Here is a 288358-nt window from a genome sequence, read left to right as displayed (position 1 = left end):
ATAGAGAAACCACACCTGCGTGTGTTTAGTGTCATCAGCATTGCCCCATCAGCTGCTGCCATCAAACTCAGAGGCAGAAGGACCTAGAAATGTAGGAAAGGACATTCTGTCCTGTCCCTTGCCACAGGAGAGATTCATAAAATCTGAGCTTCTATCTGGAGACAAAGATATTTTTCTTTTGCTGACTCAGGAGATTTTACCTTCCACAAACATCCACACATTCTTCTACAAAGAATGAGGGCTGAACTGACCTGCCCTGCAAACTCACACAGAGCAGACCCTGTTATCTCCCCCTTGGATCCAAGCCTGCACTCCACAGTCATAAATTACCCAGGAGTCTTGTCCTTAATCCTGGACTTACCATAGAATCACCTGGAGCACATAACTAAAGCAACATTTGTGCTGCTCCCACACCAACAAACAGGATCCCAGAGGGAGGGCTCAGGTGATGCCACTTCTTAAAACTCTTCATATGGATAACTGGATCAAGAAGATGTGGTACATATACACCATGGAATATTACTCAGCATTCAAAAAAGATAAACACATGCAATTTGCAGCAACATGGATGGCGCTGGAAGGGATCATGCTCAGCGAAATAAGCCAGAAAGAAAAAGAAAAATACCGGATGGTCTCACTCATAGCAGGAATCTAGAAAACTTAAATAAGGGACCAGGAAAATGAATAACTATAGGAAAGTGAAAATCAAAATCAACAAAAAACTATGAACCAGAGACACTTTTGGGGGGGGGTGGGAGGGGAGGGAGGGATTGGGGTCAGAATGAGGGGGTTGCAATTGTATGGGGAATATAAAAATAAAATTTATTATTTAAAAAAAAAACTCTTCATATGATCATCATCGTACACTGGGGCTGAGACCACCTGCAAAGCTGGCGTCTCAAGCCCTAGGGAAGAAACTGATTCTGTAGAATTGGACTGGGGCCCAGGAGTTGGCATCTCTAATAAGTTCCCTGTTTGTGTTCATGTTGCTCCCCCAGGCCTATTTTTAGTAACACTACAGTAGAGGGAGTGGGCATAACACACCTGAGCCTCTTCTACCTATCATCTTCCCTCAACACAACTATTGTTGGTTCCTAGTAAAGGCCACCATCACTGTCCTGAATGAGCAACTATTCTGCTGGCACTTTAGAGTTTATAGAAGGTAGCAAAGGCAATAGTGTTTGAGCAAGTCTTTATTTGGAAGACCAAGTATATTCACTAGTGTATATTAAGTGAGCATCTACTATGTGTTCATAGGTAAGTCATGGTATCCTGTGCTGGGAACCTCACATAGATTATGAGAGCTAATTCCCACAATGCTTTGGGAGATGGGCACTAGGTATCCCATACTAACCATAGGGGTATTTATATGTGCCCCTGGATGTACCTCTTCTGTTTCCCTGTGCTTGATTAAAAAGCAAAATGCTTATATATAATAGGAGTTAAGTATAGATGGATGGAGGAATACAGAAAGGAAGGTGTAGGGTAAAGAAAAAATGTCAGGCTTTTCTGCCCTCCCGCCATCAGGATAGATGACGGATCCTTGCGGTCCTGAATGCGTGCCTGATGGCGGGCACCTGGAGTAGGGTGTGGGCATAGGTAGATGGGATTCACCTGGGCTGAGACTGGGCTTTTAAGGGCGGCGTCACGGGGATGCCAGCAGAAGCCAAAAGAGAAGCCGAGAAAGCAGCAGCAGCAGAAGAGAGAGGGAGAGGGAGAGGGAGAGGGAGGGAGAGGAGAGGGAGAGGGAGAGGGAGAGGGAGAGAGAGAAGGCCGGAGAGCCCAGATAGAGTGAAGACTTGATGGGGGCTGGGAGGCCTACCAGCCTCCCGCCCCCCCAGTGCCCCTGCCTGCTGTGTACCTGGTAAACCCCAATAAAAGCCTGCAAAAAGCCACTGAGGACTCTGACTTCCTTTACCCGGTCTGCATGGGATCCTAGAAAACCTGCTCAGTGTCCATTCCTGACTTTACAGAAGGGTAGATTAGAAATTTAGGTAGTTTTCATTGTTGTGTTAACATTGACCTTTATTGTGATAGGGAAGATAAGTAAAAGCCAGTTTTCCTAACTCAACATACTTTTTACATTCCCATCAGCAATATATGTATGATAATTTAATTCCTACATTCTCATTAAAATTTGGTGCTAACCAATTAATGAATGTTCTTAACCATTCGGAAAAATCTGAAGTGGCATCTCATTCCTGTTCCTCTCGTCTCTAGGAAAAATGAAATTGATGCTATGAGACAGGGATATAGAGACAGAGGTGAATACTAGTCAACCTTTTAAAAAAAGACATCTTCCCATTTGGGACAGCATGGATGAAACTGGAGAATATTATGCTAAGAAGAATAAGGCAAATACTGTATCATCTCAATTATATATGGAATCTCATAAGGTCAATCCCATCAAATTAGAGCAGAGATGTGATTGCCAAGACTTGACTGTAGGGGAAGTGGGAAGTGTTGATCAAATGGTACATGAATAAACAAAACAAAGGAACAGACAATACTAAGCATAGAAATGTGACTGCAAATAGTGATAGTTTGACTTCTTCTTTCCCTATTTGGATTCCTCGTATGTCTTTCGCTTGCCTTATTGCCTTGGCTAGGACCTCCAGTGTTATATTGAAGAGCAGTGGTGAGAGAGGACATCCTTGTCTTGTTCCTAATCTTAAAGGAAAGGCCTTCATCTTTTCACCATTGAAAATAATGTTAGCAGTGGGTTTGTCGTATATGGTCTTTATGAGGCTGCGGTATGTTCCTTCTAACCCGAGAATTTCAAGGGCCTTCATCATGAATGGATGTTGAACTTTGTTGAATGCTTTCTCAGCATCTATTGATATGATCATATGGTTTTTATTTTTCTTTTTGTTGATGTGTTGGATTACGCTGATGGATTTTTGTATGTTGAACCATACTTGTTGCCCCTGGGGTGAATCCCACTTGATCGTGGTGTACTATTCCTTTGATGCATTGTTGGATTCTGTTGGCAAGGATTTTGTTGAGGATTTTTGCATCAGTGTTCATTAAGGAGATTAGCCTGTAATTTTCCTTTTTTCTGCTGTCTTTGTTTGGTTTTGGTATTAGTGTAATGTTGGCTTTGTAGAATGTATTTCATAGTATTCCTTCTTTTTCAATTTTTTAAAGAGTTTGTGTAGGATAGGCACTAATTCACTGCTGAACGTTTGGTAGAATTCATTTGTGAAGCCATCTGAACCTGGGCTTTTGTTTTTGGGGAGTGCTCTGATTTCTGCCTCATTTCACTGCTTGTAATTGGTCTGTTCTTTCTTCTTTGTCCAGCTTTGGATGATTATATTGTTCTAGGAATTTGTCCATCTCTTCTAGGTTGTTGAATTTGTTTGCATATAAGTGTTCATAGTAATCTCTGATTATTCTTTTGACTTTTATTGAGTCTGCTGTGATTTCTCCTCTTTCATTTATAATCCTATTTATGTGTTTTCTCCCTTTTTTTCTTTGTGAGCCTGGCTAGAGGTTTGTCTATTTTTTCAAAGAACCAACTTTTGGTTTCATTGATCTTTTGGATTTTTTTTAAATTTCCATTTGGTTTATTACTGCTTTGATTTTTATTATTTCCTTTCGTCTACTGGATTTAAGGTTTTTTTGTTGTTCTTTTTCTAGCTCTTTGATTGTGAGATTAGGTTGTTTCTTTGAGTTCTTTCTTGTTTCCTGATGTGAGCCTGTATTGCTACATATTTTCCTCTTATTACTGCTTTTGCTGCATCCCATACATTCTGGAAAGTGGTATCCTCCTTGTCGTTCAACTCAAAGTAGTTTTTAATTTCTTCTTTGATCTCCCCATCAGTCTAGTGGTCTTCTAGTAGTGTGGATTTCAATCTCCATGAAGTAGGAAGGTTCCTTGTTTTCTTTTCATGATTTATTTTCAGTTTCATGCCTTTATGCTCAGAGAAGATAGTTGGAATGATTTTGATCTTCATGTATCTGTTGATGTTTGTCTTGTGGCCCAGTATGTGATCAATTCTGGAGAATAATTGTGCACACTTGAGAAAAATGTGTACTTGGATTTTTTTGGGTGCAGTGTCCTATAGATGTCTGTTAAGTCCATGAGTTCTATGACTTTATTTAGGGCTCTAGTTTCTTTGTTTATTTTTTGTCTCATTGATCTGTCCATTTGTGAGAGTAGCGTGTTGAAGTCTCTCACTATATATGTATTTTATTTAATGTCTGTTTTCAGAGCTGATAATAATTATCTAATATATTTTGGCACTCCTTCATTTGGTGAGTATATGTTGATGAGTGTTATTTCTTCCTGGTGTATTGTCCTCTTGATCATAATGTAGTGTCTGTCTTTGTCTCTTTTTACATTTTTTAATTTGAAACCTATTTCATCTGATGTAAGTATAGCTGTTTCTGCCTTCTTTTTCAGTGCATTTGCTTGTAGGATTGTTTTCCAACCTTTTACTTTCAGTCTATGTTTAATCCAACAAAGCATCAAAGGGATAATACACCACAATCAAGTGGGAGTCATCCCAGGGGCACAAGGATGGTTCAACATAGGAAAATCAACCAGCGTAATCCAATACATCAACAAAAAGAAAAATAAAAACCATATGATCACATCAATAGATGCTGAGAAAGCATTCAACAAAGTCCAACATCCATTCATGATGAAGGCCCCTGAAATTCTCAGGATAAAAGGAACATACCTTACCATGATAAAAGCCATATATGACAAACCCACTGCCAATATTATTTTCAATGGTGAAAAGCTGAAGGCCTTTCCTTTAAGATCAGAAACAAGACAAGGATGTCCTCTTTCACCACTGCTCTTCATTATAATACTGGAGGTCCTAGCCAGGGCAATAAGACAAGAGAAAGACATATGAGGAATCCAAATAGGGAAAAAAGAAGTAAAACTATCACTATTTGCAGACAATATGATAATATATGTAGAGAATCCTGAAAACTCCACAGAAAAACTACTCGAAATAATCAACCAGTTCAGTAAAGTGGCAGGATACAAAATCAACACACAAAAATCAGTAGCCTTCTGAAGAAGAAGAAATCAAGAAAACCATCCCTTTTATAATTGAAACAAAAAAAATCAAATACTTGGGAATAAACCTAACAAAAGAGGGGAAAGACCTATACAAAGAAAATTATAAAATACTATTAGAAGAAATAGAAGACACAAAGAAATGGAAAGACATCCCCTGATCATGGATTGGAAGAATTAACATTATTAAAATGGCCATCCTACCAAAAGCAATATACAGATTGAATGCTATTCCAGTAAAAATCTCAATGACATTTTTCAAAGAAATAGAGCAAATACTGATGAAATTCATATGAAACCACAAAAAAATCACAAATAGCCAAAACCCTACTGATGAAAACAAAGGAGAAAGGAGGTATCACACTTACAAACTTCAAGCTATACTACAAAACCATAATAATTAAAACAGTTTGGTACTGGAACAAAAACAGACACATAGACCAATGGAACTGAATAGAGAGCCCAGAAATAATACCACACTTATATGGACAACTGATCTTTGACAGAGGAGCAAAGAACATGCAATGGAACATGGACAGTTTGTTCAATACCTGCTGCTGGGAAAACTGGACTACCTCATGCAAAAAAATGAAACTAGACCACTACCTCTCACCATACACAAAAATCAACTCAACATGGATAAGGGAACTGGACATAAGACCTGAAACCATAAAATATATAGAAGAAAATATAGGTAAAACACTACAAGACATACATCGCAATAACATCTTTAAAGACTCAACACCCTAAGCAAAGATAGTCAAGGAAAAGATAAATACCTGGGATTACATCAAATTGAAAAGCTTCTGTTCAGCCAAAGAGACATTAACCAAAACAGAGAGACACTCCACTGATTGGGAAAAAAAAATCTTTGCACTCCATTCAACGGATAAGGGACTGATCGCAAAGATATATAAAGAACTCACATGACTCAACAAAAAACAGAATAAACAATCCAGTCAAGAAATGGGTAGAAAAACTTAAAGGACATTTCTCCAAAGAGGAAATGCAAATGGCCAAAAGGCATATGAAAAAATGTTCAACATCCCTTATAATCAGGGAAATGCAAATCAAAACTACATTGAGATACCACCTTACACCAGTAAGAATGGCACATATCACAAAAACAAGCAACAGTAAATGTTGGTGAGGATGTGGTGAAAAAGGAACTCTCCTACATTGCTGGTGGGAGTGCAAACTGGTCCAATCATTATAGAAAGCTGTCTGGTGGTTCCTCAGTCTACTAAAAATGGAGCTACCATATGACCCACAATTCCACTCCTAGGGATCTACCCAAAGGACACAAAAACATTGATTCAAAGATCACCTATACCTTTTGCACAGCAAAAGAGACAATAACAAAAACAAAGAGAAACCCCACCAACTGGGAGAACATTTTTGCACCCAACACTAATGATAAAGGACTGATCACAAAAATCTGCAAAGAGCTGATGAGACTCAACAACAACAAAGAAAATAATCCAGTCAAAAAATGGGCAGAAGAGCTTAAAAGAAACTTCTCTGAAGAGGAAATGCAAATGGCCAACAGGCATATGAAAAAATGTTCAACATCACTTGTCATCAGGGAAATGCAAATCAAAACTACCATGAGATACCATCTTACACCAGTGAGAATGGCACATATTAAAAAACTAGCAACAACAAATGTTGGCGAGGGTGTGGAGAAAAAGGAATTCTTCTGCACTGTTGGTGGGAGTGCAAACTGGTCCAACCTCTGTGGAAAGCTGTGTGGAGATTTCTGGACCTACTAAACATAGAGCTTCCATATGACCCAGCAATTCCACTCCTAGGTATTTACCCAAAGGACACAGAAACATCAATTCCAAAGAACACCTGCACCCCTATGTTTATAGCAGCACTGTTTACAATAGCTAAGCTTTGGAAACAACCCAAATGCCCAAAAATAGATGACTGGATCAAGAAGATGTGGTACATATATACCATGGAATATTACTCAGCATTCAAAAAAGATAAACACATGCAATTTGCTGCAACATGGATGGCGCTGGAAGGGATCATGCTCAGCGAAATAAGCCAAAAAGAAAAAGAAAAATACCGGATGGTCTCACTCATAGCAGGAATCTAGAAAACTTAAATAATGGACCAGGAAAATGAAAAACTATAAGAAAGTGAAAATCAAAATCAACAAAAAACTATGAACCAGAGACACTTTTAGGGGGCGGGGGCGGGAGGGGAGGGATTGGGGTCAGAATGGGGGGCGGCAATTGTATGGGGAATATAACAATAAAATTTATTAAAAAAAAAAAAAAAAAAAAAAAAAAAAAACAAAGATCACCTATACACCTATGTTTATTGCAGCACTATTTACAGTAGGTAAAATCTGGAAACAACCCAAATGCCCCATAATAGATGACTGGATCAAGAAGATGTGGTTTATACACACAATGGAATATTATCCAGCAATCAAAAAAGATAAACTCATGCCATTGGCCTCGTCCACTGCTCCCCTCAGCAGTGTCCTTGGTCGGTCTGCCTGTTCTGTTCCCTGCTCTGTCTCTGGTGAATTCTCTCACCCTCCCACTCCTCTGACCTATACCCCAGTTCTTTTATAAATAAATAAATATTTTAAAAAATGTGACTACAGAGTTGAGGGAGAAAGTGGGGGTTGGGTTGGGAGTTAAGGGGGAGGAAGCACATGATCTGTGGTGGTGAATTATAGGTGGTGGGTGTGATGTGACAACACACATCTAAAGTAGTGCTGTAAACAAACGTTGCCTCAATTAAAAAAAAGTCACAAAAATAAATATTTATGGGGCCTCCCCTGATGGCGCAGCGATTGAGCTCTGGGTTGCAAAGCTGCCCACAGCCTCTGCAGCACAGGTTCAATCCCTGGCCACTGGCGAGGGTCCCACATAGTGCGACAGACCTCTCCTGCTGCGCCTGCTGCTCCCCTCAGCAGTGTATTTCATCAGTCTGCCTGTTCTGTTCCCCTCTCTGACTCTGGTGGGTTCTCTCACCCTCTCATGCTTCTGACTATACCCAGTGCTTGTATAAATAAATAAATAAATCTTTAAATAAATCTTTAAATAAATAAATAAATATGGTAAAAATAAATAGAAAGTAACAAATGTTACAACAAACATTTAGACAAATGTTTAAAATGTTACAACAAAAAAAGACATAACAGTGAAGGGCAAAATGACAAATTAAAGTAAAATTAAGATCTCATCAAAATTTCAAGTGGTAGAACTAGAGAGAGAGAGGAAAGACAAGCTCTTGTTTCTGGCACAAATAACTAAAATTATTAAGAATTACTAAGAAAAAGATATACTTCACAGCAGAAAAAATAGGCAAAATAACTAATATATACTTCATATGAAAAAGGGTATGCAATGGCTAATGCCTAATTCCATAGTAACAAGAAGTAACAGGAAAAAACAAATAAAACCACAACATGGTAACATCACATGCCAACCACAAAGCAAAGAGAAATATGACAGTAGTTGCTGAGTTTCAGTAAGTATGTGGATAATTCGGAATCCTCTACACTGCTGATGGGTGTGAAAATTAGCACAAAGATTTCTGAAAACTGGTAATACGGACTAAAGCTGACATATGTAAAAATAACTACCAACAATGTTGCTCCTACATGTATGTATGTCCAGCAGAAATGGGTGCATGCTACACCCAGTGTCGAGTTCTAGACCTTACATAATACTACTATTTATAATAGCCCAGTGTGAAAACCACTCAGGAGTATCATAACAGTAGAATGATAAAACCAGTTGCTTGATACTCCCACAAGGGACTTACATGCAGCAATTCTAATGAATGACTCTCAATGGGTGTGCACTAACACAGGTAAATTCACAAATAATGTATGGAAAGGATTGACGCAAAACATGAAGCAATCCTTGTTGCAAGATTACATCTACAGAAGTACAAACACAGTGAGAGAAGTCTATTGCCTTAGACGTTAACACAGTGCTAACATTTGGAGAGATTTACTGTGAGGAGTCTGGACAGCAGTTATTTCTGATTTAGGCCTTGTAAAGCAACCAACCCATTCCGGGCAGGTTTATGAACGGTTCTAGCAGCCACATGCTCTTCGCCGTTGTTTGTAGTCGCTGTACTCCTCCGTACACTCCACTCCTCCACCCTCAACACCGCACTACCACCACACCGCACTCTGCTGCACCACCCTTATAAATCAGTCTCTTAGCTCAGGTGTACCCACCTACGCATGCCCACACCCTACTCCAGGTGCCCGCCATCAAGCATGCGCTCAGGACCGCAGGGTTCCGTCATCCATCCAAATGGCGGGAGGGCAGAAAAGCCTGATACCTTTTACCTACCCTACAGGCCTCTAGGTAAGGTGACCATTCTATGCCCCCAAAAGGACAGGGAAGGGTATTGGAAGCCCTGCCTGACTGCCACGCATACCTCCAGCCCCATGCCCTTTGGAAACCTGGGTGGCCACAGAGTACATCCTGCAGCCCCTCAGGGCAGGGAGCAAAGCCAGAGCATTGACCTTGAGCCCAGCCTGGGGAAGCCTGCAGCAGTAGACAGCAGCCTGCAGACCTGCCCTTTAGTTGAATACAACCTTGGGCTTGCATGTTCAGGGCGTCCATCCCAATCACTGAGCCCAGCAGCAGCCCCACCTAACCAGGGAGCTGATGGTGATAGCTTGGGAGACATTTAAGAGACCAGTGTTGCCAAAGGACACAGCTCTGGCCACTCTGTGAGCATAGGAAATGAAGATGCATCCAAAATGATGGAGAAAATATTTCAAGTAAAAGCTGTCATGAGCTCTTGGTTTCCATTAGAAAGAATAACCAATATTGGCTATATTCCCGTAACTGAGAATAAGACCTGAGCATCTTAGGCTGGTTCCGCTTAACTAAATGACAAGATAATGAGATAAGAATGAGAAACTGCTGGATTTCACTGAAAACCTGGACCAATTTTCAAATCCACAGAGGCCATTCTGTTTTTTTCCAGGATTCAATATTCACATCAGAGGGTTAAACATGGCATCATGAGTTGTGGGCTACCTTTTCCATGAAAAATAAAATCCAACGTTTTCCTTTAAGTCTGCTGTGTTCTCTATATCATGTTTACAATGTTTCTCTCTAATGCTTTATTTGTTGAACATGTCTAATGTCACAATTCTGTGCATTGGGACTACAAGTATTTTCATTTTCCTAACAAGGATGATTTAGTTAAAATGAGGTTACTGCCTCCTCTAAATGTTGGCCAAGTTTTGGTCCTGGCTACGCCACATCAACAAGAGGGACTCAGGTCAAACCTCCCCCCCCAAGAAGACCTATTTTGGGGTTCTTTCACTCCATAACACTCAGAGGTTCACAGAGACCAGGACTCCATGGTCTGAGACTTAAATTTAAGTTCTAGCCCAGGCCGCACATGTATGACCAAATGGATTACTCTGCAGCTCAGTCCACAGATGAAGCCACTTTGACAGCCCAGTAACCAGAACCGGAGTTCACTGACAGCTGCTCACTGATATACTCATCAGCACATCCTCAGCACCCACTCTGCTGATACCCTCGCAGGTGGCAATTATAAATGTGCCCTTAGCCCTTGGGTACCTTGGCAGCCACCCTTGGTATCTGAAAATTTGTAAGGAAGAAAACTTGTTGGGCTGAAGTAGAACCACTAATTTATAGCACCGGGGAAGGGTCTAGCAATCCCTGATTTTACCATCTCTCCAAGTGATTTTGATGTTATGCAAAATTTGATCACCTCTACAATAACTAAGTCACAGTCCATTCCTGAATTATCATCAGAAAAGTCGCTCTTGGAAACCCTGTATGCGTCAGTTGATATCAGTATTGTGATTAAAAAACACATTAGGTAGATAGATAGATAGATAGATAGATAGATAGATAGATAGATAGATAGATAGATAGATAGATAGAATAAAAATAGCCCTGACTCTAAATGTAGTCTTTCTTGGCTTTCTCTCTTTGTCTCACATCTCTCACTAGCCTCCTTGTGCTTCCTGGGATCACTCCCCAAATATACCACTTCCCCTCACATTTTTGCATCAGCATATTTAAATTTAAAACAAAGTGGAATTTATTTAAATATTTTATCAAGTAAGTTATGAAACACATGGCAGAAAATTAACAGATGCTATATTTGATAATAGAGTCGAATATGCCATTCTCAGTATCGTATTGTGCTTAACCATTTTTTCCATAAATTCATAAGTGACATAATTGTATGTGTAAACAGCACTTTATTCTCACCTTGAAAGACAAAGAACTCTATTTGCATATGGTATGAAATTTGTATGAATTGTGAATACCAGCACCAAATTGAGGGTTATTTCACAACAGCCTTCGGAGCACAGGGGATGACCTTGGATCAGATTTGGTGGAACAGTTTAGGTACTGGCAGTCATTATCAATGTCTTCTGAAGTGTCCCTCTATGTGACACAAATGTTTTCACTTTGTGTTACCATATACCAGACTTCTAGTCAGTGAGAGATAGAGAGAAGTGCTTGAGAAGGTGGCCTTGCCGAAACTGAAAAGAAACGTCTATCCTATCAGCTGCACCCTGCCTTCTTGCTGCATGGCACATGGTTTGATGCCTGGCAGAGCGGCAGCCATCTTAAGGCCATGAGGGAAAAGACATGGGTTTGCTACCTTCCTTAGACACTGTAAGAGAGAAGCAATGAAAAATACAGGGGTCCTCATAGAGCTTCAGAGCCACTTTTGTCAGCCATGTGCTTCTGCCTGGGTACTTGGTACACAGGACAAAAATGACATTTTTTCGGTAAGTAGGTATCAGTCCTTCTGGGAATAGCTAAATATAAGCTGACAGCTGCTGAGAGTCTCATTATTATATTTCAATTGCAGCTATGTGAATAGAGCATAACCTGCTTCTCTGCTTCATTATATCAGTTTCCACAACAGGGAAAAATTTCTTTCTGCTTGTGATGGGACAGGCGAAAGGACAGCAGGGGCTGTAAAAGAGCTGGTGGACTTCTATCCTGAAAACGGGATAGATTGTTTCAAACAGAAATGCTCACTGCCTCTGACGGGCCAACTGCTCCCCCAACCTTCTCAGAGCTTTCACAGGCCAAGACTATATGACTAGATTCATCACCGTGCTGAAGGGAAGTGAGGGAGCTCCCTCAGTTCACTGTCTACTTCCTTGAAGGTCACCATCTACAGAGCTATATGAGTTATATTCCTGGGATGAGGCTTGTGTGTAACCACACACAGAATGTGCTGATTGTGCCTTTGACAGTGTCAGAAGTCTCTTTATACCCAACATCTACTCTACCATGTGACATTTAAAGTTTGTCCACAAAACTTACTTCATCCAACACCTACCTCTCCATTGCATCACCTGATCTAGGCTGGAAAGTGCAACAATCTCAATCTAAAAACAGCACCTGCTCCTCCATATTGCCCAGTAATTCATTCAAATCCAGTTTTATGCAAATTTCAATGCAGCATATATTTTCTCCATGTCTGGAATCTCCATCTGTAATCTCTAATAGCACACTTGAATAGTAAGCCTTTCTTGTTAATATAGCAGGCGGCTCCGTTCTAATTGCTCTTCTTTTTTAGAACATTGAGTTTTTCTGGCCCATTAATGCCATCCTGCTTAATGTGTGTTTTCTTTATTCTGTTGCACAGAACTGATGTTGCATCTATAAGAAACCCAGAATCTCCATTTCCCCCTTCTTCACTCTTACCTGAACATTTACCCAACACTGGTAGGGATCTTGGATATCAACACCTCATGTTGCTCTGTCACAAAGGGAATCTTTTCAATAGTTGAAGGTAATTAATTCATGGTGAGACTTTTTTACGCCATGTAGAAATTCTGCAATCAGAAAATGGAGAATTAGCTGTGGGATACATGGGAAACAGAGAGAGACCTTGGTAATCACAAGAAGAAAAGGGAGGCAGCAGTTCTTCTGCCTACCTGTGACTATGCAGGTGCTCCTTTTCATCAACTCTCTCCCTCCACAGGGCAGCGGCCTATGTGCCTGCCTGTGACTTGCACCAGGCCGGGGCTTCTCTTCGCTGACCTTCCTCAGCAAAGGCCGCTCTCCTCAAGGCCGCTCACCTGTGACCATGCAGACCTCTTTTAGCAAACCTGTCCCTTTTGGGGCAGCTCTTTCTGTCCACTTGCATCTATGCAGTGTCCTTTATTCTTCTCCCTTTTTTAATAATAAACCCGCCCTTTCAGGTTAAAAAACAAAGGGAGGAAAGGAAATAGTTGACCCATACTAGGAACATCAGGAGTAGAGGTCAAGTTTGCAAGTTGTAGCTCTATTTCAGGAGCAAGAGCTGACACAGACCCTTACCCTGGACTGGACATTTACCTGAGAACAAGTCATATCCTCCTCTTCCTCCTCCTGCTCTCATTTCTTTCTCAGGAAATACTATCTCAAGGAATCCTCTGCATCTTGAGGGATATCCCTTCAAAGGTGTCAGCACAGCCACTTCACCTGCTCCCAACCCCACCCACAGACAGAAGGACTTTGAGCTGCACAAAAGTCCACCTTACCCTGTCCTTTGTCTAGGAGAGATTCACAGGCAAGTTCCTGCAGGGAATTCAAACTGTCTATTTCTCCTTCCCTTTTTTCTGGTGCTCTCTGCTCTCACAGAGGGTCACAAATTCTTCTACAGATGGGGGAAGTGGGCTGCACTGACCTGCCTCTACTAACTCATAGAGAGAGCAGACCCTGTTCCCCTTCAACCCAAACTTGTACTCCACTCACACAAATAATCCCAGAGTCCTCTGCTCATCCCTGGCTTGTTAGAATCACCTGAAGAGCTTAAAGTGTTTGTGCTTCTGCCCAGACCAGTGGACAGTCTGTGAGGGAGGGCTCAGGTGTAGGTAGTTCTTAAAACTCACCCTGTGGGACTTTATTGTATTGGAAGAGATTACTTAGGAAGCTGATGTGTTGGGATGTAATGTGCACACAAATCTTTTGATGTTTCAGGCCCCACTGAAGAAATTGTGCTTCTGCAAAAGAGGACTGAGGCCCATGAATTGGCATTTTTTAACATGTTCCCTGTTCATGCTGATGTTGCACCCCAAATCCATTTTAGTAGCAGTGTAGTAGAGGAAGCAGGCACAGCACACTGAGCCCCTCACACCCACCATCTTATCTTCGTACAACTACTGTTGGTTCCCAGTAAAGGCCACCATCACAGTCCTGAAGTCACTTGCTTTTCTGGCTCTTTAAAGTTTACAGAAGACTAGTAAGGACAGCAATGTCTGAAGTTTTCTATTTGTAAAACCACATATACATGTTCATTGCAGCAGTGTTTCCTGAGCATCTACTATGTGTTCACAAGTCTGTTAGGACGCCCTGTGCTGGGAGCCCCACAAACACCATTGGAGTTAATTCTCATAACACACTGGTTGTAGATATCCCATAATAACCATGGGGTATACATCCTGCCTTTCTATCTTGTCTTCCACTTTGCTATCATCGATTAAAAAAAAAATTGTACACAATAGGTGGTGAATATGGTAGCATATTACAGAAAGAAAAGTTACACTAAACATTCAAAGAGTTTTCATTCCTGTATTTGCATTTGTCTTTATTGTAATAAGGTAGTTCAAAGTCCAAATTTGATGAGCAGTTTTCCTAACTGGATGTATTTTTTATATTTCCATCAATATATGATTGTTTAAATTCCTCTACGTTTTCACTAAAATTTGATATTACCATTTTTCTTTTATTTAGCCATCCTAGAAATCTATAAAGTTCATTTCATTATTGCTTCTCGGGTGTCTAGGAAAAAATGAATAAAGAAAATGAACGCATAAATAAGTATAAATTTACATTTATGTCATGAATGCAGAGCCAAAAATGGAGAGCTTGCTGGTTTAGTTAAAAAAATTCCTTCAATAAATGGACAAAAGATTAAATGAAGGCACAGGCAAGGAGGCCGGGGTCTCTGCTATGATGTTTTCCCCAAGACAAACCTAGTGGGAACTAGTTGTTTACTCTGTTGCCAAGCTACTAGCTCTAAGGATTCACTCTGACAATTGGGTGTTAGTAGTGATTTTTTATGGATTTAAATCTAAAGGTAATTTGAGGAGGAGTTCACCTTCTGTTCATTTTGAGTGCTGAAACTACCAGGCCCAAAGTACCTGCATTTCTGTAGCTGACTGGTGCATAGATGCAGCTGATGTGAAGACGGGTAGAGACTGGAGTGATGTCCCCGCGCACCAAGGGGTGTCAGCAACCAGCAGAAGGTGAATGAAGCAAGGAATGGATTTTCCCCTAAAGTTTCTGGAAAGAATGGCCCCAGCTGGTATCTCATTTTAGCCTGGAGACGGATTTTGCTCATCTAACCTCCAGTACTAGAAGTGAAAACATTACTGTGGTCTTAAGCCACCAAGTTCTTTTGTCGTCATTTGTTTTGGTGGACATAGAAAATGAGAACAAGTAGGTATTCATTAAACATCAATGAAATAAGGGAACAAGATGTAGATTTTATGTCCATATAACTGATATTTAAACTGGAAATTGATGTATCTGGTCCAAGTGCACTGTCCATGTTTACTGAAAGGGAAACCCAGGTCCAGTGATTCAGTGGTTTTCACCCCAAATTCACATTTAAACCATCAAACTGGGCTGTGGAGCTGATGCATGTCATTTTTGAAGAAGTTCCTCAGGTGATACTAATGTGCAGCTAGGGTTGAAAGCTGCCCAGTCCATGCAGTCTCTTCATAGATACTGGCTGAGCCTCATGATGAACCCCAGGGGTTTACATGTGTGAGTGGCTTCAGAGTTTGCAAAGTCCAGCTGATCCTTTAACATCGCCCCCATCCCTGCTCCAGGACATCCAAATGCTGGGAAGCTGCAATGCCTTAGAATCAGTCCTCTCTGCAGGTTCAACTTTCATTGATTCAATTTAATCTGCATTCTATTGAATTTATATGAAATATATGTTAATTAAACCAAAATCTGTGTTAATTGTTATTCTATCAGTAAGTTTCCCTGTCAACAGTAGGCTAGTACATGCTTAATTTGGAGGGAGTTAAATTGTGCAGAGGTCAACATCCCCAAACCCCAAGCTGTGCAGGGCTTTTACTTGACCTGTTAATTTTACTGGTTTCCTTTTATATGGTATCTTCTAGTCTTTTATACAAATGGTTAATTTGAGTTATGCTTTTTCACACATTAGTCTCCCTCATCATTTTTAATGACTGCACAATACACATTTAAGTTTCTTCCATTTGTTACCATTAGCAGACCCTGGTTGTTTTCAAGTTTTTGCTGTTCTAGAAACATAATACTCTTAAGGTAATTCTTCCAACATGAGATTGGTCAAAGGGTATGAACCTTCTGAAGATTCTTGACACACGTGTAGCAAAATTATTTTCTACAGTTTGTTCCTAGTTCACACTGCTCCCAAGAATATAGGGCTGATTCTGGTTTGACTGTCTCACCATCTTAATGAGGAACTTAAAAACAAGTTTCATCATAGCTGTAAGCGGCACCCCCATGTGTAAAGCCTGCTACATCAGGGAGTCAAGTCAATCATTTCTAGACCCTTCACACATCAATGTACTTAGATGTTTTATAACTGGATGTGGCAGCACATTAAAGCCAGATTGCTTACGTTCAAAGTCTGCTTCACCAGGTATTAGCTGTGTAAATCCTTTGACAAATTATTTAACCACTTAAGTGTTCCAGTTTCCTCATCAAGGTGAGCAACTACTCTTGAGAGTAGGATTCCAAAGGATTTTTCTGAGTCTTGAATGTGGTACTTTCCACATTTTGAAATTATTTTCTTTTCCATATCCTAAGTTGTGACAAAACTTAGGACACATTTAATGTTGGTGACAGCCAAAAGTTCTGTAAGCAAGCTCATTTAAGCTGGGCCATGTCTTATCTACAAAAAAATGTTTAGCATTTTTAAAATATTGGCAATTAAACAAGTCATAGGAAGAAAATTCCTATCAAGTCCATGTCATTGACTCAGTCATTTGCTGTACATCGATGCCAGGCAATATGAGTTATAGCTGTTTTGTCTGTCCTTAGTTCACCTGTGTAAGTTTAACTTATTCTCTTCATTAAATGGATGAATATAGTACCTAAGAAAGCAAGTAGAATATTTTATTAGCCTTGAGCTCCAGGGAAATTACTTGTATATGTATTTAATTCTTCTTTAATTCCTCTCCTAAAGAAATAGCTATTACATAGATGTTAAAACTTTGACTTCTTCCATGTCTCAGAGATTTCTCCTCATACTTTAATGATGTCTGAATTGTGCTCTGGAGAGACCAACTCAACCCCACACCCCACAACTTACTCATTTGCATTCATTTCTTTGACTCATATATTTACTTTTATGATTTATTCATTGAGCCAACAAACTTTTATTGACTGCGTCTATGGTACCAGGGACTAGATGAAAAAAAAAAAATTGGGGGTATTCCCAACTTTTAGAATTGCACATTCTTAAATCTGATTAAATTTTAGTGTTTCCCTTCTGTTTCTATGATTTGCCTATTCATCTTTGTCATTTGGGATCCCTGTTCATTCTTTTGGGGTTGCTAGTTCAGTCACAGGCTGCCTACCTTTGTTGATTTTGGGGGAATGCCAGGACACACTGCCACATGGGGTGGGCTAGAGATTCTTTGTGCATGTGGGCTCACCATCTAACAGGGACCTGTCTTTATGGGTCTGTGGGTCTTGTCTGGGCCAGTGCCCACATTCATTGTTTTGGCCTGAGTTGAACAACTGCTGGTGTGGCCTGATACCCAACCCACGTTGAGGAGAGGCCGCATGGTCCAGAATGTTGAGTGTAACCTCCCCAAGGAATTCTCCAGGATTTTTTCCAAGACCCTTTCCTAGTTTGGGTCTTTCCTCTGGTCATTTCTATAAAGTCATATTTTCTTCTGATTTATATTGGGGCCCATTTCCATCCTCAAAAGCACTGGTCACTCAACACTTCTGGTTTCTCAATACTATTAGATTTCATTTTCTTTATTGCCATTAAGGCAAAGAATTTGCTCAGTTTGACCAGCTTTAGCTAATCTCTCATTTATTTCAATTCTGTTAAGTGTTCAGCTTGTGTCTTGGAATTTAAATCAGGAGTTTTATGTGTTTAATTTAGCTATCATCTGTAAGTGCCATAAAGAAAGTACAAGTGCTATAGAGTTCAGAGTTCTAGCTAAGAGACAATATTGGATTTGGATCTTAACAAAATAACTGACCCCATGGAGACAGGTGTAGGATAAAAGAAGAATGATGGTTACTTTGATCTGAAGTGTTGGAACTCATGATAGTACCTGGTTGCTTAAAGTAGTAAGAAGAAAAATCTGTCATTTTTTTTTTTTTTGATAAACTATAAAGAAGGTACAATAGGAAAAATGTGTCCAGAGCTTTTAAAAAACCAATAAACGATAATTACAGAGACCACATATCACATTAGGGTCAAATGATAGAGCCCATGAATTTTCATTACTATATGCATGTCTATGCAGAGGGACCATGTAATGCTCAGTGTGTAGGCACATACATTACAGATGTGGATTCAGCACCAGCTAATGCCAATTGCCATCTGATATATAGATATATATATCTATTTTGAGAACTACATAGGTAAAGTCTTCATTTATACTACCCATATACTACTTAACAAGCACTTAAAAACTTTTTATTAGGGGCTTTTGAAGAATGGCCCATTTTTGAAATGATGCTTTTTGCAAAACTATTTAACAGATAGATTTTCAATTAGCTTTATTTGTAGGGGCAAAGGGTGGTCTTCAAGGCAATTATTTTTTAATACATTTTTATAAAATGTTCAATATTAATTCATTTATATTGAAAATTCTAGCTGGGAAAGGGGTTGAAATGGTCAAGTCTGTTGAACCAAGAGGAGTCTCAAATGGGGGTAGCAGTGAAGAATTTTATCTTTATCCTATAGGGACATGGATTTTTAAAAGGCTGAAAAAAAAAAAACACTTTAAAGAATAGTTTGAAGACCTAGCACCTCCTTAAAAATGCAGTGTTTAGCACAAAAATGACCCAAAAAAGTATTTTAAAAACTAAAGCTTATGTCTTGTGTCACAAAACAGTGAGTAAGCAGAGTTCATCTTTTCTTTACTCTGTGCAGTATGACTGCTTCATTGATCTGCTTTTAACATGGACCTAAAATTAAAAAAAAAAAGTTATGAATTTAGCTTTTATTCAAAATTAAATAAGCAAAAGCAAAAATTTTAAGAAACCTTTACAAATTACTTACATAAAAGAAAGTTAATAGGGACAGTCACAAATTTGCAACAAATAATTACAAAAGTATCTAGGGCAGCATGAATATAAACCATGTCACAGCATGGCCATCTAATTGTGATATGAATAAGGCATAACTAACATTTGCACCAAGACCAGAATTTAAAAATAAAACATACTTTAACAGCTTAGTTCTACATTAAGCTTCTTCTCTTCCTCCATATCCTTAATGGGCTTCTACTATGTAATTTTTTTAAATGAATACATCATGTTAAACTCTAAATTACATAGATGGGCAGTTAATGTGTAAAGCCCCCTAAAATGTACAAACTAACTGGTACTGAATTGAGTTTTCCATTTACCTTTATGTACAATTAAATGTAAACCATATTTTCACAGTTTTAAGTGTTTTATGAATAGATGCACAGTACCATGTCAGGTTTGCAATTGTTCCTGAAAACTGGCTCTAGATTCTGCATCCAATGCCTGTTGGCCACTAGGACGCAAGTATTTACATAAATAGGAAACTGTGTCATAGTCAATGGTCAAGACAGTTCAGCAAGAGCAGTGTGCCCAACAAAGACTGATACTTAATACCATAGTTTACATACTTGTGCAAATATAAGCATTAGGACAGATAAATCTGAGGCAAATTCAATTTGCAAAAACTTGTATCGCTACTGTTGTAAACTTGGGCAATAAATGACCCTCGGCAAGTTCTGCTCTCTATGGCTTTTTTTTTTCTTTTAAAATTTTAAAGCCAGAGAAAATGCACACACACACATGCACACACACACGCTCACACGCACACACACACACATCCTGCACACATACACAGAGTTCTCATTTCATTTTAGAATATGGTACATAGTGCAACTTCATCACAATGTAGAGGTTTAACACACATTCAGTGCGTGTTTTTCTGTGCAAGTTCTTAGTGGTCTAAATCCTAGTTGAAGGTATTCATTTGCAGAACCACATGATTCAGGAGGTTGAAGGAAAAAAAAAAAGTTTTGTTACATTTCTCAAACCAGCACTGGATGTGCAAAGGCAGCGGACAACCTGGCTGTCAACACAGCCAGATTTGGGTAACTTTAGAGGAAGATCCAAGCAATTAGTTACTTAGATTGGTCTCTAGAAAAATAGGTCAGTATATGCTGTATCTTTGTCAACCGTTCCTTCAAAGACTTCATTGACAAAACTGATAGCTGATACCGGGGATCTACAGGAAGAACTGCCAGAAGCCACCAACACCATGCGGGTCCATTAGGGGTTGCCTAAAATAAAAAAACAAAAAGACAAAAAAAACCCAGTTTCTTAAAGTATTAATAAAACGAGTATTTATTTGTAACAAAGTAAAAAACCCACCAACAAGCTACTCTTTAATGTGTCAGGCCTATCTCAAATTCTTTTTTAACAATGTCAAGAAAGCTATTATGATGCCCTATTATAAAGTGGGGAAAATGAAACCCAGAAATGTAACACAAACTTTCCAGGACTCTCAGTCATGTGTGGCAGAAAAAGATTCAAATCCAGACTTGGCCCTACAGCCAACGCTCTTTCTACTGCATAGAACCACTTAAAGCAGGGTTTCTCAATCTGAAGCTAACACTTGGGATGCCAGCATTATTTGTTATGGGGACGGTCCTGCGATTAAAACAGGCTTAGCAGCATCAATGACCTCTAGCTACTAAATATCAATTATGCCTACTCAGGTCTAACAATCAACACAGCCAGCATCTCATGGGGGCAAGATCATCCCTAGTTAAGAATTGCTTTCTTAAAAAATATATTTGAAAACATTAGGAAAATTTAACTGATACTAAAAATTTTCTTCAAAGAATTGTGGAATCTCAGGAGAGCTATAAGAAAAGGGACTTGGCTTCTAGTTTCACTTGAAAAATCTATCTCTAGCAAAAAAACTCTCTCATGGTATAAGGACTGACTACAGGTTATTGAAAAAAGTAGGAGTTTATAATAACATAAAAAAAGTAAGCAACTTTTACTACACATTGAGTTGCTACTGAATCTGTAACATGAAATTTTAGAAGGACTAAAGGAGCAATCACATCAGTGGTGATCACAATAGGATCCTTCTAGAATCAATCTGGATTTCTAAATTTATGTACTGTTTGTTCTCAAAACAGCATTACTGCCACAGGAAGCAGTGGCAGAGGACTACAGAACAGGTGGTGATAAAGTGGTAGAGGACTATAGAAGGGTGGTGATAAAGGAGATGGGGAAGGCACGTCAAACTTTTCTATAAGGTGGCTTGTTAATATCTACAATTTACTTATTCAATTGTGTGCATAATAATGGCCATTTCTACCAAGTTCAATCAGATTAAGGTAGCCAGGATAAAACAAACATGGCAAGTGATAATATGAAAGACACAAAGTGAGTACTCAATTTGGAGATGGTCTGATGTTGAAATTTCAAGTTCAGGTGAAAGATTCAAAGGGGGTTCAGAGAGATTTAGGCCAACCTTTGAAAACTGGAATGAGAGGCAGTATCCCTCACAGTGGGGTCTATTATCTCTCAATCCTCATATATTTATTTATAACCATTACCTTCTGACCACAAACTTTTTATTCAATTCCAAATGCTAATACCCAAAACTAAGTACTAATACTTAGATGAGTAAAATCATATTTTCCAGGAATGGGACCGTTCCTTTATAGGCCCTGCAGTACCTGCTTTCACTGAGAGTGCCTGCTACCCATTACTTACATTTAGCTTAAGTGTAAACCCTAAGTACCTGAGCAAGACTATTAAGAACAATAGTTTCATGAAGTGTGAAGTTTTAAACATGGAGAGACAAAAATTAACTAAAATAGAAGGACAAAGGGATAAAAGGAGCAGTGAGAAAGGATTTTTAAAAACAGAGAAATGATACAGTTGTCAACTGTCAAAAAATCATAGTAACAGGTGACTGACCCAAAGGCACAGCTGTCTCATAGTCATAATTTCCTAAATGGCACCATGTCTCATTTTTAATATCGTATCCCTCCTTGCAGAAAATCCTCAGTTAAGGACTTATTCCTTCTCTGGCATGCACTCCTATCAGCTTTTCCATCCCCTATATAAAATGCAGTGGACACCACCGCTCTAGAGAAAAAGGTCATGATTTTAAAGACAGAGGCTCAACGAAAATGCTGCAAAAAGGAAACCCAAAAGAAAAACGTCAAAGACTACTAATTTGAGTTTACAAAAAAAGAGAGAAACTTTTGGAAATAATATCAAATCCATCATACCTGAAGGTTTTCTTCCCTCCCAGGCATTGATCCAAAGTGCTGAAGAATTTGGCTTCGAAATCTGACTCGTAAATTCTGAAACCAGCTACAGGCTTGAGAGTATACCAAATCATGAAGCTGTCTGAGATTCTTTATCTCATCTTCAATCTCAACCTAGAAATAGAAGATTCAGTAAAGACTTCTGTGTCTAATTTTCCTGTCCACATCACCAATCCTACAGAAACGATAAATTAAAAACCCATAAAAAGATAGGGACTACCTACTTCAGGGCTGGATCAGAGAGTTCTTTTCATGCTACATACATCATATGTTTCTGCCTCGCACAGTGCCTGTGGGCCAGACTGAAGAAAGACAGTAACAGCTGACCTCCACCTAGTTTTGCTGAGTTAGCCATACAATACCGCAGAATACCCAACTGAGAGAGGAGGAGGAGAGTGAATTCTTAGACAAAGGGCTATGTGAATCTGGAATTCCTTTTGTCTTTATAGATCAATGGCTTTTGAAAGTAGTGAAACAAAAGAATACAATTGCTACAATAGAGGTGTTTAAGAGACCAATGACATGGCACTATAAAAATAGGGACTCGATATTTCAGGACTGCATAGTTACATCTTTTATCAGAAAACTCAGTAAAAAAAAAAACAAACAAAAAAACCCAAAATGCAACAAGTGACTTAGTATATAAAGCCAGCATGTGAAAAGTAGAGAATAAATTGTGTAATGATGAACTTGAGCTATGAAGGCCGAAGGCTTGCTGCTACTTCCACCAGCCCTTCATATACCCTTTAGACTACTGATTCACCAAAATGCAAATATAAAATTAATTTATCAGCCTTCTAGCCTAAGATCCAGAGGCATCACATAGAACACAGGTGGGAAGGTAGAAAGTTAACCCGTCCATCGTACTTCTTTAACACACATTTACGTCTGCACACTATGTGCCAGGGAGTGCTCTATTTCAAATGCTTTAATTCATCTGAAAAAACTGCAGGTCTGACTCAGCCTTTCATACTTCAAGGCTGACTAAATATAAAACAACAAAGGGGCTCTAAAACCATTCTGAAATAATAAAAGGTAACACTATAGTATGCATGAGAAAAGAGAACATACTTTTTACTTTAGGAAGATTTGAAATAAATAGAACACAAGTTTAAAAAAGTATCTGCTTTTTGCATAACATAATTTTACTTAATGCCACTGAAGTATATACTTAAAAGTGGTTAAAATAGTAAACTTCATGTTACATATAAGTCATCATAATAAAAATAAATTTACAAAAAGATAAGAGTGGATCTGCTAATTCTAAGTGGCCCCTGCGGACACCCTTTTCGTTACCTACAATTCTATACTCCTATACAAGATCAGAACTGCCCCGTCAATCAGTTATAGTAGCCCAACCCTGTAAGGTGCCTTTCAAATCAATCAAGATAGAAAGCTTGATCACCCTGGGAAGGCTATGTATCACCAGGTATGACCGGGAACGCCAGGGGGATAGTTGACTAATGTATGACAAGAGACCCCAGAGGCTGATCAGTGGAACGCCTTGGTAAGATTGAGACTATGGCTGGGGATCTAGGACTTCATTTCAATCTTAATACTGAGTCATCAAGAAGATGTGAAGTGCCTGGGGGCGAGGGGGGCGGCAGACTCGTAACCCCTGATGTTATAGATGACATAGCACATTTTCTAGTTCCACCCCTCCCTTTTCTCTTTTTCCTCCTTCCCCACACAACTGATGCTGTATGATTATTCTAAAAATAAAAAGGCCAGGATCTTGCTCTTTCAGCAGCATCCTGCATCCTACAGCTTGCTCCTTGACTCCTGTTTATCAGTGTAGTGTTGTCAACTGAACAATAGAGGGCACACACAGTTGAAGATTCTGGTGTTGGAATATTTAGCCCTCTGATAACACATAATGGGCCGGATCTAGGCAAGAAAAAACTCAAGATTTGTTACAATCATCTTTAAAAAAATAAAAGCATTTCCTGTGCTCCCTTATAAAATTCAAGGAAAAAACCCAGGGTTCTCGTAAACAAGAAATGATAAAAATTATAGGGGTCTGAGATGGAAAAAGGAGTCAGTTAAGAAACAGGCAGAAATTCTTTTGAAAGCAAGTTCTCAGTGCCAAGGAACTTTACTGCAATATAACAGAGCTTAAACCTTCATTAGAAATTACAATCTCCACACAAGAAAAAAAAGACTTTGATATGAAAAACAAATTTGAGAAGATTTTCCAGAATGTTATGAACTTTCCAAGAAGTTTTAATATAGATGAGGACACTTAGATGAAGAAAAATTACTAGAAATTCTTAAGACCAGAAAGACATGGAGAACTCAGTTTCCTAAATATCAAATCTATAATGCTTTTAATAAGCTATTCCATTGCCATGTGTGTATGTCTATAGTCATATGTTTAGCCACATACTCAAGGGACTGTCATTAAATTTGAAAAATGGATCTGATTTATACACTAAAACAGGGTTAGTTTTACAAAGATTATGCCTTTAGCAAATAATTCATCAGGCTTGTCTAAGGCACAGACTGTATCAATCAACTCAAACTTTCAATTCCCATAATACTTTTTGGCCTACTACACAAATAAAAGTATCTCTTTAGCATTTTAATAAGATAGAACAAGCAATATCAGGCTAATCAAATTTATCAGCAGAGAGACAATATGATGACATAATGATAAAGTAGAAAGGCTGGGATCAGAGTCAGCTTTAAATCATTTTTATAACATTACCTATAGGATCTTAGGTAAAATAACACTTCTAAATTTTATTTTCCACATCTGCTATTTCCTAAGAGTTGTGAGAAGTTATTGAGCTAATGTTTGTAAAAATGCTTAATTCCAACATTTAATAAAAGCTGACTGAAATGAATGGCCCAACCAGACAGACAAGCAAGAGTGTAAGATCTATATTTTTATAGTGCCTTTCCAAAAGTAAATTGCCTTTAATTTGACATTTACTGCATCACAAATCATTTTTCTGGCACATAAGCCAATTGCAGGTGGTAAATCAGGTACTGAAAACATCAAAAGGGACACATTAATCCTATCCAAGAAAGCAACAATAACCCACCCCAGGTAAAACATCACTCATAAGTATACTGACAATGCTTTCTCTGTGATGCCCAACAGTTTGAACACAGCACCCAAGTGTGTCTAGTTTATCATGATGGTTATCTTTAGAATATCTCAATATAAAGAACAATTCTTTAAGGATTTTACATGTTCACCTTTATATCAAATCTCAACCTGCAGATTACATCAACTTGGACTGCTAATAAATTAAAAAGTGCAAGGATTAGTACTTTCATAACTTAGATGGGTTGGAACTTTCAATTCAGTCAACTCCTATTATTAAGTACCTACCATGCATGTACACACATGCACATGTATACATGTGCACACATATATTCTAGGCATTGTGCTGGCTGAAATGAAGATCTAGGTTCTGGTCTCCCAACTTCTCTTGTAGTTCACAATGATTAAGAGCAAGATTTTTAAAAAGTAACCTGGAGCTAATTCTAGTAAGTATCATTACAGGTCTCTAATAGAAATAACTGGTTTGTGTGCCTAGCAAAATATATCCTGTATGCCTATTAACTGCCTGGGACAGAATATACCAAAGTGTGTTGGAAAAGAGTATGTTTTAATACCTTAACATCTTCCAGATATTCAATGTCTGCGGTGCAATATCCATCTTTCATTCCTCTTTTTAAAACCCTAAACCGCTTTCCTCCAACTGTATCAACCACAGACCTTCCATCAGGTAAGAAATGTACATTTCTAATTTGTAACATACAACCATAATCTGCAAAACTAAAAGAAAGACTGATTATTGTCAAAACTCAAACAAAACGAACACAAATTCTCAACAATATTCAAAGTGAGTTCCTATATAAATAAAAATATTCAGGTACACAGAAAGCATACCTATTTTGTGCATCACTGACACACATCCCAAACTGTTTAGTTCCAGTTTGTATACTTCTTCGAATCATCAGTCTGTATCTTGGCTCAAATACATGAAGAGGGCAAGGCACAGTGGGGTAGGCCATAGTGCAAACAAATATTGGAACATTCTTGGTCAAGCTGAGGAAGAAAAAAGTTTCATTAACATGTTTCAGAACAGGGAAAAAAATGAGGCTTATAACATTACTACATTAACATGAGACAAAAGTAATTAACTCTAAAGAAGGTGATTTTTATTCTTGACAAGAACAAGAGTCAGCTTCCCCTATGTTAAGCTCACGCTGATGCAATATTATTACTAAAAATCCTCATTTATTATAGTAATTTTGAATTCGAGGCACTACATTATCATACAGAGCTAAGTGTCTTAATCAATCAAAAGGCAACAAATTACAATTAGTATTTTATATTAAAAATCTATTTAAAACATTTTGAACCTTTCACCGCTAATACACTTATTACTCTCAGGTAAGAAAATTTTTTAACTCCCACAAAAGACTAAAAGTGAATTATTAAAAATTCTCAGGCATTAAAAATATTTTTAAAAACAAGTACTAACATTTTTTCCAGATTATTAAAATGATACAACAATTTCTTCAGTGTCAGACTAGCAGGAAGTAAGAAGGGTAAAGACAATGCCCAGTTTTGGCAAGGGTATGGGAAAAACTGGCAGTGCAGACTATTTAAAACAATACAACCATCCTGAAGGAACATTTGGCAATCAGTGTCAAAACTTAAAAAAAAAAAAACAAAAAAACAACTTCATATACTTTGAACAGGCTCACCTTTAGAAAAAATTCCACAAGGAGTGTGAGAATGACCACTGCAGTAATGAGTAAAGTAGCTAAAACTCAGAAGCAAAAAGAGGGGACTAGTAAAACTATGAATAAAATGGGATACTATATTTCAACTAAAGATGCTATGTACGTATCATCTTGACTTCAAGAAAATGAAGTCATTTCCAATGAGAAATAGAGATTATAGGATAATATAAGTAAAATGATCCTTTCTTTAAAATATATCCCTAAATACTAAAATTTGGAAGGACATATGCCAAAATACCAATGATGATTCCTGGGGTTATAGAACATGGCTTTTTATCCCCTACTCATATTTTCTAGTTTTTCTTCAAAAAAAAAAAAAGTCTAAAAGTTACTTATGTAAAATATTTAATAAAAATGTTTAAAATACAAATACTAGTTCTTCAACTTTACTTATGAAGAACTGAAAGAAAAAACCACCTCAATACAGCTATTAAGTAGCAAAAGTTGTAAGTGCCAGGGCATCAGCTATACCTTAAAAAGAAAGTTCCATAGGTAGGCAACAAGATTCCCTCACACTGCTCTCCTTCTCATTCAGGTTCCATCACATTACTATTCCATCAGACCCGTGAGCTTTCCACTCTCGTGTAGGGGGCCTGCTTGTGTCACTACATGTAAGATTTCAAAGGTGTATTTGTGGCTCTCTCATAGCCAGCTTTTGTCAGTGTTGACCAAATAGGTTCATAATCCTCACATCACAATATTTCCTATCATAAATCACACACTAAAAATATCAATTCTATGAGAACACAAATCTATTCTGTAAAGAAAAGATTGGATCGTAATATTTTCTTCTACTGAAGGCCACTGGAGCAATAAAGACATCTGAAGGACACATATGTTAAAAGAAAAGTCTGTAAGCACAATTAGTTTTTTTCTTGGAAAGTGGGAAATAGAAAATGTTCAATTTATTTTGAATAACAGTAGAAACAACATATAAAAATTAGTTTTGTTCTTTAGTGTGTTCAGTTCAAAGAAAGTGAAAGAAAAGGAGTTAAAAAGCTAAAAACTTATGAAAAAAAAAATTTTAAGAGACACAAATGACTGGTGAAGGAGGAAAAGACCTGAAGGGGAGAAGAAAGGAAGAAAACTACAAGGAAGAGAGATACACAGAACAACAAAAACAGGTCCAACATACTACCCAGCCCCAATTAGCTAACATGTGTTGTTAATAGTGGTCCAAACCATTGAATCCCAAAATTACCTCCAGGTTTCTCACCTTCCTGTTATGAACCCAATTCTGCCACCAGTTCATATTTTCACTGATTGAGAATTTGGACACTATCTCATTCCTTCCAATTTCAGTCTAGGCCTCAAGGTCCCCACCCCCTTCTAAATCTCTGATTAGTTAAAACCTCCCGCCCATTCAGGCCCTTCATTCTCAAATCTCCTCCTGCAAGGCCATGATACCTGAGGGGTGCTGTTTCCAGAAGCCAGTTACCAGCTCTATCTCTTTTTCCCCTATTCCACCACCAAGTGTCTCTGTAGGAAATCCCTTTTACCTAAAATAAAGCTTAGAGCTGATCAATAATTCCCAGAAGACGATCTACCTAGAAGTTATCAAATGAAATAAAAGAAAAATTCTGTCTGCTGAGGACAGGGGATGCTGACCAATATTTGTTCATAATATGCCTATGACTAGACTGGGCTGAACTAAAGACAGGATTCAGCTTGCCTTGCCATGAGGTTTCTCCCTACTATTTTAAAGGGTCATAGTTCATAATTTGATCATGTTAATTTTTATGAGAAGAAACTTACTGTGAGAGTTCAGCAGTTTCTTCATCATATATTTTTTTTCTCTCAGACAGCTCATCAGGCAGATACTTCACTATTAATTCTTCCAACAGCTGTGTGACACAGTACCTCCTATCTGCTAGATACTAAAAGACAATATTATTTTACACCCAGTTTGTTTTCCTACAGTATAAAACAGGCAAAACAGTTTAACTGATATATTAAAGCCTTCATGACATATTTATACAGTCAATTCTGAATTAATTTAGTGAGGGGGAGTATTACAATGGACAATGCTTAACAGGTAAAACCTGTCTGAGGCTCTGCTCAGCAGCGTTAACAGTACATGGTTGCAAATTGAACCAGCACTGATGACCCAAGTATTGCTACATCACAAATTCTCTCTTAGCACTAGTCAGCCCTGCCCTGCCATCTCTCATACCATAGGCTGATTTACATCTAAGAGCACACAGGTGTCTAAAATGATCATTTTAACTGAGAAATAAAATTAGGGTAAGAAATAAAAAGAAAATGATGCATTTGCCTTATGTAAATTAAATGATTCCTTACTTGTTCCCAATTTCAGTGGCAGTCTCCAAATCATTTTTCTTTCAGATTTTCCTTTCAACATTAGCCTACAATCACTCAAACCCTTATCAAGACCTTACTTTTCCTATAGGGTCACTGCTCGACTCTATTTAAAATGGAACATTTGTACGATTCCCTGATACTATGGAAAACTGCTACCCTCATGTATTTTTGTGTCATTCTCTATTCCAGCTGCCAGAAATTTTCTCTCTCACTCCTGCTTATGAAAGTCCATCAACCCTTCCAGCTCTGGTGCCAATTTTACCTTACTCATAAAACCTCCCTTAATTATTTTTCTGTCTCCCAAGAGCCCCACATTCACTCTCTCTATATATCACATGAGCAAGGACACATTCCATCTCTGTAAAATCTTCACAGGGCTCGGGGCCAGGCCAGAGTGTCCACAGAACTTTGGACAAAAAAAATGCCCAATATGTATTTATTTAATAAAAAATAGTGAGGAAAAAACTACTGGGCAATAATGACAAGATAAAGAGAAGCCATCCTTTAATCTGTGGGTCCAGCAAAAACAAGTACTCATCTTTATCCAGTGAAGGCTAGATTAGGAAAGTTCCTAATAGGATGGGAAATGGGTTACAGTAGTAGTTTTTAAAGCTGAGCATGTATTTTTAAAGTTTAGCTTGGTAAAATGCAGATTGCTGAGCCCAACCTGAGTTTCTGAGTTGGTCAAGAGTGGGATCAGAGAATTTGTATTTCTAGCAAGTAACCTGGCAAAACTATTTTGCCCAGGCAGGGAAGCGCACTTTGAGAATCACCAACCTCTAGACCTGAGAGACATACCCTTGAACAATTAATATATAGACAGATAACTTAAGTTTACTATAAAGCTAATCAAAATACAGCCATTATAAAAGCAATTTTATTACTATTTTCTATTAAATTTTCTATTAAAAGTATTCATATTAGATTTGGAAAAATACTGGCTTTCTCACATTACTGATAGGGATCTAAATTTGTGCAGCACTACTGGAGTCCTAGACAATTAAAGAACCCTCCAAATATATGGCCTTTGATCCAGTATTTCATTTCTCAAGAATTTATCCTAAGGGAATAGTCAAAGATCAAAGCATGGTACAAAAAAGAGAATAAAACAACTTACATACCCAACAATAGGGAAATATTAAACTATTGGACTACTATATTGCTATGAAAATTGTCTCTAAAATACATTTAAATGAAAAAATGAACAAAATAAAATGACAAGTAGGAAAAGTATAAAAGTGTTATCAATCTTATTTTTTTAAAAACATATATATAAATTTTACCAAGTATTTTATGTAGTGTTTTCAAAATCAAAAAACAGAATAATGTTCTTTTTAAACAGTATGCTCATTATATTTTTAAGTCATATGCTTGTTTTGTTTTTCTTAAAACTTCAGGCATTTTTAAGGTGTTACAGCTCTAAATTTAGTGCAATGTTATCTAATTCTTAATCTAAAAATTATGAAAACATAATAAATTAGAGAGGATCCCAAAACTCTGGAAACACAGGCAAATTAGCAAGTTTAGACTTCACCTAAAAATAATGAACATATTAGTTGTAAAAGTAACTCTTTCAAGAATGAGTCTCTCTATTTCCTGACTTTATAAACATTCTGTATGTGGCTTTGTGTTTCCATATCAGTTTGTATGTAAGACTTACATCTAATGTTAACAGTACACATCTATGATTATGATATCTGTAAGGAGCTGTGCTTTCTATGTATTTGAAAGATGTTTTTCTTTAAACAATTTTGTCAGAGAGAATCACGCTTCTTGATCAGTGCTACTACCAGGTGGTTGGAGCTCAGAAGGATAAGGCTTTAGCCTCACCTTAGGGCTCTGCCACTCACATGTGATGAAGAGGGTACTATCTTCTATCAGTTACAGAAGATACCCACCTGCAATCTAGGTTTTTTCTTAACACAGGCTTTATCAGTGCTGACTCTGTGAGGAGTGTGGGAAGCTGTGCCTCTCTTCTTTCTAGTCTATCACTTTCTAAAGCTTTGCTGTGCAATGTGCTTGCCACTAGTCACAGTACTTAAATTTAAAGTAATTAACATTTGCAAAATGAAAAATGCAGTTCCTTAAGTCACACTAGCCACATTTCAAATGCTTACTTGCCACATGTGGCTAGTGGCTACCAGCTGGACAGCAGAGATATAGAGTAATTCCACAGGAGAAGAAAGTTCTATTGGACAGAGTTGTTCTAGATGCTAACCAGGCTGAAGAGGCCTGAGATACAGCCTACTATTGGGGGTGGGAAGTGGGGCAGTTGGGTTTCTCCAATACTGATTAAAATCGAACCTATTCCTGACCAGAAACCTGACCACACCTATTTGTTTAAAAAATTAAATATAAGGGACTTGGCCTTTAAGAGTCTCTGCTTTGCCAGGCCTCTCTGATCTCACTAAAATGAAGGTAATAAAACATCCATTTGGTCATTAAGCATATATAATTCACTGTGAATATGATATTCACTGTCTCTATGGCTGAAGAGAAATCAAGTCATGTCATCAAGCTTAAGACCAATAAACAGATAAATATACAAATGCTTACCTCTTTTAAGCTTTCTTTGCAAAGGGGACAATATGGTGTATGATCTAAACAACGCTCGAGACAATTCTTACAGAATGAATGTCCACAAGGGGTTGTTACTGGCTCAAAAAACAACCTGAAATCAACCAACATACATGTTAGTTTCTACATAATCATGGAACCATAACACTGATCTCTACTTAGAAGAGAAAGGAGGCTTTTGAGTAGGATTGAGGGAAGAGGTGGTGATAAATACAATCAGACCCTCCTGAATCTGAAAAGTTCTCCATCAACAGAGGTCCTGCCAAGGACCCAGGGCTGTACTGACACACAGCCACTCACCACAGGTTGCCCCCAAGCCCCTGAAATCTGAGTAGTCCAAATGGAAATGTGGAGTAAATGTAAAATGCACACCAGATTTTAGACTTAGTCCCAAGTAAATAAAGTAAATATATCATTAATAAATAGTAATTAGCTGTTGTGTCAAATTTTTATTTTGTCCTCCTTTTAAAGTTGATTTTCTTAGTAAGTTTATAGAAGTCCACCTGTATAAAATTAGTTAAAAAGAATAATCCAATAAATACTGTGTTGAATCCTAAAGAAATCTAAGGCTAATACCAGCTATAAAAAACAATACAAAAAAACTATTTTTACTTGTATTGTAATAATTTCCTGAAACATGAGACTTCTGATCTCCCTAGAAAATCAATTGCATAGGCACTAACTATAGAAATCAATCATCTGGTCTAATCCCCTCACCTTACTCAATGTTACTTTAACATGACTTTATGGGTAAGATACATAAACAAGACAATCAAATACATACTGAACATAATTATGTAGTCTTTGTATATAATTTTATCTTTATGAGACCATGGATATTGGCTGAACTTATTGTGACAATCATTTCACAATATGCAGAAACCAATTCCTAAAAAAATGTCTATAGCTAAGTTTCAGTAATAATACATTTAACTTCTGTAGTAGTTTATAATTTCCCATATTTTTTTTATAATTAAGTTACTGTATTCTTATAATACTGCAATATGGACTCTGCAAATACTGACCACACTTTCTTAAGCAAGGAAAACAAAGGGTTCAGAGATTGTTATTTGTCCAAGGTGGGAAAAACCTATGACTATCTTTTGATTTTTAATCCAGTATTCTGTTACATTATATCACCTATTATTACTTTTATCTGGTCTGTAGTTCAATTATATTAATAGAAAATATTCACCTCTTACAAAGTTTCATATACTTACCTCATGCAGAGAGAACACTCAAAATCTGAGACATCTATTAATTCTTCTGGGATGTCACCATAAGTTAATGAAAATGTACAGGTAGTTTCTATTAAAACAAAGATAGGGCTTTCTTTAGGAAAAAGTTTAAAGGTCATTCTAAATAAATAAACATATATAAAAGCAGTGAATTTTTACCTCCTTGTTTTTTAAGTTTATTTCTTCCATCTTCACTTACAATTACATCCTGCTCTACAAGAGACAACTTTCTTTTTAACAGAGCACCTTTTTCTTGAACAGAGAGCAAAGGTTCTGAGGACACTCTTTTCAAACAATCCTCTCTGGCAGGCATTTCTGTTGAGTTTATAGCCTGTGCTGACAGAGCACGGTTTAAGCTTCCTTTGACAGGCTCTGAAGTGACCTCTGGTATTTCTTCATTCTACAAAATTACAATAAAAAAGAGTAACTACATTTCTTTACTATTCCCTATTCTCAATAAGAGTCAAATGGAAACAAAATTTTGATGCCTCATAATGTTCATTTCATAGTTCATTTATCATCATTAACTTTTTTTTTTTTTTTTTTTAATAGAGGCAAGTTTTTTTTATTTATTTATTTGTTGGTTTGGTTTTTGTTTATACATGCACTGGGTACAGTCAGAAGCGCGGGAGGGTGAGAGAATTCACCAGAGCCAGAGCGGGGAGCAGAGCAGGCAGAAGGACCGAAGTACACTGCTGAGGGGAGCAGCGGGCGGCAGGAGAGGTCTGTGCGCCATGTGGGACCCTCCTCTGGTGGCTGGGGAGCAGCCGGGGATCGAACCGGCGGTGCAGAGGCTGCGGGCAGCTTCGCAACCCAGCGCTCAACCGCTGCGCCACCAGGGAGGCCCTCATCATTAACTTTTAATTCTAAACCCAGGCAAGCAAATACTTTTTGCCATCCTTATATAAATCTAGACATCAAGATGAATTATGTTATAATAATGTTTAGAGTTATGCTTAGAGTTGTTCCTACTCTAAGGAAACTAAAATAAATAAAATATTCTACATTTTCTTAGAGACTAAAAGTTTTCTGACATTCAAGTGACTTTAAACTATGATTAAAGAACATTTTAAAGATTTTAGTATAAAATAAAAAGTTACAGACAAATCCTATTAAGACAGCACTTACCAGGCTAAAGTTTGTTAGAGGCTAGTACTTGAAATGAGGAAAAGTGAAGATCTTAACTTGTCAAGAACATACACTTGAACCCTTGATAATCTTTTCTCATACCTTACCTGCTCTGAGTTAAGCTCACTGGGAGAATGAGACTCTTCCATTACTAAAGGAAAACCAAAAGGTTTGTTTTTAATACATGATAATGAACTCCAAGAAGAGTCCTTCAGGCCTTCTTTTAAGTTTTCAGGTGATAATAAATCACATAAAATCTGTAAGAGAAATATACAATTAAGGAAAATTAAAATATCTGATTAAGAATAATTTACCTAATGTTTAAGAATTTTTACAAAATCTGTAGCAGTTTTTCATGAACAGGAAAGCAATCAATTATTAATAATAATATAGAACTGACAAGCTGATTAAAAAATCTTCCAAAACCAAGGTGTGCCGCAATGGTATGATTCATTTCAAAGAAATGATTCAAAAGGAAGGCATGAGAATGGTTAGACTGGTATCCTGGGAAGGTATCCAAGGTAAAGGTTGCCTTTTTTAAAGAAAGATTATAAGATTATAAAAAAAGGAGAAATCTTAAAAAAAAAGAAAAGAAAATATTTATCTTTGAACATCATTGAGTCTTACTCTGTCGAAATAGTTCATGGTTCACTCCAATGTATATTTTAAGAGTGTACTTAGAGTGTTCATGTGAAGCAAAGAACTTAGACCTTTCACTACAAAACTCTAAAATTCCATGTATTTACACTGAATTTAGCTTCAGCGGAACTGTTAACCTGCCCTGGCCATCACCACAGCCCGGCACTTGGTTGGAAGCACCAAATGGCAGTTATTCCAAAAAGATGTAAGTTAAACAGGAAGGTAGCTACTGTTTCAAAATTTCAGGTATACATTTATTACGAGTACATCTAAAACTCTTATTGGAACAAAAGATAGGGGCTAGAATGAAACTAGCTAGAACGAAATGAAAGGTATTCAGTGTTTTTTGTTGTCAAATAAGCTGCTAAATTAATACATACAGCACAGCATTTCCTAAAATATAAATATGGAGGTTTGGGTTTTCAAATATACTATCTTCAATAAAAAAATCAAAATTATTCATGAATCATTACAATGCAAAGCAAAAGGAAACAAAGACAATGTAATTAAAAGTGTGCATCACTGGTAAGCATTAAAGCACTACATCATTTAATGAACAAATATTTACAAATCTGTAGGTTTTTTACTTTTTTGCCAGTTTAAAAAAAGTATTAAACATACATCTACTCTAGATCCTAGCAACACCACTAGGTTATTTATCAAAGAGATACAGAGCATATGTCCACAAAATGACTTGTAAAAGAATATTCACAGAAGCAGCTAGAAATAATCCAAATGAAAATTACACAATCACTACAAAGTGTGGTAAGTTCATACTATGGAATACGAAGTGAACAGTAAAAAAGAAAAATTGCTGGATGCATCTCAAAAATATGTTGAGCAAAAAAGGCCAGACACAAAGATGCTCACTAGTTGCCTGAAAAGGAGATAAAGGAACATTCTTAAGGTATTGGAAATAGTCTGTATCATTTCATTAGATGTAAATTATATAACAATTTACAAAAAGTGTACTGGAGAAAAACAAGTATTTCAAAGCATGAATTGTTTTGCATTTACCTAGCCTTGTTAACCAACAGACAAATATTTAGGAAAATATAAGAATATCCTGCAGCATGAAAAATGCAAAATTATAAACCCACTCACTAGGGTCATAATACTAACATATACAGAACATTCATAAAACACACAACAATAAACAATTATTTGGTTAAATCAGTAGGCTAGAAGGACCTCCTTGGTGGTACAGGGGTTAAGATGCAACCTATGAAGCTATCTGCAGCACAAGTTCGGCCCCCGGCCAGGAAGCTGACCCACATGGCACAGCAGACCTCTCCTGACTCACCTGCTGCGCCCCTCAGCAGTGTTTTTCAGTCAATCTGCCTGTTCTGTTCCCCACTCTGTCTCTGGTGACTCCTCTCACACCCCACACCTCTGGCCTGTACCCCAGTTCTTTATGTATAAATAAATAAATCTTTAAAAAAAATCAGTAGGCTAGAATGGCAAATACACCTCACAGAGGACATTCCAATATCAGCTGGATTCATAAAGCATTTGGGTTCTGAGAAAAATTTCAAAGTTCTCATAGTTCAGAGTACATAAGAATCTCCTTCAGTGCTTGTTAAATTATATTATACCTCAATGCCAAAGATTCTGATTTCAAAGGCCTGTGGTACAGGCCCAGGAATCTTTCCATTTAGCATGTACAACAAGTGATTCTAACAAAACTCCACAGTCTAAGAAACCAAAAATGTAGTAAAGTGTGGCATATTTTGAAGATGCTAAGGAGAGTATCATGACTGGGCACTGAAATTGTGTTAAGGTTGATAGTTTCCCCAAAATAAATTCTGAAGACTCTAGTCCTTCCAGATGTTCTGTGAACAAGTCTCACAAAAGTTGAATGCATAGCACAGCAAACACTCTTGAGAAGTTCTGAAGAAACCTGTTTAAACCCAATGTTTCCCAAAGTCATTTGATCAGAAAATCCCCTTCCCTGTTTTTAAATTAACACCTACTAACACATCACAAAACAAACTCAGGAAAGTGATAAATGAAATGCTGAGAAAAATGAGGCTAAACCGGTTTACTATCAGCAGCTGTGGAGACTAAGCAAAGTTTAGACCTGAAATGAAAGGCAAAAGTCAGGCCAATAAAAATTCCTTAGAAGGCACATCATGACAACAATGTTTAATTAAGGATATTTAGTCTGGCTAGGATCAAACAAACAATTAGGGGACATCTAAATTTAACTAACCAAAACAATACATTCAAATATCTGTGAAGGAATGTTTTGATTTTGGTAAGAATTTCATACACTAAATATATGAACCTGAAAATCACTTTTGAAACTGTGACTAAATTTGACTTATGAACTCCTTATGTTCTTATGCCAACTTTCTAATTAGCATTTTTATTATTATTGTTTTTTCATTTTTTTAGTGTTATGTTTCTTTTATTGCAAGGCATTGCAAGGTCAGAAGATTCAAGCAATACCCCACTTAACGAACAAACATTTTACAAACTTATAGGTTTTTACATTTCTGCTGAAACTACAAACTGGGCAAATTTCCTTTATCGACTCAAAAAAGGCATTAAAGACAAAGGACTAGAATTTCCCATTACAGCTATATATTCTGTAGTGATTATACTGAAAATAAATGTTGGGCCTCCCCTGGTGGCGCAGCGGTTGAGTGCTGGGCTGCAAAGCTGCCTGCAGCCTCTGCAGCGCTGGTTCGATCCCCGGCCGCTGGCGAGGGTCCCACATGGTGTGACAGACCTCTCCTGCCGCGTCCGCTGCTCCCCTCAGCAGTGTATTTCGTCAGTCTGTCTGCTCTGTTCCCCGCTCTGGCTCTGGTGAATTCTCTCACCCTCCCGCACTTCTGACTGTACCCAGTGCTTGTATAAATAAATCAATCTTTAAAAAAAAAAAAAAAAGAAAAGAAATGAAGAAATGTTGACATTTGAGAGAGGATAAAGAGCCCTCGATTAGACATGTACATATATATTTATGATACCCTAAGCAAAAACAAAAAACTCTATATTGTCCAGAAAAACATTATTTAGTATTTTTTTTTAAACTGTTATTTAGCTCTGTCTCAGAGTTAGTAAACTGATTACCTTTTCTACTTCTAGCTTTGCAGGTGCAAAATCTTCATCAAGGGCTAAGCACTGAAGAAACAGTTGTAAGGCATCACCTAAAAAACCAGCATCATGGAGTACTTTTCCTTTCCTGAAGTAGACCTTGAATAAAAAAGCACAGATGCACAACCGTTAGAGATAGAATTGTTTTTTAAAAAATCAATACAAGGATTAAAAAAAAAAAAGCCTGCTCAGAAATTGAAACTCTGGGGAGTTTGGACTCTAAGGACCGTAAAGCATTTTAAAGATATATTTACACATTACCCTAGAGAAGCTACCTAGGGGAGAAATGAGGCCCAGAAAATAACTTCAAAACCGTACTTCCAATTATATCACTTCAGTGATTAAGTCCAGAGGGTTCTTTCTTTTTCAAACAGGTTTAAATCTATCTTGACAGATCATCCACTCTCTTAATATATATTTGCCTTACACTAACCAGTCATACCAGCAAGGGACTGATTCAGTTTCCCCATTAATAATTTTTACAGCATCCTTACTATAGTGTTCTCAAAGACACAACCTTGAATGGAGGAATAATTGACATATAAGACTGACTTCCAGTTAAAGAACATGTTACGGGAGATGGAATGATTTGCTTTGGCAAATTTTTGATAAATTATTTTTATAAAAATAATTCATAAAGGATTATACATTATATGCATGCCTCATGTCTTTCTTAAAACCATCGTGGCACGGCAACTTTCTTTGTCCCCATTTCTTACATTAAATCACTGCCCAATCATCCAATTCCCATTACAATGTCTCCAACACCCAGCTTCAAGGAGCTCTTTTCTTTTCACAAATAAACCTCCTCCACTGATGTCCAGTTTGGATCCATCTTAACAGTAGGACAGATGTAACTCCAAGGCCAATTCTGTATAATATTTTTTTCTGTGGCTTGAATTCAGGTTCTTCTTTAGTTATTAAAGAAAACCTTTTCATAATTTAAAATATTGCCACACGATGTTCATCCACCCAAAATATTGACCCCAGATTTCTAGAACTCTATTTTATCTAAAGAGTTAACCAACCATTCTGTTAAAACTTAAAGTCATAATTGAATGCATGTTCCTTACAGTTGAAATTTTTAAATTTATGCAAATACAAAACAGTGAATTTACCTCAGGCCAATTTGGCAGTTGAAAGAGAACTGCATTTAAATCTTCTATGGCTGCTTTAAACTCTTGGAGACCAGCATATGATTCAGCTCTGTAAACTTTCAGAGTCAAGTCACTGGGCTCTGAAATATTTCATAAAGATCTGATTATTGATAAAAGACTATTTTCCACAAAATAGATCACACTACATTAATAACTGATTTAGTTAAGGTTGTGAACCAAGTATAGTATATAGGTATAACCCAAGTACATGCTGAATCTTATCTAGAAGTTACATCAAGCCACGAAAAATAGATTATTTTAATGGAGGAAACTGTGTTTTCAAGAATACCTTAATCCAAAAAAAACAAAAAACAAAAAAAAACCTTAATCCACTGATCTACTTGTAATGGAAATACTTCTATAACAGTCATTACTTCTAAGAAAACATTTTCTTAAAACAGGGCCCTCTATAAAGATTTAAAAGACATAGTCTTGGGTATTTTGGATTTACTTTTGTACTACAAATTTTAATTTTTCTATATCCTAATTTCTAAATCCCCATAAACAACTGTAAGTTTAACTACTGGACATGGTATTCCCATGCCAAAAAGACTGACCAGGGCTTTATTTCATGAGGCTATATAGCAGTCTGGAGGAAATGGTTTGGTAAGAATCAGTATTCTTAAGATCTCAGAATTTTAATTACTGCCATTAGCAAGAATTATATTGGATAGTCCCAAACAGACTTAATTTCAAATATTTCTGAGGAGAAATCTTTGATAATCTCACTAACCTCTGCATCTCTACTTGACAAATCATTTAGTATCCAATGTGAGAATTGTAAGCACTAGTTGGCTCACCTATGATACTATAATCAATTACTACAGATAAATAGATTCTGATACTGAAGTCTAAGCCAGAAACTAATGACATCTACAACATTAGATTGACTCTTATTTAAAGCTTTAATCTTTGAAGCCTTTAAAATTGTATGGTTATAATGTACTCCTTGTGAAATGGGTATAAAGACCTGTAATGTCTCATTAACAGGCAGATTAACTGAAATACACTGCTGAGGGGAGCAGCAGGAGAGACAGGAGAGGTCTGCTGCACCATGTGGGTTGCTCCCTGCCCAGGGATCGAACTTGTGCTGCAGTGGCTGTGGACAGCTTCATAGGTTGCGTCTTAACCCCCTGCGCCACCAGGGAGGCCCCTTAAATGACTGTTTTCTAAAGATAACTCTCAATTTAACAATTAGAGAGCCCTCTTTCAACTGCTGGTGCTTAAGAATTGGAATTATATCAAATTTATACTAATGAAAATTTGTAAAGAATGAAATTAACATTTCATGAAAATATTTCTTACTTTCTAAATAAAAAAAGACACGTCAAGAGTATTTTGCCTTTTCTTGGTGTCTATTCCAAAGCAATGTAATTGTAAATCATTATTCCTGAACCAAAAAAGCAGAGAAATTGAAAGTTCAATATGATTAATCAATCAAGAATTAAGAGTTGTAACACAAAGCTAGACTCTAAGTGTTCAAGAGTTCACTTTGACAGTCTTTAAGAAGCTCACAAATCTAAAGATTTTTACTTTATTGTCAAACAGTCATCATGTAATCCTGACCTAACAAGCATAACTATAGTTCAGACAATAGAGACTAGTATGTGCCAAGAGTAAGCATTAAACACATCAGCATCAAAACCCCTGAGCTGTGAAGGTCTGTGGCCCAGGACGTGCAGCTCTCCATCCACAGCTGGGGTATTTTAGAGAGGATCCCAGAGACCACCCTGTCCTCTCCAGGACTTCCAGGGGAGGAAACTCTGTCTCAACAGGCAACTTATTCCACTCCTGGATCACTTACTGGGTTGGTTTTTGTTGTTTTTTTTTTCCCCCCAAGTTTGTTTTTTTTTTTAACAGCAAGTCCCCACAGCATCATACTTGATGTTGTGCCCATTCAGAACTGCTGACTATCAGAGCCTTTTTATCAAATCTCAGTAGTCACTTAGGTTACACTTCCTTTAAGGCAGTACTGAAGGAAGTAAATGAGAAGAACTCTGTCTTTGAAAAACCCACTCAGGGCCTCCCTGGTGGCGCAGCGGTTGAACGCTGGGCTGCGAAGCTGCTCACAGCCTCTGCAGCGCAGTTCAATCCCCGGCCACCTGCGAGGGTCCACAAGGCGCACAGACCTCTCCTGCCGCGCCCGCTGCTCCCCTCAGCAGTGTATTTCGTCAGTCTGCCTGTTCTGCTCCCTGCTCTGGCTCTTGTGAATTCTCTCACCCTCCCGTGCTTCTGACTGTACCCAGTGCTTGTATAAATAAATAAATCTTAAAAAAAAAAAATATCAAAAAAAAAGAAAAACCCACTCAATATATCAAATTTCTCCACTCTAACCAAAGCAAGAGTACATTCCCTCTCTGCACTCCTCTCCACACAAAAAACACTCAGGCTCTTGAGACTCCTTAAAGGGGATCCTAAAAAGTTAGTGTGTACTGGGATAAGAGAAGTATATCCTAAGTAGAGATGATAGGAGTCAGATGTTACAACACTCTTGCTCCCAAATTCCTTACAGGTAATGGTTTTATTGAGAGCTTCAAACATTAATACAATAACTATACTGAATGACATTTTTTTTTTGCAGGGAGCCTCATCAGGTAAACTCAAATTCCCGATACTGTTTTCAAAAGATGAGAGCCACCCCACTTAGTTACTTCAAACCCTTCCTAATGCTAAAAAAGAGCCAGGTACACTAACTGAGGCCATTCTGAAGTCAGAAGCATACAGAATATGTACCCTTCATATAAAGACATTTGTGAAAAAAGCAATCAGCCCTGGCCAAGCCATCAACGCGAGTTTGAAAAGTCAATGAGTATTTACTGCATGCTCTCTCTACATGGCCTTGAAGACACTGAACAGTTCACTTCCCTGTGAACACTATCAGGGAAAGGGGCTGTCTCTCAGCCAGGTAGCCACAGTGCTTTACCAGTGCCTGGATATTGTAGCGTCAATTTGTTGAAAAAGAAAAACTAAGACATGCATACATTGTGAAAAAAATGAAAAATGATGTAAAAAATATAAAAAAGAAAAACTAAGACATGACCGGGACTAATAGAACCGAACATGATTAAACTCCCTAATCTTCTTTCTACCCTTACTTTTCTCACCCTACCTTCAGATCCATCAAATTTCCAACTGCTTATAGTACCTGCCTTCAAACACACTATGTTTCCCACCCCAAAATACATGTTCTCACTGTGCTCGCTACTAATGATATCACTGATCATCCAAGTCAAATCCTTAACTTTGTCAATTCCACCTATAGTTTCTCTCAAATCTGAACCTAGTCTTTTTCAACCCTTCTTCCAATAGCCCCAGTTAAGGCTCCCAAAACTTTCTTAATACTATTGCAATAGCTTCCTATTTTCCATTACCTATATCCTCATGATGTTATAGAAAAAAGGAGTTATTTAGTGTAACATACAAGTTCCTCCAGGCCCGCCCTTCTGTCCAGCTTTCCTATCAGTATCAATCCCTACTTTGTCTCAAAAATACCTTACTACTGATCCTGTCCCTCATATACCATCCTAGTTCATACCTCCTCTCTGCTCAGAGCTCTCTCCTGCCATGCTACCCCACTTTCCTTTCATCAGAATAGCTTTTTCTTATCCAATAAGACTCAGTTCACCAATCTTCTCCCCAAATCTTTCATTCGAGTCTTCCTTCTAAGCATACTGTAAAGATCAAGAGCATGAGCTGTGAATTCAAACTGCCTGGGTTCTATTTCTGGCTCCTCCACTTTCCCTGTGACCTAACTACTAAAGACCTCTGTACCTCAGTTTCCTCAGGTATAAAAACCAAGAATGATTTTGAAATTTACTTTTGTTTAAGAAACATCACTTACTGCGTACTATCTAAATAATTTACCACCTCTGGAATATACCTGTGTGGGACTACCATTGTCAGCATTTTTTATAGACAAGGGACCTGAACACTTAAAGAGTTTTCAAGTAACTTGTACCCAAAAAATCAAACAGCTAGTTAAGTGATGGAATCAAGATTGTACCTTAAACAATCTGGCTCCAAAGTTTTTGCTTTTTGCCTCCATGCCAATAGCAGTACCCATCACACAGGATTCCTCAAGAGAGTAAGTCAGTGTGCACAAACTACTTGGAACAGGGTTGGTATATTGTAAGCACTATTTGTTAAGACTGTATTTCTTCACTGTATGAGCATAGCCTTTATTAGTTTTAAACTCTATGCTGAGCTCCCTCCATCATTTTCTTTGTTTCCTCAAATCCTGGTTTTAATGTTTGCTAAACTAGGGGAGAATCATTAAAATCTGTCTCCTTAAGCTCAATTCATGCTCTTATTTTCTCTTGTCTTAGACACTGTAATGCAGTGTTGTGAGGCAAATACAAAAAATTGAAATAAAGTTCTGCTGCCCGTCTGAGAACATTATTAAATTGTCCAATATATTCATGTGCTGAGGAACAGAGTTCTCTAGAGTCCCAATCCTTAGGGAACAAGACTAGTAATAAGAGTCTATGAAGCTCTCTGCAGCCCGACCAGGGAGCTATCCACATGGCGCGGCAGACATCTCCTGTCTCGCCTGCCACTCCCTTCAGCAGTGTATTTCAGTCAATCTGCGTGTACTGTTCCCCACTCTGTCTCTGGTGAATCCTCTCACACCCCGCACCTCTGGCCTGTACCCCAGTTCTTGTATGCATAAACAAATAAATCAAAAAAAAAATTTGCAATGAATGAGCAAAGTACTAAACAAATTCACTTACAATTTTACTTGAATCTAGCCAAACCTCTTAGAAATATTCCAGAAAACAAAAAAATGATTCTGAATAAAGAGAAAGTTAATATAAAAATAACTAGAAATCTAAGATTAACTGAGTTTTGGTAAATTTTGCATTATCTGATGAAAAAACAAAGGTAAAAGCAAGGAAATTGTTGACTTAACACAGGACACTTATACATGTATGTAACTTTTTTAATCTTTTTATCAGTAACAATATGCTATTATTGAAATAATAAACTACCTTCTGAATTGAGAAGAGATTAGCAGCATATAAGCTTTTGTCAGTGAAGCAAAAAGTTCCATTCTCTAATGATTTTCAATAAATATGAATTTGCTGCAATTTTAAAAGAAAAAATATACTCCATACATACAGGGACTTACTTTTCTTCACTTCTGCCTTTCTAGCACCCAAAACAATGCTGAGTATATAGTAGGTACTCAATAAAATGAATAGAAAGAATACCTAAGAATTATGTTACGCAATTTTGTTAACATCAACTTTATATTTGGAAGCAATGTCCATATGCCAGTTTCTATTTTCAATTCCAGCTTGGTCTTTATTTACCTTTAAAAAGCCACATAAAATTCTTGGAGCTCTTTTCTTAAATCTGTGAATTAGAGATACTAAAACTTGCCTTCCTATCTCACATGATCTTTTGTGAGGAACAGTTATAATGCAAGTGAATGTATTTTGTGAATATAAAACACCAGATAGATGTCAGTGCTTACAGTTTCAAGTCTTCTGCACAATAAATTAGGACATACGTTTGTTTATTGATTAGATTCAAGTCTCTTGGAGTCAGTTAAGATATAAAAAATCCCTTTTATTTTCTTTAAATGTAGTCAGTATTTACTTGTAATTTGACTACTCTTTTTCTAACTGAAGCTTTGTAGCATATGCATTTTATTGATGAAATCTGACAATGACTACTAATTAACATGGATAGGCCAGAATCAGAATTTAACTTTCACTATGGTAATATTAATGTGGTAGAAAAAAAATAAAACTTAAAAATCACAAGGTTTAGGTTTTAACTTTAGCAAAATCATCATCTTGCTGTAGCATAACTTACAGTTTTAAAAAATATTTTAATTAATATTTACTTGGGCATTTACTCACAAAACACTTTACGTGTTTTAACACACTTAATTCTCACAACACTTTTTGGTGGTGGTTATGATTAGTATATATCTGTGAAGTAGATATTATTCTCACTATTCAGACAAGGAAACCAAAACAGGGTAGACATCAGGCCCAGGGTCCAAGAGTAAGTGGAGGGCTGCAATGGGATTTAAACCCACGCAGTCAGCGTCCAGCATAACAGCTCAAACCACTAGACCACAGCATCTCTCTCCAAGTCTCTCCCTTTTGTTCTGAGGATAATAGTACCCCTCAGGACTCATTGTGGAAGTTAGATTTAAAAGATGCAAAAATAGTGAAAATAGTCAATAACTATATAAATAATAATAAAGCAAAAATTTCCTCCACCAAGTATTTTATTTAAAAATTCTACCCTTGTAAACTTTTCAAAAAATCATTTTAAACTGTAAATCATACTGTTCTGTTATCTTTTTCTAAGGGGAGAGGGCTGTACCCAGGGAGGAGGCAAGTCTGGAAAAATTCATTAAAATAAAAGCATAGCAAAGTGGGATCATTTCAACAGACTCTTAAAGACTTACTGCTGAAAAGACTTTTATATAATATCCATGAATACTAAAAAGACAGAAAGTTATGAAACATCTGAAAGTTAATACCAAAAGATCAATGGATTAAATGTTATCTAAATATATTTCAATTCAACAGAAACTTATGTAATCTCAATGGGAAACTTCTGATTTTGGCAAAGGTTTCCAAGCTTTTTCTTGTTGACAGGGATAAATTTGGATGTGTGTGGGCTAACTGTAGACCAGATTCTCCTTTTCTAGTTAATAGTATTTACTCAGCAATGTTGAGAGCGTCATTAATAAGTACAACTGGACAACTATACAAAAATACTTCAACTGCCCATCTAGCTAACCAACTGTCTCTCAGAAAGTTAAAGCCTAACTGTACAGATTCACGAGTCTACTAGCTGACTTTTATTTATGCCTATAAACTGTTACACACATAATAGCTGCACTTTACCAACTATGTTAGAGTTCTAAGATACTTTCCTCTTGCTTTACACTAAAAAACTGAAGGATGAAAAATGTCGCCTCAGTGGTTCCATTTAGACAAATTTTCAAGTATGGAATTAATAATTTCTGAAAGACCTATCAGGGGAAAACAGGCTAATAAGATGAAAGTCAGGAGACTAGGGTCTTGTCCTGCAAAACTAGAAGCAGCTGAATGGGCAAACTGAAAAAAGGAGTGAATCTTCAATGTCTTTTTCCACTAAAAATAATATACTTAAACCCAGGCTTCAACTCTGCCTTAATTAAAAGATTACTGGCCATAAAACATTAAGTTAGACCTTCATTAGTAAATATGTTTAATGTTCTCCCATGGATTAGGACATAGACAAATCATTAAAAGGTCAAATCGCTAAGTAGGTAGTAATTAATACTGAAGAGTGCTGTGGGTAAATTTTATGTGCTTAAGCTAGTGATTAAAAAAAAAAGAAATCTTCCTTGGAAATTTGTTAACTATTTCAGGGGATGACCAATAAAAGCAGGATGAACGCTGGTCCCACATTTAAAACTGGAGGGGAGAGTGTTGCCTCAAGAGCAGCTAGTCGTGTGACTGTGCCCAAGTCATTTCAATGCCTTAGCAGTTTCTGCTTCTTTATTTTTAAAATGTGGACCAGTTATTTATTATCAAGTTATCTATACTGCCAAGTCCAGCTTCCCTACTCTCAGTCTATTCACCACAGAGATAGAGTTGTTTGCATCAGAATTTTGTATTCCAGATAATTTTCTTTTGCTCTGGGTCAATGTAACTGCCTACTCCCCACAAAGATAAAAAACATGAAAATTTGCCAGGTTTGTCCTTTAAACACTAAAGGTATTAAGTAACACAATATCTCCTCATTAGCTGGAAATGAAGCCCTTAAGGTAAAAGACCCCCCCCCCACACACACACAAGAAGATACTTTTAATTACATAGTTAACATATAAATTTACTTGACATTAGTTTATATTTTAGATATCTTTTTCAGGAACTACTGCCAAATATTATTTCATGCTGATATAGACACTAGGCTCAAAATATGCCTATTTAACGAAAGATTTGACAGTGACACTATTGACATTCTGGGTTTGATAAATGTGTGGGAAGTTGCTCTGTTCGATATTGGATGTTTAGCAGCATCCCTGGTCTCTAACTACTAGATGTACCAGCGCCACCCCCACTGGGGACCACCAAAAAATGACTCCAAATATTGTTCCAGGTAATGGCGGGGTGGGCGTGGGGAACCGGCTACAAGCCGCCCCCCATGGAGAAACAGCAATTTGAAGAAGGGCTTTTCAATTTCCAGAGTTAAGTTTGGCAGTGTTCCCTTCCATAGCTTCAAAACATCTTAAGAAAAGTGCTAACCTAGGTTAGGGGCTCCAAAATGCTTGCTGGAGGCAAAGAAACAGACCAAAGCCCTCCAGGGCCTCTCCCCAGAGCTTGGATCAAGAATGGAAAGGCAAACAGAAGCCTGACCAACAACTCCATCAGAGGCTACTTATCTCCACAGTGCGCTAAATTTAGCCTTTGAAAGCAAGCACACGTGTTTATGAAATAAGTCTGATTTTAAATCGGCAGGTTGGACCCCTCAAAAGGCACCACTTCTGCAGACACCCTCAGGTTAGCTCTGAGCACCCCGGGCGGCTCCGCCACCCGCCCGCAGCCCCGCGGCCGCGGGGTGCAGGGTGCCGGCGCCGCGCTCCCGCCACGCCCACCCGACGTCACCCGTTACACAACGCGCCCCCCCACCCAGCTTATGCAATTCTGCCCTCCCGCGGCTTCCAATTGCCCCGGTGACTTTTGTGGGAGACCAAGGTAAACGCTGCCCGCTCGGCCTCGGCTGGGGATCCTCCCTCCGCCCAGGCTGCGGTTCCCCCGCAGGGACCCGGCCCGGCCCGGCCCGAGCGGCCAATTACCGGAAAGAGCGCGGCAGGAAGCGAACGGCCGCGCGGGCCACCCAACTCCCAGCCCATCCTGCGCCGGGGCGGCCTCGCCCGGCCACACTCGACTCGGGGTGCGCCCGCCCGACCGGCCGGGCCGGGGCAGAGGGAACCCCGCGCCCGTGTGCCCCTCCCCGCGCCGCGTCACAGTCGGCTCCTAGGGCGATCCCCATTGTGACCGAAGCACCCCGGGGCGCCGCCCCCTCCCGCACCCCGGAGGACCCCGAGACCCGACAAGCGGGGGTCAGGCGGGGAAGAGGAACCTCCCCGGGACGCAGAGCGGAGCCGGGCGCCGGCCCGTCGGGGCCGGGAGGGTGGGGTCGGCCGGGCCCGAGCCGCATCCCGCGCGATCACCTGCTCGCAGCGCCTCGCAGGCGGCGGCCAGGGCCTCCCGGTAGCGCCCCTGGTGCAGCAGCTCCCCGAGCCGGCCGGCCGCCCGGGCTCGCGCCCGCTGGCCCGGGAACCACTTCTCGGCCAGGTGGCTGAGGACGACGCTGGTTCTGAAGCCCGACCCGGCGATGGCGGCGGCCAGAGGCGGCGGCCGCGGGGCGGTCCCCTCAGCATCCGCGGCGGCGGCGGCGGGCGGCAGCCGGTCCCGGCAGAGGCGGCAGCGGGCGCGGAGCTCCCTCCGCAGGCAGCGGCGGCAGTAGCTGTGGCCGCAGGGCACGGTCACCGGCTCGTGCAGGAAGCCGCGGCAGCCCAGGCAGCTGAGCAGCCCGCCCGCGCCGGCGTCCGCCTCGGCCCCCGGGGTCGCGCTCCAGCCCAGCCCGTGGCGGAGCCGGTAGTTGAGCACCAGGCAGTCCACCAGGGTGCCCAGGCACTCGGGCCCGACCGGGGCCCCGCGGCGCAGCGCGGCCGCGTACGCCTCCAGCGCTCCCTTCAGGTGGCCGCCCAGCGCCAGCAGCTCGCCGCGGCGGAGCAGCAGCTCCCAGCGCTCCGACTCCGCGGCCGCGCGCTCCAGCCGCTCGCCGCTGCCGCCGCCCACTTCCCAGAACCGGCCCTGGCCCCGCGGCCTGGGGGCCATCTCCTGGCTGCCGCCCGGGGAGCTCCTCGCCACGGCCGGAGAAGACATGGCCCGCGGAGGGCTGCTCCTCCGCCGCCGCCGCCGCCCGCCGCCACGGTCCCGGAGCCTCCGGGGCGCGCGGCTCCGCACGCGGCCCGCGAGCAGGGGGCGTGGCGCGCGGACTCGGCGGGGCGGCGCGCGCCCGGGAAGCCCCGGGGCGGGGCCTGGCGGGCGCGGGGCGGGGCCGAGCGCTGCTGGAGGAGCCCGGGACTCCCTCGCGCCGCCCGCGCCACGGCCCCGGAGCCGCCGAGCGCCCGGCCCCGCCCCTGCCGAAGCCCCTCCTGGCCGGGGACGCGCGGTCAGATGATCCCCCAGCGGGGATCCGATTGGCTCCTCGCGAAAGATGGGCCCGGCTTGTGGGTGAACAAAGCCGAAGGAACTGGGACCTCCATCCCCCTCGCCTTGCGGCCGGGGGCACCCCACCTTTTCGGCCTATCGGTGAAAGCCGCCTCGTGGGCGCTTGTCTGCCGGGCGCCCGGCCTTGCGGATCTAAGGTCCCAATCACCAACTCGCCCGCGACCTACGGGCCACCTGAATGGGAACCCGCCCCTCGTCCCCGCAGGAGCCTTCCGTGTAGTCTGTAGGTTGTCAGGTGCAACTTCATTTTCGTGAGGTGACGACCCAAGTTACAGAGGAGCGGATGACAGAAGGCCTAGGACACCCCACGTCAGTCTGATGACTTGGTGCCTCAAGTGCAGAGTCGGTCAACTTTAGAAACAAAAAGCCCACCCACGTTCCTGAGGTGGATCACCACAGGAGGCAAGACAGTTTTCCCTGGTGCCAAGTTGCTGCTGCCCGTCCAGATTAAAACTCCCCTGGCCCTCAACTCACTTCTCTTAATCCCAGGGAGGAGGCCCACAGGTATCTGAGGTATCAGCTGTATTCTCCACAGCTCAATCACTTCCCACAGTTGGCTAAGGCCTAAATTTGGCATTGTAAAAGAGAAAACAGCAGGATGAATGCTTTTCACTTGTTACCATTATCACTATAACCCAAATAGGGTCTGCAATTTTGCCAAGAGAAGAAGAAAAATGATTTTTTTTTGGTATAATTGGTTACATTTCCTTTAAAACTAAAGGCAGTGGATTTAAGGTTCTCTGTTGAAAATATATATTTAATTACAGGGTCCTGGATTGTTAACGCTGGATGTAGCTTAGAATTTTTAGACCTTTTACAAAGGTTAGAAATAATGGTCCAGAGAGGGCAAGGTACTTGCCTCACACTACACAGCTAACATTGTACAGAGATTTTAAGATCACCTAACTTTCATTCCATTATTATGAAGTATTTTATATGGGATTTCCAAAATAAAGGCAGTAGCTTAACAGAATATTAACGTGAGCACGTCAAGTCTGAAATTGGCTTTTAATGAATATCCCTTGTAATGCAGAACAGGCAGCTAGGCTCAAAAACTGCTTTTTAGTTAGTGTTTCTACTACACATTGAACAGATTGTGTAACTTCAAAAAAATTATAGATATATTGCCCCAAAGGGAGTGAGGAAAAAGGTAACAGGAAAAACTGAGACCCCTGTTCCAGTAGGATGCAGAGGCAAACAAATTTATTTTTCATTCATATTAGACCTGAAGCAAATTGCAGCAAAGCCCCAAGGAGCAATTCCTAATCATTTGGGGTGGGGACTGTTGATATTAATTTACCAGCATAAACTTGAATCTAATCCTAACCCTTTAAATTACTAACTTCCCTGACAAAGTAGGATGACTTAAATTAGATGCCCATAAACTCATCTGAGACTTGAAACCCTCCCTCCTCACCCCCACCCTCGCCCCATACCCTCTGTACATGGACATTAACTTTTGGGATACATTCTTGTCCACATCAACTTTTAAAGGTACAAGAGTAAAATACACAAGAATTATTGTGTTCACAAGAATTATAATTAATAAACATGCAGGTATTTATTATCAAATAGTTTAATTCAGGTTTTATTAAGGAATTAATCCCAAAAGTAAAATGTATGGTTCAGAAAGTAATGTGAAGTATCATTTCTCCTTCAGAGGTTTTTTTTTTTCCCCTAACAAATGTGACAACCACATGGGATTCTGGTGTGAAATAAAATGGTACAATTATGATAATGTGAGGGGGGAAAATGGGACTGTAGGAGGAATCTTGCCGTGTTCTCCTTGGCATTTGTGAATGGTTATAATTCATGTTTGCTGCTTTATACATTTACATAACTGGTTCTCATTTATGTAACTTATTTATGTAAGAGGCTGTACTGCCTCTGTGGCCTTTGTGTGCTGCACAGTTTCCCTCTGAATCAGGAAGTCTGGGGCAAAACAATCACCGGCTCTAAGACAGGTCACTCTTTCCTCATTCTGTGCCACCAAAAGAGGATTTGCACTTTGAGGCAACTGCTTTTTAAAGTCAGAGGAGAGAAAAGTTTGTATCTTCATTCATTTTCTAAAATTTGGACTTTGGTCTCTGACTCACCCAGCAGACCCGGATGGAGTAGAGGGAATCCTGCAAAACAGCTCCTCTCCCCCAACCCCACCCCCTTCCTTCCCTCCCTCCTCCCCCCAACCCTCCCCAAGAGTAGTATGATGGGGTGACGCTGCTCCCCTCTTCCTTCCAGCATTACTTGCTTGTGTCTTTGCTAACAAGTAGTAAAATCATGAGATTTGTATTTCATTTCAGTTTTTCAGTGCCTTCTAAAATAGATCAGTTATGTAAGCCAGTAAGAAGAAAAGCATATCTGTTTCCTAATTTGGAAAATGCTTATCACCATCATTCCCTGCATATCCCTGCCCTCCACCCCCACCCCCACCCCACACATACACACACCAGGAGACTTTCCCTGATATAGTTAAGTAAACTAAGAATAACGCAACAGTGCTTTTCTTGTACACAAAGTGAAGACGTGTATTTGAGCCTCCTTTTAGCCACTGGGTAAATTTGCCATTTGTTTCTTCACATTCTTACTTACCATTAAAAAATGAGAGAGTGATTTTAAGCTTTAAAGAGCCAAGCAAAAGTATATCCTCTTACTGATTCATTTCAGCTGGGAACATTCTAGTCTATACACTGAAAACAAAGAAATATTTTATATAATCAGTATCTACCCAATAACACAGCTATACATAATGCAGAGAGAAGGGACTTTAGAGACCACCTTGTCATAATCCTTATAAATATGAGAATGCTGAGATCTGAGCATCTGCTGGTTTTAATAGAAGTTACTGACGAGGAAATGCAGAGACGGTGTTGACTGGATTTGTGTCTCTATACCTGAGAGGAAGTCATCTGGCTTCTGAGCCTCACTTGCCATCTGTGTAATGAGGGAACTGGAACTCTCAGGTGACTTCTGCCTCAGGAGCCAAGCCCTTGGGGTTTGTTTGAACACAAAGAGAGGAGGCAGAGTGTCTCCCAGACACAGGAACACAGCAATGTGACACCTGATGAAAATGTAACAGCAGAAGGTGAAGGTTGAGACTAGTACAGGGGGGTGTGAAGGAGGGGGGAGCACGCTGGCTTGGCTGTACACACCCAGCCCAGTCCACAGAAGGGGAAGCAATCTCTGGGATAAGAACTTTTCAGTCTCCAGACAGGGATCCCCTACCACACACAGCTCCCTGCCCCACTATACATCTGTGAGAGGCTGGAGGAAAGCCTGGGGAGGGGGGAGTTATATAACTTGGGCATTTGTGGGGAAGTTTATATAAGATGCTAAAAATACAGTATATGATTGCTATAATGGTGTTCGAAGTGGAAAGCCCTAATGAGGACGACCTGAGTAGGTTAAATAGAGGTGATGCTAAGTAAATGTCTACACACAGTTGACTGAAATAACTATATGCTAACCAAGTACAGTTTACTACCCATGACTAAAATCTTCCATTATCCCCATGGAGAACACTAAGTGCTCAAGAGGCACTCTCCTCACCAAGGGCACTGCTCTTAATTCTTCTATTCTAGTACCCTGAAAAGTCTAGAAACACTACATAATCCATATCCTATTTTCTTGGTAGTCAAATTGATAAAAATGAATGCATTTCCCAGTATGAAGCTGTTAAAAAAAGAAATTGATGTAGGAAAATATCTTAAAGTTCATTTAACAAGTTCTAAGAAATAAGTACTTATGAGTTCCCCTGGTAATCTTCATATTCCTCCTTTGACCCCCCCCACCTCCACCCTGGCCAGCACTGAGTCATTTGACATATTATATATTTATCTGTTCCTGCTGGCTAGAAGGTTAAGCTCCTGTAGAACTGGATTTCTGCCCACCTTGCTCATTCATGTGTCTCTAGCACTTGGGGCACCAAGAGGACACTAGATAGTCATTGTTGAATGAGATCACACACAACTGAATGATATCACCTCATCTATTTCAGTCTTGCTATTGACAATCCATTTACCATTAACACTAGAGGACAATTGACTTTTTTCATTTCTACTCTCTCTCATACTTCCCATCTGATCTAACAAAATACATTCAGTTCTACCTTCAGAGTATGTCCAGAATCTAACCCCTTCTCATTGTTCCCACCACCTCGCACCCACTCCCATTCCCACTGTTCGTTCTATTATCCTGGCCCAAACCATTAGTATCATTCCTCCTGAAATCACACAACTGGTTTAGCATTCCTTAGGTAAGAGAAATAATGTTGCAAGTAGAACCAGATAAAATGAAAGTTTTATTCAGCCATATGCACCCATGTATATAAATCAAGAAAATAAAATACATAACATTATAGTATCGCAAATAAATCCAAGGAAGTTGAAAATTATATTATTCCCACAATTATTATTTAGAATTGCTTGCTAAACTCCTGGGAATATCAAAGTCTTTGAAGCCTTGAGAAGGTTTGGTGGAATGCAGAAAGGACCAAATTCTTAAGAGTCAGCCTCATCGCCTCTCTTGGCCTCACACTTCTGGTTCTACCTTCAGAATATATCCAGAATCTGACCCCATTCTCACACTCCGCGGCAACATCCCAGGCTAAGCCACCAGCAGCATCTCCCACTTGGGCTCTGTTGCTGTCACATGGAACCCAGCAGTCTTAGTGGCGGGAGCCGGCAGGACAGCGATGTCCTTTAGACCCTGCTGCTCCACCCTCAGTCAGTTGTGGCAGTTGTTCCTCAGAGCTCAATAACTGCCATTTGTAATGGACCAATCAGGTGCGAGGCGTGAGCTGACTGGCCCTAAATGGTCCAATCAGACTTGTGGGTGAAAGAGGATATAAGCCAGGAGCTGAGTAAGAAAGAAGAGGACAGGAGCCCCTGAAGAAGAAGGAGTGATGATGCCAGCCTCCGAAGAGAAGAATAGCAGCATCTAGTAGATGCCCTCTGAGGAGGGAAGAGAAGCCGAAGGACTCTGTCACAGAGTGGGCCTCTGTCCTGTCTCTGACATTGCCTGAGAGGAGCACCAAAGGCCCTGGGCCTGGTGTCTCAAAGAGCTGTTTGTTGTTGGCATAACCCAACCACTCACAAAGAGCTGTTAACACTGGGTGTCTGACACCACCTCTGAGGGACCAGTAGTGGTCATCACTACTGGCCGGTGCTGTCCAGCACTCCTGGTGACCCGTGGTGACCATCACTGATGGTACCTGGGTGAGATAGCTGCCACTTGTGGATACAGTAAGCTCTTTGTTTCCTCTGTTTGTAAATAAACCCCATGGTTGTTGTTCCTGGAGTCTCTTATAATTGTGCACGTGGGTGAGAATCCACAGGCAGTGACCTGTCGTCTTATCGGGCACTGTCCTTTGTTAGTCTATAGCTCTTGGTTTTGGTTTTGGCCTTTTGGGGCTTTTTGGTAGCTCTCTGGTCTTAGAGTCTGGGCAGGTGGGTGGCCATTCCATCCATCCGGCCTCCGGCCCTGTGGCCTCTCTTGTGGCCCTCTCATCCCTGTTTCAGTTATACCCCTTCATTCTGTTATCAACAGAGTGATCACTGTAAAAGCAGTATACTCCTTGAAACACAGAATCTTCCCTTTTTAGTTTGAAGAAAATCCAGTCTTGGATGTGACCCGAAACTCTTTGATTTTCCCCACCCTCTAACCTTTCTGATCCCCTCCTGCTGGTCTCCTTCTGCTCACTGGACACCCTGGCCTGCTCAGGGTCTTTGTCCTTTCTGTTCTCCTTCATGGGATGCTTTTTTGATGGATACACTCAAAGCTGCCTTCCTCTCTTCCTTTATAATTTATTAGAAATGGCATCCTTTCAATGCATGAGGTAGACTTGCCTGGTCTTCCCATCTCTCTTTCCTGTTTTCTGTGGGTTGTTTGGGTTGGGATTTCATTTGGTTATTTTGGCTTACAACAATAAATGTATCTTGCAGTTCTGGAGGAAAGAATTCTGAAATCACAGTGTTTGACAGGGTTATGCTCCATCTGAAGGCTATGTGGGAAAAGATCCTTCCTTCCTTCTTCCAGTTTCTGGCGGCTCCTGGCATTCTTTGACTTGTGGTCACATCACTCCAATCTCTACCCCCCATATTCATGGCTTTCTGCCTGCATGTCTTTGTAGTCACATGATGTTCTTCTAATGAACATCTCCGTATTATCTTCAGTATTTATCCCAAATATACCATATTTATTTATCTTATTTATTGTTTATCGTCCCCAAAGAATATAAATTCTATAAGGGAAACTTCATTTATATAAACAAATGATTTATTCACTGTTGGATTTCAGTGCCTAGAACATATACTAAGTTAAAAATAAAAAACTGTTGAAAAAGAGAATAAGAAAAGGGCTTTTGTGCTACACACAGAAACATGTTTGCTTCATGCTTCACCTCTGTTTACGACGACTATGGTCACATGTGCCACAACGACAGGAAGAGTGAAGTCTCTGGAATTTAGAATGAGGAATGGAAGCTCTATGATGTCATGATTTCCTATGACATCATCTAACAAAGTAATGACTATATTTAAAAAAGATAAGAGGAAAGTGGTAGTATCAGGTCACTTAAGAAGGAATCACTAGTCCTAGTGAATAACATCGAGTGAATTTACTCTTTTGGAAGTTCATGTGTGGACTGGCAGTCTGAAAAACTCCCTATGCCCATCCTTTAGAGGGATCCTGCCACTGTTCCCCTCCCATGCGGTTTTGGTTCACTTCTACATCCCCGAGATTATACAACAGGATTGGGCTGTCACCCACTTTAGAAGATAAAGACATGTGATGTAATTTTTACCTGGCTCATTTTCAGCTCTAGTGTGATTATTTGAGAATATGAGTCATGAGATAGACTGCAAGGATTTAAAATTGCTGTTCATAAAACACTGAATGGCGTGGATAAAATGAATATTTGTGTAATTTTATCTGAAAGACTAGAGTAAGTTGGATGGGAAGGGCTTTTGGGCTGGTGATGGAGAAGATCAAGCATGTTAGGTAGAAAGACACCTGGAATAGGTCAGATGTGTCGTGTCCCAAGAGGACTACAAATTCAGTAACAAAAAAGGAGAGATGAGGACTTAAGATGATGGAGGAGCTCATAACCAGGAGATAAAAATGTATATAGATCAGTGAGTTAGGACGAGAATGTAATGGTAGGATAAGAAACCAGGTCAGTGGCTAAGTCAGGAGAAACAAGCACCAAGCTTTGGAATACATCAGGCTAACAGGTATTCCAGATCATCTATTCAGTGTCCACGTGCTTTAGGTTAGGCTGGCTTAGGACTTGGGGCATCTCAGAGGGAAGTATATCTTTTCCATCTCTTCAATTCTCAAGTAGATGAGGGGACATTCTTTGAAACTTAGGTGAAATAAATGGAATAAACACCACGAAGGACTCGTTCAACCAGAATGGAAGACTAATTACCACAAAATATATTCAAATATTTTGGGCAATTTTAAGAATAATAGATACATTAAAATACTGCTAAGGTAGGTCAGACTCACGGAAATTTCACATGAGTCAAGAAAAGAATGATGTTTTTCCATAAGCCATCTCTTGATATTTCTGTCAATAAGGAAACACTGGATGGGTGGCCAAGGATCTAACCCAGTGGGAATATGGTCCCCATATTCTTATATCCCTATTCAACCCCGTTAACTCCCAATGAAACCCCAAACCACATCACAAACACACAGTAATTCTTAACAAAATGCCTTGCAATCAGAAAGATCTTAACCAGAACACTAAGAAAATGTGAAGCATGTGTCAGTTTATGATGAGTTGCCCCACTCCTAGCTGACTAGCTCAAATGAACCCCCAAATTCTGACCATTCTGAGTGATCTCATTCCCACCCCAGTCTTTGTGAACATTCAGAACCCAAGATCTCTGGCCCTGACTCTTATTTCTTAGGTGACAACACTTCTAATACAGTGTGGAAGGAAGTGAGACTTCCCACAGGCACATTTATTACCTAGGTAACTTTGCTACAAACGCCTTTGGATTTAGAGGATTTATTAATCCACTTATCACTGTTATCATTGTCCCCATTACAGCAACTCAGACTTAAAAGAATGAAGGTCTGTCCCCTAGAAACTGCTTCTCCAAATTTAAATCAAACCTTTCTAAGCAACAAGGGGCACTTTAAGTAACTGAACAGTTCCATTTCTGTTTCCCCTCAATTCCATGTAGCCAAGTTATCTGACTCCAAATATAACTGGATAGCTCAAACCCAGCCAACAATAGCTCAGTTTACAAAGCTTTCATCTGATTACGTAAACAATTGGCTTCAAAGAATGTTTTGGAATTCTTCATATGATAAGTCAAACTTGTTTTGTGTTTATCTGCAGAAAATAGAGCCACTTACAGGCATAGAAAAGTCTGTAACCACCAGGGATAGAGAGGTAGGACACCCTGCACACACGTATTCCCCAAACTGGCTTACCCGTGGGTAAGCCATCTCGATTCTGTCTCCTCAAGGACAAAGTTTCTCCAACTCTACCTATGATGAGGGGGTTGTAATAGATCGTTTCTTAAGTCCCTTTCAGCTCCAAAGGCTGTAATTTCTGAACAAACATAGGCTTGCCTTTTGATAATTTCCAGTGGAAAACCAACAGTTTGGGTCCACATGTGAAGTCTTTTCTCTTATAATTAAAAAAAAAAAAAAGTGTGTGTGTGGGGGGCTCCCTTGGTGGTGGTGTTTACTGGTGCACTCAATGTTTCTGCCAGGTCTTTTGGCTGGTGGAGGTATGTTAGGCGGTGTCACTGGGCTAAGATGATGTCCCTCTCCTGAGGGGGCAGGACTGGAAGCGAGGACAAAGGTCTGTGTCCTAGTAGTAGGTCACAGTGGTCAGGAGATGGTTAAATGTGGTCCTGCAGGGTGTTTTCCATGTGATCATTGCTCTGGGTGAGGGGAGAAAAGGCAGAGGTGGCAGTAAACTGGCATGTCAGACTTGGAGAGGCCCCTCCAATGGCTCCACCTGTCTTGTATCCTACCATGGGCAAGATTTAGTTGCCAGTCTTGTCTCCAGCTGGCAAAAGGGTTTGAGTACAGTATGAGCTCTCCCAGTCTCTTTGTAGGTTCCCCTCTACTCACAACCACCGGGGTGCTCCGGAGTAAAAGGGTGTGATCTGGGTAGTGGCTCACTGCAAGGTCTGGTAAGGCAGGTGGGTGTGTAGAAGCCAGAAGCTCTGTCTTGATAGAAGATAGCCATGAGCGGTGATTCTGTGGGCTCAGCAACTGGATCTTGCCCATCGAAGGGTACAGCGGGGAAAGAAGCATGCAGTGAGCATGTTTATACTTCCATGGGGAAACTGCAGTGACCACTACAATTATTCAAATATGCTTCCATCCTTGAGAGCTACTTTATCCAGATGAGCAAAAGAGGTGAAGTGATCCATGTACACAACATGTGTGACTCTTGAGCTTCAAAATTCCTGGTGGTCATGCTGCTAACCCAACCAGCTCATGCCATGAGGAGCAGGCCACTTGTGTTGGCGATACCCAGGAAGAGGCCACAGGTTTACAAAGACCTTGGCGCTATCCAGGACACTCCACTAGAAGATTGAAAAGATAGTCATCTATAGTTTTGAGAAACAGTCCCATCTGAAACTGGCCACTGGCTACTTTTGCCTTCAGTGGTGTCCTCATCAGATGAAAAGGATCTTTCACTCACTAGGAAAAGCTCGTTACCCCAGTGGAGGCTTACATCACACCCAAGGCACCCCAACTGAGGACACAATAGACATCCTATGTTTCATGCAGAGCCCTGGGTGAGGGGAGTGCCATAGAGAAGAGGATCATGGTTAAGGCAACATCTGGAGGCTTTCCATGGTCTCAGAGGTGCTTGGGGTCACCTCCTTTCATTGCTGAGAAGCAATCGTAGCATGCCTCCTGCACATACTGTGTTCACGGAAGCGCACTCTTCAAATCAAAATAGCTGCAGTGCCTGGTAAAAAAGATAGTGGCTCTGAGGACAGGCACTATAGCGCTTGTGAATGTGGAGGCATTGGTGTTTGAAGACTTGGCACATAACGAATACCGCTGGCACATACAGCCTTCATAAAGCCACGTAGAAGTGGAACCAGCAGATCCAAGGCTGGTGCTTCTGATGTGTCCTCAGAGGTCTTCACCTACTTGAAACAAGTGCTTGCAAGCAGGTGCTTCTTTACAAGAACTGGGGTGCAGGCCAGAGATTTAGGGGGTGAGAGGATTCACCAAAGACAGAATGGGGAACAGAACAGGCAGATATACTGAAGTACACTGCTGAGGGGAGCAGTGGGCAAGTCAGGAAAGGTCTGCCTCGCCATGTGGATTGCTCCCTGGCTGGCCGGGGATTGAACTCGTGCTGCAGAGGCTGTGGATTGCTTCATAGTGCGGTGCTTAACCCCTTGCGCTACCAGGGAGGCCTGCAAGCAGGTGCTTCTTCCTAAAGAGTATTTCCAGCATGTCAGCAGGAGCTGCTGGTCCCTCCCAACCCTCCCAGAGCTCTGCCTGCCAGAATGTGGTGATTGCAGGAACAGAGACAAGCATGCTTGCTTCAAATGTAAATAACGATCCCATAGCAGGACCCATCTTCTCACCTTAGAGAATAAAGACTACATAGTAAACAGGTTGGAAGCCAGAGTCTCCCAACCCAAGGCTGAAGCCCAGAGGGAGAGAAAGGAAAACGACAGATTTTCCACAAGAAGTCAGTCCCAATACTATAGCACTGGAATGCACAAGTCAACCCTAGATCATCCTTCTGCTTCTTAGCTTGCCACCACTTGAAAAAAACACAAGCAATCCAGGGAGCCGAGGACACCATACATCCCCCATGAAAATACCAGCCTCAGCCCTACCACAAAGGAGTCTAACTTATCTCAAAAACTGGGAGGAGTTAAACTATGTCTAGTTGTGTCTTCAAGCAGACATCTCTCTCCATGAATTTCAAAGCACATTTTACTGCACATGATAAAAGGACATTAAGTCCAAGGTGGAGGAGAGCAGCATAGGAGCCATCATGCAGTCAGCAGATTGTGGCTTGGGCTGGGACTCCTGGGACTGTGCCTGAGACCAAGGAGGCAGTATTTTGAATTCCATATAAAAACAAGCCAGGATGTGCAGACCGAAGTGTTTTCAGTTGAGCTTGCTTTAGATTTAAGTAAATAACAAAAAACCGAATGAATAAAATATATTTCTAAAAATACATATATGGGGCCTCCCTGGGGACGCAAGGAGTTAAGCACTGCACTATGTAGCAATCCACAGCTTCTGCAGCACGAGTTCAATCCCCGGCCTGCCAGGGAGCAATCCACATGGCAAAGCAGACCTCTCCTGTCTCACCCGCTGCTCCCCTCTGCAGTGTATTTCAGTCAGTCTGCCTGTTCTGCACCCTACTCTGTCTCTGGTGAATCCTCTCACCCCCCACACCTCTGGTCTGTACCTCAGCTCTTGTATGTATAAATAAATCTTTAAAAAAAGAAAAATATATGTATATATGTAGATATATAGTATGATTCAAAGACATAGCTCTTTATATTGTAAAATTCATGTACAAGTATTGGTAAGATTCTGTGTAGATAAAGGAAGAATCAGAGAACTATATACCTAGAGTGAAAAGTAGACTTGATGCACCTAAGCAATCAACAGACGAATTTTTTACCTTTTGTCTGAATCTGGACTGCTATAACAAAAACACCATAAACCAGGCCTCTCTTGTGGCCTAGGGGTTAAGTCACAGGGCTATCACCATGACAGCCTGAGTTCGATACCCACCAGGGAGCTAACTCACGGATGGTGTGGCAGACCTCTCCTGTCTCCCCCACTGCTCCCCTCAGCAGTGTATTTCAGTAAATCATCCTGTTCAGCATCCCACTCTGTCTCTGGTGAATCTTCTCACACTGTCCCTGCACCTCTGGCCTATATCCCAGTTCTACACACAAATAAATAAATCTTAAAAAAAACACACACACACACACACACACAAAACACATAAACCAGGTATCTTAAAATTAATGAACATTTGTTTCTCACCATTCTGGAGACTGGGAAGTGTAAGATCTTGGCATGGGCAGGTTGTATCTGGTGAAGGCCCACTTCTTCCTTGATGTCTGTTTTCTTACTGTGATCTCATGTGGTGGGAGGGAAAGGGATCTCTCAGGTCTCTCTTATAGGGACACTAAATCCATTCATGAGGGTCCCACCTTCTAAAGGCCCCACCTCCTGATAACATTTGGGAAGTAGAATTCTAACATATGAATTTTAGGGGGACACAACAATCTAGTATTTTCCTTTTCTACAGAAAGCACACATTTCATTATTTAGCTTAGTAACTAAACAACTACAATAGACTTACCAAATGTCTGGGATGCTTTCTAAAATGTCAATTCCTAGCCTTAGACAAACTGAACCAGCCCAGATCTTTTAGCGTGAGATCATCTTGGGTGATACTGATGGAGATGAGCCAAGGTTTGCACTCATAATATTCTACATGGTCCAACTGAAGAAGTGACCTTGAGAGTCAGCAAGGAGGCCCTGCAGCTTTTCATGTAAATGTCCATCTTTTTGAACTATGTCCTGGTTCACTTTAACCATGCAGTCCTTAACAAATACTGGTAAAAGTATTTGTGCTAGATATTATTTGCGATGCTCTACAAGAAACCTTCCAAGGTTTCTTGATGCTTTTCTATAATGCTTCATATAGGCATGTTATTTTTTTTAAATGCTCCCTAATCAGCCATGGTGTGAGTGAGTACATATAACATTCCTCTGAGGAGGAAGAAATGGGATAGAGAAGAGAGAGACCATGGATAACCCTCTTTATTCTCGTCCTTCTGACAACTACCTTTGCAGAATACAGGGCGTGCATTGACTTTCCAAGTCTTTGTAATGTCGCCAAAAATGTAAATAAGTATGCCATAAACGTTTAAGAAAACATTGGGTATGGGGTTGACATAATACAAAAGAAAATTATGTTTTCACATTATACTAAAGAAAATTACAAATCATTTCATTGTTTTTAGAGGGCACTTATCTCCCTTCCCTTTTAGTCAGTGACTGAAAACTAGGTTATAGGAGAAGAGTAGCATACATGTTTCAGGAAAAGAAATAAAAAGGCTTATTATCTTCAGATAACAAATAACTGCTTCCTCACAATGTTAGTGCCAGCTTTGTGGTGCATGTGGAAAAAATAAGGTTTTTACACATTATTGAAAGATTCGATTGCTCAGGCTTTATACATCATGAGCATGTTGTGATAGTGTTGACACGTCTTGCGTAAGGCGTAAAATCAAGGCTGAGTATCACATGCTACTCTGACATTGGTGAAATTGGGAGGAACTTGAACCTATGAATGGCAATTTTCTCTCATCACTCTGCTCCCACTGATAAGGTCCTTAGCAAAATAACCGTCCCCATCCAGGAAATGAGAGGCAGTTCCCATTTATCCTGGAGTAGGATACCTATCCCGGAATAGAAAATAGTTCCTACCTATCTTGTCTTAGAAAGTAGTGACTTTCAGTTCCCTGCTACCTGGTAGAATTATTCAAACAAACCAATCATATTCTCTGAGGAAGCAGATGTCGCCTCAACCTCTTGATCTACAAAGTCTGCTTCCCACAACCCCTAGTGGTCCCTCTATTCATGTGTGAACTTGCATGCATACAGTGTCCTCGTCTGGGCTGTGAGCACATGTGACAATAAATGACACAGATATCCTCTGTTCTGTGTCACATATCCTACGTCTGGCCATCCCCAGAACTCTGTGCACAAATGCTGTCCTCACTAATGGGATGAATAGAAGGTAAATAAACCTATTTTCTTCACTGAAGTAGGATCTTTGCTGAAGTAAAATAAACTTTTATATGTATAAATTAAATAAGCTTTGAGCAATTTTAGAATGCATTAGAAATGACATATTTTATCATAAGGCAAAGGGGCCTACTTGGGTATTTTCTGTCACAGCCTGTCCTTGTGATGGACTGGCTATAAAAATATAAATGGTTGGCCATTTGTACAAGGTCTGCCACAGATTATCAAGGCCACAGCAAGCCCAGAAATCTGTCTACACTGGGTCAAGAGGGCATCATCATCTCTCAGGAAGCAAACTAGGCAAATATAGTTGACCCTTTAATAATGAGAGGATTAGGGGCACAGTATATAGCCTGCATCTAATGTTTGACTCTCCCAGTGCTTAACTACTAATTGTCTGCTGTTGACCTTACTAATAACAAACACATATAAATTAACATATACTTTATATAGTATATGTATTATATACTCTAGACTTACAGTAAAGTATGGTAGAGAAAAGAAAACATAGTTAAAACCATAAGAGAAAACAGGTCTACAGGACTGCACTACATTTATCGATTAAGTAAGTTTGTAATCTGTTTACAAGAAAATTCAGGGCCTCCCTGGTGGTGCAGGGGTTCAAGTTTCTCACTATAAAGTTATCACCAGCCACTGTGGCATGAGTTGGATCCCCGGCCAGGAAGCTAACCCACATGGCGCGACAGACTTCTCCTGTATTGCCCACTGCTCCCCTCAGCAGTGTACTTCAGTCAATCTGCCTGTTCTGCTCCCCACTCTGTCTCTGGTGAATCCTCTCAACCACCCTCCCACCGCATCTCTGGCCTATATCCCAGTTCTTGTACGCATAAATAAATAAAATAAATCTTTAAAAAGAAATTCACATGTAAGAAGATCCAGTTCAAGGATCAACTGTACAAGCAAATTATAGGTTAGAAGTGTGACTAACATAACACCTAAACACCTCAAAAATAAGAGCTAACCCCCAGGGGTCATGCAGCACAACAGACATCAGGGTGCCAGAAGAAAGGTATGAGTAGGAAAAAAAGAAGAGAGAGAGAGGCATTATCAAATCACATGTTTGACCCAACTCCACATGTTGCACTGGGGCATGGGAACTTTCTCCATCTCTTCCCAGGGGTTTTCTGCCCCCTATGTCAAGTGGCAAGGCAATGAGGCTTACACAGTCTCCCCAAAGAGTATGTTATGTAAAGGATGACCTGGGAATTGAGGCCAGCAAGTAACTGGAAAGAGGCCTTTGACCTCCTGAATGCAGATAGCAGCTGGGTGACTGCCACTGCTCGCTAGGGACAGAGTACCTTCACAGCGCTTTCCCAAGTGCAGCACAAAGGCTCGTTTGGACGTTAGCAAATGCAACTGGGTGTTCTAGTTCCCAAGAAGTTACCATTTATGAACTGTGGTGTACTATACACTAGTATATTATCTCCTTTAATCCACTTGTGACTTTTTGGAGCTAGGTGTATTATCCACTTTTTGCCAGGGAGAAAACTATATTAAATAACTTAACAAAAGTGGCAGTTTAGTCTGGGATAAAACCTAACTTTAAACCCAGAGCCATGGTTCTTAACAGCAACCAGGATGTTTCTGGCATTTCTGGAGGACAGAGACAACAGAAGGGGTCTACTTAGGAAAATTAACTCTAAATAAATTGTTAATAATAAGAGCTAGATCGTGGCTTTCATGCTAACATTGACAATTTTGATTTAGAGAAAAATAAATAACCAGGCGTTCCATTAGCATAAACTAAACCAAAACAGACAGATCCACATACAGGATTCAAACATAGAATGTTCCTATTTGGTTATTTGGTATGATCTGGTAGGTTTTTTGGGAGGGAGAGGAGGAGAGAGTCTAGGAATGTTATTAAAAATTCGAACATGTTCCAGCCCCAAAAATCTACCAAATAGGAACATTACACTTTGGGATATCAAGGGAGACCTGGACAAGGAAGTCACAATCTAGTTAAAGATGATTATAAATGCATATCCACACTGTGTATTTGGATGCTACTTTCCACACAGCCCGCAACTTATTGAACAGACATACTCAAGTAGGATCTTGTGTACAATCCAAAACATGTATGATCTGAAGGGCATTGATTGTCAGCCAACACATCAGTTGTGTTTTATTTCTCCTTTCCTTACATAATCATGTTTACGTAACATCAATGCCCAGAGCAGTGCCAAATGATGTTGCTAACTGATGGGAACAGAAAAGTACTGCAGAGCTCAGCACTTCAGGACAGAGCTGCCTTCGATGGTGTGTAGTAATAAGAAACTTCTCACCTTGAGAGCATCCCTCCTAGAGAGTGTAGTCAAGTCATTTACTTTTACCGATTCTCTGTTGATTTCAACTGTCTTTAATTACCCTTTATTAACTGGGTCTTTATTTAAGAAATGATATGTTATAAATCCTTCAAAAAAAAAAAAACTGATGTGACTGAATACTTGGTCATCTTCATAAACCCCTCTTATATGAACTTATTGTTCATATAAGATTTGAGTTGTTCATTGCAGATTTGAGTTATATTCATGCTAATTGTGTTTGCTCAAGAAAGTGTTCATATTGACCTAAGTCACTGTGTTTTGCAGACTCTGTCTTCTATTAAACCTGCCCATAATCAGAGCAGGTTACTCCAGTTTCCCTGATCACTTCAGCATTTATTTTAATTAGAATTTATATATAGCATATAAATATGTAATTATCCCTACATATCTACTGTATGACCTCTAATTTTCTTTGACTCCTTTTTATTACATTGAAAGTTCTATTTAGAATGGAGATATATATATATATATATATATGTCTTCTTCTCCAAGCCTCAAAACTCCTGGCAGAATACTCTGAATACTGTGAACACACACACACCCCACAAAAGATTTTTGTCTGAGAGTAAAAGTCAAGTGAGTTAACAAAATTGTAGCTTTGAAAGTATCTCCCAGGAATCAAACCTAAATAACTCCTCCCAGATATATGTCATCCCTTGGGTTGTTTTTTGTCTTAGAGAAAAACACTTCCAATTACTAGTTTATATAATCAAATGGCATGATCTCTTCTGGGAGCCCATGATGGAAGGAAATTCAACATCCAAAGGAGCACTAATTTGTAAAAGATCTTATTGAATCTAGAGACTAGAGATAGTTTAAATGTATATTCAATTTCTAGGTTATGATAAAACACCACTTATTCTCTTTTTGCTCAGTATTTTCATGTAGATCAATCAATCAACACTTTATTTTCTTAGCTATGTCTAAAGCATTTCTAGACCTCTTCTGTGTCCATCAGATACCTTATAGGCATTTCTTACTTAAGAAACATCTGCAGGATGAAAAGAGCTCTGTGGATGGATGGTGATAATAATACAATGTGAAAGTACTTACTGTCATTGAACTGTACCTGAAATATGGTTGAAATGGTAAAAGTGAAGGTAGGTATAGTTTACCACAATTTAACACTATACATTATCGAACACCTACCTGAACTGTGTTGTTGGATGCTGAACTGGACTCTGTTGCCACAACACTAAGTGAAAGTCCCATCACTGCCCATATGGTTCTTAGTGTAGTGAGACTGTCTGGCCTAGTCTAGTGACCAAGTAATGCAGTGAATGTGGCATTGCGCTACAAGGGCTATGTCACTACAACTGAAAATCTTGCAGCTGGAATTTTATTGACGTAGGGGGACTCAGGAGGCCTAACATCAGGAGGTAATGTTCAATGAAGAGAGACTAACTATTTGAAGTACACAGGGTAGAGCTTCCGGGTACAGGGGTCAGTATGGGTAAAAGATATGAGGTGGGAGAGAATTCAATTTGTTGAATAACTGAAAGGAGGTCAAAGTGGCTGAAGAAAATTTAGGACATGGAGAAAGTGTGGAAAAAAAAGAAGTTGGAAAGGAGCAAAATCCAAATCATCCAGGTCAGAAGGACTTGGGCCTTAATCCACATAAAAGGACAGTCACCGAGAGATTTTAAGCAGGGAACTGATATGATTTTATTAAAAAGATCGCTTTGGCTGCAGTGTAGAGGATGAGTTGGTAGGGGAAGAGAAGAAGAAGAGAAAAGAAATAATTTAAGCACTTTTCCTTATTCTATCTAAAAATAAAATTTGACTTCAAGAAAGCAAACATTGTTTAAAAATGAACAATGATGTAAAATATAAATAAATAAACACAACAGACAGTATATTTTTCAGGTGTCTATTTAAGGTGAAATAACTGCAAGGCACATCTGTTGGCATATGTTTGTTCATATGGATCTAAATTTTTCTGTAACTTTTTCCTATCCTGTATACTTTAATTTCTTGCCTTTGTATTTTTCCTATGAATGGTTTTAGACCAATGAGATAACAATGATAAAGTTCTTTGTACTCTGTCTCACTTTGCTTATATGGAAGGTATTATTATTACTGTTAAGAAATATTTATATAACTTCATATCAAACAAATATTTATATAACTTCATATCAAACATATCACTTTCCAGGTGTAAAATTTCACTAATAATGCATTACACCCTCCACTTCTTGTTGAAATGGAGTACTATGCAAGCCCAGACTGGCTCTTAAAATTCAGAAATTTATTACTGTAGATATGTAAAAAGATTTGCTTATGAGGATGTATTATTACTGTAGATATGTAAAAAGATTTGCTTATGAGGATGTTCACTACAACATTGTTTTTTATTGTGAAAAATTAAAAATATGCCAAATTTACCCCAAAGACTATTATAATTTAAAAAATTGCTGCATCCCTATGGCATAATATTATGTTATCAAAAAGTGGTACTATCAAAGAATATCAAATAACACGGGGAAATTTTTCCCAATATATTAAGATTTCCATAAGATGTATTATAATCTCTTTTATTGAGTGGGAAGAAAAGGAAGAGCGAGAGAGAGGGAGAGAGTGAGAGAGAGTTATTAGGGATCCTTACTTGTTTTTGTGCTTACTTGAATTATTTTTTCCATCTAATATGAATTTTTCCCCCATTCTAACATGAACATATTAGGATTAGTTTTATAATTCATGTAAATAAACAATAAAAGCCCATTAAAAATAATACCTTCATTAATTTGTTAGAGGATGAACAAGTGACATAAAGAGATGCTACAATTAATGATTCATTTATTTAAGAGCTATTTATAGGGCGTGTACTGTCTTTGTTCTAAACACTGTGTCAAACAGCAGTATCAAAGCAAACAAAGGCCCTGTCCTTTTGGAGCTTGCACTTTAGAGAGCAAGAAGGAAGACAGCAAGCAATTATGAGCATCTATGACATTTGATAACAGTGTCATGAAAAACATTATAACACCATTAGTGTTAGGAAGTAATGGAGGTAGGAGGTACTGGTTTATGGAATGGTATTGTTTTGGTTTTTTATATCCTTGCAGAGAAGTGCATCAAAAATGGAATATTTGAAGTTCTATCAGAGTACTATGTTCTTTTGATTTTTATAGGAATTGGCAATAACCTAAGATTTATAAATAGACTTTCAGTTATTGATGCTTATCACACATCTATATTTCTATTTTAACACCATGACTACAATGAAATTGAGCAGCAGGAATATCCATGTAGAGCAGATGAAATTTGAACATTAATAAACACCCCTCTAATTCTTTGTAATGATTTCAAACCACTTTTCTTTATGCTGCTTTCAAGTCCCCCAGCCTAAGCAGGGACCCTTCTCCCTGCCTGAGAGGCCTACTCAATGAGAAATCTTGTTTCAGCAAGCCCTGCAGGTAACTCTGGTGAATGCCAGTGTCTGAGCAACACTGCCAGATACACAAGCTAGAGCGCTGGTATTATGTTTGGATTGTCACGGCAGCAATTGATTCTGACATTTAAGTTCCCTCTCATTGAATAGCTGAATATTAACTATGTCAATATTAAAAATTATGCCTTTGGAAACTATTCTTCAGTGTCAATTCTTCAATGTGACTTCTTCAAATCCAATCAGTTTAAACATTAAAAGAACTTCACAAAACAGACTACTTTGTTACATTGCTTTTTAAATAAAGCCTGTAAAATAACAATATATTGGGGATATAAGAAAGTAAAGTAGCTGGGTGAGGTTAAAGGTTGATGATGTTGGGCCTCAAGCCTTACTTACTGCTCTCCCCATGGCCTTAAATCCCTAAGCCTTCTCCATTTCTGCCTCCACATCTAGAACACCTCTCCAGAGGCTCTCAGGACACACCTTGAAAATCACTGGCACTTGGTATCTTCTTGTGGGATTTTTTTACTTACAACATTTCTCACACCAAGTGGGTGAGATTTCTCTACACAGACAACCAGCTCTCCACCTCTCTGAATATCAACTGAGTGCCCTATAATTCAATTCAATCCTGATACTAACTACCCAAAGTTAGTGTTAGACTCCACAGGTTAAAGGCTTGGTCCCCAGAAAATTACCTACTTCAGATGCCAGTCAGAAGTCCCAAGCTGCCACCTGTATTTGTGATCAAAAAGCTATACATTGGGGATTCCCACCATACTTCCTAAGATTCTGTAGTTTTCTAGAATGACACACATATCCCAGGGAAACACTTTACTAATGTTTACCAGTTTATTATATAACTGGTATAACTCAGAAACAGTTTGATGGAACAGATGTATAGGGGAAGGTATGGAGGCAGATGGGGTGGGAGGTACATGGACTTTCCATGCCCTCTCTGGGTAAGGCACCCTCCCAGCACCTTAATGGATTCACCAACCTGGAAGCTCTCGGAACCTTGTTATCTAGGGATTTTTACAAAGGTCCCATTATGTAGGATTAAGTCCCTTTCTCTGCTCTGGATATCCATGGGTTGCCCTTAAAAGTTCCAACCCTTTAATCATATAATTTGTTCCTCTGGTCACAGTCCCCATCCTGAAACTATCCAGAGATCCAGCTAGAGTCATTTTATTAATGTAAACTCAAGTACAGTTGAAAGGGGGTTGTTAAAAATAACATGACATTCCTACCATCTCTATTACTTAGGAAATCTAAGGGTTTTTAAAAGCTCTGTGTCAGAACCATAGACAAAGAACAATCTATGCTTCTTATAGCATTTTACTAGTCACACTTGATTTGTGTTACTTTATTGTTTTTTGGTTTTTTTTACTGCTCACTTTCCTGAAGTATAAGCCCTACAATGAATGAGGCAGGAGAAGATATAACATATTGAATAGTGTTAGGAAAGCACACAGAATCAGTATAGCAGAAGCTAGCCAGAAGGCAGGGTCCCAGTGTGTGCTACATAGTCTTGTAGCACAGACTCAATGGCTTGTCACCCATACAAAAGAAGGGATACAATTGGCTTGTCAAAGATGTGGTTTAGCAAGGTGATGGTTGAAAGCAGCTATTCAATTTTTTTAAATCAATCAGGACTATTTTTTCCCCCATGCATCCTATATTTAGGAAGATTTTATCCAATACACTGACTTCAGAGTACTAAGCAATAAATTAGTTTTTCCAAATTTACTCAATGTAGACCTTGACCATGTATTCTCATTAGAGGCAAAAATGTAAAACAGGTGAAAATATCTTACTCTTTATATATATTAAGCATACAGCTATAACTATAAATACATACAGTACATAAAACATCTATGGTTTTAAGATATCACAGGGGGTGAGTAAGAAAAAATATCAAGACTCTTTAAGGGGATGATGATTAAGAAGAAAAAGGTAATGATGTCCTCACGTGAATGACTTTCAATCAAACCTTTGATATGTATGAGCTTACCACTATTATTACTCAGTTGGAATTTCACTCAAAAGCAAATGAAAGTCATATCATGATTTTTGATAAATATCATTGTTCATTCAACAATGAGCACTTTCTCGGGCAATGTTTAAGATGATAGGAAAATCATCTAAACTCTTCCAGATTTGGAACTTACTTTCAAATCTTTAACTCATTTTGAGTTAATTACTGTGTATGGTATAAGATAGTGGCCCAGTTTCATTTCTCAGTATGTGGCTGTCCAATTTTCACAACACCATTTATTGAAGAGATTGTCATTTTCTTATCATATTTTCTTGGTTCTTTGTCATAAATTTAATTGAACATATATATGCATGTTTATTTCTGGGCACTCTATTCTGTTCCATTGATTTATGTGTTTGTTTTTATGGCAATGCCATACTGCCTTGATTAACATAGCTTTTTCATATAGTTTGAAGACTAATACTGTAATATCCCCAGCTTTGTTTTTCTTTCTCAAGATTGCTTTGCCTACTTGGGGTCTTTTGTGGTTCTTACACATTTTAGAATTATTTGTTTTCTTTGAAATTTTGGGATTATCTGGTCTATTTCTATCTCAGTGCAAAATGTCACTGAATTTTGATAGAGATTGCATTGAATCTGTAGCTTGCTTTGGGTAACATGAACATTTTAATAATATTAATTCTTCTATTCCATGAATGCAGAATAGCTTTCCATTTATGTGTTTTCTTAAATTTCTTTCATCAATGTCTAAACAGATATTTGAAAATGTAAAACAGTAATCCCCCTGTAAAAGATTCCAAATTGAGAAATACAATATTATCCCAAAGTGCTACCAGGGCTTATTGGCAGGGCAGGGGGAATCTTTGTCTATTTGTGTACATATTAAAAACAAAAATCCTTCCTGGCAATGGTAATTCTTTAGGTTGGCAAAAAACATATCAGCAAATATCACATTTTCTTTCAAGGGGAAACTTTGTAGGAGGAATAAATTCCTACTTAGGCATGCAGTGGTTCTTATTAAAAGACAAGCTTTGTATATTTTGTTATGTAGATGTCCTTTACTTTGAAGCTGTCAACAACAATTCCATCATTTGAAGTGGTCTAGGTTGATGTAACTTGCTATATTGTGCAGCTTTTGAAGTACATTTGTACTTACAATTTTCAGAAGATGCACAATGAACATTAATGAGTCTTCTCAAGCAATTTTTAGCTCACTTCTGGCATTGATCAACTGTTATGCTTAGTGTGGTGAAACTTTCTTCCAGATAAAAACAGACTTTGGCCCTAAAGTCTGCTTTTCCAGTGACGATTAATCAATTTTTCAAGTTGTCTCAAATTCTTTTTGGAAATAGACTGTCATAAATAAGTTAAAATAATCATTGGTTGGTGCAGGAGTGGAGAAGTACAGGCCAGTATATTACGTGCTGAACAGCATGGCTGAGACATAGTTATGCAAATGGAAAAGACTGATTCCTCTCTGTGGTTCCCTGGGTCAGAGCCCTTGTATATCACCCTCCTCTCAGTCTAAGGAAAGGTTGTAAACAGTGTGTAATCCAAGGTCTACTATCAAAACAAATGCTTTTCATGAGATGTGAGCTATCATTTCTCTTGAGCAATGACTTGACATCATGGGCTAGGGATTATTTAGAATGTTTTCATAAGAGGCCTGTATCTGTTATAAAGAGTAGGATTTACAGTGGAAAAGTTAACAAGACTTTTATAAACTGGCTTTCTTGTTCTTGGAATGCAAATAAGTTATATTGCTAAGTAACATGTATGTAAACACATATTGAGAAAATAGTTCTGCTCTATTAAAGGTATTGTTTGCTGCATGTGTAGCTGTGTTCAAATATATGTATATTTTTAAAGATTTATTTGTTATTTATTTATACATACAAGAACTGGGTATAGGCCAGAGGTGCAGGAGGGTGAGAGGATTCACCAGAGACAGAGTGGGGAACAGAACAGGCAGACTGACTGAATACACTGCTGAGGGGAGCAGCGGGTGAGACAGGAGAGGTCTGCTGAGCCATGTGGGTTAGCTCCCTGGCCGGGGATCGAACTCATGCAGCACTGAGACAGACCCTGCACAGGTTTCTTATCAAAGGAAAGGTAGGGACTAGAGGAAATTACAAAATTATTGTTCCAGTGTGCAATAGAATGTGTGGATAAGATAGAGGCATCCAAGTGCAGCATCCTAATTAGAAAAGCAAAGGGGGCCATCTGAGAAGGTATCTAGAAACCTCAGAAATCACTGAATAGGAGCATGATCTGGGAAAAATAACTAAAGCTGACTCCTCTTCCTCTCAATTTATAGCAGAAGAATGGGTGATCGGGCAGGTAACAGCAGTTCACTTACTTGGAAAAGATCATTGGAAACTTTTTATTTCTAGAAGTGATGAAATTTATTAAACTATTAAATTATTGTTAATATTTACATATAAAAGTGTCATTAATCCTCATAGGCAATGTGTTGTAGATTAAATTATATAAACTCTGAATCCAAATTCTAGCTCTGCCACTTAGGAGATACTTGCCTTTGGAAAAGTATTTCAACTTATTTAGGTTCCAGTTTCTTTTTTTTTAAATTGAGAAAAAAAATGGATAGAATATTATATTAGTTTCAGGTGTGCAACATAGTAATCTGTAATTTGTTTATATTATAAAATGATGACCACGATAAATCTAGTTAACACCCATCAGCTCAGTTATAATTTTTTTCATTATTTTGTTTTTTGAATTTGTTTTTGTTTTGAATGATTTTAACTGCAAAGCAATCAACAAAGTATTTTGCATATAATATGACAATGAATCAGTTACAGTTTAAAAATTCACAAGAATGTATACTAAGCCAATTAACTACCCCATATTTCAGACTAGGTCTTGTCTTTTAAAAGGTTGCTACTTTCAAAAACGCCATGGAAAACAAGGCTTTTAAATAACAGCATGTGGGAGGTAGAAAACTAATAAAACTGCCAGTAGAGCAAAGGGGGATAAAAGCCCAACAATCAGATTTTTACAGATTCCTGAGAGCTCAAGACTCTTTTGAAGACATAATACCAAAACTTTTAGTGTCTTGTGAAGTCAGCTGTGTCACGCACAGACCAAGACAAGGAGTCCATTTATAACATTTGAAACCTTGATGTGAGTTCTAATTAAGTCTGTAGCGCTGAAGATGAGGAATTGCAGTAAAATCAGCCTTCAAGTCACTAGCAAAGACTTCCCTATGCTGAGGGTGGTCTTCTTTCAACTCTCGCTCTATTACTGTGTGTAGTTAGCTGTTTATGTCCATATAAAGGAAAGGAGTGTATTTTCCTGGAGAACACCCACATCAAGTAAACTGTAAATACAGTTAATTTCTCTCAACCCTCTACAAAACACTAATGTAAGGATAATCAGTGAAATAGTGTTCCAGGTCTATAGCTACTAGAATCGTACTGCCGAGGAAACATATTTTGTTTATAGTTTGTATATTGCAACATTCTAGTGTAGGGGAGCAAAATTTGTCACTTCACAAAATGTCACTTTGGTGTAAGGATTACTTTATGCTGACTATTTTTAAGAAGCAGCAGACTCAGAGTTTTTCTTTTAATCACCTAAAAGTATTTAAATGGAAGACCTGTGGCAGGGAGAGCTATTACTGAGATAACTACAAAGAATATGTGCTAAGTGCAAGAACCTGGTGTGTATGGGGAGGTGGTAGTTTAGCAAGATCTGTTCAAATTCTTCTGTGTCCTTTACCTCTATGTGACATGGCAAATATTTACTTATGTAACATTTATTCTTCATCCTCCCTGTGAGTTGTCTTCTTTCTCCTTTGAAGTCCTTCCCCTTAGCCCAGAATGGTGTGTCAGCCTCAATTCTGTGTAAGCCTCAACTGCCTGATTATCTTTGGGTCTCATGTCTTTGAAGCCCCTGTACATACAAAATGAAATCTGTTTTTCTCTTGTCAATCGGTCTCAGCCAGGAAACCCAGAGAAGTAGAGGAAAAGTTACCTTTTCTTCCCATATACTAGACTGCCTCCTTTCTTCCACAATCTGGGTACTACATCCTCTCTGAGGAGAATGATGGGAAGACTGTTATGGTTGATTTCCAGATTTGGTCACTGTGCTACGGCTTTGTAGGATTATCCTTTGTTTTTAGGAAATGCACCTTCAAGGGTTTAGAGTTAGTGGATCATCATGACAAAGGTTTACTCAAATGGCTCAGAAAAAAAAAAAAGCAAAGAATGATAAATCAAATATAGAATGTTAACGACTTCATGATGAAATGAGGACTTTTTTTGTATTATTATTACAACTTTTCTGTAAGCTTGAAATTTTTCATAATAAAAAGTTAAAAAAAAAACCAACAAAAAACAAACACCATAGTTTGAAAAGCCTCCAACTAGCCAAATTCTGGATTATCGGATGCTCAAAAATATAATGACTGTAATTATAATCCAATAATAAATAAGAAGCCATGAATCAGTGATGATTCAGAAGGAATGTAGGAGGGGAGGGAGAGAAGGGGGAAAGAAAGAAGGTATTAGCACCATTGGTGGCTACTATTATGCCAACATCTTACTCTGAGTATTTTTAATGAAAAAAGTGTTTACTCTGTCTTTTTGCGAGTAGTTAGAGTTATCACCAGTTGCTGAGTAAAAGAAAGATTTTGTTTTCACAAGATTGTCAGCTTATATATGTTAAAGAAGTAATAGACTGAAAAATCACTATTTAACCACCATCAATGAAATACCCAGTTATGCAAGGATCACAATGTACGCTGGGCGAAAAGCGTGTGTGTGTGTGTGTGTGTGTGTGTGTGTGTGTGTGTGTGTGTGAGAGAGAGAGAGAGAGAGAGAGAGAGAGAGAGAATACAGATAGAAAGATAAAGATAGCAAAATGTTAACAATATTGATAATAAATCTATCGCATGGGCATATGGGCATTCTCTGTATTATTCAAGGAGATAATCTATCATCTCTCCCATCAGTTGTTAAAAGACTGTAGCATATAAAGACTGTAGCATATTTATTATTCGCTTTCCCCCTCAGCCACAAAATATACATAATGGAGGGCCTTTTCAGTCAGGCGATTATGTGATTGAAGAGTTTGATTCCTGAAACTGCAAAATAATTTGTTTTGTAGGCAAAAGAATCATGAAATAAGAAAAAGTGGCACAGGAGTGTCCACCCCCAAGTCCCCAGGTGATGGATACTACAGGGCACAACGGAGAGACCCAGGTTGACTGATATCTGAAACCAGCAACTGAACATCCAGCTGCATTTATGACTTAAGGTTTTACAACTGCCATTATTCACATACTAAAGGATAATCAAATTCCTCCTTATTCTCTATTTTTATTTTTATGACATGTCTTTGTGCTACACATATTTTTATTTTTACCCAGATTTTGTTTTCTTTAATTTAAAAAAACGTTTTCCCACCACCCTCTCTTCTACCCCTCTGATCCTTTCTCCCTCCACCTTCCTTTTTAAACTTAAAAGTCTCACTTCATCTATTAATGTCCACTAGTTTTTGTAAGTATTTTGCTTTTGTCATGTTTTGTCTGCTATGTCAACATTCAATGTTTGTCTTTGTCATTCTGTCTTGCTTTACCACACATAATTTCCTCAAAGTCCTTCCATTTTGTTGTAAACGGCAACATTTTGTCTATCCCTGTGGCTGAACAGTATTCTACTATGTAGATATACTGCATCAATAAAGTACTACAATAAACATATATAAATTTTTGAGTTGATGGTTTCATGTTCTTGGATGGCCAAAAGTGGGATTGCTGGGTCATATGATGTTTCTGTTTTTATTTTTATTTATTTATTTACTTTTTAAAATAGATTTATTTATTTATTTATACAAGCACTGGGTACAGTCAGAAGCGGGGGAGGGTGACAGAATTCACCAGAGCCAGAGCAGGGAGCAGAGCAGGCAGAAGGACCGAAGTACACTGCTGAGGGGAGCAGCGGGCGGCAGGAGAGGTCTGCGCGCCATGTGGGACCCTCCTCTGGTGGCCGGGGATCGAACCGGCGCTGCAGAGGCTGCGGGCAGCTTCGCAACCCAGCATTCAACTTCTGTGCCACCGGGGAGGCCCTGTTTTTATTTTTTTAAGTCAAATCCAGATGGCTTTTTGTAATAGCTATACCAGTTCACATTTCCAACAACAGTAGAACATACTTTCTAGCATTTGTTGTTGGGAGCCTCTTTAATATGTGGTATTATTATGGGTGTGAGATGATATCTCATGCATGTCCCTCTTTAAGTGATGATGAGTATGTTTCCATGTATCTGTTGGCCTTCTGGATATCCCATTTGTTAAACTGTCTGTTCATTTCATTTGCCATTTATTTATTGGGTTGTCTGTTTATTTTATTATTAAATCAAATAACTTTTTTTAAGGCAGAATATTTTTAGTTATTTACCTCTTTTTAATTTTATTTTTATATTCCCCATACAATTGCAACCCCAAATCCTCCTTATTGGAGGAATTGACCCCAATGCCTCCTTTCCCCGCCCCTCCCCCCCATAGTGTGTCTCTGGTCATAGTTGTCTGTTGATTTTGATTTTTTCTTTCTTGTAGCTATTCTTTTTCCTTGTCCCTTATTTAGGTTTTCTAGATTCCTGCTATGAATGAGACCATCCGGTATTTTTCTTTTTCTTTCTGGCTTTTTTCACTGAGTATGATCCTTCCAGCTCCATCCATGTTGCTGCAAATTGCGTGTGTTTATCTTTTTTGAATGCTGAGTAATATTCCATTGTGTAAGAAGATGTGGTTCAAATAACTTTTTTGTAACTCTTGGATATGAATCTCTTCTTGGTTGTTTAATCTGAAAATATTTTCTCCAATTTGGTGGGATGTCTTTTTAATATATTTTCTTTCACCATGTAAAAGCTTTTAAATTTGAGGTAATCCCAGTTGTTTATTTTTGCTTTTATTTCCCTTGCTGTAGGGGTCAAGTTTTCAAAAGCACCTTTAACAGTGATGTTAAAATCCATCACTAATATTTTCTTCTACATATTTTATTGCTACAGTCTTATATCTGAGTTTGCAATCCATTTAGAATTTATTTTTATTATGTATACAGAGTTAGAGGGTCCAACTTCACATTTTTTACACTGATTCATGTGTCTATATTTATTCTAACACCATATTGTTTTAATTTCTGTTGCTTTAGGGTATAGTTTAAAGCCAGGTAATGTGATACCTCTTACTCCTTTTTTCTCAGGATTGCTTTAGCTACTTGAGGCATTTGTGACTCTCTATTCTTACTAACACAAACCTGTCTCAAGAAAAGTCTGAGGAAACAGTTTACATTAGGTTATAACTTGTATTCATGGACAGTGAATTCACTGGTATTCTTTTTAAGTATAAACAATCTCCATGATAACAATCAAAGAAAAGTCATCAATTTTAGTAGAAGTTGGGCACAGGCCTCATATCAACAAATCATGTCATATTTTTCAAGGAAATTGTCCACTGTTTTTAAAGACAGGAAATAAAAGTTCTTATAGTAAATAAAATTACTTTTACATACACATGGGCGTGATTATTTAGATAAGAGAAAAAAGCCACATAGAAATTAAATAATAGCATGTGTACCTCTTGTATACAAGGGAGAGACCTAGAATGACAGAATGATTTTTAATGTTTCTATTCTTATGGAAAATGCACTTAAAATTATCTTAATCATATAAAATTATCTTAATTATATCATATCCAAATATGACATAATACAACCGATCTTAGTGTATAAAACATCTGACCTACAACTGCACTGGTTTTTGTGACCACACATCTTAACAGTCCCTGGGGATTGAAGGTCCACTTCATTTAGTAATTTAGTAAACTGAAATATATTTGATTGCATTTAGTAAACTGAAATATATTTCTATTATATGATAGAATTAACCATAGGCAGACCACAAATTCCTAAATGGATAAGCCATCTCTGTAAACTTATGCAGCAAACTACCAAGTGGTGCAGAGAAGGTGAACAATAGCTAAAATACAATATTGCATTAAATTACAACTTCCAGAGAGGGTCTCTTCAGCAAGTAGAACTCATGATTCTATGAAAAACTTACCTGGACCCTTGCCGTATCCTCACAAGGATGAATTTGGAAGAAATCTCATTTTAGCATTCTGCAGTTCTTTATTTATGCCTCCAAGGAGTGCATACTTATCTGGGTATGCATGAGAAGACTTCTATTCCTTTTTATTTTTCATCTAAAACTAGGACAGGAAGTGAGCTTTACTAGTATTTAATGTAGAGGTTGACATTGGTGCCATCCCTCCAGCTACAGCTACACATCACTCATTCACTTGTGGCTTATTGCACACAAAGCAGCTGAGGGAAGAGTGCAGTTGCACCACACCATATATTGACACATGCATGCTTTAGTTTTCTGTCTATTTGAATAGAAAGCTTACCCCTTATAATACAGCTTTATGTAACCCAATTAAATTGGATCACACATTACCAACTAATGTGTTTTTTGGACATTTTGAAAGACATTTAATACTGTAACAAATGTCAAAATACTTCATATACCAACATTGGACTGAGTAGTGAATCCATGATAAGATGTCACTTTAAAGTCACTCAGATCTAAAGAAACAAAAACTGGTTGTCAATGACACACAAAAATATTCATTTTGCTAATCTTCAAGCAAGATCAACAGTTTTGGTTATAAAACTTTTCAATTAATCATGATTCATGATTCATTACACTCGGACAAATTTCTATGTTGGAGGTACAGAGCCAAGATCACTACTTATAAGGACCTAGCGAGTCAGTTCCACCAAAGTAGCTGATTCAGGAAAGAGTGGAAGCCCTGAAATGGTGGGTCTCATGGGAAGAGATTGCAGGGAAGCCAAGGTCTTGGGAATAGCACAAGGGGCACCAGACCCCTAGCTAACCTTCATGACATTTCAGGTGCTCTGAGGAGTTTTTGGTTTTGATTTTGGGTGAGACACTGAAATTAGCAGTACATCTTAAAATTCTTTCTTATCTAGGGATATGTATTCCAACCGTAGCTTCTCAAAAATTTATAACCCATAAGACAGAATGTAATAAAATAATTACAAAGCACCCGATATTTGCTTTCTGTATGATTCTGATATTTGCTTTCTGTATGCATTATCCACCTCATTACACAATGTTTCTAAAGCAGTTTTATGACTGACCACGCCTCTTCTTAAAACAGCCATGACTTAATGTCTTCATTCAGATAAGCCGAATTCATGTGCTGACTTTCTTTTCCCTTTTAGCTATTAGAAAGCATGAGTTTTCAGACTTGTTTTAATTATTTCAGTTTCTAGTGAATCATTAAACCTACTTTCTACTCCTTCCAACTCAAGCTTTTGAAAACACAGTGGATGGAAGACTGACTCTGGAGCATAGCATCCTTCCAATTAAAGTCCAGTCCAGGGATGGAGGGAGGCCATGGGTCCTGCTGGGACTGCTTAGAAATGCAAAATGAGTAGCACACACCATGTAAAACTACTTACAGCCTGACTCAGGATGGACACTAGAGATTCATGGAGCCTATATTGCCTTACTGGAAAATTTTTTCACTGGAAAGATTGGAGATAAATGTAGTGACCATTCAAGAGAATTATGGGCTCTGTGGTTTGCTAAGCACTAATACTTTTGTTGTTGTTGTTGTTGTTTAATTGCACACATTGTAATTTCTAGAGTCACACGACCTCAGTTCAAATTCGGTTAACCCAAATTTGGCTGTGTGATTGTGTCCTCAAATTCCTCATCGAAAAAGAAATGATAATAATAATACCTACTTCCCAGAATTGTTATGGGGATAAAGTGAATTATTTTTTTCCAAATGAAGTACTGAGAACATGGGAATTACCTACTAAGCTGTCTAGGAAAAAAAATAATACTCCTATGTTTCTCCTCTACTCTAACACTCTATACATTTGTATTCCAAATGTTACCAAAGTCACCAAGATGACCAAATGTGGAGGAGTTTCCCCACACCAAGTGATTCCACTACACCAGTTGAATATACTGGAGTTGGAGGTAGATCCCACAGGTTAATGGGTTCAGTTGCACAAAACTATCCTTTCCCTGCCTTACTCATTTTAGACATCAATTTAAAGTCATCACCTGTGGTTCTGATCAAATCAGAAGTTTCAGTGACTCCCTACTTGCGTTTGATTAATTTGACAGAATGGCTCATAGATCTCAGGAAAACCAGTTTACTTACTAGATTACTGGTTCATTATAAAAAGATCTAACAGAATAGTCAGGGGAAGAGATGTATAGATGTATAGGGGAAGGTATATGGAAAGGGTACAGAGCTTTCATATGGAGGCTCCATAATGCAGGATGATTGATGACATCATGGTCCAGTGTTGACTGATTTCATCTCCAGTTTCTCTTTTCTTCTGGGTCAGAGGATAAGAGTGAAGGTTCCAACCCTCTAAACACGTGGTTGGTTCTTCTGGCAACCAGCCCACATCTTTGGGGCCTTTTAGAAATTCATCTCATAATATAAACTCTGGCATGGTTGAAAAGGTTTGTTATAAGTAAAAAAAGATAACTTTACCACTCTTATCACATAGGAAGTTCTGAGGGTCTTAGGAGATAGAAATAACAAGGAAAACCAAATGTATGTATTTATTTTTATCAACCACAGCATCACACAAGCACTCAACATATATATATATATATATATATATATATATATATATATATATATATATATACATGTTGGTTATGTTAATCTATATAAAACAATAGGTAGCTATTATTCTCATTTTAAAATTAAGAAAGTTGCTATGTTTCACCTCTTCTTTACTATAATGCTCTATATATTTGTACTCCAAATGTTACCAAAGTCACCAAGGTGAACACATGTGGAAGAGTTTCCCCACACCAAGCAACTTTCTTGGACCACACGATAAGTGGTGATTCTTGTATTGGTATCTAAGTTGATTAATCTGATCTAAATTTGAAATTCTTTTCTCAATACCACACAGCTCCATAAGAAAAAAATATATGTTATAAATAAGAACCAAGCAAAACTTTATAGCAGAGAGAAGGCTAAGTCATTTCTGGCCTTCATTTCTATTTTACTAAAACTATCTCAAATCAATTTGATTAAATCCTTTACAAAATAGGATTTGACCATGAATTTTGAGCTTAAATTTTGAGGTATGATTTTATGGGATGTGGGAAAATCTAATTGTTTCTTCAGGGATACAGAGTAGTTATGTGTGGAATGCAGCCTTGGAGTTTCAAGTATAATAGCAAAACTACTGCTCTTGTTATTATTCATATATGAATCAATTTAAATATCTACCCAGTTTTTAAATTACTTATTGGAAGTTTCATAGTCCTCATTTCATTTGCTTTTGTTTTATTTTTGGTTTACTTTTGCATATGCTTGTGTGACAAGGACTAGAAAAACAGCTTTTTTTTTTTTTTTTTAAGAATCAGAGATACTTTGCTTCTGTAAGCAAAAAATGCTTTGAAATTGAGAGAGCAAAGCAAGTAACAACAATGTAACATACTTTCCTTTTCCCCCATGCTGTAGATAACTGGAATAGTTCAGCACCACATCTAACCTCTTACATAAGTCTTATGCAAGAGATGTGAGCCAGTTCTTTCCTGAAACAGCTCCAGAGCTAATTCAGATATTGAAGGGCCTTTGCTTCCTAATATTCCTGGTAAGCATGGCATAAACTTACTTTACTTAGTTCACTTAGGTTATTTTTAAATCACTTGGGTAAACACGCACACTCACATTTACAAACATCCTTGCCAACACAGTGAAAGCTCATATTGTGTTTGTTCAAGTATGCTTAGCCTGGGAGGGGAAGGGGAAAGGGAGAGAAAAAATTGGAATGATTAATGCTACTTACTTAATCTTTCATAAAAACATATGCAATAACTGAAGGCATTTTAAAAACAGACTAATATTATTCATCGGGCCTTTTGTGGGACAAAAGTTCAGCATAGAGGGCTAGCAGCTCTGTTAACTATAAATTTGATTTTTGCTTATTTTCAAAGTGAGGCAGCTAAAAGTTAAGCAACTCAAACTCAAGGACAAAGAAGAAATCAAAAACAGATAGATTAGTTCTCAGAGATCTTGTTGCCATCATAAGTAGCAGAGATCCTTGTGGAAGGAGGGTGGGCAAGCAAAAGATACAGTTCAGGAAATACCTCGTTTCTTCTTTTAGAGCAGTCTTCTGAGATAGTCCTCTCCAGATGAAGGTAAGAGCAGCTTTCGGAGGCTCCTCTTAGAATATTAACTAACTTGAGACTGCCTCAGGGCAGCTATTGTTTCTGTGGCAGGGAATGCAGCACTGCACACACTACGCTTAGCTCCTGCCTCGTGGGATTGACTAGAATATGGTCCAGTGTAATGGTTCTCAATTATTACTGTATTCTGATTTGGTGGTGGTGGGAGGTGAGGGAGGTGGAGGAGTGAATAGGCCACTCCCCAAAAGGGTACTTTGACACATGGATAGTTTTGAGCTGAAGCAACTAGGATCTAGCAGATTTAGGAAGACTTTTCTTTATCTCTCCCTTAACTGTCTAAAGTAATTTAGATAGTCTATTCCAGAAAGAATCACCATAATCAACTACAAAAAAAATGAGTGAAATGTGGTAGATTGGGGGAAATTAGCAAGGCCTGTTTCTTCAAATCCCTCGATGTGTCCCTTTGTCTCTACCTAACATGGCTGTCCTTTGCTTACCAAACATTTGTTTTTCCTGTCTTCCCACAAATTATCTTCCTCCCCTTTCAAGTCTCAGATGTCCATCCCATTCTCCCTAGTTGAGGGTGGCATATAAACCCTTTCCATCAGGTAGTCCCATGTCCTTGTGGGGTTCCTGTACATACGTATGTAATTAAATTTGTTTCTCTCCTGTTAATCTGTCTTCTGTCATTTTAATGATTAGACATAGAAGGATAGAAGGAATTTTTTCCTCCCCTAAAGAATCAACCAGGACCTTTTGTGAAATATCATGCCTGGGTCCTACTCCCCCAGAGAGATTTATTCAATTGGCCTGAAGTGGAGTTAGGATGCAACTGTGTTTGAGAATTACTAGTCTAATAGAAATACTGCTGTGGTACAAGCAGCTGCTAGGCAGGATGTGATGGTATTGTGTTCTTTATTTAAATAGTCTTCCCAAAGTATTTCTTCTTATCTCTTAAGATATGTGAGTGAAGTGAGTTTAGGTAGTTTAGAAATGAACATTATTTACTCAAATATTTCTACATATACACATAGATACATATACATACATATACATACATGCATTTATTTTGTGTGCACACATATGTTTATACATAGCAGATCTGACTTCGAATAGAAATTGCCTCCTTTATGGCAAATTGGAGTACTTTTTTTGTGGGTGTGTATTCCTACATGAGTTTTCTTCTCTAAACTGCTAATTTCTGGAAGGGCCCTGTCCCATTTTTACATTCCCTTTAACATTTGACTCCTTGTGTCAGTTGACTAATCAGGAACAAGCTCTGTTAAAGTATGTTTGGTTAGAGTACTCTTTTTCTCACAATGCAGCTTCAGGACACAACCTGAAATCTAAGTATCAATTGAGTCTAGCCAATTCATGTATCTATGAATAGGAATGCTAAGAGGACTATACATCTATCTGTGAGGAAATGAATCTCAACTAGTATTTTGAAAAATAATGGAAAAAAATCAATTCACCCTATAAATGATAAGCTATATATTTAAATATAGAGTTTAAGAAACTAATTGTGCAATCTCTAATATATAGTGAGTATCCTAATACCAATTTGTGTCATTTTTTCCCAACAAATACTGACTTATTGACTTCCTTCTTTTGATGGGAACTAGTGGAATTTCTGTTCAAATCTGGCCAAAATTTTCATCTTATTTGAGTCTCCAGGATCTATTGATCTTTTTATATATCTTCCATGTGATTCTACTCCCAGGGTGTTTTTGTACTGAGGTTGCCACTCTCATGTATTAGAGGCATAAATAGTCTCCTATATTGTAAATGTTCAAAGTGCTGGTTTTAGACATTCTTCACCAGCTATATTTAAAAGGATTTCATTCTTCCAAAAGTTTCTGTTAAGTGCTTGCCACATAATGGGAATGACTTCTCTCTCTGTTATATGACCTTGCTCTCTGACTCAAACTTGTTTTCTGCCTTATTATGGCAATAAAAATATTTAAAATTTAGCAATTTCAGCAGGAAGAGTAATTTCCTGATGTGATCTAGCCCATACCATCCCTCAACTGTTCTAAGTCAATTAATAATACCATGAAACCTTCAATCAAACATCATTATGTGTTTTACCTGGCAAGAGAACCTTCAAGGTTTTATTATTTAACCTTTTCAGACCCACTATTATATGGGCCTTAGTAGCAGTATATGATATATAGTGTGAATGTAATAATTTTTTAAAACTTCCTAAACAATGTATTACTTGAAAATAGTTGCCAAAATTGTCTCTAAAAATAAGATTACATTAAAAGATATTTCATGAATTAATGTAGCCAACTGTGTGGCTAGAATAGAACCAGGCAGCCCCACGTCTGTGTGGGGTTCCCGTACATACTCATGTAATTAAATTTGTTTTTCTTCTGTTAATCTGTCTTCTGTCACTTTAATGATTAGAACAGCCAGAGAACCTAGAAGGATAAAAGGAAAAATGTAAGGGAAGTAGGTGGCTATCCACATACCATGGTTTTAAAGAGTATCAGGATATATATATCTTACTGCAAACATTCCACTTGAAATTCTATTATGAGAGATATTTCAATCATTACTTTGAAATTTAAAACTAAGTTATATACTGTATCCCAAAGGTGAAAATCTGAACGGTTTAGTGAATAGCTACCTTGAAACAAGAGAGTCTTCCGGTAGGAGGTGTAAGAATGGAAAATGTACTTTGTTTCTTTGTGGCATGGATAAGGGAAAAGAGACTGAGAAGCCAATTGATGTGGTAAGGAAAGAGAAGTAGAAACAGGCATTTTTTAGTTTCTAGCTCTATGAAGGATGACCTAACACTAGATAGTTGCTTTTTGACTGTAGGAATAAAGCCAGCAGAGAGTTTCTGGCTCTAGGCTAGCACTTCTCAATAGAACTTTCTGCAATGATGAAAATATTTTCTGTAGATTCTATCCAGTGCAGTAGCCACTGACCACATCTGACTATTGAGCATTTAAACTGTAGTTAGGGCAACTGAGGAACTGAATTGTTAATTATAAATAACCACATATGGCTAGTGGCTACTGTACTAGACACCATAAATATGGACATGTTCCTTTTGTAGAGGCAGAGAGGAAATTTTCCCTGACTTCTCTGGGTCCTTGGTGTTCAAGCAATCACATTAACATCGGACAGATTTGGTAGAAGAAAACCCAAAATTAATTACTTATGTATAAAGTAGATTCTAAAGCCAATGAGGCAAAATGGGGGTATTTCCTGAGCTCAGGAATGCAATAAGGGCCTCGGGTTTCAAGGAGAGAGATGGGGAACTCACATGACAAAGAGAGAGACACACTTATAGAACCAATGCCCTATAATAAGATGTTTTTCCTTCCATGCAGAGAGGTCTTTCTGGTAGAAATCTTGTAACTGATAAAGATTTTTTTTCTGCATAACACCTCCAATTTCATTATTCTAGGTAGCTAAGGGCATGATAAAAGTTTCTCCTGATACTGCAGGGCCTTCATTGACTTCAGCTTTAAATAATCAACATGCCAAATGACAATTGTTGGGAAGGCCTATTGTGAACATCTTGGGGAGAGGCCTGTCCTTTACTTTTAAGAGTCCTGCCTATATGCTGCCTTCTTCATTTTTTTTTAAAGATGTATTTATTTATTTATACAAGCACTGGGTACAGTCAGAAATGCGGGAGGGTGAGAGAATTCACCAGAGCCAGAGTGGGGAACAGAACAGGCAGAAGGACCGAAGTACACTGCTGAGGAGAGCAGTGGGCAAGACAGGAGAGGTCTGTTGCGCCATGTGGAACCCTTGCCGGCGGCTGGGGATGGAACCAGCACTGCAGAGGCTGTGAGCAGCTTTGTAGCCCAGCGCTCAACCGCTGCACCACCAGGGGAGGCCCCTTCTTCATATTTTTATGGAAGGGATATTTCCAAATGAGATATACCAAATTAGCATGATTTCTTCTATTATCACTGTCATTGCACTTATTATCAAACACACTTTCTATTTTAATTTTAATAGAATTTAAAGATAAATATACTTTTTTTAACACCTGAAGAAATGGATTGAGCGAGGTCATGAAGATAGTAAAGGACAGAACAGGAATTTTAAGCCTAGATCACTTTGACTTTGAAAAGTCTATTTTCTTTCCACTATATATTACTAAAGCCACCAAATATATAAAAATGCTGTGAAATTATATCTGTGTCTGCTTTTCTAGGTCAAGCCATACCTTTATTACATTTTATTACCATGAATATAACATTTTCTCTCTCTCCATTATTCTCTGTACTTATTTCTCCCTCTTTTATGCAACCAAAGATAGTGACTGATGTCTGTAGCATAAATGGTTCTCTTAGGAGACACAAATGGAGTCATAAAAAGCATGGATAAATTTATGGCAGTAGGGCTATAAATTGCCACTACCACTCTGAGATATAGTTACCTTTAAATTTTGTTAGGTAAGACAGCTGTATATTCCCATTGCATGTTACCTGAGATAACTATTCATAGCTAAACACTGGGATGGATTGACTGGTATGACTCAGTTCAAATCCTATATTCTTATGATAGACCATTAGCAAGTCAGGGAATCAGAACCTAGGTGGAACTCAGTTGTAAGCTAATAATTTATAGTTCAGGGAAGGTCTCAAGCTCTATCAATTCATTATGCAAAAAAATATTAATTGCTTGACAATGTAAGACTCATCAAAATCAAACATAAATAAATAAAGTCATGAAAAGCAATATTAATTTTAGAGATGGCAGAAGAGCATAATATAATTGACAACACAGCTATAAAAAGAACCCTAATTAATGAATTTTTAAGTGTTCTTTTCAGCTGTTGCATTTAGTCTTCTTGAACTAGAGTTTAGATGGCAGTAAAATGAGCCAAAATGGAAAAAGAAAAGACCAAGTATCTAATTAGAGCCACGGTGTCAAGGCAAAGCCAGTTTTCTGAAGAAGCAAGGAAGGTCGAGGGTCAGCTATTTTAGGAACAAATGGTAGCCAGAGTTGTAAGCCTAAAGAGAACTTTAAAACTAAGAAACAGCCCTCAAGAGAAAAACAAGAGATATACAAAGTACATGTCTGCAGCAAATGACAAACTAACAGTGGGTCAGATATTCGTAGAAAGCCTAAGTGGATGGGCAGCTGGCATTGACAGGGGATAATATAAGCAAGAGACAAAAGAGGTCCACAACAGAAAAATCTAGCCACTGAAGTCCAAGGCAAGAAATATCCTCTGAGAGGACAGTATATTTTATGATCTAAAAGCTTGTGTTCCTCTAGTTTCATATGTTGAAATCTTACCCGACTCCCAGCTCAGGGTAATGGTACTAGGAGGTGGGGCCTTTGGCAGGTGCTTAAGTCATGTGCTGTTATGAATGGGACTGATGTTCTTATAAGGGGTGCTCCCTCACCCCTCCTACCACTTGTGACCAAAAGGAAAAGACTACTGCTATGACTGGCAAGAGAGTTCCCACTAGAACCTGACCAAGCTGGTGCCTTGATCTTGGACTTGAGTCTCCAGAACTGTGAGAAATAAATTTCTGTTGTTTATAAACCACCCAATTTATGGCATTTTTTTTTTTTTGTTACAGCAGCCCGAATGGACCAAGACAATAATAGGAGTTTAGCTACTGAAGTATTAGGGCTTAAAAAAGGAAGCCAGTTGTGAGACCTGAATATGCAGCTGAGATTGAGCTAAATGCAGGGATGACTCATCGCTGAGCAAGGGAGCTGCCTCCTTCAACTCAGGGACACACGAGGTCTGAGGTGTGGGCGAGGAACTGGACCAAGAGAAGGCTCAGTGCAGCCTTTCCAGAAAGTGGGACCATTTGATGTCTAAGCTTATTGAGAAGAGATAATATCCCCAGAAATCAGCAGTAAGGACATCACTTCTTGGGTGTTGCTGAAAAAAGATGTATGTTGCCAGTGGGTAGGGCCCTTCCTTCCCAATGGATAGACATGGGTTGGTTGGCAGGCAGTGATGAGGAGAGCAACACACATTTTTTCTACCTTTCATCCCTCCTCCTAAAGGCATAATCAGAGTGAAACAGATTTTCACGCTGGTCAGCACCGGGACCCTTTTTGAAACACAAGTGTTTTCTGATGGAGCAGGTGAGCCTCTTTTCCAGTGCAGTGTCCTCTTTCTTCCCAGTGGAAACCAAACGCTGCCGTGTCCTGGGAATTCATACTCAGGAAAAATGAAGCATGTTCCTTGTGTAATTGCCCTGGGGATGGGGGAACAAATGCATAAGACCACACCCCTGCTACAGCACATGATAAACGTCACCAGTGATCTCTGCTGATGATAGGCATGCTTTGAAGAACTCACATGACTGTTCCCCTGGAATCCATTTACTTTTTTGGTATCTATTTATTGTTTCTCCATCCACATTTGTAAAAGACATAGAAGTTGCACTTAAGTCTAGAGCTTGTTTTTATTATTTAATAGGAGCTCTGGCTTCTGAGAGGAGTCAAAGGAGGGATGGATTTGGTGAGTGGGTTGTATTTCACTGTTGAGTGAGTGGATGAGTGAGTTGTATCTCGAGGCCACTGTCAAAAACTCAGCAGTGAAATATGCTTTTGTTCTTTCCCACCTAAATTTCCTAGTCTTGCATAGATGTGGTTCTCTGTGGTTCTCCTTCTTGGGTTTTCATTTCTTTTTGAAACTATTGATTGGGCTAGGGTCACAGACCAGTGGAGATGCTATGCAAACCACCAATCAATCACATATTAAGAGAACACTGAAAACAACAAAACATATTAAGGATATGCCTAAAGAGGTTTATAGATGATTTCTGTAATAAAGAACAAAGTTTATATTTTGTCTGGTAGCATAAGATGCCCGGGGGAGGCGAAGATGTGAAGATGATGTTGAACAGTGAGAAAGAACATTGCAAAGACTTTTCCAGTGTCATGCTGTTTTAAGGATTATGTTCTTAGATGGCGATAAACCTAACAATTGGAATCGTGTTTTCTCAGCTCTAATTTGAAAAGTGCTAGCTTTTGAAAATCTCTTCCTTGTTCCTTTGTTTACATTTATTTTGAACTTTTGTTTTCTGTTATGATGAGGTTTTATAAGTGTAAGTCTCTATTAGCTATCGATAGATGGTGGGTGGACCTGCCTTTGTTTACATAGGCAGCTGTTGGTCAGCATCTCTGAAAATTTTAAAAAGTTATCAGAGGTGAGAAGGTTTATATCCAGAATCAGGAAAAACTACAAAAGAAGTTCATTTTTATAAATGGTATTGTCTTATATAACCCCCTGGAAGACACCCAGTTCTCACTTCTAAGAGCTCTTCTGAGTCAATTTGTCATTTGATATTTTGTAGAGTTTGCAGTAAATTGGAAGAAGTGACTTCTCTTACTGAACTTCAATGATAAACTAAATTCACTCAATTTTATACTTTAGTTCCTTGAGGGAAGCTATTTTATCTCTTTCTTCTCTTTGCCTAAACCTAGTATCTAGAACAATTTCCTACATAAACTAAATGTCCAAACAGTGTTTGTGGATTTAAAATGAATTTTGGAAAATTTTCCTTTTCTTAGATATGAAGCTAAAAAACATGAAGCCAGAAAATTTTGTCAATCTTCCTTCCCACCCATTTCCAAGCATCAACAACCCAAGCACCTCCCTTTCTTGGGGCTGATGAGGAGACACTTCCTCTACTCCCCTGGGTCACCCTTCTCTTTCCTTTGCTGTTCCTCTCTCCTTTCTCTCCACACCTCTCCTCCTCCTCCTCTACTTTACCCCCTTCCTTGCTGATTCTAATAAAAAAAATCTATACACACATCAAGGTAAGGACTCAGTAAACCCAGTGCAATTTCTTTAGGAAGGCAGATTTGTAAAATAAAGTAAGAAAGTCTAAGGACACTTCTTTCTCTGTCCTTGAATCTGAAATTGTCAAGAGTTCACTAAGCATCCAAACACATCAAGAGTGTATGAAAGGGTTTTACTGAAAGGCAAAACACCCCTTCAATTTCCAAAGCCTACAAGGTGGCCATAGGAAACAGCAGGAGAGTGACTCATACGGGTTTATCATTTAACACATCAGAATTCTGACCACAGGTAAAATGTGGCCAATGAGAGTCTCATGTTCTACCAACCAGAAAAACCCACTGGATGTACTTTGGACAGGAACTCATGGAGCACCATGGTGGACAGAGGGAATGATGGAGATAGAAAGTGAGAAGAAGAGACTCAAGGTTCCTAGACATGGAAGCACAGACACAGAATTGCAAAGTGGGTGTAGGATTCTATTGCATCTGTATTTTCCGCAGGAAACCAGGCCACAAACCTGGGATTTTGCCCTGGGCACAATTCAGTAAATGAGTTGTCACCAGTGGCCTTCTGACTCCCATAGCTTTAACCTCTTCATTTTAACTTCATCTATTCACCAAGTTGTCACCAAAATGGACTTCTTTTCTGTTCTTTAAACTGTCTTGATTTTTTTTTTGTCTCCGTTTTCAGATTATCCCCTTCACTTCATAAATGTATGTATCCTTCAAGACCCAGCTTAGATCCACTTCCACCAGACAATCTATGATTGCCCCAAACAGGAACAGCAAAGTCTTCATTGGTGGGCCTGAGTTGTACCTTACAGTGCTGAGAGCAAAGATCTAATAGTCTGAGTCTGAAACCTGGCTCCTGGGCATTCAAGTTTGACCTTGAGCAAGTTACTTACCTTTTTCTGTTACATGGTTTCTGTTACTCAGTAAATTAGTCACCGAAAGGGAGCCTGCCTTTACTGCCTGTAGCCTTATTTTAGTACGAATTACAAAATATGGTGAGTTATATTCATTTGTGGACCTGCATTCTCTCTCCCCACTGGATAATTCACTTGCTGATGTAGCAACAATAGCTTCTCGGTTTTTTTTTAAAGGTTTTTTTATTTATGTATACAAGAACTGGGGTACAGGCCAGAGGTATGGGGGGGTTGAGATGATTCACCAGAGACAGAGTGGGGAACAGAATAGGCAGATTGACTGAAATACACTGCTGAGGGGAGCAGTGGGTAAGTCAGGGGAGGTCTGCTGCGCCATGTGAGTAGCTCCCTGGCCGGGGATTGAACTCATGCTTCAGTGGCTGCGGACAGCTTCAAAGGTTGCATCTTAACCCCTTGTGCCAACAGGGAGGCCCCCAATAGCTGCTCATTTTTGTATGCCCTTCACCTCCATCCACCTTGGTGTTTTGCACAAAGCACATATCTGATCAATGGGATGGACTTAAATGTGCCAATAGAGACTTGATTTTCTCTATCAGTTCATATACGAGATCATTAATCATTACTTGCCTAGAAAGGGCACCACGTAAGTTAACTAATCAGTATCTTAGAATGCTACATGTATTAATTTACCCAAGATATCAGATGGCCTAACTTTATATTTTTGTGTATATAAAAGGAATTTTTAAACAGTGCTTCATTTGAATAAAGTATTATGAGCTATCAACCATTTATCCTAACTTATGCTTAGCTATATTGCCAGAAGTTCAGACCTTTTCAACATGTTTTTCCTTCACTCAGTTAAGAACTATTTTCTTTAGATTTAATCTGATTTTTCCATTTTAGAGCACTTTTCTTATCAAGATAGTTTTAATAGAACTAGCAAATGAATAGTTTGTTGAAATGTCATTCACAATGGAGGGTAATGGTGATTCTTTCAGGCCTGTGGTTTTTTTTTTTTTTTTTTTTTTGCCTTACCAGGGCAGGCTTATGACAATCCTGGTTTAGACTGACATCTAAGCACCTTCTTGGAGTAGACAGACCCCTTTCCTATGTGTGTGTTAGATTCAACTACTTGACTCTTAAGTTCCATTTAAAAAAAATAAAATTAAAAAACTGTGAATATAGAAAGTTTGCATCACATTAACTCTACACCATCCTTATGGGCAGAAATTCTTTCAGAATCCGGAAGGAATAAACAGGGCCCCTTTGTTCCAGGGATGCACTTCCAAGAGTGATTACAATCCCAATAAGCAGAGGGGCACACACAGTTGGTCCTGGGCGAGCCTGCCAAAAATGCTCCAAGACAGTGCCTGGGAATCTTCTGCTGCCCGCGGAAGTGTTGACAGACTCTCAGCTGAAAGACCAGGCTGTTAATAGGAATCTACAGCTCAGATAGTCAGAAGTCAACCTACTCAAATTTCTCAGACCATTCGCCTTCTCTCTTCCAAACAAAGTACAGATTTTCTTTTTAAAAACCTTCCTCCACTGAAGTATTTACATTCCTACTTCCTTCCACCCGGAGAAAATAAAACTTTTCAGGTTCATTAAACCAATTGGAGGCAGCACTTCCTTGCTCCCAGCCCCCAAGTTCTCCTGACTCTGGGGGTGGGGGGAGGGCCCCACAGTTGGCAGGAGCTCCCCTCCTGGGTCTGCTCTTTCCTCACTTGGCATCTCCCTCACCTCATGCTCAGTCATGTCTCCTGGGGCCTCATGGGGAAACTAAAAGTATCATTTGCTAACCAAGAATGTGGGAATCCCTGTAGTTCTTCTAAAAAGTCTTTATTTTTCGAAATACACATATAGTATAAGCCTATTCTGGTGTTTAAGGGGAACATCAATTCCTCAAAACACAAGACATTAATGCTAGATAGTAAAGCTCTGAGTTGGTACATTTGAAAGTTAATGAGAGATCAATTATAACTTGCTTAAGCCAAAAAAAATTATATGAGACACACTCAGAGAAAGAGAGAAAGGGGGGTACAGAAAAATGCTAGCTGTCCTGACATTGATTTTCCTCTTCTTTCTTCTACAATAATAAACCCTGGATATTTAGCTGTGGTACCAGACCACCTGGAGAGGAGACTTCCTTTCTCAGTTGCCTAGCAGCCAAAGGAGGCCTTGTAACCAAATTCTGGCCAATGGGATGTAAGAAGCAGCTCTAGGTGCAGTTTGCAAAGCATGTTCAGGGCCCTAATGTCCAGGGCTTGCCCATTCTCCCGGCCCTTCCTTAGTCCTGCTGCCTGGATCAGGGAATCGGTGTCCAAGACAACACCCTAGGCACTGACTGAGAAGTGACATAAAAAGAATGTCACACAATGTAGCCACAATGCTATCTCTCGAGTATTTCTATCTGGGCTTACATGTATGAGAGAAAAATATATCTTATCTATGCTACTGTAAATTTGAGTTTCTATTTTATTTCTTATAACCACATTTTAAACAGAAGTGGATTTTCCATGAAGCTAATAAAGCAAAGCTTCAAAACACTTCCTGGGACTGTTCCAAGCCTGAGAAGAAAACTTAGCATTGGTTCTCATGGTCATTTTGTAGTCTTTTCCTCACAGAGTTCTGCCAAATTGCATCATCTTCCCCCACCCCCAAGCCTGGGTCCACATCTCATCCTTGGGACTTCATTGAATCTCCATGTTTGTCTCTTCTGGTGAGTCCACCTTATACACAGTATGGAAGACATTCAAAGTTTCCTCCTGCATTAGATGAACATTAGTAAGATTTAGGAATATATTTACCCATTGTTTTTCAAGGTATATTCTTAGCTATTAATATAACTGTTATAAGAAAAGAAGTTTCAGTTTCAAATAATTTAGGGGTGGGCCTCCCTGGTGGAGCAGGCAGTCGAGTGCCGCACTGTGAAGCTTCCACAGTCTCTGCAGCATGGGTTCTATCCCGGCCAGCCAGCGAGTGTCCCACATGGTGCGCAGACCTCTCTTGTCTCGCCCTCTGCTCCCCTCAGCAGTGTATTTCATCAGTCTGCCTGTTCTGTTCCCTACTCTGTCTCTGGTGAATCCTCTCACTCTCCCGCGCATCTGGCCTGTAACCCGGTGCTTGTATAAATAAATCTTTAAAAAAAAAAAAAACAAAACAAATAATTTAGGGAAATACAATTTTAGCTAAAATCGCTTGGTCTGTTTTTGACAACTCTCAGAGGATTTCAAATGCAAACGTGCACAGGGAGGACGCAGTGTTTCCTCACTGATCGGACTATTGAACCCCTTTTTAAGGAGTGTTTCACTGACTAGTTTTCTGTGGAGCAGGATTTAGAAATAGTTAGGTATAAGCAGGAAATATTTGTGGACCATTTCTTGGGGCAAATCATGTGTTTCATTTTTGTAACATTAGTGTAAACAAGGTGTGGCAATTTCTTCATCTTATCCTTTATTTTAAATTAGCTTCTGTCTGGTGTTTGTTGCTCAACAAGCATTGACTCTAGTATAGTATCTCTTTAATAGTGTCAGGTCCTACCTCTCAAGTCACCAACAAAAGCTAGAGTATTACACAAAAATTGTTAGTTTACCTGTGGAGAAAAGGCGTAACTTCAAGTGAACTGGAGTCACACTGAGGTTTTGTCTCTCATGAGGAATTTCTTGAGAGTGGGAGGCAGAAAGCCACAACCACAGTGGAGATTTGGTTTTGAATAAAGAAATTTTTATTTTATATTTTTCATTTAAATTCAATTTCAGTAGTCCCTCCCCTTTTCCCTCCTCCTCCTCCTTTTTTGCTTATATTGATGCTTGTGAAAATGTCCTGGCTCATTATTTATGCAAGCCAGTTTTTCATGACAGGGAAATAATTAGTCTCTAAGCTTGTCTTTAACTGACATTTAAGCATTCACACTTATATTTGTCTTCTACAGTTTCCATAACAAAGTACCACAAGTGAGGTGTTTGAAAGCAACAGAAATTAACTCTCTTCCAGTTCTGGGTGCCAGAAGTCTGAAATCAGGTGTCAATAAGACTGAGACTCCTGGTAGAATCCTTCCTTGCCTCTTCCCAGCTTTTGCTGGTGGCTGGCGCACCTTGTGTTCCTTGGCTTGAAGCCACATCACTCCAGGTCTGCCTCTGCCTTGACAGGGCATTTTCCTCTACTTCTAGGGTTAAGACTTTAATAAATCTTGGGGGAGGATATAATTCAACCCGTAATCACACCAAAGAACCCTTAGTTTTCTGTTGGGCGGCATGATATCATGATGGACAGAACTCTGGGTGAAGAGTCAGAGGCCTGAGCTGGCCCCAGCAAATGTCTAGTCTACATCCCCATATGCATAAACATGGGTAATACCTCGCTTGATTTCCTTCTAAAGGTTGTGACAAAGATGTAGAAAACTATTTATAGCCTTTTGATGATAATGGAAGTATTTTACTGTCTTTGAAGACAAACATGGTGTATGTGGGTAATTGAAGTTTGGCATGTCTTCTCAGACCTTACTTTAGACAATCATTTTGACCTCTATCCCATTCAATTCCCTCCTACACAAGGATAAGCATTTTGTTCTATTGCTGCCCTTGCACTCTCTTCTGAGCAACATCAGATGGTGAAGAGAACCTTAGTCAGTGCAGACAGTCAACAAATTGAAAATGAAGCAACGAGTAATGGGCAAATGTCCATATCGCTAACTATTCTCTGTTTTAATTCAGACTGAAAAATGCCAGTGGAAGACTTTTACAAGATTAAATATTAATTGGTTAATCCAGAATTACTCAGAATCCATTGTACATAAGCTACTATGCTGAAAGTATCTGAGGGAACAAAAAGGAAGCAGAGCCAAAGGTCACAGACTGGTGTCCGAGGTGTCCTGGGCTCTCAAGGCAATGTAGTGGTTGCAAAATGTGCATAGTTTTAACAGGGGCTAAAGAGGGGGGAGGGACCAAGGTAGGACGCTATGCATGGTAGAGTAGGAAAACTGCACACACAATTGCTTAAAGCCTGTCTGCCCTGAAGTAATCTTCCCAGACAAGGGCACTGGAGGCGTGCAGGGAGCCAGTGCTATCCGAAGACCAGCCTCAGCACATTGGGAAATGCTTGAGGCCAGGTGTCCGGGAGAGCGATAAGGCGCTCCAGGGACTGGACATCACAAACTCTGTAGGGAAGTAAGCCTTCCCTACTTACTGCTGAACTGTCTTTGTTCAACTGACTATAAAAGCCAGCTGGAAATGAAATTTGAAGGTAGTTTCTTTAGGATGTTAACTCCCTGTCTTCCAGATTGCTGGCTGTTTGATTAAAGTACATCTTAAAGAGTCAATTCCTGTTTCTACTTTATTGGCACTTGGTGGTGACAGGTGGCTTGAGCTCCAGTCTTCCAGTTATAGTTTCATTTTTTAAATATTTATTTATTATGCATATAAGAACTGGGGTATAAGCCAGAGGTGCAGGGGGTGAGAGAATTCACCAGAGACAGAGTGGGGAGCAGGACAGGCAGATCTACACTGCTGAGGAGAGCAGCAGGTGAGGCAGGAGAGGTCTGCTGTGCCATGTGGGTTGCCCTGGCCAGCCGGGGATTGAACTCATGCTGCAGTGGCTGGTGATAACTTGATAGTGTTATCTTAAACCCCTGCTCCACCAGGGAGGCCCACAGTTTCAATTTTTGCAAAAGTTTCTGAAATCATATTTTCATTTAATTAGTGCAGCATCACTTAAATATTCTTCATTTTCCTTTGAATTGAATTTATTATATCCGCTTTATGATACTGCTTATCTCATGCTGGGTAGGTGTTCTCTTTGGTAATCATATATCTTTTTGAATAAAACAATGAATTCTTTCTAATATATAATTTTTTTGATATAGAGTCACATAAAACATGGGGATGATGAGAGAGTTGGTGATGTTAAGACAGAATTCATGGTCATCAAAATGTTGAGAAAAGGGTTAAGGGTGAACACTGATCAGATGACTTCCTTTTATGAGCACTGAAAAAACAAGGCCGGCTTCCAAATACTTTGTTCTATTTTTATGTAAACCCCTTACTTGGCTTAATTGCCTTTTTAACTATGACCTTCTACAATTTTCAGCAGAATCTTCTACTATTTGAAATGTAGTTGCTTGATTGATTTCTTTAACATTTCAGAACGTGCTGTTTCATTTCAGTGATCACGTCCAGTGTCACTTTGCTCTCAAGATGGTAAGTAAAAGAGACAAAGCACTACAGAGAACAATTTCTATAAGCAAGAAAATCCACAGATGGGGCAAAATGCTTTCACACTACAGTACTGATGGTAAGACAAAGCCTGGTCATGCTGAATCACCATTCCTAAAAGATCTCAAACTGCAAATCAGAATATGCTACACAAGGAAGACAGTGACTTTCTCACACATGTGTGGCAGCAATCTGCCCTTGTTTATGATGTGTGATAATCCTGCTAGTGGGCAGACTGAGGGGTACCCTGGAACCCCCAAACCTGCTGCTCTAAAATGGATTCTGCCATCCACTCCATAAAGACAAAACATACTATGGCATGATGTTAGATATTCAATAGAAAAGAATTAAAATAGAATTTGTGTGCAAGAGAGAAGAGAAAGAACATAGTTAGCCATCCCTTCATGGGTAAATGCCCAGTCAAACAGGGTTGGGCCAAAGTGGGGCCACTGAGGCCCAACAGCTTGCCACAAGTCTAAGGTACTTTCTGGCAAGGATTCATAGGAGAGGGGCAGAAAGGGCCAGGAAAGTCTGGAAGAAAAAGAGCAAAATCACAATCCAAGTCAAGATGAAAGCTGCCATTGTCAGACCTCACGGGTCTCTCACCCATATCTCTGTCTCTTTCAAGTGCCTCCTTCCATCCCCCCACCCCCCAGTCCCTGGTATAAGTCCAAGGCCGAGAAGCAAGTGCAGCTTCTTCTGCTCCATGTGCTTCCTCCAACTCTTCTCTCTCCTTCCTTGTAATCTTCTTCCCAAGTCCCTGTTAGCATCCCCTGGCTGCTCAGCTTCATCCTTCTTTAGGTGGGGCAGGGAACCCAGAACCTTCCCTTTTTGTGAGGACTGTTACTATTCTACATGGTTTCCTTACCCACTCTGAATACCTGAGAACATCAATAGAAACTGCATTCCTGACTCTTCTTTGGGGTTTTTTAAATCAGTTTTCCTAAACTTTAACTTAATATGGTCTTACTTCTCATACATTTTTTTATTAGAGCAGAATAGGTGCTTATAGCAAAGCATTTTGCCTCCTCTGGGAAAGGTAAGGGCCTTTCCCAAGTAAGTGCCAGGATATGGTTTCTCTATTACCCAGGAATTCAACAACAAGCTGCTCTTTCTCATCTTTACTTTTTCTAATAATGTGTCTTAAGATCAGCTAATTTCTTCTAAAGGAAGAGATACCACATCACATTCCATTCTCTGTTGGAGGGTATGTGCAGTCAGAAATCTCCTAAGTGACTCCTTTTTTTTTTTTTTTTTTTTTTTAATGCAGGCTGTCTCAGGAAGGAGAGCATACATCCGCTCCAGCATTAAGGATACAGTTCATGCCACTTTTTGCAGTGAACCTGCAGTGGGAGCACAACTAGAAAAAGCAATTGACTTGTGCCAGCCCTTCAGAAGTCTCCCTGAGGCCACCCCCCAAGACCTCTCCTCCTCACTCCACTCCAGATGATCACCTTTTTTCTGACTTCTATCATCATTGATTCATTTGGCCTTTTTTTCAGATTTATGTAAATAGAATCAGATAGTATGTTCTTTTTGTACCTGGCCCAACATTCTGTTTGTTGAGGTTACTGAAGCAGTAACTTGTTCATTTTTATTGATGACTCATACACTGCGGTATGAAAATACAACAATTTATTTTTCCATTTTATCATCCACAGACCTCTGGGTTGTCTGTAATATTTAACTATTAAGGGTACTGCTACAATAAAAATTGTTGTGCCTGTTTCCTGGAGAACACATGTTCATATTTCTGTGGATATATATCTAGAAGAGTAATTTGGGGTCACAAATAGCGTTGTACTGAAGCAGGCTTGTACCCACTTCTAAGAAACCACCGTTAAATCTTTAGGAAATTTGCAGTCAAGTAGCTAAATATTGCCATTATTAAGAGTTAACTTATATAAACTTAAAATGGAAATAAACTATTTTTAATAGTAATAAATACTAAAAACTCTTAATTTCCTAATTTTAAAACATTTTGCTATCATCTGTGTTCTTGAGGTTATGTGCATTTATTACATCTGTATGGAAGAAATATATAATGACGTGTTACTATGTATTCTCAGTTCTTCATTCACGAGCATCTTGTTGGTAACATTACAAGGTTGTGATGGTAGTATTATACCATGGAAACAAAATCACTAAAATTCAGTGATTTATTGTTTTGTTGATCATGAAGACTTAAGAAAGATGAAGAAATATTAGTAACACAGATTAAATGTAAAAGTGCATCCTATCTATAGACATTACATTTTCAATAGCATTAAAACTGAAAAAATATTTTAATGTATATGTGAAAACAGTTATCTTATTCAGCAAAGAATTGCTCATGTAATTGACAAGTGAATGGAGTTCCAAAAAAACATCTTTTTGGTTTCACTTTTGTCTTACTTGTTAACATAAACAAAATATTAATCAGCATTTATGTTGGAACAACACTTGGAGAGTGTTAAACATTTATCAGCCAACCTCTAGTCAGAAATCGCAGTCCCATTTTAGTAGAACTGGCCAGTTTTCCAATGTATACTCCTATCAGCAGTATATGAGAACTTCACTTGCTCCATGTACACTAATATTTTGTTGCAGGTGTTTTTTCCCTTTTAATTTTAATTATGGTTCATCTGTAGTGGTATCATGTTGTTTTTGTTTGCAATTCTCTAAGAACTAACGATGTTGATTATCTTGTTGAGGGTCTTTAGCCATTTAGATACTCCCTTTGGGAGTAGCTTTATATCTCCTGTGCATTTTCCTATTGGGAAATGTTTGTGTTTTCCTTGTTGATTTGTAGGAATTCCTTATATACTCCTTGTCACGTATACATCTTTTATCTAATGTCTTATATCTTCTATATATCTTTGTTAGGTATACATCTGTTCATTTGTAGTTTGACTTTTCCTTTTATTAATGGTATCTTTTAGATCTTATTTTTTTCTTTTTTTTTTCTTTTATATATTTTTTACATCATTTTTCATTTTTGCACAATGTATGCATTTTCATCTTGGTTATAATCCCCATAATTTTAATATAGTATCACTTATCAATCTTTCCCTTTATGGCTTTAGTCTACTATTAAAAAAAAATGCCTACTCTAATGTCATGAAGATTTTCTTCTATGTTGTCTTCTAAACAGCTTTATTGTTCTTTCTTATTTAGATCTATGGTAATTCTGGAATTGATTTTTGTGTATACAAGATTAGGGTCAAAAAGGATTTTTTTCTACATAGATATCCAAATGTCATCCGATTTTTCCAAAAGGACATCAATATACCATTTGTTGAAAAGACCATCTGACCCCATTTCAATGTAAAGTAACCATAGTCATACATCCCACGTCTGTTTATGTGTGTGTCTCTTTATGGACTCTCTAGGCTGTTCTATTGTTTGGTTTGCTTATCCATGTATTGAGATCACAATGTTTAAAATAAGTCTTTGTATAAGGTTATGTAAGTTCTCTAACTTTGTTCTTTTCTTTTGTCTCTTGTTTTTCCAGGACAAAAAATAGCCCTACCAGATTTCTCCTCTTGCCTCATGAACCAGAATTACCTCACATGTCTTTGCCTAAATCAATCACTAGCCAAGAGAATGGGATCACCACGATTGACTAGGATAGGACTTCAGACTAAACTTATTTCTGATTAGGTACATGATCTACCTGAACAAAAAGAAAGTGATTAATGTAGATGTAGGATTTGCATATAACTATTTCATCTACAGACAGAATATCTTTTAGTAGTTCAACATCCAAACACACTCTACTTCTATTTACACTTCCAAAGTGTGATCATGGGGCCTCCCTGGTGGCACAGGTGGTCAAGCGCCGCACTATGAAGCTGTCCGCAACCTCTGCAGTGCGGGTTCGATCCTGGCCAGCCAGCAAGAATCCTACATGGCGAGCAGACCCCTCCTGTCTCGCCTGCTGCTCCCCTGAGCAGTGTATTTCGTGAGTCTGCCTGTTCTGTTCCCTGCTCTGTCTAGGGTGAATCCTCTCACCTTCCCGCGCATCTGGCCTGTACCCCGGTTCTTGTATAAAAATAAATAAATCTTAAAAAAAAAAACAAAGTGGGATCATGGTTGCACAAATTACAATTACTGCATTCTTAAAGGAAAATAACCCAATGTCTCTTTCAGCTAATGTATTCAATTTCCATTTTAGTGTCTCTAGGTGTTGCAATGTCTTTTCAGGTGCAGATATAGCTTCTCATGTTCCAGCATCCTAAACAGAAATTTAGTGGGGTAGAGATTACCAAAGAGTTGAACAATTCTACCTATTGTTGGCAAATATTGGGGGTTCTTTAACATATCTACTTTAAAAATGTCATAGGAATAGAGTTAAGTTGTTTCTTATCTATTTTATGAGCTGAGCTAATGACTACAGTCAGAGCATGCTTGCAGAATCCCTGAATCTACAAATTCATACTCCCTTATCCATGATTCTCTGTACCTTATCTATTCCCATGGTCTTCAGTGAACGCCCTCTGCTTTGACTTTATTCAAAATAGTAGCCTTGTATGGGCAAACTTCAGCCATAAGTCAGCATTTCCTTATATTTTTATCTCTTCTTGGCTAGTGAATGGTGAATGGGAAGAATGAGGGGAGTGTATGGCAGATGAAGCTTATCTTTTACTCCAACTTTATCTCCTCTAAGTCTCCCACCTCCCTCTCTGCTTTTCAGATGGTCATTTTCAATCCATGCTCATCTCTGTATTGTGAAATTCACAACAGTACACCATACTCAGAAGCATCCTGAATCACTCCTCCTGGTTCTTTTAATACTGCACCCTGTGACCAAAGGTACAATAGATGATAGTTTAACAGTCGTACAACTGCAGAGTAAGAGTCGTGTCACCTAAAATGTTGGAATCCTAACTCCTCCATTTAACCAACATCATATCTTAGGATCTGTTCCCGACAGAATTCCATTCCTTTTGTTAATTTACAATTGATCATAGTTCATAGTAGACAATAAGGAAAAATAACTCACTGTTTAAACAGAAAAGGATGATGGTGATAGAATTTTGAGCAGGAAAGAGTCTCTGTAAACTGAAAACTTAAGCCTAGAGGTCACTTAGCCAGAATCAAAAACCAGAATCCTGCCTTGGAACAGGTCTGATGGTGACAGCACTCTCATCACTGTCCAGGAGAGAAACTGTGTCAGAGACTGTTAACACAGGTGGACTGGACACCAGCTGGCCCTGTGAGCATTACAGTTCATATTGACCCAGGAACAACTGTCTGTGTTTCGTGGTAACATTGCATTATTCTCTCTTCTCCCAGAGTTCCAGAAGCGTACAGAATTTAAAGGTCTTTCCTGTGACAGCTCTTTCTTTTCCTGTTTTTCCCCATCATATCTATCTCATCTCTTCTCCATGCTAAATTGTCCAGGAGGGGAAAGACTACCATAATGACAGTGGCTTCCTTTCCTGTTCCCTGTGTCCTTTCTCCTTCCAAAGTCCACCTGGCACAGGAATTGAATTTTCCTTCATAGTCCTTTCTGATGTCCATATTTCTCGCCAAGATACTTATTCTCTCAACTCAGCTTTCGTGCAGTTAGGCTACCTCCCCTATGCCCTGGAAGCCATTCTATGATCTGAGTTAGCCATTGAGTGACACTTGATATGGCAGCCATAGAGGGACTTAGGATTTAGTCATTTTAAATGATAGAAAAATGTGTTGATTTAACATCCCCCAAATATAAATCCCCATATTCTTCATAGATTTTTCTAAGTCCACAAAATAGACTTGAAACATGGCCAATTAAGTGACTTTTAGGTTCCTATATTGGATGGTCCCAGACATAGCTGACTCAGTACCAACCAGTATTGTTGGGGTTACAGGAGTATTGAAAAATAAACATCTCTGGGCCTCCCTGGTGGTGCAAGGAGTTAAGCACCGCACTATAAAGCAATCTGCAGCCTCTGTAGCACGAGTTCGAACGCCTGGCCAGCCAGGGAGCAACCCACATGGCCAGCAGACCTCTCCTGTCTCGCCCACTGCTCCCCTCAGCATGTATTTCGGTCAGTCTGCCTGCTCTGTTCCTTGCTCTGTCTCTGGTGAATCCTCTCAACACCACCCTCCCTCCCCCACATCTCTGGCCTGTAGCCTAGCTCTTGTATGCATAAATAAATAAATCTTCAAAAAAGGAAAAAGAAACAACCCTGGGTCCTCCCTGGTGGCACGTGGGTTAAAGTCTCAGTGCTAACACACTATCAGCAGCCACTGCAGCATGAGTTTGATTCCCAGTCAGGGAGCCTCCCACATGGTGCAGCAGACCTCTCCTGCTCTTCTGCCTCACCCCTGTATTTCAGTATTTCAGTGGTGTATTTCAGTTGATCTGCCCGTTCTGCTCCCCACTCTGTCTTTGGAGAGTCCTCTCACCCCCCTGCACCTCTGGGCCTACATCCCAGTTATTGTATGCATAAATAAATAAAATAAATTTTTTAAAAAGAAAGGAAGAAAGAAAAACATACATCCCAAGTGGTTGTTAGTACAATAGTACTAACTTGTAGTAAATGGTATTAATCAGAACAAGCATTTAATGTGATAAATATTAAGATTAATAGATAATATAAACCCAGCACACTTAGATTGTCTCATAAATTTCACATACTACAATTTAATATACTTTTCTTGCTTGAGCCTTGGAAAACAGTTGGAGCCCCAACTGAAGATGCCTTGTTTCAGGTATTGGGAAATCTTCTCCAGGTTTAAAATTATCAGGTGGGGGAGGATGAATAAGGCACAAAGTAGAGACACATGTTTCTGGTAAGCCCCCCAAACAAGGCTCAGCATTGCCCAAGGGATGACTGAGGGTATAGGCTCAGGTAGTGATTAGGGATCTGCCTGGCTAAGATGGTATTTGTTTGGGTTCCAATACCTCACTGCATAGTAGCTACCCCTCAGGCAGTTTAGGGGAGTTCTGTTTGACATCAAGTTTGTTTGAAGGAAGTGACCACTCCTCATACTGTGAAGAAAAGAATCTATTCTGGTTAAGGGTAACTGGCTTCCTTCCAGACACCAAAAGCAAGCTGCTGGACAGAAGAGCCATGTCTCCCCTTGGCATGCCCTTCTGCACCCTTCTTTCTAAGGTTCACCAAACCTTAGACAAGGCTCTTCTGCCTCTTGGAGTCCAGCCTGTTATAACTGCCATTTGCAGTTCCTTTCCCCTCCCTTCTTCTTCTCCTCTCTCCCCATTTTGTTTTGTGCTGCTTAGATGCTGAATTCAAACCTGCAAGGCTAACCCCTGGGTGACCCTATAGGGCCTGCAACCACCAGCTCCTACTGTCTTTGTGGCAGGAGGCAGCAAGAGAGGTGGACCCCTGGCTATCTGGATGAGCTCTCTCCTCCTCTCCTGATTTCCACTTCCTCTGCTCCTCACCCCTCCCCTTCTGGCTCACACAACCTAGGTCAGCCTCCTAGCTGCAACCAGCCCCAGGGAATCCTGTTCTAGACAATAGGGGTCTAGGGCAGGGTGAGGAGGACTGGAGCTACTGAGAGCACTGGAAAAATCTGAGTGCTGCGATAAATGACACTGACACTTCATGGGATCACAGATCACCCTGACATGGTGAATTTAACAGGGAAATTGTAAAGAAGTTTGATGTGGAGAAAACTTAGGACAGTCAGAGCTCACACAGGGCCACTGTGGAACTAGTGACAGCCAGATCAAGCAAAACATCATGCAAACTATCTTTGAAATCAATGAGTGATTAGGAGATGACTAGAGTGCTATGTGTAATAACACCACAATCTAAACACGGGGCAAGTGATTTAAGATACACACTTTTTAAAAGAATTATAAATTTTAATTTACATATTGATTTCTCTATTAATTCATACAACTTTACTGGTCCTTAAATACTTTTAATATCATTCTTAGGTAAAACAAAAAACTATATTACCAATGCAAAGTGTTTGCTTTTGGCATACTAAGGCATTTCAATCTGTGAAGACGCTCAAAGGAAACACTCTTTGATATCCAGGCCCTGGCACTGCGCAGACAGTAAGTTCAGGTGATTTTGACTTTGTTTTCCTGATCACTGGTAAGAGTGGTGTTTGTATGACAAAAACAAGAACTACTCAGGGAGCTTTGGCATACAAAGATCTCACAGGTGCCCACTGGTATTAAATACAAGAAATAAAAGAAAAACAAAACTGGAGCCTCTCCAAGCAACTGACAACACAATGCATCATAATGGAAAACAACTGCCAAATGGAATCACAAATCATGCAAAAAAATGTCCTGACAAAAGTGATCTTGGGGAGCTGCTCAAAGAATATGCAAATCTATGGATAACATTTCTTAGGTCAGAGTAAAATAGGCTCTGTATACTAACCATGTGTTAGGTCACAATAAAATGTGCTCTGTGTACTTTCTGAGGGTAATATCATGGATGTTGCATCACACGAATGTATGTCAATGGCACTTGGAAAAAATTGCAATTACCTGGTGCCAGTATTCACTGTTACTTCCAGTAATACCCAGCCATGAGTGTAGCTCCAATAATCAAATTTTCCAGGGCTTGATAGCCTATTCATTATACACCAAGTTCTGAGCTGAAAGGAGAGAGAAAACATAAAGTGTTAAAAGGAAGCATAAGTATTTCTGACACAGCAAACTTGATATCAATGCTATTCAGGCTCCCTCTAAAATATTTTTGATGGAGATATAATTCACATAACCTATTTTGAGCATTTTCAAGTACACAATTCAATGCTTTTTAGTATACTCACAATGCTGTGTAACCATCAGCATGAAGTAATTCCAGAATATTTCCATTATCCCTGAAAAGAAGCCTTTCTTTTAAAGTGAAAATACTTTTGGATGGGTAATAAAGTTCAACACTACTTATGCATTTTCAGAATTTTTTAACGCCAATAAAAACAATACAGACTTTAATGCACTAGGGGAAAAGGGTCATTTGAAACAGAGAAATACTGAAGCCAGTATCAATAATTCATTATTTGGAGTGGCTACGGTAGCCTGCCTGTGAGCACCTCCACCCTCCTCCCCAATGATCTTTGCCTCTGGTAGTCACACCCTGTGCGATTCTCTCCCTCACTGTGGATTGGTCTCTGCAACCAACAGAAAACTTTAGATGTAATGCTGTGAGACTTCCAAGAGACTGGGTTGTAAAATAACAGTGCACTTTTGCCTTGTTCCACTCCTCCCTCTTTCTCTCTCTCACCTCCCTCTGGGGGAAGCCAACTGCTATCTCATGAAGATACTCAGGCAGCTGAGAGAATGACTGTGGTATCAAGAATATAAGTTAACAGCCTTGTGAGGCCACCATCAGGGAAGTGCCTGGTCCAGTCAAACCTTCAGAGGACTGCAGCCTCAGTCAACACCTTGATGAGACCCTTGTGACAGATCCCAAGCCTCAACCAGAAATCTAGCTACTAAGTTGCTTCTGGATTCCAGAATTTTAGAAAATTTTTGTGATAATAAAGGTCCATGTTTGTACACTGCCAATTTTCAAAGTAAAGTGTTACAGAGAGCTGCCATAGTAGTGTTAAGGTAATAATCCAGCAAAGCTATCCACACAAGAGGAGGAAGTTCTGTGTCACATAGACCCAAGAACCTGAAGCTCATTAACATACACACTATGCACAAACCATTCACTGGCATTAAGCTTGAGCAGGTCTAACTGCAACTCCCTGACACAGTTCTTTGCCAGCCACCAGGAAGCCCTGTTGCCTGTTGCAACTGCTCTTCCCAGCTACCATAATCCTTGTTCAAACAAGACCTATCTCCTACAGAAGTTATCAGAGAGGCCTATATGGTATGGTTTCTTCTGGGCCACATTTATGCCTATAGATGGAGGACTTTGAACCCGATTTTCTAGGAATGGTGCTGAGAGAAGGTTGAAATACTTTCCAGAAGGGACTTGCAATTTCCTTGTGTTTCTTTGCACTAGGTGTTTCTGAAAGAACTAAAACTAACCCACCGACAAAATAAAACAATTTAAAGTAAATGCATACCAGTGTAATATAAGTAGGGGGTCAAGGAGGAGAGTTTGAAAATGTTATATCAGATGTTAATACCTTTACTATTCATTGCCTTTCTGAAAGAGAACTGGTTTCTCCTTCCCTGCTTATAAACTTACTCATACCCCTTATTCTGTGAGTTCCTCAAACCATTCTACAATGTTTTCTCTTGGCAACAAAATATGTTTATATAGTTCAAGACTCCAGTCTGTTCACATTTTGTTGAAACTTGTTATACTTTGTTAACGCCTAGTAAACTAAATGCATTTTTAGACTTTAGACTTAAGCCACATTTGACTAGCTGTCAATTTCAGTCACCTTGTCAATAAGTTACTGGAGGTGGGATTAATTTTCTTTCCGCAGGAATGTGACCAAAATGTATTTAATGATCTCGGAGCCTGATTGTTTTAGATTTGCAGGGGCTTTTAGATTGCAGCTATCACAATAAGCCAGATGCTGTCCAGTTACTAAGAGGAGCCCATCTACTATTTCATCAAATGAAACCATAATAGAAGCATTTTGTTAATTGGGCATAAAGGGATGATACTGGCTCCATGGGGCCACTGGTTTACAAAACAGACCAAAAAAAGTAGCAAAGGCACACACAGCTCTGGGGCTCTCAGAATCAGGTGCTCAAAGTAAAAATGTCTTTCACCTATTACTTTTCTGCCTCCTGTTTCTGTTGGTCTTTTGAATTGTGCTTTGTTGATGAACTTATTTACTATTAAAAAGAAAAAGAAAGAAAGAAGGTCCTCCCTGGTGGCCTAGGGGTCCAATTTCAGCACTATTACTGCTGGGACCTGAGTTTATTCCCAGGCCAGGGAGCTAAACCACATATGGTGCAGCAGACCTCTCCTGTCTCCTACCGCTGCTCCCCTCGGTAGTGTATTTCAGTAGAACTGCCTGTTCTGCTCCCCACTCTGTCTCTGGTGAATGCTCTTACCCATCCCACCCTACCCCCTGCACCTCTGGCCCACACCACAGTTCTTCTCTGCAAAAAATAAATAAATAAAATTTTAAGAAACCAATGTATTCCTCACATTTGGAATGCTTTTTTTTAATTATAAATTTTATTTTTATATTCCCCATACAATTGCGACCCCCTTATTTTGACCCCAATCCCTCCCCTCCCCGCCCCTCACCCCCCATAGAGTGTCTCTGGTTCATAGTTGTTTGTTGATTTTGATTTTTACTTTCTTATAGTTAATCTTTTTCCTGGTCCCTTATTTAAGTTTTCTAGATTCCTGCTATGAGTGAGACCATCCGGTGTTTTTCTTTTTCTTTCTGGCTTATTTCGCTGAGCATGATCCCTTCCAGTGCCATCCATGTTGCTGCAAATTGCATGTGTTTATCTTTTTTGAATGCTGAGTAATAGTCCATGGTGTATATGTACCACACCTTCTTGATCCAGTCATCTATTTTTGGGCATTTGGGTTGTTTCCAAAGCTTAGCTATTGTAAATAGTGCTGCTATAAACATAGGGGTGCAGGTGCTCTTTGGAATGGATGTTTCTGTGTCCTTTGGGTAAATACCTAGTAGTGGAATTGCTGGATTTTAATGATGAAGAAAATCCCAAAGACAATGTAACAGATATCTGTGCACATGTAACTGGTGGCTGAAGCCAAAGACTGTTACAGATGGTGCCCCCTGAAGGGGGTTGTTGGTGAGGATAGATAGTCCCAGGGAAAATGCTAAAAAGTATCACATTTTGGGATGGAGACTCTGATAAGAAATATCAGGGACTTCAGAAGCAGTCCCTTGGGTTTGGTGTTCGGGTTCCAGCGTTTAAGCATTTGGTGTTCAGGATTCAGCGTTTGAGCAGTCAGTGTTGGGATTGAGTGTTTTTGGATCTTCAATGATTCTGGGGTCAGCGATTTTGGCCCCCACCATGCTGAAGTCTTCTCCATCTTCCAGAAGGCTGTTGCAGGTTTCTGAAGGATGTGGAGAGGCCTCCAGCAGCCAACCTCAGAGAGAAAAAGTTCGGAGTCTTTGTAAGAACCCAAGCGACTGAAACGGTTTCTGGTTTTGCTGTTGTTACAGTCTGGCACAGAAGGCAAAGACCTGGAGCTGGGCACCTTGCTCAACTGCATGAGTGTGGCCATTTGTCGGGTGGCTCAGCCACTGCAGCTGCTGTTTTGAGTGTCACTTCTCTGGGGCTGTGCTGGGGCATCTCGGCAGCTCTGGGAGCATCTTCTGTTGTGTCTTCTATTGTCTTTGTGAGTTGGAGCCTGGTCTATATTCATTTTGTCACGTGCTCCAGGCCTCAGTGGTGAGAAGGCACCATCTTGGGTGCATGACCTATTGTTTGGGAGAGGGGAGCTCTGTGTCCTCAGTGGAGGGAAGAGTCCATCTTAGATGTTTTTTGTTTAGGACTTAAAAACACTGGGCACTGCTTTGGGTGAGGCCAATGGCCATTTTTTGGCCTTGGTAACACTTTGTTTTCCCATGGTTTGTTAAATAAATTCCATTGTTGTTGTTCCCTGAGCCTGAGTAGTTTTGCAATTGTGCATGAGGGTCAAGAACTCAGACAGTGACCAGTAAACTACTGGGTAGTGTCCTTGCCTTGGCCAGCTTTAGTGCCCCTTGGTACCCTGTATCACATATACAGCATCAAGATTGAACAGATGTTAAATTTAGAAAACTTGTTTTAGTCTGTAGCCTTGTGTTAAACACACTCCAGGATGAAACCCATTGACCCACACTTCTGTATAGTCCCCTCCATTTGAGTCACAGAAATTGTGACTTGTGGGCCTCCCTGGTGGCACAAGGGGTTAAGACACAACCTAAAAAGCTATCCGCAGCCACTGCAGCATGAGTTCGATCCCCAGCCAGGTAGCTACCCACATGGCACAGCAGAGCTCTCCTGACTCGCCTGCTTCTCCCCTCAGCAGTGTATTTCAGTCAATCTGCCTGTTCTGTTTCCCACTCTGTCTCTGGTGAATCCTCTCACCGCCCCCCCCACCCACCTCTGGCCTATACCCCAGTTCTTATAAGCATAAATAAATAAATCATTAAAAAAAATAAATAATGACTTGTTTCCAATCAATAGAATGTGGTTAAGATGACGGGATTTCACTCACTTGATTAGGTTACATTATATGGCACAGGCAAAGGCCTTAATCAGTTGCATTTAAGTTTATTAAAATGGATATTAACTTGTTTGGGCCTTCAAAGAGATCTGGAGATTCGAAACTTGGCAATAACAGAAACTCTCTTCTCATTACTTACTTTGAAAAAAGTAGCTGCTGTAAATTCTACAGCTGTAAGAAAATGAATTTTGCTAACAACCAGAGGGATACTGGAAGTGGATTTTTTCTAGTCAGGCTTCCAAATGAGAACGCAATGTGGACAACACTTGAAGTCATCCTGGTGAGAGCCTGACCACAGGATACAGCAAAGCCTGAACTTCTACAGAGACTAAGGTGATAAATGGGTGTTATTTCAGCTGCTAAATGTGTGGTGATCTGCTACTTGAGATAGAAAACAAATACAAACTCTGATCTCATACCTGCATTTCCTTCCCCAAAGGGAACCATATGAAATGATCTTTAGCCTTACTAAAGATGATTTAGTAAGGAAAATGCAAATTGAAAGTAAGCTACTTCACACTCTTCCAATTGGCAAAAACGAAAATACTTGACAACCACAAACACTGAAGTAATAGGAGTTTCGTATATTGGAATTGGAAATGAAAATGAGCACAGCCATTTTGGAAAAAAAGTTTTATAATACCTACATGAACTAGCAACTTCACTTTTAACATGTTTTTATACTGTTACTAGGTATATTCTACATAGGTTTTAATCTGTATTATATTCATAAGAAATATTTGGTATTTTTGTGTTTTAATTTTTATTAAATAGCACACCTTTGCAACTTTTTTAAATTGATATGTTCTTAAAATTTGATATGTTCTTAAAATTTACTTTTGCTACACATCAATTATTCTTTTTAACTCAGTAAAATATTCCAGTATGTTAGCCATTCTATACAGTATCCATTCCCCAAACTATACTGGGGTGAACACACTTATATTTGTCTTGGGGACATTTTTTATGGAGTATATTCCAGGAAGTAAAATTGCTATTATAGATCACAAAGGCATTTAAAATCTCTCTGTGAAATGACTATACTAATTTTCATTCCTTCAACATTTATTAACATGTATGACCCCAACATTTAAGGTGGTCAGGTATTTTAATTGTTGTCATTTTGAAGGATATGAAAAAGCTACTTGTTGTTTAAATTTATATTTCCCCTCATTCTAATAAGACTGCACATCACTTCCTATGTTTTTAATCATTCTGATTTCCTCTTTGCTGAAGTTCCCGGTCATGTCTTCTGCACTTCACCTTTTTTGTGTTTTGGGTTTTACATTTTAAAAGAACAGGTTTATTAGAAAAAGGAGAAAGAAAATGAGAGAGACACCTGCATAGACACAGATGGGCAATCTTGGGAGGAGAGCTGCATTTTCCCCTTTAGGGTAGTATTGCTTTCCCTTTTGACTTGTAGGACATGTTATATATTCTGGCTCTCAATCTCTCACCAGTTATATGCATTACAGATCTCCATTCCAATCAGTTCCTTTACAAAAAATGTATTTATGTGAGTCTTGGTTTTCTCAATTGCAAAATGTCAGTTAGACCATGAAACTCACAGATGTTTGAGAAAGTATCCATGTAAGTTCCTGCTCCAGTACCAGGTACAATGCAGGTGCTCAGTAAATATGAATTTTCTCCATCTCTCTTTTAAAGAAGTTCCTGATCTAGTTAATAAAGCAGTGGCTAAGAGAATGGGCTTTGGAGTTGGACTGAGACCTTAATGAACCCCACATAACTACTGATTGGACAAGTCACCTTGAACTTCTAAACCTCAGTTTACTCATTTGTGAAATAAAGATCAAAATGCTTGCTTTATAGAGCTGTTGTAAGGAATAATGTTTAGCACAGTGCCTGTCACATAATAAGCCCTTAAAACAACAGTAGCTACCATTATTATTATAGCTATAATTAGGAAAAATGAGAATTGCATACAAATAACAAATGTGAGTTAGGTTATGATTACGTCTCTTTATAAGAGAAGTACTAGGTAACTGGTATCATAATGCAGAGGTGAGGGAGAGGTTACATCTATCCAGGGGGTGATGGAGATTCAAAAAAAGGTTTTATGGAGGAAATGCAACTTAAATACAGCTTGGAAGAAGGGTGTTTAGGATATAAATAGTCAAAACTGTGGAGGGGAAGAAAATTTTAACAAATAAATAAAACCAAAAATGTGGGAGGAGTTAAGTAAAACAAACAAAACCTTTAGTATTCCAGCTGTGCAAAGGGTAGAATCACGTGAAAGGGTCTTATAGATAACCTGAAAAGGAATATTAAAACAAAATAATGGTCTTTTTGAGGTTTTTGGAATGGTTTAAGACTCTGAAGTCAGATAGTGATAAAAGAACATTTAATCTTTGAAAATATCAAAGCACATTTTGCACTAAATAGTACACAATGCTTTAAGAAGGCCTCTCTGTGTAACTATGGAGTGCTTTTGGTTATGAAATAACATCTATAACATAGGGGCAGTGAAAGAGTTACCCAGAAGTGGGTAGGGTGGGGGAACCCAGGGACTGTGCATGTGTCTGACATAAAGGAATCCAACAGGAATGTCAGGGCACACAGGTCAATGGCACTACGGAATCCAGAAATCCAGCATGAAGCTGCTTAATTACCATCCCATACTAGGGATAGCACAATGGGATCAGTTCCTAAAATGACACAGAAAAGCCAAAAAAATTACATAGCCTTCTTTCACAAGCATTCCAGATGGGTACAGATAATAGGTGCAGCCACATTAAAAAAAAAACAAAACACATTTCCATCAGAAAGTGTTATTTTGGACAGAATGTACATTGTTTATTATCCACCTAAATCATAGAATTTAGGAGTACCAAAATAAATTGGATTTATAATCATCATGATTTATGGTGCTTTGTCTATTATAGATCTTATTTTTTTCCAATTTATCATGACATGATCACTAACTTTAAAAGATATTGATACTTTGGTCTTATGTACATGAGTAGTCTAAATTAGCCCAACTCATAGAAGCAGAGAATAGAATGCTGGTTACTAGAGGTATGGGGGAGAGAAGAGACAGGTATTAGTTAAAGGGCACTAAGCTTCAATTACATAAGATGAAAAAATCTTGTACATCTACTGTTACCTATAGAGACTATACTTAATACTATGTTGTATTCTTACATTTTTTTAAAAGATTTATTTATTTATTTATACAAGCACTGGGCACAGTCAGAAGCGTGGGAGGGTGAGAGAATTCACCAGAGAGTGGGGATCAGAACAGGCAGACTGACTAAGTACACTGCTGAGGGGAGCAGCAGGCGGCAGGAGAGGTCTGCGCACCATGTGGGACCCTCGCCCAGCGACCAGGGATCGAACCTGTGCAGCAGAGGCTGTGGGCAGCTTCGCAACCCAGCACGCAACCGCTGCACCACCGGGGAGGCCCTGTATCCTTACATTTTGCCAAGAGAGTAGATGTTGTGTTAAATGTTCTTATCACACACACAAATAGTAAGTGAGTAGGATGGGAAGAACCCTTTGAAGGTGATGGCTATGTTGATGGAAAAGATTGTGGCGAGAGTTTCACACATATATATTTATCTCCAAACTCACACATAAAATAGGTATAGTTTTTTGTATGTCAATTATGTCTTAATGAAATGGTTTGTAAAATGCTTTGGTCTCACATTATTATTTACTTAGCAAGTGGACATTTCAAAACTTATTTATATACTAATAAGTGAAGTGACTTTCAAAAGATAATTACACATAGTTGCAATACTTTGTGCATTCAAATTATGAGTCTGAGGTTAGAACTGTTAATTTTTTAAGCAAGTTCTAGGCTTCAACATGGTGAATGTTTTTCTTAAATAGAAAATGGTAATTCTGTTAGCAAAACCAGAAATGAATCATGCCACCAGAAATTTCCATCCCTCGACTGCCATCCACCCATTAAAGAAAACCCAAAGATACTGCCAAATAAAAAATAGAGAATGTTTACCATAAAGTTACCATATTGCTGTTCTTGTTGGTACAAAATGATTTTGCTGGTTTTGACTTCCCAGGGTGCCAGATGAAACTGAAATAGTCTTAGAGAGGCCAGCAGTTTTTCTTCAGTTTATACCAGGTCTTTTGTAGCATCTGGCAAAAAGTAAGTAAATAGCAGGTGTATTCACTGCTGCTTGTTTATTTTTGAGATCTGTTTCATATTCATTTCAATCTTTCTTCTCATACTAACCTAATTCATAGAAAGCATGGGAAGCTTTTTGAAACAAAGTTATTGTAACGAAAGTCTATTTATCAGGGATTTATAAACAAAACAGTTAATCAGAACACTCCATCCTTGGTTAAGTCAGAAAATAAAGGAGTATAAGACTTAGGAATTGACGGCTAGTTTTAAATTCGTTAGCACAAAAAACTTTTTGGCAAAGTTTCATTGAAGTTATATCTCTGTGTCCATCATTATAAACCAATATCCACCTGAAGCTTACATAATGTTATAATGCAATGTTATTTCAATTTTTTTAATTCACAAAATGAATAAAATTAAATTAAATAGTATTACTAGGAGACAAGAAGTGAAGTGTACTAATGGAAGTTGGGGTTCCTATTCATTCCATGTAGATTACTTTTTGTTTATTGACCAATCATAAGACATATATGTCATTCCTTTAAAAATAGCCCATCTACAATTTTTAGGAAGGAAAAAAATCCAATAAAAGGGGAGCTTCTGAAGAATATATAAACACTAATTCATAGGGATAAATATATTCCTATGTTCACTGCAGCCCTATTTACAATAGCTAAATTATGGAAATAGACTAAGTGCCCAAGGACAGAGGAGTGGATCAGAAAAATGTGCTATGTATGTACAGTAGAATACTACTCAGCTATAAAAAAGAATGCACTCCTACCATTTGTGACAACATGAGTGGAACTGGAGAAGATAATGCTAAGAAAAGTCAAAAGGAGAAAAAAAAAACACTGAATGGTCTCACTTATATATGGAATATAAAGAAATATAACAACGTGTCAGTCAAAACCACACCAATATAAATAAACTCTAAACATCTACTGCAAAACTGAGGCAACCAGAGAGGGAGGGTGGTGGGGTAGGAGTGGAGGAGGGTAGGGGTCTAGTAGACCATAGTAGAGGATTGTTGAGGTACTGGTGTTGGCAGAGTGTTAAAGCATACATTTGCAGAGGTTTGAACCTATAATCCCCAGAGCAAATACAAAGATGTAAGCCTACTTTACCTCAATAAACATAGTTTGGGGGGAAAAAGTGACCTTTTCCATGTTAAATATATTAAATAAATAAAATGTCATTTTGAATTTACGAAAAGGAAAATGGGTCTCTGAGAAGTTATGTGACTCTTAGTAGTACCATGTGATGATGGTTCTAAGGGGGGACACAAGTCTTGGGACTCCTTATCTATATTTGTTGTTGGTCAAATCATGATTCACAAATGATACTTGAAGTGCTATATTTCATCAAGAGAGATTTATCTTTGTTAATAAATGAAGTGAGGCAATTTTTATATTTCTATCAATTTGCTGTAATTTTCCCCAAGTAGCTGCTCCAGATGGTGTGTTAGAGACCAGAACACCGGGTATTAAATGTTTTTAGGATATAATGCCATATCTAATAATACTTTCTTCTAGATAACATGGCCAACCTTTTCCTTCCTAATACCATCTAATTAACCAAGAAGAGCGCTGCCAGTTGGAAAAGTTCTATTTTGCCTTTAGAATTAAGGCTTTTTTTTTCTTCTATAGACTTTAGGATCTACAAAGCTTGGGCAGAAACACAGTTCATTCTACTGAGTGATTTGACTTTGTTGGTAAATAAAACATAGGTACTTCTAATCCATTTTGCTTAAAATCAAACACAAATTGTGCATCAAGTATGTTTAAAGGCATTGTTTTGTCAAGGGAGCTTCACTAGTTGAATCACTGTTAATTTATGATACAATTCCAGGTGTACAAAGTAAACATTTGGGCCTCGCATTTGTTTTCTTTTTCTTCTTTGGTTCAAGTCCTAAGAGTTCAGTTGAGCACAGGACTCTGTTTAAAAAGTCAGTCTTGAGGCTCCCTGGTGGTGCAAGGGGTTAAGACAGCACTGTGAAGCTGTCTGCAGCCTCAGCAGCATGAGTATGAGCTCCCTGGCTGACCGGGGAGCTATCGACACGGTGCAGCAGGCCTCTCCTGACTTGCCCACTGCTCCCTCAGCAGAGTATTTCAGTCAGTCTGCCTGTTCTGTTCCCCATTCTGTCTCTGGTGAATCCTCTCACCCCCCCACACCTCTGGCCTATACCCCAGTTCTTATATGCATAAATAAATAAATCTTTTTTAAAAATAAAATAAAACGTCAGTCTCTACTCAGATATTGTATATAGGTCTGTCTTTGTTGTCATCTCCTGGAAACCATGGAAATAAAATGACTGATATTGTTCACTCATCATGAGCAGAGTTTGGGGTCTTCTTAGATTAGCTTATGCAAAAATGTCCCTAATACTTTCTCTCGTTACCATGAAATTCAACACTCTTAACATCATGCCTATAAAAGTGGGAAAGAGGCTTATTGATTGGTTATGAGCAACCAAGAAGGAATTGGAACCCACTGCTCTCCCCAGGTCTCCTATCCTGGGCCACAGCAGTATACTCTCTCTATTGGCAGAAGAAGCTCGTAACAGATGGGATGTTAAAAACATTCTTGGAATATGACTTGGCTGTGTTCAGACCCTGTTTCAGTTTCTTGTCTGCTTATTCCAATAGAAATCACTGGGACTGAGTTGGGTCTGAAAGCTTCAGGTGAATAAGTAAGGTGTGCATTGCAACAACTTTGATGTGATCAGAGATAACAATATCTAGTTCTTCCCTCTCCCTACTCTATGGGTAGATGCAACAAAAACAAATGCCTAATGGCATTTAAATTTAGTCCAATCTAACATATAAAATGGTCTTTTTCATATAAAAAAATCTTATTTGGATAAAATGTTCTCTTTCAGATACTACCTCTCTCTTCCTTCTCCCTAAGATGGTGTAGTTGCTCAGAAGGTGTTAAGGTTGGTGATACAACCTCTAAGGTTGGGAGACAAGGGTTTCTTTGGTCTTATGCTAAATTTGGATTGTGAGCTGGAAATATCTGCTGGGCTCGAGAGTGATATTGCTTGACTGAATGGTACCAAGCCTGCTGTTTGGGTTGGTGAACCTATGGGCAATGCTTCCAAGTAGCACCAATCAGTTCTTGCTCTGTTTCATGGTCATCTGACCAGAGAGATCCTTGGCCTTGGCCATGGGTTACTTTGCCTCATCCTGGGAGCCCCATTAACCCCCAACACAATGTCCATATCTCATGGGAAATAGTAGCCTGGGAAGTTATACTTCAAGGTATTTCTCTACCACCATGTTGCAACCCAAATTAATCTGGATGGACTGGTTGGTTGGTTGGTTGGTTCTGTGACTGCTTATACCCCTTATAAGGTGTTCTGTTCCCTGAGACCCAACAAGCAATAAAACAACAACCCAAGCAGTCAACTTCGATAACAAAGTTCAGAGGAAAGGATCAGGGAGCATTTATCAGGCTGTTTCACTTTCTGTTCCTCTACCAGTTTCCCTGATACAATTGTCTCTGGGCTGGAAAGAGGGGCAGATTTCCCCCCACCCCCCGCCCCTATCCCTGCTCCCTTTGCCCCTTACATAAAACTGTAAATAAAGGAAAAAGTAAATGAATTTAATGATTCCTTTCGTGTGGCAAAAGCTTCACCCAAAAGGTCTTAGCTTTGCTTTATTTAAACTAAACCATAGTTTAAACATCAGAAACTGAATATTATCTGTCATTTTGTTGTTATTGTGAGTTTTGTTCTTGTGTTCTTTTTATAGAAACCCTAATCTTGAGTGTCCAAGGACCACGGCTATATATGGGGAACATCAGAAATAAAACAAGGAAAAAGTCATCATCAAATTATTCCCCTATTACATTTATGCTAACCCAATCCTCACAGAAATTATTTAGCAAAATGGGTATAACTTTTAATGTTCTTCCCTAGGTCAGGAAACTAAATTTTACCCAAACAGATTTCAAACTGTATCTGACAGATTTCTATGCTGCACCGTGCAGCCTCTGTTGACAAGCTGAAAGTTTAGCTATAGATCAAGAGCTAAGAGCGGAGGTCAGCAAGGAATCAGACAAATGGCATCATCCGTTCCATCTAACAGTCAGGGGACAGAACAAAGACAAAAGTGATTCATGTCTAGTCTAATCATGAGCTAACACCATTGTGGCAGGCAATCTTGGTGCCCAATCATTCAAGTAAATCCTGGGCCTCCCAGTAGAAATATGTCATTTAGTAGTAGAAAAGACTGGTACATCTGATTACATGTTAAAAATAAAACAGGATCAATAGATGACTTTGTTAAAATGGAGCAGACTTTGCAGCACATTTAGAATTCTGGATATCATCTGGGAAGCTCAGAAATCATTCCCTAATTTTGTGAAGAGAGGAAGAATCGCTCTGCTTTTTTGATTTGTCTGCCATGCTGTCTACCAAGTCTCCACTTCCCGGATGAATGTCATATGGTATGAGTTCAGAGGATTTAAAGCTTACTGGGTTATTACCTTGTTAAATAGGTCATTTCAAGCCTGCTTCATTTAAGCTTATAAACACAATGTTTTGGTTTATTTTTTTTTTAAGTTGCAAGTTTACTCTCTGTGTAATATTATTTTTTTCTTATTGTCATTTGACTTTATAAAGAATGGTCACAAGTGAAGAAGTCTGCTAGAAGTATGAGCTTCCACCCTTGGACAGGGTGAGGAGGACCTCCCTGCGTGTGGCTGTGCTATCTTTGCAGGGAGTGTTAGCACCTGAGTAGGATGGAAGGAGTCCAGACTGGACAGGAGGTTGTATTACTCTGGTTTATAAGAAAAATGTATATATTTTTGCCATTCAAAACACAATAAAGCAAAAACAGACAATTATAAACCAGAGACATCCTGCAGGGGAGGAGGAGGGAGAGGGATCAGAGGGAGGCAGGGAGGAGCACAGGGAACTGTGGTGATGGTGCACGGGTGCATTGGTAAAGGAAATTCTACACCTGAGGGGGTGGGGGGAATCAAACATTGTTGAAAAATGAACAATGATGTAAAGAATTAAAAAATAAATAAATAAATAAAAAACAATTAAAAATGGCAGAGGATCTGAATAGATGCTTTTCTTAAAAGAAATACAGACGACCAATAGAAACACATAAAGATGTTCATCATCTTTTATTATTCAATGAAAACAAATTGAGATATCACAATACCTGTGAGAATGGCTATTCTCCATAAGACAAGAAACAACAAGTAATGGAGAGACTTTGAAGAGAAGGGAACACTTGTACAGTGTTGGTGGGAATGTAAATTGGTGCAGTAATTATGGGAGCCGGTATGGAGAATATGATAAAAAAAAATAGAAATCCTATATAAAAAAAAGAAAAGAAAAATATATATTTTTTGTCATCCAGATGACCAAGCCACATTTTTCATAGATATTTAGTTTTCATTCACAGTTCCTGGCTCAGTATTGAGAGCGATAAAGGTTTTGTTGTGTTAATGAAAGGGCTTTTAGAAACACCCACACTTGTGCACTGGCTGCCAGGAAAACCAGCCTTGTGAATAGAAGGTTGGAACTTCCTATTTCACACCCTGACCCTGGGAAGGAGGAGGAACTGAAGATTGAGTGCAGTTGCCAACAGCTCTTGATTTTATTAATCAGACCTAAGGAATGAAGCTTCCTTAAAAAACCTAAGAGGAAGGCCTGAGAGAGATTCTAAGTCGGTTAACATGGGGTGGGCTGGGACAGTGGCCTTCCTGAAGAGGACATGGCAGCTCCATGGCCTTTTCCATATCTTGCTATATGTATTTCTTCCATCTGTCTGTCCTGAGTAATATCCTCTTGTAATAAATCAGCAATCTAGTGAAAAATGGGTTTCCTGGGATCTGTGATCTGTTCTCACAAGTAAACTAAACCGGAGGAGGTGACCATGGGGACCTCAATCTCTGCTTGACAGAGGCCGCAAGGTGCGCCGGAAGGAAGGTGGGCTTGGGAGTGTGTCAGATACAGTTTGAAATCTGTTTGGGTAAAACTTAGTTTCCTGATTTAGAGAAGAACATCAAAAGTTATATTATTTTACCAACTAATTCCTATGAGGATTGGGTTAGCATAAATGTAATAGGGGAATAATTTGATGATGACTTTTGTGCTTGTTTTATTTCTGATGTTTCCCATATATGGTCGTGGTCCTTGGACACTCAAGATTAGGGTTTCTATATAAGGAACACAAGACAAAACTCACAATAACAACAAAATGACAAATATTCAGTTCCTGACATTTAAACTACGGTTTAGTTTAAATGAAGCAAAGCAAAGGCTTTTCAGGCAAGCTCTTTGTCACAAAAAAGGAACAGCTAAATTCATTTACTTTTTCCTTCCATTTAGAGTTTTATGTAAGGGGCAAAGGGATTAAGAGAGGAGGGGAGAGCTGGTTAGTTAGAAGCATAGGTAAGTGCCTGGCTTTGTGACTACTACGTGGAGAAGGTGGTCAGAAGGTGACTAAGCCCTTTACCTGTACACTCTGATGATCTCTCCAGTAGACAGAATTGACAGAAGTGAGAAGTGTCTGTCTCTGTAAACAGAATTCAGCTGAATTAAGTTAAATTCCTGGATATTGTGTTGGTGTCTAAGAACTGCTTGTTGGTGTAGGGAAGCCTCCTATGCACCCACATGGCAATCTGGTCCAAGATGTTGGCACAGCAGGGCAGCAGTCGGGGGGATTAGGACCCTCAGTGAAACAGGAGGCCTCCATGGAAGTGGGAGAGGTGGTTGTCAAACCTCAGGCAGTGTTGTACTCTGAGCGTGGTGAAGACTACCTCCATGTGGGGGAGTGGGCAGTGGCAACAACCAGAGAATGTGTATACACTGGGGAACTGATCAAGTGAGCAGGCATACTAAGGGTAATGGGAGATCAATTTCTCACTGTTGGAGAGATATTGAATGAACTCAGTGATGTTCGGTTGGAATTGGTAGTGTCATACATGGATTTTCACTATGTAGAAAGGCAACATAGAACTCTAAATAGACTTTACTGTGCACACAGAATGCATGGTTCTGTCCATTGAGGGTCTTGGTGCAGTGACCCTCTAATGCCCCATAAGAGTGAGTGATACAGTGGCCAGAGTCAACTCTGTGTTCTCCATGCCATTCTCCACAAAAAGCAACTAGGTTCCTGGAGAACTGGCTGATTCCAGAACTGAGCAAGGAAAGAACAAAATGAGACAGAAACTTTTGTGTGTGTCAGAAACTAAGAAAGAGCTCAAAGAATGATGGGGATGTGTCAAAAGGACATAGGATCGGCTTGAAGGAACTCTCATTGGCCATGTCAGGGACAATTTGTGCTTTAAAGTAACTAATGGTGCCAGTAGAGTATAACCTACTGAATAAAATAGAAAATGATGAGCCAATACTGATATAAATAAATAAAAGAATTAGTAAAATATAAGTTTGGTGAGGAATTGGAGGGTATTTACTCTCAAAATAACTCTTCATAAAATTAACTACAAAGACAAAAAGAGTAACTCTACATTGGAGAAGTCTGCTAGTAAACACCTTGGTCAAGTGATCAAAGTAAACACCACCAGGAACAGGACGAACTGAAATAATATGCCAACAAGTGTGTTCAACAAGAAGACCACAGCATCTTATCAGGGCTGTTATGTGTTCCTACTCAAAATGCGTAACCTGAATCTAATTACCAGCAACAACATAGAATCCTAAATTGAAGGACATTTTTTAAAATATACATTTCTATTTTCCTTATTACTTACATTTTATTTATTTTTTAAAGATTTATTTATCTGTGCACATAAGAACTGGGGTACAGGCCAGAGGTGTGGGGGTGAGAGGATTCACCAAAGAAAGAGTGGGGAGCAGAACAGGCAGACTGACTGAAATACACTGCTGAGGGGAGCAGCGGGCTAGAAAGGACAGGTCTGCTTTTAAAGCACACTATGATCTCATCAATCTTAGAGTACTCTCAGGGCACAGATCTGGTAGTCATTATTTGTATTGCATATTTGCATTGCGTAGCCATTATTTGTATTGCATGTATTGCATTATTTGTATTTGTATTGCATACAAAATTCCTCAAAAAATTCAAATGACATCATCAAGGTTAATAGATAATTAGTAGATAAGACTAGAAACAAACTATTGATTCCTGTCCCATCACAGTGCTGCTGGTACAGTAAGATGCCACGTCTAATAACTAAGCTTCCATAATAAACCAATCAATACAGACATGTGTGATGCCTTTTGCAAGCTAAATTTTACTTTTTTAAAAAATTTTGAACATATTCTAAAGGCATTTTTAGCTAATGCTTACTTACCTCTTTCTCTACTTCCTCTGTTGGTATGAGACTAGATGGCTGAGACTTCTAAATTGAACTCGCTAAACAGGAATAACTTGAATGATGATCAAAATAACCCACACATATTAGGAGTCCTGTATATGTTAAACATTGTTTCAAGTCCTATAATTGGGCCTTTTCATCCTCCCTTCAACCCTTCTATTCTATTGTCCCTTTCTCCCTCCCTCAGAACTCTCACTTTATTTTCCATGTTTCACTATAAATATTATAGTAGATGCAAGTTTTTAATACACGGCTTTTATTATATTGAGTTAGTTTCCTTCTAGTCCCATCTTGTGTGGAGTTTTTCTCATAAATGGGTGCTGAATCATATCAAAAACTTTCTCTGCATCTTGATATTATCATAGGCGTTCTATCTTTTCTTTTGTTGATAAGATGTATTATTACATTGATTTATATATGTTAATCTATCTTTGCATCCTTGAAATAAATCCCAATGTTGAATTCAATTTGGCAGTATTTTGTTGAAGATTTTTACACTGATATTCATCAGGGATATTGGGCTATAATTTTCTTGTTCTGTCTTTATCTGATTTCTGTATTAGGTTAATGTTTCACTTTTGTTTTGGGGGAGATTTTTTATGGCTATTTCCATTTCTGTGGTTGTGATCAGTTTAGCTTTTCTTTCTTGCTGGTTTAATTTTGGCAAAATGTAATGATCTAAAAATTTGTCCATTTCTTCAAGGTTATAAAATACAAGGTATAGTTGTTCATAGTAATCTCTTATGATCCTTTATGTTTTTGTGCCATTTGTGGTCATTTCTCCTCTTTCATTTCTAATTAGTAATGCTTTCTCTTTGTTAGCCTAGCTAGAGTTATATATATATATTTTTATATTTAGGCATATTAAAATTATTTATTTTATTTTTTTCACATCATATATCATTTATTTTACAAACTACTTATATAAAACTATGTATTTTTTTAGTATCTCAGTTTTATTTTATTTTATTTTTTTATTTCTTTTTTTTAATAATAAATTTTATTTTTATATTCCCCATACAATTACAACCCCCCCATTTTGACCCCAATCCCTCCCCTCCCTCCACCCACCCCCCCAAAAGTGTCTCTGGTTCATAGATTTTTGTTGATTTTGATTTTCACTTTCTTATAGTTAATCTTTTTCCTGGTCCCTTATTTAAGTTTTCTAGATTCCTGCTACAAGTGAGACCATCCAGTATTTTTCTTTTTCTTTCTGGCTTATTTCGCTGAGCATGATCCCTTCCAGCGCCATCCATGTTGCTGCAAATTGCATGTGTTTATCTTTTTTGAATGCTGAGTAATATTCCATGGTATATATGTACCACATCTTCTTGATCCAGTCATCTACTTTTGGGCATTTGGGCTGTTTCCAAAGCTTAGCTATTGTAAATAGTGCTGCTATAAACATAGGGGTGCAGGTGTTCTTTGGAATTGATGTTTCTGTGTCCTTTGGGTAAATACCTAGGAGTGGAATTGCTGGATCATATGGAAGCTCTATGTTTAGTAGGTCCAAAAATCTCCACACAGCTCTCCATAGTGGTTGGACCAGTTTGCACTCCCACCAACAGTGCAGAAGAGTTCCTTTTTCTCCACACCCTCACCAACATTTGTTGTTGCTAGTTCTTTTTAATATGTGCCATTCTCACTGGTGTGAGATGGTATCTCATGGTAGTTTTGATTTGCATTTCCCTGATTACAAGTGATGTTGAACATTTTTTCATATGCCTGTTGGCCATTTGCATTTCCTCTTCAGAGAAGTTTCTTTTTAGCTCTTCTGCCCATTTTTTGACTGGATTATTTTCTTTGCTGTTGTTGAGTCTCATCAGCTCTTTGCAGATTTTTGTGATCAATCCTTTATCATTAGTGTTGTGTGCAAAAATGTTCTCCCAGTTGGTGGGGTTTCTCTTTGTTTTTGTTATTGTCTCTTTTGCTGTGCAGAAGCTCTTTAATTTGATGTAGTCCCAGCTGTTGATCTTTGCCTTCACTATCACTGCTTTGGGCGATGTGTCTGTAAAGATGTCTTTGATGTGCAAATCACGTAGTGTTTCGCCTATATTTCCTTCTATGTATTTTATGGTTTCAGGTTTTATGTCTAGTTCTTTAATCCATTTTGAGTTGGTTTTTGTGTATGGTGTGAGGTAGTAGTCAAGCTTCATTCTTTTGCATGTAGTGACCCAGTTTTCCCAGCACCATTTATTGAACAGACTTTCTTTGCTCCAATGCATATTCTTTGCTCCTTTGTCAAATATTAGTTAACCATAAATCTGTGGGTTTATTTCTGGATTTTCTATTCAATTCCATTGGTCTGTGTGTCTGTTCTTGTTCCAATACCATGCAGTTTTGATGATTATGGCTTTGTAGTATAGCCTGAAATCTGGGAGTGTGATGCCTCCATTCCCTTCTTTTTTTTTCAGGAGAGCTTTGGCTATTCGGGGTTTTTGGTGATTCCATATGAATTTCATCAATAATTGTTCTATTTCTTTGAAGAATAACATTGAAATTTTTATTGGAATAGCATTGAATCGGTATATTGCTTTTGGTAGGATGGCCATTTTAATAATGTTTATTCTTCCAATCCATGAGCAGGGATGTCTTTCCATTTCTTTGTATCTTCTATTTCTTTTAACAGTGTTTTATAGTTTTCTTTGTAAAGGTCCTTTACCTCTTTTGTTAGATTTATTACCAAGTATTTGATTTTTTTTTGTTTTGATAATAAAGGGGATGGTTTTTTTCATTTCTTTTTCTTCAGATTTATTGTTAGTGTATAGGAAGGCTTCTGACTTTTGCACGTTGATTTTGTATCCTGCCACTTTGCTGAACTGATTGATGAGTTGAATTAGTTTTTCTGTGGAGTTTTTGGGGTTCTCTATGTATATTATCATATCATCTGCAAATAGTGATAGTTTGACTTCTTCTTTTCCTATTTGGATTCCTTGTATGTCTTTCTCTTGTCTTATTGCTCTGGCTAGGACTTCCAGTATTATATTGAAAAGCAGTGGTGAGAGTGGACATCCTTGTCTTGTTCCAGATCTTAATGGAAATGCTTTCAGCTTTTCACCATTGAGAATGATACTGGCTGTTGGCTTGGTATATGGCCTTTATGATGTTGAGGTATGTTCCTTGTATCCCAAGAATTTCAAGGGCTTTTATCATGAATGGGTGTTGCACTTTGTTGAAAGCTTTCTCGGCATCTATTGATATTATCATATGGTTTTTATATTTCTTTTTGTTGATGTGTTGGATAACGTTGATTGATTTTCGGATGTTGAACCATCCTTGTGTCCCTGGAATGAATCCTACTTGGTCGTGGTGAATTACCTTATGGATACACTGTTGGATTCTGATAGCTAAAATTTTATTGAGGATTTTTGCATCAGTGTTCATAAGGGAGATTGGCCTATAGTTTTCTTTTTTTGTGTTGTCCTTGTTCGGTTTTGGTATTAGTGTAATGTTGGCTTCATAGAACGTGTTAGGTATTATACCTTCCTTCTCAATTTTTTGGAAGAGTTTGTGAAGGATAGGCACCAATTCGTCTCTGAATGTTTGGTAGAATTCATTTGTAAATCCATCAGGTCCTGGGCTTTTGTTTTTGGGGAGGTTTTTGATTACCATTTCAATTTCGCTAATTGTAATTGGTCTGTTTAGGTGTTCTATTTCTTCTTTATCTAGCTTTGGGTGATTGTAGAGTTGTAGGAATTTGTCCATCTCCTCTAGATTGTTGAAATTGTTTCCATATAACTGTTCATAGTAGTTATTAATTATTCTTTTGATTTCTGCTGTGTCCGTTGTGATTTCTCCTCTTTCATTTATTATCCTATTTATTTGTGCTTTCTCTCTTTTTGCCCTTGTGAGCCTGGCTAGGGGTTTATCTATTTTATTTATTTTTTCGAAGAACCAGCTCTTGGTTTCATTGATCTTTTGGATTGTTTTTTTAGTTTCGATTTCATTTATTTCTGCTTTGGTTTTTATTATTTCTTTTCTTCTACTGGTTTTGGGGTTTTTTTGTTGTTCTTTTTCTAGATCTTTGAGCTTCGAGATTAGGTTGTTTCTTTGAGTTCTTTCTTGTTTCTTGATGTGAGCATCTATTGCTATATATTTTCCTCTTATTACTGCTTTTGCTGCATCCCATACATTTAGGAAATTGGTGTCCTCCTTGTCATTTAATTCAAAGAATTTTTTAATTTCTTCTTTTATCTCCTCGTTAGTCCAGTGGACTTCCAGTAGTGTGGGTTTCAATCTCCACGAGGTAGGAGAGTAACTTGCCTTCTTTTTATGGTTTATTTCTAGTTTGATGCCTTCATGGTCAGAAAAGATGGTTGGTATGATTTCAATCTTGGTGTATCTGTTGATGTTTGTCTTGTGCCCCAGTATATGATCGATCCTAGAGAATGATCCATGTGCGCTTGAGAAAAATGTATACTCAGATTTTTTGGGGTTTAGTGTTCTATATATGTCTGTTAAGCCCAAGCACTCTAGATCCTTATTTAGAGCTTTAGTGTCTTTACTTATTTTTTGTCTTGTTGATCTAACCATTGTTGATAGTGGTGTGTTGAAGTCTCCCACTACGTATGTGTTTTCTCTGATGTCTGTTTTCAGAGATGCCAATAGTTGTCTGATATATTTTGGTGCTCCTTCGTTTGGTGAATATATGTTAATGAGTGTTATTTCTTCTTGAAGTATTGTCCCCTTGATCATAATGTAATGACCACTGGGGTCTCTTTTTATCTTTTTAAGTTTGAAATCTGTTTTATCTGATATGAGTATAGCTGTTCCTGCCTTCTTTTTTGGTCCATTTGCTTGTAGAATTGTTTTCCATCCTTTAACTTTGAGTCTATTTTTATCTTTTGCAGCTAAATGTGTTTCCTGGAGACAGCAAAAGGTTGGGTTTTGTTTCTTAATCCAGCCTGCAACTCTGTGTCTTTTTATTGAAGAGTTTAGTCCATTTACATTTAGAGTTAGTATTGATATGTTAGCATCTGTATTTGCCATTGTGTTTGTCTTTCCTTTGATTTTATTTATTTATTCTTTTAATAACTTTCTTTGGCCTTCTTTTGTTGTTATTCGTCCCTCTGAGGTTCTGGCTTTAGGACTCCTTGTAGTATTTTTTGGAGTGGGGGTTTAGTCGTAATAAAATTCCAGAGTTTCTGTTTGTCTGGGAAGGTCCTTATTCTTTCTTCAAAGAGGAAGGAGAGCTTTGCGGGATAGAGTATTCTTGCTTGGCATCTGTTTTCTTGGAGTCTGTTGACTATGTCCCTCCACTCTCTCCTTGCCCGTAGTGTTTCTTCAGAGAAGTCTGATGTCAGTCTGATTGGTTTCCCTTTGAATGTTATCTGTTTCTTCCCTCTTGTTAGTTTCATTATTTTTTCCTTGTCTTGGATTCTTGGGAGCTTTACTATTATGTGTCTTGCTGTATTTTTCCTTTCGTCGTGGAAGTTTGGTGTTCTTCTTGCTTCTTGTATATCAATTTTCAGATCCTTCTTCGCGTTTGGGAAGTTCTCTTCAATTATATCCATGAATATTTTCTCTGTTCCTACATCTCTCTCCTCTCCTTCTGGGATTCCTATAACTCTTATATTTCCTTTCCTCATGGAGTCAGATAGTTCCCGAAGTCTTTCTTCGGTCTTTTTCCTTCGTACTTCTCCTTCCTTTTCTGTTTTAGTTCTTTTTATTTCTGTGTCTTCAAGAGTACTTATTCGTTCTTCCATTTCATCTATTCTGCTTTCATTGCTTTTCCCAGAGTTATTTAGCGTCTCCATTAATTCTTTGATCTCCTGAATTTCTTTTACTTCCCTCTTTAGGCACTCAATTTCATTCTTCTGGTCATTAATTATTTTCCCCTTATCATTGTTTTCCTTTATGACTTCTGTCAGTTTTTTAATCACAGCAATTTTAAATTCTCTATCTGGAAGGCTCAGAAGTTCTTCCAAGTTACTGTCGTTGCAATCTGGTAGATGGTTTTCTTTTTGTGGTGTGCTTTTTTGCTGAGGAGTTGCTGGGTTGCATGTGGTTTTTCTACTCCCTACTGCCTGTTTTCTAATTTGCCGTATTCCTTGTGACACTGTGTTGCTGGTACTGGCCGGCATCTTGGGCGACCTTCCCAGCTCACCACTGGCTCCTCTGGGGAACTTCTGCTGGGTTCACAAGTCTCCAGGAAAGAAAGGTCCCTGGTGCAAAATGGCGATGCGGGAACGTGCTCCCCTGCACGCCCGGTCTGCCCCAGTGGTGGGTGCTGCTCCCCTCTGGGCTGGGACTGCAGGCTAGAAGGCGCCCGGCATGGGCAAGCCTCCCAGCTTACCTCTGTCTCCTTGGTGAGCCTTCTGCTGGGTTCACACAGTCTCCAACAAAGAAAGGTCCCTGGTGCAAAATGGCGATGAAGGAACGCGCTCCCCTGCACGCCCGGTCTGCCCCAGTGGTGGGTGCTGCTCCCCTCTGGGCTGGGACTGCAGGCTAGAAGGCGCCCGGCATGGGCAAGCCTCCCAGCTTACCTCTGTCTCCTTGGTGAGCCTTCTGCTGGGTTCACACAGTCTCCAGCAAAGAAAGGTCCCTGGTGCAAAATGGCGATGAAGGAACGCGCTCCCCTGCACGCCCGGTCTGCCCCAGTAGTGGGTGCTGCTCCCCTCTGGGCTGGGACTGCAGGCTAGAAGGCGCCGGGCATGGGCAAGCCTCCCAGCTTACCTCTGTCTCCTCGGTGAGCCTTCTGCTGGGTTCACACAGTCTCCAGCAAAGAAAGGTCCCTGGTGCAAAAATGAGTTATATATATATATATTTTTTTATCTTTTAGAAGAATCATCTTTTAGTTTCATTCATCTTTTCTATAGCCTTTTTGATATCTATTTCATTTATATCTCAAAATAACTTTTTTTAAAAGATTTATTTATTTATTTATACAAGCACTGGGTACAGTCAGAAGCACAGGAGGGTGAGAGAATTCACCAGAGCCAGAGTGGAGAGCAGAGCAGGCAGACTGACGAAGTGCCCGGGGATCGAACTGGCTCTGCAGAGGCTGCAGGCAGCTTCCCAACCCAGCGCTCAACCGCTGCACCATCGGGGAGGCCCAAAATAACTCTTTATTATTGCCTTCTTTCTACAAGTTTTGGGTCTTTTCTACAAGTTTTTTTCATTTTTCTCATTGCTTTTATTTGGTTGTTTCTTGGGAATTTTCCTTGCTTCCTAATGCAAGCTTGTATGCAATTATTTTTCTTATTAAAACCAATGTTTCTGCATTCATTACTGAGAGACACTGTACAAAGTAACTGATTTATAATCTTTTCAGTGTCAAGATCATGTAAGTTAGGACTCTGAGGGAGAGTTTCAGCATGCAGGAGAATGAAGAGACTAACAATTAAATCTAACATATATATGGTTCTGAGTTGGAGCTCTTTGCTATAAAGGGCATTATTGGGGTTTGAAGATTAGATTGGTATTATGCACCAACATTATCTTCTCATTTGCAGGATATATTGTGGTTATGGAAGAGAATATTCTTGTTTGTAGGAAATGCACACTAAGGTATTCTGCAGTTATGGGGTACCAGGTTGGTAATTTACTCTCAATGCTTCAGGAAAGACAGGAATTTACTGTACTGACAACTTTAATGTGAAAAAATCTTTAACATATTAAGTAATAATTACATATGTAAATAAATTAATGTGAGACATTTAATGTAAAGTTTAGACATGGAAAATTTAGACACGGATCCTGGCATATTTATTTCTATAGCTAAAATATATGATTAGATGTAGCATCAGACTATGCTAGTAATTTGTTGTAGAAAAAATGTAGCTAGTGTGAAGCTTTAGGTCTAGTTTCTCTGAATCATTATCTTATTATTTGTATCACTTTTGAATTTATAGTAATTTAAAATAAATGGAAAAGTTGTAAGAATATTGTAAATATTTCCATATACCATTAAACTCCATCTATATTTAACATTTATTAACATTTTGTGATACTGGGTTTTTCACCTCTTTTTTTTCTGAACTATTTGATGATAAATTGTAGACTTCAAGATCCCTTTTCCTTAAATGCTCTTTCTTTGTTTCCTAAGAACAAGGAAATTATTCTACATAATCACAATACAATGGTCCCATTCAGGGACCATTGGTACAATATTTATAGTCCATAGCAATTGTCAATTATCCCAATATTTTCTTTTATTTCCTAGTTAAAGATCCATCCCAGTTCGTATATCCCACATAGTTGTCATATCCCTTTAATCTGCAATAGTTCTTCATAATTTTTTTTTGTCTCTCAGGACATTGAAAGTTGTTTTATAAAATATCTCTCCATGTGGATATGATGTTTTTCTCTAGATTATTTTGCTTTCATCACCTCCCCTTTCCTGCACCAATCTTCTCACATGTTATAGTTATTTCTTTCTTTTCTACCTTCTTGAATTCCATCAAATTCTAGAAATAGACAATTGTTTTGATGAGAAGTTTGTTCATAACATATCTTCTGGTCTCCACCACCCCCCACCTACTTTGAGAGTTCAACACCTGAAGATTTCAATAATTCAGAATTATATAAGGTTAACAAATAGACTAGTTTAGAAAAAACAAATTCACAGTCAAAATGAACTATTTACCATTGACTAAACAACTAAGAATAACTCTATACAGTAAAATTTGGGTCAAGGACTTAACAAATCCTCATATCTACAGAGGTCTACAGTGAAAGCCTAGCATCTTTCTAAAGCAATCTACAAAACTCTCCCCTCAGAGGAATGAATATACTGCTTCTACTCCTCACTAGTCTTCCTCCACTGTGCTGACTTTTTCCTAATAGAAGTGCACTGTTGTATTATAAGGAGACTTGTGAGTACATGCAGTAAGAAGGTAGAGACTAATTGAAAGAGAAGATGACATAACCTGAGAGCAAAGGGGTTATTAAGTGTGCTTGATTTCAAAGAAAGTGAGGTAGGATGGAATAGAAAGCATGGAGAGAAGGATTGTGTTAAATATAGAAACAGATCTACAAGGAAGACACAGAAATATAATGTACTAATTATGTAACAAAACACTCACCTCATTTAGCAGTATTATAAGCTCAAGGTTCTCACACACTATTTTCTTGCCTGCCAATACGGCTATTAGTCTATAAATTGTGAACAAGGTGATAAACAATTTAATCATATTGGGAATACGTGTCCAGTTGGAAGACTGCTGCCCCAACCATATGCAACTGTATTTTATATTTTTTGACAAATTATATTATATAAAGCTAAGCATTATTAATAAAATACGTATCCTTCTACTAAAAAAAAAAAAAACACCCTTCCAATGGAAATATTGTTTATAAATGTTTAAATGAGAATTTGATGAATTATCATTACTCATGGTTTTTTAAAGAACCCTCCTTAAAAGAATGGCATTTTGTTTTAATCTGTTTCAGATGCAAAAATAAAAAACAAATAGATATTAGCTGGTCCTGTTCACTTTAACTTCTGAGTCCATGCTGCCACCTGGTGTTCTCTGAGCTCCTCCCTGCTTGAGGCAAATGAGTTTGGTATTTCCTGCTGCCTGCTGGACATTACGAGGGGAAACATCTCCTCCCTGAAACCTCTTCATTTTCTAATCCTCATTTTCCAATCCCTGACTTTCCTATGCATGCCACTTTCCCCAGCACCTGCACAATGCCAAACACAAAAGTGCCTGACATATCAGTAACTATGATATGGTTGAATGATGTTTCTTACCTGGACTATAAAACATTAAGCATTCAAACTTCTCTTTTTGTTCTACATCAAATGGCCACCCCTTAGTACAAACCTTCATAACTTCATGTCTGGGCTATTTCTTACTTATATGTCTCTCCTGGCAATGGAAAATTCCCCTCCTTTTCTTTTTATCCCTTTTAGCCCTTGCTTTCTGTACCAGTGATGTATAAAAAGAATAGTGAAGTGGATAAGGCATTTGATTCCATAGATGCAGGTCTGGATTTCAATTTTGTCACTTACAAACTGCTCCTTACACCATAGTTTCTTCATGTATAAAATGAGGGTGATAATTACTTGCTCCCAGGTATATATGTAGGTACATGTGAAGTATGGGAGAGCAAGAATGTTATTTTTAAATATTGCTTCCATTTGAGTCATTGGTCAAGAAATAAAAATACTTGATAAGAAGTCTAGTAAGATGGCAGCAGAATGAAGACACTGAACTCCCTCCTCCACATATTCACAATCAAGTTACAAAAAAACAAAAACAACAATCCTTAAAAGATAAACAAATGACTATTGCATATAACAGGAACAATAACAACAGCAGAAAAGAGTAGGAAGACTGTAATTAAACTGTGTTTAGACTGATACTTGGGCAGTACACTGATGAGAGGCAGGGGAGGCTGCTGTACAGAGGCCCTCTGCTGTCGGTAACTCAAAGGGACATGCTCACATTGGGCATCTATGCTGGAGAAGGGGGTGCACACAGTCAGTATGCAGGAAAGAGGATACACCACTGGAGAGTCCTAACAGAAAGGATGCAGAGTGAAGGTTCCTGGTTTGAGCAGAGGCCCCCCAATCTGGAACAACTGGAGTCTGCACTAGCAGGGAGAGCCAAATTGGCTCTCCTGTATCTCCTCATAGAAGATGCTATTATTGTAATCTGAGACTATAATACATGAAACTCCTACCTTACCCCCATCCAAGGCCAAAACCAAGGCAACTGAATACCCTCACTAACCAGAGTTTGAAGCACCCAGATGTTAACAACAGGAGAAAGCATTCCAGAGGAAAGCTCCATACTCAAGAAGCAAAGAAAATAATTCTAAACTGATGGGTCTGTCCCAAATGTAGTCCTCAACCAGTGCTTCATCTAGTGCTCAACCACTACCTAGAGGTTAAGGATAGCACCAGACTGTACAAGACATTTGGGACAAAGGAGTTGATCTAGGTGAGGGGACCATTGTGCAATTCCACCACAAACTTGGGTACTGAAACACTATAGGAAGCTTGAACCCTTGATGCCCACTGGAGGTAAACTTGTGATGACCTACTGCCCCAGTTCCTTCCTACCTATTACCCCCTACTGGCACCAGTGTTCCAGTCATTTAAGCAGTGTAATGGCATTAGTCTATGAAATAATAGACACTTAAAGATCCTAGATAAAAGATAGGATTGTCCCCAGTTCTTTGTAGAAGGGGTATAAAAGCCAATTCATTAAAATAAGAAAAGGAAAGTCCCTATTACAACCCATGGAAACTAAGAATTAAGAGAGAGAGGAACATATCATAAATGATGGAGAAAAAAAAATAATAAACCTGAGAAATGTCTCAATCCAGTAGAACCACATAATATGCCTGATGAGGAGTTCCCAACTGAAGAAAAGCAATGATTTAAAACAGAAACACAAAAAAGATCAAGAAAATATGAGACTTTATAACTAGAACTAAAGACTCTAAAAAACACTATAACTGAATTAAAAAAATAAAATAGAAGGCCTCAGCAATAGACAAATGTAAGTCATGGAAATAGTGAACTTGAAATCACAGTGATGAATACACCAACAGAACAATAAAGATAAAAAGAATAATAATAAAAAGACAATATATAAGGGCTCTTTGGGATAGTCTAAAGAGAACTTATATTTGTATTTTAGGAGGAGAAAGGGCATAGGAAATTTATTTAAAGAAATAATTGGTGAGAATCATCTCAATCTGAGAAACAGGCCAGATGTACTGACCTAAGAGGCCCAAAGGGTTCCAAACAAAGTAACACCAGACTAACACACTCCAAGAATTCTAGCAGATCTTTAAAGAAGAACTTATCCTAATTTTGCTCAAATTTTTCCAAATACCCAAGAAAAGAGAAAGCTCCCTAATATATTTTACAATGCCAACAATACACTAATACCAAACCAGATAAAGACAGCAAGAAAATTACAGACCAATATTCCTGTTGAGCACTTGTGCAACAAGTATTTTATTTCAATAAAATACTGGCAAGCTCAATTCAAACAATACATTTGAAAGCTTATATATCACAATCAAGTGTAATTTATTTCAGGAATGCAAAGATGGTTTAATATACACAATTCAATAAAGATAATACATCATATAACAAAAGATAAAACTCATTTGATGAAGTCAATAGATGCAGAAAAAGCATTTGATAAGGTTCAGCACCCATCTGAAGATGGAAATAGAAAAAACCTACGTCATGTATCACAAACCTAAAGCCAATATAATACTTAATGGTGTAAAACAGAAAGCTTTCTCGTTAACATCAGGAACTAGATAAGGATGCCCATTGTTATACTCATGTCGTATTTAGAGATTTTAATCAAACCAGTCAGGAAAAAAGGAAATAAAGGGAATTCAGATAGAAAAAAGTGAAACTATCATTATTTTCAGAAGGATAAAATACCACATAAAGAAAACCCTAAAGTCTCCACCAAAAAACCCAAAAAACTATGAGATAAAATAAATGAGCACAGCAAAGAAGGCAGGGAACAAAATCAACATAAAACCCAATTGTATTTTTAATCAAACAATGAACAGTAAGAAAAACAAATTAAGAAAATAATCCTATTCACAATACATAAAAAAGAATCAAAGACCAGATTCACATTCCTGACTTTGAACTCTACTAGAAAATAACAGTAATTAAGACAATAATGAATTGACACAAAATATAGAAATATGGATCAATGGAACAGAATCAAAAGCTCAGAAATAAATACAAATATACATCAGTACTTATTCACGATTAAAGAGCCACAGTCATGCTGTGAGGAAAGGAGAGTTGTCGGGAAAACTGGAAGACTGCACATAAAAGAATGAGGTTGGACCACTCTAATCCATGCACAAAAATCAATTCAAGGTGAATTAAAGACTTAGATATAAGACCTACAACAATAAAATGTAGAGAAGAAAATATTGGTAATAAGGTTCATGACATCAACGATAAATGTTTTTGAAATTTGGCCCCTATGGCAAGGGAAATGAAAGCAAAAATAAATAATTGGGGTTATCTCAAATTTAAAAGCTTTTAAGCAGTGCAAGACAAAATAAGTAGATTTAAAAGATATCTTAGTTAATAGGAGAAAGGGGCTAATGTTCAATAGACACAAAAATTAACAATTAACGAAAAAAAAAAACCCAATTAATAAGTGTGTAGTAGGTTTGAACAGACAATTAAAAGAAAATATCCAGAAAATGTAAAAATGTTCATCATTGCTTTTAATAAGAGAGAGACAGGTTAAAACCACAATGAGATACTATCTCACATACTTGTGAGAATGGCATTTTTTTTTTAAAGATTTATTTATTTATACAAGCACTGGGTGCAGTGAGATCGAACTGGCGCTGCAGAGGCTGCGGGCAGCTTCACAGCCCAGCGCTCAACTGCTGCGCCACCAGGGGAGGCCCGAGAATGGCACATATTAAAAAGATCTTTAACAGGGCCTCCCCGGTGGCGCAGCGGTTGAGTGCTGGGTTGCGAAGCTGCCCGCAGCCTCTGCAGCGCCAGTTCGATCCCCGGCTGCTCCCCGGCCACCAGAGGAGGGTCCCACATGGCACGCAGACCTCTCCTCCCGGCCACCAGAGGAGGGTCCCACATGGCGCGCAGACCTCTCCTGCCGCCTGCTGCTCCCCTCAGCAGTGTACTTCGGTCCTTCTGCCTGCTCTACTCCCCGCTCTGGCTCTGGTGAATTCTCTCACCCTCCCGCACATCTGACTGTACCCAGTGCTTGTATAAATAAATAAATAAATGTTTTTTTTAAAAAAAAGATCTTTAACACCTTGGGCTGGAGAGGATATGGAGAAAGAGGAGCCCTAATGTACTATACTGTTGGTGGGACTGTAAAGTGGTACAGCCATTTTGAAAAGTGATCTAAATTTACCTTTAAAAACTGAAAATGGAAATACCTTATGACCCAGTGGCCAATTTGGCAAAGCAAAAATACTTGTAAAAAAAAATCTAATAAATGAAGTGAGGATTCTGAGTTTAAGAGGGAGAGCTTAAGAGGAAGAAAGATTTAACAGGATATAAGGGATGGTGGTATGGAAAATAAAAAAAGAACAGAGGCTCATGTTCAGGCTTAAAGGTTGGTTGCCTCAGGAGGAAGACATCCTTGTCAAGACAGAAAGCCCAGAAAGACTTGCCCAAGAATGGGGCCACAGGGAGCAGATAGGGATGAAGACCATGGGCAGGCTCTGCCTTGATTTCCGCCTCCCTGGCAGGTCCTGAGCCATCAAGCAGATCGAAAGAAACTTCTCTGCTTCCATGGGCACTCATCTTGGGAGAAATATACCAGTAGGGAAGGGACAAACAACACATCAAGAGTCTAGAGGTCACATCCAACAGGAATTGAGAACAAGCCCTTCCTTGAGCCGCTCCCTGAGTGCACATACGGGGGAAAGAGAAGAGCAAACTTTGGCTTCCCTGCTTTGGCAAAAAGAGACTGACTAGCCCTGTTACCTGTGACAAGAAATTAGTCAAAGGGGGTCAACATCTGAGGACAAAAAGGGAAAAATAATTCTTAGGGAAAGAATTGCTCCCTTGTCTAGGAAATATTTTGCTGTGTCTTTGGATCTGAAAGGCAAAGCTGCTTTTCTCCTTCCCCAGTCCTGCCTCAAAACTAGCTCTGAGAAAAGGACTGAATTCAGAGTTGTTTTTCTCTCCATAGTTAAGTATTTGAAATCTAGAAAGTTATTGTCAGTACAGGAAAGAGATCATAAGATTGAGAAATCCAGTGGTGGTCTTTAGTGAGAACAGGAGAGGGTTTTAGATTCAAACCTTTCAATCCTAGGTCATTTTCTACTCTGTTTTGCTTTCCCTCTAACTTGCAGAAAAGTTTGTTGCTGTAACATAAGGGGGTATGAGTGATGTTTTATAGGACGGGGAAGGGAAGAGTTTCTTGAGTAGGATCAAGAGGATACAAATATGTGCATGACAGGAGAATTGCAGGGGAATGATTGAGAATTAGTCATGGAGCAGAAATCTGGTGAGAGGAAACAGAATGTAACACACCCACCAACCATTTCCTTGGAGATTCAGAAAGTCCCCAAATTATTGTGGAATGTGTCAGACTTTGCATGTTATGACGGATGGAGTCTCCAAGTGTCTTACCTCTAGACGGAAGGACAGAGACTCACAGAAAGCCAAAGAACGTGGGAGCACCTGAGTTATGTTTAAAAAGCACTTCACATGGAGTCTTGCACTCGGAGTGGTAAGGATAATAGCTTTGTCACTATCAAGCTACTGTTATTACTAATTTTTCAGGAGTGAGTTGTGTACACAGTTGTTCTTGCTATCTCTTAAAATGTTGAAGTGAATTTCTGATTATCTCTATTCCATACCATTATCTTCCATAGAGATAATGATTATCTCTATTCCATTATCTCTATTCCATCTCTATTCCATACCTAATCTCAGCATAAACTGAGATTAGGGCATAGCTGGGTCTGCTATATATATCCCAAAGTTCCTATTCTCATATTTTGCATATAATTTAAATGACAGAAATTCACCCAATTCATTTAAAGATTTAATTGGCCTTATATGATTCATGATTTGGGCTGCATCCCATCTAGCAGGTAGAAAGAATGCAAAAAGCTTGTAATGAAAGATTTTTGTCGGCAGCAAGCAAGCAAGATAAGGAAAAGAGGACTATTTCAGGTTTAGGTAAACTACCCACAAGGAATGGAAAAAAGGTCTTGTGACCAATTATTTCATTTTCCTCTGGGGAATGGAAAAGATGACTCCAGTGGCGCTGACCAGAAAATTCCAAACTGACCTGTCACGACTCTTGTCCAGGGATGGTTGAAACTGCAGGGGCTTGAAATCAGTCAGGTTAGGTATTAAGTTTCAGGGAATTTACTAGCACAAGCTCCACCATTTATGGCCTGTCATTTTATTTTTTTTAAGAATAGTAATCTCTTATAGTGTTTTTTTGATTGAGCTCCCTAACATGTGGTGCTAACACTTCAGTGATGCAATCTAGGGATGAGAATGGACAACCTACAGCATTTAACCTTGAGATGCTCTCCAGATCTCAGCTCTTTCCTGCCAAACCTTTAAGAAAAGACTGCCCCGATAGGTGGATGATTTTCAGATTGCGTTTCTTGTCATTCCGCAAGAGCAGTCTATGCTTGGGGGTTTTCATTATTTATATCCTGACTGCTTGACTGAAAACACATTGGGATCACAGAAAAAATGTTGTTACTCCAACAAGATTCTAGCTTGGAGCCTTTCCCAGGAAGTCCGTGGGCAAAGGACATCATACAGTAGCTCCATACAGTTGCCCTGCAAGAGAGGCGCCAGGCTGCCTGCTAGTGTGTGTTCCCAGTGCCCCTATTAATGCAGGTGTGCTTCAAATGGCACCCATATAACCAATTGTTCTTGGCAACCTTTGCTAATGAGAAGATGGTTCTTTGGCTTTCATTGCTGGAATTATCTGTGATGTTACTTTCTTATTTCTCAAGTCACACTTATGTTCTGAAAGGGCCATCGCTAATTCTCTAAAGTAGGGGCTTCTCTTCCTTTGCTTTTGATAGTTTCCTAAAGGGTGTATATTTTATTCATCTTTTTAAAGAATAAGCTTTTGGTGTTGTTTATCTTTTCTGTGGACTTTCCATTTATTCCAGAGTCTTTTTCTTTTTGACCTTTGAATTTAATCACTTACTTTATCACTTTTTGATTCTTTGTCCTCTCATTGTGTTAAGGGAACTTGAACCACTTTGTAGAGTTCATTTTCTCTGTGACAATTGTTTTTATCTTTTGTATGGATTTGGACTTTATTGAAAAACATTTTAGAACAAGGTTATGGTCATTCAATTTCTAGGAAATAATAGAAATTATAATTATGGAAGGATCTCAAAGCAAGCTTTTCTCCAGCACTGCTGTTTTATACAACTTTCCATGATGATAGAAATATTCTATGATAGTAATAGTAATATTCCATTGTAGTAGCCCCTAGCCACTTGAGCACTGGAAATGTGACTAGTCGACAAAGAAATTGAAGTTAAAAGTTTATTTTAGCTCATTTAAATAACCACAGATGATAAATGGCTTCCAAATTGGATGGCACAGTTTCAGAGACTCGCTGTTATCACCTTTATTGCAGGAATATGCTGACTCACAGACATCTAAAAGAGAAAAAGAAAGTGTGTCTTGCCTCATCTCTCTTGTTTTTTCTGAAGACTTTCAATGCAACAGACAAACCAGGCCTCTGCAGGGGCTGCAACCCAGAGTAGGTGTCACCAGTTATGGGACAATTGCATGGATATTTGATTTATCAAGAAAATTGCACATATGTTTGTGGTATTGTGGTTGGATTTTTCTTTATAAAAAGCATTTTTATCTTTAAATGTGTAATGAAGTGCTGGGAGATGAACTTATATGCTGTCAATAATTTGCTTCAAAATGATCCAGTGGCATATGGGAGGGGGCAGTGGAATAGAGATGAAACAGGACTGGGTAAGAGTGGATAGCTGTTGGAAACTGGTTGACAGGTTCATGAAGGTATATTAGGAAATCCTTACTACTTTCATTTGTGCTTGAAATTGTTTATAATAAAGTGCTCTTTTAAAAGATCCTAGTCATTATTTGAATCTGTAAAGAAAAATGTAGTAGTTTTGTAATTTGGGCTCCAAATCACTTAAAATATGCATTTAAAGCTCCAAATTTTCTTCTAAGTACTGCTTTAGTTGCATAATGCAAGTTTTACATGTGATGTATACATTTTCAATACAATCTAAATATTTTCTCATTTTCCATATCAAATTTATTTTAACCTGTGAACTACTTAGATATTTTAAAAATGTCAATGTATTGCCTTGGTTTGATTATTTAATATCTTATAGCCTTGCATTTAAATAACATTTTTTTTGTTATTTATTCTTTGGATTTTTGGAGAGTTGTCCTTTGATCTAACATATGGTCAAGAGTCCTTACTAAGAATGTGTATTCCCTAGTGCTTGGCTTATAGAATAGGTCCAATAAATCAAGCCCATCTGGTGTGTTTAAAGTACTCTATTCCCTTCTAATTTACATTCTGCTGATTGAGCAAATAACACATATTAAAGGAGGCATGTTAAAAGCTCTAAAAATTATTGGGTTTTGTAATTTTTTTTTGTAATTATGACATTTTTCTTATAGTTGGGGTCACATTAGCTTAGAAATACACCTTCTTGATGAATTGTTCCTTTCATAAATTATAGTAATCTCTATTCTTCCTCTCTAAAATTTATTTGCTATATATCTGTAATTTTTCATTCTCTTAACTGACATGTTTCTTAACCTCTCTTTAATATTTCCATATTTGTTTCTGCTGCACTAAAATTTCCCCCACATTAATCTTCTAGTTCACTGTTTTTTTCATTAATTATGTCTAATCTAACTTTTCATAGTTTTGTGGGGTTTTTTTTAAGTCTTATTGTTAGTCTTCTTTATTTTTGGAATTTCTACTTGATTATTTGGGTCTGCTCTACTTGAGTATCTGTCTGCTCTTTCATCACAGGGCCTCAGTCTTCTTAAGAATTTTGATTCCCTTATCATGTGTTTAATTAATTTAAATAGCATTTCCTTATCTTTTCAACAGATTGACATTCCATTGAACTAAGTCCTTAGAATTGTAAACTCATCCTGTGTGTTGCTGTTGACTCTCACTTATTGCTATCTCTTTTAAGTTGACTTGTTTTATAATGAGCTGATCTTTATCAGAGCTTGGTCTTCTATAGTGTGTTGAGGTATATTACATTTATTCCTGCTAATGACTCTAATTGCCTCCCCCCACTCTCCTCCCCCCACCCCCGCCAATTTGGCTATTGCAATTTCAAATCACAAACTCAGGTGGTTCTAGTCTGTGACTTTCAATGATTAGGGCTGAGACGTTTCTCTATAGTTGCTCATGCTGAGGCAGATACACTTCCTTCTCTCTCTGTGCCATTGTCTAGATTTTTTTTTTTTTTCTGGTCCAACTTAAATATTATGTCTCTACAGAAGGGTCATGGTTATGTCTGTCCTGGATTCAAAGAGTCTTACCTCTTACCCCACTCAAAAGCTGGACTCAATTCCCTGCATTACTGACCCTGACATCCCAATGATGCAGCAGCATTAGGTTAATATTTGGACTTAATTTCTAGACCTGATTCTAGCTCAGCTGTGCAGTTTATAAAAAATATTTTATATATTCACCCACTTGAATCTGAATATGAGGTCAAGAACTTTGTATTATTCTCTGCCATACCCCAAAGCCTAAATAAATACCTAGCTCAGTAACCACCTCTTAAAATGAAGAATGAGAGAATTTAACCCCACCTCCTGTATGTGTGTATTGGGATGGGGGGAATTGGATTCTAAATGTTTATGGTAGGATCCTTTTCAAATCATCTAGTCAGCACTAAGAGACACTTTACAAAAATGGGGTACCTACTACCACACCACCCCCTAAATGATATCCAGTAAAATCTTGATCTTGTTAATCACCAATCCAATTACCTAATTCCAGCCGCTTTCCTCCTTAGTCTCTTATATCTAGTCTACTCTTCCTGTGATAATGTAACAGGGTGGTCCCCAGGAAAGGGGGAGGTTCCAGGTTCCCTGCCCCACCCAAGGGAGGGTGGAGCTGAGCAGGAAGAGGAGAAGTAGCAGAAGAGACTGAGGAAGGAAGGAAGCAGGATGGAGCCAGAAGGAGACCTGGAGGAGGCATATGGAGCCTAGAGACACGTGAAGAAACTGCGCTTGTCTTTTGGTCGTGGACGGGGTGACACAGATGTGGGTGAGACCCATGGGGAGGTGACAATGGCAGTTTTTATCTTGATGTTGATTTTGCTCTTTTCCTTCCGGGCTTGTCTGGTTGTTTCTGACCCTTTGCTGTGGGTCCCCACTGGAAGATGCTTTAGACTTGTGGCAGGCTTTGGGGCCTTGCTCTGGGCCAATCCCATATGGATGGACTTTTACCCACAAGGGGACGGGTAACTTTGGGTGCTTGATTTAGAAACTAGATTATTTGCCTTTCCTGTATTGTTTCCTAATTGTATTAAAGTTCCTTCCCATTAAAGTCTCATATGTTTTGTGTTGATGTGGCGGATGGCAGAACCTATTTAGAATAGGCAGGTTTGCTGGGGTTTGGGCTGCCCCACTCCCTGTCCTATAACAATAATCCCTTTCCTCCAACTCTACAGCCAACACCCCACCCCCAACTTCAGCTCTACCTGAGAACTCATTCTCAAACCCTTCCTCCCTCAATTTATAGTTGAGTCATAATTTCTGCCCTTCTCCCCTAATCCCAACCAGACTATTCTACCAAGCACCCACTTGAATCCAAGCAAACTAAGGTCAGGGCAGTGTTCACTGTTGTACTCCAAAACCCAGAGGACTACCTCGCACATAGCTCAGTAAATATGTGTTGAATAAAATAATGAATGGATAGAACCAGTACTCATACCAAAATACTGAGGGAGTAGAGAACTAGCTGACTAGGAAGCTGGCCTACAAGGGCTGGCTGCAAGCTGGCTGGGAAGGGATGGTTGTAAGATAGCAGACTGAGGAGGGGTGCTTGAAGGAGCAGAAAGCAGACAGGCAAAGGCTGTTAGCCACTAAGCTAACTGGCAAAGGCTAGTAACCACTAGAGGCGTATAGAGGCACCCAGTAACTTGTAGTGGCTTCATACTTCTAGGTGGCAAATTGGTGCAATGAGGCAAAGGGGGTAGTAGAAAAGCACCAGAACAGGAAAAGTCCCAATGAGAGATTATGAAAGTAAACCTACCCGCAACAGTAATGGGCTCCTCCCTTAGACCCCCTCCTGCTGTGAGGAGTCTCTCTTGCAATAAACCTGAGTTTGCTAATCTTTAGTCAGTGTGTTGTTGATTATTCCTCAATCCCTTAAACACAGGAACCCACCCTATCAGCAACAATACTATGTGTTGCAAACATACAGTATGCAGATAAAAACTTCTGCTTTAAAGCAAAACAAAAATAGCTGAAACACTCAGCCTAAACCCTGATTGTACAATTTTTAAGAGACTTTTAAAAAATGTTTTCCAATATGTGACAATGTTTCAAGCTACTTCACCATAGTTTCAAATATATAAGCAAAGTAACTGACAAAACCTAAGAAAACTAAGGTTCTCTGATACCAAGAACAAAATAGTAGGAAAAGGCTCTTCCATAAAATTTAGACATGCCTTTAAAAGATGATGTTGAAAACCCCCAGCCTAGTTTCCGATTAAAAACAAGCTAACTTAAGCCCGAAAGTAAAACTTGTTTCTTTACAGAAAGCTTCACCACATTTCTGGATTTGAAGTAGGAAAAATAAATGGAAGGCTTTTTAGAAATTTGATTTTGTTTAAACTTCTCCAGCCTTAGTTTCTAAACAAATAAACAAAATTTTCAAATAAAATAAGCCACAAAAATAGCAGCCCAATGGCCTGAAGCAAAGTTTTGCTAAATCTTTTTAAAACCCTACCAAGCTCAGTTTCCAATTAAAACAAACAATAAGAACATGCAAATACACAAACTATTTTTTTTCTTAATGAGACCTCTCTTCTATTTTCTGAAATTTCTGCTCTAAGCTTTTTTTAATTAACATTTTAATTTGAAAATCTCTTTAAAAAAATTAAAACCTACCATCTACTTGGTTGGAACCCCAATTACAAAGAGCTAAAACTGGATGCAGTAAATGTTTCCCTCTCCTCTGACAGCTTTGAAATAAAGGAATACGTAAGTGTTAGGCAGAACTTAGGGCACAGAGCCTAAGTTGAGACTGAAACTGGAACCCTGTGCGCATGCTCCTGAGGGCTAACTTCCTGGGAGACATTTTCCAAAGGAAGTTCTAGAGTGGCAGACAGCTCCCCCAGTCCTCCAGGATTCCTTCATTCTATACTTTCTGAGGAGAAAAAAGGATCCTGAGAGTGGTAGCTGGGATTTGAAAAAAATATTAGAATTTTCAGAATATCTTCAGCATGGCATATTCCTCAGACCACTCCAAAATGATCTTACACCTAAGTTGAAGATAAATACAAAAAAAAAAAAAAAAGATAGGCTGTTTAGGACAAAATCTGAGTATTGTATAGTTGTCTTGAAGACTTTCTCATTGGGAGTTGACTAGGTAAACATGTTATATAATTTTTCATGCTTTTTACTCTAATAATTTTAAGCATCTTTATATTTGGGGTGAGGATATTTTTAAATGTCTTACTTTTCTATAGGCTCTCCAACTAGAAATCCTCCTAGGGAAAAGAATCTGGGAAACCCATTCTTAATTGGCAGCATACAGTTACCAGAGGAGGGAAAGGATATGTTGGCATCCCGTGAGTTTAATGTTGTGGAGAAATTAAACTTAGAGAAGATCAGGCAATGCCTGAGCTTTGTGAGGCATTCTCGATTCCCTGGTGGGATTCTCTGGAGTCCTCCGATGAAATTACAGAGAAGCTGAGCTATGGGATAGCTGACGGATACTCATCAATGTGATTATGTCTGAAAAAAATCATCTCTGATGTTTAGCTACATGGCCAAACAGAAAAAAACAAGTTGTCGAAGCCTATGGATGTTTTAGGAAAGTGAGGTACCCTTTGTGTTTTCACTTTATTTTTTAAAAGCATGTATATTGTATATAGAACCTTGAAAACATTATGCTGAGTGAAAAATGTCAAACAGAAAAGGTCACATCTGATTCCATTTATATGAAATATCTACAACAGGTATATCCAAAGAGACAGAAAAAAGATTCATGGTTGCTAGAGTCTGGGAAAAGGGGAGTTGTGGAGAATTACTACCTGATGGGAACAGGTGCTCTGTAGGGGTGATTATAGGTACACCTCAGAGACATTGTGGGTTTGATTCCAGACCACTGCAATAAAGCAAATATCACAATAAAGCAAGTGTTGGGGAAAAGGGGGAATTTTTCCTCCCCACCCTTCTGGGTTCTTCTCAAACTGGCCAAGCAAGCAGAGTAATAGTTTAGTAGGAGAGAAGAATAAATTTAATTACATACATACAGAAAATCTACATAGATGTAGATTATAAAATCAGTGGGGGAAAATGAGTGTGTGTGTATGCATACACACACACACACACATATATATATATATATATATCTTCTGAGCTAAGGAGTAAGGTAGGGGCCTGCAGACTCACATGAGGAGGATAAGATGACTTATGTGGGTAATACCAGAGAGTCTGCAATTAAATATTTTCCCTGCCACACAGATAGGTTTATCTGATAGAAAGATAATTTATGTTAAAAATTTTAATTCTGGGTAATACCTCCAATTTTCATTCTTCTATGTAGTTAAGGGAGTGGTAAAAGTTTCTCAAGAGCCTGCAGGGCCTCAGTTGACCTCAGCGTAAAATGATATGCATGTCAAAATAATCTTAGGAAGGCCTGTTCTGAACATGGGAGGGCGGGGTGGTTCTCTACAAGTCACGCAAATTTTTTGGTTTCCCAGTGTATGTGAAAACTATCTTTATATGTACTATATAGTCTATTAAGTGTACAACAGCATTGTTTTAAAAAATAATAATACATGCCTCAATAAACGTGAGAGAGACAGAGGAGCACATGTGTGGGGAAAATGATTTTAGTCCACTTGCTGGATACAGGGTTACTGCAAACCTTCCCCTGGTAAAAGACACACTATTTGCACAACAAAATCAGGTATACCTACCTGTACAATGTTCCAGAACTAGATAGAGATGATGATTGCATGATACAGTGAATATATCAAATGCTCATGAATAGTGTCAAAAGGTTAACTTTATGTTATGTGATTTCACCTCAATTTTTAAAATTAAAATTAAAAAACTCATGTATGGATGTGACTATATAAGCATGGATGCAAACTTTTCAAAGCACTAAAGAAATGTGCCTTACCATCTTACTTTTTTTTTTCTGTCTAGAATAGGATGAAGTGCCTGATGACCCATGTCATAGCGTGGGTGTGATGGACAATTATAAATGTCAATTTGACTAGACTATGGTGTCCAGTTGTTTGTTTAAACATCAATCTGGATGTTGCTGCACAGGGATTTTTTTTTATGTGATTAACACTGAAAGTAGCAGAATGAATAAAGCCAGTTGTCCTCCAAGAGATGGGAGGGTCTCATCCAATCCTGTGAAGGTCTTAGGGCAAAGATGGAGATTCTCTGAAGTGGAAGGAATTCTGCCTCCAGATTGCAACAAAGAGAAACTGCCTGAGTTTCTAACTTACAGGTTTTGGACTCAAGACTACAACATCAACTCATCAATCTCCAACTGCTCTACAAATGGGAGACTTGCCAGCCCCCTCTCCTCTTTCTTTGTAGTCTTTCTCCTCTTTCTTATTTCCTAATTTGTACATTTTAAAATTAATTATATTATTTTCTAAATTTCAGCCAATAAATCTTATTCATTCAGATCATCTATGATGGTTAGCAAATGCTTCAATCTCTTAGATCCAAGACGCTGTAAGACAGAATAGGATTCTTAAAGATGAGGACAGGATTTATTATAAGGTGCTTAAGCTACCAGCAGGGGGAGCCTAATTTCCATACATATACCTTGTATTCCTTCTCTTAGGATTACAGCCAAGGTGGGAAAAAACCTGATTTTGATAAGGATTTGTCAGAGACTCAAACATACATTAGAAATAAACAGATATAAAGTCTATTCAAATAAGGTTACATTGGAAGCACACTTAATTCTTGATTCTATGTTAGCTAAGTTATTGAAAACAAAGAAGCTTGTATAAAAATACCTAGTGGAAACATCAAATGAAGAATTCAGAATGTTTAAAGGTCATAACAGTTTTTCCAAAAAGAAAGTCAAAAGTACTAAGGATTTTTTTTTCACATTTTATTTAAATTTTATTTTTTATATTCCCCATACAATTACAACCCCCTTATTTTGACCCCAATCCCTCCCCTCCCTGCCCCCCACCCCCCATAGAGTGTCTCTGGTTCATAGCTGTTTGTTGATTTTGATATTTTCTTTCTTAGAGTTATTCTTTTTCCTGGTTCTTTATTTAAGTTTTCTAGATTCCTGCTATGAGTGAGACCATCCGGTGTTTTTCTTTTTCTTTCTGGCTTATTTCGCTGAGCATGATCCCTTTCAGCGCCATCCATGTTGCTGCAAATTGCATGTGTTTATCTTTTTTGAATGCTGAGTAATATTCCATGGTGTATATGTACCACATCTTCTTGATCCAGTCATCTATTTTTGGGCATGTGGGTTGTTTCCAAAGCTTAGCTATTGTAAATAGTGCTGCTATAAACATAGGGGTGCAGGTGCTCTTTGGAATTGATGTTTCTGTGTCCTTTGGGTAAATACCTAGGAGTGGAATTGCTGGATCATATGGAAGCTCTATGTTTAGTAGGTCCAAAAATCTCCACACAGCTCTCCATAGTGGTTGGACCAGTGGTTGCACTCCCACCAACAGTGCAGGAGAATTCCTTTTTCTCCACAACCTCGCCAACATTTGTTGTTGCTAGTTTTTTTAATATGTGCCATTCTCACTGGTGTAAGATGGTATCTCATGGTAGTTTTGATTTGCATTTCCCTGATTACAAGTGATGTTGAACATTTTTTCATATGCCTGTTGGCCATTTGCATTTCCTCTTCAGAGAAGTTTCTTTTTAAGCTCTTCTGCCCATTTTTTGACTGGATTATTTTCTTTTTGTTGAGTCTGATCAGCTCTTTGTAGATTTTTTTTGTGATCACTCCTTTATCATTAGTGTTGTGTGCAAAAATGTTCTCCCAGTTGGTGGGGTTTCTCTTTGTTTTTGTTATTGTCTCTTTTGCTGTGCAGAAGCTCTTTAATTTGATGTAGTCCCAGCTGTTTATCTTTGCCTTCACTATCACTGCTTTGGGTGATATGTCTGTAAAGATGTCTTTGATGTGCATATCATGTAGTGTTTCACCTATATTTCCTTCTATGTATTTTATGGTTTCAGGTCTTATATCTAGTTAAAAGTACTAAGGATTTTGAATTCCCTTTTCTAGACCTTTTAGAGTAAGTAAACTCTGTCATTTAAAGAGCTTATTAAAATATTCAAGGTTCTAAAAATCCCCCCAAACAATACCTAAATGCAATGCAAAAACAAACTAAAATCTCACTGGGAGTTTTAAAAGCTTAACAAAATTATTCTAAATTTTACCTGAAAGAATGAACAGCTTTTAAAATACTGAAAAATGAGAATAACTTTTGTAAGAGAGAACTTGAACTTACAGAGTTTACATGAAACTATACAGAGTAATTAACACCATGTGTCATATGCTGAAAGAGACAGATCAAAAGAACATAATATATTGTATAAACCTAAGTATTTGGGATTCACTAAAGTGGCATAGCACATTGTTGGGAAAATTATGACTTATTCAATAAATGGTCCTGGGAAAATTATTTAGGGACAAAATATTACATACTTCTCATCATGTTCTAAAATAAAGTGTCCAGAAGGACTAAAGCTTTAAACACATATAATGCAGGGGCCTCCCCAGTGGCGCAGAGGTTGAGCGCTGGGTTGCGAAGCTGCCTGCAGCCTCCGCGGCGCAGGTTCGATCCCCGGCTGCTCCCCGGCCACCTGAGGAGGGTCCCACATGGCACATGGGGTGCAGACCTCTCCTGCCGCCCACTGCTCCCCTCAGCAGTGTACTTCGGTCCTTCTGCCTGCTCTGTTCCCCGCTCTGGCTCTGGTGAATTCTCTCACCCTCCCGTGCTTCAGACTGTACCCAGTGCATGTATAAACAAAGCAAACAAACAAATAAATAAAAACATGCCTCTAAAAAAAAAAATAAACACATATAATGCATATATGAGTAATATATGCAATGTATTGCATATATATCCTCCAATGTTATTATTCTAGTCATAGATAAATACATTTCTTGATATAAACAAATATATACACATACTTAGGCAAAGAGATCACATGTGATCACCTTCATTTGTGATAAGCTCTCCATATGAATACATAAGATACTGCAAAATAACTGTATAGTAAGCAATCATCTCTCATTCTCTATCTACTGTCCATTTCCACTGCAAGAAGGTCTCAATGTACACTAGGGACAGTCATTCTCCTGTGATGGAGAGATGGTGACCGGTAGTTCCGAGCAGTGATCTAACAGGAAACAGAACTTCTTTCCTCCAACTTTGGTGGAAAATCTCCGGTATTTCTTTTCTTTTAAAATTATAGAAAAAATCCCGAACTTTCACAGCAATAGAGAAAATAGTGTGTCGGTTATCCTGCTTCAACATGAACAATTTTGTTTCAGCTATCCTCGTCTCCTTGAATTATTTTGATTCAAATACCAGTCATCAATTCATTTTATTCATAAATATTTCATTACGCACAGCCAGAAGGTGAAGACAACACTATCATCACACCTCAAATAGTCACTAAATTTCCTACTATAATTAACTATCCAGTCCACATTTAAATTCCCCCAGTTATATTATATTTTGTTATGATTTACTTGAATCCAGACTCTCAAACAAGTTCAAGAATATATTCTAATCAACTTGGTTTGGGTTATGTGCTCACACCTGCACTAATTCCTGTGATGTATAGACAGGACTCACTATGATGGCTGATGGAGGTCATGTGCCCACTCCCAAGGTCAGTGGATCTTGTTGCAGATGGACACACAAGTAATGGCCACAATAACCACACAACTAAAACTAGATCTTCACGTAATGTTTCATTTTCTAATGGGTCTCTTCTGCCTATTGACTGATTGCATGGTCTCTAATGGAGAACTGACTAGAAATGAACCATCCTCAAGTTTCCCCTCAGTTCCTTTTGAGAGTTTTCAGGGGTTCTTCTTCAATGTGCTCCAGAACAAGCTTTTCTGGCTTTGTCCCCCTCATCTCCAAACCCTTCCTTCTGCCTCGGGTATGCTTCCCTGGGAGTAGTATGGCTCCTTTGGGAAATGGCTGGTGACAAGCATGAGTGACTGCTACTTTTAACCTAACACTCCTGAGGGGAAGAGACACTTTTGCAATATTAGGTCTACTGCTTTATTGTCCTAAGTCAGTGTTTTCACACAGATTGCAGCACAGTCTATCCAGCAGGTGTCTTTAATTAATCCCCACTTATCCTTCAAGGGCTGAGATCAAGGGCACTTTCTCTGAGTGGGTCGTCTCTCACTATAATCTTTGGTCCAGGCAGTCTCCTAAGTGTACCTTTTTTAATAGGTGTTTCCATTTCTATGACTGCTTTCCCAAGTGTCTAGTAAAGACAGCCTCTGCTCCAGATTAGCTTTATTTATGGAATACTTCCTTTAATATTAATATGTACAGTGAATCACCAATTAAAGATTAAGTGTTTCTTGAAAATTTGAAGGAACTAACAAGAACAAAACACTGAATCACTTTAGATGGAGTGAAAAAGATACTCAAGAGCAAGCTTCAGTTTTAAGAATAAAGATTAAATCAGGATCTGTGCAGAAGTAATGCAAACCTGCAAGTCCACTTTGATTTTGATCCAACTACCTCTGGTCACAGGTTAACAAAAGCTTATTATTTCTCTTAAAGGTTAAGCGCCTAACACATCTATCTCTAGAATGAACCTAGTGGGATTTATAACATTCTTAGTATTTGTTTTAATGTGAGGAGCTTAGTATTTGTTTTATTCAGAGGAGCTCATCAACTCTGATTCTCCACAAAGATATTCTGCATTCTCCATCTTCGTTATTTGGTAAAACTATTCAGCCTAGTTTTGTTGTAAAGAGAAAGATTTGACTCTTGGGCCTCGTGACAGATAGCAGGCCACATAAAAAGGCAGATTCCTTGTTTCATGTGTGAAAACATCATCAAGAAAATTCCATGTGTCCTATGAAAGATTCAGCCTTCTCTTTCCCCCTTCCCCCCACTCCCCCAAAGTGTCTCAGATCTATGGTCAGCTTTCAAGGGTCAGTCTTACAGTTTGTCTTTGTCTGATCCCTTTTTTTGTTTGTTTCTCTAGATTCCACATATAAGTGAAACCATCCATTATTTATCTACCTCTCCCTGGTTTACCTCACCAAGAATAATCCCATTCAGTTCCATCCATGTTGCTGCAAATGGTGTAAGTTTATCTTTTTATCACTGTGTAGTATTCCACTGTGCATACATACCATATCATCTTGATCCACTCATCTGTTCTGGGGAATTTAGGGAGTTTCCATATCTTGGCTATTGTAAATAGTGCTATTATAAACATAGGAGTGAACGTTTCCTTTCAAATTAATTTTTTTTTTCTCTTTAGATCAATACTTAGGAGTGGAATTCCTGGGTCATATCATAGATCCATTTTAGTCTTTTGAGGAATCTTCACACCTCTTTAAATAGGGCTGAATCATTTCACATCCCCACCAACATTCACTGTTAGTAAATTCTTGAGTGCTGTAGAGAGAGGCCCTAGATTTTAGAGTCAGGCACTGGCTCAAACAAAATCTTGCACCACTTAAAATTGTGTCCATGGAAATTCCTAATATGTGACCTGTTGTATGAAATTGTCATCATGATAACCATCTCGGGGGATTGGGTCTTCTATTACTTGAGTTAGGGCATGTCAGTTGCTTGAGACAGTGCCTGAGTCTAGAAGCATCTTAACAACACAAATCCGCTTGCTATGAATTCATTAAGTCAGCATTATATGTTTAACATCTGTTCTCAACAACAGGGTTTTAATAGTTAATACACAAAGCATTTTGCGAATGAATTCACTGGGCAAAACTGGGTTACAAGAAGAGTGAACAGGCTATAGATTTTCTTTTTTGCTTTTGTTTCCCTTTTTTCACCACAGGACATCTAGGAGACTTTTATATGGACTCTAGTGGAGCATTTCTGAGCTTTATTTCAGAATGGAGTCCTTGTATCATGGATCACTAGCAATCTGCTGGACACATTCAGGGCAACACTGAGTTATATTCTATCCAAGAAATAAATCCCTCAGCCACCCAGCTTTTTGTGTACCTAAACCACAGACTTATGATGGGACTGGTTCTCATATATTTTTTTAAAAGAACTTTTCTTTTTTTCTTCTTATTGATGTTAACATACTAGATGGAAAGACAATGGCTTTCTATAAACAACAGATAATTTCTCCCATTATTAACACAATTGGAGCCCAGATTTGGTAAGTGATAAGTGCATGATATGCTTTTACATTTTCAAAGATTTCTAAAAAATATTTTTAATGGAATATTACCAAAAGATTACACAGCCTAATCCCTGTCAGGATGGGGTAACTTTCATAAATGTACCTGAATCTTTTAGGCTAATAATTTTACACAGCCAGTACTGTAGCTTGCTTTCATTACCACATCTGCAAGAGGAGAGGGCCTTTTTCTTTAATTTGGAAGACACAAGGACTGGGGTAAGACTCTACTGCTTAATAAATGTTCTGACTTTCTCTTCCAAATGAGCAGGAGAGAAGGAAACATCAGCCTCTATGAAGGAAGAAGAGGGAAGGAGACAGAGCGGAGGGAGCCGGGCTCCTTGGCTGCAGCCTGTGCAGCTGCTGTAAAAGTCTTGGCATGGCAGCTAGTGCTCTGGTATTGCTGTCTTGAAATTCTTAATTATCTTTCAATAAATTTTTCCACACTTTTATTCTGCACTGACCCTCCTTGAATTATGTCACCAGTCCTGTCAGGAAGAAACTTTGGAGGATGTGACCCTTTCAAGCATTTGGCAGGTGTGTGTTGGCTGAAAGCTAGTGCTGACTCAGGTCATATTTGGTTAGAGCTCTTGACCTAAATGCCTTGATAAAAAATGATGGGGCCTCCCTGTTGGCCTATGGGTTAAGTCTCAGCCCTATCACCACTAGGGCCTGAGTTTTATCCCTGGCCAGGGAACTGACCCACATATGGTGCAGCAGACCTCTCCTGTCTCATCCACTGTTCCCCTCCCCTCAGCAGTGTATTTCAGTAAATCCTCCTGCTCTGTTTCCTACTCTGTCTCTGATGAATCCTCTCACCCCAATACCTCTAGCCTACACACCACTTCTTCAACACAAAAATAAATAAAATTAAAAAAAAAAAAAAGATGAATCAAGCTGAACTGTGTTGCAGCCAAAGAATGAACTGAAGGGATAATATATATTTTGTGGATGAGCCCTTCTGAGCTAATAAAATATTTGATTCATTATTCCTCCCCTGAAACCCTGAGTAACTACAGAACTGAGTAACTGTAGAACTTCTAGTTCTACAGAACTAGAAGAAAAGACTGGGGATTATTATGCTCCCACCTCAAACCCTCAGCTTGCTTATCCATCTATTTTCTTTCTTTTATTTAAAGATTTATTTATTTATGCATACAAGAGCTGGGGTGCAGGCCAGAGATGCTGGGGGTGAAAGGATTCACCAAAGACAGAACGGGGAACAGAACAGGCAGACTGACTGAAAAACATTGCTAAGGGGAGCAGTGGGAGAGACAGGAGAGGTCTGTTGTGTCATGTGGGTAGCTCCCTGGCTGCTGGGGATCAAACTCATGCTGGGGAGGCTGCAGATTGCTTCACACTGCTGTGTTTAACCCCTTGTGCCACCAGGGAGGCCCTATCCATCAGTTTTCCTTGTGAAGAGCATCCCTGATGAGATCTGTCACGCCTGCCAATCACTTCAACATACCCTTCATTTAGAGAGTAAGTAGCTGAAATCTGCCCTAAAAGAAAAAACAAAAGAGCCATCATATTGTAACAGTGTAATCTCCATAAAAAATGGAGGTTCCGTGTTCCTTGCCCCAACTAATGAAATGTGGAGATGAGCAGGAGGGAGAAGCTGAACACTCCTTGGATGAGGCACCTGGAGCAGAGGCATATGAAGAAGAAGGTCTGCTTGCTTCTTGGAGGTGGGCTTGCACCAGGGACTTGGGGGACATGGAAGGTGACACTTGGAGTTGATGCATATAGAGATAAGTGGAAGAAACATGGATGAGAGACCTGTGGGGACTGGCAATGGCAGCTGTTACCTTGATTTGTACTCTGATTTTGCTTCTTTCATCCAAACTTTCCTGGCGTTTTCTACCCTTTCCTATGGTTTCCCACCAGAAGGTGTCTTTGATTTGTCACAAGCTTTCAGGCCTCAGCCACCCCACTTTGGATCAACCCTGTTTAGCTAGACATTTACCCGTGAAGGAATGGGTAACTTAGGGTGTTTTACTGGGAAACTATTACCCATCTTTTTCTCTCTATGCACACTACTCCATTAAAGTTCTTTCACTTTAAGAGTATGCTTTGTCTTTATGCATTGAAGGGCAGAATCCATGTAGAGTGTGTAAGTTTTGGGTTCCTGGGTGGGGGGGGGGACCCTCAGTTTGTACTCTAACAATTTGAGCTATCTTGCATGAACTGCCCATTGGAATGAAAATATTCAAAGCATGTTAATAAGATCAAAATAATAAGTTCCCCACTTTTGCTTAAGAGTATTTTGGGGCCTCCCCGGTGGCACAGCGGTTGAGCGCTGGGTTGCAAAGCTGCCCGCAGCCTCTGCAGCACTGGTTTGATCCCCCGCCACAGGATAAGGGTCCCACATGGCGCGCAGACCTCTCCTGCCACCCGCTGCTCCTCTTTGTCAGTCTGCCTGCTCTGCTCCCCATTCTGACTCTGGTGAATTCTCTCACCCTCCCGCACTTCTGACTGTATCCAGTGCTTGTATAAATAAATAAATAAATAAATCTTTAAAAAAAAAAAAAAAAGAGTATTTTGGGGCACTGTCTATGAATACTGTCAAACCTTTACAGATATCAATGATATAAAGGAAATTTGGAGAATATAAAAATATTCATGGAATTTGGTTTTTAAAATGGAGTTTGTAGCATGGACAAAGAAGAGAATGTATTTCCAGTGAGCAGTAAATGAAAGATATTTCATTCTGAGTCATGGTAGAGAACCAATGGTGGAGAGTGAAAAATTGTAGGTGGAGGCTGCAAGCAGTGGGGAGAGGAGAAAAATCAAGAGGATGCCCTGTCACAGCAAACAAAAGAGGAGTACTTCATAGACAGAGAGGTCTGTTGTGACAAATCCATGCAAGGCACTCATAGACCAGGAGGTTCATTAGTGCTTCTCTATTAAACTTTCTCCTCCTATCTGAGAAACACTTTCTCTTAAACAATATTACTGGGTCTTGATGTCTCATGATCAAATCCTTTTTAAAAAATTAATGACATTTAAATAACTGTTAATAGCTATTTTGCAAATCCCTTTAGATCTTTAGTTTTGGGGAGAACATTTCTTAGGAAACATTTAACTGGAAAAGTCCAGAAAATACAATTTTAATTGATTTTACTACAATACTCCAGAGTAATAAAGCTTATAAGGCATTTATGAAATTTCAAAATTTTCAGACATATTATTTACTCTGCCAAAACTTGTATTTAATTAATTAATTCAAAAGGGTACCTGCACTGCTGTGTTTATAGCAGCACTATTTACAATAGCTAAGCTATGGAAACAACCCAAATGTCCAAAAATAGATGACTGGATCAAGAAGATGTGGTATACATACACAATGGAATATTACTCAGCAATCAAAAAAGATAAACTCATGCAATTTGCAGCCCCATGGATGGAGCTGTAAGGGATCAAACTCTTATTCCTATTCTTAAGTGTATGTTCCATTTATACAGATATTATTCTTTGAAAATTGCTATTGGCAATCTCTTCCAGATAGGGTCAAATTGGTTGCATGTTGGCTTTTCCCAGGGGTCCTATGAAACAAGCTTTGAGTCTTTGACTTTTTTCTTATTTTACTCTCTACCCAGTAGCTGATAAACTGAAGAGACAAGAACAGTCCTTTCCTGGTTTAGTTGAATTGGAAGATTTTCAAGTGTGGCTTGCAGCCACTTCCAATGCTATATTGATTTAGGCTAAATGACTCCAGTTTTTCTATTTTGCAGGCCTCTCTCTGTGTGGGTACCCTCCTCCTATTTAATTACATAGCAGAGAAGGAAGAATAGCTCTGGAGAACAGTCTACAGATGCTGAGAGCTAATGAATCATTTCTGCAACACCACTGTTTCTTCCTCACTCAGAGTTTTCTTCAACATGTGATTCCAAGCTAGATTTCATTCCTCTTATGTGTTTGTTCTGTAATAGAACTGCAGATGCTTCTCTTTAGGTTTTTTAGTTACTTTTCTTTTCCAAATGATCTTTTCACAATACACTCTATTACTGAAACTGTATAAATGAATACACACTGAAGAAAAAAATCAATCTCTATTAGAACACAGCCTTCAGGTTCCCAGATAATGAGTCTCACTTAAATACCTCTCAAGGACTTGAGTAAGATGTGCCAAGAAATAATTCAGTATATTCACCAGATATATGTTTTGTTAGAAAGACTGAGCAGATTTCTTGGCTGCTTTACTAATCCTGGGATCTAGTGTAAGATAGAGAAACATACTGCAGAAAATTAGGTGTAACTACCTTTCAGAACCATTGGCAAAACCAACTGAATTTTGTGTCCATCTGAAAGAGTTTTGGAAACTTGCCTCATTTCAATTTAAATATACAAACTATAATGCAGTCCTTTACTACGCCTTTGAAAATATAGAAACTTGAGGCCTTCCTGGTAGCGCAAGGAATCAAGCACAGCACTATGAAGTTACCCGCAACCTCTGTTGCACAAGTTCGATACTCAGCAGAACAGGGAGCATCCCACATGGCGCAGCAGACATCCCCTAACTCGCCCAGTGCTCCCCTCTCAGTGTATTTCAGTCAATCTGCCTGTTCTGTTCCCCAGTCTGTCTCTGGTGAAGAATCTTCTCACCCCCCACACCTCTGGCCTGTAGCCCAGTTCTTGTATGCACAAATAAATAAATCTTAAAAAAAATAAAATAATATATGGAAACTTAGGGAATGGAAGAGTTATCTTTTAATTTTCAGTTTGGACATCATTTAAAAGATGAAACCCAATATACTTAGTTCACTTACTTTTTCATAGGACTTTCAGGCTTAACATTTTAAGTGCAAACTTTAAACAATAACAGTAAGAAATGAATTTTCAAGGGAACGACTGGAAGTAAAAATCAGTCTAATTCAGATTAATATGGGGGAGTCAAGCAAAGTAGTGAAAACAGAAATTATTAATTAACTTTAATTTCATTTTCAATTACAGAAACTAATTATGAAGAATTAGCTACTCTACATTGTTTCACCAATAGATAATTCATGCACCTTTCTAGCTTTGCAGACTTTCATTTAAGTTTTGCAGCATCATCAGGTACCCTGCCAGTAGAACACAGCACTCCTGCTCCAAGATCTTAAGCCAGACAACTCGTGACCATGTTCATGGACTCTGTTATATGTGTCTTAGACTTCCAGGACTACTTGACTATTAGGACTTGGAGTTCCAGGTAAATATCTGGAGACATTGTGGGCAGATGTGTGTGAAATTTTACAGGGAGAACATAAAAAGAAGAAAAATACCTTGGACATAAGCTCCAAAAATGTCAGCACTTAAGGGAAAAAAGGGATAATAGAAGTTCATACAGGAGCTTAAAAAGCAATAGCCAGACAATAGGAAAATGTTGCCATCTCAAAAGTCAAGGTAAGAGAAAACTGTTTAAAATATGTATTTCTGCTGAGATGGTGGTCATGGCATTTCTGTAGAAATACATTGTTATGAAAAAGTAAGTTTTTACTTAGGGTAATAACTGAGATCCAGGAATATTGATTGACTGCAAAATGTCTAAATCATTTATTCTCACAGATTATATATGCTAGACAAATGAAAAAGCAGTAGAAGTTCTCATATTTCTTCCAGGCAATTTCTTTGGAAAAAAATGTGAAGATTTTCTCAAAAGGCTGGCAAGTCTATTAGTTTAACAGTCAATAAAACAAAGTACATTTATTAATATATTGTTGTTTCCTTCCAACATTTTTATAAAATCAGAAACAATATGTTCCCCATAAAACTCATATCTACCACTACTTATTCTGCTTGTTAAAAACTACAGTTGTGCAAGTCAAGGTGTCTCTGCTATCTGTCAATAGAAGGTTGCTTGCATTTGTTAGAGTGAAAATAAAAAAATTCTGTTACTTGGCACTCCTAGTAATATGAGAATTAAAATATCAGTGATTCAGTACTCCTTTCTTCATGCCCTGCTTTCTATCTGTCATTCAATAATGTTTAAGGTGGCCCTGGGTGACAGTCACTGAGCTAAAAATTGGGAAATATGAATGGAAAAAGTCAGATATGACTTTTAAGAAAAGAATACAGTGAAGAGGGAGCACCTCAGTTTACTGAGGACCTGTGTGTCCCAGGCTCCGCCAGGCCATATTACATACCATATCTGTGGGATCCCTGGTCCTTCTTGTTCTGGGGGGGGATACTGTCTTGGTTTCAGTGTCTCTGCTTGTCAGCTAGGTGTACAGTCATGCAGGACCTCTCATCAGGGACAAAAGTCCAGGTATGAAGAAAATGTTGAGAAACCAGTATCTGCTGAAAACAGCAAGCAGATATTAGAATAGAGATAATATGCTTTGGCTGGCAGGAATAATGGAGCCCCCAGGCTATAGCCCCTGTTCACTCCACCCTAGCTTACATCCCCAATACCAACCCTCACTCATGCACACTCCCTATGTATTTGTCCCACCTTTGTATTCCAATAAATACGAGGCTGCCTTTGGATGGGGGCTGCACATTACATCCCCTTGCAGCCCCTCTAGGCTTCTCATTGCCCCACATAGATTTTGAGTCATCTTTCCTCATCCCTCCCCACTTCCAAAGTTGCCATGAGGCAGCATTTTGTCTCTGAAGCATACAGGGGGTCTTTCTTTATCAAAAGAATATGAGGTCACAAAAACAAAATTAGGTACATGCCTTAGAAGAGGCCTGAATCAGATCATATCAGTTCATTACCTACAGACCTAGGGGAAAAACAAAAAGTCCCTTTACTGTTGCAATAAATCTCAAACTTTTTACCTTGTTTTTAACATTTCCATACTATGTGACCCCTAGTGGAAGTGCTTTTTGGAACCCCAAATTAAATAAAAGAATGTTATATTCCCCCATCTGAAGTGTCGACCAAATTGATGTCTGACTGACAGAGACAGAGAAGTCAATAGACCAATAGTTTCCAAAATTCAGTTTTCAAAGACTATTTGGAAAATTCTTTGATCAGAAGAGATGCCTGATTAAACAGCAGTCACACTGAGTTAGTCTTTGCGGGTGTCCTGCGTGGCTATGCGTTTTAGCTATCCCTTCCAGCCATGACCCTACATAAAAAGTCTGATAAAGTTTAAAATCATTGCTCTAAATCTAGTTCGGAGATTCAAATTTGAAGATCTCTAAAATACATCTGAAAAGGTATGAATCTATACCTCAGAATCATAAACAGTATTGTCTCCCAATATTACCTCAATAAAACTAATATATTCAAAATAAAAGAAAGAAAATCTCTAACAACTGAACATTGGTTATATTAGTTATAAGTGGAAAATTGAAACAGTGGATGGTCCTCAAGCCTGTGATGCTAATAAAATGACTGGGCCCCAAGCACCTTACTTCACTCCCAGATTCAGATGTAACTGACTGACGGGGCTTCTGAATGTTATATGCCCCAGATAATGTCAGCATTATCTAGAGTTCTACACTGATACATCCCATTTGCTCATACAAAATAGCAACTTGAACCAATGGTGGCATTTGTTTTAAAGCTATTATTCTAGGATGGCTCAATATTGAGGTTTGCAAATTTTTGGAGAGAACACGTAGTTTAGGCTTAGAATCTCTCTGTAGAAAGGAATGGTGAAAAAGAATTAAGAGAGTATTCTGATTTAGGGGAAGCCCTTCTTTGTGCCAGTAAATAGACTACATTTATTCTCACTGTCACATTTGCTCAAACTCACATCACGAAAATCAACCTCAACTATAAATGGAGTATTTTTCTTATTGAGAATGGCAAGTTTGCCCTAAAACAAAACATATGGCAAACTGATCATAAAGAATAATGAAAATATTAGAATCAATATTCACATTTTTTAATTTAAATATTTTTTACATCATTTTTCATTTTTGCACAGTGTATGCATTTTCATCTTGGTTATATTCCCCATACAATTCCCACCCTATGGGTGTGGGGAGTGGAGGAGGGATTAGGGTAAATATTCAAATTTTAAAAGTAGAGAGTCTGACGACTCCCACATGTACTGGAAAATACCAAGAACCGTCCACCCAGGACAAGACTTCCATTCACATCCGCTCTGCTTCCTTCACTTTGGAGCCGATATAAATATTGGAAAATAACTAAAAATCACCTTTGTGTTTCAGAAAAATCAACATCATGGAATGGTAGCACCAAATACAGGAAAGTTGACAACTGGATATAAAACCAATAGAGAAAACAGAACAGTGAACAGGCCCAGAGATTTTGAAGAAAATGTTAACCACAAGGCAACAACATCAGCTCTGAGCAAAAACAAGTAGAAAACAATGCAAAATATTTTTAAAAGAGGGCATTATTTAAAACTTTAATCAAATAGGTGATGTTCAACTTTGCCTAGGTATAGTTAAAAATATATTTCTTTGTGTCTTCTCTAATATTCTTAGGGACTTCATGAATTGGAGCAAATATCAAGAATTATGTATCAAAATAAGAATAAACCCAGTCAAAGGTGTACCTTACCTTTTCTACCTACATTGATATACAAATCTTGACTTTGTTAAAGCATAAATATATTTGCTGGTAACAATGTCAAGGATATTGGAAATTTAATTTAAGGCTCTCAAGAAAGAATAGCAGAAATTAGGGCAATAGATAGGTAACTGGTAAAAACAAATCTTTAACAAAGTAACTATAAAACTTTTTTGTAATTGGAAACTTTAATGTTCCAAATTGCCTATAAGCCCTCTCCCAAGTAAATGATCATTGACCTTAAGTGCTGCTGTTCCTAACAGCTGCCACCCCAGACCCAGGCAATACTAGACCATAAGAAAAGTTGTATTTTTCAATACCCCCTGGAGAAAGGAAGGCCTATCATAACTGTAATTTTTCTTGAAAATGTCTTTTTTTTCTTGTGCTGGATCCTTGCATATTTCAATGTCTTTCTCTCTCTCCCGCTGCCCCCGACCTCCCTCTTTCTTCCTCCCTTCCTCTTTATTCCACTCCTTTCTTTCCTTCACACTGATTGACTCAAACTTAAAATATCTTGAATTCCTTCCCATTTAATAAAAATGTCTTCTCAATTTAAAACTACTGAGAAATAATCTTGAAATGGGACATATATTCCATACAATGTGAAAAAAGAATAAGCACAACCTCTTGGGAAAGAATTAAAATTAAAAATAACTCAGCAAGATTGAAGAGTCTAGCACATTATGCTAGCAATAGCAAAAAAAAAAAAACCAAAAAACCAGTTTTTGTTGGGCAAATAATACATCATTTTTTTCAGCTTATATTGTTCTCTCCATATTTCTTCATTTTTCTTTGACTATGTACATAGTCATAAATTGGGTATCAGAATCCCTCTGCTGAGATTTTGTTCAACAGTCACTGAGTTTCAGAAAGTGTCTTACAGAAAAAACCCCATGGCTATCTCATCCTGCCTGGAAACAGAGCATCCTTGTGAGCTGGGTCTAAGGAAGCACAACTCACCTGGGCTTCAGTTCATGTCCTCCCTCATTAATGAACTGTCAATAAGACTCCTGGGGATGGCTAATTGTTTGCAATATGGCACTATTAGATTCCATGCTGTTTGAACTTCAATCCCGCCCCAAGGGGAAAAGTCTGAGATAGTAATGAGAAGGAAGAGTCCAACACAGTATGGGTAACTGCAAACCCAATCTCCATTAGGATTTCAAAGTTAAACCAAAGATGACTGCATTCTCTGTACCTTTGCCATCTCAATCAGGCTTCCCAGCTTTGCAACAAATATAAGGTATCTCTCTGATCTGCGATCTTACAATTGTCTGCTCTAAGCAGTCTCTTATGTCCTTTGCTGCCAGTGAGTGATCTACTGATGCTGAGCCCAGGAGCAAATATGGATCCCGGAACACTGAAACTAAAGGAATCTTCCAGATTACGGTCTTCCACCTCCACCTGCTGCACCTTCATAAATCTCTCCATTACTCTCCTCACCCCTCCATCCTAGTGGAAATGGACTTTACTTGAAATCTGCCACTCCATAGATCCCCTCCTACCAAATCATATGTAACCCTTTGTTGCATTTATTATTCATGCCTGGACAAAATTTTTTTTATAAATGAGGCATTAAAAATGAATGAACAAACACAGAAAAATAAAGATACCATACTCCTGCACTGGGGTTTCTACATAAAATAATCATAAAAAATTGACAAAGGGCAACAGTCAAAAAACATAGGGTCTTAGTATGGTGAATTACCTTAGTCTTGACATTGAGTGATTGGATCTGACTCTATTAAGTCATATAAACTCTGAGTATGGCTCTTTCTCTATCCCTAGCTGGAACTTTGCTAGAAAAGAGGAATGTCTTATACATACTTTAACTACCACTTTATATAGAGAATCCATCTAGGATGACTAATGGGAATTTTTGAGTGTTACTGAATAAAGGCATGCTACTTCTTAAGATCCCGATGTTTACAAGTTTTCTAGAGATTGAAACATTAGAAAAGTTATGTTCATTTTAATTGTATATTAATCATATTTTAATATTCTTAATTATTTGAAAATTGTTATCTATAAAATTGTATGATATTATGATTGATTATAATATGCAAATATGAGTGTGTGTTTTTTGTTGGGAATAATGACCCTCCATGTATTTTAGGTTTTAAGAAATGAGTGTGTAATTAACCATGGAACACAAATTTAACAACAGTTCAGTCATTACAGGCCATCTGCTGTGTTTGTGGATTATTGCATTAGAGCAAGTTTCAGAGAGCCATAAATATCTCACTGGTGTGTGTAGTGTGCGCGCGCGCGCGCGTGTGTGTGTGTGTGTGTGTGTTGAAATAGTGGTCAAAAGTAGATCAACAGAACAGATCATGTTTCAAACTGAGCATAGAGGGGGAGGAACAACCTGGATTTTGCTCTAATGTTTTTAAGTTAATTGATTTTCTTATTGCACTCTACTTTCAGTACTCTTTCATATTATTGAATCTTTGAAGCACAGCAGAGCATAAATATTTCTTTAATAACAATGATATATGTGTGTGTTTTCCACATTTATTATTATTAAAGTTAAAGTTAAAACTCCTTGCCATTTGGTTTAAAAGTGAATCCCCCACACACCTCTGTTGAGATGCTGGTGTTGCATCTGGGGACCTATCTATCCATCCGCAGGGGATCCTATAACAATGTAGTAGAGCAGTGGTTCTCGAAGTGCTCAAATTGAGAACTTACATAAGTATTCACGGAGGTTTGAGGGTTCTATGAGAAATGCTAAAAATTTTATCTCCATTTCATTAGATTTTTTAAAAAAATTCTTTTAAGGCAAACATTTCTTTAAAAGGATAGAGAATATAATAACCACAAAAGAAAAGACTGACAAATCTGAACTTCATCAAAGTTAAGAACTCTTCAACAGCAAAAAAGGTCCCCATTTAAAGAATGAATAAGCCCACTGTAGACTGGGAGAAGATAATTGAAATACATAAATCTATTAAAGGTCTTATGCTTAGAATAATAGAAATCCTACAGTTAGGTGATAAAAAGACAACTCATTTTTTTAATGGACAAAAAAGTTAGACTTTTCATAGCTATATGAAAGAGGCCTCAATACATTCATCAGGGAAATGAAAATTAAAACCAGGGAGAGATAATACACACTCTCCAGAATGGTTAGAATTAAAGGGTGAGAGTACCAAGTCTCTCTTACCCTATTGGTAGGAATTTACATTGTATTTTGTAACATTATTTAGTGATAGCTACTAAAATTCTACATGCCTAACCTATAACCCAGCGTGTCCATTTCCATTTAGCCTAAGAAAATGAGTGTCTCTATCCACAAAAAGACTTCTATAAGTCTTATTCAGAATAACCAAAATCTGGAAATATGCCCATCAAAAGAAACCAATAAATAAGTTTTGGTATATTCATAAGAACAATAAAAACACATCAGTGTAAAAACAAGCCACATGGTTTAATCTCAAACACACAATGTTGAGCAAAAGCAGTCAGACCTAAAAGAGTCCTGTGTAATTCCAATTTAAATAATGTTCCAGAATAGATAACGCTAACCTACAGGGACAGAATCAGAACAGCCATCACCTCTGCAAATTGGGTATTGGTTGGGAGAGGACATGAGGGATTCTTCCAAGGTTCTGGAAAGGTTTTATATTTTAATTGGATTGGTAGTTGCGTAAGTATATACACCTGTAAAAATTAATTAAATGGTACACTTAAAATTTTTTCAGGTGTATATGTTATCACACATATAAATGTCTTTTTAAAAGCAAGGATGAGAATAAAAGCAGAATGGATGTCAGCTTCAGCAAGCATTAATACTGAGGGTAAATTTATTTCTAAAAAGAACATACATGATGTTAAATATGTATTATCTTAATGATTGAAATTATAAGGAAATTAGTTGACATGATAAATATTCACTCGGTTAGAATATATTTAACATATTTAAATAACATTGCCAACTCTCTTATATTATAAATGCAGTTAGTTTTATTTGCATAAACTGACTTTAGTAAGGAGCTCAATTCTACCATAACATTCCAAAATAAATTTGGATCTCATTCCTGCATCATTTTCACTTCATTAATTAACATCTAATTCATAAGCATCTCGACAGTTGAAGCATTCTTGTAAATAGGGCAAACTAAAATAAGTATGGACATATTTAAACATCTTGGCAATACAAATGGCCCTTCACTGTTCTATTTAATAATTTCAAATTTCTTCTCTTGTGAAGTCTTCCTGACCTGCTTAATCATAAGTAATCACTCCATCTTTCATGTTCTTGTAACATTTTGTTCTAACCTCTGTTATAGCACCTGTCTCTTTATAAATAATGTTTGCTAAGCTGTGAGTTCTTTGAGGACAGAGAACAAACCTTATTAATCTTTTAATGCCTTTTGCCTAGTACGCTGAGGGCATTCAATAAATGTCTGTTGAATAGCTGAATATATTATTAAACAATTCTCTCTAGAAACTCTGCTTGAGAGTCTTGAAATGCATTTCCCAACTTCAAAAAGTGCCTGAATTCCTCACTCTTGGTCAACCTGTCCCTTCTGCCTGGTATGCCTTTATCGTACACATCCTTCCCCCACTGACCTTTCTTGAATACCTTTTCATTCTTCATGATTCAGTGCAGATGCTGAACAATTCAAATCACCCCTCTCTGGGCTGGGATTTCAGGATATGGGTATAACACACGGCAGCTCAGACAAGGTCCATGAAAGAGTGCAGGGGCACTGCCACGTAGATGTTGGCATGGAGGCTTCGGACTTGGTTCCCAACCAAGGTTGGTTCCACCCAACTTTCTCCAAATTTATGTTTTTTTTACTAGAGAGATACCTGGCGACCTTGATCCCTCTCAAATGCTTAGAAGCCAGTCTCCTTGGCTGGGAGAGCTTTGTCTTCCTTCAAACCAGTGGTGAGACTGTGTAACATATGTAGAAATAGCGATCAGATGAGTGGCTTACCTCACCACTGCTCACTCTGTCCCCTCATTGGTACCCATAGGAGTCTTGAGTGGTGTGAAAATTAATATAGAGAAGCCCCATTGAAATGAGGTTGGGAGCCTTGCAGTGCCCATGCATGAGCAATCAGCAAACTATGGGACCCAACATGCCTGGCCTTTGACAGGAAGTGATGTTGATCTCCTGCCCCAGTACAGGAAGAGGGAGGTTTCTTCATAAATGGCCCCTCTGAAGGCTATATTTGGGGTGCTGACTGGATCTGGGAAGCACATGTCTGTCTCACCATGAGACTGCATTTTCCAAATGCTTTTTTGTTTCTAAATAAACCCAGTTTGTTGATGAAATAACTGCTTTTTGTTTGAGTTCTATAGTAGGAGGAGGAGGTTATCAGTCATAAATTTGTAGGAAGTTTAAGACCTTGACTTTGGAGATTAGTCTGGCACTTCAGAGTCTACCTGCTACCAAAGTAAGCTATTGTGTTCCTCTCCTCAGGCCCCCAGAAAAAGGCTTTGCCCTGGCCTGTCACATCTCTTTGAGGTCCTTGATGGAAAGGGAATCATATTGTTACCCCTATATATCCCTAAAGAAAAAAAAAAAAATATATATATATATGTCCCAGACTCAGAAGAGGACACAGAAAATGTTAATCAAATGAATTAACTGATTTGCTTTCAGTTCCACATCGTAGGGTGGATGAACACCTCTCAAAGAAGGTAAACAGAACCCAAATGGTTATGGTGGGTTGTTCCTTTGCCCCATATCCCTAGATCTCAATTATGTAGTCATGCAAACCCAAGCTCTTCCAAAGCTTCAGTTTCCCTACAGAGAAGTGAGGAAGGAAGCTTGGGTCCTGAGCTAGGGCTACACCTGGGGCATGATGAACGGTGCTGAGAGCCAAATTGTAGGAGAGGGACCAGGACAGAAAGAGATGGGGAATGTGGCTGAGCACGGTGCATGTGAGCTGTATGAAGAATTTAAAAGTGTGTGAACCTTCATCTCTCTTTTCTAATAAAGCTGAAATATCTCAAGTCCCATACTCCACTGTTTTTGGAGCATTTAACCAAGGTTTATGATCCACAGAGATGATGTGCAATGTTTCCACAGAAATAATAAAAATAAGGATGATGTGATTATTTTCATAAAGCTAAATTAAGTCTTTTCCAAAGAATTACCCAACACAGGGCCTCCCTGGTGGCACAGGGACTTCTTCAGTCTCAGCGCCATCAAGCTATTGCCAGACCACTCCTGTCTCACCCACTGCTCTCCTCAGCTGTGTATTTCAGTAAATCCACCTATTCTGCTTCCCACTCTGTCTCTGGTGAATTCTCTCACTCCCCGTACCGCTGGCCTACACCCCAGTTCTTGTGTGCATAAATAAATAAAATAAATCTTTAAAAAATAATTACCTAATACAGGGCTATGCATTTCTTAGAGTGATTTTGTTTGTTTGTTTTTGTTTTTAGGTGGGAGAAGTGAGGGGGCTATTTCTTTTTCTTTTTTTTTAAATAGTCTTTTTTTTTAAAAAAAAGATTTACTTATTTATTTATACAAGCACTGGGTACAGTCAGAAGCATGGGAGGGTGAGAGAATTCACCAGAGTCAGAGTGGGGAACAGAACAGGCAGACTGACGAAATACATTGCTGAGGGGAGCAGCGGGCGTGGCAGGAGAGGTCTGTTGCCCCATGTGGGACCCTTGCTGGTGGCTGGGGATCAAACCGGTGCTGCAGAGGCTGTAGGCAGCTTCGCAGCCTAGGGTACAACCACTGCGCCACCAGGGGATGCCCGAAAGGGCTATTTCTTTTATGGAAAAAAAAGAAATACATTATGGTAATAGATGGTGGCATTTAAAAAAATGTTTCTAGTTAACAAAAGTTGGCAAAACCACCAACTTTTGTCTGTCTGTCTTATTTTCACTGGTCTGTGGTATCTGAAAGTTTAGAAGCCACCGGCGTTATCTTCCTAACAGATTTTATTTTGAATCTCTCTCTCTTGAACTTTCTATGTTTAAATTTTTCATTTTAGACTTCAAAAGCAAAGCAGCATAAAATCTTTGAGTTTGGTGGTGCTGAACATATTTCAGTCATATTTCAAGTCCACAGTTAATGTCTATGCTTCAGACCTGTATATTCCACTGTCTTATTATCATCTCCATGACATCTCAAAATTAACACGCTGCAACTGAACTCATGATTCACCTCATTCTTTCTCCCTGAACTTCCATATATCTGTAAATGACATGATTACCAACCCAGGGGCAAAAGACTGAGATTCTAGAGTCTCCCTTATTCTGTACATCTACCCCATTGTCAAGATATATCTTGAATCTAATCTAGTAACTGAAGCCAAATGATCTTTTCTAAAATGTAGATCAAATCATGTCTCTAATACTTTTTTTTTGAATAAAATATGTAAATGATCCACCTTGAGTACCCATATTTATTTCCACTCTGTATTAGGATTTGTAAAAGAAACAGAATCCATAGGAAGTGTGTGCTTGTGTGTGTGTGTGTGTGTAGATGGGGGGGAAGAGAGAGACTTTTGATAAGGAGTTGGCTCATTATGGAGGCTTGTAAGTACAAAATCTGTAGGTTAGAGACTGAAGACCCAAGAAAGAGTTGACACAGAAGTTCAGTGCCAAAGACCAGGTGTTGAAAAACCCCTCTTGCTTGAGGGAAGGTCACTTTTTTGTTCTATATAAGCCTTAAACTGCCTGGAGGGCAATCTGCTTCACTAAAAGCCCAGCAACTTAAAAGGTAATCTCACCCCAAAACACCATCGTAGAAACATCCAGAATAATGTTTGTCCACTACCTGGGCACCATAGCCAGCCAAGTTGACACATAAAATTAACCATCAACTTCATCCACGATGTTCTACCAGTACTGGCATTTTTCCAATAACTTTTCCTGTCTTCCAACTCTGTAAATGCTATTCCTTTTGCCTCAGATGTTTTTCCCCATTCTCTACCTGGTCAAAAACGTAGTCATCATTCATTCATTCATCCTGTTTAGTGGCAAAGAGAAATAAGAAGATTCCGTTTTTTATGTCCAAAATGATTGAATAAATTCCACCAACCAGTAATATGCAGTGCGAGAAAGCACCATATTGGGCTCCTCGGATTTTGCCCTTGCTTGGGAAAACATCTACACATACTGTCTTGCCTATCAAAACATCAAGGAATTCAGTTAGAAACAGCCAAAGGCCAGATTGAGGGGATGTTTTGGGATAGCCTATGACTTCTTTGCTAGATAAAAAGCAATATAATAAGAACTAAATTGAGCTTTCCTTGAAGAATCCATTCACATACTCTAACTCAAAGAGTAAGAGTAAGAGACAAGAGTAGGTCTAAGGGATTATGTGAGATAAACTGGTTGGAATCACTCTTTGTTCTGGGAGTCAATACAGTTGATCAGTAGGGCTGCCCCATGAACAAGGAGATGATCCACATGGAACTCAAAACTGGCCTGGAAGGGGCTCAGGTTAGCTCAGTTCTCCAGGTGTACAGTAGGTCCTGGGGACAGAAGTAACAGGAGGTTACATATTCTGGACCAGGAGATCAAAGTTGCGCTCTTCCTTTCTTCCTCTCTAGCTAACTTAACAGTGGGATCCATCTGTGACCTGTGAGTCAGATGGATAATAATCAGGCTCTTTATTTCTGCTCTATAAAATTTCCTTCTAAGTCCTGGTTATTTTAGTCATGCTTTTGTATAGTTAAACGTCAACTGTCTAAAGGGAATTAAACCCACACTAATTCTAAATGCTAAGTGGATGCACATGATATATATAAAAAAGCATATTTTTGGACTTTGGGTTTTAATGAACAGTTCAACATCAAAGATAGAGGCTCAATGATTAAAATAACAACAACAACAACAACAACAAAAACAAAGTGCAAATTTAATTAGCATAATTAGCAAGCTCACCATATTCTAGCCACTGCTATTAGATCACAAAAAAGAATAAATCATGACCTAACATTTAGCCAACCAACAAAACAAAAAGCAAGAAAGGATCAAAACACAATTTTAATAGATTTTTTAGAGATAAAGCATTATAGCTTAAAAACATAGCCACAAAATGAAGTTATTTGAAAAATAAGATCTCTGCTTACAAAAATATATTTCTAGTATTACAGTAAAGGTGGCAATGGCTACATATGACATTAAGAGAAATTAAATTAAGAGAAAATAAAGTCAGAGTTGTAAAGTACAAGTCTACTTTTCTTGTTCTCCTGAAAATTATTCTTTACAGTCTCTAGGGTTATGAATGCCGAGTTCTTGCTGCAGTTGATAGTGTCCTGAGGTGTATCTCAGAGCACCTAATACATAGACCTGACCCAGAACAGATCATTTTCTCAGTCTTTCTTTAAGGACAACCCACAGTACATGAAGAACCAGAGTCAATGCCTAGATTCTGGCTCTAGTTCTACTAATTGTGATTCTGAACTAGTTACTTCATCCTTCTGAATTGAATTCCTTCACTTGTATAATTATCTGTAAAATCACAGAATGATATTGGAGTACCTCCAGGTAAACTTTACACTCTAAAATTACTAAATCCCATGTCACACAGAGTACTAATACCAACATCCTCTATAAGAAGATCCCTAGGTTAATGACTACTTTTACAGCTCATATTATGCACAATATTCTGTTTGTTATAAACTAAATATCCATCACATTGATTTATGAATACATCACAAAAATCAATTAATATTTGTGAGCTCATCACGTCTTAGTTTGAGAAGTATTTCTGATATTAAGAAAGTAATTTTCACTTTGCCTTGATATTTTTAAAGTTCATAGCATCTTTATATATAAAGAAATAAATATATATCAATACATATAATATAGTTGAAATCTATTAAATAACATTTTGCCTTGCAGTGGCTAACTTCCTATTTGAGAAATTTAACAAAGTTAGGATACTTCCCCATCTAGGAATAATTCTTGGGGAAGTCTGACCATTGACAGCTTCATGTTCCTTCCAGCAGTGCCAGGCACTTCGGAGAGTTGTCATGTCATCCTCCAGGCAGAAATTTCAACTTGTTTTAAGACAAAAAGACAGTATCTGAGGTTTAAATATATTGTATGTTTATCTGTATTTCTTTATTTTCATATACATAATGACTTCTGCTTACAAAGGGGCATCACAGACCCCAGACTTGCAATTCATATTAATCACTTCCTTCCTAGAGCAAAGGACAAAAAAATGTATTCACAGCACCCATGCCTGTACCAACCAGTAAGAAAAGAATATTTACGTGATGCTTACTATGCACCAGATACCAACTGACTCATAATTGGACTCCTGCTATCTAAGTGCTTGTTATACTACCATGCAGACAACCCAATAAAAACAGAATTCCTGTTAAAATGAATCCAAGTGTGCATGGAAGTGAAACCATTGAAATTATGTGCAAGTATGTGTGTGTAAGCACACATATACACACTCATGCACAAGCATGTATCTGTGTGAATAGCTATGGGATATATGTTAATATAGATACATAGATGTAGGTACATAGTGCACTATAGTAGATTTGCTGAGAAAACCTAAAATGAATGATACCTCAGTAGCAACAAGCACACCTACCACCAGGTTACGATTTCTTAAGAATACTGTCTGCCCTTCTTTCCTTTAATACTGGATGAAGGACCTAAAATTTATGAACTTTCCCGCTTTGCTCTGCAGGTAGGAAACTAATAGATTACAAGCCAGAGGTTGAAATATGCAGTCCAGAGAAAAAGCTTTGATGACCTTTGACACAGGCAACCTCTGTCTGATCAGCATGGAAGACTCATGTTGTTAAACTGTGCATTACTCATTTCACAATCAATGATTCCTCCCAATAACTATGGGCAATCTCATTATCATAATGCTTTAAAAGAATGAAAGGAAGCAAAAGCTAATATCTAGAAGGTATTTCTATGAAATCTGGCACTTTATTTGACTTCTAAGACTCTGAGGCTTTTGGAGAAAATACAAATAACAAGAAAGAAATCATGAACTTCAGGTAAAAGAAGGCTTGTTTTGGAAATCTGACAAGTAAGATTCAACATCTCCTTTGCTTCCTGTTGAAGCAACCCCTAACTGTCATCTAAATTTGAACTACAGCTGCCATCCTAAATCCCCTTTTGGCTTTCATGTGAATAAGAAATAGATTTCTATTAAGCAACTGAGATTTGGGGGCTATGTTTCATGGCATTTACCCTTCCATAATTAACACAGAAGCTGGAACACCGAAATGTTTCAGTTGCCTGGTTTAACCTGGGAGGTAACTTACCAACCACCCACTGAAGCAAAGAGCCCAGAAGACAGATTGTGAGCAGTGACTGCAGTGGTTACAGCTGTGATTGCATAGCAGTAGGAGAAAGAGGTGCGCTCAAGCAAAAATCGGCAAGCAGAAATGAGATAATCTAGAAATTTAAAGCCTTACATGGTTGGAAAAACTTACTGCTACTAAAGCTCAAACAGTAAAAATAAAACTGAGAAAGATTTAGAGTGACAAATGCTCAGTAATGCCCAAATTCAACAGGACTTCATAGGCATAAAAATAAACCTCTCTTCTGTTAGGCCACTCACATTTATAAGTTTTCTTCTTTGAGCTGTTAATGTAAATTATCATATTTAATCATTGGAACATCCATTCTTTCTAACCAGGGGTTGTATGTGTGCATAAGCACAGACACACACACACACACACTCTTCCACAATAGGCTTTATAATAATTGTATCTTAGCTGAGTGAAATAGGTTGAAGTTTAATAGTGTTAGTGGTGCTCTGAGACTTTGTGTTAGTGACACTCAGCATTTAGTACTGATTATTAAGATCCTTGATTTTAATATCCAACATTTTCTATTTTGCCAGTTGCTAAACCTACATGCTTTCTTGTCAATGAACTCAAAAGCTTAGCTATTTAGTAATGTCATATATTCTTTCAGTTAAGTGAATGATAGAAAAGACATTTAGGTTGAAAAAATTAGAATATTGCTATCACAAGACTACTCAGGTAGACTAAAGGCAAATTTATTACAAAAGAAATGAGAAAAGGACTACAGAAATGACAAACATCATTTTCAGTGCTGTTTTAGTGACTTTATGGCTCTGGTATTATTGGCGAGTTAATATTTTAAAGTAAAACAGTCTTATCACAGTTGTTTTGCTCATCAAGTGAATAATAACAAGGAAACTTTCACAGTCTAACTACAGTGGCTTCCAGATAGCATGAGATGAAGAACGAATTTGTTAAATATACAGTTAATGTGATCAATACAAGTACTCCAACTGACAAAAAATAAACTTCGATGATTATTCCAAATAATTTCTCAGGTAAAGAACATGTCTTCATATTAATAGGTACATAAAAACTAATTCTGAGACATGAATACAAAAAGAAGCATAATAATTTCTGAAATAAAACTGGTCTTCATTAGGAAGACCATAGTCATAGAAAAATATGTTTTTTCAGATGAGAAAGGTCCTAAGAAAACATATTATAAATTTCTTTGGTTTATACTAAACTTTGAAGATGAGACTCATCAAATAGTTAGGCAGAAGTGATTTGTTCTGACTGGTCCAAATTGATTAGTGTTAGAAGCAGCAGTATGTCATCACCCAGGCCTGCAGAAACATGCCTTAATGATACTTCTAGAATCTGAGCACTCTTCACCACTTTGCAACTTCTGCCCTGGTCTGAGCCACCTTATCTCTCCCCATTATCTCAATAGCTTCTCAGCTGATCACCTGGATTTTCTCCTTGAACTGTGCAAGCTACACAGCCACCAAATTGACCTTCTGCAATAAGTCAGATTAAATCACTCCTCTGCTCACACCCCTCCAGTAGCTCCCAGTATCTCTTACTTAAAAAGCTGGAGTTCCTACCATGGTCCCAGGGAACTCAAGGATATCAGTCCCTTGCTTGTCAGAATTTATGTCTTTCTGCTTTCTGCACTTGCTGCCATCTTTGCTGGAAAAAAACTTTCCTCGGGTACAGGTGTCCCCAAATTTTTAGGTTTGCATATGTTACTTTGCTTTCATGAAAAGCTTACATTAGTAGCTATTGTCTCTAAGCAAAAGAAATCCAAGATGGAGTTCCACTTTTATGACAAAAAGCAAAAAGCACAAATAGCAACCAGCATCGGTTTTGCAGCAGCCATTTTTAAGGCAGCCTACACCTTGAGCAGTGAGGGTGGCCCCACACAGTCCTGCCCCAGGAACTACTTCATTCAGGTGGTGTATTTAGCACACAGTTGCTGTCTTTACATTATGTTAGTGTTGATGGTTTTATGTGTCCTTTGGTATATTTTGGTAGGTTACTTTTGAGACCTGGGGGGAATGCTCAAAAGTGTTTCCCATGTAGGTTAATGGATAATTGTTTTTTTTTTTTTCTTTGTGGTATTTCAGCCTGCAAGTGGTTTCATAGGAATGTCCTACTTTTGGATAGTGGAGAAACCTGTATTTACATGGCTAACTCTTGCCTTCAAATTTTGGCTCCAATGTCATCTCTGCTGCCTCCTCTGACCACTTCATTTAAATTGCAACCTAAATTCCTCCTCCCTTGCCACCTCTTTCCACTGCCAACCCCTTCCAACCTGCTTTCTTTTCTTTTTCCATGGCACATTTCACCTTCTATATACTATATAACTTACTTATTAACAATTAATGCTTCTACACATGCCCCTCCTACCCTAATTAGAATGTAAATTCCATAAGAGCAGAGTTTATTTATTTTATTCACTAATGCATCCCCGATTCCTCAAAGGGCCTGGCCCTTTACTATTTTTTTTAAAGATTTATTTATTTATGTATACAAGAACCGGGGTACAGGCCAGAGGTGTGGGGGGTGAGAGGATTCACCAGAGACAGAGTGGGGAACAGAAAAGGCGGATCGACCGAAGTACACTGCTGAGGAGAGCAGCGGGCGAGACAGGAGAGGTCTGCTGCCCCATGTGGGCTGCTCCCTGGCTGGCCAGGGATCGAATTCATGCTGCAGTGGCTGCAGATAGCTTCACAGGTTGAGTCTAAACCCCTTGCACCACCAGGGAGGCCTGGCCTGGGCCTTTATATGGCCATCATTATATGATGAAGGATTAAATAACGTTATCAGTAAATCATTTCAATATTAACATTTGCATAATGATTTATACAAAATACCTTGCTCAGTCACAGAAGGCCCTGGTACAAATTCTTTTTTATAATGTAAAAACAGAAATATTTTTAGTGTTGTAAATCCTTATCCTCATTTCATAGACATTCATTATTGGTTACTTCCTAACTCCAGGTCAACAGATACTGAGTTTTCTTATATTTGAGTTAATGCAAATACTTGAACTTCATAGACATCACATTGATAATTTGACCTTTGAATTGATTTCACTGTGTTTTCAATTTCTTTCTTTCTTTCTACAAAATGCTTATAACAAGATGTTCCTTATGACTCACAAAATTGTTTCTGTCATCCTGGTAAGGTATTTATTTTTAATTTTTTTTTTTTATTTAATTTTTTTTTTTTTTTATAGAGGCATGCTTTATTTATTTAATTTATTTATTTATTTTTGTTTGTTTGTTTATACATGCACTGGGTACAGTCAGAAGCGCGGGAGGGTGAGAGAATTCACCAGATCCAGAGCAGGGAGCAGAGCAGGCAGAAGGACCGAAGTACACTGCTGAGGGGAGCAGCGGGCGGCAGGAGAGGTCTGCGCGCCATGTGGAACCCTCCTCCGGTGGCCTGGGAGCAGCCGGGGATCGAACCGGCGCCGCGGAGGCTGCGGGCAGCTTCGCAACCCAGCGCTCAACCGCTGCGCCACCGGGGAGGCCCCAAGGTATTTATTTTTTAAATAAATGTTCTCAGCATAGCACAAAATGATAACTACAAATAAGGTTTTTGATGTTGATGCTGTTGTTTTGTTTTATTTCCTTTTTATTTGCTATGTTTTCCCTCTCAACACTGGTTCTTTTTTTTTTTTTTTTTTAAGATTTCATTTATTTATACAAGAACTGGGGTACAGGTCAGAGGCGTGGGAGGGTGAGAGAATTCACCAGAGATAGAACGGGGAGCAGAACAGGCAGATAGACCAAAGACACTGTTGCGGGGAGCAGCGGGAGAGGCAAAAGAGGTCTGCCACACCATGTGGGAATCTCCCTGACTGGCCGGGAATCGAACCCGCACTGCAAAGGCTGCGGACAGCTTCACAGTGTGGTGCTCATCAACCCACTGCGCCACCGGGGAGGCCCTCAACACTGGTTCTTAGGAGATTCAATTTTAGGACTAAAGGTCATGTATTATTGCAATAATATTTTACTGCTGGTTATGCAAGAGGCTTTACTATTCATTTGTACATATTCTACAGAAATCATGTTTTGTCTTATTTATGCATACTGTCATTTAGCTAAAATATAAGTCACAAACAATGTCTTCTATAAAACAGCATTATTAGGAATCTCAAGAAAGTTGTGTTCTCTATGACATGGAGACAAGGGCAGCTTCTCTGAGAGGTTTTTGTGTGTTGCAGTCTATCGTAAGAAAAAACAGTGGAGTCCAATTGTATCAGACTACAGTTTTCTAACTACCTGTCATTCCTTAGTGCTAGGCTCCCTGAAGATAGTTTAAAAACACTTATATTAAGTGCATTTAGGAAAAAATTCTCCTTCCTAGTTGTGGGGGGCACTCACTATTGACCCCAGGGTTATGTGCTAATTGGGCACACACTGAGAGTCAGGGATGTGATTCCAGATAAAATACCTCCATTTCCCTGGACTTTGAGTTTTGAGTTGCTCCATGCCACAAGTGAAAGAAGAAATTGTCAGTAATTGTTGACTCTCTGCATATGCAGCGCACTTTGCACCAGCTAACCAATCAAGTTGCTTATTGTAATACTTGGGTGTTACACTTATGCTGTCCTCTTTACTAATCTCTATGTTCTAGATGATATTGACCTTAGATTGTTTTTGGTGTTCATTTCTATTTCATATAACTCCCTCTGACTAGATTTCGAAAGGCAGGGGGGATTTCTAGTTTCTCTGAACACAGAAAACCCTAAGAAGGAAAAAGAGTTTTAAATTAAGAACCAGAGGAACTTGGAATAATGGATTGTGGCTTAGTCAACATGACTCTTCACTCAGACAGTCTGAAATTTTTTCAAATGAAAGTTGCCAACCCTTTCTTTTTGCCCTCCAGAGTGGATTGTGCTAGAGACCCTGACTGGGAATGGCCTGTCTTAACGCTTTTTCCATCACCAAGAGCAACAGGTATTACATCTTTCACTTATTATCAGAAACTAGGACATGATAATATCTAGCCACTTTCAGAGGAAGCTTGAAAGGGACTTTAAAATACACTAAATGCCTTTTATATCATTCAAAGTAGGGTATTATGCTGTGAGTTCATCTGAGTTATGATTCCAATTCCATTAAAAGATAATACTTTAGGGCCTCCCTGGTGGCGCAGCGGTTGAGCGATGGGTTGCGAAGCTGCCCGCAGCCTCTGCAGCGCCAGTTCGATCCCCGGCTGCTCCCCGGCCACTGGAGGAGGGTCCCACATGGTGCGCAGACCTCTCCTGCCGCCCGCTGCTCCCCTCAGCAGTGTACTTCGGACCCTCTGCCTGCTCTGCTCCCCGCTCTGGCTCTGGTGAATTCTCTCACCCTCCCATGCTTCTGACTGTACCCAGTGCTTGTATGTATGTATGTATCAATCAATCAATAAATCTTTAAAAAAAAAAAAAAGAATACTTTATTGGCTTAGCATCAACCCTGTATCTCAGTTTATCCTTTGGTGACCTTATAACCCGTAATTAGAGAGTCACTGCCTATTATAGACTGAATATGTTCCCCCGAAATTCTTACGTTGCAATTCTAAACCACAATGTGATAATAATTGGAAATGAGGCCTTTGGCAGTATTAGGGTTAGATTAAGTCACAAAGGACCCTCACAATGGGAGTGGTACCCTTATAAAAGGGATACATGGGGGTCTCTCTCTCTCTCTCCTTGTGTTAGCAAGCAACAAGATGGCTGCCTGCTTTGCCTTTATTGGACATCAAATCTGCAGGCACTTGATGTGGCATGTCCCTGTGACTTAAATCTGTTATTTAAGTTGCTAAGTCAGGGGTGGGGAGGTGTTGTTGTAGTAGCTCAAGAGGACTAAGACAAGAGGCTTTACTCAGTTGCAGATTAGATTTTCCATCTAAATCTAGCAATACCTTTTGTCTACATTGGTCTTTTTTTGGGGTTCACTTACTAATGTCCCAAGTTTTTTATTTTGAACTTCTTTCTGTTCCCCTGAGTGTTTTCTAAGAACTCTCTATTCTTGCTGTTCCTCTTTGAAATTAATTGCCCACCTTCCATACTTTTCTGGATTCCTGGTTATCTGATATTACCCCATTCCACAACCCTACCCCTTTGGGTATCTTTATCTCTGGGTCCCAGCCATAGCTGATCAGAACTACATCACTATTAAGTATTATTTCTATGAAACATATGATAAACTTAAACATTGAAATGCTTGACATTAATAATGATCTGTTGACCTTGATGAATGATCCTCACATTGCCTGGTATTGGGATTTTTTCCAAAATATGCATCTCCCATAAATCATGATAGAAAATAAATACATAGCACTTTGTATTTTAGTATTCATATGTTGTATGCCATATGGATATTAAATTCTCCAAAGTTAAATGATTTATTATGATGGTTCAAATGAATCATTAGACTTTCTAATGATTCATTGCTAATATAAGGCTTTGTTTTAGGATCACAGCCTAAAAATGGTTATTCTTTTTTTTTTTTTTAAGATTTATTAATTTATACAAGAGCTGGGTTACAGGCCAGAGGTGTGGGAGGGTGAGAGAATTCATCAGAGATAGAGCAGGGAGCAGAACAGGCAGACGGACTGAAGACGCTGCTGAGGGGAGCAGCGGGCGAGGCAGGAGAGGTCTGCGGCGCCATGTGGGTATCTCCCTGGCCGGCAGAGAATCCAACCAGCACTGCAGAGGCTGTGGACAGCTTCACAGCATAGCACTCAACCCGCTGCACCACCGGGGAGGCCCGTAAAAATGGTTATTCTTAATGAAATATTACAGAAAGTTCTACATTATGATTTCTGGAAAAAGTTATACAAATTCCATGGGGTAAAAGAGCTCAGAGTCAATTGTTGTTTCATTAACTAAAATAGATTAAGAAGAGTGTGGTTTTCTTCACTCTAATAAACCATTACTCCCAAAACTGTTCACATAGAGACATATATAGAAAAAGGTAAAATCAGACGGCTTAGTGGGGAAAGTGGATGAGTCTGCTCAAAGCTTGAGATGATCCCGCCCCCCACCCCGGAATCACCCCCAGGGGGATCTCGGAGAAGATGCTGGCTAAATCTTCTTATAGTTACCCCCAAAGACTTAAGTTGTTGATAATCTGTCATATCTGTGACCCATGCTATATTACACCAGATGAGACACTCTGTCATGTACCTAGCAGCCAGATTTACAATATTAAAATCACCAAGTGCACATGAAAACATGCATAGCATAACTATTATTAAGAAAATGCAAATCAAAACCACATGAGGTGCCACTTCACACACACGAGGATAGATATAATAAATTTTACAATAAAACAAAAGATAACAAGTGTTGGTAAAGATATGAAGAAACAGTAACCCTTGGGCTTGTTAGTGAAAATAAAAAATGGTTCAATCACTGTGGAAAACAGGTTGGCATTTCTTAAACAGAAACACAGAATTATCATCTGAACCCTCAACCTCTAGGTCTATATCACAAGAACTGAAAACAGGTACACATACAAGAATATATTCATGTGGTGTTCATAACACTATTCACCCTAGTCAAAAAGTGGAAACAAACTGAATTTTTATCAACAAATAAATGGATGATCAATTTGTGGGATATAGTAGTCCCTCCCTTCCCATGGGTTCTCTTTCTGCCATTCCAATTATCTGGTCAACTGAAGTCTGAAAATACCAAAATGTACAACAAGATCTTTAAGAGAGAGAGGTAATATTCACATAACTTGTATCACAGTATGCTGTTACAATTGTTCTATTTTGTGATTACTGTTTTAATTTGTTACTGTGCCTGATTTATAAATTAAACTTTATTACAGGTATGCAGGTATAGGAAAAGACATAATATATACAGGGTTCAGTAGCATTCACAGTTTCAGGCATCCGCTGGGGGGCCTTGGAATATATCCCCTGCGAATCAGGGGGTACTTTTGCATTCATAAAATATATTATTCAGCCATAAAAAGGAACGAAATACTATGTGAATGAACCTCCAAAACATCGTGCTAAAACAAATTATACATAAAAGGTCACATAATGTATAATTCCACTTATATAAAATTTCCAGAATACATAAATCTAAAGAGACAGAACATAGATAGGTGGGTATCAGAGGCTGAGAGGAGGAATATATGGAGAGAAGCAGCTTAATGCTAAGGGTTTTGCTTTGGAGTAATGGAATGTTTTGGAAGTAGATGGAGAGAATGTTTGCAAAACACCGGAATGTACTGTCAATGAGTTTTTTGCTTATATTTACTGATTTTATATTATGTGAATTCCACTTTAATAAATTATTTTTTAATTACACAAGTGAATAGAAGTGGATGTTTAAAAAATCTCCAATTTATTTGATTGATGTCGATGTTTAGGCCAACAACTCATGTGCAAACTTTACTTTAAATTTATCCATATGTTCCAGAAAATCATTTTCCATTAGCTAAAAGAATTGTGCCAAGGGAAAACGGTTTATTCCACTCCAAATGAGCACTCTTAATACTTGACATTTTAAAAAGGAAGTCAGTTTATTGGGTTAAGTGGACAATAGAGGAAAAGAAAGGTTGGTGAATAGGAGACTCACAAGCCCCTACCCCTTTCTTAAAGCAGACTATGCTTACAGTTTCAGTGTTTGTTTCTCATGGGTGTAACATGATGGAAATGGATGTGACATTAGACCTCTTCTCTTGGGCTATGGTTTGACTATAGCCAGACTTCATTTTAAATTGCTTTTTTTCCATAGTGAAACAAATAGTGGTTGTGCTCATCTGAAGCAATGAAATGTATACGACTGTAATAGTTAACTTTCCTGTCAGTTTGGCAAAGATGTGGGTTTTTGGTGAAACATTGCTGTAAAGTTATTTTTTATACGTGATTAACATTTACAATCAACTGACTGTAATTAAAGCAGATTACCCTCTCTAATGTGGTGGGTCTCGTCTAATCAGGTGAAGTTCTCATGAATCAAAACTGAGGTTTCTTAGAAAAGAAAGAATTCCACCTCAAGACTGCCACATAGAATTTCTGCCTGCATTTACAGTTTTCAGATTCAAAATTTTAAAACTGCAACTTACTTTACCTGAATTTCCAGTCTGCTGGCCTGACCTATATGTTTGCAAAGTGTCAGTTTCCCACAGTTGAGAGAGAGACACAGAGAGAGAGAGCAAGAGAGAGGGGCTGGTTATTGATTTGGTTTCTTTGAAGAACCCTGATTAAAACAACATCAGCATTAGTCCCTCACCCTGAATTAGCCCCGGTTACAATGATCTTGGACACTGCTCCTGACTACTAAAATAAGGCCACCACCACTTTGCCAATCTCCCTCTGAGGCCACAATATAAGAAGTGAATGCTTAGTTCTAACAGATTTATTTACCTTAGACTAACTGAGAAACCAAGGCTTAATGATTGTTGATTCACCCTGCTTGATGAAACAGGTCTAACAAAACCACAAAGCACAAGACAATAATAGTGTCATCAGGTCTCAAGGGCAGCACAAAATGATGGTGCCATTTTAAACCAAAGTATATTCAATAGCTAAATATATTCAATGTAATGATAATCCCTCAAATAAAATAAATTACAATAACATTGAGAAGGAAGTAGCTTTTATTATTTCCCGAGATAATAACACATAATTTTTTTTTTTTAAGATTTATTTATCTATGCATACAAGAGCTAGGGTACAGGCCAGAGGTGTGGGGTGTGGTGAGAGGATTCACCAAAGACAGAGTGGGGAACAGAACAGGCAGATTGACCAAAGTACACTGCTGAGGGGAGCTACAGGAGAGTCAGGAGAGGTCTGCTGTGCCATGTGGGTTGTTCCCTGGCTGGCCGGGGGATCGAACTCGTGCTGAAGAGGCTGCAGACAGCTTCATAGGTTGCATCTTAACCCCTCGCACCACCAGGGAGGGCCCTAACATGTAGAATTTTTAAATATCTTCTGCATGATAACAATACTACTCTGAATCAAATAATTTTGGAAATCACCAGGGTTTTAATTCATCTTATTAGAAGACAACAGAAGATATGTAATACAGACATATAAGTGAAAGAGCGAGTAATCTGAACCTAGGCGTAGTCAGCAGTAGCTCAACCAGTTTTCTCAGAGGAACAAACCTTTACAAGAAACCTCTTAAGAGTCTTTAAAAATTAAGTGAAAAAGCTTTTTTTCTGAGATGCTCAGTGTTTTGGAGTCAAGAGAAATAAATACTAGAAAAATAGTGAAACCATTATTACCGATCAGATTTATAAAAAATAAAACACAACATGCAGTTTTGACCTGGTTATGGTAAAACCAGCACCTTCACACATCGCTGAAATCAGTTTCAATTGCCAAAACAGTATGAAAAAGAAATCTGTCAATATATATTATATCTTTTTTTTTTTTTTTTTTTTTGGTGGGACCCTTGCTGGTGGCCAGGGATCGAACTGGCATTGCAGAGGCTGTGGGCAACCTCGCAACCCAGTGCAAAAACCGCTGCGCCACCAGGGGAGGCCCTATATATTATATCTATTAACATTTATAATGCACTCATTGACCTAACCTTGCAACTTGGAGAAAAAAGCAGTGGAACATGAGGATTTATATACTAGAACATTTATTAAGATACCCATATGTTCTTATAAGAAAAAACTGAAAACCTACATGTCTATAGAGAGTGGATGAATAAATTAGAATATTCATCCTATGAAATATTAGGCATCTACTAAAAGTAATGAGCTGTATCTACAAGTTTTAATGTGGAGGGTTGTTCGTGAAATACAATCAAATGAAAACCTAAGTAGCACAGAGATTGTGAATTAGCATTTGTACAAAGCCTACATTTCTGTCAATATGTTTCTTTGCATATGTTTGCATAAAGAAATGAGTGGAAGAACATATACCTAATACGGACTTTACTTCAAATGCATGGAAGTGCCAAAGGGCTAGTTAGGGGAGAGTATAGTGAGATTGGTAATGTTTCATTCTTATGCTTCTTTGTATTTAACTTTGTATTGTTTTGCATTTAATTTCCTGTATGTTGTGATGTTTTGACACCTTGAAAATTCCTTCCTGGCTCTGGCTAGCCAATTCTTAGAGATAGCACAGGGTTCAGCCAAGCTTGCATCCGATTTCAAACTGACCCATCCAGAGCCACACCTCTTCTGTCTGTGCACCCCAGGATTATTCCTCTGCCTTAATCACCCTAGGGCTAGGTTCCAGGCATCTAGGAACCACCCCTGCAGTTTGGAGTCCCTGGGAATTACCCCAGCCAGGAAATCCTGAACTGTTTTCTCTCTTCTGTTTTGCCTTCCTAAGGCATACACAACAGCTCTGCCTTCATTTTCCCTTTGCTTCTGCCCGTTTCCTGGCTACTGTGAGGCTGCACCATGTGACCTTGTCGTCTTCCTGTTTCCAATGTCTGACACTGTTTGCAGGAGCCTCTCCCATGTCCCCTTTTGTGACCACATCTGACTGTGCACAAAAGAACACAGCTTTGATATACAACCATGAACATTTTTGGTCATTTAAACAGGACTTATAAATAAAATCTAGAACAAAAAATTAAATATATAAAATTTATAGATAATTCAAAAGGCAGGTCAGGGCTTAGTTCTACCTAAAGAAAGAATAACAGATGTCTCTCTCTGTGTGTGTTTTAATATTTTTTAAAGGTTTTTATTTATTTTCTTTTTTTAAAAAGATTTATTTTTATTTATGCATAGAAGAGTTGGGGCACAGGCCAGAGGTGTGTGGGGAGGGATGAGAGGATTCACCAGAGAGAGAGTGGGGTACAGAACAGGCAGACTGAATGAAATACATTGCTGAGGGGAGCAGCGGGAAAGACAGGAGAGGTCTGCTGTGCCATGTGGGTTGCTCCCTGGCCGGACGGGAATTGAACTCATGCTGCAGAGGCTGTGGATTGCTTCATAGTGTGGTGCTTAACCCCTTGCGCCAGCAGGGAGGCCCCAGACGACTCTGTTTTTATTGACAAAGAACTGTGTGAATGAACACCACCATGGGAACTGAAGGCTACTAACCCTTCCAGTCTCCTTTCTGTTCAGGCAGATCCATCCTGCAGCTTCCTTTCTTCCCAAATCCTACTGACCTGTATTCTGCTGCTGGGAATGGTGATGAAACACCAACGAGGGATGTTCAAACCTCATTAAGTCCAGCTCAGCTCTCTGGGTCTCAGTTTTCCCAACTATAACATGGGTGCTAGACAAAGCTGGCTCTGTCTTTGGAGCGCCAGCTCTTGGTCTCTGCCTCACTCACGGTTCCTGATTGCTCTTTGGCTCTAGTCCCTGGAATTCTATGCAGGTCCTTCTCTGTTCCTACTTGGTTTGGTGATGAATATTCAGTAATAATATTCATCATTTATGTGGAACCAAGCATAAGTATTCATAGCCATTGCTTTGTGTAACTGCCATTTTACAATTTAAGGTTTTGCTGGGTAAAGACTGCATTCCAGAGATAGTTTGGACCCTCACTCCACCCTTACTCTCTGGTCACCAATGAGGGCAAACTTGCTGTAATTGGAGCTGCAGGTTGGAGCTGCATCTTGGCCTGGCCAGTCAGCTTAGAATGATAGCCTGGCAAAGTTGGAGAACTCATCCTTGTAGCCAATGAGTAACTGCCAGCATAATTTAACCTTATTAAAAGACCCCTGCTTCCTTTGTTCGGGGCTCTCGGTATCTGCCACTGCGTTGGTAGGTGCCTTGAACCCAGACTCGAGTCTGAAATAAACTCCCTTTTGTGTTTGCATCAGCTGTCTTTGGGTTCTTGGAGGCTATGCGCGCCGAGTCTGCTGACCTTGGGCACAACATTCCTGCTGACCTTGGGCACAACAATTTCCACCTTTTATTCTAAGGCAGCTTTACCAATTCTGGTGTGACTGCCATGAAAACACGATCATATACACAATGGAATACTATTCAGCAATCAAAAAAGATAAACTCATGCCATTCGCAGCAACATGGATGGAGCTAGAAGGAATTATTCTCAGTGAAATAAGCCAGAAGGAAAAAGAAAAAAATATCGATGGTCTCACTTATAGGAGGAATATAGGGGAACCAAATAAGACATCAGGGGAAAAATAATAACAGTACAAAACTCAACAAAACAGAAACAAACAGACAATTATAAACCAGAGACATCCTTCAGGGGAGGAGGAGGGAGAGGGGTCAGAGAGAGGTGAGAAGAGCTCAGGGGACTGAGGTGATGGTGGACGGGTGCATTGGGGAAGGAAACTCTATGGGGACTACACCTGAGAGGGGAAGCAAACATTGTTTAAAAATGAACAACGATGTAAAAAAATATATAAATAAAAAGAAACCAAATGCTTTAAAAAAGAAAACACCATTGTTGTTGAATATTAAGTTTCTAGGAAGCTTCCTTCTCCAAGCTTATGCTCCTTGCTGGAGGTTTCCATGAAGGCTCTCCATTCCAGCTGCAGATTTCTGGTCCAGTGAAGCTACATGTCCTTCCCTTCTGGGATTAGTGATTAAGCCAGTTTTCATATTCTCTCTGAGGACTCACAAAATTACCAATATCGCCTGTGGTTAGAGTAGCTGGTTGGGTTATTTGGGTGCTTGGGTGACTAATGAAGATCTGAACAATGCTAGTTCTTGCACTGACACTCCAGATTCTATTTAATCTTATTTTTGTTGTTCCTGAAGTGAGTATAGTCACAAAAGACTTCCCATTTCAGAAAATTTGAAGTTGGAGAACTTCAATAAGCAGCTGTCCCATCACCACTCCCTAAGAAGAATGGCTAAGGCTGGTCATGTTATGAGGACATTTTACTGTGCCAGTGGGAAAAGCTTTCACCAGACAATGTGAGTAGGGTACTGACATGTGGGTGCAGACCTTCAGAATCAGAGCTACACTGCTGGGCAACCCAATTCCTGGCACCTAGCACAGGAGCTGCTGAGATGAACTGAAGGTAAATGTTCACCTCCCTTCACTGTCGTGTTCCATCTTGTTGGTAAATGGACTTTTTCCTCATTGGCTTTGACTTGGGAGAGGGAAGCCTTTTGGCCTGTTTTGGTTTGAAGGAAAGGTCAAAAGAGTGCCTCAGGTCTAGCCTTTTTCTCTTGAATGCTATTTTGGTATGGAAACCAAGTGCTCTCTTACCTTGCATTGTCTTTGTGAATGTATTCTCTTCATGAGACTGACGAGGAGGAGTAGGGCTTCAGGACAAGACTCAGAATATAGGTCATTTCTGTCTTCATTTGTGAACAGACATCCTCTGTCAATGTTCTAGAGAGCAGTTTTCTAACAGGTATTTATTATAAGAAAAGGGTTTCCAAGTCTATTTTTTTTTAACTTTTATTTTCTTACATGTTAATCTTTTATTTTCTTTTTTTTTAAGATTTATTTATTTCTTCATACAAGCACTGGGTACAGTCAGAAACGTAGGGGGATGAGAGAATTCATCAGAGCCAGAGCAGAGAGAGCAGAACAGGCAGAGTGATGAAGTACATTGCTGAGGGGAGCAGCGGGCAGCAGCAGAGGTCTGCGCACCATGTGGGACCCTCGCCCGGTGGCCGGGGATTGAACCGGCGCTGCTGAGGCTGCATGCAGCTTCGCAGCCCAGCACTCAACCGCTGTGCCACCAGGGGAGGCCCTCCAAGTCTATTTTTGGTAATAATAAGAATATAATGTTTTCACATATAGATGTGTTCATTGTCTTGCTCTATGCAGCTATAGAATATATGGCCAAAAAAAAAAAAAAAAACTTTAATCAACCCTCTGTGCTGTTTCATAAAGAATGATATAAACAAAAAACCAAGTTCAAACCTGGTAATATTTTTGGGTAAAAAATTTTAATGTTATCCTCTTTATATGTTATATAGGAATGCAGAGAAAGAAGAAAAACACAGTGAATAATGTTAAAGAGGAAATTAAAGCATTATTGGTCAATTTATATCCTTCTGCACAGATTGGTAAAGGGTGACCACTCACTGTTCCTGACTAGTTCACCAATGACCCTTTGCATTTGGGACATTTCTGAGATTCCATGATGAGAATCAAACCCTTTGGTTTGTTGAAAGGAAAGTAGAACCAGCAACTGGTGAAGCAGCTCTTGGGGCAGGCAGTAAATCACCCTCATTCAAATCGCAGAGCATGACTGTGAAAGGCACAGATATGACTTTATCATTCCCTTTCCCTCCCCTCTGTGTACTCTAGTCCTTGCTCTGGTCATGCCTGTTTAGTCCTCTACTTCAGCAGACAGTCAAAATAGGTAGGGATCACCTGGGATGTATAACTCATGAACAGAGAGATAGGCATTTTGATAATGGATTTCAAAACCTTTAACTTTTATTACTTTTATTATCAAAACATTTATTAATAAACACTAATGTATCAGGCATCAGATAGAGGGAAACCAGCCAGATTAATATCTCAGGACAAAGTGAACTCCCCAATTTATATAAGGAGAGAGGTTTTGAAATGGGCATTGTTAAAGAATCAAACGTGAATGCCTGTCAAAGATACCTTTGCTACTTAACTTTACCCTTCTCCAACAAGACCTTGACATAAGACTATTTCATTAGGAGAAGCATGAGCTGCTGGTAAGATGCTTAATTTTAGCCTCTCATTCTTTACTTTTAGTATGATTCAGTCTATTTGTTTCGAGCTTTTGGCTTCAATTTAGGAAGCAGATGTTTAACCTCCTGTTCCTTGAGCTAGTAATCTCTATAATTAAGAGTTCTGAAAGAATACTGGAAGGGATACAACCTAGTTCTTGGATAAAATTATAACTCTGCGTGGGAAATGTATTTCCTTCCGATCACTTTAATTATAATCTTGAGCGTCTATAGCATTTGTTTCGCATTTAAATTTTAACAAAACTTCACTTGGAAAAAACTGCAGGGATTCTTGAATGACTTCTTTCAAATTCATCTCTTATTTTCAGTTACATATTTGCAGTGAGTGAATTTTTCTGGACTCATTTCAAATTTTAAATGTTTAATAGACTAAACTAGGCAATGGTTTGCTTTGCCACATCAACAACTATCCTGATATTTCAGTGCCCATAATATAATGGCAGTCTAATGCAAATGGGCTTTCTTTCATTTTGAAATGATGTCATTTAGTGCATGGGGCCTCCATGATCACCTTATAGGGGAAAATAAAATGAACAAGAGAATGGGGTCTTTTACGGAGCAGGACTGAAAGTAAATTGCTTCTCTTTCTCCAGATTCTAATGGGCAGACCCATACCCAACCTAACTTTGACACAAATAGTTGGATATTTGTTGATCCAATGAATTAATGCAAAGGGAAGAGCAAGGGATGGAAGAAGAAGGTGAAGAATATTTAAATACCATCAGTTTTTACATTAGATAGAAGTGTTTTAACTAAGTTCATCAATTAGAAAAAAAAAAAAAACAGAGCAGGAAGAGGATTATTTTAACGAAGAACCCTTTCTGTTTGTCTGACCTGGCTTTAACATTTTATATCAGAATCCATTAAGGATACTAAGGGTGCTGATTCTTACTCAAAACATGTGAAACACTTGTAACTGGGTGATGATGGGTGGTAGGTTCATTTTAGAATGAAGTGAAAGTTATGTGTGGCTCCTATGAAAGCAGAAAACCAAGGAAATAAAAATTAGATTTTCAGTTTCAGTAACTTTCTTACACACATTGATCCTTCCCTCATTCTTACTCACTAGGATTGCCTTGGTATTCCTCTTTTAATTTCTCTACTTCCTCTGCTTCTCCTAATTGGTCACACTTTTTTCTTTTAATTGAAAATTTAATTGGGGGGGGAGGCAGAAGATTAAGGACAGACTGATCTTGACACAATTTTTATAAAGAAAAAAGTAATATATCCAGAGACCTCAGAAAATTAAGCCCTGCAATAAAGGTTATCAAAATGAATGAAAAATAGTTCCTTCCCTCAGGTAGTCACAATCAGGTCAGAGGAGGTAAACTGTGACTTTCAATGTAATATGAGAAGGGATATCAGGACTGTGTGTACAACGTATAGTGAGAACTTAAAGAGCATAGCCTGTACATCTACCTGGGACTACAGTAACTTGTCACAGAAGTGACAAATGTCAACTGAGGTATTTGTGTGTGTTTCTAAAAGTGAAACAAGCAAAGTCAAAGCCAAAGAACATCACTTGGTCTACAGGGTGAGCTTGCTGAATGTGGGGTGAATGAGTGGGAACAATGCTGAAAACAAAGACCGGGGTCAGAGTATGCAAGTCTTCAAAAGCCAAATTAAGACTATCACCAGGCTCGGTAGGCTTTTCACCTCTACCTAAGAGTCTTCTCACTATTTTGCCACATAGACGAGTCATGTTTGAAAATTATTGGGTACATGATAGCAAATCATCACAGGTTTTAAAATAAGGAGTCAGGATCATTATATGAGAAGTTTCCCAAACAGGTGTTTATAGAATAATGATCCTCACTCTTGGTGACGACATGATTTAAAAATTTCACAATGTATCTCTTTCTTGGAGACTCACAAGAACATTGATAAGTATTATACTCACTTGAGAATTCCTGAGCTAAAGAAAATTATTAACTGTTTCACTCAGGATTTCGAAAATATACTGAAGTATGTGTATTTGTTTTCTGTTGTTGTACAACAAATAACCACAAGCTTAGAAACTTAACAAAACTTTCTGTTGGTGAGAAGTCTGATATGACATGATTGAATTCTCTATTCATTCATCACAAGGTTAAAATCAAGGTGTTGCCCAAGCTAAGTTCTCACCTGGAGACTCTGGGGGGAAATTCACCATCAAGGTCTTTATTATTGTTGGCGGAATTCACAATTCCTATCTTTGCTGTTGTAGAACTAGTGCCCCATTTCCTTGGTGGCTGTCGACTGGGAGGGTTTCCTCATACCAGACCCTTCTTTCAGATTCCTTCTATGTGACCCACGTAGTTCACAATATGGAGGTTTGCTTTCTTCTAGGCCCCCCAGAGCCCCTCTCTGTTTCCCTCCTCTGGCCAATGGACTCATGTGATTGGTTCAGGTCCACCAGGATAATCTTCCTATCTAAGGTTTGCTTTCTTCTAGGCCCCCCAGAGCCCCTCTCTGTTTCCCTCCTCTGACCAATGGACTCATGTGATTGGTTCAGGTCCACCAGGATAATCTTCCTATCTAAAGGTCAACTGATTTGGGACTTTATCATATCTGAAAAATCTCTTCACTGCATTAAGTAGATCAGTATTTGATTGAATAGCAGGGGGCTGGAATCTTGAAATGCCATCTTAGAATTCTGTCTACCACAATAAACACTTTATTTTTCATGAAAAAAAAAATTAGGATATTGCAAACAGTTGCTCACTTTGGTAAAAACTGGATTGATGTTGTAGAAAGAATACTTTGGAGAGAGTACTACAAGTTGAAGGTGTGAAAATATGGAAGTTGGTTAAGAAGCTATTGCAGTTATCAAAACAAGGTGAAATGAGCATCTAAATTAAATTACTTGTTAGGTGGAATCAATAGAACTTGATTAGCAAATAAAGCAGGAAATTGGAACATTTTGGATTTCTAGTCCAAAAAATTGGGTGAATTGTGATAGTGTCAAATACAGTAGAAATTCATGATAAGAAGTGGAATTAGGCAGGAAGAAATAATGAGTTTGCTTTTCAAACGCTGAAGTTGAAGTATGCTATAGATGAGAATAGGAAAGTTTGAAACATACAGGAAATGTAGGTAGAGGCAAATGAAATAGATTTGGGAGTCATCACAATGAATAACATTTTATAAGTTGGGTGGATAGGGACAGAGTAAACAAACAAGGCTACTAAAATATAAGCAATGCCAAGTTAAATTCATAAAATCATTATTTGGTAAGGTGGCAGAATGGTATAATCAAATTTAATCTTAGTATTAGCAAAGTATTTTAAAGAATACCCATGATATCCTTGCAGATTAACATTGGAGCTTTGAGGGCTCTGATGATTCATTGTCTAAAAAAATTGTGAAAAAGAGCACTGGTCTTAGAATCAGGGGATAATTTGGGCTCTTCTATTAAAAGTGAGTTCACATATTGATTAAATACACACACATATTTCATGAATAAATTCAAAACTAGTTGTATGCCCTTGAACCAGTCAACCCAATTTCCAGCTGTATTTCTCACCATTATGAATGTCACAAGAGATAGTTGAAAAGATCCTTGTATCACAAAAACTCTAAGGATTACAAACAACAAAGGGTGGAATGACCTCCTGCAAAGTAGGACACAGTTCTTTGTTCTGTACTTTTTAACATTCTTAATGATAATTTGGAGTATTACATTTTTAACAACTATGTAGTTGTTGCAAAACTAAGAGACACAGATGGTAAAAATCAATATTAAATTGCTGGCAGGAATCTGGAAACAAAACCCCAAATAATTAGCCAATACTTTGACTAAATAAAGATTGTTGTTGAAACTTAGAATATACTTCACAATAAATATATTACCAAAGATTGTAATACAGTTTTCAGACCAAACCCGTAAGTCCTATTTGTTCATTCCCTGGGCTATATATGGGTTGCCCAGGCTCCCATTTGATGTGGCTCCCATGAATTGCTGAGTGGGAACAGAGCTCCCCTCTTTCCTCAGTGTGTGTAGTGCTCTCCATTCTATGGTTTCCATGCTTTAAATTCACTTATTCTCTCATTTCTCTACATGTTGTGCCCCTCAAAATTTTCCTTCTATGGATGATCTCAAGTAGATATTGCTCTGGAAGATTTTTTTTTTTAAGCTTAAATGATCACATTGATACAATGAAGTCATAACGTTCATGTTGAAGTGAGAGGTGGGTTCTGAGGTCAGCATGTAAAAATACTATCCTATAGTCAAAACTACCATTGAAAATTATGTAGGAAATCACAAAAGACCTGAGGAGCAAAAGCATCCTGATAAAAAAGGGAGAGAATGGAGGTATCATACTTTTAGACCTCGAATTATATTATAAAGCCATAATAATTAAAACAGCCTATACTAGGCCTCCCTGGTAGCTCAAGGGGTTAAGCATAACCCTGTAAAGCTATCCAAAGCCTCTGCAACATGAGTTCGATCCCCAGCCAGCCAAGGAGCTACCCACATGGCGCAGCAGACCAGTCCTGTCTCACCTGCTGCTCCCCTCAGCAGTGTATTTCGGTCACTCTGCCTGTTCTGTTCCCCACTCTGTCTCTGGTGAATCTTCTCACCCCAGCATGTCTGGCCTGTATGTGCATAAATAAATAAATCTTTAAAAAAAAAAGCCTACAAAACTAACACAGAGACATATAGAATAGAATTGAGAACCCAGAAATAAATTCATATCTATATGGAGTGTTAATATATGATGAAGGAGCCAAGAACGTACATGGGAACAAGGATAGCTCCTTCAATAAACAGTGTTAGGAAAATTAGGCACCTGCATGCAAAAGAATGAAACCAGAGCACTCTCTCACCAAACACAAAAATCAATTCAAAATGCGTAAAATATTTGGATATAAATCCTGAAACCATAAAATACATAGATGAAAACATAGGCAAAACATTTCACAACAAAAACTTTAGTGATGCCTTTAGGGATTCATCCCCAACAGCAAGGAAAACAAAAGAGAACATGAACAAGTGGGACTACATCAAACTAAAAAGCTTTGACATAGTGGAAAAAACCGTAACTGAAACAAAAAGACATGCTAGCGAATGGGAGAAAATATTTGCACACCATACACCTGACAAAGGCCTGATATAAAAGATATACAAAGAACTCATAAAACTCTACAAAAGCAAAACAAATAACCGAATTTAAAAAAATAGGCAGAAGTACTAAACAGAGACTTCTCCAAAGGAGATATACAGACTCTACACAAGCATAAAAAAAATTCACCATCACTTATCACCAGGCAAATGCAAATCAAAACCACAATGATATACCATCTCACTGTGAAAATGGCTCATATTGAAAAGAATAGAAACAATAAGTGCTGGTGAGAATCTAGAGAAAAAGGAACCTTCCTATACTGCTAATGGGACTGCAAACTGGTCCAGCTCTTAAGGAAAGCAGTATGGAGATGGTGGTGTCTCAAAACACTAAAAATGGATCTGCTATTTAACCTAGTAATTCCCCTTCTAGGTATCCTACCCAAAAGATTAAAAAACACTCATTTGAAAGGAAACTTGTACTTTTCTGTTTATTGCAGCACTATTTACTATATCTAAATTATGGAAACAACCAAAGTGCCCCAAAACAGATGAGTGGATCAAGAAGATGTGGTATATATACACAACTGAATATTACTCAGTGATCAAAAAAGATAAATGCAAGCCATTTGTGGCAACATGGATTGAGCTAGAAGGGATAATGCTAAGTGAGATAAGTCAGAAGGAGAAAGGTATCAATAAATACCAGATTGTGTCACTGATATGTGGAATATAAAGTAACTGAACTAAGAGTTAGATAAAGATGAGCTTAAAAATTAACCCTTGATAGTTGATTATGGAACTAAAACATCAAGGGGATAAGAGAAGGGGAAGAACAAAGATGGAAGGCAGCACAATGGGCTACGATGGTAGATTATGAGTGATTTGGTGGTGGTAATACTATGATGGGGGTATCTAAATATTACCTCAATTAAAAATTAATTACTTTTCTAAAGAAAATTATGTAGGAAGAGATCACATTGAAGACTAACCTACAGCTATGTTGTAATTCCAGCACAGCTATTCCTCCATTGTTGTTTCTCTAGCTAAGCATCAGATGAAGTGTCTGGCTTGCATTCAGAAGGCATATTGTACCCCAAATTACAAATCTTAAAACACGCGAGTCACACTGAGCACAGACAAAGGCTCATACTGCGGTTAAAAATCAGTGGTTTTTAATTCCTACCTCATCTGCACTCTGAAGTAGGTATTTGTCGAGCAGACTATGACTAAACAACTTGAAATCAATACCTATATTTCTATGCATTTCAAACACATTCCCAGTGGGTTTTACTGTACAGTTAGGAAATTGGAGGAGGGCTGATTGAACAATTTATTCTTCTCCTTCCGATTCCCTAGAAATTACATCAAGTATATAAGTTTTATTTTTAGTATGCTCCCAATTGATCAGAAAATATGGAAAATCCCTAAAAGACAAGAGATGGTATGTTTGATTGAAGGAGCAGAGCCAGAAACATAAGAGAGCCCTGCCCTCGAAGGTGGATTTCAACGTACCTTGAGGTGGTAGATTGGAGAGCTGAGGCGAGCTCTGGAGCAAACTTCAAGGTGATGATTGGGGAGTGCAGAAAAAGCAGCTAGACTGTCAGTCACTTCCTGTCTGCTCCTGTGCTAATCTAGGAGCTACAGAACCATCTGTCCTTGTGTCGAAAAGTCCAACTACAGGCATTCAAAAACCATTAGCACATCCTATCCTTCCCTACAATCCTTGCAAACAAACTACAATTTTTAAAAAATTAGAAAACTCACCAACTGGGTAAAAGATCAGTAATCATAAAAGAAATACGCAATCCCTTCATTCAACCTTATTCCCTTCAAGCACAAGGTCACCCATTCTTAGCTGTTCCTTCTAGTATGGATGGGCTGATCATTTGTGCAAATTTTTTCATTTATTGGCTGGGAGTTCTCTACACCAATGTTCATCTGCCTCCACTTAAAGAGAGTATAAGGAAAAGGAAGGAAAGAAGCCCCCCCCCCAATATCTTTCATTATCTCTTGCCTTGTGATTGCTATGCACACCTGTAATCAGCTAATCTAATTATGATGAGTCTATTTTACTGAAGTTGAAGCCTGAAAGCACTACCAATATTTCCTCTTTGCCTAAAGGTGAATCCCTGCCTAGTACAAAACTTCCCTGTCAGAGAAGGAAGATGACTCAGGCCCTAGATTTCTCCCAGTAATTAGATTTAGAAATGAATGATTACATTAAAGGGATTACAAATCTTTTCAATTACCTTGATTTAATCTCTTCTATTAACTTAATAGAAATCTTGGTCAGGGATTCAACTAGGAATACTATGTCATTTGCTAATGAAAAAATTGCATCAAAATAATGAGAAAACTATGACCCAGCTGAGTCCATGCAGCTCTGGCACTGCACAGTAATAGTTTTATTTGTTCCTTTCTACAGACTTAAGAAGAAAGAAATGGAGGGAAGGAGGCAGACAGGAAGAAAAAAATAAAAGGAAGATCAGCTCAATTAAGAGGATTTCTTAATCATCATAACTATTGACTTATGATAGCTAAAATTATACCTCACTTAATCCAGTTCTTTAATGAAAGTCAACTGCAATATAACATCTTAGAAGTTTTGCATCCTTGACTATCCTGATTCTAAAACTCATACATGGATGTATCTAGTGGGTCTCTGTATACATGTGGAGTTTGGTTGCTGGACCAAGAAGTATGTTTGCTGGGCTGAGAGTTTTCTTACTAAGAAAATACAAACAAACAAAAAACATACAAACAGGGTCCAAAACCTAAGAACCCTGAACTCAGAAAGGAACATATGAACATATTTAACTTGTAAAGGTGATGTTTAGGAATGGGGGAATGTAGCCCTGAAGTTAGGACTATGTTCAGAATTTAGTAAAGCAGTCTCTGTTTTCCCAGGAGAATACAGAAATTTTGAGGGGAGAGGAGAGGTGGTCTGACCATTCTTTTTTTTTTTTTTTTTTTTTTTTTTATTTATTTATACAAGCACTGGGTCCAGTAAGAAGCATGGGAGGGTGAGAGAATTCATCAGAGCCAGAGTGGGGAGCAGAACAGGCAGACTGACGAAGTACACTGCTGAGGGGAGCAGTGGGCATGGCAGGAGCAGTCTGGTGAGCCATGTGGGACCCTCGCTGGTGGCAGGGGATCAAACCGGTGCTGCAGAGGCTGCGGGCAGCCTCGCAGCCCAGCGCTCAACCTCTGCGCCATCAGGGAGGCCCTGACCATTCTTTTACAAAGAGCTTCAGTTTGCTTCTTGAGCTGTTGAAGCTCTAACTGGAATCTTATTCTAAAGTAGACTAAATTTTGGATCTCACATGTATTTAATTTTTCTCTATGCTTAAATATTTTTTGAGTTATTTCTACCATGTGTAAAGCACTAGTCTGTGTATGAGGGGGGCTAGAAAAATTAATAAGACAGTTGTCTTTATCTCCAAGGGAGTGTGAGAAACAGACCTGAAGCATAAGGGAGAGAACCGTTTGGGGTGATTAATGTTGGGCAGAAATGTGTACATTGATGGTTGAATATGACCTCGTAAGTCAAAAGTTCCAGATTGAAATTCTAATGGGTAGATGCAGCTTTTAAATATTACCTGAGTATTTGATTGTCAATAGAGTGTTTTTCCAAATTGAGGGGCTGAGGAGACACTTGAATAGCAAGATTAATTTAAAAATCCATTCTGATGTCTGGATTGCATGTACTCAGTCCTGCCAAGTAATGTCAATATCTTGAATTACGTTACCTTCCATCTCTCTCGGCAAGTAAGTGGTTCAAATATTGTAAACTAAGAGTTGGGCGATGAGGACTTAAGAGAATGATCTGACCTTATGGCTGAATCCCTTCAAGAAATGTTTCCTCTTCAAGGTCTTCACAGACAGATAAGATAAATGCATTTTAATATGTGCTTCCTGGAAATCATTTCTGTGAAATTCCTGGAACCATATGATTTATAGACTTAAATATTTTGCTTCTGTCAGGTTGGAAGTCCCTTGGAACACTGAGTTTAAGCTAGGACATTAAGCTTGAACTCAATTTTTTAGCAATTGGGTGGAAATTAACTGATAAGGAGAGTGAGATGGAAATGAAAATATACCAAAAGAGTCTTTTAGATGTTCTTTAGTGTGCTTTGATATATCAGCATGTCCCCTGCTGCTTTGGCTCCCAAGGCAAGCAATATAGGTAATCAGAGTCCACTTGTGGGTCTGTATCAATAGTATTGGGGGGGCAAGGAACAACAGGATAATAAGCCTGCTTACTTGGGAGTGATCTCCAATTGTGAGTAAGAGACTTTCTATGTTTGTTTCTAAAACATAAAAAGATAAAATCATAAATCACAAAAATTGGAAACTGAAGGTAGGGAAGAACACTGGTTTTTATTGATCACATACTATGTGTCTGGCTTTAAGGTAGGCACACCCCATTTCCTAGCACATGTAATACTGTAAACACTCATAAAACTTGTTATATGATACAAACTGAATGTTCTTGTCCTTTAAGTTACCTCAAATGTTACTTAGGGAACATGTATTCTGATGACAGGAGAGTCTAATGTCTGCTGATCTTGAGGAAAAGGTGGAAGCATAGTATATATTGGAGAAAGTAGAACAAAACTACCCTGCTTAAGAAAATCAGAGAAAAAAAGAAAACATAAGAGGAGAAGAGAAAAAAGCTTGAGGGAAAGAAGATGTATGAGAGACTATCTAAGAATGAAGAGAAGGAAGTAAAGAACTGATCAGTGAGGAGAAACATCAGGAAGGAAGAAATGCTGATAGGATTTTAAAAATAATTTACATACTAAATGTTTGCACTATAAAATATTTCCTCCATTTTTCCTCCCTGCCCTTCTCCCCAAGCTTTTGTTTTAATAAAATAAACATTGGATTTGCTTTATGGACAAATGCTGTCTTGCTTTAAAGGGGACACAGAGCAGGAACAGAGGCCATCAAGCCAGAGGGCTGGGGAGCAGGAACTTGTGAAATTCACAGGAGAGGCGTCAATTATGATTCCCCCATGAGTTTTAGGAACTTCCTCAAGATATCATAGCCAGGGCTTCCTGGTGGTGCAAGGGGTTAAGATGCAACCTATAAAGCTATTTGCAGCCACTGCAGCACGAGTTCGCTCTTCAGCCAGGGAGCCACCCACATGGTGCAGCAGACCTCTCCTGACTCGCCTGCTGCTCCCCCGAGCAGTGCATTTCAGTCGATCTGCCTGTTCTGCTCTCTACTCTGTCTCTGGTGAATCCTCTCACCCCTCACACCTCTGGCCTATACCCTAGTTCTTACATGCATAAATAAATAACTCTTTAACAACAATAACAAAAAGATATCATAGCCAGGAATTAGAATGAGGATTTGACATCACATCCGTACATTAATGGAGTTCCCTGACGTGGCCCTTGGGTGAGCAGCAGCAGCCTCACGTGAGAACTTGTTCAAACCCAAATTTTCAGGCCTCACCTCAGACCTTTGGAATCAAAATTCTGGAGGTAGGAGCAGCAACCTGTAGTTTAACAAGCCTTCCAAGTGATCCTGATTCACACTCAAGTTTGAGAACCCCTGTTCTATTGTACACACTCCATACCATGCTGTCTCCCGAGGGATTTAGGAGCTGTCAAGTTCCATCCTTCACCCTACAAACAGAAAGCTAAGACTCACAAAAGTGAATTAACTTTCTCAGTATCGAATAGTTTTTTTAAAAAATAGCTGAAACATGAACTCAAGTTTTTAAAATTTTAATCCAAGTAACTTTCTGCATTCTTGTGAAGGCCTCAAAAAAACTGAACATTGCCAAGTCCAATAAGTACTCAATTTCATCTAACCAGACCTCTTGGCAGTGTTTTAAGCAATTGATTGCTTTTCCTTCTTAAATCATTTTGATCTCTTGACTTTGATGATACCTTATTCTCCTGGTTTTCCTCTGAGAAAGATAAAAACAGCTCCTGACATCCCAGAGATAACCTACTAAAGTCAGATTTGATGTTGCTAGGAACTGGCCCTGTACCACAGCTGGTCACTGGTGTTCTTCTCTTGAACATAAACAATTTCACAGAACATCAGACAAGGCCACTCTGTGACCACAAGACATCAAAATAAGAAACCAGACAGCTACAATCCTGTCCTAACACAATCCTACAAGTGATCATTGTCCAAGCCACAAAATACCAAATATCCTTCCATTTGGCCAACCCAAGGGGCAGCTACTTCCTTATCAATTACATCTATACTCTACCTCTTGTCTTGCTTTCTTCTCTAAGAATTATTTAAAATCCAATCATAGAATTATCGTCTTTTTGACAGAATTCAATTCTGACCAAGGCTCTGCTTTACCCTCCTAAAAATTCAACTGGCACAAATAAAATCTTATAATAGAACCTTTCTAATATCCCTTTATTTTAAATGAACACATTTTCCCATGGTGTGTGTTCTCCTTTCACTGCAATGAGTGCTGTACCTACCCTGGTTCAATTACAGATGGGTGCTTGACTCTTTGCCAGAACAGCATCAACACCACTATCCTCACTACTGTTTTTCTATGTCTCTTTTAGTGAATCATCTTCTTCCAAATGTCAAGAGTTTACTTTTGCTATCTACTCTCTCCTCCCCTCTTCTACCATTCACTAGCCAGAATGATACAGCTAAACAGAAACCTCATCATGTCATCATGCTCAACACACCCTCACAAATGGTGCCCAAGCATACTTGGAACAGAAACCAATCCCTTGCAAGATTTGATATGGTTGCAAGATTTGATATGGCAGCAAGTTCTCCTTTCACTGTCTTCTTTGCTCTTTCTCCTACAGCCGCTCTGTTCTGTGACCTACCCAAACAGAAACCATCTGCCTAGTTAGAAGCAGCTACCATAGTTGCTCATTCCAGAAACTGCTATTCTGCCATGATTCAATCCTGTAAAATGAATACCCCATGTCCTTCCTTTCTCTCTAAGTAACTCAGTTCAAATGCAAATCTTTTTTTCATTAACTTGTATCGGTAGAACCAGACTCACTTGCCAAGCCCAAATTATATGGAAGCCTGGAAGGAGGCTGGAATGGTCATTGAGGAAGGCATTCCAATGTGGAGACCATGATTCTTCATCTTGCAATGCAACAACAAACTACAAAGGCATTATAAGGTAATATGGACAAGTACTTGTATAACTGTGGGAAAGAGAAAGATTTCCTAAATAAAATATAAACTTCAGAAGCCTCTGTAAGAGTCTGATAGGTCCAATGACCTAAAAAGTTAAAGCTGGTTATATGATGAAAGACACAAAATTTTTAAAAGACTTGCAACTAACTGGAGGAAATATGTGCAACATTTACAGCAAACAAAGGATTAGCTAGAATTTATAAGTCTCTTACAAAGACATCCAACTCAATGATAAATGGCAAAAGTTGTTCAACTTTCTTAACACTGAGGAGTGTACAAATTAAAAGAACAATGAGGTGATTTTATGTAGAAAATGTATCAAAAAGTTACCAAAATTTTTAATGTTCAGAATTGACAATCTCATACCGTGTAGTTGGGGCAGAAAATAGATGGAATTTTTTTCTGGAAGGTCATTGAGGAACATCCATAACATTTTTTAATATACTATGAATATCCTTTGATACATATATTTCATTTTTCACTTTCAGTCTGCAGGGACACACTTCTACGTGCATAAACAGACACATGCAGGGATTTTCACTGCAGCAGCTCATAATAAATATTCAGAAACGATGAAAATGTCTATCAATAGGAAAATGGTTAAATAAAATGTGATAAATCCACATGATGGATGTCATGAGGGAGTTAAAAAGAATGAGACAAATGTAGAAGTGTGGATAGAAAAAAGAGAATCAAGACATTATTGTTGAATAAAGAAAACAAGTTGTAGAATAATACATGCAGTGTGATAACATTTATGCAAAAATTTCTTTTTTTCCTATCCATCATATTTGTATAAACAAATACATGTTGACAATTGCACAGAAGCCTAGAGAGAGAACATAGTCCTTAACAGAGGCTACTTCTGGGAAGTTGAAGTGGGGAGCGAGTTGGTAAAAGGACTTTTTTTATTAGTTGTACAATTAAAGAATAAAAGATTATTTGGTTATGCTTGTAACATATTGCAATAAATATATATTTTTATAGTTCAAGGCTTACTTTGCAGTCATTCAGCATAATAGCAATGGTGGGAATTTTCAAAGCTTAGCTGTGTCCTCTGAAATCAATTGTGTTCATACTCTGGATGATGGCTATCTTCTTAATAATTAATCCCATGTCATTTTTAGCATCTTACTTATTCACATGATATGCATTTCTGGGTTTTATGATTGGAAAAGAAATATTTTCTCTTTTAATTATAGTACTAATCACTGAGCTTTCAGCAATAGAGTCAGCATCACTGATTTCCACCTCCCTCATTTCTCTCCAAATCACCATGTCTCTGTTTTCCACCTCCACACAGGCATGAATTTGTGACAAATTATCAAAATCACAAGAATAAAGGAATATACAACAGAAGAACCTAAAAACCCTGTCTTTCCTGAAATAATGTGGAGGTATTGATTTGGAGCAGTTGAATCATTATCATCTCTTCTGTAAAAACATCAGTCAGACAGAAATAGCTTATGAGAACTGAACCTCTTCCTGCTCAAAAGTGTAATAACTATAGGATAAGTAAGAATCAAGGAAGAATTGCAAGTTAAACATAAGGAATTTGAGTTAAATTCAACAATAAATTTTCCATGCATCAGTGCTATTAAACATTTGGAGGATTATAATGTTCTGCTGTACACCTACTGTAAAAGAAAACTTTTTACCTGTCTCCATCATCAATCATGAGCAGTGCTACAGTTATTCTACAAACATTTTGGGGGTGCCTCCCATGTGCCAAGTTCTGTGCCTGTCATTGGGAAGTTATAAAGAATACAGAAGACATGATCTCACACACACAAAGACTTATAAAACCTGTGGGAGGAATTAAATGTCCTCATTTATTCATTTTCTGGCAAGTATTATGAGAGCTAGTATAATGCCAGCCACTGGAGTAATTAGTAGCTACATAACACCGACCAACATTCAGCTACAGAAGTGCAAGAAGGGACTACAGTTCTGTAACATTTCAGGGTGGAGCAAGATTATTCTGCCCGCGATATGAAACAAAGCTTCATACAAGATATTTGAGCTGAGTCATCTATTTTAATAGGTAAGACACAGAAGGAGACAATTTCAGTTTGAAGAAATGGTAAGAGAGGGAAACATATAATAAAGAATATATGGCACCACGTATAATGCGTCTTACCAGCTCACTACATGATAAACAAAATGGGGTATTAAGTGTTATAATAAACAACCCCCAAATCTCAATAGCTCACGTAGGAGTGAAATGTAGTATTCCTTCCAGATGGAGATTTATAGATACAACTCTCCAGCGTTTCAGGAATTGTTGTGTGAGCGAATGCAAGAGATGCAAGAGAGAGAGAGAGAGAGAGAGAGAGATCGAGAGAGAGATCATATTACAGAGGAGGCTGTAGGGCCTAAGGACCAGGAGGGAAGGGCATGCATCACTTCTAAGTCACAGGGACATGGTTCCACTAAACGACAAAGGAGACTGGGCTATGTACATTCGTGTGCTGTCTAGGTTAGGTGGACCTGGTATGTTGATCACTTAGCATTATCTCTGCCACCAAGACAACATTATCTATAAAAGTGAATTCAAGAGAACTGCTATTTAGCATTTAAGTATTTGGGATCTAAATATTGATACGCTGAATGTAATCACATTCAGGCATATTGCAAGCAAATATCAAATAGCTATTGGTTGCCGGAAAAGTCATGACACATTTTTGCTTGAAAAAGATAGAGAAAATATGTCATGACTTTTCCGACAGCCCAATATTTTGGCAGATGATGTGATCAATTCTGAAAATCTAAGACATGGTATAATACAGCAGGTCTTCAAATGATGTCATTTCATTCAACATCATTTCATTATAATATTGATAAGGGGGGAGGGGATTGATGTGCATGTTAGGTTCATTGGCACATCTAAATTATACCAGTGGATGAGGATGTGATGTGCCCTTGTGATGGAAGGGCATCCTCCCCAGGGTTGGTTCCCCTCTTGGGTCATGAGAAGCCTTGACCCTGTACTGGAAAAAAAAAGGTTGGAAAATGAATGAATGAATATAAATGATAATTTAATATTAAAAGTGTTTTGGGTCTTTGTTTAGAAGTTTGGTGATGCTTTTGTGATCAGAAGTAGGCCCCAGGGACTTTAATTTTGTTTATATCTATTCATTTGTTTTTGTTATAAGCCATTTAGTTTAAAGTTGCAGTTTCCAAGAACCTATCGATGATGCTTAGTAGTGACATATGATAAAATGAAGAAGCTTACAAATATAGGCAGGAGCCACTAGTTACATTTAATGAAAAAAAATCACTCACTGTAATGTATGGTAAGTGCTGAAAGAGGAGCAGCACCTTATATGCTCTAAGTTTATGACTCTTAAAACATTACCATGTAAGGGCCTCCCTGGTGGCGCAAGGGGTTAAGATGCAACCTATGAAGCTGTCCAGAGCCACTGCAGCACGAGTTCGATCCCCAGTCAGGAAGCTACCCACATGACGCAGCAGATCTCTCCTGACTCACCCCGTGCTCCCCTCAGCAGTGTATTTCAGTCAATCTCCCTGTTCTGTTCCCCACTCTGGTGAATCCTCTCACCTCCACACCTCTGGCCTGTACTCCATTTCTTGTATGCATAAATAAATAAATCTTTAAAAAACATTACCATGGAAAAGAAGCAGATATAATATTCTCTATTTCCATGTATAGTTTTCTTATGTAAAAATGATTTACAACACTGTATTTATCAGTCTTTAAATAGTTTTAAAATAGGCTTATAATGTTCACCAAACACAGAGACAAATGTTTTCCCCTTTTAAAACTCAGATCTTGGAACAAGAAAACTGAAGACCTTGAACAGAGACCATTATTTGCTTTCTCAGGGAAGATTCAATTCATAACAGCTGTCATGGTGATTTATTCAGTAAGACATATGAAGCAAGTTCCTTGATCGCCTGACAAGTAAAAAATGTTTTTGACATTTTACTTGGATCATTTACATTTCTCATGTATATCATTAAGAATCATAATCATAATGATTAAGAATATTGGTTTTAGAGTTAGACCGAAATTGTTCCAAGTCACAGCCCCATCTTATTCTGATTTGGGGCAGTTACTTACCCTCTCTTAACCTCAGTTACCCATCTGGGAAAAAAAAAAGAAAGATGCCTTAGGCTCTTAAGAACTACATGAGTTAATGTCAACACTTGCTTGGTGCATAAGCCATATTTTTTAAATAAAATTCTACGATGATATTAAAATCAGTTGAGACTATTTAACATGTTATACAATGATATAATTCAAAGTATAGACATAATGTCATGCCAGTTTTGATTTAAAAAGATTAAATAGACTGACACATAGATAGAAAGGAAATGCACCAATGCATTAATAATGATGTCTTTAGGTGGTACAGTTGTGGGATTTTTTTATACATAAATCTAAGTTTTCAGATATTTATGAACATTTGTTCCTTTCACATGCACTCCACAACCACAAAAATTCTTTACAGCCTCGCTGGTGGCATGGGGATTAAATGCATCTCAGCAGTATCACTGCTCCAACCTGAGTTTGATCCCAGCAGGTAGCTAGCCCACATATGGCACAGCAGACCTCTCCTGTCTCACCTGCTGCTCCCCTTAGCAGGGTGTTTCAGTAAATCTGACTGTTCTGCTCCCCACTCTGTGTCTGGTGAATCCTCCTGCTCCCGCACTGGCCTCACCCCAGTTCATCTATGCAATTATTATTATTATTATTCCCTACGGCTCTTAAACTTTGTATGCAAACATAATTGCTTTATTGACATGATCTGGTTCTATTACACTGTTTTCTCATAAAGACAAGAAGCCCTCCCCAAAGAAACCCTGTTTTACTCTGCTGTTAGAGTAATTGGCCAGGAACATTAAAAATTAGTTTGCAAAGAAGCAAAAAACAATTTTTGCTCTTAGATATTTTTTCTTTCTCAGTCAGTAGTAAAAAGCTAAAATATCTCTCTAAATCCTTGCTTTTCTCCCTCTTTCACTAATGTGCAGATGGATCCTGAATCAACACATGTTGAAGTAAATTCAAATAATTTCTAACATAGAATTTCACTAAGAGTTGAAAATGACAATTAGAGATATAGAATTCCATCAGATTTTTTTAATAGCTGAAGCTAAGATATGCTGACTTTATATATAATACTATAGCTTATGAATTTAGGTATAAATTAAAATTTTTTAATCCTGTAAATTATAGTTGTATGTTTAAAATATTTTTTAAACATCTTTATTGTTTCACAATTTAGAACTTCTTCCCTCAGGTGCAGTCACCATAGTTTTCCCACACCAAAGTGTCCACAGTCCTCCACACTCCACCACACTCTCTTCTTACCTTGTTCTCTACGCTCCCCCTCTCCCTCCCTTTTCCTCTTCCCCTCCTGAATGTCTCAGATTTGTGGTCTGCTTTCAAAGGTCAATTTTACAGTTGTCTTTGTCTGATCCTTTGTTTGGTTTCTCTAGATTGCACATATAAGTGAAATCTTATATATCACCTGGCTTAGATAGTCCCTTCCAGTTCCATCCATGTTGCCACAAATGGCATGAGTTTATCTTTTTTGATTGCTGAATAATATTCCACTGTGTGTGTGTGTGTGAGAGAGAGAGAGAGAGAGAGAGAGAGAGAGAGAGAGAGAGAGAGAGAGAAAGAAAGAGAGAGAGACATACCTAGTTGTGGAATTGCTGGGTCATATGGTAGATCCATTTTTGGTCTTTTGCAGAATCTCTACACTTTTTTCATAGGGGCTCGACCAGTCTAAATTCCTGCCAATAGGGCTCCTTTTTCTCCAAATTCTCATCAGTACTTATTTGTAGGGATTTTTTGACATGGGCCATTTTCACAGATGTGAGATGGTACTTCATAGTGGCTTTGATTTGCATTTCCCTGATGATAAGTGATGATGAGCATTTTTTCATGTCTGTTGGCCATCTGCATGTCTTCTTTGGAGAAGTGCCTATTTAGCTCTTCTGCCCATAAATTAAAATTTTGAAAAAAAAGTTTATTTTTATTTTCATATAAGATGACTTTCTCTTTTGCATGAACATTTCTTGGTTTAAATGAAGCCTTCCATAGAGAAAATTCTTGTCACATGGATTCAGTTTGGATATAGGAAAATTATACTTGGCATTTCTCTTACATTACTCTCTTCAGGAAATACTGATTTGATTTCTGATCAGATAGATTTATGTTCATGAGAGGAGGCTAACTTTACCAGATCATACTTGCCTATATGTGGAGGGATTAAGTACGTTTAGAAAAGATTTTGCCACGGGGAATGAAAGAACACTGTTTGTTCCTGTAATAACAGAAAATGTACAGGTCAAGTACTTTTCCACCTGTCTGCCCTATGAGTGTGACATCAACCTCTGGGCTATTTATCTGCAGCCTTCCCCTTAGGAAGGCATTTTCTCCTGTTTTGTTATTCTTGTTAGGTAATAGCTGCTTATTTTTGCAGTAGGCAAAAACAATTTAAAAAAGGAAACCCTTCTCTGGCCTTTTTTATTATTTTGATTGCTCAGTTGGATTTTTAAGGCTTTTAATCACCCTCCTACTGGTTATCTTTATTATATATTTTTATATCCCTTTCTCCTTTCATTTTAAATGGGGAAAAGGAAGCACACTTTCCAGGTCAACAGGTATGAGCAGTCTGATGCCAAACCATGGAGCTCTCTTCCCTTATTATCTGGCACAGTGTCTTCATGCTCTCTGAGGCATATTCCTCTGTTCTCAGCCAAATTTGACAAATAATGGGATGAGACCAATCAGTGCAACCTTTTCCCATGTCAGTTTATATCTTGGCATGACTACTATTTCCAAACAATTAGTTTCTTTTCCATAAGACAGAAAATGAAACCATCTGGAGAAGGAGAGAGAAAAAAAGAGTTGCAAAGGCTGTGCTGTGAAAATAACAGGCTCATTATTTGTCCAAACACCTGCAGAGACTTTGTATTCTGCCATTTCTCAGGACCCTTTGTCAACATCACATCAAAGGATCCCAGCTCTGGAAAGGACTTTGAGATGTCTTTGTGCATGGCCTTCTTTGTGATGTATAGACTCCTTCAGCAAACATCAGCAATAGGTGAATTGGCCTCTTCCTCTGCCCTTCCAGAGACAAAGAACTATACCTCCTTTTGAAGGAGCCCTGTTTTCAAGTAGTTGAAACTTAGAAATCTCTTCCTCTAGTTGTGTCTAAATGTTCTCTGCAGCTTACTTAGCTGGTCCAAGTCTGCCCTCTGGAGCCTCTCAGAATAAGTATCCTTCCTCATTCATATCACAAGTTCTTTCTAAATTCCTCACATGCATTAGAAATTATCATCAATCATTAACTTTACATCCAAGTCTTTGCAATTCAGCATCAACATCTATACCATAAATGAATAAAATAAAGAAAACATCAAATCCTCTCTTTATTTTATAACTTTATAACTTTTATAAACAAAAATGACTTTTGTTTTAAGTATTGTGAGGGACCTCAGTGATCACATAACTGAACTCTCTCAAGTTTCAGATGGGTGATCTAAGATCCCAGAATTGTTAGTTGATATCAGGTCAAAGGATTCTGGTTAAATTCTGGTAATAGGATTATAATAGGATCGCCTTGCTTGTTCTCAGAATAGTTTTTAACAAAACTGCAGTTGTCTGAAACTATTTCACATTAAGTTAACTTATACAACATATATTAGTATCTGTATTAAATACTAATTTAGTCTTAAATTTTTCAAAAGTTGTACTCCCCAAGAGTTTCAACTATCAGTGAACACACACAGAGTTAACCTCCTTCTTCATTTTCACTGCCTTTCATATAAACTCAAGACAGCTATTACCAATAGTAGATGAAATCAAGATACTCAGCTAGGGAACTGACCCATTTCACCTAACAGATAGGATGTAAATGCAAGTAATTTAGTTACAATATAATGTGTGGCTGTATCCTCAGTGTAACCATGAATGGCATTTTTGTAGGTGAATGCTATGGCAACTGTGATTTCTATACTATACTTAAAGCAATAGGACTCATTTGAACTGCTGCACTTAAGAATTTAAAATAATAATAAAAAGAAGGAACAAAAGCACTTTTCACATATTGACACTGCTTTTCATATATTTGATTGGGGACCGCAGATTTGAAATATTAATAAAATCATGAGCAAAAAGCTATGGCAACAAATAGGTGTATCTTTGCTCTGAAACTACATGTAGTACTTTTATCTTTAAATATATGTATAAACATATATATGTAAATAAAAATTTTATCACCCAGAGAAAACCTCCATTAACATTGTGAGCACTTGTCCAATATTCTTCCTGTAACTATATGTAAATACATAGTGTTTACAAAATAGTGATTTGCCTCTTCACTTACTGTTATACTGTATTTCTAGGTCATTAAGTTGTCTTCAAAATCATGGATTTGTATTTTCCTGTATGTTGAATGTTTCATTTTCTAATATAACACATTCTCTATTGTTAGAATTTACTTTTTATATTTTTTTCCATCATGACAAATAAGACCATCTTTCCCACCTATTACCTGTCCATTCCAAACTAAAAACAAACAGCACATATTAAAAAAAAATCATATCTGAGATTTTGTGTCTGAGTGTGCTTCTTTAAAAGGAGTTATGTAATAACACTGTTTAAAAAATAGAGTTAAAATAAACCAGGTGACATATGTCGCTCACTGTTCCAGCAGAAGGCTGACTTCAAAATTACAGGATCACAAAGAGAAGGTGAGAACAAACAAAAGGATTGAAAGTTCTAGAAAAAGGATGTAGACGTCCTAACCAAATAGTTTCCGAGATGGAAGTAGGAAAATGTGACAAAGGCTAGCTGGAGGATGGCCTGGTTTCCATGGGGCCAGAAAAACCATGCTGGTTTACCTCCTCAGCAAACAGTATAAACTCTAGGGGAGAGGAGTAATAGGCTCATGTTGGTGATAACAGCAAATTATTAGTGTGCATAAGAACTCTTACCACAAAGTAAAGAATGTTCTTGATAATGCTACTAGGACAAGGAGAATTTATATGCCATCATGCTGACAAAGAAAAGGGGATGCATTTGGAGCTAGATGATCCTTGGATTTGTGGTAATGGAAACAAAAGCAAACAGCTTAAGACTGGAAAAAATCTCATGATTTTTCCTTGGCTCCAGAGAGGTAGATTAGGGCCAGGCTTGGGGGACGCTGTATCCTAATGTATGGGACTTGTGGCACTTAATAAGCATCACAGAGCCGTTAAAGGACCTTAAGGAGAAGGGACATGAAAAAATTTGGATTTAGTGTTTATTGATTAGATTTCCCATATTTCCACTAGATGAGTGGTTAAAAACAATAGCTATGAAATTCTAGACACAATTTTCATAATGATTCAGAGGAAAATGTTATTTTTGTGGAAAAACAGTTTACTAAAATATTCAACTGGAAAAATGTGACTTGATTTGTAGAAATTTATTTTCAGATAACATCTCTAAGAACACATCTCTTCTGTTTTTAATAGGAGGAATCAAGACCTCTAAAAGAAGTGAGCCAATGAGAGAGTGGTCACAGCCCCACATCCTGTCAGGGATGTGTTGTAGGCCATCAGTATGCTACTATACACTTGTGTTCATTCCGGTTATAAAGAAGATAAACAGATGATCTATGGTGACATTACTTTATTATGAGGAAGTGAGGAAGAACAAGCAATGGTCTCCACAGCCACAAACCATTCAGAAGGTCCTAGAGGACCAAGGAGGAAAACACAACAGCACCTAAGAGACTAGTAGGCTGAGCTCCTCAGTAGCCAGAGTAATCACAGCTTTTACAGTGTGAGTTGCTCATGCATGTGGCTTGCTTTAATTCTGTCTGCTGCTCCTGAGGCAGTGCAGAATGGTTAAGAACATACTCACTGGGCCTCCCTGGTGGTACAAGGGGTTAAGGTGCAACCTATGAAGCTCTCCGAAGCCAGTGCAGCAAGAGTTCGATCCCCAGCCAGGGAGCTATCCACATGGCGCAGCAGACTGCTCCTGACTTGCCCACTGCTCCTTCAGCAGTGTATTTCAGTCTGCCTGTTCTGTTCCCTACTCTGTCTCTGGTGAATCCTCTCAGCCCCCACACCTCTGGCCTGAACCCCAGTTCTTTTATGCATAAATAAATAAATTTTTTAAAAAAGGACATATTCACTGCCTATGGTCAAATTCAGATGCTACCTGTAAAACACTAGTGAGACGACCTCATTGGGTCCGACCATCTCTATCCAATGTGGCACATAGCGACCTGGCAGTGGTTTCCAACTGCTGCCTAATGGGCCACAGGACAAACCCAGACAGCTCCAACTAATGGACATGGATCTATGGTTGTGTCTATGGATCTACGGAAGTATGGTGCCCAGGGTATAAGGAAGCACTGTGACCATCTTTCTCAGAAGATGGTGGGTGATGTACTCAGGAAACTATAGCCTGCCATCTGCTTCTCAAGAGGTGCATGCCAGATTGAAAGAACTGTGTTAATATAGAAATATACTATATATGGGCCTCCCTGGTGGTGCAGGGGTTAAAGACAGTGCTATCAAGCTATCGCAGCATGAGTCGGATCCCTGGCTGGCCAGGGAGCAACCCACATGGCGCAATAGACCTCACCTGCCTTGCCGGCTGCTCCTCTCAGCAGTGTATTTCAGTACATCTGCCTGTTCTACTCCCCACTCTCTCTGGTGAATCCTCTCACAAACACACACACACACACACACACACACACACACACACACCCCAACACCTCTGGTTTACACCCCAGTTCTTGTATGCATAAATAAATAAAACTTTAAAAAAAAGAAATATACTATGTATAAAAACAATAAGTGAACTTAGTTAACTAAGCAATGTAAAATGAAGTATAAATTTAGACAGAAGTGGAAACACTTTTCAATGGTTCAGTGTTTCACAGTGGTCTAATTTCTGCTGAGACCATAGCCAACCCACTTCATAATTCACAATAAGAGAACACCTATTATTTCTATATGGATTCTACCTATAGATAGCAATCTTATGTGTGGCATCACTGGTATGCTTGTATTTGTTTCTTTTTTTTTTAATACACAAAATTTCCATTTTAACAAGCCAAGTTAAGAAAGGTACTAAGATTGGTTATGGCTATCAGAGAGGAAAGATTCATTAATATTTTTTCATGAAAAAGTTCATACATCACAAGAAAGGAGACAATAATACAATAAATCCCATGTACTCACACAACAGCAACGTATTTGACAGTTACAGATTATGCTGTCCCCTCTTTTGCTGAGAGATGAAAGTAAAATGCTCATATACAAAAATTGGATAAATGTTAAGAGGTCCAGATTCAGAGGGATGGCTATATTTCTCTAGTGTCCTTTTCTTACACACACTTTTCTTCCCATTTCTTAAGTCATTACCAAAATTCTGCTGGTGGCCATGGAGATGCCTCTTATGATGGCCTCAAATAGAATAATCTATTTTTCTCCCAGTTCCCAAACAAGGAAATAATCATTCAAGCCCACAGGCGTATAATGGGTTCCACATATCTGTTTCAGCTGGTCTGTGAAATCAGAGAAAATATATGCAAATATTGTTATATTTGTTTATTATATAGAAAAGTTCCAAAGCTTCCATTAAATTCTCACAGGGGCTTATTAACTGCGAAAGGTTAAGAACCATAGAATGGTGGGCTAGATCACATGCTTTTCCCTTAAAAAATCTATATAGACGTACATATACATGTAGAAGCATACAGTCTATGTAGAAACATGCAAGGAGAATGCTGCATCAGATTTTTTATTTTTAAGATTTATTTTATTTATTTATACAAGCACTGGGTACAGTCAGAAGTGCGGGAGGGTGAGAGCAGGGAGCAGAACAGGCAGAAGGACCGAAGTACATTGCAACGGGCGGCAGGAGAGGTCTGCGCACCATGTGGGACCCTCGCCCGGTGGCCGGGGCTCGAACCGGCGCTGCAGAGGCTGTGGGCAGCTTCGCAACCTAGCGCTCAACCGCTGCGCCACCGGGGAGGCCCTGCATCAGATATTTTTAAGGGTTATCTTAGCCACAGTAATTTGTGATATTTTGTCTGCTAATGTGTCTATTCTACTTGCTAAAATTTGGGAATTTTGAAATATACTGGCACTACATACATACATACAGAAGCTCTTTATTCTCATTAAGGTGACACGTTTTGGCATAAAATTGATGGTTTCATGTCCATATCTTGAAAGCACAGCAAATTTACTTTCTTACTTCCATTTCTCAGTCAGTCTCCATATCAAAATTATGCATCTGTCCCCATGTGCAGGATACCTGCTCCGACTACCTCACCTATATAGTTGATTTTCCTCATGTTTTTCTGTAAAATTTAAACCCGGTCACTTTCACATTTAACAAATTTTGTTGAGCCCTCATTTCCTGGCAAGTATTTATTAAGCACCTACTATGTGCCAGACACTATAATATACTTAAATAGGTGTATTTTGTCTCCTGTTGCACTGTTAGAAAGGAGCAAGGCATATCACAGTATCCAGAATGTATCCTCTATCTAAGGTCACACTGTAGTCCTGGTTCTGTTGCGTGGAAACAAAAATGAGTAGTGGCATTTTTGTGCACTGGCATTCAGCTCAAGAAGATCATAAAACTAGGCTTCTTTTAAATGAGAAAAAGATGTTGACAGGAAAAGGAAATGACAATTTGATTACCCTGGGCATGGTGATGAAAATGCCTAAGGTTCCCTCCTCCAGACAAACTTTCTGTGGGGCTAGAAAATGATTTAGATTCACAAACTCTAGAGTTAAAATCCACCTTCCCTCTTAGTAGCTACACACACAGACAGACACACACACAGCATAGTTTATAGAAGCCTAGTCAAGTTCCCAGATAAAGCAGTCCTGGAAAAACAACTCAACAAGAAGTCAAACAAAGCATGGAGTCAGGCGCCTTAACCTCATACATTTTTTTCTGCAGCATTTAAACCGGGAAGAAGTTACTAGATCCGATAATTTTTCTAAATCGGGCACGTACATTTTAAAAGTGCATAGGCCTCTGATGTTTACTGAGTTGTCTAATAACAGAAGTTGTAAGGACCAGGCAGAAAGCAGTTAACTCCATTGTTACAGAAAGTCATCTCAATGTTACAAAAGCAGGGGGGAAAGGTGATATCTGATTCCAGTTTTTGACAGAAGCTTGGAGCCTAAGTTGATCTCTCTTTCTGATAGATGGTACTTTGATGGGACTAATTTTATAAAACTCTTAATAGATTACGCACCCGTGTCACTAAAAATTGGAAGAGTCTGAACAGTGGCACCTCTGTGCCACCCTTTGATTTTGGGTTACCCCACCGTACTCAACCGGGACATTGCCTTTGAAGCGGTTGGCTTCAAGGGTCAAATGAGAGAAGACGCGCTAAAGCGTCCTGTTGGTGTCACCCCAGGTGCTGCGCCGCTGTGCTGCGGGCCGGGCAGGTGCACGGCCTGGGCGTCCTCCGCGCGTAGGACCCGCCGCGCGCGCAGGGTGGTACAGTCAGGAGCGCCAGCGGGAGCCAGGAAGGTCACCCCACCGCCCAGACTGGGAGGGAGCCAGCCGCAGAGCTTCACTTCCCCGCCCGTTGGATCGGGACGTTCTTAGGGGACTGGTCAGGGGTGGCCACACCGGCGCCCGCCGACCCTCGGAGACTGTCAGTTCTCTTGGCCCTGGGGCGCCGCGGGCCTCCGTCGGAGACCGAGTCCCGCCTCCGGGGAGGTGAGGACGGATCGGGGAGGCGGGGATCGCGATGGGGGCGGGGAAGCGACAGCCCAGTTGCTGTCGCGGCGGCCGCCCGAAGGCCCCCGATCCCCGGGAGCGACGCTTCCTGTTCGGGGTGCACCGGGAGAAGGGCGGACGCCGCCGGCACTCGGGCTGCGAAGGGAGGCGGGGCTTACGGAGGGGCCACCCCCAAGCTCTGCGGGCCGAGCCGCGGCCGGGGACGCCTCGGGGGGCCTCGCAGCAACTTCTCTCCCGAAGCCCCGACATTCGCTCGGGGGCGCGCGCGCGCTTTTTCTCGGGTAAGCGCGCCCACAAGCCCTCCGTCTATTTTTTTTTTTTTCTATTGCTTTCATTCTCACACTCTAAAATAGGTCACGGGGTGGAAGTTACACCTGGTACAGTCCTTGGCTCGGATGCAAAAGCAGCTAGTTCTCCCTGGCTTGGGTTAAGCTTGCAACTATTCGGTTCGTTGGAGCTTCCCGCCCCCATACCGCGCAGAAAGCGCCGGCGACCGTGGCGCTGACAATGGTCTGCAGAGCAGAGCAGCAAGAAGCCTCCTGCCCAGCCTAGTCCTGCTGGCTCGGCGCCCGCCCTTCCTTGGAGGATTTGGGGTGCGGGGGGGCGACCCGTCGCCTTGCGAGCGCTCCGAAGCCCGTGCCTGGGGTCTGACCGCCTGGGGTGAGTGCGTGTTCTTCCTCTGTCATTTCGGTAGCCGCGGGTGACCTGTTTACCTTGAAAACTTAGACGTGATCAAAACAAGCGAGTCTGCCTTGCAGTAAGGGATTGCGGGTTGTGCTTCAGATGTGAGCACCGGATAAATCAAAACTCAGAGCTGTAGGGAACATGTTTTGCGTCTTAAAGGGGAAATAAATTTGCATTGGATCACACGTGTTATCTTTCCTTTTAGACATCACTTGGGGATTGATTTTTAACTAGCAGAGCGGTGAGCTAAGGTAACTTGAAGCCAGAAAGTTTGTCAGACTATATTTTTTAGTTGATTTTGAAGAATTTAATGAAATAATCAAATATGGCGATAAATTTAAAGTTTAAGAATGAATGCCAACATAGGAAGGTTGGATTAGGTGGTTTATTATTTACTATAGCTATCTCTTTTTGTATTACCAGGTTCTTTGTGATAGATGTGATAAGCATACAGTGCTTTATGTAGAAAGATAAGCCTGTAAACATCTAAGCACAAAGGTATTCATGTATTGAAATGTATACGAGCTTTTCCTATGAGCAAAGAGCTATATTGTTTTGAGGTTAAGATTATTGACAGTATTACAGGTAAGGGTTGGCATTGAAGCCCCTTTTCCTTGACTTTGAAAGTGCTACTATTCATGTGATCATTAGCATTCTTGTTGGCTAATAGAGGTTAATTTGTTTTGAAGTCTTGGGCCAGGAGAATTGTCCATTTTTCTGTCCTTGATGCCTGGCAGAAATTTTAGTGTGGGGGACTCTCCAGTGTTGGTGAGACATGTGCTAGAGACGCCCAGATAGAGGATTATTTGAGAAGAATGAAAATGACTGATGGCCACTGATAGCATGGAACTTCTTTTAGAGGAGACCATGCCAAGCTGAAAAGTATCGCTGAGGAAACTGCTCCAGAGAACTGCTGCTTCATTAATGCATTTGGTCAGATTTGAGACAGGAGCTCCCTATAGACTTTTCTCTTAATTCAAAAGAAATCCTATTTCTAGAAAGATTCAATTACTCATAATGATGTTCTTTGGAAAGAATTTGTCCTTTGTGTGTGTCTTAATATATCTAAAGCACAAAGGTAGTTCAAAGGTTTTAATAAAATTTTACTTACCAGAGGGATGTGAGGTTGAAAATGCCATGTCTGCATGGTTAACTCTGCCTTAAAATGAAAGTAGACTTTCCTAATAAATCTCAAATCTTCTGTTTATGTGTATCTTCTAAAGTCAAATCTTAATGGGGTTTAAGAGGACCTTAATCAGGTATGAATGCTTATAATATTTCCAGTAGGTGGGTATGTGAATACTTAAGTGAGTTTCAATTGTAAAGAATGCATATGCACCTTTAGGGAACTTGTTTTCATGATTTGAAACATATTCTCTCCACTACAGCTTTGAAGAGGATACAAAGGGCCAGACAAACTGGGTAATACAAAGGATTTCAATGCTGAGAAAGAAACCAACTAAATCTTTGTGTTTGCTGCAGGTTGATATTGCAATTTGTAATTTTACATAGGAATTGAATCAAGCTCTCTCTGTAATTTAGTTCTTGGTGTAATGCTTTGTTGCGACAAGGCTGTCAGCTCTTGACTGTGCAATCTTAGAGATAAATTAGGAAGTGTTTTGAGAGGAGTGGAATGAAAGTATTAAGATACTGGGGATTTATTTAAGGACAGACAGAAGGAACTGAATATGGAGCCTGATGCTGGCATAGATTGATTCTGGTAGGGCTGCCAGTATAATGATGCTAAATGGACAGTTGAATGTCCTTCAGCTTTTGTGATTCTCTTCTTGAGATCTTAGGTAGGTACCTTACAAAGAACCTTTAGGTAAGGGGTGTTCAAAAGGAATTAGCATCCGTGTTCACCTTGGTTACCTATTTTCCATCCAGAGAAACTTCTAACCTGTCGAAAAGGAATTTAGAGGTTGAAGTAGATCCCTGGAGTGAATCCCAGCTCTAAGTCACTTCCTGTCTGTGAAAAGGCAGTAATGATAACTTCCTAAGGTGGTATGAGAAGCAAATGGAATAATTGGTGTAAAACACTCAGTAATCCATTGGCACATTGTGAGCAGAAACACGTTGAAATGATGTAGAAATATGTTGACTTAAATATCTCCTGAGGGCTGCAGACAGGTAGCTGCATAATTAACATTTAATTGAATGTTTGGATAAAAGGACTATCTCTCCATTCTGGTATACTTAGTACATTTACAGTATATGAGATAGCATATATAGGCTCTTAGAAGTCCATGTCCTTTGGGAGTTAGAGGCTCACACATTCTAAACCTCATCTCCTACTTTGGGCCTTTAGATTATTAGATTAAAGAAGTTACCTGTGATGGCGTTGGGACATAATGAGCTAGTAGAGGAAGGAGGAAGATGACCAACTGAAATTCTAAAGTAGAGTTTAAACATTTAATTAGCTGATTTCTGTTAATGCCACTAGAAGCATGACCCTTAAATGGAGAATAATTCCTCGTTTTTTCATGGACAGTTACATTCAAGAAATAGATTATTTGGACTTTGGGGATGAAACAACAATAACATTCATTAGTGTTTCAACCCTTCAGCATTCCTGAGACACCTAAGGCACCAGGCTAAGCTTTCAGGATACAATAGCAAGAAAAACAGACCTAACCCTCATGCAATGAAGACCTGTTGGTAGAAAATAGGTAAATCTATAATTACAATTGTGCTAGTGCTATGTGGAAACATATCAAAAGTGAAATGGAGTGAGGGAGGCCAGAAATGCTTATTTAAAGAAGTGGTATTGGGGGAGTAAAGGTTCTTGGGGAAGGAAGAACAACTCCGATAGAGAGTCTGTGCTGCCCCCAGGGAGGGAAGACAGTGGAGAGAACAGGTACTTTTGAAGAAGGGAGAGGCTGCCTAAAGTAGGTGAGAGTTGTGTTTCATGTGAGAGGCTAGAACAGAAATTATGGGACAATAGCCCAGGCTGGGAGACATACTTACATTTATGTTAGGAATTACAGTCTCAGTAGAGCTCAATTGTTTGGTGCAAACATCTTACCTTAAGCTTTTTTTCAAACTACTGTGTTGAATTACAAAGGTGATATTTATAATCTCTCAGTTTTTAGAAATTAAACCAGTATTTACTATCATTGACTAGTTTGTTAGCATTTTGCATTACTGTCTGACTTTAAAACCATTTTTCAGCTAACAGATTTTTGTATACAGACATATTTTTTATATTTCCGGGGCCTTCCTATCCATCAATCAGTCAATCTATCTGTCAATCATCCATCTATATATCTAGCTGGACTACATGTAGGATAATAGGATATACACAAATGTGAATGTTTATACAGTTTGACTGTATGTTTATAGAAAGAACAGTAAAGAGGATGGATTCACCTGTATTTCTGATATGAAAACTTTTAGAATCTATCATTGAGAACCCTCGACTCTCCCAGGCCCTGCAGGGCAATGGCAGGAGGCAGCCTTCACCTTGGTGGGTTGCACTCTGGCACCACCCAGGCAAGGCCATGGAGTAGTTTGCATATGGTGTAAGATCCTCTTCACGCCATGCGTTGTTTCATTCTCTTCTTTATTCTCTGTTCCAGTCTTTCTCCCCTTCTTTTTCTTTTCTCTATCCCATATTTGTCATTTTTTTTTTAATGTTTTCTCTCTCTCCTCCTATGAGTCCCATGGTTATTTTCTCACCTGGTACCATTTATTTTGGGCCTCAACTTAGGCCCGAAGGAGTGTTGACCCTGCTTTGGGTAGTTCTGGATGGTACAGCCTGTGACTTTCTGGGTAACCTTTTGTGACTTTGCTTTAACACAGAGATGCATATTTCCAGTAAGCACAATCTTTTCCCCTTTTGCGGGTCTCCCCAGGCATTACCTGCTGTCTTGGTGCACTGAATATGCTCATCTCTCCCTTCTCTTTCTTCTGTCAGTGAGGTTGCAGATAACAGAAACTCTCCAGACTGTGGCAATGATGGCGGTGACCCTGGGGCACCAGGTGAGCCCTGCTGTGTTGGAGTCATCCCTCCAGCTCAGTCTGGATCAAGAAGCTACTACAAAGTGCCATTTTAGCCGGGAAGCTAGTGACTAAACATGGCTACCAAAATAAACAAATAAATAAAAGCTAGCAAATGTCTTCCTTGTGTGTATCCTCCACCTCACTTCTCATCCAGCTTATCTCACTGGCCAAACCTAATCTGTGCCTGGAATCTTAGCAGCAAGGGCCTCTGAGAAATGTAGTTAAAGCTTTCAGTCTCAGAGAAGAATGCATACTTCAAGAGGATTGGAATGAATGCAGAGTGACACTCCATCACGTTTAACACATCTAAAATGTATTTCATCAGAGATTTAGCTAGAATATTTCATTCAAAGCAGGTAGATGATATATTGCAAGACTCAAAAAAAGGATCTAGTTGCTAACCAATTTCCATTTCAAACAGATGGATATTACCGTCACTGCAGTTGAAATTGCTGGAAAAAGCATCAAGCAAATAAATAACTAAAAATTACCAAACACCTGCCTCTGCATGTGGTACTATTTGAATATGAAATACTATTCCTTTGTTTCAGCTTAGTAGTCAAAGTAAAATATTAGGAAAATGATTTTTACAGAGACCTTCCCACCAAAGTCCCAGACAGTCTACCTGTTTTAATGAATTAGAATAAACAGTTGTGTCCGATTGAAGCTATAACAGCCCCTGGCAAGCTGGTCCCCTCCTTAGTTGAATTATCTGTGTTTCTACTGAATCTTTCTTTGTTCTGTGCTTTTCATGGTGGGTTGGTTTTGGGTTTTTTTGTTTGTTTTGTTTTGTTTTTTGAGGAATACAAAGATAGAACTGCCCTGTTAATTGGAGATTAAAATAAGAGCTTGAATTCATTCTAATCACTTATACCCTGTTGCTTGCCAGATTCCTTTTAAAGTAGACATGATTGCATCGCTACTCTTGCAAAGTAACAAATTATCAGTGTATCTGCACTCAGAGATTACATTAGCACATCAAGGAATTAGTCTTGATGAGAGAATCAAATAATTTTTTCTTTGCCTCTGATGTTTGGAGCTAGAAAATGAGAGAAGAGTAGCTGAAACAAATGGAATTACTTAGTGAATCTGTCAGTCAACTACATATATAATTTTTAAATCATTTTCCTGTCTCAAAAAGTAAGACTCCATTCAGATACCTTCTCTGGTAGATGCGTTAAATGCAGAAATACAAATGCTACATGGGGTAAACCACACTATTACATGAAGATGTTCTTTGATTCCAATTTGGCTACTCCACACCATGCCACCAAATATCAAGATAAAAACAGCACTTTTGCTCACTAAATTCAGCTTCAAGACAAATCCACGGTGGTCTATCTCAAGCCCCCACCACAGTGTGGTCCCTAAACCCCACTTATAGAGTATTTTTAGGAAAGACCTGTTTGAATTAAATTATTATTGTTTGATTAATTATATGGGGAAGCTACATAGTGTTGATCTTTCATTAATGAACTCTCTAATTCCAGCTTCTCCCCGAGTTTTTTTCTTTCATTCATATTTGATTAAGCATTCAAGAGAAAAACCTAGATCTTCCTCCCTTTGGATGATAAGGGAGATGAGTTCTTGTCTTTAGTTATATGGTGCTTGGTTGAATAGTAAATTATAGGACACAAGTCCTCTAATGGATTGAAAACTAAAATCTTTTGATTTCCTAAGTGTATTATAAAGAACATTCAAATATGAAATTTCTCTGGTAGATCACTGATGTGCCAACTGAAGGAGTGCATGGATAGACAGAACAGGGACCATTTTTAAGCAAAACTTGACAACCAAGCAAGACCTGTATTCGATCATTAGGTGACATATTTATCCACTGATTCAAGAAGTAGATATTAAGAACATCCTTTGTACTAAGATTGGTGCTGAGAGCTAAAGATGGGTGCTCTGCCTTTGAGGGGCTGATGGTCTGAGGGAAACAGCAATAAAGGTTCCTTAACATGACACTTTCATCCTGAGTATGGAGAACAGTGGCTTTTCCAAAGAGAAGGTGTGTATTCTCTCATAGTGAGGTAGAAAGTGGAGTTAATTAAAACATAAACAGATGTTTTACTTCAGAAATATCTGCTGATATTTTTAACAGCAAAAAGTGCAGCCAAAAGTGACAAAAAATAGCAGCTGTCTAGGACCACACCTTTCCTTTTTCTGCTCCCTTTCACCCACAGAAATTGAAGTAAGTGAGTTTGTTAGAAGCAAGAGGGTTTGTTTTAGTGTTTAAAGAAATTAGAAAAGGGCTTCATTTGGTATGTTAATGTTCAGAAAGTGATCAGTAATCTGAAAAAAGCTAGGGGAAAATGTTCAGGGTGTCAGCAAGAAAGGGCAGCCTTAGTCTTATCAGGGACTTGGGTTCTACAAGCACACAAAAAAAGAATTTAAGTCCAAGAATGGACTTGGAATCAGATTTTCCCACAGAAGTTCATTTAGAAACTGAGAGCTCAGCTGGGTATCCTGCCATACCCTGAGCAGAAAATCTAGCCATGTTGTGTCCAACTTCTGACCTACAGAAGTGTGTGCTAATAAATGGGTATTGTTGTATGTTAGGGGGAAAAAAGGCCACAGCCTGTAGCATTCTACAGGACATTGAGTTCATAATTGGAGTAATTCAAGAAAATACAGGCACATTCTGAATGCTAAGGCTTTTGTAAACAAACTTGGCAATGCAATGGTTTATGCAGTTGTGAACTAGATTTAGGGTGACTGACTTGTTCACTCCAGGACACTTCTGAGAGTGAAAGGGGCACCACCAGTGATTGCACGGAAAGAAGTTGCACAACTGGAGACTCCCCCAGCCACCGGGACTTATGGTCATGCCAGGTCGAGGGGCTAGTTATATTGCATAATTGCATTAACGGCAACCCTAATTCTTTTAAATTGTGACAAAATATACAAAACAAACATAAAACAGTTAAAAACCACTTTAACTGTCTTTAAGTGTGAAGTTCAGTGGCATTAAGTACATTCACATTGTTGTGCGCCATCAACATTGTTCATCCACAGAACTTTTATCATCTTGCAAAATTAAAACCTTACCTAGTAAACAGTATCTCCCATTCCACCCCTGTCAATGACCATCTACTTTCTGTCTCTATGAATTTGATTTTTCCCATTACCTCATATTAGTGGAATCATACAGTATTTGTCCTTTTGTGACCAGCGTATTTCACTTAATATAATGTTCTCAAGGTTTATCTGTGTTGTAGCCTGAGTTTGAGTTTTGCCTGAAGGCTGAATCAAATTCCATTGTATGTATATATCACATTTTGTTCACTGGCTCATTTGTGATGGATACTTGGATTGTGCCTACCTTTTGACTATTGTGAATAAAGCTGCTATAAACATAAGTGTGTGATCTATCTCTGTTAGCTTTTGCTTCCCTTACTTCAGGATATATACATACAATATTGATTTTTGAATGAAGAAATTAAAAATGAAGAAGAGAAAGAACACTCTCTTCCTCTGCAGGATCTTCCTGGCCATACTTCATTGGCACAAGACTTTGTCAGACCAGAGTCCAACTCTGCCTCAGCAGAATTCATCAGGCAAAGCAGTTGTTACACACCATCTAAAGATTGTCTGCAAAAAGTACCGAGGCTCTCAAATTTCCTCCTTCCTACACACACACACACACACACACACACACACACAGAGGAAAAGAAAGGAAGCTTTTTTTTTTTTTTCTTCTGGCACAATTTCTATGATGCATTGACCACAGATGTTTCTAAATGAAAAGGACTGATACCTAGAATGCCAGACTATGGGTCAAGTAAATAGCCTTCAGCAGCACAAAGAACCAGAAGCTCCCCATGAGGCTGAACAACAAAAGCCTCCATGTGACCAAGAACATCTTTGTAACACAGGAAGAAGGCAACAGAATCAACAGCCATCTGTTGATTTGGAACCTGAGATGAAATAGGCTACAGCAAAATGTGAACCTTACAGGTACAGAGAAAAATATTCCTCCTCTGTTGTGGAAGTAGAGATCAGAAGGGCAATGTCAATAGCATTAATGCATCTGATCTAAACTTAGGTAATCCTTTTATAGAAACAGAAGCATCAAAATATAACTCTTTATCTGAATTGCTAAGTAATTTGATTTACAACAGGGATTTACAGTACTGGAAAGTAAAGCTGACATGCTTGGGTAAAAGCATGGAGTTGTCATATTTACTGGATGAGAACTGCTTCCTGTCTTTGATTTTCTATGGCAGATGTCAGCCCTCTGTGGGGTCAACAGAGGAAACTGGTTCATCTATAATAGCAGGTTTGAAAGTACTTGCTAAACTTTTGGTCATCAGTTGTATCCAAGCTTCAGAAGGTATACCTGCATAAATTTTCTGCCTATAAGAAATGGTAGCTGAGGGCTTCCCTGGTGGTGCAGCGGTTGAGTGCTGGGCTGCGAAGCTGCCCGTAGTCTCTGCAGCACCAGTTCGATCCCCAGCCACCGGTGAGGGTCCCACATAGCGTGCAGACCTCTCCTGCCGTGCCTGCTGCTCCCCTCAGCAGTGTATTTTGTCAGTCTGCCTGTTCTGCTCCCCGCTCTGGCTCTGGTGAATTCTCTCACCCTCCCACACTTCTGACTATACCCATTGCTTGTATAAATAAATAAATAAATCTTAAAAAAAAAAAAAAAGAAATGGTAGCTGAGAGCCAAAAAGTTTTTAAAGGGCTTTGAAAAAAGTAGACCTAAAGTGACTGTTATAGCTGCCCAGAATAAACAGTGTCTGCAAGTCTGTTCTCAAACTGTTCCTTTATCAGTGAGGACTGAAATTAACATGCAAGTTCACACAAATGCCTCCAAACACAGGTGTTTATAGCACCTTTGTTTGTAATCACCAAAAACTAGAGTTAACTAATGTCCTTAAGCAGCTAAGTGGATAAACAATCTGTGGTATATCCATATAATGGAATATTATTCAGTGATGAGACATGGAGGAACCTTAAATGTATAATTGCTTAGTAAAAGAAACCAGTGTGAAAAGGCTAAGTATGATATGATTCCAACTGTGATAGCCTAAAAAGGGAATACTATAGAGACAATGAAAAGATCAATGGTGAAGAGGTTGGGGTTTTTTGCTTGATTTTTTTTTTTGGTGGGGGAATGAATAAGAGGGGCCAGGGGATTTTTGAGGCTGTGAAACTATTCTGTATGACAATGTAATTGTGGATAGATGACATTTTGCTTTTGGCCAAACCCATAGGACTATACTATACAATGAGTAAACACTAATATAAACTGTGGACATCTGTTAATGGTAAGGTACCAATATTGGTTCATCAATTGTAACCATTGTTTCACACTAATGCAAGATATTTATTAAAAAATTGCACAAAATTATTTTTTTAATTAACAGGGCTATACCTGGTGTTAGAGTAGAAAATGTAATCTTCAGGAGCATAGGTAATAGCATGTCAAGTGATAGGATGTAGCTCCAAATCAAGGGGATTAATAAATGAGAACAGTTCTGTCATTTTAATCCCAGCTGAAACATCCAGTCAACTACAGTGTACCTTAGGTGCAGAAATTCCACCCAAGTTCCTAGCATGTTTAAGAAAGCTGCATTCTATCAAAAATCCTGAGCTACCTACTTCCTTCACATTCAGTTCCATATTTTTTAAAGACTTGGGTCAGCACCAACAGAATCCATTGAGAGGCCTGAAACCAGAGAAAATGGCAGATCCTAAAACTGCAAGGTCATTTGCCCTCAAGTTCCTCCAACCTTCTACCATTAATTTTCCTACTGCAGATAATGACTGGATTCTGCATGTAGAAAGCTCTTGAAGTCTGACAGAAACTCAGACTTCACTCTTGTTTTGCTTGTTGTAATTCCTACATGGAACTACAGGAGAGTGGGCTAGACTATATGTCATGCCCTTAAAAAAGCTACATAGATACATATACACATACACAAGTATGCATTATGTGTTAAAAACCTGCAAGGACAATGTTGAGCCATATATTTTTAAAGGTTTTATATTAGCCAAAGTAGATTGTGATCCTTAGTCTGATAATTTGTCTATTCCACTTATTCAGATTAGGGAGTTTTGAAATATACTGGCAGTGTGTACCTTTAGAAGATTTTTATTCTCATTGAGATGATATATGCTGGCATAAAGCTGATGGTTTTCTATATAGTATATCACTTTCAAATGATATTCTCTGAAAAGTAGAAGCTACTAGAAATTCTACCACTTGTGCAGCTAAAAGCAGGTGAGCTTGACACTGTGGCTCTCATGCTGTAGACAGGGATGCCCTAGACTTGTTGTCAGCTTGTAAGCTTTCAACTACGTATTTGGTATCTTGAATTACTCCCAGCACTCTGTGTATTATGATTCATCCATTAGAACAGGAAATTGAAGAATAATTGAATAATTTAAAGATGGAGGGAAAACTATGTTATATTCTGAGATAGGCATTTTTATTAGAGATAGTAGTAATCACAAACATATTTATACAGGTTATTGATCTTTGTGCAGTGACTACTTTAGTTAAGGCTGTGACCAATTCCTGTGTTTCTGAATCTGTTTATTTAAACTAGACTACAGTGGCGCATAATGGACCTCTGTCCTTGATCCTTAGAAACTAATTATACAAGTTTTCTTTAGGGTTGGTCCTTAAGTTTTTAAAAAGTGACAACAATGGCCTTGTGTTTCACCTACTATTTCATAGTAGCTCATTCCACACACACACACCTGATAATTCCTTTGGTCTTACCACCTCAGGCTGCACTATAATGAGGTTCTCATTCTGGAGCAGTCTCTGCCATATACCTGCTACTGCCTCCTTTCATGCCATCCTCAGCTTCCTGGATCCTTCCTTTGAGCAGCACACCAGCTGTTTGAGGCTTTGTGCTGGAGAACTGACCCCTGAGTGACTAATACCTTCAGAAAGAGTATATCTGTGCCACATGCTAATGGCTGGTCCCAGAGCAAAATGCTAGCCTGTGGAATTCTACTGCAGTTTTCCTTAAAGGTGATGTTGCTATGAAATCTAGTTCTAGAAGCAAGTAGAAGGAAAACCTGAGAGACTTTGGAGACAGTATCCTATGGCATCCTGGCTACAGAGAGATGAAAGCAGAATGACAGACAAATAAATAGGTGAAACTTGTGGACCCCTCTAGAGGCCAGAAGCAGGGACTAGGATGGCTTGTAATTTTGTGTAGGTTTCTGTTTCTATTTAAGGACAGAGAAATCTGTATCTGTGCTGGCTGAGGATAGGAGGTCATTGGGAAAGAGACTAAAGATGGGAGAGAGGGGCCTCCCTTTTGTCCTAGGGGTTAAGTCTCAGCGCTATCACCACTAGGGCCTGAGTTTGATCCCTGGTCAGGGAGCTGATCAACATATGATACAGCAGACCTCTCCTGTCTCACCTGCTGCTCCCCTCAGCAGTGTATTTCAGCAAATCCACCTATTCTGCTTCCCGCTGTGTCTCTGGTGAATCCTCTCACCCACCTCACCTCTGACCTACACCCCAGTTCTTCTATGCAATAAATAAATAAAGATATAGATAAATAGATAAAGATGAGAGAGAGAGGAGAGACCAAGGGAAAGGTGCTGACTTTTGAGAGGTATCTGAAATTCTGATATAAGCCAGATGTCCAAGGTTATGGATAAAAGGATAGAAATTGAAGAAATGTTCATTTTCTTAGCGAGTCAGTGCAGAGTTACCTTGACAGGCACTTTCATCACTATCTCAGTTAATTTCTGAGGAAATTAACTTCCCAATGCAAACAAAATTTTAGCTTTGGTTTTACATCTATTTGTCTATTTTTGACTGTAGTTTTGTTATGCGTGAGCTGTGCAACATCTTATTTTCTAACAATTTAAGATGCTATAAAACAACCATCTGATGATTAAGTACACTATTGTTCTTTCTAAGAAAAACGTTCTGTAAAAAACTCAAGTCATTATATATTGTTTATTATTTTTGTTACTTAGGAGCTATATTTGAAAAATTGTGTATCATCAACTTTCTTGGTAAAAGAATTGTGCACATTACAAAATAGATGGTGTTTTTGTAAGCACAGGCTACAGGACAGAGTACCTCAGACTGGGTGGTTTCAACAGTATAAGTTCATCTCCTCACAGTTATGGAAGCTGAACATCCCAGATCAAGGGGCCAGCCAATCTGATGTCTGGTGAGAGCCCACTACCTAGCTTTCAGGGGCCACCTTCTTATTGTGTGCCCACTTGACCTTCCCTATGTGCAGATACAGAATGAGCCCTCTGGTGCCTCTTCTTATAAGGTCATTAGAACCAGAGCCCAAATTTTATGAATTAATTTAACCTTAATTACCTCTTTATAGAGCCCTATCTCCAAGTACAATCCCACTGAGGTAGGGTAGGTGGGGATGCAGTTAGAGCTTCAACATAGGATTTTAAAAGTACCCAACATCTGGTCCATGGTGATGGCATCCTAGATTCTATTAAATATTATAAAACCATTATCAAGAAATAGTTACAACTTGCCTTAAGAGCTTCAAGTTAAATCTGTTGTCTTACTTATTTTTTAATGTAGAATCAGAAATCTGTATTCTATTTAATTTTGTAAATTAGATTATGATAAAACCCTTTGAAGGTAAGAAAATGATATTTGTAGTTTTAAATTAAAGAGTAGACTCTATTTCCATATAGGCTTTATCTCCAAAGATTCTAAGAGTCGTAAAATTTTACAGTCGTAAAATGGAGTAGGAAATTTAAAAAAATTAAACCCTGCAAAACAGTCTGGCTTATTCTGGGCACAGACTTAATAACTCTTGCTACTAGGAGAAGTGCAATTTACTGCCACAGAAAAGCTGAAAATGTCAAACATATTCTTATGAAATACAATGCAAGCTGCCTGCAAATTAGACTATTCTTTCAACTGGCGTATTCCTACTTCTGTGAGGCTTTCGTAATTGTGGCACTTAGAACAGAAAGCCTCTTGCATGATGTAAACATGCAAACCCTACCTCTGCATTGCTTTACATAGATTTTAAGCAGGTGTGGGTTGCTGCAGACAGTGGAGGGAGCTACAAGATCCCAGCTATTAGGAACTCAGTATAATTGAAAAAGAAGTAGCAAGGAAGCAAGCACACAGCAAGGAAATAGATTCATGGAGCCCTGCTTAAAAAGCAGAAGGCTGGCAGTCAGCAGGCCGGTGCCCAAGGACTAGCAGGAGGCCACAGGTGCAGCACGTCCTTCCCAGCATTCCAGATCACATGTCAGAACCAAGACAGCCTGAGAGCTCTCGATATAGGTATCACCAAACTGGCTTATCCAAACCTGACCTCTCTGAGGACCGAAAAGTCTTTTCTTCTTATTTTAGGTAAGACTTCAACAGTTCTTACTGTTTGATTTATTTTAAACCCAAAGCCAAATAAAGCAGCAAATTAGAAAGTAGAAGATTTTCCTGTGACTGCCATCAGCAGCATAGGGCAGAAAAGAGATTAAGAAGTTCTCCAAACAAGAAACAACCTCCTGCTCCCGAGTATCAATGCAGAAACCCCATTAAGCCCTGGAGAGCATCACTGCTCCATATGACGTGTTATCATAATTAGTCCCTACATTCTCTCAATTTTTAAAATGTGTTATTTTGGCAATGAGAGAGCCATAAAAAGTATGTGATAGAAAGATTTGCATAAAAGTGGTTAAAATAAATACATTGCTACCAAAAAGTATCAACCTCGGCTATTTATAATATTAAATTATATGGCAGAGCTTTTATTAAGTGGTTCTAAATTTTGAGTTCAGGACCTATTTAGCATAGGACTTTGCAGACTAATTGAGGAGATGGGTGGTGCATGCTAATACCACCCACCCACCTCTCAAGAGTAGGAAGAAGACGGGATGGTGAGGGAACTCAGAGAGCATCCTGCTTCTAGTGCATGCAACCAGGGAGCTGGCCCCCTTGGAGATATTCCTGTCTGTAGAGAAGTTAGGCGCAGTGGCAGGTGTGGGGCAGAAGGATAAAAGCCTCATTTCCCTAAATCAGGGGAACAAAGAACAGAGTTTACACTACTTTTATTATTTTGTTTTCATTTTCGAGTATCCCTTTCCAGTTTTACATTATGAGATTATAATGCAAAGGCATTTTAGCATCAGGCAGTGTTCACTGTCAGTGCTAAAACCAATGATTAATATTCCAGAAATATGGGAAGTATAAGTAAGACCATTCTAGATATCATGAAAGTAAACTTTTTATTATAGTCCACCAAAAAATGGACAGAGAAGCAGAAAGTTCTGTGGGTTTCAGGTTCCAATACTTCTTAATTCTTGGGTTCTTATCTAGGCTAAGTTATTTCCTGTATTTGTTTTCTCTAGAAATGGTTATCAGAAGATAAACTTACAGGCTCCTGAAATCTTTGATCAGCAAACTAAACCCTAGTGTGTTGGGCAAGAGTACAAGTAAAAAATCATGCAAGTTTTAGGAGCATGTGCTCCATAATAAGACCATCTGGTGGCAGAACTAAGACTTGCGCTGAGGTCCTTAGGGAATCAAATTCATGTTCCTCATTCCTGCTTCACCCCACCATGTTCACACTGAACCGCACCTTACTTCTGGGGGCTCTGACAATCATCTGTCTCCCCAGAAGTTTATCTTGTGACAAAGTTGAGTTGCTTAATAAGATGAGTTTTTCCTACTAGCATTTGACCAACTCAGGCCTTTTCCATGTTTTTCACTTTTCTCCACTGATGTTCTATTACTAAAGTAGCCCTTCAATTACCACTGGTGATCTCTGGGGAAGGCAGAGCCTCCTGAATGTTCAACTTGTTAAGTAGTTATGGAAGTTGTTACTTCTGAGCAGAGTCCCAGTCACCAACCCCATTTCCGAACATTGTCTTTATACTGTGTAGTGATTGTCACTGTGAAAGTAGCCACTGGGACTAAGGTAATAACACACTCTGGATTTGTTTTGAAACACCATTACAATATAATTGTGTCATTGTCATCACACATGCAGAAGACTTTGTAATACATCTAAAAAAGGGCAACAGTAGATACTGATTTCTATTTTAAATGAGATCTTACCCAAATCACAAGACATACATACAAAGGGATGATAAATATCTGCAGAAATGTGTGGCTTTGCTGGGGTTTATCCTCATCCTTGATGAGGATGAGGTCAGGAAGGGGAACAAATAGACAGACCTTCCTGATTTCTGATTCTTTAATCTAAAGGCTTTGGGCTTGCTCTTTAAATTTGCTGTAAAAGAAGAAACACATTGATCCAGTGACAGAAAATTTAGCAGTTTCTGATTTATCTGTCATAAAGAGTTACCATAGCTCCTAAGTAATTACTGAAATCTCATGCTTTCTAATCTGAGGTCTAAGTTGTTAAGGAAAGCAATCAGGTTAAGAGGCATCTTAGAGACATTTCAAGGTAGGAGCTGATGCCCTTGTTGACTAGATGCTTAGCTGCCCAATCTGAGGGGACCAAACCTCAGGATGGTGAAGACTGGATTGAAAGTCTCTCTCAGGGGGCATCAGAAATGCATCTCCACCTCTCTCAGTAGGTATTTTTCAATTTGATAATATGAGTGAGTTATTAGATTTGCTGGGACTTGATGGATATACATACCATTTATTAGCTACACTGGCCTGGCCTGATGAGCATCATTGAGAGAAGCATCAGATCTGCAGTACTCTAGAAACCATAATCCTTACATATATGTGTCCATCCAGAGTTCTTCCTTTTGATTACACCCCTATTTCCATCCTAGGCTCTCAGTGCTACCTGTTTCTGTGCTCACATAGGCTTGTAAGTCCAACTATTTACATATAAATGCCCGCCCACACTACTTGGTCTTTTCTAGCTATATGCAAACTATATTTTAATTTTCTGAATCATATTATATGAAAACAACAACAGAAAAATCCCAGATTTACTCTGTTAACATTTGTAGACATCTGTTATTATAAATAGGCTGTTGTTTCACTGTCTTTCGATTTTGACTTTTTTTTAATGTAAGCCAGTTTTTCCTCTCTTAACACTCTTTATTTCTGCAGTAGCATTTGACCAACTTCTGTATTCTACTGGCTTCTCCATCACACATGGCAGTGCATGTTTATGGCAGTTACACTGTGGCTCGTATGTACTATTATTCCCATCACTCCCACGGTCTACTTTGAGGGCAGAGCTCTTTCTCCAAGACCTATACAACATTATTTACACCTCACACTAGGTCTTAAATTTTAGATGTCAGATGTCAATGAAAGAGAATATTTGACTTCCCTGACCGGATCTTATTAGAGGTTTGCACTATATTGCAACATGTTAGATATTTAATGCAGCTGTCAAAATTAATACTATTCTACAGATCGTCATCTTAAAAATATCCTGCCATGCTTAAAGAGTATCAGCTACAGAAAATTATTATTTTGCTTGGAACTGGAAATAGAAACTGGCACTAATGCTTTTTATTAGGCTGCTCATTGTCAGTCGCTTTACAGTTTTCCAGGCTGTCTTCGCAGAGAAATGTGTGTGGGGACAGAGGGCAGGAAGAAATTCAGGTCTGTATATTTGTTCTCATGCTTTAAAGTTATATTGTGATTTTGAGATGTTCGCATACATTTCTGTATATATAATCAGTGTCTGAAAAGAGGAAGGGCAAGTTGTACATGACCAGTATACCAAAGAAAAAATTATAGATACCTAAGGAAGCTAAGCCCTCCTGCCAGGGAGTGACAGATTGAGCCTAAGTGTTCTCTTAGTATAGTATTTTTTTTCATCACACTAAAATACTCTGAGTTCTACTTTTGATGTTTTATTTTAATATATTGGTGTTTCAATTTTTAAATTGTGTCAATGATTAACTGAATGTAAAGGAGAAACACCCCCTGAATGTTTTCTCGACTCTCAATCCTCTGCTGCTTCACTGCCTCACTGTGGTCCCCAGACATGTGGGGTTTTCTAGGTGCTGGGCATTTGTGACACCAGCTGGGGGTCTTAGAGTTTAACTCTCTTGTAACGGCATCTTCCTGGGGAAGCGTTTTACCCTGCAGCAGCCACAGAGCTCATCTTTGCTGCATCTCCTGATAGCATCCGTGCTTGATTTAATCTCATGATTTTTTGTTCATCACGGCCCCTAGCATTAAAAATCCACTGTTAATTTAAGTTTGCACAATAGGGAATCACCTAAAGATGCTCAGCCCAGTCCTTAAATGAGGCATGATGGCAAACTCAGGCATGGTTCAAAGGGTCTTATTATTAATAACAAAAAATACTCATGTTACCTTTGCTGATTTGCAGCTATTTCAGGAACTAGGAACAAAACTAAATAGTATAACAAAAGATACCTCTGTGGTGCTCATATAAGAAATCACATGGGTTTTGTGGGAGCTATGTGAGCAGAATAATGGACAAAGACCAATACATATTTATTATAAATCATCACATCACACTGAATTTCTAGCTCATGGATATTATGCCCTAATGTAAGAGGAAAAATACAAGAAATCCCATGGACAAAAATTAGTAAAAAAAAAAAAAAAAAAAAGGCAGAAAATGTCTTTTGTTAAGAATTTCTGCACAGAGAGTTTTGCAAAGTTCAGCAACTTATTTTCTTCCTGCATATATTTGATGTGGTGAACTTTTATATATCATAGGCACATTTGCATGACCAAAATGACTTTATTTTGTATTATATGTTTAAACAATTCACATCTGTTTAAAGAAGGAAGATGATCTGGTGTCTGCGCTCAGCTAGGCTGTGTGCCAAGCACTGGAGGTATGCATTAGTGATCCAAAAAATATTCTGATGAAAAATGCTTACCTACCAGTTGACAATAAATAACTATAGCAGGATGTTGTAATGGACCTCTTGTTTTTGTTTTTGTTTTTGTTTTCCCCTTACAGTAGAGCTACTGACTTTAAAAGCAATCAGTTATTCCAACAACAAAATAGGTTTATTGGGAAACAACAGGGAAAAGGGTGAACTGGACAGTGCATGTCTCATAGTGAGATCCACATGACCCCTACATGGCCTCTGGCTATACCTCCCCTCTCCAAGTTCCACTGTGGCTGGGAAACAGCATCACTCACCATGGGAGATGCAAGACACAGTGGGTCCCGAAGTTTGCTGATTCTGTGCATGTGGTGGGCACTCTCTACCTAGCCTCCTGACCTCATTAAAATGTAGTGTCTGCTGTTGGTGGGAGTGCAAACTGGTCCAACCACTATGGAGAGCTGTGTGAAGATTTCTGGACCTACTAAACATAGAACTTCCATATGATCCAGCAATTCCACTCCTAGGTATTTACCCAAAAGACACAGAAACATCAATTCCAAAGAGCACCTGCACCCCTATGTTTATAGCAGCACTGTGTACAATAGCTAAGCTTTTGAAACAACCCAAATGCCCAAAAATAGATGACTGGATCAAGAAGATGTGGTACATATACACCATGGAATATTACTCAGCATTCAAAAAAGATAAACACATGCAATTTGCAGCAACATGGATGGCGCTGGAAGGGATCATGCTCAGCAAAATAAGCCAGAAAGAAAAAGAAAAATACCGGATGGTCTCACTCATAGCAGGAATCTAGAAAACTTAAATAAGGGACCAGGAAAATGAATAACTATAAGAAAGTGAAACAAAAAACTATGAACCAGAGACACTCTATGGGAGGTGGGGGGCAGGGCAGGGAGGGATTGGGGTCAAAATAAGGGGGTTGCAATTGTATGGGGAATATAAAACTAAAATTTATTTTAAAAAATAAAATAAAATAAAATAAAAGATACAGAATGACAAACTGAAAAAAAAAAAAAAGTGCAGTGTCCATTAAAAAAAAAAATGTAGGGCCTCCCCAGTGGTGCAGCGGTTGAGCGCTGGGTTGCGAAGCTGCCCGCAGCCTCTGCAGCGACGGTTCGATCCCCGGCTGCTCCCCGGCCACTGGAGGAGGGTCCCACATGGCGCGCAGACCTCTCCTGCCGCCCGCTGCTCCCCTCAGCAGTGTACTTCGGTCCTTCTGCCTGCTCTGCTCCCAGCTCTGGCTCTGGTGAATTCTCTCACACTCCCGTGCTTCTGACTGTACCCAGTGCTTGTATAAATAAATAAATAAATAAATAAATAAATAAATCTTTAAAAAAAAAAATGTAGTGTCTGAATATTACTATTTAGTTCAAGAATATGGTAATACCAGTATTAGTATTGGTAGTGTTAGAGTCCAATCAGGAAAAGAAAAGCCACAATAGTTATGTGAACAAAGAATTTAATATAAAGAGTAGGTTAAATGGATATTAGAGAATTAAAGCTGCAGAGAGGGAACAAAGGAGGTAGGACAGCAGCAGCAACTGCAGGTAGCAACTGCCTTCTTGTGTTGGAGGAAACAAAGAGAAGAGGCTGGATTTACCAGAATTTGGGAGATTGGAATAGGGACCCAGAGCTGTGTTCTAGACCTGGCGCACTCAGAGGGCCCCTGAGGAATTGGAACTGGACCTCAGAGAAGGGGATGCTGGCCAGCTACTGCTGTTACCTCCAGAGCTCAGGGCAGGGGACATGGGGAGCTGGACACAGATCTCGTGGCCTGGATGTTGGCTTGCCTGTTGCAGGTATCTCTTAGGGGCATGCAAGAGGCTGTGTCTGGAAGTGTGCAAACATTTGGGAACCAACCACCATTAACAAGTGCTGCTGCTTGAGTAAGGGTGGTTGCCTGGTAGCTCTGGCAGGAACAGGAAGCAACCAGAAAGGCCTGGTCCCTGTTCCCTCCTCTGACCTTTCAGGCTCTGCTGGGGGCACCCTGTCTGCAGAACCACGTGGAAAGAAATGCCATTTACAGAGCTTGTGAACACTGCACGTATAGCAGTGTGGAGAAGGGAGGGATGGGCACAGTCTCAAATATGTTAGGTGGCTTTTATTCTCGTGTTCTGCAATGAGTTGCTGCCCAAGTAGGATCTGCAGAAGAAATGGCTGAAATCTGTTGTATTTAAAAGTTGTATCAAAATATACATATGATTCTGCAACCAGTTGCCAGTGTGGGGAAGGGAGGGCTTCCACACATTACCAAGCAATTCTCCAACAGCAGCGGATGTTTTATACATCCAACTCAATTCTGAAGCTGCCTACCTGCAGACAGTGTCAGATGCCACAGGATAAGGATACAGTCCTACAGGACTCCCCCCACCCCCACCCCCACTTCAGACAGGTGCCAGGTTAAGTCCAGCTTGTCATCAAGGGTTCTGGCCAGCAAGCTTTGGATGGGAGGTCGCTCTTCCTTGGATTTGATTAATTTTATTAGAGCAGCTCAAAGAACTCAGAGAAACATTTTACTCACTAGATCACCTGATTATCATGAAAGGATGTAAATCAGGAACAGTCAGATGGAGGAGACTCTCTGGATAAGGTATGAGAAAGGGCACAGGGCTTCCATACCCAAGCAAATCCATTTGTTCACCAAATTGGAAGCTCTTGGAACACCACCCTTTGGGGTTTTTATAGAGGCTTCATTACATAGACATGATTGATTGAATCACTGACTATTGACCACTGATTCCATCTCCAATCCCTCTCACCTCCCCAGATGTCAGAAGGCTTTAAAGAGATTTTTTTGATATCTCTGGATGTCCCTTCCCTGTGTATCTGTCTCTCTTTCTCTCTGTCTCCACTTCCCCTCCTACTTCAGTCATTGCTATCACACTACACCCACCACCCAAGCACCCACAGTCCTCCACTACAGCCCATTCCAGTCTGTTCTCACTCCTGCCTCCCAATCCTGGTATCCTCAGTTCTACAGTCAGATTTCTAGGGTTTGTCATTAGTTTGCTTATTTCCTTTTTTAATATCAGAATAATCTTCTTCCAAACTGCTGTCCAAGGACATCATTACCTTTATCTTAGACTGAGGCTCATTTTGTCAAATTAATACCAACAGCAAATATCTGGGGAAGCTAAGTAATATTTTCATTTTTCTTAAAGCTAATATTTGATTTCCTTATTCTTTTCTGGAATCCTCTGATCTACAAAATCATCAGGGTTACAATGAATATGGCCTCCCAGTCGCCTGTGCAAGAATAACCTTTGTTAACAAAGTTCATCATCAATATCATGCAGTGTGAGTTCTGTTTCCTGCTTTTTGTATTCACCTCCTGTAACCACCGACACCCCTCACACACATACACACACCCAGATCTTATATCACCTTCATTTCCTTTATTTGGATTTTGAAGATAATGTCTTACTCCTTAAATGAAGTCAGTTTAGACATGTAGTCTTTGAAAATTTTCAAGAGAATAAATTAATCTTTGTAGTTAGTTGATCTATCTACTCTTCCAGCCAATGATAGCACCAGCTGCCCCTCCTGCTCTCGCCCTAGCTAACAACAGTGGGGTTAACAGTGTAAATTCTGGAATCTAATATTCTGGTTTCAAATCCTGGTTTTGCCATATACTAGCTATGCAATCTTAGAAAATCATTTTGGTTCTCAGTTTTCTCATCTGTAAAAAGCAGGAACTGGTTGTGCCTATTTCATAGACTTACTGGGAAAATTCAATGAGTTAATATAAATTAAATGGTTATAATGACATGGATGATAGTAAATAATATGTTTGTACATGAACATGTGCGTGTGTGTTGTGCTGTCGTTACTAATTTACTAAGTTCATCAGAGAGATTGTAGCTGGTCTCATGTCTTCTTTTTTGCTTATGCCTGGAACACCTGGCTTCCCCCCACTGTCTTCTGAGCTCCAGCTTAGATGTTAACCTCTCCAGCGAGCCTTCACTGCCCCTCTCTTGCTGAGGCTGTGTGAGTTGCCTCTCCTACATGCTCCTATAACATCTTCCCACATCTGGATCACAACATCCATCCCACCTGATATGGGTTCTTGGCATTTGTGGTTTTGAATACTTGTGATAACCTAAAGGTACATGGCATTTAGTGATTTGTAATGGGATTAAAGACAGGCAGATAGATATTGATAGATATTAATCAATAGATAAATATGTCATATTATCCATTTATTAGTATTAAATAAGGCAAGGCATAAGTTTGAGGAATAAGAAGTCCTTATGAGGGATCTTTCCCCAAAGTAAAGCTTCTATTATATTCTAATGTTCTATCTTTTATATTAAATTCTGCATCCCTGAATGGGGGTAACAATTTATCTTTATCCCTAGTGCCTTACACACACTGGAAATTTAAATAATATTCATTAACTGAATGGAGGTGTATTTTTACTTTAATCTAAAATTTTTTTTTTCCAAAAAACTGGCTTTCCCCCAGAGCCATAGTTTGAGGTGCTGACCTTCTTCACATAAAGCTAAGCTCAAAATTTCAGAAGATTTGAGTTATAAACCTTTGCCCTAAAAGATGACTTCCTACTTATTCGAGAAGAAAAGGGAAAAAAAATGCATTTTTTTAATACTAACTACACCCAAGATATATGGTTAATGAAATAAAAAGGACTCATCTGAAAAATTTTAGATACTAGCCTATTTTGTCTTTTCCCAGAAACTTCTTGAAGAAGATTATATAATTCAGACTGAGACAAACTGGATCATAATTTAGTAAACTTATGGCAAGTCAATTATGTATAAAGGTGTTTTAGGGCTTATTATTTAGAGATAGAGAAAAGCCTCCTGCCCTGCACTTACCACATAATCACAAATGCCTTCTGCACTATCGAAATTTTTTTTCATTTGCTACACTATCTGGCTAACATGTCTGAAAGAGATAATTCATTTGGACATGAATGCCTGAAAAGAAGGTACACAGACAATGGGACTTATAGATCAGGGCAAGGAAGTGTAAATCCAAAAGGAAAGCTTTTAGTTTGGGGAATTAGCACTTGGGTGCTCAGTAAACAAACATTATCTCTTTCATGATTAATGCAGGTTCTAAACTATGAAAGAAAAGATGAGATTCTTTGACTAGTAATTGTTTCAAGATGCTTCTTAAGTGTTCATCCTACAAAGTCAACTTTTGTGGTTTTCAGTGCTGCAGATCATACGCCTGCACGTGATTGAGAGATGACTGGGGTTACAAACTTGTAAGCAAATTCCAAGAGAGAAGACCAGAGAGAAGCTTTCTAAAGCAACCCAGATTAGTGATTCTTAAATAGGAACCAAAATTGGGGTGAGATAGGGTATGGGGGGAGTTGGGGTAAGCCCACCACACTATCCTGAGAATCACTGTATATGATATGAGGTGCAATCTGTGGCACTAGGTATACAAAGGTCCTAAAGACTAGGGAAATGGGCCTCCCTGGTGGTGCAGCAGTTGAGCGCTGGGTTGCGAAGCTGCCCGCAGCCTCTGCAGTGCCGGTTTGATCCCCGGCTGCTCCCTGGCAGGAGGAGGGTCCCACATGGCGCGAAGACCTCCCCTGCCGCCTGCTGTTCCCCTCAGCAGTGTCCTTCGGTCCCTCTGCCTGCTCTGCTCCCCTCTCTGGCTCTGGTGAATTCTCTCACCCTCCCGCGCTTCTGACTGTACCCAGTGCTTGTATAAATAAATAAATAAATCTTAAAAAAAAAAAAAAAAAAAAGACTAGGGAAATGGTTGAGAACTCTGATCCATGTTCAGATGCATCTGGGATGAGGCCCCAAGTATTACAGGGCCTTCTTCACTTTTCATTCTATACGCATGACCTCTATATCACAAAGTGCTTTTTGGCATAAAAGATCCCTTTTTTGTAACTAAATGCCCTTTGATGGATTTCATGACAGACCCACTGTATTTTAAAAAAGAAACAAAGTTATAAAAAAGAATAAGGGGCCTCCCCGGTGGCGCAGCGGTTGAGCGCTGGGTTGCGAAGCTGCCCGCAGCCTCTGCAGCGCTGGTTCGATCCCCGGCTGCTCCCCGGCCACCGGGTAAGGGTCCCACATGGCACGCAGACCTCTCCTGCCGCCCGCTGCTCCCCTCAGCAGTGTACTTCTGTCCTTCTGCCTGCTCTGCTTCCTGCTCTGGCTCTGGTGAATCCTCTCACACTCCTGTGCTTCTGACTGTACCCAGCGCTTGTATAAATAAATAAATAAATCTTAAAAAAAAAAAAAAAGAAAAAAAGAATATGTTTAAAAAAAAAAAAGAAGAAGAACTAGGAACACTTATCAAAGTAACATGAAAGTAGCTGAGATGAGCAATTATTGAGCAGATAAATAGTACTGGAATGATTTAATAAAATTTAGTAACATTATATTAGTTAATATACATTTAATTAAGCCACCAGAATCAAAGTTGACTCTCAATACTTATGATTTTTCCAGGAACAAGATGAAATCATTCAATTCAGTTCTGGGAGAAAATACTGTTACGTCTTACAGAAAGCTTAGGTACTGACTTATAAACTGCTCTTATAATTCTGATAAGCTCTACAGGTTAACAGTTCTTTTTCATCTCTATTTTCTGGGAATGTATGCATAGGTTAAAAGACCAACTTGAGCTGTAGCTGATTTAGTATTTTTATTATGCAAAATGACATTTAACGTTTATGTTTTTCCTAATAGGGTCTGTATTCCCTTCATGTGAAGTGAGTCATCATGTGAAGGACCTCACTATTTGATTTCACTACTACTGCTTTATATGTGCATTCTGCATTGAGAAAGTCACAAGAAGCAACTGTCACTCTTTGAGGGTGGAAACTGCCTCAATTCACAAAGAAAAGTGATTTTCCTGTCATCACAAGATGACTCAGGTTAGTAGCTTTTGGCTATTACTACAATTCAAATAATATGAGCTTTTGGGGAAGCTGTGCATACTCAGTAAACCTAACTAGTTCCAATTCTATCATTTTAACTTTGTTACAATGGATGGAAGGTAAGTTGGAGTTTATTTTGTTCGAAGTACAAAAAGGAATGTGAATAATAGTTGTCATGCAGAGTAAGTTAAAAGAACAAGAATAGATTTAGTATTTTTTTAGAGAACAAAATGCATTTATAAGACAAACATATTGTAAGATGATAGTTATACAAAAATTTGTAGTATAATTTGTATGTGAAAATAACATGTAGATTCTAAGTATCACACTTTAAAAAGTTTTTTTAAATATGTATTTTATAGTGAAGTTTTTTATAATATAAAGTCTTTGAACTGTCCTGACCAATTTGTATTTTTACTTTCAAATTACAGTTTGACTTTGTCTTTGAAATTTAAAGCAATTTTATGCTATCTCTCTTTTTAAAATACTTTATCGCCTGTGGCATTTAAACTTAGAGAAAAATATCCGATATTTACATTTGTTTTTACTTACAAAACATGTCTTCATGGTTTCCTATAGGTTTAGACAATGTCAAAACTTACCAATTGGTACACTTTACATTTGTGCAGTTTGTTGTATGTCAACTATACCTAAATAAAGCTATTAAAAATAAAACAAAAAATTAGGTTTTTTCTATACAACATAACAATATTTCCTCCCAGAACTAAATTGAATGATTTCACCTTGTTCCTGAAAAAATTATAAACATTTTAGGAGTCAACTTTGATTATGGTGGCTTAAATAAATATATACTATTTAAGACAATGTTATTAAATTTTATTAAGCCATTCCAGTACAATTTATCTACTCAATATTAGCTACTTTCATGTCATTTTGATAAATGTTCCTAGTTATTTTTCATTGTTCACATTTATTACTCATTATTCGTTAAAGATATTTAGACCTATTATATAAGTCTAGAGCTAGATCCAAAGGACTAAACAATGTTGTACATGAAAACTCTCTTCTATAGAACTTTAGAATCTAGTAGAGATATTAAGTCACTATAATAATTTGTAAAATACAAAATATTTCATGTTCTATGAAATATAGGAATTAGGGAGTTTATATTTGGGAAGATTGGAGGAGGTCATAGACAAAAATTACTACTTGGTTCCCAATATTAAATTAGGCTTTAAAAAGTGGGATACAGCAGTGGTTCAGTTTTCTCTGATTTTTTAATGTCAGGAAAGAAAAATGTTACTATTTATTAAGAAGAAAATAGGACAAACTTACACAGAAACAAGTTATCTTCTAATAGGACTGGTAGTTTTTACTTTTTCATAATCTAGATAGTCAACCTTTCTTATAATGAGTTGTTGAATACATATATATGTATTCATATACATATATACATATTATATATACACACACACATATAGTTGACCCTTGAACAATGCAGAGATTAAGAAAATTAACCGCCCACACAGTTGAAAATGCCAAATATCACTGCCTCTGATCCAATGATTGTGTCTTATGGCTATGGGATACCATGACTGGCCCAACCTGGTAAGACATCCATCCATTGGAGGGCAAGATACAAGTTATCAGAAAAAGGGTGGTGATGGACAAGTAAAAACAATCACCTAGAGTGATCTTTTAAAATTGTAGATCAATTAGGACTCTATCTGCAGGATTTCTCAAAACCTGTACATGTGTATATCCCTCACAGGAGGCATACAAAATGCACCTTGAACTACTGACCTTTTTCATCTGGAGTATTTTATGAGAGTGGTATTGACAGCATACAGAAAAGGAAGCCTGGGTAAACTAAATTGTATTATCCTTTCTTCACTGGGAACCCTGCATTCTCATTTTAATACTAATCTTACTAGCTTAATCACATGACCAAACTCACAAGATACTTGTTTGTATCTATAAATCATATGGAAATGTTGCTGAAATATAAATCCACAGAATTTCAAAAATGTCATATTGAATAGTCCCAGTTCTACAACTCAGTTTTCATGGTCACTTAACATTTGTAGGTACAGTGTAGCAAATTGTATTTGTCCTAGGATTCTTTGACTTGTATTTCCTGATTAATTCCTTGAGGAGAAAAATATAAATAAATTTAACTCTACTGAGATTTTGATTAAAAAGCAAAGCACTCACTGTCTGGGTTTTCTTGTGTGTAGGCAGTTATAGCCAGCCATATGTTTACTTTGTAAATTCTAGTTGAGGGTGCAATATAAGCTGTTTCAATTTGGGTGGAAGTTTTGTCAGACCTCACAAATGAGATTTGTACTCTGTTAGGAGTTTGCCAGATTTTGTGCAGGGGCTGTGGGCAGTTCCATTGTAATTCAGAAAACCTACTGCTAGTTTGCTTTCTTAAGAGTAAATCCTATAAAGCTCTTCCTTGCAAGAAGGAATGAAGGAATTAGAATTATCACCATTTGGTAACAGTTGTAGTAATAATTGCTTTGGGCAAGAGCCCAAAAGAGCTGCTAGAATTGGATGAGAGTGTGATAAACAAGGTATCTATGTGATCTGAAAGTATCTCTACAAGATATTTCTTAAATACTAAGCGGGGGAGGGAAGATATTTTATAGTGGAGTAACTAATCAGACATCTCACCCCGCTGCTTCTTATTTCTCAGGGTGGGAGAAGAGGTGGTGAGGACAGGTCTCAGAGGTTGTCAAGGGACAATCCCTTCTTTTACCAACCTCGCATCTACAAGCTTTTCAGCACAGTTTCCCTTTCCTTACCACAAAATTCATTGCTCCTTCTACCAATACCAAAGCCCATGCTACCCTCTGTATTCAGAGTTAGATCCCATTCTGGTTCTGATTATTTCTGTTTGTTCATCTATTGAAAGTCTGCAGTACTAGGGAGTCAGCATTAAGTACTAGGGAGTCAGCATTAAGTCACACAAACCCTTGTTCTCTAGGACCTTCCAGCTGGTGCTAGAGAATGATATCTGAGAGACTATTACAGCCTTTTGTAATCTGCAGAGATATGCATGGGATGCAATATGAGTCGAAGGGCAGGGCTGAACTAGCTGATATGTACAAATAGAGCCAAATAGTTTCTTAAATGTGATTGAAAATACTTTTATATTGATTGATGAAAAGTCACTATCTGGGCACCCAACTACTTCCCTGGGATATTCCTCACTTATGTGCCATAAGTGAATAATTGAAAGACCAAGCCTGAAACATACAATCAGCTCTTAATATATTTTCTGCCCCTTTCTGATTGTCCTTGTCCAGTGGGAAGGTCAAAGAAAGCTTCAGAGCTTTCTGGCAGGCTTGAAGCTATGCCAAGAATGAGTAGAGGTTAGCCAGGCCTAGGGCTGACAGATTGTGTTGCCTCTGGGGAAAAAAAAAAAAACAAAAAAACCACCACTACATAGAATGTTGCGTACTGCAGGCTCATCTGATGCTGGGGAAGGATGGTGAGAAACAGCAGCAAGAGGTAGTTGAGACCAGGTCAGAAAGAGCCTTTTATGCTCTCCCAAGACACCTGAACCTGATCAGACAAGCTATAAAATGCCTTTAAATAAATCTAAGTAATAGGAAGCATTGCAGTTATTCAGAAGATACATATGGCATAATTGAAAGAAAGGGACTGTAGGACCAAAAGAAAAATCTATTTATAGACTGCTGAAACAATTCAGTCAAGAAATGAACACTTTTCTAAAATAGAATCGTAACAGTATGTAGAAATTGTTGGGATCCAAAAACAGGAGGAGGGGGAGGGGCAAGAACAAAGTGGGAAGGGAGCACTATGGACTATAGTGGAGGACTGTGGGTGCTTGGTAGTGGGTGCTTTATGGTAATAACACCTGAAGGAGAGACACTATACTCCCCAAATACCAACAACTATGTAAACCATTATTACCTCAATTAAAAAAAAAAAAGGTAGAATCAATAGCGTGTAGTTAGTGCGTTAAAATGATGCGCTACCCATTAGAGATTTTCAATCTATTCAGCATCAGATAGATTTTATCCAAAGTGAACCTGCAGTAAGATTTTTGTATATACTGGGCCTCCCAGGTGATGCAAGGGGTTAAGACACAACCAATGAAGCTCTCCGCAGCCACTGCAGCACAAGGTCGCTCCCCAGCCAGGGAGCTAACCACATGGCTCAGCAGACCTCTCCTGACTCGCCCACTGACCCCTCAGCAGTATATTTCAGTCATTCTGCCTGTTCTGCTCCCCATTCGGTCTCTGGTGAATCCTCTCACCCCCCCCCCACACCTCTGGCCTGTACCCCAGTTCTTGGATGCATAAATAAATAAATCTTGAAAAAAAAAAAAAAGATTTTTGTATATACTTCCAAAATGAATTGATCTTGCACAGGAATCTACAAAGATCATTCTTTCCCCAAACCATCATTTTCTAAAGATTTGCAAGTAAAAATAATGCATCTGCTTGTCTTTTGACAACAATGGTGAAATTACAGTGATGATTTTGTTCTTTGCAGCTAGTAACAGAATATAAAAACAGCACAACCTTTGAAGTTGCTGGTTTCCCATTTTAGTAAGTCTGCTCTTTCAGCGCCTCTGGTGCACAATCTGACCTTGGCCCTCTGGTGGTTTTCTGTTTTTCCCAGGATGAAGCCGCCCAGCTGGAGAAGAAGCATGTGCATGAAGTATATGAGAGCACTGCTCCTTTCATTAGTGATCTACAGAGCAAAGCCTGGCGTCGGGTCCGCCAGTTCCTCCAGGAGCAGAAGCCAGGCAGCCTCATCGCTGACATAGGTAACCCACACTTTTGCCACACAGCCTGAAATATATCCCCTTGTGTCTTTCCTTTTCAGGCTCATTTTTGCTTTAAGCAGAAGTCTGAAACTGTGTCTTTGGCATGCTAAAACCCAGATTAATCACTTTGTGGCAGAAATTCTTGCCGGTAAGCCACCAAGTAGAAAACTTCCTGTACTTCCTATACATTCTATATTGGACTGCAGCAGTCTTTTCAGAAGCTCTGTGCACATCTGCAACAAAATAAACCTGACACTGATTGAAAAAATCAGGATTAAAATGACTGCTTGTGAAATTGACCATTTTTCATTGAGAGACAGTCATATTTGTAAATACAGTGTTTTGGTGGCTCATCTTAAGTGATTTTCATGCCTTTGGAGGAAAAGCCAGAACTGTGAAATCATAGAGAAGGTTCTACAGCCTCTTAATAATTTAATGCACCCCTTCCCTTAATTATTCTGTCAGGGTCTTCTTATTATAGCATATATTTAATCATTTTATATTATCATAATCACTGTTTTGCCTGGGAGACTGATTCTGTTCTCTTCTGAATTGAGACATAGTAAACCATAGCCCAATAGATCTCACGCTAAGGTTTAAGATGTGGTTGGAGTCCCACCTTGGTTATGCCTACCTAAAACTGTGTTCTAGCAACTATATGAAGACAGCACCTGTAAGAATCCTACATTTGTCTAATTTATACTCATCTTTAAATACTGGTAAGAGAAAGTTACCTGTCCAGGTTTGGGGGTTGTTAAAGAAGAAATGAACAGTGTGGAATTTATGGAAGGTGTACATGTCATGCAGAAATGGATAGTTTTTGAAAAATAACTCTGTCTTGTCAATTTTTAAGTGACAAATCTGGTTTCAGAAGATGCAATGACTTTGGAATTCTTGCTATCCAAAATCTAAGCAAAGTATGTACCAGGATCTTAAAATCAATTGCAGGAAAAGGAATTATTCAGTCAATGGCTTTGGGGCAACTATATACACACACAATCTATACACACATGCAGGTATGCACATACCTGTTTTCTCATACCTTATACCACAAATTTTAAATGAAATAAAGATGTGGTACATATACACAATGGAATATTACTCAGCATTCAAAAAAGATAAACACATGCAATTTGCAGCAACATGGATGGCGCTGGAAGGGATCATGCTCAGCAAAATAAGCCAGAAAGAAAAAGAAAACTACCAGATGGTCTCACTCATAGCAGGAATCTAGAAAACCTAAATAAAGGATCAGGAAAAAAAATAACTATAAGAAAAAAAAATCAAAATCAACAAACAACTATGAACCAGAGACACACTATGAGGGCAGGGAGGGGAGAGGCATGGAAAGGAGGGATTGGGTAAAATAAGGGGGTTGCAATTGTATAGGGAATACAAAAATAAAATTAAAAAAAGATTTAAATATAGCAAAATAATTATTAAAGGACTAGATAACAACTAAACTACTAAAAAATATTCTTGAGGCAAAAGGCCTCTTTATATATGCTGCCAAAGAAAGAAATCATAAAAAGAATATACAGATGATTGTCATTTTTCACCGCACTTATGTTCTGTAAAGTTGTCATGAACACTGAACTAGTGAATACTAAATCAGTGCTCGTACGGAAAATGTAGAATTAGGTTCCTATGAGCTTCTGGTTGCAACATCTTTTACCAACTGTTCAATACCTCACCTTGTTTCATGTATGTTTCTGTTTAAAGACACCTTACTTGCTGTATATTGTTGATTCACTAACATTGAAATCACGGTCAACACAACTCATGTCTGAACAAAGTTTATTTGATGCATCTTTTGTCCAGGAAGCACATCACAGCCATAAGCATATTTGCGCATATGAATGTTTTTATGGGTGGATTTTCCCTTTTTGATCCCAGAAATAGTAGTGAATTATACATTCATATACTTAGATTTTGTTTCTTTTAATACATCCTGGAGATCACTTCTTGTTTGTGCTTATAAAATTGGCTAATAAAACCTGCATAGTATTTTATGCTAATAGCTCCATATTAACAGGTATTTATGTTTGTTTGCTATATTTTGCAACTATTAATATTGGTATAAATAAGATTCATTAAGCACCTCTATGAAAATAGTTAACTGTAGTAAATATTCCTTTACCTATTTATATGTTTTGAATTGTACTATTTCCAGTTTTTATTCTCCAATAGGTGAAATAAGTAGTATCTTCAGTATCTTCACCGCACAATGGAAGATGTTTTAAAACAAATTGAAATTTTGTGTAAAATTTATTTTATTAAAACAAAATTGAAACACAAAAAGAAATAAGTGAAAAGAAAGAAACCCAAAGGGATTAGAAGAAAAGAAAATAGGATAATATGAGGATCTCCAAAAGGAGTTTTATCCTTCTAGGTTTTTCACTTGGCTAAAGTCATCCAACTATTTGTTGTGTTGGTTAACTAACTGGTCATTAGGTTAGGAATTTATAATTAATTACTAATAAATCTATACATAAGTAAAAATCATCTAGAGGTAATTGAGTTCCTGTTGTTGCCGCAGAAATTCTCTAGGTTGTTTCACTATTTTAGAGGCACAACTTTTCTTTGACTTGACTGTGGTTTCATTAACTGTATCACCCAATTCCTCACCCAAGTTGACTTGCTGAAATGTGTGAGAATGGCTCTTGATTGAACTTCAGTCTTGGGAGCAGGGATCAGGAATTAGTGAATCAGAACTGCAGCCTAAATGAAAAGGCTTCAGTGATGCAGAGGATCTCAGGTAGTACTGGGGTCTGTGTAACTGTGGCAATGCCTCCACCTGAAATGGACTAGTCAACTTCAGATCATTAGATGTGTATAGTGGGCATTCTATGACTTGAAATTTTTACTTGGGTTAATTTAGAAAGCAGGAGAAAAGGCAGAGCTAATTTCTTTTTGAACAAGGCTATCTTTTTGCCTGCTATCAGAAACAATTGTCCTAATAGTTTAAAACATTTTATTTTTTAATTTATAACAAAATTAAGATTACCTTTGCTACTTAACTCTCAGTGCATTTAATCCCCATCTCTGTGGTCAGATATAATTTACTAAGTCACAGTTTAATTATCAGCCTTTTATTGAGGCCATAAATTCAGCACTCCGACTATGTGGCAGAAACCATTGCAGAATGAAAACATAGTAGTCCAGAAAGAAAAAGAAAAATACCAGATGGTCTCACTCATAGCAGGAATTTAGAAAACGTAATTAAGGAACCAGGAAAAAGACTAATTATAATAAAATCAAAATCAAAATCAACAAGCAACTATTAACCAGAGACACACTACGGCGGGTGGGGAAGGAGGGAATAGGATCAAAACAAGGGGGAAATGCATACATTGTGCAAAATGAAAAATAATGTAAAAATATATGAAATTTAAAAAAAATAATAATTAAAAAAATATTATCTTGCTTCTGGCCTCAAGAAAGTTATATGAAATGGAAAATAAATAGGGTATATATTTCTTTTCCCATAGGGAAAGATAATTTTCTTCAGATAAGGTCTTAGTGAAGACCTCAAATTTTAAAAATTTAGTTGTTTCTGCAAAGTTCAGAGGGAGCACTCAGATTTAGTTATTTTCAGCAAATTCTTGCCTACCTTGGCCAAAATATTTTCTAGAGTTAAAATAATTCAATGTGATTAAATGTTTCCCTCTTTAGTCATAGTGTGATGCAGAATACAAAACAGAGGGGAATGTAAACATGCAGACACTGTTCTAGCTTCACTATTATGAAAGGTTATCATTGTGAGATTTTGTAGGGAGGCATGATAGTTACAATCATGGAGACTGCTACAGTACCTAAGTGTTCTGATTTATTTCTTGCACATTGAAGATAATGGGGTGACTATGCCTGGCAATAGTTTTGATCTCATTAGGATAAAATCTTCCCTTTCTAACATTTCTGTATTTGCACTTAGAGAAATGAATAATTGCATCTTATTTAGGAGTTCCACTACTATCCTTAAAAATAAATGCCATTGGGAACGAATACAGGATAAATCAAGTGTGCCAACAACACTAGGAACATTTCAGGAGATGTTGAGATTTGAAAAGTCTTCAGTTTCTTCATTACTACCAGGTGCTCTCTAGATAGTACTTCTAACTCTAATGGCCTATGCACCTGTTTTTATTAGTATCTAGGAGTAGTTTCCCTTCCATTTCTCTAAACCTATCCCCTGAACCAATTTCAAAAAGGCAAATGAGCTAACAAGATGTTTTTCTTAAAATATATATCATCTTTAAAATGTTGAGGATTTCAATTTTACAGTATTTTTTAAAATTATATTTTCTCATGATTGCCCACCAATATTGGATACTTTTTCTCATAAGCATGCTTAGGAATCAGTGACTATGGGATTGAAACTATTTATAATACCCCCGTCATTTACACTGAAAAAAACAATGTTTCATACACTGTCCATTGTTTCAGCTAGCATCAAGAAACATTAGCATCTTTTGAAGAGGAAATAGTAAAGAGTATGGTGATTTAATGACGTATTTCAGACAGTGCAAACTAATAATTTTTGGATAAACTAGATTTTGGGGGGGGGAATATCAAGCAGAATAGAATACCAGAAGATACAAATATAAGCTCTAATGATATCTTAGTATTTGTGGAAAAGGAATTAAATAACACTTGGTTTATAGACAGCTTTGTTTCATGATGGTTATTCAAGTTACTACCTTCTTCGCTGTAATAGCAGTAAGCTCTGAATGACTTACATCTTTGGCCTGTAAAATATTGAATTATTTGGGTTGCTGCTATCAGAAAATGGCTGTCAATTTTTTTTTAAAGTAGTTCTTATACTGCATCAGTACAGACTATAAAACCTAGCAGTGACAGTAGACTACGTTTTAAAATGTTGAAATCCTTTTTGTATTTAAAATCAAATTTTAAAAAAATTTTAAAAAGCATGTTTTATTACATAAGTTATTTTACTTATGGTCATTGAAAGGTTGCTGACAATAGTCTACTTTGTATAGCCAGGAAGTGCTAAGAATGTTTGGAGAAGCTAACTGGAGAATAACACTATAAGATATAGATATGCATAATGAAATGCATATGTGAAGGCAGCTTTTGTAAAGAGACTATACGCCATCCGTAGGATGCTAAGGAACTATCAATCCCTGCTGGCTAGTGCCATTTGTGGGTTGTGCTAGCCTGCCAACCTCATTAAATATTATTTTTTCCATTCCTTCTTTCCTCTTTTATTCTGTATGAAAATATGTAAGCGCACTCTGATTTTGTGAATACCTTCATACCACATTGTATTCTGTTATGCTAGTTAATATAAAATTACACTATCTCTTGCTATAGGACAAACTAACAATTTTCCACTTTCCACTAAGGTTAGCAAATAACACAGGTTTTTCTCTTGTAGGTTGTGGGACTGGAAAGTATCTTAAGGTGAACAGCCAGGTACATACCCTGGGCTGTGACTACTGTGGGCCATTGGTAGAGATTGCCCGGAGTAGAGGATGTGAAGTCATGGTATGTGACAACCTTAATCTCCCTTTTAGGGATCAGGGCTTCGATGCCATCATCTCTATTGGAGGTAAGGCAGCCCAGCTACATGCTTGCTATTTGCCATGAGAATAAAGTGACATAGTTGAGGCCACTCTCATAGCTCACCATCCATTCTTTGTACAAAGTTCTGTGTAATTCATTTTATCTCATTTTTATAGTATTTCAACTGGTTGAATTATTGACTGATCTTAAATATATATTTGATTGTTTTATCAGTTAAACATTCAAACTTATTTTTGGTGACTCATTCCAATTTCTTTTATTTGTAAGAAAGTATTAGACATATTTTACTCATTGAAAATACTATTTTATGATATTAAAGTGAAATCAGACTTTGCCAAAGGGATATAGAGCTGTAGAAGTCATAATTACATTCTTAGGCCACAAGTGGGCCCTTTTTAATAGAATATTGTAGGACTAATGCATCCAGTGTCATCTGGAAGGACATGTCATGCCACCTGCCACTCACTGGTTCTCAGGTCACTGGGGAAGAAGTCACCTGGTCCAGATTGCCTGTGCTCATACTACCTCTCTGTAATTGTTCATAAATCTAGGGACTGTGTTTCTTATATCCAACAAATGTGCCCATAAGACACACATGCCAAAAATGAAAAGAAACAACAAAAATTCATGCATGAAATATACACAAGTCAGACTCCTGTTACTCAAAATATATATTCCTGAAATGGTATAACAGTCATATTTAAATATGCTGGAAAACTTGCTATTTAAGTGAGTGATATGGCAAGTTCTGTTGCAAAGCAAAAGAATCTTTCATATAGCAAATTATTTACTCCAATACACTTTTAATTTTTTCTTTATTTGAATATAACGAGGTTTATCAAAGCAAGATGATCATATATAAATGTGAATGACTTATGAAAATGCATCTCTCTTTTGAAATAAATAAGAAGTTGATTAATTCAAAAATAAATGGGGACTGTATTTTTGCATAGTGAGGGGATGCAAGTCTGGATGCCATACCTTAGAACTGGCCAGGACCTGCCAGAGATGGTTGTCACGGAAACTTGGTCTGTGACAGCCCTACCTCTTTGCAGTTCAAACTGTTAAGTCTATTTTGGCAGTCAGCATTAAGAGAAGGACTTCTTGTTGAACCAACACTTTGAATATAGTGGAAAGAATGTTTTTGGTGTGGTCATTCCACTTAAGAATTAGAAATTGGAGACAAGTCAGCCAACTATAATCTTTGCTCCTTTTTAGTTTATATTAGTTAAGGTCTGGAAGGCTACATACAATCATGTGTCATTGAGCCATAAGAATATTGTCACATGGAGACACTGACCAGCATTCCTACTACTGGAGATGCCCCCTGTACATATGGTTAGGTCCCTCTCTGCTTTCAGTTTATCACATACCTGCTTTCAGAAGAAATGGAACATACCTAATTGCCATTTTCTAATTAAAAATGCTTTCTTATTAGAAACACAATAATGTTTTTATGAACTATAATTGCAAATTAATATAATGTGGTCATTTTCAATTAGGTTTCATATTTAGGACTCTAAGAAACTTCAATAGGTGGTCTCTGTTGATAATTTTTACTTTCTTATCTAGAATATATATCTGTTTTCCTGTCTAGGATTGTGTACCTTGTCAATTCTTGCTTATCTAAACATGAATAAATATATTTTTTGCATTTTTCAAGTCTCTTAATAATAATGTGAGAGTTAAGCATCATATCTAGACAGAAATTCAATTTCTACTTGCTTTTAGAAAAGATTGCAAAAATTCCATGGAAGTCAGAAATAGGTTGAAATAGTATCAATTAACTATTTTATGCCTGTGATTTTCAACTTGGGGCTACATTGCTCCCATCCTTACAGGACATTTGTCAATATTTGGAGACATTTTTGTTAAAGTGTGCATGTGCATGGGCGTGTGTGTATGTGCACAAGCACACTACTGCTGTGTAGTGGCCAGACCTTGAAAAACAAAGAATCATCTAGCCCAAAAAGATACCAGAGTTCAGGCTGAAATACCCTACTTTAAAATGCAGTTGTGGTCTCCATTATACCACCACCAATATCTGGCGTCCTGTGTCCTCAAGGGAATATGTCCCACAAGGAGAGAGCAACTTTCCAGACTCAAACCTCAAAGACATAGAAGATCTTTTCCTTCTATCAGATACAGATTTCAAAATTGCTATGGTAAAGAATTTCACAGAAATGGAAGAAAACCCAGAAGAACTGATCAAAGATATACAAGAAAATACACACACACACACACACAAAACCAAACCAAATGAATGTCCTGAGAAATAAAATTAATGAACAGAAGATGGCAATTGAAACTTTAAAAAAGTAAGCAAGCAATGGAGAGGCATGGTGTAAAAAGATCAATAGAGGACATTTGAAAATTCTAGAGAAAACAAATAACCCAATTAAAAAGATGTGCAGAAGAGAGAAGCAGACACTTCTCCAAAGAAAACATACAAAAGTCCAAAAGGCATATGGAAAAAAAAGCTTATTGTCACTTATCAGAGAAATGCAAATCAAAAACACAATGAGATATTATCTCACACCTGCAAGAATAGCCCTTGTCAAAAAGATTGGAAATGGCAAGTGTTGTGGGGGAAAAGGACCCCTCATACATTGATGGGAAGGTAGACTGGTCCTGACCCAATGGAAAACAGTGTGGAGATTTCTCAAAATATTTAAAAATAAATCTACCATATGATCCAGCAATCCTAGGCATCTACCAGAAGAATGCCAAAATACTTATTTGAAGGGATAGATGCACTCCTTATATTCACTGTAGTACTATTTACAATAGCCAAGTTATGGAAACCAACTAAGTGCCCAAGGGCAGATGAGTGGATTAAGATGTGGTAGATATGCACAGGAGAATACTACTCAGCTACAAAACAAGATGAATTCTTGACTTTTGCAACAACATGGAAACATGGACAGAACTGAAGGAGATTATGCCCAGCAAAATAAATGGGGAAGAAAACTAAAAATACCACATAGTTTCAAGGAGAAACAAAACAAAGCGTAAAAAAAAAAAAAAAATCAAACCAATAACAAACCCTAGATAACTGTGGAATTAAAACTATTAGGGCGGGGGGAGCCCAACAGACTTTGGTGGAAACCCCTTGGTGGTGGATGAGGTGTAGTAACAGACATCTGAAGGAGTGTGATCCCACATCTCTAAATCATATACCATGCTTAAGCCAATGTTACCTCAATTAAAAAAAAAAAAAAGAAAAACCCTGCTTTATGCAAAACCTGCGGATTGTGAATGCTTGGAGAAATGAGACAGACATACTTGAAAAGTTAAATAACAATACAATACAAAATATCAAGATTTAACAGAACTTTAAATATGATCTTGTGTAACCTCCCATATGATTCTGGAATTCAGTATTTAGTTCAACCTATCTATTTTTCTGGGCTCTCAGCAGGAATACGTTTCAATAGGGTACATATATTTAGTACTAGTTTTTTCCTCGAGATTATGTTTTTTAAACAAAATGTTTTTTTTATTCTTTAAAAATTCAACATAGTTTCCTTACATTGATGATTTAGACAAATATATCTTTGTGTCCCATCTTGGTTTACACTTACAATGTTTCTGAATAGAACATAATGTATGTGCATGTTTATATACAAAAGGAATTTTTCATTTAAAAATGTTTTCTTTTTCAAAAACATTTGGCTTAAATGTTACTTAGTATCACAAGTTAACAACAGATATGAAACATAATATAAAGGATTTGGATATTTTGGGATGAAATTATGGTATTAAGATGAATGAGCACATATCACTTCTCAGCCTTTTGGCTAAGATCAACTGTAAAATGAATGAGCACATAATAAACTTTAAAAAAACTAATAAGGACTTTTCTTCTCTTAAAAAAAACTTCTTTTGAAGCCCAGAATCTTGAAATATAAAGACTTTTAAGTTATTTTTTAAATGGTAGAGTTTTTTTTTCTTTTATAGCCCCCCAAAATGAATACAGTCAATCCTCATTATTTACAGTTATGTTTTATAAAGTTACCACAAACAGTGAATTAGTTAATCCAAACCATTGCCCCCAGGAGAAATCGTTGCCTGTGAACCTCTGGTCACATTTTTTTTTTTTTGGTCAATTGATCAATAATTAACCCTGTTTTAAAGATACCTTATTTAATTTTGAACTCGTGGTCAGCAGCACTATAGTGCATGCCTGAAAGAGCAGCTCACCTAATATATGTCCATTTTTCGTAAGGCACCTCAGAACCTCTTACATTCAGGAACACTACTTAGCACTCAGCACTATGCCCCAGGGGCACTGTAAACAGAAGGAGCATCAATCAATAGCACAAAAATGCAAAAGTGGTGGCGCTAAGTAGACTATGAAAAGGACACTTGTTTGCAGCATGAGAACTGAAACAAGAATGCAGAGCATCATCACATTTGAATGACCTCAGCTGGAACTTGCACTTTGGGAGGTCTGAATTTTTTGCCACTCAGTGCATGTCAAGGAATGACCACAAAAATTCTGACAGTACTGATTGGGGATAACACAAAAATTTTAGGGAATAGCTGAATTGTCAAATACAGAATCCACAGATAACAGTAATCAAATGAATTTTTAAAATACACCCACATATATTGGAGAGTAAATTGGGTGCAAGTTATGGGAGATATGAACATCCATGAGTAGAACTGCCATGAGTGGTCACAGCTAAATCTAAGCATTAGCATTGTCCTACGTCTTAGTCTTGATCCAATGCCTCCTTTTAGCTCAGCAACCAAGACTCTGCTTTTAGGAGCATGTGCTTTCAAATTACCATTAACAAGGGCTCTTGCTCTAGGGATGAGTTAGGGGAACAGTGTGGGATCTACTGAAGTTAAGCGATTAGAAAGGTAAGAGTTAGAATATCTGTTTCACCTTTTATGTCTTCCCTAACTACTCAAAGCTGAAAAAGAGGAACTTCCCTTTGGACTAATAATTGTTTTTTCTTGACACAGTACTGTGATTAAAGTCCCCTAGGAATATAGACACTACCACTTTCTATGTATTGTTTGATTAAGAAAAATATATATGCCGAATAACACTCTTAATACTAGAACAAAGCAATCCTGCTCAACTTTTACTTTCACTTTGCAAGATTAGAAGTAAAGTGAAGACCTATAAGTTGAATTGCTGCAAAATATTCACAACTATTTCATATTACATTAACTTTTTAAAAATTAAAAATAATTATTTGGATTTATGGTTGGCTGGCTTTATCTAAAGAGGAAAGCAATCTTCAACAGGTTTCTCAACTTCTCTTTGTTTTATTAAATTTTATGAACACTGATTAGTGTTGTAAAGTTTTTGGTTTAAAGGTATCAACCATTCCTGAAAGCAGTCAACTATTTCATAGAATCCCATTAAAGAACACTCAGTTAACTTATAGTTCCCTTGCAAATTGTATTGACTTACCCTGATCCTCTTTCTGGTTAGCAAAATTCATAGGATTTTGGAACTGAAGGAGAATTTACACATGACTTATATATCTTATTGTAGGCAAAAAAAAAACCCTTAAAATCCATAGAAGTTAAATAATTGTCCAAGATCAGTTGTCTAATAAGTATAGGAGCCAATGGGCCTCCCCTGGTGGTGCAGTGGTTGAGCGCTGGGTTGCGAGGCTGCCTGCAGCCTCTGCAGCGCCAGTCTGATCCCCGGCCACCGGCGAGGGTCCCACAAAAAAAATTAAAAATAAAAAATAAGTACAGGAGCCAAAGTACATCCCTCTTAAAACCAGGCCTGCCCTGTTCCCACCACCTGCCCCTCCCTGTAGGAAACCCGGGGACTCTCCTACATGTCAAAACTGCATCACTGTTTTATGGGCAATACTAAAGTACAACTGTATAAGTTTATGTATGTGTGTATACACTGAAATTTAGTTTCTTGTTTTTCAGTCATACATCATTTTTCTACAAAACAAAGAAGAATCAAAGCAATCAAAGAAATGGCCAGAGTCTTAGTTCCGGGAGGACAGCTGATGATTTATGTTTGGGCCTTGGAACAAAAGAAACGGCACTTTGAGAAGCAAGATGTGTTCGTGCCCTGCAACAGAGCCTTATGTTCCCAGCTCTTCTCAGAATCCAGCCTGCCTGGGAGAAAAAAGCAGTGTGGACTCCCAGAAAGCAGCCACCCCTACCACCCTCCTGGCTCTAGAAGTAGCTGTTGTGTTTCTTTGAAAGAGCGATGTGAATCAAAACGGTCCCACAGCCTAGATCATGAACCTGTGATGGCTGGAGCCTGCTGTGCAGGTCTTTCTAAGGAAGATGAAGAAGAAAATGGATTCTATGACACACTAGGAAAATCTTTTCGCTCCTTGTTTTCCTCCAGATCCTTAGATGAATCAACTCTGAGGAAGCAAGGTGAGAGAGTGAGACCCTTGAGAAACACAGAAGGCTGGGCCAGGACCCCTGTGTCTATTCAGCCTTCCAGATATTCTAGTTTAGACTGTGATCACCAAGAGCCATTTTCAACAAGGGAGCAAAATCTAGATGAAGAAGTATTTGTGGAGACACCTCAAAAACATTTGGAGTGGCTGAGAGAACCAACCGCAATGAAACATCTAAATGGAGACCATCAAGGAGATGGTAGAAGTGGGGATGGGAACTTGCTGGATAGCACCAATACTCAGGAGACTTGTGTCTATGCAGGTAACTCAGAAGATGGTAACCCCTCTGCTAGTAAAATATTGAGAAGGATTTCTGCAGTCAGTTCCACAGATTCCAACCCGGATGAGGAAATTTCTGACAAAGAACAGCCTGACATTTTGGATTCCAGAGATCTGATGCGCTACTACCACGTGTTCCGAGAGGGTGAGCTCTGTGCCTTGGTGGAGGAGAATGTGGCAGAGCTCCATATCCTGAGCTCTGGGAATGATCATTGCAACTGGTATATAATTGCAGAGAAAAAGGAAAATTGTGATTGATAGGGTCATTTTATTTATTTTTTTTAATTTTATTTTTATATTCCCCATACAATTGCAACCCCCTTATTTTGACCCCAATCTCTCCTTTCCTCGCCCCCCCCCCATAGTGTGTCTCTGGTTCAAGGTTGTTTGTTGATTTTGATTTTTTCTTTCTTATAGTTATTCTTTTTCCTGGTCCCTTATTTAGGTTTTCTAGATTCCTGCTATGAGTTAGACCATCCGGTATTTTTCTTTTTCTTTCTGACTTATTTTGCTGAGCATGATCCCTTCCAGCTCCATCCATGTTGCTGCAAATTGCATGTGTTTATCTTTTTTGATTGCTGAGTAATATTCCATGGTGTATATGTACCACATCTTCTTGATCCAGTCATCTATTTTAGGGCATTTGGGTTGTTTCCAAAGCTTAGCTATTGTAAACAATGCTGCTATAAATATAGGGGTGCAGGTGCTCTTTGAAATTGATGTTTCTGTGTCCTATGGGTAAATACCTAGGAGTGGAATTGCTGGATCATATGGAAGCTCTATCTTTAGTAGGTTGAGGAATCTCCACACAGCTTTCCATAGTGGTGGACCAGTGGTTGCACTCCCACCAACAGTGCAGGAGAGTTTCTTTTTCTCCACATCCTCGCCAACATTTGTTGTTGCTAGTTTTTTTAATATGTGCCATTCTCACTGGTATGAGATGGTATCTCATTGTAGTTTTGATTTTCATTTCCCTGGTTACAAGTGATGTTGAACATTTTTTCATATGCCTATTGGGCATTTGTATTTCCTCTTTGGAGAAGTTTCTTTTTAGCTCTTCTGCCCATTTTTTGACTGGATTATTTTCTTTGTTTGGACGATATGATAATATACATAGAGAACCCCAAAAACTCCACAGAAAAACTAATTCAACTGATCAATCAATTTAGTAAAGTGGCAAGATACAAAATCAATACAGAAAAATCAGTAGCCTTCCTATACACAAACAATAAATATGAAGAAGAAGAAATCAATAAAACCATTCCTTTTATTATTGAAACAAAAAAAAATCAAATACCTGGGAATGAACCTAACAAAAGAAGTAAATGACCTATACAAAGAAAACTATAAAACACTGTTAAAAGAAATAGAAGGGGACACAAAGAAATCAAAAGACACCCCCTGTTCATGGATCAGAAGAATTAACCCTATCAAAATGGCCATCCTACCAAAAGCAATCTACAGATTCAGTGCTATTCCAATTAAAATTTCAATGTCATTCTTCAAAGAAATAGAAAAAATATTGATGAAATTCATAGGGAGCCACCAAAAACCCCGAATAGCCAAAACCCTCCTGAAAAAAAAAAGAAGGGAATGGAGGCATCACTCTCCCAGATTTCAAACTATACTACAAAGCCATAATAATCAAAACTGCATGGTATTGGAACTAGAACAGACACACGGAACAATAGAACTGAATATAAAACCCAGAAATAAACCCACAGATTTATGGTCAACTAATATTTGACAAAAGAGCAAAGAGTATGCACTGGAACAAAAAAAGTTTGTTCAATAAATGGTGCTGGGAAAACTGGGTTGCTACATGCAAAAGAATGAAACTTGACTACTACCTCACACCATGCACAAAAACCAACTCAAAATGGATCAAAGAACTAGACATAAGACCTGAAACCATAAAATATATAGAAGGAAATATAGGCGAAACACTACATGACATGCACCTGAAAGACATCTTTATAGACACATCACCCAAAGGAGTGATAGTGAAGGCAAAGATAAACAGCTGGGACTACATCAAATTAAAGAGCTTCTGCACAACAAAAGAGACAATAACCAAAACAAAGAGAAACCCCACCGACTGGGAGAAAATTTTTGTACACAACATTAATGATAAAGGACTGATCACAAAAATCACAAAGAGCTGATGAGACTCAACAAAAACAAAGGTAGGGTCATTTTAAACAACATTTGGGGATGGCCTACCACTCAGGCAGAATAGAGTTTACCAGATTGGGGCCTCCCCAGTGGCACAGTGGTTGCACACTGGCCTGCGAAGCTGTCCTCAGGCTCTGCAGCGCCAGTTCGATCCCCAGCTGCCGGTGAGGGACCCACATGGCACGACAGACCCCTCTTGCAGTGCCCACTGCTCCCCTCAGCAATGTATTTCATCAGTCTGCCTGTTCTGTTCCCTGCTCTGTCGCTGGTGAGTCCTTTCACCCTCCTGTGCATCTGATGTGTACCCAACTTCTTGTATAAATAAATAAATAAAATCTTTAAAAAAAAATCTTGCTCATCCATAGGACTATCCTTATAAGGAAACGTAAGTCATGAATGAGTTTAAATGTACGTAGGCAAATGTTTAGTCTCCTTTACCTTGCTTGATTATACATTTTACTGTACTATATGAATTAAATTGAAAACTCAGATTCCATTATTAGGACTGGATCAAACAGTGTTGTTCCTGTTCCTTCTCCTTTGCTTGAGATGGCATCACTGCACAGTCCCACTGTCAGAAGTACAGGGGAGGGCCTCCCTGGTGGCGCAGCAGTTGAGCGCCGGGTTGCGAAGCTGCCCGCAGCCTCTGCAGCACTGGTTCGATCCCCGGCTGCTGCCCGGCCACTGGAGGAGGGTCCCACATGGCGCGCAGACCTCTCCTGCCACCAGCTGCTCCCCTCAGCAGTGTACTTCGGTCCTTCTGCCTGTTCTGCTCCCCGCTCTGGCTCTGGTGAATTCTCTCACCCTCCCGCACGTCTGACTGTACCCAGTGCTTGCATAAATAAATAAATAAAAATAAATCTAAAAAAAAAAAAAAAAGAAGTACAGGGGAGCATTTGGAAGGTTATTGGAAGGCCCTGAAATACCTTTGCTGCCTTTCTGGTTTATTTGAGAAATTCCATAGAGTCAAGTGACTTGGGAAAAATTAATGTGAACAAAGGATACAGTCAAAATAAATATTATAGTGAGAGCCATACAAGTGGCCTATTTAAATTACTTTTTAAATAGTCACCACAGTGATGAAACGATACCAGCACGTCATAGTAACTATCAAACCGTTTAAGAAATATCTTGCAGTAGCTCATAGGATTGATCCTCCTTTCTTATCACACATCCCTTTGCAGAATGTTATACAATTCTTGCTCTAGTTTGCCTTTCTGTGTCTTTCCAAATTTGATCATCAATTGAATGGGCAAAATGATCCAAATATATATCAGCTAGTATCAATAATGTACTTGTCTTTAATAATAATAAAAGAATAAACATTGGTGTTTTTTTTTTTTTAATAAAAATCCTCCCTCTGTAAGAGAGCAAAGGGTCTACTCCCTCAGTTGTTGAACTTGGTAGGGGAGTATACTTTTTAAAAATAAGCTGTGAGCTATCCATTTAAGAAGACACCAAGCGGCTGCAGTCTAGGAAGTACAAATTACAGCAGGCCTGAGCTTTCCTCCATTACATATCAAATTTGAAATAATAATAAGAACAGATAATGTTTCTTACTATGCAACATTTATTATTTTATCTTTAATCCTCACCATAGCCAAGTGAAGTAAGTATACTAGTTATTCCCCTTTTACATATGTGAAAACTGAGGCAGAAAAATTAATTCAAGTGCCCAGCACCACACCTGTAGTATCACACATATAGTAAGAGGCGGGGCTGAGATTCAGTCCTGAACAGTCTAGCTTTTAACACCTCTTGCACCCAGTCTTGCAGCTAGACAGATTGCAAGAGCCTTCCAGGGTAAGTGGATTATCCCCTTTACAATGGACTTCAGCAAGGTTAAAGATAACACAGCTCTAGACAATAACTGGATAGCTGTCCTATGTATTTTCCCCATCTCTTATATTAATTGTTTCAATCATAAATCTGGGGGCCTTTCCTTGTGGTACAAGGGGTTAAGACGCAACCTATGAAGCTATCCGCAGCCATTGCAGCAGGAGTTTGATTCCCAGACAGGGAGCTATCCACATGGCACAGCAGACCTCTCCTAACTTGCCCACTGCTCCCCTCAGCAGTGTATTTCAGTCAATCACCTGTTCTGTTCCCCACTCTGTCTCTGGTGAATCCTCTTACCCCCCACACCTCTGGCCTGTACCCCAGTCCTTGTATGCATAAATAAATAAATGTTTTCAAAAAATCATAGATCTGTATCAATTTGATTATTAAGTTTAAAAAATTGTCATTGGTCACAGAATGCTCTGTGACCACTTTTCTTCAACTTTTCAATCCTTTAAAGATTTTATTACTCTTTTCCCATTTTTACAGGTGATAAAATAGAGGACCATTTAGGTATTTTATTCATTTCATTTGCTGACTAAACTATGTCATGTGCAAGATACATATAATAGAAGGCAGTGAGTGTCAGGTGGCTGAGTGTCCACGGAGTATTAGAAGTAGTTGACTTGGTGTACCCATCTAGAACATTTTTCATATATACCTACAACCAAGTTGTATTGTTTAGTTTGAGAAAAGCACTTTATAGAATTCCCTCTTGGAGAATCACAGTGCACATTGACACATTTAAGGCCTCACCTAAAGTAAACCTGGACTTAATTTAAGCCCAACGGAGCTAGCCCTGGACATCTGAAACCCTCTCACACAAGCATTCTGTGAAACACATTTCAGAAAGTAGCGTGTCCTAGAGAATAAAATGCAAATACCTTAGACTAGCATCCAGGTGTTCACAAATTAACTCAATTATTTTTTACCCTCATCTGCAATTGCACTCAATTTTTTCCGTTTGGCAATCTGTTGTATAAACACTGCTTTCATTAGAAATTACATAATGACAAGTATTTATCACATCTTTTAGATGTAAACTTGGATTTCAAATGCCTTAACTGTAATACTTCTCAGAAGAAAAGTGCATGAAACAGGCTTCATCCTGTCAATTCTAAGGGCATATGAGGTAAGTGTTACCACACACCCATCTAACAGATGGAAAACCCATGGGAGTGGAAAAGAATTACAGAAGCATCAGCTGACCCCAATCCAAAATGCTCTACTCCTCTCACCTCCATTTTCACTCAAATCTATCACTATTGGTTTGATATTATGAACTCCACATTTGCAATTTCAATTCTCTATAAAATTGGAGTGGCTATTTTTAAAGAATCCTCACCAACTAAGGACTGAAATTATAATGCAATGGCAAGTTTTGGCATGGCACCAAGAGCACAAACACAGAAACCTGAGAGCTATTCAAAGAGAAAATGCTAACTGTGAATTGTCCTATTTTTTTATTCACCACAGATCCCACAGAATGCGATGCATTAGTGGGAACGTGAACCATTTCAGTCATAACACATTCTGTCCCCCTATAGCTGCAGCTCGTTCTCCAGTTGATTTTGCAGGAATAATCACTTTATCTGGGTGGGATTAAAACTAAAATAGAATCTCCCTGCCAATCTGAATTTACTATTGAGTTCTGTTGTCAAATGAACCCCCATTTGGCAAATAGATATATATTTACTCTTCAGTCAGAACTGGGGAAAATAATTTTACCTCCCCACCCCAACTAATAATTGGTTCATCCACATGAAGTAGTGTATTTTCTCCACATGCAATGTTCATGTTTTCTGGTATCACCTCTACAGAGAGAAGACCATGTTCACTGCAGTGAATCTGTAGCCACAGCTGAAGACTGAACCCCTGGAATGTTACATTTATATTTATGCTCACCCCATGGGGAATTTGGTTGAATGGCAGGCATTTCTCTGATGAATGAATCTGGCCACTTCCAGTCCACTTCCTGTTTATGTATGTGCTGGGACTCCACTAGGAAAGGTCTGCTTTTCTCTCCTGCTCATTCACACTGAACAATGGCCATAGAGCAGCCTCCACAGTGTGCAGGCCAGTGGGTTTCCGAGACACTTTGATGAGTATGTGAGTAGGGTTCCACTTTCTTAAGATGTTTTCTTAAGTATGTTCTGTAAATATATATTTATTCCTAGACATCTAGTGTTTGCTGTCATTAGTGACTGGGAAAAAGTAGCCCTCTCTGTACTTGTGAAAACATTAAATTGGCAATTTTATAGAAACGTTTTTCACTGTGTAGGTGTTTTTGTTTTGGGGAAAGAATTATAAAATGCTGTGAATTCTGGTGTTCACATGCATATATCTGTTAAGTGGAAAGCCTCCTTTTTACTATAATATAATGTTATTTTAGCTTTTCCCAGAAGCTAGCAGTAGTAAAAAAAAAAAGCACAAATTGATGTAAAATATCTTGACTGTTGTCATTATTTGAAGATACTCGATTTGCATTAAGCAATGATATTTAGGATCTTTTTTGTCATAAGTATTATAAAAATGGTGTCACTTGAATGTTTACAAATTGTACTGGATTAAGTTATATATAAATGTACTCTTTAAAAATGTTACTTGATGAACAAAATTTTGTCTTTCCTCTTCACTCTGAGCGTGACAGACAGACACTGTCCTTATCCTCAATCCATTCAGTCAAAAGCTTTCCTTATGCTTCAACTGAACTGGGAATTTGTATTTTAATTCTGTTACCTTTGTCTAAACAAAATCAAAACTAGCCATATAATAAAAATTACCCTTAGGGGGTCAATAAAGTAATGTCATTGACTGAAAAAAGATGAATAAAGATGTACAAGACTATGTATCCAAAAGTAGGCATGTATTAAATACATGGTACTAATATTGAAAGGACATAATTTTTTAATGTTCATGAAACACAGGCATATTTGTTCCTTTCGCTGGCCTCTGTGTGCAGGCTGTCAACTTCTTGTCAGAGCTGGGTGGGGTGGGGGTGAGGCAGGGGGCTGCTGCCTTAACCAGCTCTGGCAGGGACAGGGTGGGGGACATGCTTTCTGGCAGCAGAAGCTGCTCTGATGAGGCTCAACCTTAGCGCCTCCCACCCTGATCGGTTTGCTGTGCTAGAAGCAGTGTTCCCAGAGGGTCGGTTTGCCCCTCAAATACAACTCACTGTTGTATTTGGGAGACAACAAGGAAAAACACTGATAACAAGTGAAATACACTCTGTGCCAATCTTTTGGCAAGAATCAATGAAACCTCAGTCTTGAGCTTTGTACTCCTTGGCAGAAATCTCTCCATTTACAAACATCGCCAATTGTTGTCTTTAGAAAGCATCAATTCTTCCATCTTTATGCTCATCTTCTATTTTTGAAATACCTGAATATAAAATCAGCTTAATAGTTATATGTTTAACAGATTTTTTTTTTTTTTAGCAGTTTGTGGTTTCCTCAGGGGTTAGAAACAGAAGGAAACCATCACGTTTAGTACCTGCTTTTTACTGTGCACCTCACTCTCTACCCAGTCTTCAGGGACAGGGCACAAAAGTGCACCCTTGAGCAGCTGCAACGAGTGGAATTTGCTAGATGCTTGAGCTGCCAGAGACCTCAGATGCCACCAAATTCCAAGAAGGAGGGACTTGTCCAAACCAAGAACCACATCTACATTTCCCCACCCCACCACTTTGACTCTTCCTTCGGGCACACCCATCAGATCCATGTAGCAACACAGCTCCCGAGCAAGTCCCATCTTCAAAAAAATCACCCAGTCACAGGCCGCCCTGGTGGTTCAAGGGGTTAAGACACAACCTATGAAGCTATCCACAGCCACTGCAGCACAAGTTCGATCCCTGGCCAGGGAGCTACCCTCATGGCACAACAGACCTCTCCTGGCTAGCCCGCTGCTCCCCTCAGCAGTGTGTTTCAGTTAATCTGACTGTTCTGTTCCCCCCTGTCTCTGGTGATTCTCTCACCCCACCCCCACACCGCTTGCTTGTACCCCAGTTCTTGTATACACAAGTAAATAAATCTTTAAAAAAGATAATCAACGAGTCACACTGTTCCGTGTAGGTTTTCTTTGTTTTTACCATCTTACCGCCTTGTGCATTTAGAATATTTTACAGCATTATAAAACTGTATTCACCTTTGTCAATTCAAACCTACCTGGCTTCATGCATTTTTTTTTTTAATCTCATGTCTTTCCAATGACAGAGAGAGAGAAAGAGAGATAGAGACATGACTAAAGTCTTTCCAGCCCCAATCACTTTCCTATTGAGTAGCTTTCTCCTCCATGTCTTCCCTGCCCTGATCTCCAGGAACGAATTCACATTTCCACTTTAAAGGTAGTCTGCTATAAATGGGTTCTCCCACAGAGCGACTCGCAGCCTGCCTTCTGCTTCCTGGGCAGGAAGAGTCCAGCTCTGGCTGGTGGAATTCTGTTTCTGGGATCAGTTGGCTGTGGGTGGCTCCAATGCATTGATATCCTGCCTCTTGGGTTCCCTTCCAAGATCAACTCTCCTCTCAGAGCCCGTTAGTCTAAGTCCCCTCCCGCATCCTTCTCTAAGACTTCCGGCTGGGAAGAATAAATGTTCACTAGTTGGAAAGATTTTTTTTTTTGAGTACTGATTAAAATTAATGATATGTCCTTGGTCCTTGGAGTCAACAGATCAGGAGAATAAAGATGAAAACTACCAGTGATCTGTATTTACCCATCATTAACTAACTTTTCTTTCTCTTGAAAGGGGCTGCAGCATTTGGATAAGTATAAAATGAAGTGCATGAGTTTGGGATACAGAGGGAAATCCCCTTCTTTCACTTGCCAATCCTGAAAATGTGTGTGTGTGTGTGAGAGAGAGAGAGAGAGTGTGAGAGAGAGAGAGAGAGAGAAAGAGAGAGAGAGAGAGAGAGTCTCACATTCAGAATAGTATTCTCCAGAGGAGTAAGGATCTGGAATTTAACCCTACCCACACTTTTGAGAGTTCAAGGCCCCCCAAAAGGTTTATCAATGGAGAGGTTCTACTGAGAAGAAGCCGGGAGCATTACCAACAGGGAGCCCGCTGGGCTGGTGGCCTGGGCCCCTGGTAGTATCCTGGGCTTGGAAGGAAGTGGGCTGGGTTGAGCAGCAGGAATGGCACCTGAGCACTGGCCCCATGTTTGGGAACCTGGGCAAGAGACCTGCTCCTCTGTGTGGGAGACCCCTATGCACATTCCAGATGTGGACTGGATGTGGACATCCTCACCAGAGGCAATTACAAGTTTCTCACCACAGGAAATATTACTGACCCCAAAGTTTCACAAAATAAGAGTGTTAGGGTGTCCTAATCCAATCTCACCCACCTGTTTTATTAAGGGAGAACCTGATCGCAGGAGTGGAGTGACTTACCCATTCAAGCTCAGTGTCCTTTCTCTCCTAGAGACACTACTGCACCTCAAGGAGCACTGGCTGAGTAGGATGCTCAGAAAAAGGGTTTTATTGTTCTGGTTCACGCATGGGGGCATTCAGTGAAGTACAGGGAACCGGGAGGCCACAGGGGAGAAGAGGATGATCATAAAGGAAGTGAGTGGCACAGCCTGACCCTGGGAAGTAGAATGTGGAAGGGGCAGGCAATTTGGACAATGGCAAAGAGGATGGGACATTCAGGGTAAATTAACAAGGATGATGATACTGACGGTACCCTTTATCATGGGGGTTCCTTTATGCTTTCATTTACTTATCACCCCAACCTGAACAGAAAGTATAACTGAGCCTCATTTATAGATGTGGAAACAGAAGTCTGAAGAGGTCAGGTTACTTGCAAAGTCAGTGCAGGAGAGTGAAGGCTCTGGGTTTTGTGCTTTAATTTGCATTTGCAAATCACCTTGTTCCACCTAATCTCCAAAATTAGGCTTTTGTGGGAGGGAGTGAAAGGAGGAGCAAACTGGAGAGGCACATTGCAGTTTGATTGTCATGGACCTTGAAGGCTATACCAAGCGTTTGGACTTTAACCTGCCATGCTAGAGACCTTGGAAGATTTTTGCACAGAGGCTTCAGAAAGATCATTCTGTAACCCAGGGAAACTGTGAATGGAGAAGGGTCACGCATCTGAAGGAGTCAAATGGCAGGGTGAGAGGATCTCGGTGAGGAGCTGAAATGAAAATTAGATACCTGCAGAGCTAAGATAGAATGAGTAGACTCTGATTAGAGAGCCAGAAAGAACAGAAGTAAATCATGGCCCACACCCTCCCACCTGTCTGCCTGGGAAGCTGTGCGCCTTTGAACAAACACCAGAGCTGGCAGAGGAACCCGCCTGTGGAGGCCTGCACCATGCAGTGGAGCGAGGGCACCCTCTCCTGGAGAACAAAAATCAGCAGCTGAACGGGTTGGTCCACAAACACTGTCATTTAAATGTCTCCACTGAACTGACTGTGGCTGAGTTCATAGGAACTGATCTCTCAAAACAACTGGTAACTAACAAGTTGGTAATCAGGTAACAATTCTGACAAATCAGGTAGCTGCAGAGGCAACAAGAAGCTATCAAAGCAAGCTGTTGCATCTTCTAATTCTTACTATTTCAGATGTGTAAGTAGTTTCATGATAACAGAAGAGAATTCTAGTTGAACAAAAGTCAGTAAGATTATAATCTGTGGAGGAGAAAATGAAGGTAGATCTTTGGGGAATATTAAATTTGTTCAGAGGTGACAAATGGTTGAAATCGTGATCTGTAGTGGCCAAAGCTACCATGGAACACGAGGCTATACATCTTTCAACTGCTGAAATGTGGAAGATTCAAACAGCTTAAAACACTACATGTGCAACTTGGCGAATATAACAGTGTGAGAAGAAACCGACTGTGGCAGACTGACTGTGGTAGGTGTTCAGGGCTTTCCTGGATAAACAGATACAGCATACCACCCAGCTAGGTAGCCACCACCCATCTATCACCCCAACTTCCATAATGGTTCTCATGGCATAAATAAGTCTGGGACCACTGAAAGGGATTGTTCTTGGGGAGAGTCAAATGGTGGCTGAGCAGTATCTTCGGAAAACCAATTTTTTCAACTACTTCTGTAACAATCGCCTTATGACAGTAGCAGCTTAATGAGCATGTGAAAGAATGAGAAACATCTCTAAAGTGACTTGAATCCTCTATATTTGGTGGTATTGGAACATGGCAAATTGCACTGTGGGGTGAATTATGATGATGATCAGATCTTGTTTCCTTTATTTCCTTTACCAGTTTGTAAGCACATAGAGCAAGGTGTGGTACCTTAGATTCTTTGTCTACAAAATGAGCATCAGAATATTTATCTTGTGATTTTGTCAGCCAGAAGATTTTAAAGACTAAACTGAAGAAACTTACAGAGTATTGTAAACCAAAGATAAAGTCATAATATTTTATTTCAAAAAGTGAATTGTATAAAATTTCCAAAACAGTAACAGAGATGTAGCAGAGCGAAATAAATGAAGACTATTGGTATTATTTCTATACCTCCTGCTAACATTAAACTCTTGAAGGATAGAAAGAACCAGAATCTGAAGTATATACAATCACTACAGTAAATCACAGAATTGTAATGTTTGTGGTCCACTGAAAACATTTAAAGTGGGGGCCTCCCTGGTGGCGCAGGGGTTAAAGACAGCGTTATCAAGCTATTACTAGCCACTGCAGCAAAGTTCGATCCCCAGCTGGCCAGGGAGCAACCCACATGGTGCAGCAGACCTCTCCTGCCTGGCTCGCTGCTCCCCTCAGCAGTAAATTTCAGTACTTGTGCCTGTTCTGCTCCCCACTCTCTCTGGTGAATCCTCCCCCCCTCCCCGCCCGCACCTCTTGCTTACACCCCATTCTTGTATGTATAAATAAATAAATCTTTAAAAAAAGAAAGAAAGGTAGCTTGATTTTTAAAAAGAAAGAAAATGTTTAAAGGATTGGAATGGTTCATAGAAAATTATCCTTTACAATGATAACAAGAGAAATTGATACTAAGAGATATTAAACAACTTGTCCATGTTTTCCACAGGAACATAAATTACCAAGATCCAATATTTGGATCCCACACTGAGAACACAGAAACCTCACTGAACAGTGAAAGACTGGATTTGACTCACATCTAAAGTGAACATACCCATAAATCTTCACTTTGCATGGTCCTACAATTCGTAACTCACACACGTTTGCATGGTAAATAACCAACTTGAACTTTTATAGGCTGAGTGAACCACTGCAAATGTTCTATTACTTGGTTTGAATTCCTCTTTGCCTGCATTTTACAGTCAACAGGTTTTTCTGTAAAAATACAGGTTTTTCCTTCAAAAAATGAAGGAATCAGGCAGAAACGCACCATCCTATCCCATCACTAGATGGCGCTAAACCCACTCGTGGAGGATGTGGAGAAGTCTGCAGAGTGCCCCACTGTGGAAGCTTGTGGAAAAGTAGTTAAAGTCCTGGTTCCATTTTAAACATTCATTTTCAGACATGAAAACAGATTAATTAAATATGCTATTATTCTGCATACTCAAATCTACCTGAATTTAATGAAAATAGAGCAGAGTTGGAGAAGTTGCCCACCCTCCATCTCTAGGCTATATTATGGGCTCAGAGTTAATCATGACAATCTTCAAGCTCTTGACACCCACTTCCTCCATCCCCCCACCCCATAAGAACAGGACCAAACACATTCTGAACTTTCTATGATAAAGTTGACCTCTTATAATATCATTTTAGAGACAATGGGAGCTGAATAATAAGAGCTGGTGGAGGACAGTTTCTAGACTGAAAGGTTATAATGTATGGAAATTCAAGGGAAGTGCAGGGAACAAAGAACATATGGAAAGTAAAATCAGAAGGAAGAAAAACAAATGTTTCAAAGCCACCAGGTTGGAGAGTGAGGCTTTGAATAGAAGCTGGAGCTAAAGTTTCAGAGCTGGAAGGATCCTTATCAGGAAGCACCAGTGGGCCTGAGAATTAAGCAATGTGCCGAAAACTAGACAGCTGATTAGTGACAGACAAGCACCGGACCTGTGTTTGTGCTCTTTTCACTAAAAGAAGTGGCTCTCCTAATGTCTGTCTTACTGTAAAGCTTTCCCGGACTCCAGGGAAATCCAGGGAGAAACACCCTCCCTTCTGTCTCCACTCTCTGCTCCCCAAGCACATGTGCACAGACATCCACCCTTCCACCAATACAGGAAACTGAAGGAAGCCATCTGAACCTTTGGCGACGGGCACAGCCGCCACAGATAACATACCAAACGCAAGACTGGAAATCAGCACTGTTCACATTCTCACAGGAAGTCCAACTCAAGCTGTTTGACCCTATTTAGTAATCAGTTCCATGCTCACAAAAGAATGCCTGAAAATAACAGAAGGAAAACACACACACACACACACACACACACACACACACTTTTCCTTAGGAAGAAGAATTACTCCAAGAAGTTTAAAGAGATGCCCAACTGGTTTATAGAATTTTGTAGGAAATCTGATGACTCTCCTGTGAGACTATTGTCCTTGCCTGCACAGGGAAGCTCTGGCATACCAAGCCAGTGACAGGGATAGTTCACACATGTGCAAGCTATACTGTGCTACAGTGGTGCATATGGTTGAGGAGAAAGTATTTCTGACCTAAATATTTCCAATAATTATCTGATTTTTTTTGGTCTCCTGGGCAGCCCTGTGGTTCTGCTAACTATTATTAGCTGTATGACCTGGGACAAGATACATAACACTTCTGAACCTCTTTCTTCTATCAAAATGGGATAAGTTTTCCCTCACAGGATAGTTCTGAGGAAAAGCAAGAGATGTCCTCCTTCACAAAGGAAGGACTGCGAATATTAGCCTCCTTCCTTTAGTTTTTTTTTTTTTTAATTTATTCCATCAGTGTGAACCTGCATATAAAAAAAAAAGTGAGAAGAAAACACCTCTTGGAGACACTGCTGAGTTTTAAACCTAATCTAGACCAGGGGTTCTTTAAACAATTTGTCTTAGAATACCCTTACACTATTAAAAATTGAGGGTTCCAAATAACATTTTTTAATACTGGTAGTTACCACACTGGACATTAATATTTACTTTTTAAATATTTACTTTTTTGTTTAAAATTAATAATAATAATGCATTGCATGTTAACATAAATTACGACAAACAACGGTTTTCCAAAACAAAGTAAGTTCAGTTAGAAGAGTGATGTCATTTATATTTTATAAATCTCTTTAATGACTGCTTTAATTAAAAAAAAAACAGCTGGATTCTCATATCTACTCTACTTCTACATTCTGTCTGTTGTAAAATCTTGTTTTGGGGTTGAAGTTTATGAAGAAAAATGAGCCTCTGTGTACAAGGGAGTATTTTAATAATTTTTAAGGGTAAGTGTGCATGTTCCTTAATATTATATCCAAACTCAATACCTACCAGTTTCTTAAAAGTTAATTTGAACATGGACTCTTCAACTGTATGATGAACTTTTTAAACTATCTTGTATGAAATCCACTGGTCTATTTGTACTTTGAATGGTCTTTCACCCGCACACGATTTATAACATTAAAAAATATTGGTCCACTGAATTATACAGGCCTTTGTAATACTGACATATTTTACTACACATCAAGAAAAAAAAATCGCATTTTAAAAATTATCAATCTAATCAAAATAATCTCTAAAGGAAGCTGCCAAGCTCACTGTGATGGACACAAGGTTTTCATAATTCTAATTTTCTCTTTAAAGTTAAACTTTTATCATTGCCAAATGATACTATCAGTTGATTTACTTGAGGTGACAAGTTCATTTTACTCCTTTTTGAGAAAATATCTGTCAAATAACCACGTCTAAATAATTATAGTTTGATTTTATTCTTTCAAATAAAAATGGGGTTCCATGAAAATAAAAAAGTTTCATTTAACTCATAATGCAACTGCCAATTATTTTTCCTAAAGAAAATCAAAATATTTCACTATTCAGCAGAAATGCTTTATTGTCTTGGTTCCCTGCTAACCGAAGGTAGAGTGTTCTTATGAAACTCATTTGTAAGCTGAAATGACATATGCAAAGAAACACTTACCATTAATTTATATGGAACAATATTTGAGCATTCCCAGACCCAAAAACTAACCTATCAAATCATACCAAATAACATGTAAAACCTAAAATAACACTAACATGTTGTAAGTGATATATAACATATATACCAAGCAGTAAAGCTATGATAAATACACAGCCTGTGTAAAGGAGAAATAATGTCTAGTCAGTGCATTTTCACTTACCAGAATCAGGACAAGAATGAGGAACTGGAAGACTGAAAGGTGGTGATGATGGTTTCTTAGGCTGAGTCATCAGACCCTGGAGTGTGGGAGGAAGAGGAAGAGGGTCATCTGTTAACATCTTATTGTCACCTGAATCCAACAGGACAGGCAGATCACCAACATCTACACATTTTTCTCTCTGCCTGCCTGGATGTCCAAGGTGAAGGCTCATCATCTGCTGGGACTGATGTGGCTAACTTGGAAGGCTTGAAATAAGACAGTAAGCTTAACTACTTAGCCTCATGCATTTTTCCATCACATAATTCTTTGTGGACACCAGAAACATTCTACAACCTGCCCTAAACCTATGTGCCCTTTCAAAATTAAAAGCATATTTTTCTGATACTTTAGGACACATCTTGCTAACAGATGCACAAAATAAATCGAGATAAAGCATAAATGCTCACACATCTGAAAGCTCGGGCAGCTGGATACTGAGATGCCAAGTGTAGTTCCCACTGCATCTAGTTGGCTGCCACAAAACAAATGCTGATGCCAGTTTCACTTTTGAGCCCTTTGTTGTAAAACCAGAACTACTCTTGGGATTTTTTCAGTTAGCGAAAAAAGGTGCTAATGTAGGTTTTTTCATAAAAGCAAACGTTTAAGTTTCAAAAATCAGGAAATACTTATATTTACCATTTCATCACATAGTATATTAAAAAGACATACTCAAAGGCTAAAATTTAATAAAATTAATTTTTGTGCTAATTTCTCGAGGTCATTCTTAAACAATTTGATACCACTCCTTAACTCTCCAGTCCCCAGTAATGTCTGGCAACAATAAGATCCCCTATAACATCACTCCATAAAATGTCCTGTTTCTCCAATTTCTCTGGTTTACAATTGGATATACTCTCTATTTTCAACAACAAATACACACACTCACACAGCATACCCATTAATGCATTATATTCTAAACATTGAGAATACAGCAGTCAGCCAGGCAAGACAAGTTCTTGTTCTTTTGACCCTTATATTCTAGAGGGGGAAGAACAGACAATAAGCTTATAAATAAATTAACATGCAAGAACATTTCAAATAATTATAAGTCCTTAATTTTAAGAACTTAAGGTTAAGTTCTTGACCATACAAAATCTTACTGTGATGTGACTGAGATAACAGTGTGTGCAAATAGTGAGCTGATCCCAGAATGACAGGTGTCAAGTCTGTGCAGCAATGTGAATAGTGGTAATAAGTGGGTAAAAATGGGAAAGGTGATGTTTCCAGTATACTGGGAACACCACTGCAAAGCCAGGAAGAGGAAGAGGAAGAAGGCATTTCTCTTGATATTTGATAGGGAAAGGGGTGGTACCTAACCCTTTCTCAGGAGGATGGCTCCACACCCAACTCCAGCGGAGAAAGGGAGGCACTGGGGTAAGTGACTCACACAGAGCAGCTGGAAGTGGCTGAGAAGCTGTTCTGTCACACCAGGGCCAAGGTGGGAGCAGAGATGGCACTTGCTGCTACTTGTGCTGCCTAGAGGCTTGTGGCAGAAGGCAGCAAGGTTGGAAGCAGGGTTATTTGTAATATGAAGTTTCTATTATGTGGGTTGCAATATCCAACTTTTTTTTTTAACAAACAATAGCTTAGATCAAGGTATTTAGGACAAAAACAAACAATTTAAAAAATAAAAAAAAAATGCACTTAACTGGAAGGAATAGCTAGAGGTTCATCGGGGGAAGCACTTTGCTGTGGAGGGAATATTAAGCCATTCACCTGAGAAAGTTTCTCTAGAATTTATTCTTCTCTTGGTTTCCTCTCCCCTTTTACCCTACCCAAATGTTGCTGTTATTCCTTTTAAAGACATGTATCCTCTGCAGTGGGGGCTGCATCTCTCAGGCAAGCTTCTGCTGTTTTCTTCTGATGAAGCTGCTCTTCTGAGTGATGAGGAGAGGTCTGTTCTCACCTTGGGTTCAGCCTTTTACTTCTTCCCTGGTCATCTGTTTCCTTCAAGTTGATGCTTTCTCCTCCATGCTTCACTGAAGAGACATGATTTTGTTTCATGGGTTTCACACATTTCCCATAAATATGAATTATTGTATGCCGCAGACCAGCTCAGCGGTGGCGGGAGATCGAGACAGTCTCAGGGTTGAGCGAGAACGAGCAAAAGGTGGTCGAAGGAATTAGGGCGAGGGACAAGAAAGAATGACACACAGACACACTCAAGGGAGAGTGAAAATCTGAGTGTAATTTGCTCAAATCATTGTGCATATTTATACATTTTCAAAAGGCATTAGGTCACACAAAATCTATTTTCCCAGCATAACAATGTTTCTTGTTACCTAGGCATAAAATACAATTTTTTAGCTAATCGTTTACAAGTTGCTAAGCATATATGGTTACATTTCCTGAAACTGATTTTTACATATATATAAAAAGTCAAGTAAGAAGATTAATTATGGACAAGTTGCTAAGTTACTACTTATTCAGAAACAATGATTAACTGGTTAATGGTTAAACTGTTTTGTAGGTAATTCCATCAGGCTTGTTTGTGGGCAACGCTCTTAGCAGCCTTGTTCTCAAGCAAGGAAGGGGTTTTTTACTGCAGGCTTATTGCTTAGATTGGGCTTATAGGCTTGTAGGCCTTGTTTGATCTGAACGCCAAAGTTTATTATGATGAAGCCCCTCGGGGACTGCGCCTGTCTTAGGTCGTCAGGAGTCACAGACATACGGCTGGCCAGTGCCTTCTTTAGTCTGCCCCCGATCTTACCCGTCATTGACTGTCCAGTCCAGCGCACAGGGGAAGAGGGTCTTACATACTTTATTTGTGAGCATCCACAGTACAGCCACTCTTTATTTCATCCAATTACTGGTGAGCAATGGTGGCAACAGTGACATTGCCAACCATGGAGGCAGGAGCTGCCACAATTGTAACACCAACAAAGGCTTATTTTATCTCTTTCTTCATGGGTCATTTCTCTCTTAGTCACTTCTTGTTTTTCAGAAGAGACATAGTGGAGTGGCCATAGGTCTCCAAGCATAACGCTGCCCTTCAGAGAGATCATGTACATTCCACTTTGAGTGTGAATAATAACCCTGTTCTGGAAATGCTCACCCAAGGCCATCCCACTCATTCAATCGCCTCTACCCATTAAATCATAAACTATTCCACCTTCTTATTAAATCAATAAATTTCTGGAGGACAAGGACTATTGTTTGTCATTCTACCCTACAGTCTCAGCCTTGGAGATTTATGGTTTTTACCATTAATGTGATTCACTCTGCTACACAGTCTCCTTTGGGACGTTCTCAGAGGCAGTTGGGTAGGGGTGATATTAATAGGGGGATGGGAGGGAGGGGTTTTTCTCTAATCTCTATTCCAAAAGCAACAGTACTTCTACTGTAACCAGCCCTTCCCCAACCACGTGACTTATTTTAGAGTCCCTTTTGGGTTAGTGCTAAAATGTTTAAAGCCAAATTTATATGTTACTTTCAGCAGCTCTCCAGGATCTTATCACAAGCATCTTAAGAAGCAGATACTTGAAAGCCTTCATCTTAGGTTTCCCGCTCCAGTGGCCTTTGGTCCTGACTACCACATGGTCAAGTCATCATAGTTGTTCCTCCTTCCTCTTTGAACTCTGACATGTGTCGTGACTACATTTTGTCTCCTGAAAATAGGCCCCATAAAAACATTAACAAGTTGGTCCTGCATTTCTATCACAGGGACATTGTTCACATTTAAGTCACAGGAATTATAGGAAGGATTCATGTGGAGCCCTGGGGAGCACTGCAGGGGAGGGCCCACATTTTAGTAAGGAAAAGGCAAGTCAGAGTTACATGGGAGCCCCAGATTTTCACAGTTGCCTAACTCAGGTTGGACCCCACCAGCAGACACCCCAAGTCATGCATGAGTAATCAACACTGCTGCCTACTGACCAGGTTAGTGTGCAAGTGGGTGGCAGCAAGGGGGGGCTACCTACCACCCACCCCATACAAAAGATAGGAAAGCTGGAGAAGAGATGACCAGTTTTCTTCTGCCCATTCTTCTTTCTGAATGGGCTAATTTACACACTAAGAAACGAAGTTAGGAAAACTAGGGTGTTTTCTGTCTGGTCACTTTCTCTTTTTAATCCCAAATTATTAGCTTTATATCTCAGCTTGAGTCCTTGGCTCCATCTCTTTAAATTCTGCCCACATCTGATTTGCCTATTAGCTTCTTGATATGGAGCTTTCTGACTATCTTATTGAGTTTGCACAATCTGTTATTTCGAGTGTCTCCTTTCTCCTTAGAGAACCCTGTTAAACTACTGGCTACATCACCCCTGGCTGAACCAGTAGCCAGTGGGAAGCAGGAAGGAGAGAACACCGCAATCAGAATGATCTGATCAAAAACACATTGTTGCTTAAAAACAGTATTAAGTAAACACAAAGAAAGTTGTGTTTGTGGCCCAACTCTAACTGTTCAAATATTTCCCTTCAACTTTTCCATTTAATTTTTTCAATATAGTTAAACTCATAGAAAAGAGACTTAAAAGGAGCTTGACATCCTAACCAGAGAATAATTCCCATTAGGAAATACCAGGTCATTAATTTTTACATGCAAATTTATCCTGTTTCATAAGCTAACCTCCAGGGCCTCTGTGGAAGATAATAAGCTCTGATAATGTTAGACAGGGAAAAGCTGAGATTTCACATTTTGGTTATTTGTCTTTGGCTCTACATATCCAAAGAATGAAGTATTCAGATGCTTCCCTGAGAACACCCAGTTTGCATTTACATTGTTTACTAAAGCCAAGAGTTGCTGTTAAGGAACAGGAAACTTTCCTCAGCTGAATTCCCAGAATATAGAGATGGAGTGTGTGGGAGGAATCAAGTGGACTTGACAAACACATGACATTCACACGGTGAGGACAGCAGATGGGTGGCTTTAGCAAAAATTGGCTGAGGTTTGGTGAAGACATTTCCTTCATGAGGGAAACAACGTGGCACAGAGGAAAGAACACTAAATTCAAAGCCATATTGAGAAATTTTAACTTTTCAAAGTGCTCCTGGTGTTTAAAGTGACCACTCTTAAAGCTAAATGATGAGGAAAAGCGCTTCTTCCCTCACAATGTTATGAGTACCTGTTTGTGAATCACCTGCCCAACCCTCCCACCATGACTTCTCCACAGTGTATTAGTCAGGGTTCTTCAGAGAAACAGAGCCAGTAAGATATGTTGAGGAAAATGAGAGGGGAAGGGGAGAGAAAGGCAGGGGGAGGGAGGGAGGAGACAGATTGATTCTGAGGAATATGCACACTTAACCTTGGGAGGCAGCGTGTTCAAAATCCACAAGGCAGACCAGCAGACTGGACATTCCAACAGAAGCTGGTGTTGCATTTAGGGTCAGAGATACCATAGAGGTACAATCCCTTCCTCGTCATGCTTTTAATGTATTGGGTGAGAATCATCCACATTATGGAGTGTAATCTTCTTGATTCAAAGTTTTCTAATGTATAAAAAATATTTTTACAGCAACGTCTAGACTGATGTTTGACCAATCCATTGGGTACCACAGCCTATCCAAGTTAACACATAAAATTCACTACCATGCACAGCAAGTACTCGATAGGTTGATGTGATTTGAAACATATCTCCAGACAAAATATGTTGATGAGCTGCAGTTTCTTCAGCTGAACAATGTAGGAATTAGGCTCTATTCCTCTACTTCTGGTAGTCCAAAGGCAAAAACATTAAGTCGAAAATATGAAGACTCATGACCTCTGGTCTCCTCAGAGAAGCTGTAGAGTTTTAAACCAGATGATAACATCACCATGCCCACAGAGACCACCAATATTGGCAGCAATAGAATATTGTATAAAGTTCTGCAATCCAACAGGCTATCCATCTACTGTTCTGATTACCTCTGGCGTAATTGCACAGACACAATACTCAAATTCCACATGGTGTTCAAATCACCAGTTCTCCACAGAAGAAGGGCTCTTGCTCTAACTACTTAGGAATTTAGAACCCAGAAATGAAGGAAATGCTTCTGAAATTGTTGGCACTCCCTGAGAGGCATTCAGAAAAATAGGTTGTAGTTTCACCCTCATCTTTTTTTGTTGTTGTTTGAAACTAGCCCAGGAAGGAAACAGTGTCCTGTGTTTCTGAGAGATTAGTGGAAGAGGGTCACTGAGGAGGAATGAGAGTCAAATCACATGCAGACATTTTTCCTCAAATTGGTGCCCCAGCTTGTTATTGAATTATTTTTACCCTAGTTTGTTGTATTAGTTTTCTTGGTAGTTTGTAACAAAGCTACCAAGACATGGGTGGATTAAGGAACATAAATGTATAGACTCAGTTCTAGAGGCTAGAAGATTGAAAGCAAGAAGCTAGCAGGGTTTGTTCCTTTTGAGGGCTGCGAGGGAAGCATCTATTCCAGATCCCTCTCTTTAGCCTGTAAATGGCCTTCTCATGGTCACATGTCACATGGGTGTCATCTCTAAATTTCCTCTTTTAAAGACACCAGATTAACTGGATTAGGAGTCTACCCAAATGACTTCATTTTAACTTGATAACTTCTGCAAAGATCCCATGTCCAAATATAGTCACAATCTGAGGTCCTGGGGCTAGGTTAGGACTTCAACATATGAATTTGAGGGGATACAATTTAACAGAACAGAGTACAAACATTTGTTCTCTGCATATGCCATTAGTTTCCCATCACTGTATATGCAACATTATAGGGACGTAGAGATTGTGTTTTGCTTCATGCTTTACAGTGCAGTTTCACAACTAGATGATAATCTCCTGGAGGGAGAGAACCCGTCTTATTTACCTTTAAACATTTGGACCCTAGAGCAGTGCCTTGTCCATATAATTAATAAATGTTGATAGAATGAACTGGTCTTTCTCAAATTTTGCCCCTTCCCCATCTCTATATATTTTCTTTAAATCCTACCCAGAGTAGCAGTCAGTATTGATTCCCTATGCTTAGTTCACTCCCAAGCAAATAAAATTTAAGCAGTTAACACCAACACATAGGAGACCTTAAACACCATGGCAATTCCTCAGCTCTGAATCCGTATGTTAAATATGTTTCAAAGGAAGGAAGAAAAGCAGATATTGTAGTTCAGTTCTGATAACACACAGATCTGCTTCTGCTTTTTATCTGATTCCATGTATAGAAGGACTTACAACATAAGGGAGGCAATTTGTTTTAGAAATCTTTTCTTTCATTTAGGTTTTTGTTTGTTTTGTTTTCTGGGGCTTGTAGCTTACCGACTGGGCCAAATGATTAAATAACAAATCTGGTATTTTAAGCACCTAGATTACATCTTTTTAATGTTGCTCTCATATGTGGAGTTTATTTGAAACAAATGTAGAGTCAAGAACAAATCCTTGGACTTGTGGCCACTAAAACTGAGATCTTATGAAACTATAGATATTTTGTAATTTATTTCTACCAATATAAAAAAGTGAATAAAGCCAATCAATGGCTTGTTTTCCACCAGTCTTCAAGCATACTATTTCTTAAAGAGGTTAGTATGGATGTGAGTCTGGAACTTCAAAGATTAATTGTGCATGTTGGAACAAGCCCAGGAAAAAAATGGTCTCCAAGTTGGGTGACCTTAAGAGTTAGATTTGTTTTTTTTTCATGGCTCACAGTCATCTTTTTTCTACCAAAGGGATGTAGCTCTCAAGTAAAATACTCTCTTTCTGCCTTTCAATCTTCTGCTGGAAACTTCTATTGGCCCCAAACCCAGCTGGAATCTAGAGAACCTACTGACATAGTTCTCAAAGGTCAAAGTACCAGGGCAGAGAATGGCTCTAGGACAAGCAGAAGGCAGTTAGATACACATGCCTGAAGCTCTTGAGAGGTATATCGGATAGTTGGAAATAACTGACACATAGTTGAGCTTTAAAGTTTTAGAAATAGATGAGGTCATGGAAGGAAAGAAAACAAAGAGAAGGACCTGAGCAATGAGGAATGCCAATACTGGAGTTTAGGTGAGGAAGAACAGGACTTTGCCAAGGAAAAGGAGTCACCAGAGACACCAGTCACCTAAAAGGGAAAGCAAGATAGAATGCCATCACGAAAGCAAAAGTAGATGTTTCAAGGGATCAGTTGATTCTCTTGAGTCAAATGCTCCTGCGACTGAGTAACAGAAACATGGCAACTTTATTCAACTAGCATGCAGAGCATTGTGCTTGTGGTTGCTGAAAGATGAGTAAGCTCTCAAATCTGAGAACAGCCAGTCTAGACAGAGAAGCAGATACCATAATAAGCTCTGATAGAAACAGGAACAAATGCCTTTTGTTTTTTTAAAGATTTATTTATTTATACAAGCACTGGGTATACTTAGAAGCACAGGAGGGTGAGAGAATTCACTAGAGCCAGAGCGGGGAACAGAACAGGCAGACTGATGAAATACACTGCTGAGGGGAGCAGCGGGCGTGGCAGGAGAGGTCTGCTCGCCATGTTGGACCCTCACCAGTGGCCAGGGATCAAACCAAAGCTGCAGAGGCTGCGAGCAGCTTCACAGCCCAGCGCTCAACTGCTGTGCCACCAGGGAGGCCCAGGAACAAGTGCCTCTTGAGAGTAGAGAGTATGTTGGGAAAAGGTTACTTGGCTATCAGTTCTATATGTGATATGTAAATTCTCTAGAATAAAATATTCCAGTACTGGAAGTTTTGAATTTTTAACAGGAAATGAAACTCAGAAAAATGAAAGAACTTGATGTTCCTTGATTCAATAACCCCTGGGGAGAATGCGGAAAATTTGAATGCTCTCTTGATTTCAGATCTTCTTGATTACACCTTCAGAGGGAAAACCTGTGAGCTATCTTTTATTACAGTAAAAATGTTATTTACTTTTTTTTCCATGAAAGAAACATGTTTACATATGCCAAAACATTTTAACAAAGAAGAAAATTTAAAACATTCATAATTTCATAATAACCATACCCCTAACTTTCTAGTTTTTTCCTGAGTGCATGTATGCGTGCATGAACATTTCTATCTTTAAAAATGTTTTAGACACAATCAACAGAGTGAAAAGGCAAATGGGATAAAATATTTACAAAATATATATCTGATAAGGGGTTAGTATCCAGAACATACAATGAATTCCTACAAACCAACACCAAAGCAAATAAACAATCTGATTTAAAAATAGACAAAGGGAGGGCCTCCCCTGATGGCGTAGCAGTTGAGCACTGGGCTGCTGGGCTGCGAAGCTGCCCGCAGCCTCTGCAGCGCTGGTTCGATCCCCGGCTGCTAGCGATGGTCCCACATGGAGCGACAGACCTCTCCTGCCACGCCCGCTGCTCCCCTCAGCTGTGTATTTCCTCAGTCTGCCTGTTCTGTTCCCCGCTCTGGCTCTGGTGAATTCTTTCACCCTCCTGAGCTTCTGACTGTACCCAGTGCTTGTATAAATAAATAAATCTTAAAAAAAATAGACAAAGGGAGGCTCCCCGGTGGTGCAGTGGGTTGAGTGCAGCACTGTGAAGCTATCCGCAGCATCTGCAGCATGGATTCAATCCTTGGCCAGCCGGCGAGGGTATCACATGGCGAGCAGACCTCTCCTGTCTCGCCCACTGCTCCCCTCAGCAGTGTATTTCAGTAGATCTGCCTGTTCTGCTCACTGCTGTCTCTAGTGAATCCTCTTACCCTCCCGCACCTCTGGCCTGTACCCCAGCTCTTGTATAAAAATAAATAAATCTTTAAAAATAAATAAATAAATAAATAAAAATAGACAAAGGACTTATATATAGGCATTTCTGCAAAAATATACAAATAGTCAATAAGCCCTTGAAAAGTTACTCAACATCACTTGTCAGCTGGGAAATACAAATCAAAACCAGTGGTATTCAACTTCATACCCATTAGGATAGCTAGTACTAACAACGACTACAAAAATAAAGCAGAAAATAAGTGTTGAGAATGTAGAGAAATTGGAATTCAAACTGCAATTCCCGCCCAATATCATAACTGACCCAACAATTCATGTGGCTGGGAAGGTAAAAAGTAGAAAATATTATGATAATTATTATAATCATGAATTATATTAATGTATATAATATTATGACAAATATTAAGGCCCTGTAGAAAATATTATGATGATTCCTCAAAAAATAAAAACATAATTACCATATGATCCAGCAAATCTACAAGTGGTTATATGTCCAAAAGAATTGAAAGCAGGTTCTTAAAGAGCTATTGGTATATCCATGTTCATAATGACATTATTCACAGTAGCCATAATGTGCAGGTAGCCCAAGTGCCCATTGATGAATGAATGAACAAAATGTGATATATCTATGCAATGGAATATTATTTACTCTTAAAAAGGAAGGACATTTTGACACATGCTACAACATGTGTGAACCTTGACAACAGTTTATGCTAAGTAAAATAAACCAATCACAAAACAGTTAATACTGTATGATTCTACTTACATGATGGAACTAGAGTAGGCTAATTAGTAGAAACAGAAAATTGTTACCAGGAGCTTGAGGGAGGGAGGAATGGTTAATGGTATACAGTTTGTTTTACAAAATGAAGAGTTCTGGAGATTGGCTGCACAACCATGTGAATGACCTTAACACTAGTGAACTTACACTTAAGGGAGATGATAGGGCCTCTCTGGTGACAAAGGTGTTAAGCACAGCACTGTGAAGCTATCCATAGCTTCTATAGCACTAGTTCAATCCCCAGCCAGCCAGGGAGCAACCCACATGGCGCAGCAGACCTCTCCTGTCTCGCCCACTGCTCCCCTCGGCAGTGTATTTCAGTCAATCTGCCTGTTCTGTTCCCCACTGTCTCTGGTGAATCCTCTCACCCCCTGCACCTCTGGCCTGTAACCCAGTTCTTGTATGTATAAATAAACCTTTAAAAAAGGGATGATAAACTATGTTATATATATTTTACCAAAATTAGAAATAAAAAAATTAAATTTTATAACCTTTTGTCTTCATTTCATAATATCAAGTGAATACCTTTCTATGTCAATGAACATTGTTCTGAATTACTATTTTAGTGACTACATGATAGTCTATGGTTTCATTGTATTAGCTGTTTAATGAAGTCACTAGTTTTCAAAATGTGGATTTTCTACAAAATTAAACATCACAAGCTGTAATGAACATCACGAACATCATGTTAGCCATGTCTTTGCCAAACATGCAATAGTTTCCTAAGAATAAAACCAACCAAGGAATGGAATTGTTGGGTCAGGCAGGAGATGGGGTGGGAATCATCATTTGAAAGATGAAATGTGAAAACAGATAAGCAGAGAACCAAAGTAGGCTTGATATAAATTCAGTGCTATACAAAATATTTCTGGTTGGGGAAAGAACAAGTTATTTATCCATTCCTTTACTCCTTATTAAATTGTACTAAGACTCTGCACCATTGTTCTTGAAATAGTAATTTCAAATCATCAAAGCAGACATTGTTATCCTCACAACCTTAAAGACTAGGGAAGAAAGAAAAAAGTAAATCAACAAATTCAATGCAGTTATTACATGAGGGAATGGAGATCTGCCCAAGGTTCAATGGGAGCAGAAGAAGGAGTCCACTAACTAGGGAAGGCCCGGTTGTGGGGTAGCTCACTGCTTAGAGGGTTTGCCCATGGTCCTTGCCTCCTGGTATGCAAGTCCCTGCATCGCCTCCTCCCACATTGGATCAGAGCTGCTCTGAGTGGCCACTAGAGCATGATGGAAATAATGGTATGTGAACACTAAAGCTCGATCACAAAAAGCACTGCAGCTTCCTTCTTGCCCTGGTAGATTGTTTGTTCTGGAGGAAGCCAGTTGCCCACCAAGAGGATATTCACAAATAGCTTTCTGGAGACGTGCATGTGAAGAGGTGCTGAGGCCTCCTGCCACAAGCCTGTCCTAACTTACCAGTTGTGTGAATAAGCCACCTTAGAAGCGATCTTGCCAGCTCTGTGGATGTCTGCAACAACTGAACTGTGGTTTCACGAGGAAACCCAAGCCAGCATCAAGAGAGCTGTCATTACCATTTTGGTAAGCCACTAAAAAAGTGGTGGGGTGATTTGTTTCTCAGTGATAGTTAATTTAATACATTATATCTTAAGCATGTGTGAATGTATAACTGAAAATTTCTGAAAATAGGAGCTATTTGGAGCAAGCCCAGAGAAGGTTAAATGTGGGGGGAATAGCAGGAGTTGGAGACTGAGAGGAAAGGTGGGCACCAAGGCACACACTGCCCTCCTCACCTTCTTCCATGCCAACTCAGCCAGCCTCCTACACGTACAGTCACATATCACTCAACAGTTCAGTCAACACAAAACACACATACAATAGTGGTCCCAACAGGCTACGCCCACTGTGGGCTAGGCTGTGCCACCCATCTTTGTGTGGTTATAGTCTATGACATTTGCACAATGACAAACTGGCCTAACAATATATTTCTCAGTGACACATGACTGTACCAGGTGAGCATTTGAACAGGTTTGCACAGAGAATAAGTGTTAGGAGAACAGCTGGCTGAGGGAAAGGCTTGATATAAAGAGCTGGCAGAAACCCCTCACAGAGTGAGCAGAGGGGAAAAAAAAAAAAACTACGGAAACCCAAGACGAGGGGCCACTGATGTAGAAAGAAAAGGAGAAAGTGGAATTCTGGAAGATAAAGGAAGCTTTTCTGAAAAGAATTAGCCAGTAGTGTCAAAGAAATCAAGGAAGGCCTGAAAAACGGGCACTAGAACTGTCCATGTGGGGTCACTTCCACTCTGTGGAAGCAGTTTCAAAACATCATAACTGACTCACTTAGGTTACATGCAAAGTACTCATCATGGTCCAAGAGGCCCCAGGCTTCTAAGCTCTACCTTCCTGCTCTAATATCTCCTTCCCACCTCCTACTTTCTTTTCTTTTCCTTTTGGTCACTGTGGACACATCTCTGTTTCCATGTCACCTATTTTCACCCTTTTGGTTTCTCTGTGCTTGGAACATCTGCCCCACAAAGTCCCACACTGTCCCCTTCTTTGCCACTTCAGGCTCATGCCCAATTCACCTTCCGTGTGTGACCTTCCCTGCAAAGCTGGGGTTGTGCCTATCCCCACCCAGCTCCTTCTCTGGTTTTTTGTCTCCCTAGGCCTGACCACTGTCTGGACCACAACTTGTTTGTCTTGTTTACTGTCAGTCCGGACTCCCCTCTTTGAGGTTGTCAGCTCCTGAGAGGTGTTGGGGAAGATAATCAAGAGACCGTGACCACCTGTGGACCACTGTGCTGGACCCAGCAACTGCAGTCTCCTCACACCCCCCACACACCACTTTGGAACATGCCTCATAGGCATGCCCCTTGGAAAGGACGTTCCCAGAAGTTGCTCCAAGGCTACAGCCTTGACAATGTGTTGTAATGTGTAATGTGTCACTGAGACTATCTGAACTGCATAAGCGACTGAACGCAGTTAAAGTTTCTACATAAACTTTTATGATTTGGCAGAGGGAGGGGGGCTGCAGAAAAGTACTTATCTTGCAGCCACCCAAGACATAATCTTGTAAACAAGTTCCTCTGCTCATTAAAGTTGCCACCCACCAAGCCAGAGTGACCTGCTGCTTTGCCTCTCCCCGCCCTGTGTGTACTGAGGCTGGTCCGGATTATACCCAGAAACTCCAGGGGCTGAGAACCAGCAGAGAGGGTAGTGCTGGGTCTCTCCTCTCTTGCCCCTGAACCTAGTGCTCAAGTGTTTTTAATTATCAGTTAAACGTTGCAACCACGAGATACCATTTTTGTTTTCAAGGGATTGGTGACGCAGTGGGGGAAACAGACCTCCAGCAAGGATATGATAGGTGCTGCATGTGATGGGTGCACAGTACCAGAGAATATCCAGGCAGGAATGACAGCGGTTGAGACATCTGAGGCGAGACTGCAGGTAGAGGGAATAAAGCCAAACCAAAGAGACACCATATCTATCCTTCCATCTGGACACGGGTAGGGGTGGAGATGAGAAAGCTGTGGCTAGGTTATAAAAGGTTTATGAGAGCCAAGAGCCTTAACTTTAGACTGTAACAGGCTCTTTTTTTTTCCCAAACTGTCCCCTGAAAACCCTAGTGGCTTCCCCTCCGCCTCACCATCTGCTGGTGGACAGGAGAGAGTGCAAAGACTGTTTCATATGTACATCTGACCCGTTCTTTTGAAGACTATTTATTCATGTTTGGAATTTTGAAAACCATCGCTCTTGGCAATGGAAGCTGTGGCCTTAAAGAATCAACCAGTCTAAGTAGAATCAATCATTTCCTTTCACCCCACAGGAGCACAGGCAAGCCCCTGGGGGCGCCCTGCGAGATGATGTCCTGGTTTTCTAAAGCCCCTTCACTTGCAAGAGAAGGGGTGAGGGGAGGTTAGAAACCAACACAGGGCTTTTGAGAGGCAGCAGCGGAGCAGGCTCCCCCCGCGCCTCCGGGGGGCTCTCGTGGGGTTAGCGCCTGAGGAGTCCCCACGTCCCGAGAGAGCGCAACTAGCCAGACGCACCCCCAGTTCGGGCGTGGCAGACGTGGGGTCACCTCTCCGTGTTCTGAGGCGAGTACAGAACCAAGTGAAGCAGTAAGGGAAATGAGGGGGGTCGGGGCAACGAGGCATCACAGTCCCTTTGATTTGGGCCAAATCTGTTTCCTTATCTGCAAACCAAGAGAAACGCGTGTCCTCTGACTCCGCTGCGACGGCTCCATCTGTGCCGCTTTGTTTTCAGAAAGTCTGACACGCACACATGTCCTCAATTTCCATGTCCCGCCAGCTTCCAGGGAGACGCGACTAGAATTTTAAAAGGGGAAGAAGCTCCAATTGTGTGTCCTACCTAGGGCAAAGCGCTGACCTTCAGGAGTCGGCACGGTCCGTAGGTGGCGCGTGGAGCCAGCGAGCCGCCGGCCCCGGCTACGTGACTGAGCGCGCGCCGCGCCCCGCGCTGCCCCAGACGCCCCAGCTCCGCCGGCTCCACCGCCCGGGGCCCGCCCCCGGCTTCCCCGACCAACCCCCCCGCCCCTCCCCCCGCTCCCCTTCCCCCCGCGTGCCCCCGGGGCCCCCGGCGCCCCCGCCCTCCGCTCGCCCGCGCAGGGAAAGGCCGGCGCGCGCCCGCGCCCACCCCGGGGCTCCTGCTCGCCGCGCCTCGGACCCCGGGTCGCCGCGCGGTCCTGACGCTAAGGGCCCGGGAGAGGCTCTCAGAGGAATCTTCCGGCGCTCGCGTCTGAGGCCGTAGTTTCGTGAACGTTGCTTTTCTAGGCCACCAAAATGAGCCGGGCCGCGTCAGTAAAAGGCCAAGAATTCACTTCCAAAAAGTGCGGACGATTTTGTCACCCGCTGCTTATGAATGCCACTAAAAGGCATTTTAAAATCAGTGCTTACTTAGATGTAATAATAGTAACGTTCGCTTAGAGTTTATTAATCGCTTTAATCCAGGCAGGGATCCGAATCATCACTTCTGTTTTACAGATGAGGGCATTCGCATTGTCTCATTTATTAATCATGATCACGGAGAGTAATCCATTTCGAATGAAAACCACAAATGCTAAGAAAAAAATCCGAGAAAAGCTTTCTTCTAGAGCCACTTTCAAGGAATGCTTCTCATCTGACCTTACACAAAAGGAAAGGTCGAAGTGATGTTATCTTTTCCGTCAGGAAAATAAACAGCGTTTTCTATTTTCTTTCCTCTCTTGCAAG

The 288358-nt window shown here is 38.9% G+C and overlaps 2 protein-coding genes and 1 long non-coding RNA gene across 8 annotated transcripts; 1 reads left to right on the top strand and 2 right to left on the bottom strand.

Moving 5' to 3' along the window:
* Positions 1 to 13103: 13103 nt before the first annotated feature.
* On the bottom strand, positions 13104 to 49511 carry LONRF1 (LON peptidase N-terminal domain and ring finger 1). 3 transcript variants are annotated; one of them, XR_008553961.1, is made up of 14 exons: positions 48680 to 49397; positions 39451 to 39569; positions 38309 to 38431; positions 34702 to 34851; positions 33626 to 33866; positions 33449 to 33536; positions 32208 to 32322; positions 29085 to 29206; positions 26467 to 26625; positions 26190 to 26352; positions 22524 to 22676; positions 20485 to 20546; positions 15174 to 19188; positions 13104 to 13127 (listed from the first exon to the last, which is right to left on the bottom strand). XR_008553961.1 is itself a non-coding variant. In XM_054700831.1 (13 exons), exons 1-13 carry the CDS (start codon positions 49395 to 49397, stop codon positions 19164 to 19166), a joined length of 2238 nt encoding a protein of 745 aa, XP_054556806.1. In that variant the 3' UTR covers positions 14076 to 19163. The 3 variants fall into 3 exon arrangements, 2 of the variants coding, with proteins under 2 accessions (XP_054556806.1, XP_037381884.1); XM_054700831.1 differs by lacking the exon at positions 13104 to 13127 and having other exon boundaries at positions 14076 to 19188; XM_037525987.2 differs by lacking the exons at positions 13104 to 13127; positions 15174 to 19188 and having other exon boundaries at positions 19209 to 20546; positions 48680 to 49511.
* Positions 49512 to 84390: 34879 nt separating this feature from the next.
* On the bottom strand, positions 84391 to 287571 carry LOC119257768 (uncharacterized). 3 transcript variants are annotated; one of them, XR_008553963.1, is made up of 6 exons: positions 287499 to 287571; positions 272721 to 272796; positions 160040 to 160193; positions 115400 to 115539; positions 106791 to 106900; positions 84391 to 85922 (listed from the first exon to the last, which is right to left on the bottom strand). It is a non-coding gene; the product is annotated as an uncharacterized LOC119257768 (long non-coding RNA). The 3 variants fall into 3 exon arrangements; XR_008553962.1 differs by having other exon boundaries at positions 160040 to 160190; XR_005128113.2 differs by lacking the exon at positions 160040 to 160193.
* Positions 215458 to 260247, top strand: TRMT9B (tRNA methyltransferase 9B (putative)). 2 transcript variants are annotated; one of them, XM_037525984.2, is made up of 5 exons: positions 215458 to 215830; positions 240292 to 240479; positions 245100 to 245247; positions 250646 to 250819; positions 256705 to 260247. In XM_037525984.2, exons 2-5 carry the CDS (start codon positions 240471 to 240473, stop codon positions 257730 to 257732), a joined length of 1359 nt encoding a protein of 452 aa, XP_037381881.1. In that variant the 5' UTR covers positions 215458 to 215830; positions 240292 to 240470; the 3' UTR covers positions 257733 to 260247. The 2 variants fall into 2 exon arrangements, with proteins under 2 accessions (XP_037381881.1, XP_054556807.1); XM_054700832.1 differs by lacking the exon at positions 250646 to 250819.
* Positions 287572 to 288358: the final 787 nt, after the last annotated feature.

The sequence above is a fragment of the Talpa occidentalis genome, unplaced genomic scaffold (assembly GCF_014898055.3).
Source record: "Talpa occidentalis isolate TD23 unplaced genomic scaffold, MPIMG_talOcc4v2.1 talOcc4.4, whole genome shotgun sequence".
Taxonomy (NCBI): Eukaryota; Metazoa; Chordata; class Mammalia; order Eulipotyphla; family Talpidae; genus Talpa; species Talpa occidentalis.
The sequence above is the reverse complement of the archived record's forward strand: the minus strand, read 5'-3'. Positions and strand labels throughout refer to the sequence as shown.

Coding starts and splice junctions, on each gene's coding strand:
- LONRF1 (XM_037525987.2), bottom strand. CDS start 49,397: ATGTCTTCTCCGGCCGTGGCGAGGAGCTCCCCGGGCGGCAGCCAGGAG. Junction 32,323..33,448: donor GAGTGTTCTCTCTGCATGAG/GTAAGTATATGA, acceptor GGTTGATTTCAG/GTTGTTTTTTGAGCCAGTAA. Junction 26,626..29,084: donor GAAACTGCTGAACTCTCACA/GTAAGTTTCTTC, acceptor TTTCTTCCTCAG/CTTGACCAAGAATGTTCCAA.
- TRMT9B (XM_037525984.2), top strand. Junction 245,248..250,645: donor CAGCCTCATCGCTGACATAG/GTAACCCACACT, acceptor TTTCTCTTGTAG/GTTGTGGGACTGGAAAGTAT. Junction 250,820..256,704: donor TGCCATCATCTCTATTGGAG/GTAAGGCAGCCC, acceptor CTTGTTTTTCAG/TCATACATCATTTTTCTACA.